Genomic DNA, 287,667 nt, shown 5'->3' with positions numbered 1-287,667 from the left:
AAAAAAACAATATAAGTGCACCGATGACAAACAAAAACTATCAAATCACGAGGTACCCTATTGGTAATGTTGGCCTAGGTCTACATGTCAAAGTTTAGTGAGGCGCGACCCCTGCTGTTTCCCCGCCTCATTACTAATATTATAGACTCGTACTCGGTTGGTTGAACCAAGGGTTCATATGCTTTGGGACGTGATGTAGCAGATTCCTTCTGCAGTTGTACACGATGATATCTTACTATACATTCCGTGTGACAAAAACAGCACAACGCCCTGCTCTGGAAAAACAAACAAACAAACAAACAATAGAAACCACAGAAAGTCTAATGGTTTCCATTACAAATACCATTACAAACCATCAGCTAACCATTAAAACCTTTAAAATTACAATTATTGGTCCTAAATGGTATCCACTACAAATAACATTCCACCAATAGAAGGCAACAGATTTTTAATGGCAACAGGTTTCCATTAAAACCAATACAATTCCCAATATAACCGTTAAACCCATTACACATTCTATAAGGGTTTCTATTGTTTTTGTGTTTTTTTTTGCTGGTTTGTTTTTTTCAGCAGGGCTATCATTCAAAACCAGCCCTGATCTGGCCTGAAGACTAATGTACCGGACAAGCAGTGTTAAAAACTCTCAACCCACAGAGCAGAAGGGGTCAGTATCAGTTCAGAAGGAGCCCACAAGTCTGCAGGAAAACACTGATTGAAATTAATCTACATTCTAAAACACTATAAACTGATCACACCTGAATCCCACATGACTCAGTGTACATACAAAATAAAAAATAAAAAACAGTGAAAATGTATTATAAAAGTGTATTATACACTATATAAAGCCATATATTCCATCAATCCATCCATCTTCAACCGCTTACTCCTTTTCAGGGTCGCGGGGAACCTGGAGTCTATCCCAGGGAGCATCGGGCACAAGGCGGGGTACACCCTGGACAGGGTGCCAGTCCATCGCAGGGCACAATCACACACACACTCACACACCCATTCATACATATTCCATGCATTTTAATCCTGTATGTGAGGGTGAATTGTTTAAAAATGTAAAAATTTGACAAAAAGTTGTAATTATCATAAAACCTGCCCCTGGTATTAACACTGTTTGCATGACTATCAGACTGATCAAATATAATACTTTTTGGCTATCTAACACAAGACTAGGCTAGTTTGGTGTCACTAGCCAAGGGGAGGCACAACTAAGCTACCACTGTATGAGTTTAGCTGCTGCAGTGCCATGTAAAATACATAATCTTTCCTTTTGCTCTGCTCATGTCATGTTCACGTAACTTGGAACTTGTATAGATATTTACACACCTTGTTTTCCTGCTCAGCATGAAACAATGCTAGTGTTTCAGTTTCAGCCCACTGGTAAATAAAAATAAATAAATAAATACATAATAAATTCCCTCACACTAATTGACTCTGTGAGCTAGCCTTTAGCAGAAGTATGTATGTAGAAGTAAATTCTGGTCTATACAATTTCTATTTTTATGTCACGGGCAGTTGAAAAAAGCATTTCACTGCACATCGTATTGTGTATGGTTGTGCATGTGACCGTTTTGCTATTGAAATTAGTGTAATTACAAGACAAAAAAATAAAAAAAAATACATATACACCGATCAGCCATAACATTAAAACCATGACAGGTGAAGTGAATAACATTGATTATCTCATAACAGTGGCACTTGTTAAAGGGTGGGATGTATTAGGCAGTAAGTGAACATTCAGTTCACAAAGTTGATGTGTTGGAAGCAGGAAAAATGGGCAAGCGTAAGGATCTGAGCAACTTTGACAAGGGCCAAAATGTGATGTATAGACGACTGGGTCAGAGCATCTCCAAAACAGCAGGTCTTGTGGGGTGTTCCAAGTGTGGAGTAGTTAGTACCTACTAAAAGTGCTCAGAGGAAGGACACGACAGGGTTATGGATGCACGTGAGGAGCAAAGGTTAGCCTGTCTGGTCCAATCCCACAAAAGAACTACTGTAGCACAAACTGCTGAATAATTTATCACAGACAGTCGAAAAATGGTTGTGCATGTGACCACAAAAATTTTAATTATAATGTGTGTGTTTGTGTAAATGGTAATGGGTCTGCACTTGTATAGCGCTTTTATCCAAAGAGCTTTACACTGTGTCTCATTCACCCATTCACACACACACTCACACATGCCATGCAAGGCACTAACTGCCATGCAAGGCACTAACTTGCCATCAGGAGCAACTTGGGATTCAGTGTCTTGCCCAAGACACTTCGGTATGTGGAGTCACGTGGGCCGGGAATAAAACCAGCAACCCTACGATTAGTGGACAACCTGCTCTACCACCTGATCCACAGCCGCCCAGTGTGTGTGTGTGTGTGTGTGTGTTGAAGAGGGAGCCATTTTGGATTCGGCCCAAGACCATTTCCTGTGTTTTGGTCCTCCCACCACTGTGTGGCGCCGAGCCTTGGTCAAACACATACTGCAGCGCGCCCGGTCTCCTCTTGCTTTCATGGCTGCAGCTCGTTAGCGGATCCTTTATGACTGCCTGTGCCGGACAATAACCCAAGGTTAAAACGTAAACAATGCAAAACAACACTTTGTACTTGATCATTAATGCTGTAAAAAGTTGTTTTAACAGTTTTCCTATGGGTATTTAAAAAAAGTACTCAGTTGTACTGCATTTATTTCTTTGTAAACAAGCACGCCATTAGTTGACTACGTATAATTTTTTTTAAGCGCGAATGACTAACAATAACTTGTTCAGCTTCTAACACAACAATCTCATATGCTTTCGGTGTTTTATTGTTAACACTAACACTCCTCACAATAGATAACGGCTTTATAAAGAGAGAACTGGGTTGATGGTTTTGTGGCAGTTTGTTGTATTAATAGTTGTATCCGCGCCAAATGTTTGCGAATGAAGTACATTTTTAGCGGATGCACATTTACTAAACAGCATGACGAGACACGAACAAGTTCAAGAACTAGTGAATGTGGGTAGTATTATCGCTGTGGGTTTTTAAAATATTTATGTTTTAATAGCCAGTCCTGAATCTGGCGGGAAAGCTGTGTGGAAATGCTTTGTTACGTCAGAAAAACTTTTTTTTTAAAGCCTGTTTTAATAATTATTCAGTTGCACCTGCTTGATCGTTTATAATCCGGTATCAGGGGCTGTAGATAAATAGCTTATTTTTATTTGTTGCTTATATGATGCAGTGTTATTTGTTCATGATAATGTTCTTGAAGTCTATTTATTCGTGGCGTTCTCATTCGTAAACAAACAAACATATAACATTATGTAACCATTGAAACTACAATGGTGGGGGGAAAAAAAGTTAAAAAATATATATATATTATTTAATCACTGGTATTTGGCACAGCGCGCCATTTTCCCAATCTTAAATGAAAAGCAGCATACTTGTACAGAACGCAGACCCTCCACAGCGTTTGAAAGTTCCCGCAATTTACTGATGACGTTGAGGCGCCTGATTGGCTGACGCCTTCAAAGGAATTAAAGATCCACCTCGAGCCTCGCTCTGATTGGCTGGACCGGATCGAGCGCCAAGAACGAAATAAAAAGGAGCAGCTGGAGCCGGTTCAGCCGCACTTTTCCCTCCACTGTATAGGCTTCACATCTTCTTTTGTTTATTTTATCGGGGTCTTTACATTTCAAGTTCCTTCCTGCTTCGTGTTTTTACACTAAGCCGCTTTGTAGTCTATTTTTTAAAAAGTATTATTATTATTATTTAAGCGTAACGATGATGTCCACTCGCTCACCTCTTAAAAGCAAGAATGAGAACGTTCTTTCCACGAAGCTGGGGAGCATGTCTCTGGGAAATAAAGAAAACACGGTGAGTAAATGTAAAAATATGACTAAATATGTGCACTGCAGTTATTGACCTCTTGCACAAGTTCCTTGTGGAAGCCGAAGTGGGGTGGGGGGATTCTGTAGAGTAAAAGTTTAGTCCCTAATACTTTTATATATAGTAGCAGTAGTAATAATAATAATGGACTCTTTTTATTATTTTATTCCTGCAGCCGCCGAGTTTGAGCTCGACACGAATCCTGGCCTCCAAAACGGCGCGTAAAATTTTCGAGGACTCTGAGGTGAGTAAAACCTAAACTTTAGCCAGTTAGCACGCCCTGTAGGTGGGTCTTTAGGAGTCTTAATCCCGTCTACAAAGTTTAAACCGTAGGAACAACCATGTGCTCCATCAGAGAAGCAGAGCTCGGGTCAGTTTTGTAGGTCTACATTTTGGAGAGAGAGAGGTTCACGAGGCGAACAGCTGACATTTTTTTTTTTTTTTTTGGCGGTAGGAGTGCTAACTAGCTAGCCTATTGTGTTTTAATGTACACGACGACAATGCATGAACAAAGTGACGTCACTAATCGGTCCGAACAAACGTATTAGGTCTTTTTACACCATAGAACTAATACAAGCGATTTTTAACCTTTTAATATTATCTTAACATTTATGTATACGCCCCTTGTCCCAAGAGTCAAAATGACCTCCGTTCACTAGACCGGTGATCTTCAAAGTAGGGGGCGCCCGGGCCCCAAATTTTCACAATTTGTTGTGAAAAACAAATAAGTACATGATTTTTATATGCATTACTATAACATGTTATTTATAACAATGCATATTAAAATCACATGCTATACCTAACTTTCTATTGCTAAACAGACAACATTCCTAATGTTAAGATGGTTTTTATTAATAAAAAAGGGGGTTATATTCCGAAGACTGTATTTTTAATGTGTTTTAAAGATCTTGCAAAAGGGGGGGGCTCGGGCAAATGTTAATGCCATTTGGGGGGCCTTTCCCTGGAAAAGTTTGGGAACACCTGAGCTAGACCATTAAGATAAAGCAGCTTAGTTGAATTTTAAGCCCCAAATCTAGTTTTCATAAAGAAACAGTCTGTCATTCCTCTCAGACTTTCTGTCCTCAGTGCAGGAAGACTGCATTTAATGGGTGGACACCACTCACTTTCTCTGATGTTAAATATAGTAGTGGGTCATTTTTGACCCATAAGACATGTTATTTTGGGGGTCTTAAGTTTATCCACGAAGGGCTTTCATTCCAGCCAAATAAGATGTACACTTGATAGATGATTAAGAATTGATTAAACAAGGGAGTGGCTTCTGCTTGGCTGAAATGAAGACCTGCAGCCACACTGTCCCTTTGTGGATAAGGTTGAAAACCCTTTCTGGAAATGGACAAACTTAATGATGTTCTTTTGGCAAAATAAGACCATGTGTACACTCATGTTGTGAGGTATTTTATTTTCTACACCAACAGTCTCCTGGATGAGTTTCTAAAGTCTGTTTTTCTCTTCTTTCAACAGAAGCCCAAAGCCAGCAAAACCAGTGTAGAGGAAGAGCCTCTGCTGAAGGAAAATCCACGTCGCTTTGTCATCTTCCCAATTCAGTATCATGACATCTGGCAGATGTATAAGAAGGCCGAGGCCTCTTTCTGGACAGCTGAAGAGGTATGTGTCTTGTGTTTGGAGTGGGTCCAGGTCCATAGCCAGGTCCATGTTCCTTAATGCTGAGGTGGCCTTGCACTCATCTCCTTTCTCTCGCCCTGTAGGTTGACCTCTCCAAGGACCTCCAGCACTGGGAGTCCCTAAAGGATGATGAACGATATTTCATTTCTCATGTGTTGGCGTTCTTTGCTGCAAGTGATGGCATTGTCAATGAAAATCTGGTGGGTTTAGAGGCCACTTCTTGTTCGCAGGTCCTTCAGATGAATCTTTAGTGTTTTGAAACATGGTTCTTATTGCATGTTATATTTTCAACACTAGGTGGAGCGATTCACTCAGGAAGTCCAAGTGACCGAGGCACGCTGTTTTTATGGTTTCCAAATTGCCATGGAGAACATTCACTCTGAGATGTACAGCCTACTTATTGACACGTACATCAAGGATCCAAAAGAGAGGTAAACTCCCCAAAACTGTACATGCTTGGAGGGCAGTGATGAGACGCGCAGGGGTACGGACCTCAGCTGATGATGGGAGCTGAGTGCTGTTGTCTGACTTCAGATCAGTAGGCATGTGGTCAACTGACTGAAGGACACCAGCATGAAACTGTCGCAATTACTGAGCCCTCGCTATGAAAATTTAAAATGGGTGTTTGGGGTAGGCTTTGTGGCTAATGTGTGTGGGGTTTAAAACAAATCATTTTATTTTTTTCCCCATCTTCAGGGAGTTTCTCTTCAATGCTGTTGAGACTCTTCCTTGTGTGAAGAAGAAGGCTGACTGGGCCCTCAATTGGATCGGCAACAAGGATGCACAGTTTGGTATGTCCTCTTTTTTTTTTTTTTTAAAAGAAACTAAATCCTCACCATGGAGTGCTGCAGGAATGCTGTATTTTTGTAGGCCAACCATCACCCTGGTTCCCCTAACAAAAATCCAGTAGGATTTTTTTTTCCCTGTTGGCTTTTGGATTATTGTGGAAAATAAGCTCTGTGACCAACAAAAGTTTGATTCTTACAGGTTTTGTTCAAGATAATCTTTACAAATGAACCCAATGTATCAATTTTAAAGCCTAAATACAACCGGCGGAAGTAAAAAGCCGAAGGTAGGCTATAAATGGACATCACAACCAAGTTTCCGACCACTCTTTCAATCTTTGTTAAAAAAAACAACTGGAAAATACTATAAATTGACAAATCTAGAAGTTGCATACTATTCCAACTCAAACTTTCCAAGAGTGTGAGTAAACACAATGAGACTGTAGTTCTTCCTGTTTGGTGTGATTGTCTTTTTAATGTCCCTGACAACCTTTGTAGTCCCATTTAGCCACTTGTTAGCAACTGGCTTTTTAAGGTGTGTAAAAAATTTAATAAAATTGCAAGTTGGGTATCACTGATCTTACTTTCACGCATTTTATATCAGAATATCTTGAGCTTGCATTAACAGACCGTATTTAACCAAAAACCCCCATCGAATTCAGGACGATGAAACTGAACGTGCTAGAATGCTAACTCGTTTCTGGGTTTTAGGACCCGTTCCTGGACCACTATATTAGGGCTGGGTTTTATTATTGTTAATCAGTTCTTGGTGTTTCTCTTAAACAGGTTTGCCGATGAAGGGCAGGCAAAATTTGTTCCACATCTAAGAGAATTAACAATTGGTTTACAAACTTGTACTGCATGCTACAAAATAAATAAAATGGAGTGTGACTGTACAAAAAGTCCACTCTGCCATTTGCTCCTCCTGTCAGTATTGTAGTATTGACCTGGATGATGCACTTTGTGTACTGTGACCTAGTTCATGTGTATCTCAGACCCCGTAATTTGTTGGGGTGGTACTGATCAGGCTTTGCCGTCTGAGTTACCGTGGCTTTGGGATAGGAAGTGTTGGTGTTTTCTTTAAAATATCTGAATCCAATTCTGAGTCTAAACATTTACTAAAACACAATCATGCTTGAAACCTGGAGATCTTTTAGATTAAGGTTTAATGTAAACTGTTGTCTGCAGGCGAGCGAGTGGTGGCTTTTGCTGCTGTGGAGGGAATCTTCTTCTCTGGGTCTTTTGCTGCAATTTTCTGGCTGAAGAAGAGGGGCCTTATGCCAGGCCTCACCTTCTCCAATGAACTCATCAGCAGAGATGAGGTACCTCGAGTGCATTGTAATGCATATGGTAACAAATCTGACGCTTGTGGTGGTTTGTATAGCGAACTGATTAAATGTTTTTGGTTTTCAGGGTCTTCACTGTGACTTTGCCTGTCTAATGTTTAAGCACTTGGTAAACAAGCCTTCAGAAGCAACAGTCAAGAGCATCATTTTGAATGCAGTTCAGATTGAGCAGGTATTTACATGCAGATGCACAAGATTAAACTTTGAAGTGTTATGGATTGTGCTTCGAAGGCACTGACCTTCTCACTCCACCTTTTGCGGTCCACAGGAGTTCCTGACCCAGGCTCTGCCGGTTAAACTGATTGGCATGAACTGTGACTTGATGAAGCAGTACATTGAATTTGTAGCTGACAGGCTGATGATGGAGCTAGGCTTCAACAAGGTAAGAATCTGTGTTAATGTGAACATGTGGATTTTTGTAGGAAACTCTCAGGTTTGCTGGAGATGTAGTGCATCTTCACACCTGTGGTATTAGTCAGCTTCTAGACCCTGAGTCACTGAAATAACGCTTATTTTTTAATTATTTTTACGGTTTTACTTGGCAAACATGCCAGAAAGCAAAAAATGTTGCCTACTGGTGAGGACTACAGCAAGGGGGCAGTATCACTTCAGAGTAATATTAAAGCTGAACGGATCCTTGCACCTGGGTGCACGTCGGAGCTGTGCTGCCAGGGGAATGCCATTCCATTTTTTTTTTTTTAAAGCACTTTTTACTTTTTAAAGCACTTGTGTATATTAGGAGTGTACCATGATGTAAAACATGTAATATCCTGTTGGTAGTAGATGGTGCTGTGACTGTTGACTGAACGTTGTCATGTAGATCTAGGCCAGGATTCGTATCAAATGTATAGTTTGAACATTGTATGTATGAGTTATGACTTCCTGTTTCACGATGAAACATCGAACTTTGTCAGACGGCCGAGCTCTGCAGTGCAAACTCAAAAGCTTTGCAGTTTAGTATCAACAAGGCCTTTTAGATTGGACAGACTGAATATGGTCTTGATTGGATGAAATCTCGGAGTTTGTGGCCTAGAATTGGCAAAATCTGAGCAAGAATTGCAGACAAATATAAAAATGTATGACTTCCTGTTGAGTTTAGGACATGGCTTTGAGACCCCCCCCTTTTTTATTATGTAGTTTGTTTGTTACACCTACCTATTTTCTTGCATATAGGTGAAACATGGAGCAAGGACTGCTTCATTGAAGTTTTGTAGTTGGTGCTATCGAGCAATTTTGCCTCTCTTTTAATTCTAAAACCTGTAGCAGATGTGAATTTTCACCATTTGAGGTGTGTGTTCAAAGTTTCATGAGTTTCGAGCATGTATCGGCCTCAAATTGACTCGTTTCATATCAAAATTCGTCAGGTGTCATGGACACCCTTCAACAAAAACTCAAAAGCTTTGGAATTTAACATCGCCACAACGTTTTAGATCGGACTGACCGAATATGATGTTGATCTGATTAAATCTCTGGGAGGAATTCGTTAAAGTACGAGGCCTGGAAATGGCAAAAGTTGAAAAGGAAAAATTATAACAGCTGAATTCCTGTTCCGTTTAGGGCATGGGTTCGAGACACTTGTACATATTGGCAGGTTACACGTGTACCGAATTCCGTCTATGTAGGTGGAACGTAGTGCAAAGCACCCATAGTTTATCTTGTAGATGGTCCTATCAAGCTGTTTTGCCACACTTAATTCTAAAACCCCTATCAGATGTAATTTTTTTCCCCCAGTTCTGACACCTCTGCAAATTCTCATGAGTTATTGGATTTGTTTGGGCCCTCAAATTCATTTGTGACTGATTTTATATTGAATTATTTTGTTTTTCTTTAGATCTATAGAGTAGAGAACCCATTTGACTTCATGGAGAACATTTCCTTGGAGGGAAAGACCAATTTCTTTGAGAAGCGAGTGGGAGAGTATCAGCGCATGGGAGTTATGTCTGGGTCCACCGACAACACCTTCCGGCTTGATGCTGACTTCTAAACTCTGAGTAAATAGACATTTGTAAACATTAACATTTGAAAAGGAGATGCTCCTGTGACCACTGCCAACATTCTCAGCAGGACTCTTAAAATGGTATGAAATCTAATGTACATTTGTTTTTTGTTTTTTTGTTTAAGTAAATCTGTTGGGCTTTACTGTATTTAGGCGCAGTTTGTTTTTACTTTAATTGTACATGTGTTTTTGTGTTCTACGGGACTTAAGCAGTTGGGAAGGATTTATTTATAACTTACATAAATGCAATGTTTACTGCTTTTTATGTACAAACTATTTCTGCTTTCCCCTACATGCTAGTGAGAATGTAAATAAACAACTTCTATCTTTTTTTTTTTTTCTCCCCCCCTTTTCTTCTCCATCCGTTCATGAATTATGCATGGGTCATTGCATTGTTGATTAATTCTCACGTGCTAAGAACTATTAAATATAACCTAGTGTTAGCTATGTAATGTGGCTAAATGTCATTTACAGCTCCTTAAGGTCATGCAATCAAGTGGTATGTTGTCTAAAGGTAAATCACAAGTGGCTGAGCATTCAGGCATCGACCAGGCATCAGCGATACAGGAAGCATTCTATAAATACCGAGAAGAATATTTTGCATGACCATGCACAGACAATAATAAGGCCAAATACCTCCCAAAGTGTAAATGTCTAGAGCAACAAGCGAAAGTTTCACCCTGCGATTCAGATGACTAAACGTTTGGGCTCCCCTGCACTAGACTCTTTAGAAATATCAGACTAGCTTTGGCAGGTGGAAGGGTATGTAGTGAGAAATGTTTCCTTGTAGAATTAAAACACCTCTGTAATAGAGAGCAATTTGCATGGAAATTTCCACAGCCCTCCATCTATTTATAGCTGTTATCTGGGGCACTCGGGGCATGAGCTGAAGCAGCCAACCTTCCTCCCTCTTCTAAGTGTTAAACACCTACTGCAAATAAAGTGCGTCATTTCACCTGAACAAACAAACTTCCCCACAACCATTTCGTTTCTAAGAGACCTAAAATTCTATTTTGACTCACTAAGTTGCTTACCAAATGAATAAATTTGAAAACTATGTTTTTAGTATTTAATAATTGTTAAACTATAGTAATTTAAAGACTTTTTTTTTAATACAGTAACGTACTGTTTTGATGCCTCTATTATGACGTCTGTTGTTGGAAGCTGGAATGGCTCGAAAGTTGTAAGTGTGAGTTACAGCACTATGTTTAACCGGCAGCGCAATGCCAATGGCTGCAAATCATAAGTGAGAGGTTTTGTTCTGGAGCCAGTGTGTCCGAGCCCGTATGTGCGGTAACTGGCTGCATTTATAATAAGGAATATTTACATGGATATTCCTGATTAGCAAGCCTGTCAGTATGCCTGTGTCATCCTTGACGTTTATGCTTCTGATGACAGCTGCTTCAGCTGACACAACAGACACAATACACCGTGTTGAGACCATATGTCACTGGTGGTGACTCAAAAGTGTCATATGTTGGATTGTAGTGTGTTCGGTACTGGGCAGCTGCACAACAATCTATCAATTGAAGCTGAAATTCTAAATTCTCTTCTCATATTCATCTTTTGATATCAAACCCCAAATAATTCGGTCTACTGCAAAAATAGAGTTGTCCTTGTTGTTCCAATAGTTCCGGATGGGACTGTACATACAGGTGTGATGGTCAGGTGTTTACAAACTTTTGGCCGTGTAGTGTGTCTCTTTATATATCTACATACAGGTAACGCATTGAGTTTTACACAAGAAAGAGTATCTTTGTACTGAAGTTAATATATTGAGGCCAAAATTTTATATTTCGAGGTCAAGTATATTGACATAACCACTGACTGCTGCTATTCTGAGGGAACCTCATACTTAATATAGGCCTTTTTGTATTTGCTTTGAGAATGGGCCTAAGGTGGCAAATGGTATATCCATGCTGCAACGCCTGTGACACCAGTATGTATTTATTCTTTGTTCCAAGATCTTGAAGTGAAATATCAGTCATCTCTATGCTTAGGTTCCTGTGGTCACAATAGTCCACTTCAACTGATGTGTCTCACTCACTTTAAAATACAATAGTTGAAATAAGTTACCTATTTCGTAGCCCCACAATAGCTTTTGAGAATTTAGAATTATTTTGTAGCCATGAGACACTTAAATAGTAGCCTCAGTATGTTATCGGGCATATCTTATTAAAAAATGAGCACAATTTCACCTCGGAGGCTTCATAGGTTTGAGATTTTACATGACATCTTTGTTCAACATTCTCATTTCATTTGATATATAGTGGGTCTGCCACTTTTGCTTCTCTGACTAATCCCGTCTTCACTCTGGTGGACAGCCTCCTGTAAGTAGAGTCACAGTCGTCATATTCTTCAAATTAATGGAGCTCTGTCGGATGTTCAAACTTTGGTCTATTTAATGTTATAACCCAAACCTGATCAATACTTTTCCAGGACTCGTTTTGAGAGCTCATTGATCTTCGTGTTGTTTGTGTATTTATGTTCTCTTAGAAAATATCACTAATACACCGGGAACAGGTGTATTTATTTTTATATCACGTAACACTTTAATTGCACACCATTCAACCGTGTGGGACTTGGTTTCACCTACTACTACAGGAGTTTCACACCAATGGAGGCGAACACTTATTCGATCACAAGGTTTGTTTTTTTTCCCTATTTGTTTCTATTATAAGTCTGCAAAATGTATAGATTTTTCCTCCCAATTCAGAATGATAGGCTATTCTGTGTAGAGTCATAAGTCCCAATTAAGTCCATTGGAATTCCACATTATAACCCAACAAAATCTGCAAACATTCGGGGGGGGGATACTTATGCAAGCAATGTAAATACCCCATTGATTGCACCCTCAACAAACCATTGCCTCTAACAACATAAATGTTAAAAATCCATTTGTCACCAACAACTGGTGCGTTTCGTATTAGGGCCTGGTAGGGCAGGAAGAGCAGCTGTTTTAAACAATCTAACACCCCATACATGCCCTTTTAAGGACGTCAGTTCCCCCAAATGCATGCATACTGTAGACCACTTAGTCCACTTCAGAACAAAAGACTATTAAAAGCATTAACACCCCCCCCCCCCCCCCCCCCCCCCCACCGCCACCAAGAGCTTATTTTATTCACAGTGCGAAATATTTAAAAGGACCTGTGAATAAACATATGCACACGTGATGCCAACATTGGCTTTTGCATGTCTTTAAATATACGGAGGAAATTTCTGGATAGCATTTTTCCACAGCAGCCATGTTAGAAATGACCCCACTGCCTGTGCTATCGTTCTGAATATCACCAGCCACACAGAGCCTGATCAGAACTATTCTGAGCTGCCATTATCACGCCGAGTTCAAGGGAATCCTCAAGGATTGTGCTCACTATCTATCTGTGTATCTAGTGTGAAAATGTTCTAAGTATAGTGCCTCTAACCCAGAGGATGAGACTTTGTGTTACACAGCAATGCTTACACATAATCCAACTATGGCACAGTCCGATGGAACACAAGTCTATTGAATAACTATGGTCCATTTAAATAGCACCGCGTAAAGGCACATCACACAAGCAAACTGATTCAAATTAATCAGTGTTTAAAAAAAATTAAATAAATCAATTTTAGACCATAGTCTTTTATCTGTTATTTATTAATGGGATCTTTAATGATGACAATGTTTAAAACGTACATATACAGACACAAACTCTAAGTTTATGAATGAGTTCCTCGAATGCACGGATAATCATATGGACTTTTGCTAAACAGGCTATCTGTGATTACTTGATTACTGAGATGTGTGATGATTAACCTACAGTATGTACATATTAATCAAGTTAAGGTGCGAATCCTATCTATACATAAATGTATATATGTATGCAGATATTTTTTCGGAATTCAATATTGCTTTTTAAAATATAACAAGGGATTCGTGGTATGCAGTCTAGTAGTCTCACACTCTAAATACAGCAAAAAAAGCTTGTATCTTTTCCTCATAGGGTTCAGCGAGGAGACGGGGCTGACGAATAAGGAGCTAACAGTGGTCAAGAGCTTCGTTAATCTGCACCCGAGGACACCTGTTACACACCATGACCCTAAAAGGACACGGCAGAGCCAATCAGAATGCAGCAGCTCCACGCTGTCCAGAAAACAGTTGTGAAGGAGGGACAGAGATCTTCATACATCCCCCTTCCATTCAGCCACTTAAACCCCACCTCAGCTGTCTGGCATGTTTTGGGCTCCATCACACATGCCATAGACAGCATTGCACAGCGCTATGCATTTGCCCCCCTTGGCTGGATCCTTAACTAGACCTGAAACATTGACCATTACAGCAGATCTCCTCCCACTCCCACTTCGCATTTTCATACGAACAGACAGAATTGAAACTAAAATGTTTAACACACAAAAACACGATACAGATAAAACTGAACTGGATTGAATTGGAACAGTGACTTCGATATTGTGCTTGTTTATTTAGGCAACATTTGAGCAGTGTATAAGACATGAGATTGCATCATAACCCTATTGGCACCAATGCAAAAATATGCAGATTGAGACTTATATGTATCATGACATGGCTAAAACAAACAAACAAAACCCCTGTCATAACTGTTAAACAATACAACTCAACCTTTACACGCAAATATAGTCAGTAATTCTGCCACAGGGAGGGACTCTTGACTCTTAAAAATGACCATTCCATTTTAGTAGGTTCCTGTCACCAAGATCAGGTACTGCATTCCCTTACTAGTGCGCCCTTTTTCAACAGCTCTTATTTAGGCTTGTGTGAATACTTGAGCCCGCCCTGGCTCCCGGCCCCCTGGTATATTTAAGGAGCATCCCTCACACTCACCCTCTGTCCCAGTGGAAACTCCAGTCTTCCAGCTCAGCTTGGTAAGTTTCTTGTGGTTTATTTTCACGGACTACCAGAGCGAAGAGGGAGATGAACAGAGTTAGGATTCAAAACAGAGATCTACATGACGAAGATGAACGAACTCTGATTTTCAAGATTTGGTAACGTAATTAAGCCCCCCCCAATCTCTTTTTATGAAGACAGGTAGTGAAATCGTGTCAAAATCATCTTCTATAGGAAGCCAACTATAGTTTGATTTCATTTTCTAGAAATATGCAGAAATCAGTAAGGAGAGGAAAGGAAAAGTAGGTCTGTTGGTTGAAGCAGTTCTTTTGGCAGTTTTGACAACCAGTCAAAACTGGGGGGGTTTTGACTGGGAGGAAGCAACAATCTGTTGGCCAGTGAAGCAAAGGGATTTATCAATGGTAAATGGTAACAGCACATAGTGCTCAGAGAAGATTTACTGTGTGTGTGGACAGCTGAGCCAGGACCTTGCTGCCACTCGTCAGCTGGCAAGCTCCTTCATTTGTGAAATAGCTTCAGATAAGGGGGCTCTGTGGGTGATTACACAAACTGACGCCTAAAACAGTATTCTGCTGAACTGTGAGATTGTGATGATTGACTGGACAATGCAGCTGGAATTTTCCACTTTTGTAGTTTTGTACTTTTACTTTCTTTTTAGTCATTTTTATTACATTGTGTAGTAATTGATCAACTTTATTCGTATGGGTTGTCCCGTGTACACTAAAGAAATAAGTCTACCCCAAAAGGAGATGCTCATAGAGTAATAGGGGTGAAAATACTGTATTCTTACTGTTACCTGTTTCCTTTTAGACCATCCCAGAAAAAAACGAATCATGTGTGACGACGACGAGACCACCGCCCTCGTGTGCGACAATGGCTCTGGTTTGGTCAAGGCTGGGTTCGCCGGTGATGATGCTCCCCGTGCCGTCTTCCCTTCCATCGTTGGAAGACCCCGTCACCAGGTAAGTCTAATGAACATCACAATGCAGCAACAACATACACTCAAAAGTACACATTGAAACACTGACTCGTTCTTGCTTGTATTAAAGAGCGAAAAAAAACCAGTGACTTCTAACACGATGACTTCTTCCAAAAGGGTGTGATGGTGGGTATGGGTCAGAAGGACAGCTACGTCGGAGACGAGGCCCAGAGCAAGAGAGGTATCCTGACTCTGAAGTACCCCATTGAGCACGGTATCATCACCAACTGGGACGATATGGAGAAGGTGAGAGGCAATTACTCAAAGACCTCAAGACACAAACATAGATTAATTATTATAACACATCAGAATGTTGATAACACAATAGCCCTTTTATTTGTTTTAGGTATTGGTTTTGTATTTTCTAATTACTAATACGGACAACCTTAATCAAAGGAATGTAATTTATGCATTCTGTTAATCTTAGCTAAATGCATGGCAACTTTTTTTAAAACTTTTTTTCCCTTTTATCTTAGATCTGGCACCACACCTTCTACAATGAGCTGCGTGTGGCCCCTGAGGAACACCCCACACTGCTCACCGAGGCCCCCCTCAACCCCAAGGCCAACAGGGAGAAGATGACCCAGGTCAGTAGAGAGTACAGAGTACACTATACCCCACTCTCACTCTCAATACGCTGTTGACGCTCATGCGTCACTTTTAAATTCTACTGAAAATGACCAGCGTTCCATTTGTTATAGATCATGTTTGAGACCTTCAACGTCCCAGCCATGTATGTGGCCATCCAGGCGGTACTGTCCCTGTATGCCTCTGGCCGTACCACTGGTCAGTATCTCCAAAAATAATCCCTTAATAATAAACCCCTTATTATTATTATTATTATTATTATTATTATTATTATTATTATTATTATTGTTATCAGTTTGTATAATTACAGAAAATGTATACTCTTTTCCAATGCTTCACAGGTATTGTCCTGGACTCTGGTGATGGTGTGACCCACAATGTCCCCATCTATGAGGGTTATGCTCTCCCCCATGCCATCATGCGTCTGGATCTGGCTGGTCGTGACCTGACTGACTACCTGATGAAGATCCTGACTGAGCGTGGCTACTCTTTTGTGACCACTGGTGGGTATAGATAACAGAATTGTAGGAAATCCTAGTGATTCTCTTCAAACGATTCAAACCATAAGAATATGTATGAGGAATGATTAGTAAAATACCTTAAAGAATTGATATGACTAGACTAATTCATTAAACATCTGCATCGCCTTCATGAGCTGAACTTGTGTAGTTTCTCACTAAAATATGTCCTCCGTAGCTGAGCGTGAGATTGTACGTGACATCAAGGAGAAGCTGTGCTATGTCGCTCTGGACTTTGAGAACGAGATGGCCACCGCTGCATCATCCTCCTCCCTGGAGAAATCCTACGAGTTGCCCGACGGCCAGGTCATCACCATCGGCAACGAGCGTTTCCGTTGCCCTGAGACCCTCTTCCAGCCTTCCTTCATCGGTGTGTCTTGCTTGTACAGTGCACTTACTTTGTCCCATTGTGCTCCCCGCTGTTGATAAGTTTATTAAGCCCAGTACAACATTCCATCCATGTTAACTACATGTTCTACCGATGTGACGTTACCTGACAGGTATGGAGTCTGCTGGTATCCATGAGACTGCCTACAACAGCATCATGAAGTGCGACATTGACATCCGCAAGGACCTGTACGCCAACAACGTCCTGTCTGGTGGTACCACCATGTACCCTGGTATTGCTGACCGTATGCAGAAGGAGATCACGGCTCTGGCCCCCAGCACGATGAAGATCAAGGTAACAGATCAAGTGACTGAGTGAAGCCAGAAAAGCAGTATGAATCTGTTCTATGCACGCTCTGATGATGTTTCTTCCTATTTCCAGATCATTGCTCCACCTGAGCGTAAGTACTCTGTCTGGATCGGTGGCTCCATCCTGGCTTCCCTGTCCACCTTCCAGCAGATGTGGATCAGCAAGCAGGAATATGATGAGGCTGGCCCCTCCATTGTCCACAGGAAATGCTTCTAAACTCCTCACGTATCTGTCCAGCTATCCCCCTGTCTGCATTTGTACTGTTTCGATTGCTGTATATACATGTACTATTGTAATAAAGTTAATGACCTGTAAGAGTATTCAAATTTCTCATTGTCTTTTGTTGATGAAACGGCTTTTTTTTTAAAGTTCATGAGCTCAGCAGGAAGCATTGTTAGCTCACAGCTCCAGGCTCCCAGGTTTCATCCTGAGCTTGAGTGACTGTGTGGATTTTTGCATGCTCTCCCCATGATCACATGGGTTTTCTCAAGGTTTTCTGGTTTCCAGCCCCTGTCCACAAACATGCAGGACTGGCTATGGTAAATTGCCCGTAAGTGTGAATGTGTGTGTGCATGGTGTTCTGTAATGGGCTGGTGAATGTGGGGTGAATATTCTTCTGCCTTGTGTCTGGACTGCCACCGCGACCCAGGTAAGACATTTCAGTGGCTCCATAGGTAGCTAACTAGCATTAGCGCACTTGTTCGCTTGATTCGAGCTTCCTATTATGTTTTTGTTTGGTTTTGTTTTGCTATGGTCAGTGTGATAAATTGTACTTATTTTCTGATAGTTATGAGAGAGAGCAATTCAACTCTACTCCTAGAAAACCGTATCCTCCGCCACCTCCGTCGTCAAGTATTGGAGCTAATATACAACCCATATGTAAGCATGGTGGCTTAGTGGTTAGCAGGTTCGCCTCACACCTCCAGGGTCGGGGGTTCGATTCCCATCGTGGCCCTGTGTGTGTGGACTTTGCATGTTCTCCCCGTGCTGCGGGGGTTTCCTCCCCCAGTCCAAAGACATGCATGGTAGGCTGATTGGCGCGTCTGTAGTGTATGAGTGTGTGTGTATGTGATTGTGCCCTGCGATGGATTGGCACCCTGTCCAGGGTGTACCTGCCTTGTGCCCCATGCTCCCTGGGATAGACTCCAGGTTCCCCTGTAACCTTGAATAGGATAAAGCGGTATAGAAGAGGGATGGATGAATCTTTTATATATATTTTTTGTTTTATATAATGTTTTATGGCTAAAGGACACAACATTTTAAGTAATCTTTCATCATGATTACTTGAATGTTTAAGTAAAGAGAACGTTAGGGTTTACAGTGTGTTAAAAATACCATTTATTTGTGTAATGTAAGGAACTTTTTACAGAATAAATCTGAGTAAAAACAGGGCGAGTTGCAGGCCTTGTGTCCTTTTGCACTGCGGGAAGAGGAGAGGAGCTGGGTCGCTTAGCAACAGCGCAGTATTCCGGAAGAGAGGAGGAAGCGCGTGTGTCCTCATCCTCATTGCCTCTTCACTGATACACATTACACGGTAAGCTCTGAATTTGTTTACACGCTTCTTTTAATCAGCACAAATCCTAGTCGTCGTTTTGATCTTCAGAGAGATGTGAAACATTGCGCCTGGGCAGTTTTACTCATCTCCTGCTGGAGCTGGATGCGGGAGGAAAGCAATGTCGTCAACACTGCGGTGTACTTCTTCATGTTGCTTGTCAAATGTGATGTTGGATGGATGGGAAGAAAGCGTCTCGCGGAGCAATACAGCACAGGCCAGATGTGGGATTTGAGGCTGTGTAGATATTCAGATTTGCTGTGATCGAGACTGTGGTTTCTTGGTGTGGTGTTAGCTGTGTGTCTGTCGGTGCAGTGATGGGTTCGGTGCTGTGGGCGCTGGTGCTGAGCATGGCGGCGCTGGTGTGCGGACGGAGCGCGCGCGCTGACGCGGACATTGAGCGGCTCCTGCACGGGGTGATGGAGCAGCTCGGCATCGCGCGACCGCGCGAGGAGTTCACCGCGCACCAAGCCGCTAATGTAGCAGGCCCGCTCAGCATCCAGGGTAAACACACACACACACACACACACACACACACACACACCTGTAGGGTTAACAAGGAACATTATAATATTATAAATATATCAATAAATATAGGCTAGTGTAATAAAAATCACCCAATATCCTGTTTATAGACCCATTACCCCACACCGTTCTGTTGAGCTCATGAGAATGAGAATCTGAGTCCAATTATTTATGTTTATTTATATAGAGAAATAACTCGGATTGCTTTTTAAATAATAGGAAACATTACTTAAGGCAAGACAATGCGGGTGAATAGGATCATTAACGAAACAAAACAAAACAAAACAATATACACTTTCAGTAAACACCTTCAGTCACAGCAAGTATTTTTGTATTGGAGCTGATAGATTTAAAAAAAAAAAAAAAGAAAGAAAAAAGGACACTTATTTATGCAAATTAAATTTGCATAAACTTGCATACTTAGGAAAGCAGAAAAATATAAATACTCTTTTGACCTGCGATGGACTGGTATCCTATCCGGGGGTGGTGGTGGTGGTGGGAGGCGGGGCGGGGGGGTGTTTGAAGTGTGGAGTTTGCATTACAGTTCTCTCTCAATATGAAGTCCAAAAAGCTGTCACTGCCAGTGAAGCAAGCAATCATTAGGCTGGGGGAAAAAACAACAACAACCTCAAAACAACCTCATTAGAGAGATAGCAAAAACATAAGGTGTGGCCAAAGCAACTATTTGGTACGTTCTTAAAAAGAAAGAAGGCACTAGTGACAAAGACGACTGTGTTAGATGACAGAAGAATTCTTTCCCTGGTGAAGAAAATCCCCAACACAACAGATGGACAGATAAACAACACTCTCCAGGAGGGAGGTGTATCAGTATCCAAGTTCACCAGAGTCAATAGAGAGGGTTTACCGCAAGATGTAAACAACTGGTAAGCCTTAAAAACATGGAGACCAGATTAGAGTTTGCCCAAAACAAAAAACCCAGTACAGTTCCTTACAGTGCTTATTTTTAAGTTCAATTAATTGATCATGTTTTGGAAACCCCAAACGCAAATATTTATAAACATATTATAAAAAAGGATTAATCACAAGGGGGAAATGAGATTCATTTATACGTTTATTGCGATTTGTGTTTGTGAAACAACAACGATCTAATTAAAGCTAAAAAAAAAAAATCTTAATGAAACGTTTGTAATTTAGAACCCCGTCTCAGAGAACAGAGACAATAAAGATTCTTTCAGTCCAGTTCTGGTCTTTGAGACTACTATATTCATATCAAACATCAGAATGGGGGTGGGGGGGTGGGGGGGTGAAGATAAAGGACTTTGTGGTAAGAGTAAAATATCATCTGCTTATTGTCTGATTTTATGTTGCATGTTAGAAAGTTATACTAAATATCAGCACTTTGGAAGTCCACTTGTCCAATCAAATTGGTGGACCAGAACTAACTGTTGTATAATGTGCCTTATTACCTGAATGTTCTGGAGGGAGTGAATGTTCTTTTTCTTTGGCTGTAAACCTGGACAATTCTGACTGCATGTTAAGTTAAAGCATGTGTCCACTAGGTGGTGCACATGAGGGACTTCAGCATCTCGGCCCCTACGGGAACATCCCTAATATTGTTGCAGAACTGACTGGGGACAATGTCCCAAAAGACTTCAGCCAGGACCATGGATATCCGGATCCCCCTAACCCATGCCCTCTAGGAAAAACGGGTACAGATGAGTCTAGTACCACCTGCCAAATCCCACTGAAACATTATGCTTGAAAAGTGTTTATTATTAGTATTATACCAATGAAATGACATCACAGAGTAATAATCAGTTTAATTACATTTACAGGAATAGATTGTATTTATTAAAATAAATACAAATAGTACCAAGAATACTAAACATGTACATCCATGGAGTGTTTTATTTTTATGTTTAGTTTTCCTGATGAGTTTTTCTTCTTAAATAAACATCATGATTTTTTTTTTTTTTTTTTTTTTTTTTTTTTAGCTGCGGATGGGTGCTTGGAGAATTCGCCAGATACAGCCGAGTTCAGCCGAGAGTTTCAGAAACACCAGCACCTCTTTGACCCGGAGCACGACTATCCATCACTGGCCAAATGGGTGAGTTACAGCGCTGATAACTTGGACAAAGAGTCAAGATTAGCATCTGGTTAACATCTGGTCTCGGAACAGCACAACACACATCTCTAACTGGAACATAGTTTATATGCTGCTGTTGAGAATATTGACTTAAATCAGTAAAGCTTTATTGATCATTAAAACAAAAACAATTCTAACCTTTTACATTTTGTTTTTATTGAATTGTGAAGTAGAGGATTCATTTGAACAATTTTTCAATAACTGTTATTTTTTCTTGTCAGATAAAAAAAATATATGTATATAAATATATATATATAGCATTCACTGACAACGTTTTTTTTTTTATTATTATTGTGCTTCCAGAATAAAAAGTTATTGTATGAAAAACTGAAAGGAGGACCAAAAAGAAGAAAAAGGGTTTGTTATAATATTAATGTTTCATTACCTGATTTAACAATATGTGAGATAAACATGACACAATAATAAAGCTGTTATGATGTCTTAGTTTTACAGTTTAGTCATGGTGTATGATCAGACGGATACCTCTACCTGGCCACCTGTTCATTCCCCCCCTAAGTTCTCCGTTCTCCCCCTAACTCATCCGTTTTTCAGATTTTCATCCGTGCCTTCACAAAAAACATTCACAACATTTTTTCAGAGGCTGCCTTTCCTCACAGCCACGCTCTTTCAATTTACAAAGACATGACAAATACTGACAGTCTAAGAGATTTTATGGAAGCTGTGCTTTTCTAAATTTTTTAAATATATTTTATATATATAAATATATATATTTTCTTTTTGTTATATATAATACAATGTGCAGAGAGACTCATGCCCAGAATTTTTTTTAATCAAACGTTCCTTTAATTTTCACTACCGGCTTGTGTTTTAAACGGTCCATTAATACCATCATAACATGAAACCGACTAGGTTATCATACCGTGAAAATTTAAAGCCATAACACCCCTGCCCACAAGACAGAGAGAGAAAAGCTGACAGACGCCCTTCTGTTTTGTGTTTCAGAGCACCAACCCATATCTGATGGGACAGAGACTGGACAATGTGGTGGCTAAAAAGTCTGTGCCACATTTCCCAGAGGAGGAAGAAATGGAAACCACTCCAAGACAAGTCTGAATGTACTATTATAATGACAGGTGTATAACAGAGTCGTTGTATCTATCAGTGCATGTTAAACTTAGAACCAGTAAACTTTAATCATGAGTCGAAACGGTCGAAACAGAAGATAGTCGTCATTTAAAATGTATTTTTTGGTTTGGTATCATTTTTCGTTTTAAGTAAGTAAAATAAAACAAACATGTCCATGTGCAAAAATTTTTGATGTGTAACAACACATCCGGTACTTGTTATGCAGAACGGAACCCAGACCTTCCGGATAGGATTTTCCAGGCACAGCTGCTCTGGTCTGTGTTTAGTATATTAGTATAATATAGTCATGGTTAGCCATTCTTGTATTCTATTTCGTGCAGTAGTTGTGGCTGGTAGGACAATCAATCAATCAATAAATATATCTCCCAGTACTTATAGATATCATGATACACTGTGTCTGTTTTTATGTCTTTCTCAGTGTAATAAAACCAATAATGTAACATTTATAAACCTCTGAGGGGAAAAACAGGAGATTAAACAATTGGTATGAAAAACTGATTTTAAAGCTGAGCTTAAAATGAGCTGCAGGTTACAGGCAGTAATGTACCAGACTCAGGAAAGTAAATAATGATGTGATGGAAAGGAAAGGCAGACATTTTTTTTTTTGGGGTAGATTTATTCTTTGTGTTGATGTCAATTTCTATAATATATGATTTTATATATAATTAGTCGGTTTCAGACCACAACATACATCCCTGACTGTTTGTCCTTGCATGTCGAGCTTTTATAAATCTGAGGTGGCCAACATACTATTTAAACAATTTTCTACAGTTTTCTCAGTCACCTCACTTTTCGAATCATCCTCCATGAATCGATTCAGGTGTGTTGGAGCACAAAACAACAACAACAACAACAACAAAAAACCACAAAAGAAAACCGACACAACGAACGAATCAAACCGCAGAGTCTACTGCAAAAAGATTCGAATCAGTGAAGTGAATCACAGACATGGGGGCGTGGCCTGTCTACTCGCTTCCTGCCCACTTTCAGTTAAAACGGTGCGCGCACGCGTCGCAGTTTCTGTCGGTCCCGGTATGAGCTGTGGATTTTCTCTATCTGCAGTTTACTTTTGCTTTGTTTTTGTTTTTCTCTCTCTCTCTCCAAGGATTCAGACAGCCTACAATTATCCCGACTGAACTGCACTTTACGCAAAAATAAATAAATAAATAAAAACAAATAAAAATAGAGCAACAACTGGAAATTCACAAGGTAAACAAATAATTTTAGTCTTGATGGAAACAATGTTTTCAAGTTCATCATTAATGTTTTAATGGCATTATTTTTTTTTTAAACAATAGTATAGTTTACTAGAAGCTGATAACTGAAAATGAGAAGGGGTAATTTTTCATATTTGTTTAAGGTTTCTAAATTATTATTATTATTATTATTATTATTAGTAGTAGTAGTAGTAGTAATAGTATTGTTGTTGTAGTAAATTATATTATTAAAAATGTTAAGCGTATTGATCATATATATGATGTTGACAGAAGTTTTTATGCATTAGCAGATTACCTGATTATAGAAATGCCTCCCGGGTATGTTTTATTAAACATATCCGCACGAAAGCTGCGGAAGCGGAAACGAGGGTTATATGTAGGTTATATTTGTGGATATTGATTGATAGAGTTGATATTGATCTTGTTAGCGCACACCCCGTATAAGCAGTTTTGCTGTCTATATTTACATGGAAAGATGGCGCAAGGGGCATCGTTTGCAGCGCTCCTGGGTCTGTGGCTCCTCTCGTGTCCTGTGAAATGCTGGAGCAGCGGCGGATTTCAAGGCGCCGTTCCTCATCACGTGAAACTCAGCCCAGTCTCCTGGGAGCAGACAGAGCAGCCTGCACCGAGCTGGTCCGCCACAGGAACGTCTGCGCAGGCACAGGAGGTGCTCGGCTCCAGCCAGGAGGCTCTGCATGTGACCGAGCGCCACTACCTGAAGCGGGACTGGTGCAAGACGCAGCCGTTGAAGCAGACGCTGCAGGAAGAGGGCTGCATCAGCCGCACCATCATCAACAGCTTCTGCTACGGCCAGTGCAACTCCTTTTACATCCCGCGGCACGTCTACCAAGAAGAAAGCGCCTTCCAGTCCTGCTCGTTCTGCAAACCAAAAACGTTCACCGTCGTCACTTACACGCTGATCTGCCCGAGTCAGATCCCGAGAATCAGACGGAAACACGTGCGGCGCGTCAAACAGTGCCGCTGTACTTCCATAGACTTGGATTAATACCGACCGCACAAAGTTACGTTTTTGCTTTCCCACGTGGCTGATTATGAAAAACTACACACACACACACACACACACACACACACACACACACACACACACACACACACACACAAAGTCCATGTTATTCTGTAGGTTTACTTCCATGCACAAAAAACAAAACAAAAACAAAACAGCACTAAACTCTACCTTTTCTTGTTGATGGGAGTGGTGCCCTTAAGAGTCTGTGTTTTGTACCCTTAAATGTCTCCTTTTTTTAAATTTGGAACCACGGATATATAAGGAACAACCTTTATGGTTGATCAATGATATTAATGATATCAATGGACCCGAATGCACATCATTTTAGAGTGAAGTTTTACACTACATGCATCTTTCTAGGCACACTAAAAGTACAAATGATGCACCCCTGAGGGTACCCAGCGAAAAGGAAAGGTACGGTATAGTACCGCTTTTTCTGAGTGAATATTTAAAGGGCAAATCGTGGACCGTAGTCAGTGACCGTTCATAACGCAGGCTGTTCATTTAACCAGTATATTAATTCAGCAGTATTGGCGTATTTTAGGAAACGACCACCATTATTTCTCATGAGGGTCTATTGGAGCTCCCCTCACAGGCCTCACATTATTCTGTTCTCTGTGCAAATGCAGCCTCTATATCATTTTCTTGAAAATGCATTAGTCTCTTCCAGTCCAGATCCCTCGAGAAGGAAGCCCTAGGTATTCTGTTCCACTTATTCCCCCTGCTCTTATTCCACCGTAGCTACCGCCATTTCCGCCCGGCTTTCTTAATGCCATCGCTGCCGTAAAGTCTTCAGAGTGTTCATTTTCTTGAATGCAAACGTGTGGTGGGTTTTGTAATGCATGCTGGGCTTACTGTTGCACGAACCTGGCTTTTAGTAACACGGGCGTGGGTCATGATTTGTGTGCAAAGTTTATTTTCATCAAATGTAAATAGATGGAATTCCAACAGCGAGTGAAAAATCCTGTCAGTCTCCACTATGTGGACGAAGGCTTCCTGAACGATGAAAAGAAAAAGATTCCTTTGTGTACATAATGTATTTTAATAAATCTGAACGCTGCAAAAAAAACCAAAACCAAACAACTGTATTTTGAATTTCGAAATTAATATGGATATTTATTTCCTTCAGTTTTGTATTTGGATTTCTGAACTACGCCGCCTCTCGTTGCTACTAAAATCTGATTCGTCCTTTCCAAACAGCATCTTTAAAATAAAAAAAGATTACGAAATCAGTAAGTTACAAACCAAATGTCCATTTTCAAATGTTTACTTTATGTACAGTATCACGGGACTATCACTTTTTATACTGTGATTGTATTTCAGTGTTTTATCCATCAGAAATACAATATACTCAACGTACAAAATAAAGACGTATTTTGTTGTCTGTAGCAATTTGTGGGTGTTTTGTGGGGAGTCTGATCAAGTGAGACTGGAGAAAGTTCCTGGCGACAGTTTTGTGGGGTTTACAAACTGGTGTTTTTATTTAAATACACAGAAGCTGCGGATATTGGACAATTTCTCAGTATTTAATAAAACTAAACCCACTTGGCTTCGGTTCCCAGGCTCGGTTACAGAACTGATGCTGTAACCGTAATCTCATACTGAAACTCCTTCCATGACTCTTAGCACTGTTTGACTTTATAATATACAGCTATCATGATTTATAATTCCACTATCCAGAGTCACGAAGAAGAGAATGGGTTCCCTTTGAGTCTGGTTCCTCTCGAGGTAAGGGAGAACCGTTATCTTGTCTCGGGGAGTTTTCCTCTGCCACAGTCACGTCCTGCTTGCTCATTAGGGATCTAAATCTAAATTTCTATAAAGCTGATTTGTTTCAATGTCTATTGTTCCAAGCGCTACGAAAATAAAATTGAATCGGACTGATTCAAATCTGATGTTAAATCATCACATTCAACCAGGTGCGTTGCTGCATCTCTTCGAGATCTGATTCTTATGCAGGAACGAGCCAACGTCGCACGCAGATACGAAATGAAAATAAAGTAAAAAAAAACAAAAAAAAAACAAAAACGGGATTGAATTGATAAATCATATAAAGTATACTGTCAGTGTGGCGGGTCTGTTGTCTCAGGTGCTGGAGAGGCTTGCTTCTTTTTGACGCAGTCTTTCCTTCTGTCATGAGAAAAAAAAAAAAAAACCACAAAACAAACCAATAACGCATTTTGTTTGTCCTTCTTTAAATTCAATATCTTTAAGCTGGACACAATATTCACTGAGTAAGTACACACTGCATATAACCTATGATGATTCTCTCTGACAGCAATCAGTTGTGACCCTGAAATGAACCCCAAAATGGCTTTAAAATCACTGCTTCTAGAAACGACAGATGGACCTTGTTTCCTCTCATAATAACAAGTTTGGTTTCGGAGATCTGCTTCCACAAACAGCATATTCCACAAGTGGAAATCAGTTGTGAATGTCAGCTTCTGGCTCCATCGCATCTCAAGTCAGTGTGATAATGGTTATTCTATTCCCTACTGTGGTATTTATTTTATTATGTCTTTATTCTTTATATTCTTTATGACTGGTGATAAACAGTAGAACAAAGAGAGACTCTTACCAGGCCGTTAGCATGGACCTGCCTGGTCTCCACTTTTTTGTCCGCGGTGATGTTGCGCACTGACTGCTGGGCTTCTTTCAGCCTACAGTGTAGAGAAATAGCTTGGCTAAAAATGAAGGCTACACAGTCTTCCAGTAACCACAAATTTAGCCAATCAGCCACAAGCAAACAAGCAGTGAGGGTTATGTTTTTAATGTTTTATGACTTGTGTGTCATACAGAATCATGTTCACTTGACACTGCAAAATGTGTGGCTTAAATTGCGACCAAGTCCAGGAGTAAAAATAAATAAATAAATAAATAAATAAATAAAAATTAGAATTTAAATCCAGACCAATGTTCAAGCTTTAGTCAACTATGGGAAAGTTTTTCACCTCTCATTGGAGATGGCCTTGTTCTCCTTTTTCCATCTGGTCTTGAAGTCATTGCAGAATTCAAACCAGAGCATAAAAACATGGCCTGGTAGGACATCCTGCTCGCCAGAACGGGGCTTGATCCCAAAATACTGCACCAGGTCATGGAAGCTAAGAGACGGAGTCGGAAAGAAAGTAGAGATGAGGTATACTCTGTGTGTAGAAAGGCTGAATCTCAGATTATACACAGACATAAGCATGCAAGACTTAACACACTGTGACTGCTTTATTTTATGAAATTAAATACTTTTTTTTTTATGATTCTTTATACAACATTACTGTTGAATACTGGAGTTAATTATTTAATAAATTTTCTATAACAGCATCTCTGACAACAGTTCTGGCTGCAAGGTAAATCAAGGTTTATATGAATGCACTTTTCCTAATATGTTTCCAGTCTATTGTGACTTACAAAGAGGACTCGTATGCCAGATGCTCCACACTAACGTTTGTATGGTGAAGCTTACCTCGAAGGTGAACGAGACTTTTAATCGAGCATTTTTTTTATCCGAAGTATGTAAATATTTCTGACACAGAAATGTCTTCAGAACTGAGGGGTTTGCCGTTTCTTGCTAACATGAAAAGCTTTCCGTCGTATTAACTTCAAGACCGAAAACGACTGATAATAGCAGATAACGTCTGTGTGATGTTCCACAACATTGAACGAATAAAATGAACGAATTAAAAAATGGATAAAAAGTATGACGTGCTGTTATTTAAAAAAAAAAAAAAAAAAAGACAATCCTTACATAATAGAGTGGATTTACTAGAAGCACTAAATGACATCATCAATCATTCAAAAGTATTCAAAAAGTAACAAAAATGAAAATAATGTCATACCTTTTTTGGGCAGATACGAGATGATGTTCAGTTGTTATTTGTTCTTTTTGGGCTGCAAAAACCAAAAGTATATTTCCATGCTGAAGATCATTTATCGTTTATAAATAGTTCTAGAAATGAACACATATTGAAAACCACTTCATTCACTGAGCTAGTGTTTAAAATTAGTAATCATTTGTGATTTTTCATACCGAGGAAGCTGTCATCAGTACATAGCTACCACATGACAGAAAAGGAATTGTTCCATTTCCTCAGTCATATTGCAAGTTCTTCAGTGTACAGGCTTTACTCAACTTTTAAAGAAATTATAAAAATGAGCAAATAAGTTGAGTCACTTGGAAGTCTTGCTCATTGCCAAAGCCTCTCCGATCCCTATCTGTCTGTCTGCCTTCTGAACCCGACGGCTAGCTATCTCACACAGGTAGTGAAGACCACAGACAGGCCAATCACAGATATTCTCCAGGGCAACTGAATGAGATCTTTACTGTGCAGCAGAGATAATGGAGTAATTATTGTGCGCATTTCAGTCTGTACTGTCTTGTTAACCTTCACTGCAGTATGGAATAAACCCACTTTATGGGTTTGGAAAGTATTCAGATGCGTTCTGTTTTGCATACTATATTCTACACACAATAACCAATAATGGCAAAGCAAAATTGTTTTTTTTTGTTGTTTTTTTGTTGTTGACATTTTTGCACATTTATAAAACAAAAATGGAAAGCTCTCATTTAGATTTATAAAGACCCTCTATTCAGAAATTTCTAGAAGAACATTCGGCAACGATGACAGCTTTGAGTCTTCTTGTGTGAGTCTGTCAGCTTTGCACACCTGAATTTGGTCATGCTTGCTCATTCTTCCTAGCAGATCCTCTCAAACTCAGTTAGACTGGATGGGGAGCATCTGTCAAACGCCATCTTCAGGTCTCTCCACAGATGTCCTGTGGGGTTCAAGTGTGACAAAGCCACTCCGGCATTGTCTTGGCTGTACGTTTCTGGTTGTTGTCATGCTGAAAGATTAAACTTCGTCCTAGTCTGAGGTCGTGTGCACTCTGGAGCAGGTTTTCTTGGGCCTGTTCGATGGAGTATTTCTGAGGTGGTTGTCCTTAGGGCAGGTCGTCACATCTCTGCAGAGGACTTCTGAAGCTCTGTTATTTGATGCTTGGTCACCTCGCTGGTCTAGCCCGGTTTATCCAGATGGCCGGCTGTAGGAAGAGTCTTGGTGGTCCCAAATTTCATCCACACAACGATGGTGCCCACTATGCTCCTGGCTCCTATATCTCAACACAACTTTCGAGAAAATCATGGACTTCATGGCTTGGATTTTTGTTCTGACGTGCACTCTGATTAGTGGGACCTTAACACACACAGGTGTGTGCTTTTCTAAATTATGTTGAATCGATTGAATTTACCCCATGTGGACTCCAGTCAAGTTCTCCAGACATCTCAAGATATCTCAAAAAGAATCAAGGGAAGCAGGATGCGTATAAGCTCAATCTGGAATGCCTTAGCTAACTCAAAGCAAGAATACTTATCCAAATGAGACATTTACATTTTTGATTTTCAATGCATTTGCAAAAAAAATAACAAAAAACATGTATCCACTGTACAGTATATCTACAGTGTATATCCTCAGAGTTGAGCATACCTTGTCTCAAACTGAGACCAAAATGAACCTGATACATCTCTTCACATGATTGTGATTGTGGGAGTTTAAATCATATGACAAAAAAACCAAACACTTTTAGGGTCTTCATGAATACTCTTAGCTGGCAACCAGAACTAAGAGGAGAATTGCTCATTAAAGTAATCTATTCTGCTATTTTAATGCATGGCTTACCGCTGGAGATGAAAGCTTCCATTTTCTCCTTGAAGGGATAGATGTATTCTTGAGATGATGTTAACCACACTCTTTGGACATCCTTCTCACAACCTGTATGAAAAAAAAAACCACCATCTAAAAAGCCATATTTATGCTTCTGAGTTTCAAATTTGATAAATATATTACCTTATCCTTATGCTATGTTACTGTTTTACCATTCCTTGACGATCTGCGACACTGTAAAGGTTGTTATTATTAACTAAAGTCATTTGACAATTTACTAATTACAAGTTATATTTGCCATTGTTGTTAATCATTATTATTTAATTGGCAGCATGGTGGTACAGTGGGTAGTGTTGCTGCCTAATAGACGGTAAGCCCAGAGGTCCCCAGTTAGCGTCTGAGCTCGGGTTACTGTCTGTGTGCAGTTTCTGTGCACGTCCTCCGTATGTACAGGTGCATCTCAAAAAATTTGAATATCGTGGAAACGTTCCTTTTTTTCTGTAATTTCATTCAAAAAGTGGAACTTTCATATATTCTAGATTCATTACACATAAAGTGAAATGTTTCAAGCATTATTTTGTTTTAGTCTCGATGATTACGGGTTACGGCTCGTGGAAATCAAAACTCCGGCATCTCAAAATATCAGAATAAAGGATTTATAATACAGAAATGTCGACCTGAGACGACTCTAATCAGATCATTAACTCAAAACACCTGCGAAGGTTTCCTGAGTCTTTAATCTCTCAGTCTGGGTCAGTACACACACAATCACGGGGAAGATGGAAGTGAATGCTGCGTTTCATTTGGAAATCAAGGTTCCAGAGTCTGGAGGAAGAGCGGAGAGGAACAGAATCCGAGTTGCTTGAAGTCCAGTGTGAAGTTTCCACAGTCGGTGATGATTTGGGTTGCCATGTCATCTCCCGGTGTCGGTCCAGTGTGTTTTCTCGAGTCGAGAGTCGATGCAGCGTCTACCAGGAGATTTTGAGATTTTCACACTGACTTCATGCTTCTACCTGCTGACGAGCTTCATGGAGATGCTGATTTCCTTCTCCAGCAGGACTCGACACCTCCCACAGTGCCAAAACTTCTAGTAACTGCTTTACTGACAGTGGTGTTACCGTGCTCGATCGTCCAGCCGACTCGCCTGACCCGAACCCCATAGAGAATCTACGAGAGACACCCGACCCGACAATACAGACGAGCTGAAGACCGCTATCAAAGTGACCTGGACTTCAGAACACCTCAGCAGTGCCACAGGCTGATCGCCTCCACGCCACGCCGCACCGACGCAGTCATTCATACGAAAGGATTAAAACCTCGACCGAGTATCGAGTGCAAAACTTAACATACTGTTCACAAGGTCGACATTTCTGTATTATAAATTCATTATTCGAATATTCTGAGATGCCGGAGTTTTGATTTCCGTGAGCCGTGAGCCGTAATCATCCAGACTAAAACAACAAAAGGCCTGAAATATTTCACTTTATGTGTAATGAATCTACAATCTATGAAAGTTTTGCTTTTTTAATTAAATTACGGAAACAAAATAACTTTTCCACAATATTAAATTTTTTTGAGATGCACCTGTACATGTGGATTTCCTCTGGGTTCTCCAGTATCCCCACGCCTCTAAAAACATGCCAGTAGTTGGTTACACTAAATTACCCCTAGGTATGAATGAGTGTGTGAATGAGTGTGTGCATGAGTGTGTGAATGAGTGTGTGAATGAGTGTGTGAATGAGTGTGTGAATCAGTGTGTGCATGAGTGTGTGAATGAGTGTGTGAATCAGTGTGTGCATGAGTGTGTGAATGAGTGTGTGAATGAGTGTGTGCATGAGTGTGTGAATGAGTGTGTGAATGAGTGTGTGCATGAGTGTGTGCATGAGTGTGTGCATGAGTGTGTGCATGAGTGTGTGAATGAGTGTGTGAATGAGTGTGAGAATGAGTGTGTGAATGAGTGTGTGAATGAGTGTGTGCATGAGTGTGTGAATGAGTGTGTGCATGAGTGTGTGCATGAGTGTATGAATGAGTGTGTGAATGAGTGTGTGAATGAGTGTGTGCATGAGTGTGTGAATGAGTGTGTGCATGGTGCCCAGAGATGTCGTTCTTCTTCATGCCCTGTGTTCCTGGGATATTCTCCAGAATCAATGCAATTCTTACCAAGATAAAGCAGTTACTGGAGATGAATTGAATATTATTTACTTTAAAAAAAGGTTTTCAGAATTTGCTGTCAACTTATCATTAAGCTACAAAAACTTTTTTTTTGCATGACTTTCCTTCATAGCTTATTGTATTCTCAAAGCACAAGAAAGATAAGTGTACTTTTTTCTTTTCTTCAAATGAGGCAGGGGAAGACGCTGCACCTGTGGTGGAGTCAGAGGTTCAGATACTGTTTTGTGGCACCATTGATGGCGGCAGCAGATAGCTGCCACTCCCCCCGTGGCACCAGGCCGCGCCGTTTGTTCATCGTCAGTTCAGTCCAATCCGAGGATCAGAGGGGCCAGACTGCTGTCCCAGTCATAATAGACAGAGATGGGAGCCCAGGCCTGCTGGATTCAGTCCATCTGCATCTGCCTCTGATAAGACTACACATGCCACTGTTTTCATTCAGCATTTGTGTAAACTGTGGGGCTACTGGTTATGCAATAAAACCCCCAGGATACAGAAGAAGATTACTTAAGCAATCTTCCAGAATGTAAACAGTGTCGTATGTCTGTGTGACAAAGATGTCAAAGAGTCTGAGTAGTAAGTCCTTAATGCATTAAGAGACCTGAATGCAAAAATTGCGATATACAACGCATTAAAAAAAAAAAAAAAAAAAATCTCTGCTCAAAACAATAAAATTCCCAGAGTGACTCGTTTAAATATCATAAATTCCCTGTACCACCAAATAGCACAGGAGATAAACGCGAAACGCGATAAATGTCAAAGCGAGAGCGAGCGTAAACTATGTGCTCGGGGCAAACAAACTAAACATGCCGTTGAAAAACAAAACAAAATGACATAAAACAAAAAAAGACATGGTTCATTGCAGGCATGAGGGAGGTTCAAACAGTGAGACAAAGAGGAGAACGTGATGGGCCAGATTTGGCAGTCTCTGAGTCGCCCGATAAGGAGGGCTTGTTGAGAGCTAAAGAAAAGAATCTCTGACACAAATCTGCAGGGCCACACTGAACTGAAGCTGATACAGTGTAACAGGAGAACTGCGGTGCATCTGTGCAGAGATAGAGAGCGGCCGTCGGGAAGATAAGCCGCTCTTCCCTCGGATTACATAAGAACAGCGGCACTGCAAGCCTGCGACCCTCAACGACGACATACGCAACAAAGCCTTGAAATCATACAATACCAGGACGCATCAGATGGGCAGGATTAAAGACATATCTAAAAGGCGCCATGGCAAAATCACAGAGACTCCACTTTGTCTAACATGCACATATCATCATAGACACACACACACACACACACACTTCAGTGAAAAGGTAAGCTGTACGTACACTACAGAGAGATATGATTACACACAAAATGCACTGTAAATAAACTACAATAAAGTGGAGGTTAAAGTAGAGAAGGAAAAAATATATAATAGGGAAAAACATATTCAAGCAGGCCTTCAATCCTAACAGGGCTCTGTAATAGCTTGCTTTAATCCTAACGTGGATCTGTAATGACTGTGGGCAATGGCCGAGAGCAAAATGCTTTTCAGTCTATTCTGATTAATGTCAAATCACAGGGTTGTAACCTTCCCAGTCTTGGGAAAGTGAATCACTGTGAAACCCTGACCATGAAACAAAGGCATCGGAGCATTGAAACCTCAAAACACAACTGAGACAATGCAGTAACAGGACGAAAGTTGATCGATTACAGTCATACTAACAATCGGGACTATCGGGTGATCAGTGCATCTCATGACAATAGCTAGAATTCCATCCGACCATTTTCTGTACCACGGCGAGCCTGGGAGTCTATCCCACTGAACTTTGGGCACAAGGCGGGGGACACCCCGGACAGGGTGCCAACCCATAGCAAGGCACAATCACATACACATTCACGCATTATAGACAATTTAGAGATGCCAATCAGCCTACAACGCATGTCTTTGGACTGGGGAGGAAACCCCTAAAGCATAGGGAGAACATGCAGACTCCACGCACACAGGGTGGAGGAGATAGGGATCGAACCCCCAACCCTGGAGGTGCAGGGTAAATGTGCTAACCACCAAGCCACTACGCCCCCCAATAGTTAGAATTGTTTAACTGAATAAAAAACCCAAAACAAACAAAAGCAACAACAAAAAAAAAATAGTGCATGGTGAGTTTTATGAGATTTTGTAAGGGCCTTGCTCTCACCTTCAAGGTCTTTGCCCAGCTTACGGAGCTCTTTGGAAAGGTCTTCAAACTTAACTTGGGAAGCAAGGAAGACATCCTGAGGCTCAGGCAATGGAAACACACAGTTTTCAGTCCCAGCATTCTAAGGAGAGGGAAAGATTAGATAAACAAAAGCAAAATAGTGTTCTTTTCAAGTAAAAAAAAAAAAAAGTGTAATACAAAAAATATAACTTATTTACCTTATCGAGATTGCGTAGATAGCAAGACACTACATAATCCACCAAACTTATGCGGTTATCCTGTGGAGGTTTTTTTTTGGCAAAGAAACAGTAGTACTTTTAAAGTCTTTATTGAGCACAGTGAGTAATCATTCACAGTGCAGGCTGGAAAAAAGTAAGTGATCCCTTGAATTTAGTAGCTCGTAGATCCATCTTTAGCAGCAACAACCTCCACCAAACAGTTCCTGTATCTACTTACAAGACTGGCACGGTGATGAGGATGAATTTTGGACCGTTCCTCCAGCGCAAAACTGTTTCAGTTCATCAATATTTTTGGGCTGTCTTGATTGAACAGCCTTCTTCCGATCATGCCACAGGATCTCAATAGGGTTAAGGTCAGGACTTGTTCATTCCAACACATGATTGTTCATCTTTTTCAGCCATTCTTTAGTTGATTTACGTGTGTGTTTTGGGACATTGAGTTGTTGCATCACCCAACGTCTCTTAAGCCTGAGGTCATGGACTGTTGCCCTGATATTCTAGTGAAAAGTATCATGATACAGTTTTGAATTCATTGTTCCCTTAATGACTGCAGAACATCCAAGCCCTAAGATAGCAAAGCAGCTTAAAACCGTGATGCGCCCAAACGTAGCGTTGTGCATTAATGCCTAAAAGGTCAACTTTGATCTCATCTGTTCACAGAACATTTGTTTCATCTGTCCACAGAATCCAGAAGTGCTGTTGAACATCCAGGTCGTTTTGGGCAAACTTAAAACATGTCACAATGTTTTATTAGACAGGCATGGTTTAATTCACGGTGTCCTTATATTAACACCATTCTTGTGTTTCTGACAGTGGAGACATGAGCAGAGACGTTCCCATTCTGTAGAGTTTTCTGCAGGTCTTTTGCTGTTACCTTTGGGTTCTTTTTGCCCACGTGCTCTGGGTGTGATCTTTGCAGGATGTCCACTCCTATGGAGAGTAGCAGCAGTCCTGCTTTTTTTTTTTTCTACATCCATTTGTAGTCAATTTGTCTTATTGTGGCTCGATGAGCACCCAGGTCTTTAGAAATGTGTCTCATAAGGTCTAAATTAAAAGTCGATGGGATCGAAGCATTGTTCACATGAATCATTTGTTCTTGACGAGTATAGATTTATCAGTGACTGACTCTGTGTGTCTTTATTTAAAGGGCAACGCACGTGTACAGCTCACACTTCCAATCTCATCTCCTTAATTGACTCCAATTAGTTTTTGTATAAATTGTTAGCACAGAGAATCCCTTACGTTTTCCAGCCTGCTTATATAATATAATATGCTTGATAAGGACCTGACAACTAGTACTGCGAGTGTATTGATCTACATTTATATGTGGATCATATTCTTGGAAAAGCCTACCCTGCTCTTAACGTCTTTGAGCTTGGGGAGAATCTCGAGGTCAAAGCCATCTGCCTGGCCTCGGTTTCTGCTCCCGCCATTCATGTAGTTCCCGAAGGCAAGGACCAGCCCCAGCACCTCTCTCACACTGTCTCTCTCCAGTAGACCCTGTGACGGTTTAACACATGACTATAAATATTCATGTCCACTCCCACCGTTCCCATGAACCAGTGGAATCCGTGAACACCAACGTAAAGTTCATGTTGCCCTTGGATATTCTAAGCATGGCATTTGTAGGACAATTTACAATGCATATATGCTAGCCAGAATGAATCCTCTAAAAGATCTTGAATTGTAAAGAGTCTTGTGATCATATCATTGATATCAATAATATATTATCATCGAAAGCTGCATTGCACCTTGCACACTTGGAGAACCATGTTTGTTTTGCGCTGGATAGACGCAACAGCGTCAGTGAACGTTGACTGGAGAATGATACAGCGTGCTCTCAGAGAGAACTGAGGGATCAGAGAGAGTTCATACAGGAACCTGGAAGAATTAATGAACAGTATGACTTACAGTGTGGTATTGAATTTCACAGTTTGATCCCACAGGATGAACACTAAATATTTGGCTGTTTAGCTGAAAATGTCATATTGATATCTTATAAATATCTGGACTTATAAATTGTGATAAGAGGAATTGGCAGGTCAACGATCCCTATGGTAGCAGTGTAAATTGTGGAAAGGAACACTCATCATGCAGCAACTTTTCATGCAGTTTCATAATCACTGCCGTTATGTTTTATGTCAGGAGTGGATATGTTACTAATCTCGCTAGTATCTCACTGTTCAGGCTTGTCCAGCAGTCTGACATGCTCTTCATCTGAAGTTTCATAGTGTTTTCTTATTCTCGCCAACTCTTCAGGCTGAGCTCTCTGAGGGCCATAAAAAAAAAAAAAAGCACAGCACCCAACAAAGTGAACTAAAATCAGCTGAAAACAGGACTATCCAAATACGTAGCTATTCAGTTATTAAATTATGTGGAGAAATAATTTGTGGATGATTTTTAAACAGACCACTTATTCCTGTGAACCCTAGGAAAATACTCATTTAAAGCGATAAAACAACAAGCCATGTCTCGACTACTTTATAAAGCTAGGTACTACTTTTATCTTGAAGCATACTGCAGACGTTAATAGCTTACTGTAAAATGTAAAGTGTGTGAAATTTAAGTCTATATATTACTTGTAACCCATATTATTTGTTAATGACATTAGTCTTGGAGCTACGGTGAAAACCAAAGAAGCAAACTTCAGACATTAAACAAAAACGTCTTGGCTGAGCAGCTAAATTTGGGGTTTAAATTTCATTTTCGCAGAGCTATTTCTTTTAACTACTAGGGCCAGTTATCCATTTTCCATTCCTATTAATGAATAAGCTGCCAGTGTAAACACTTCGGTAGCATAGCACGGGTTTATAGTGGTCTCCTCACACCTAATTACCATACATATATGAATTGTGGAAGGGACACTTACATTTTCATACAGGGCTTCAATAGCATCCAGATCAACCACAGAGTTGTCCATCATCAAAATTGCTGTGAGGGGAAAAGTATGTGTGTTAGTTTCTAGATTAGCTCATTTTGCTATTATCTTCCAAGCCAAATATTTAAATGTCAGTTCCATGAGTTCAGACTATTAAGATTGGTTTGTGGTGTATTCCCCCAACTATAAACCCATGTTTTATAGCACAGGCGAACATAGGCTGGACCTACTAGTATTCTATACGGTATATTTTAGACAGATTCCTGCTTGCACTAAGCTTTAACGTGTCTTAAAGAAAATCTTCCATGTTTAATCTCACTACTAGTACAAGCACTATAGTTGTATTTAAAATCCCACAAAAATACCTGTTCATGACCTGTGTACTTAAAACACTAGTTTGACTGTTAGAACTTATATAGACCGCTAGGGGGCAGTCTTACCTGAAATGGTATGAAATACAATGCAAACCAAAGTAGAAAGGGAATACATAAAACATGTGGAAAAAGGAGGATGGTGTGTAAAGAAAGAAAGAAAGAGAGTTGTATGGTCAGTATAAATTGGTGAATCTTGTTTACTTTGAATTCAGGTATGTCTAGGTTTTTATATTTTAGAAGATGTATGTCAGTGTGTGAGGTCTGAGGCACATGGAAATTTGTCTGGTATTTTGCAATGTGGAATTTGACATTTGTCTACCATTTTTTGTACTGCAGATGAGGCATGCGTGGCCCACCATGCTCCTGAAGTAACTGGGGTGTGAAATCTGGTGAATTTATTTAGTTTGGATCTTAGAAATGTAGGATTATGTTAACAGCCGGTGCTGTTTGATGATGGTTGAAGTCTTGGGGATTTATTATGTGTCGGACTCCATGTTCCTCTCAGCACAGGAAACACAGACACACCCTGCAGCAAGACACTACCATTCAAGCCGTCACTCGCGACATTACTGCTCAGAGAATTTTCTCGTGATTAGTTTAGTCCATCATGTTTTTGAATTCTGTATTAATGGTCAGTTTCCTGTGTATGTGGAAGCATACAGTATATACTGTGGAGAGAACGTGGAAAAGCAGTTTAGAGGAAGCATGTGAAAAGAAAACCGGTGCTGGGCGAGGCAGCAAGTTGTTCAAAAATAAATAACATTTTATGCTTCACTTCTTAAACTGCCATAACTTCTTCCCTGAATATTGATGACTTTGCCACCATCTTTAATGTGATGATCTGCCAGCTAATCTGCCCATCTTTCCCGTCCCATGTTACTGCACTGCACAATCCCTCTTACCTTCCCATGTCCATAAAGCCTTTTTCTGTAGACTAGATCCTGCTGCTTCTCTTGTTTAGCAAATGTAACAACTGCCTACTGGATGCCATTCTTCCACCTCTCACAAGACAGCACCTTCATCACTTCCATCATAAATGACTCCATAACATCTGGTCATGTACTCACTGCTTTCAAGACAGCAGTGGTTATACCCACCCTGAAAATCACACACTAGACTCATCAGAATTGAGGTGTGTACAGGACTGTAGTTTTTATTTATTTATTTATTTATTATTAAATTTCACTCCTGCCCACTCCTAAAATAATTCTGACCCACTCTGGCTGACACTCATGACCAATTCCGACATGGAGGGGATCCACATCTGCCCATGCAGACTCTCCACTGGTGTCTGACAAGGCTCAGTTCTGAGTCCTATTTTATTCTCCTTTATACTAACTCTATCAGTGAGGTTGCATCCTCACATCTTGGCATATTTGCCAGACATCATAATATAAATGGCACCTTAAAAAACCCTGCAAACTGAGCTGTTGTATATCCCCGATCACGACTTTGTGTTATCCCTGGATAAAACTCTTGGATCACCTAACCTTGGAGTCATTTCGGACAACCAACTACTGTCCTGTTCTCTCATTGCTAACCCGACTCAGTCGTGCAGGTTTCTCCCTAAAACCATCAGGAGGATCTAGCCATTTCTCTCCACTCAGGTCGCTGTCCAGTTCAGTGTCATCTTGAGATTGAAATACTGAAACTCAATTTCCGCAGCAATAATGTGTAGCTATGGTGGCCATTATTCTTCTTCAGGATTGTCAGGTCTGATGTATAATAGGGCATTTTTCATGTAGCGCTATTTAATTTCATTTTGTTGGCCAATTAATAATAGGCAATAAAGCCTTTGCAAATGGGATGACTTGGCTTGTTTTTTTTAATGTGTAAAACTCTGTTCCGTAAGGGCACCTAGGTGGTGGAATGAACGTCCCCTGGGCAAAATAATAGCTGGCGTTTTTCATACTTTTAGTTCACTAAGCAATTAAATGAGCACTAATTAACAACAAAACCTGTGACCTGTACTGTCTCTGTTGCTGTAACATCCTTTGCTGCCAAACTTGTCATTACTGTAAAGCAATGTCTCTGGTACTTACCTGGTATTGTTACTTATAACGACACGGTACGATTGAAACGGATGCCTGAACAGACCTCGCACATTTCAGAGGAATCATGGTTATGTGATTTATTATGGGAAGAAGTAAATGGATTGGGTTAAAAGACAAGTCTAAAATATTTTATAGCATATGCTGAATTGGATAAGCAACCAAGTGTTACTGGTCTAATGCAAAAGAGGTAGAATCTTGGCTAATCGTTCTGTACCAGTGAGAGCTCTCGGTTTCAGGCATTTTATAATTTTTTTTTTTGATTAATCTAACATATGAGGCCAATGTCGGAAAGACCATTTGGTTATATAACAGAAGCACTTTCCAAATAAGGCATTTCAATGCTATTACTCAGACAAGGCAGTTCAACTAAGCGGAATAAAAAGCCTTCATAACCAAACTTTTTCTACTGGATACTGTCTAAAATCAACTGGTTGACTTGTGTTTCACTCACCTTCCAGCCCAAACATGAAATGTTCCTAGCGATGTACTTCATTCGAACTGAAGACTGAACGATGATCGATGGTTTACTTATGTGGGGTGACGTGGTGCTTTTGCATGTTGTGTTCAGCTGTGTGTGGAAAACCACTCACCCTGCTGTATGTCCTTCATCTCTAGGTGGAGACTTGAGATTAAGATGCCAACAGCTTGAGAACGCTTGCTGTCCAGCACCTTAATGATCTGAAGGGACAGAAAGGTCAAAACACACTTCATTTGTCAAGTGTCTTAGAGTGTTTGTCTTAGGCAAGACCGGGAACAGTTAATAAATACAAATGGGGGAAAAAAAACCAAAAAAAAACCAGTCTCACCAAGAGTAACATCACTGAATGTGAGGTATTTATCCCAACATAATTACACGTCAGTTTCAGACAATTAATGTCTCAGTCAAATTTATTCTGCCTGAAATAGAGACTCTATGAATTTAGCTATTAAAATATGATATCCAACAACAAAACAGTGAAACCATACTACCACTGTCTACCTGAAATCAAAGCAAAAAAAATGTGGAGTGTTTTACTGAACGTAAAGACCATCTAAATCCAAGCAGTGATGACAATCAGTAAAACAACACAAGCACCTCTGAAGATGATGTGAAGATAATGTGGACATTTTGTTTAAATGATGAAACAGATGAACAGTGGACCAGGTTTCCAGTAATAGAGAGTTGGGTAGTAGTTATCCTTTGGCTAATGCTACAAGCCAACAAAAACTGAGCTCAACATGATCCAACTTAATTTATTATTATTATTATTATTATTTTTTGTACACTTTTATCAGTAAATAATACAAAAGTGATTATACCCATACTTGAAGACAGGATATTTGTACTTTGTTTCAAAATAGAAATGAACACTATTTGCGCTCACTTTAGCCATTGTTTGTTCCCAACATTGGAGGTTTTTATAGCACAAAAACCGTTGATAACATTAGGAGGGTAAGGGTTCTTGCTAACCAACACTGCTTACACAATATAATAGTCATCCTACTGTTAGCGAACTTCTTGTTGGACTTGGCTACAATATAAAGCCAAATTTTAGCTTGATCGATGCATTTTATTGCCATTCTTTAATACTTAGCTAGGTTGTTTGTTGATCTGTCTAGCTAAGTCAGCTAGCTACTGATGGGCAGGATTAGCACAGTGCTTTATTTGTGTAGCTAATGATGCTATATAAGGATGTAACAGTTCTGTTTTTTTGGTATTTATGGGGTGCAAAAAAATATATATTGTGTGGCCGGGCTATTTTCATTCTACAACTTTAAGGCGACTTAAAACCATAGATACATGATTGTGAACCATACATTGTCTGTGGCATTACTTTCGCTATTTTACAGAATACTGCCTTGTAAATTACAGAGGGCTGTATAAAATCTACTGACTAATTAAGGTATAAATGTTATTCCGCCATGTAAAGCGTCCTTCAATCACCCTTATCCTGATGATTAGACAGGATTGTGTACCTTCTTGGCTTTGTCCGTCTTCTCGTAGGCCTCAGATAGGGGTTTCCTTTTGGCGGGTGAAGCCATTTTAGCAAACAACTCAGCAAACTCATTAGTATTTATTATGGCCGGCTCCTTCAGCAAGCTCCACAGGGTATCATTTCTAGGAGAAGAGACAGAGATGAAGACAGATATCCAGACACTACTCAGGCTTGGTATAAGCCATTATCCCTCCCCCTGTTTTTAACATAATCCTGAATAATTGAGGGTTTTTCTTCTCGTTGCAAAAGGCTAGCAAGATTCAGTTTTTACACTTCAAAGACAGCAGCCAGGCAGCCTACCAAATACTAAGCAAAAGCAAAAACTAATGGAAACACACTATTACTGTTTCTGGGTAACCATGCCTGAAAGCACATAAAATCAGTAGGGGGTCAAATACGAGTGCTCTGGCTTGCTAAACTTTTGCTCCCACGAAAACAATTACAGAGCCAGCAAGGCGCTGCGAGGCTAAGCTTGACTGGGTTCAGCTTTGGCTTGTTGGTTGCTCAGTGAGGGAAGAAGGCTTTCAAGAGGAGTCAAATAACAGTGCAATAGCAGAGCGAGGGCCTGGAAACAGGATCCCACAGAAATCCACACCACCACTAGAGGTCCTGGAAGGTCTGCTTATTCTACTACTGGCCCCAAAGACAGACCTCAGGCTGCTGCGGTTAAACTTACACCGCCCCTGATGTCTGATCAGGAAGTCTTGAAGACGTCTCCTTCCTGCTTTCACACACTGATCTGTCTGTCTTTGAAGGGTGTGATGAAAGATGATTTGAAAAGTCTCAGTGTATTTGCAATGGAAATATTATTATGTAAGCGTGAACAGGGTGTAGCAGAAATAAATCGCCATGTCAATAATGTAATATCGATGGTCATTTTGTACAGGAACAAAAGCCTTAAGGAGTCTGGTTGTATCTCAAGGTTTCTACATACTTTAGACCTTTACAACAGAGTATTTCCCTACTACCAAGGGTTCCAAGTAAAACTCCTTAGTAAGCTAAAAATCCTTAACAATCCAAAGACCCCTTGAGGAATAACGAATGGGATTTTTTTTTAGACGTTTCTCATGTGCGTGTTAAGTACTACCTGCTGTTTTGAATCTGTATCCGTGTCCAGTAGAGTGGCTTCATTGGGCAGATGGGTTCCACTCTTGCCTTTCGTTGCGGCCGCTCCTCAGCTCTACAGAGGAATAATCCACCTCCAGTAGGAGGGGAGGGCACAGGGCCTGGTAGGGGTGGTGGAGGACAAAGATCAGCTCTGATTGTTGGTGGAAGTGGTGGTGGAGGAGGTGGACCATTGGCTTGTATGACTGGTGGGCACTTGTCTGTCTGAGCAGGTTTTGAAGAACACTCTGAAGGACCAGGCAGTGATGGTGAAGGCTCTGGAGTTGTTCCACTATCAAATCCTGACTGAACAGACGGTTGCGGCGGCGGCGGCGGCAATGGAGTCAAAGCAGGCTCCTGTTTGCCCGAAAGGCTATGGCTAATTGATGCAAGATCAAGCTTTTTAGGCACATTTGATTGAGGGAGAAGGTCTTTGTTAAACTCTGGCTTCTCCACAGGCTTAATAAAAGTCTCTCGGTCTGTCTGAATGCACACAGTGCGAAAAATGCGAGGTCTGAAGTTGTCTTCTGTTGACACAGCCACATCTCTGAGTTCACCATGCGAGCACTTAGCAGCATTTTTCAAATCCGCAATTGCTGCTTGCAGTCTGGACACAGATTCCTCATTCTCCTCTCTGAGGTGGTAGAGCCGGAGCTTAAAGTCGGCCTGTGTAGGATCATTTTAGGGAGCCAGAGATAAGTTTGGTAAATCCTTTCATAAACATTGTTGAGCATGTGCATGACTGAAATAGCTTAAATGAATGAAAAAAAAAATAACCCCCACAGCTCTGCCCGTCTCACAAACTTTATACTTGTTAGGAACATCAAATTATTAGTTTAAGATCATGTCTTGTTTGTAACTTGCCTCTAATGCCTCCACCTCTTCTTTGCACTCTCTTTTAAGATGTAGAAGAGCTGCCTGATGTTCTGTAAGGACAAAATACCAAACACTCAGTTTATCCAAAACATTGCATGTCAGTGATAGCCTTGATGTATGAAGAGCTGTAAATCATCCATCGTGTATATACTGTGTATGTAGTTCACAGCAAACGTTTGTATACCATTAGGACAAAATGAAGAAGGCAAGCAATACATTTGGTGTATTAGGTTTTAAAGATGATACAGATGTGCTGTGCTGAAGTTTGCTGATATGTTTTGGGTCCACTTGTACTTCAGAGGGAAAACTCCCCGCAAATCAATACGGAATTATTCTGACTGATCACCTGACAGATATCCTATGATGAACATTTTTATCCTGATGAGAGTTGTGTTTTACAAGATGACAATAACCCCATCGACAGGGCTTAATGGTGCACAGGATGGTTTGAGGAGTATGAAAATGATGTGAATCGTATGCCATGTCCTTCTCAGTCACCAGATCTCAACTCGGTTGAACACCAGTGGGAGAAGTTCGATCAACATGATAGACAACACTACCACCCTCATCAACCCTGTCTGAGTTTGAAGAACGGTGTTCATCCCACCAGTACAGTTCCAACCTTGTAGACGCTATGCACTTGCAGACGTATTTACCCAGTGAAACTTAGAATTGTGCTGAGCAACTAATGGATAAGGATCTTGCTCAATGGTCCAACAGTGACAGTTTGGCAGTCCCTGGTTTTGAACTAAAAAACTTCTAATCAATAGCCCAGAGCCTTAACCACTGAGCTACCAACACCTCTATGCCAGGGCACAGTGAAGCCGTTCTGTTGATGACCCAAGACCTTACTAGGACGCAATATTCTTTTAATTTGTCACCTGCCTGTATATATCATAATACCTAGATCTGCCTGTCTGTTTGTCTTTCTGTGCTGTAGCATTACAATTTCTCTTCACTGGAACTAATGGGCCCAAACCTGTTCCTTGAAGACGTGCCCCTGTGCACAAAGTGAGGTCCATAAAGACATAGTTTTCCAAAGTTGGACTGGAAGAACTTGAGTGGCCCTCACACAGCCCGGACCTCAACCCCACTGGACAACTTTGAGATGAACTGCAATGCTGACTGCATCCTCTCTCCAAACATCAGTGCCTGACCTCACTAATGGCCTTGTGGCTGAATGGGCAAATCCAATCAGTGTACCTCCAAAATAGGCCTCAATAAGACAGTGACCACATTCTAGAAGATGGCAGTACAGTTATATAGGTGAAATGTAAAATAATAAACAATATAAAGATATGGTCATTGTTTTTTTTGTTGTTTTTTTTTTAAGTCAACAGAAGCTAGCTGTTTTAAAACCAAAGCCAAACAAATGCATCCCTTATGTTCAGTGGTTCTTTACCAAATCACACCCCTTAAACACATGTACATATAATACTAAGGCTAGAACGTCTGAGTGGAACGTCGTTAGCTTTTTCTCCAGTTTGCAGAGTATGGGGCAGCCACAGAGATGCTCCTTTGAGCAGGTATTTTATTGCCAGCTACCTGAATGTGAGAAGAACTTCACCCAATATTATTAAAAGTGTTCTGATATAAAAAAATTAAAAAATTAAAAAAATAGCTCACTCCACCTTTAATAAATAGCGTAGTCACATCTGAGATATGACTATTCTTACAGTGTGTACTAAGGTGTGTCTGTAGACTCTGTACCGTGCTGGATTACAGGATATTTGTCTGGTAGACTGCACATAGAATGTCAATAGTAGTAGCATGTGATGATGAAATAACAAAATGCACAAAGTTCACCTGGTTTAATTTACACGAGTGCATTTTAATACAATTTGTTTATTTTGGAGCAAACCAGAGTCTGAATATGGAACCGCGGATGATGTAATTGATTTAAAAACAGTCTCTATCCCTCGGAAGAAGCAGTGGAGCTGGAGGGTGGAGGTGTAATAGCATTTGTTTGCAGAGTGTTGTACCATAACATTAAAAAAGCAAATATTTCACTCAGGACAAACATTTGCTTTACTTTTCTCACATGTCCATACGCATGCATGGCAACCACTTACCAGCCTCTGTGTATTTTAACCCAATTTTCTCCTCCTTGTCTATTGGCTTTGGAGGGGGCCATACAGCCTGCAAACGCCCCGGTGTCCTCTCCTCGCTCTCAGGAGACTGGAGGAGAAGACAAATCATATCATGTATATTTATTAATACGGCGTAACATTTCAAGTAGTCACTTCCTACGATATTGTATAAATGTAAAGTCACGGTAAGCGTTTGTAAAAATGCAAATGAGTTTCAATGCCATTCAAACAGTTTAATGAACAGTGTTTGTAACGTGATAAACCTGGACTCTACAACACGTCTCATGTAGGCTTCATTTATTACATTTAACATTTTAGTTTGTATTCATAAATAGAATTTAAACACTACATAGTAGTGCACAGTGCAGCATTTAGTTCTGGTGTATTTGATCAGGTGAAAGCCAAATGCAAACAAATACAATAAGAATAACTTGGTCATACAATAAAATGGTTAAAAAGTTACATTAAGAACATGCAGATATTTTTATTTTATTTCCGTCCCTCTGGGGGAAAGGTTCCGTTAAAGGTCCCGTGTAAAATTCTTCAGTAGAATATTTCCCTCTCAGAGAAGGTTTCAGTGAGAAACTTTAAATATCTCTGAAAAAGTTAGCATGGTTCTCTAATTTGAAATATGCTTTTACTTGTTCTAATGGATAATGCTAAAGTAATTTCTAAGTGCATACTTTTTCAAAGATGGTCTTGTTGTCTGGAGACTTGCTAGAATTTCTGTCAAAGATAGCTCGGATTGTCTCTGGGTTGAATGCCCTCTTTACAGCATCCAGGTCGATATGGTCTGAAGTGTCCCTCTTAGCTGGTTTAGGGGTAAAGAAAGCTTTGAAAGCATTGAGGGCTGTCTCTGTATTTGTTAATTTGCCACTTTCCTCTGGTGAAGCAACATCAGGACCTTCCACACTTTCCTCTACGGGAGGCGTTTCTGTTACTGGGGCCTCGCTGCTAGGTGACAGTGGAGGACTTGCTATGGGTTCCTGTGGTTTTTTTGCTCCTACTTTGGCAGAATCAAAGCTCAGGAGTTGAGAGAGCTGCTCAAGGATGCTCCCTTTAGCCTCAACTTTGGGATGTTTCTCAGAGAATAGTGTCCGTTTAACAGAGGCCCGTTTCATCAGGACAGGACTCTTTGGTTGTTCAAGGGTTAATGCGTTTTTCTGCTGGTCATGCATTTCTTTTTTAAACCCTTTCAGTCCACTAAAGATGGACGGTAGGTGAGGAGGTTTCTCTAACTTTAGGCCCGGAGAGAAGGTAACTCTTCTGGTACGCCTCGAAGCATTTTCCGTGTTTGGTGGCTCTTCTGTGTTCCCAGGGGCAGAGGGAATACCTAAGGACTCCGAATTGCTGTCTTCTTGTAATATATCATTTTTCTCTTCCTTCATCGCTCTTTCTTTGTTTTCTCCCTGTATTTGTACCGGGCCATCACTCTCATCTTTTAGCATTGTCCCTCTATCTTGTCCACCATTCTTCTTCATTTCTAGCTTACTCAATTCTTGTACATCATTGGTTCTGCTCCATTTTTGTGTTTCATCGAGACTGTCTGGAGTTGTCTGCTCTAATTGTAATAACGCTCGATCTGACTTGACTTTGAGGAATGTATCTCCAGTTTCTGAACTGGATTGCCTGTCTGATTCCACATGACATCCATTACATGTGTCTGGACTTAAGGAGCTCCAGAATTCCTCTTTTTGTTGGATCGTATTATTGTCTGAGTGTGTGCACTTTGTATTTGTGCCAAAGTCTCCATTCGGTATAACCAGATTGCTTTTAAAAGTAGACATGGCCTGATCTGCCTGACCTGAGATTGCTATAGTAGAGATTGGATTGTTCATGTCTGTAGAACCTGTTTGAAATATATCCTCTGTGTATGGTTCCTCATTGTTGTTCATACGCGATAGTTCCTGGGTTTTGGTCTGCATATGTTTAGCCTGATTTGTCCACTCTTGACAGTTCCCCTCATGTTGTGCAGTAGATAATACCTCTGATTTGGTGATGTTAGTTGCGTTGCCATCTCTCATAACTCTGTCTGGTAATCCCTCTGCAATCTGTTTGTTGATACAGTCCGAGAGATCTCCACTTCTGTGGCTCTCGTCTGGTGCTGTGTTTCTCAGACTAGCATCATTATATTCCTGGCTAAATGCTTTGGACAGCAGGTCAGCTTGACCATCTGCCATCCTTTGGTCACCCTGGCATGCCAAGGACGAGTCTTTCCATGAATTGTCATGTTCCATATTGACTTTCAGGTCCATGTCCAAGAATTCCTTTCCAATATGAGTTGGTGTTTCTTGATTTTTTGCTTCAACTTGGTCCATGTTACTATTAATGTGAGTTTCAGCATTATTATCCCTTATTTGCTCCAGAGATGATCTCTGACCCAGATTGTTATGGTTGTTGCATTCATCTGTAGGCTGAATTGTTTTTGCTAAAACAACCTTTGGCTCTATTAAGACTTCTGTCTCCGATGTCATCTTGCTATTAATTTCACTCGAACCATCCAGTGCTTTGAGATCTCTTTCGACAGGTGACTCGTTATCAAATTTAATAGTGTGAGGTTTTTGGATGCCGATGTTTCGAGATTCATCGTCTTTCTCGGACAGGGAAGAAAAAGATGAAAGAACCGGTGTGTCTTCAGTTTTCTCGGTACTGTTGAAAAGCTTGGTGAAGTTGTTAAAGAACGAATTGGCAGGATAACTAACCATTTTTTTCAGGCAAGGCACTTTTAAATCCAAGTATTTTATGTTCTACATGCAGACTTCAACATTTCATTAAGCAGAATCGTTCCTTTTTATTTGCATTTGCATCGAATCGTTTTTGTTGGCGTGCAACATTCATTTCCATTCAAACCCGATTATTGAATCCTTTGTTAAATAAATGTGTTGGACTTCTAAAACTTTCCACCGACATCTGTTATCAAGCTTTTATATATTTGTTCACCAGAAATGTTCTCCACGCCTTCCTTTTCCGGTATGTTTGTAGTCGGCTTGATATCCTTGACTTGTACCGAAACTTCCAGAACGATGAGGTCAGGTCAAATCCCACTATGAGAATTATGCAAAATCTCTGTTTGTCTTGTCAGTCCAAAGGAGATGTACAAAAGACAATCCACAAATGTTTCATTCGATCTGGGAGTAAATTAATTCTCCAACTGATACGGACGTCCCGATTGATTTTTCTTTACCTTCACTCAGTCATCTCTTCGCTCCAGTTTAGATTGCGTTATACTAGTAGAATAAGCAGCTTCTCTTGCTATTAAACCATATGCCACACAGGAACCACCACACAACAAAATGATCTTATTTACACATATACACTCCTTTCCCCAGTGCAAATGCTCCACCTTCTCTCCTTTTCCTAGTGACACACTGTTTGCATACACCCTTCGACACACTCAAACACACACAGGTCATGGCTAGGCAGTAAAGCATGCTCTAGTCACTAATGATAATGATAATACGTCTTTATTAATCACGTATACATATGTACAGTGAAATTCTTTCCTTCACATACCCCAGCATGTTAGGAGGTTGGGGTTAGAGCGCAGGGTCAGCCATGATACAGCACCCCCTGGAGCAGAGAGGGTTAAGAGCCTTGCTCTAGGGCCCAACAGTGGCAGCTTGGCAGTGCTGGGAAGTGCTTGAACCCCCGACCTTCCGATCAGTCACCCAGAGCCTTAACCACCAAGCCACACACGCCACTGCCCATCACCGTGCACCATGCACCGTGGCCTCAGAGGTTAGCTGTATTTTTCTTCTGCCAAGCCAAATAATGGGCGGAAAAGGAACTGCTACAGTACAAATACTGGACACTATAAGCATAATAGGAGTTTGGAAGACCAAAACTCTTGTTAACCCTTTAATTGTTTGCTCAACAGTCTTTACTGGGAATATTAAGTAGAACATTTATTGAGCCATGTCAACCACATTTATGCAATACTTAAGATATGAAATGAATGTTTTATATATACACATATATAAAGATATATATATTTTTAATATAAACCTGGTTTTTTTTGTTTTTGTTTTTTGCAATTGTCTGATATCCATGAGAGCAAAGTATTTATGTGAATTTTTTTTAAAAGTTAAACAATAAAGACAATTTTTCACAGCCTTCTTTGCTCATATTTTCCAAGGGTGCCAATATTAGTGGAGGACACTGTAAATAATCAATGCAGGGTATTGAACATACACTTTTACCATCAGGAGCCATTTGCCCAAGGATCATTAAAATGACTGGTTTGTTAAAAAGGCATTCTTGTTATCACCAAAAGGACCTAAAAAATTTTCACTGCTATTTCTGTCATAAGACCATTAAATGTTGAACAGTATAACTACATTATATTGACAAGGAGAAACGTTTATTGTGCTCTGTTTGATCCAGTGGGAACTCTAGTGTAAATATGACTCAGTCCTTACTACAGAATCATGGCAGACTGAAATGAAACCTTCTAATTACAAATAACCCTTCAAAAAAGTGTCAGAGTGTATAAGAATATTTTCAATACAGTTCAAAAACTACCATATGTCCCATATACGCTCCCTTTCCATTATATAGAAATGACATCAAACATATTACATCCATCCATCCATCCATCTTCTATACCGCTTTATCCTTTTCAGGGTCACGGGGAAACCTGGAGCGTATCCCAGGGAGCATGGGGCACAAGGCGGGGTACACCCTGGACAGGGTGCCAGTCCATCGCAGGGCACGATCACATACACACTCACACACCCATTCATACACTACGGACACTTTGGACACGCCAATCAGCCTACCATGCATGTGTTTGGACTGGGGGAGGAAATTTTTAAATGACACATAAATACAGCACAAACAACATTTTGAAACAATTTATGGCAAAAGTTTGATGTGTTTTGTTGCCAAGGTATTTCTGTATTGACTTTGTGTCATGTTGTTTCAAGCAGTGATGTTCTCTTACAGTTATTGCCGGGTCGGGGGAGATAAATGCGTCACGGGTGGTGCCTTTCTTAGCAGAAATTATTATTAGGAAGTCATTGTGTGTGTGTCTTCGGGTGTAGTCCACAGACTTGCAGCAGGACACGCGCTGAGCCTCATACAATAACCAAGTGTCCTCTCCTGTGTAGATAAATTGCATGATATTAATAGGTTTTATATCTTTCGTGAGAAACAATTTTATAATTTCTGTCAGAATATTTATAGCAGGAGGATGGATAAATTCAGAGAGATAAGTCATTCACGGCAGTAGAGAACGACAGATTGGTTCCATCATCATGGGAATCGCTAGGGTGGCACTCATTGGATATGAAGAGGTACTGTATGTGCTTTACCTGTCAGCTTTAGATACCATAATCCTAATTTATAATACGGCATATAGCAAGTAGTCCTATAAAGAGTGTCATGTTCCTGGGATGAGCTCTAGATCCTGACCAGGATGCAACAGTTACTGAAAACGAATAAATGAATAATAATAATAATAATAATAATAATAATAATAATAATAATAATAAAAACCATCATCACTAATTGCTGTTGTGCATCATCTATATAGATAATTACTCATACAAATGTAAAAAATAAATAATAATAATAAATAAAAAAGAAAGAAAGAAGATCACACCTGTGCAAAAACATTACTGGGTGTGTTTTTAGTTTTATTGCTGTAGAGAAAGTTCACAATATGGCGTGATTTGCATCAAGACTCGTTTGAACTTATTTTTGTTGGTTTTCTGACACCACTACGTATCTCCTTGTGGCAGCTTTTGGAAATGCAAGCGCTGTGTCACTACATGACATTGCTTTGTCATTTTTGAAAAGGCTGATCTAAACCCTAGGACGTCAACTCTTTTTAGATAACGTCTCTGGAAAAAGCTCTGTTTCAGTGTTGAATGAGTAAACATGGGGCACTATGTTTATCTCGCATACACTTCAAATAGATTTTAATGCCAAACACAGACACGTGGAGGCGTACCTGCTGTGTCACAATCCACGCACTAATCTCTCTGTCTGGTACTAATCGCATTAGGGATCAGTGGTGTCTTGAGAGATTTCATTTCCTGAAAGACTGATGAGAAAGGAGCATTAGTGGCTGCCTGTACCGTAGGTGCTGGTGAGGTAGCGTGGGAAACCTCTGCTCTAAATGAAAGTGCCAATGTCCATTCACATCTTGGTACATGTCCAGGTAACATCTAGGCTACTGTGTGACTATGACTACAAAACAACGAACCTGCAGCTGCTCAAGTGCCTCTGCACAATATATCAACACTATATACTCATACTGATCTGTGATGGGGGTGTGATAGATACGGGATAAAATGTTCCGGGAGTGGGGAGTTTATTCCTCTCTTACCACAGCAATTTAAAAGAAGGCATATCGTACATGTTATTTGTTTATTATTATCTTTAATGAGGAACATGTGCAACAAGTTAGTTCCTGTTATATCGTACTTCATAACACCTAATATAAACAGTGTTCTCAGAAAACTCCAGCATATCAAAGATTACACACGTTTAAAAAATATTTTATGTGGAACATCCACTGCACAAGTCCCTATGTAGATTGTTACCATAGAAACAAAAATGTATTAGAACAAATGCATTCATGTAAACGTTGCAGCTGGCACTACTGTCAGCACTGTGCTGTTATAGAACATTAATCAACACCCTCTGACCAATCGACCATTCAAATTCACCGTGTGTACAGTATATACAGTGTATATGTATATATATATTACACTCACCATCCACTTTAGGATACCCTGCACATTCATGCTGTTATCTAATCAGCAGCGCAATACAAAAAGTCCTTCAGATACAGGGCAAAAGCTTCAGTTAATGTTCACATCAAACATCAGAAGGAAGAAAAAGTCTGATCTCTGTGACTTTGATCATGGCATTTTATACCAGAATGGTACCAGAAAGGCTGGGTTGAGTGTTTCAGAAACTGCTGATCTCCTGGGAATTTCACACACAACGGTCTCTAGAGTTTACACAGAATGGTGCCAAAAAAAAAAAAAACACACAAAAACCCACAAAATGAATTGATTGAGAGACACTTTCAGTGTGTGGAAACAGCTTTTTTGGGAAAAAAACAACAAAACCAAACATTTAGCAGACACCCTTATCCAGAGCAACTTAGATGCGTTTAATTTATACATCGGAGTAGTTGAGGGCCTTGCTCAAGGGCCCAACAGTGGAGGCTTGAACTCATGAGGCTTGAACGCTTCCAAGCAATAGCCCAACGTCTTAACCACTGCGCTACCACTGCCTACAGCGTAGCTTATCTTATGATAAAAAGAGGTCACAGGAAAATGTCCAAATTGGTTCAAGCTGCCAGGAAGGATATAGTAACTCATATAATCACTATCACAACCATGGTGAGAAGAAAAGCATCTCAGAATGCCTAAAACATTGAACCTTGAGGCTGATGGGCTACAATTGCAGAAGACCATGACAGGTTCCACTATGGTCAGCCAAGAACAAGAGGCTATCTCAGGCTATCATGGGCACAGTCTTACCCATACTGGGAGATTAGTAAAAAACAAACAAACACCTGGTCTTTTCCCAGTCTTAATTTCTATTTCATGCTACAGGGATCCGGGCGCACGGTGGCTTAGTGGTCAGCACGTCCGATTCCCATCGTGGCCCTGTGTGTGTGGAGTTTGCATGTTCTCCCCGTGCTGCGGGGGTTTCCTCTGGGTACTCCGGTTTCCTCTCCCAGTCCAAACACACGCATGGTAGGCTGATTGGCGTGTCCAAAGTGTCCGTAGTGTATGAATGGGTGTGTGAGTGTGTGTGTGATTGTGCCCTGCGATGGATTGGCACCCTGTCCAGGGTGTACCCTGCCTTGTGCCCCATGCTCCCTGGGATAGACTCCAGGTTCCCCGTGACCCTGAAAAGGATAAAGCGGTATAGAAGATGGATGGATGGATGGCTACAGGTATCCATCCACACAGCTAAAAATCAGTTTTTTAACTTCCCCAACATTTTCTATATTCTATAGTACCATTTACTTTTAAATATGTTTTCTTGTCAATACTCGAGGATCCATAGCCACTATCAGCGCACTAATTTATGAATGAACAATTGAAGTTTTTGAAGCGTAATCAAGCCAGTTAATTCATTACTGACTACTAGTAATTTCACCTTTAGCTTTTCTTTATAAAATTCAATGAATTTACAACGCCTCTTTCAGCTGTACTGTACAGAGCATCGAGTATATTAATGTCTTAACACTGACAGTGTTAATGTTGGTACTTTGTACTTTAAAATACATAGATCCTATATTACATAGACTGCAAGGACTCACAAATAAAACATTTAGAAGATATAATGCTTTTCCATCTTTACATGATGGCATCTATAATGTAAATTCCAACAATCCTTTAAGAACCATGTGTATATAAAATGCTTCTGAATGATCAGGTTGACCACTGTGCTGATTCAGACCCATCTGAGTTATTGAGCTCATGAGTTCGGCACCACCGAGCATTTTTGATCTTTTTAATCACATGAAAAATTTTTTTTAGACTTGCTTGTCCAGACACAGAGCGCTCCAGGGCCCTTGATTTGAAATCCTGAATCGATGTTAAAGATTTTGGTGCTAATCTCGGTCATAACAGTCATCACAAGGCTCCGATTCAGGGTACTGTACAGCTCGGTGAGCATGGACTAAAGATAAAAAGGATTCATTCTAACAAAGTCTTTTTTCCCCCTCCGTGTGCTTGGTTTAAATATAACGGTTTACGGCTTTTCATTGAAAGATACCAACATGATGTGTATGTCTAGGTGTTTTTTTTGTTTTTTTAGAAAGTAAAAGAAGGATATGCCCACCTTCAACAAGTGAGATGGACATGACTGGTAATGTAGTCTTCTGCTCATTAACGATCGCAGATGTCCTCACGGTGCTAGGATCCACTGCTGCAGTGTCACTTTGTGTTCGGAACATCCCTTTCCTCTCTTTTCTGTCACCTCTAGGCAGGAATGAGATGCTGTGCTGTAACACTGCTAGTCCCAAGGAGCAAGGAGAAACAAGTGGCATCACACGGCTCGTTCTGCAGGATCTGAACAAGTGTGTAAAGGCAGACAGGGCAAATATGTTCTCTGCTCCTGGTTTGATGTTAAATCTGCTGTGTGTTAAATCCACTGGGTTCTTCTGGCAGATAAATATATTCATACATTTGTGGTTTATAGTAACTAGTTCCTGTGTCCAGGCTGCATCCAAACTAATCTCCTCCATTTGAGGGCGTCCGGTTCGATTAGGATTCTTGCTGTACTTTGCGGAGAGCTTGAGAACGCTCTCTATATTTTGTTTCAGATCTTCTTCCAGAACGTCAAGCCTTTCCATGTGGACCGTCGTCTGATGGTGCTCCGAGCCATGCGCCTGAGGTATAGATTTACTGTCTATGCTTTTCAGTGCGTTCGCACTTGAGCGATGCATTCTAAGGTGGTCAGAAGTAATGACGTTGGCTTGTTGCATGACATCCTCCGACGTCTTGTTGAACCCAAACCCAAGAGACAAACAGTTGTTTTTCACTATCTCATCTCCTACCAAAATGCCGAGCTTTGTAGAACTAATCGTTAAGCTCCTTAGCTGGATATCATCTTGTAAATCCCCAGACTCTCCCGTAGTCCGAGTCACGATGTAGACTTCATTGTTATATTCTGACATCTTGTTATTTCAGTCTCCATCCATTTCAGAATGTCTGGTGGCTTCGAGAGCGCAGGATAAATGACCTTCTGTGCCTTGGGATCTGTTGGAGATTACATTAGAAATACACCGCATAATAAATCGTTATACAAACGTGTAAAGTCCAGAATGTGAGAGTAGTCCAGCTCATTTCCATCTTTGATGAACTTTGTAAGAGTATTTCAGTGGCTGTATCAGATGCATAGTCAGCCATACACTAACATGGCTTTTCCATCGTCAAAGTATTCACTATGCACAGCTTTTTTTTTTCCATTCCTCTGTAGGATGTTCTTACGGACTATGAAGAGATATGGAGATACGGCTCAGCTCCTGTCTCCGTCGCTGGACGCTCTGAAACTCCCAGTTGTTAGGGAGAGCACAATTCTTGTTGCCCCGTTGATTCCCCATGGCAACCTCGGCTTTGTAACCTGCGTACAGTCAACGGGTCTTTCATTCACTGTGGTTCTGTAAGCACCTCTTCTGACTTACCAAGACCGTTACTCTTTGCTGTTAGTAATCCCTCCTTCTTAATGCTATGACCAATTACGACGTTATTCTCACAAGGACTAACGCCTTCCTGGGAGTAGTCTTGAACATCGCGGGGTTGTTTGTCCAACTCTTCTGATCGGTTTGTACATGTGAAATAGGGTGCGGGGTGCACCATAGTTTTAGTTAACCAATAGAAATGCTATTTATTTAGAACTTTTTTTCTCGTACAGTCTCTACTGCTGCATGTAAGAGTTGAGATCAATATTTTCATGGGTAGGTATATATGTGGAGGTCTGAAAAATTCCATCAAACGTCCTTATGGCGGAATTCTGGAAAACGGGTCTTGTTTTGACCAAAATTGTATTTTGGAAAACATAAATATATCTGACTACTTTCTAACATTACCTTGGTGTGTACCTGCAAAGTTCAGTTTACCAATGTAGTGGTAAGAATAGTCAGTCTGCCTAAAGGTGTCTAAAGCCTTACTATTTCAAAACGATTTGATCTTGTTGTGGGATTTCGACATGTAATAGCAAAATGAACATAAAAAAAACCCCAATGCAGTTTGTAATCATATAATAGAGGAGTGCTTAGACATTCTGTACAGATGATAGTGGACATCGTTGACTTAAATGTTTGAATGAAATGTTTAAGTGACCTCATGAAAACATTAGTAACAAGAACAGAACACTCAGTCTGTGATTTCACTGATTTCACCGCCAGTGTTAGGACACAGCGATCAGTTGATTGACGAGACAAAGATGAGACTCATGTTTAAATGCCGCTAGTGACTTTTACCTCAGGATCAATGATGTGGATGATGCTGATAATCAAAGTGATAATCACATTTACACATGAGCTAGGCAAGGAATCTCTCAGTGCAAGTAGAATAGAATCCTTAAATGCAAATTTCTCCATTTTTTTTCTGGGTGAAATGCTCCAGACTTTAAAAAACGTTGGTTCATTTTGGTTAAAATGCATGCAGAAGGAGGCGGGCACAGTGGCTTAGTGGTTAGCATGCTTGCCTCGTACCTCCAGGGGTGGGGTGGGGGGGGTTCCTGTCTCTGGTCTATGTGTGCGGAATTTGTATGGTTTCCCCGTGCTTCAGGGACCTCCTCCAGGTACTCCAGTCCCCAGATATGTATTGTAGGCTGATTTGCCATTTCCAAATTGTTCGTAGTGTGTGAATGTGTGTGATTGCACCCCATTCAGGTCGTCCCCTGCCTCGTGCCCCAAGTTCCCTGGGATGGGCTTCAGGCTCGTCGTGATCCTGTGTAGGATACGCGGTACAGAAAATGGATGGATGGATGGATGGACATGCAAAAGGAGAATATATTTCAGTCCAGGAAAACCTGTAGTTTTCAGAAATACACACACTACACACTCCTGTTAAAATTGCCGGTTCTTGTGATGAAACCAAGATAAATCATGTCAGGATTTCCCCACTTTTAATGTGATATACATATATTTAGCAGCCCACAAAATTCAACCGATAATAAAGTGTTCACACCTTTTTATAACGGGCCATGTGACTGTGCTCACAATTAACCAAACACATTCAAACTCATGTACAAAAGCAATCATTATACACTTGTCCTCAATGAAGGGATTCCGATTAACCCCCAAAATAAAGATCAGTTGTTTCAGAGGATTTTCCTGACATATGAAGCACCACCATACATATTTGCCCAAGTACAAGTCGAGTGAAATTGGGACTTGTGTTGAAAACAATGCCTAAGATTTCCCACCAGATGGCCTTATTGCTCATAGAATGGAGATGCAGCAGATCTCAGGGCCATGCAGGCTCCATTTAGATGTGTGTGTTGTATAGTAATAAATAAATAAATCTCTGCATTGTCAGATGCAAGCATGTAAGCTCAGGAAAGCATGGTTAATTATGTTTGATTTAGTGTCAGATCCTGGCCACCAGGATGAAGGAACATGAAGCGAATGGAACGCTTGGACATTTTGTGCTTTATATCCATGTAATGCAAGTCTTCCTGTTCTTCACAGTTATGGCTTGTGCGCTAAATGTCAAACACCTTTTTTTTTTTTTTTTTTTTTTGGAAACTGTATCCAACCTGTTAGTAAATGAGCTGGATTATGCGAGTGGCAGTGTGTGGGAATGGCTGGGGCTTCGGTGTGCCATCAGTGGTCAGTGTGAGTGCCAGTCTGTGGTGGCACTGCCTGCTCTGCCCTATATGGCTGTGAATGGAGCAGTACGCACATATCGCGCAGTCAGCGGTGCTTCTCTCAGTCTACATCGCCAGGCTCTGCCACTACAGCCATGGCTGAAGGGGGAGAAGGGGAAGATGAAATCCAGTTCTTGCGAACTGTAAGTACAGGAACACGGTTCTGCTTCACCTGGGTCTGTTCGAACGCCTTTTAAAACGTGCCAGCGTTTTTTTTTTTATTATTATTATTATTTAAATAAAAAAGAAGAAGAAGAAAAATCAGATCAGCACAAAAGGCATCAGATTTGAGAGGTCGAGGACGATCGGCTTGATTCGCTTGGTTTTACGCACGTGCACGCGCGTTCCGCCGGTAATGCGTTTAAAGGTGGATTAGTACGCGGACTCGGGTGCGAGTTTTACGCGCATGTGACGCACCTGCTGTGGAAAGGTTGTGAATGCGAACGTGGGACGATGCGTCTGTAGGCTATATGCACACAAGAAACTTAATAAGACTTGCTTCTGAGGCTTGTTGGAAAGTTTTTTTTTTTATCTTTCTTTCTTTCCAGTTCATCTCGCTTTGGGTTTGAATGCGAAAGAAACGCGTCCTATCTTTGGTCTCACGTTACCGTTCTGAAATTAGCCATGTAGAGTAAACCCAATTGAACCCCAGTTCACACTGCATCCACTGACCAAAGCGCATCCAATCTATTGACTATTGATTCCACATGCTGTGGGTTTAGTTCCAAGCATATGTGTTTGATAAGTTCTAGTTCACTCAAGGCATTTTCTATTTCGGTTGTCCGACTGAGATGAATGACATTACATTAATGACATTGGCTCTCTGTAATCGATATGATATGAAGCAGAGAGCTAGACTCGAGACTCACCAAATGACTCTTCGTCGTTTGGTAGCCATAAAAAAAAAAAGAGAAAAAAAAAGAGAGAAAAGCTTTAATATGTATTCAGATATGATTCATATCCGTAGTGATCACATCACACCAGTGACTACGTTTACACGGACAGCAGTAATCTAATTATTGACCTTAGTCTGATTAAGATAATAATGTGATTAAGGTGTTTACATGTCTGTAATACACGTCCATAATGCGAATAAAACAGGAGTCCTCCACCTGTCTTAATTCGATTAGAGCGTACGTAAAAATTCTTGTTCACATGGTAGTTTCTTAATCAGAGTATGGTCTTGATCGGATTAAGAGTGGATTATCGTTGTCCGTGTAAACGCAGCTAGTGTCACTCAGCCAATACATCTGTATATGGTAGTGTAGTTATAAAAGGCAGCTGCTGTAGAGTTAAGTCGTAGTTCTGTGTTCTTGTAATGCCAGACTATTGTGCAGTGAAGAAATGTCATATTCATTCATATGTGATTTGATTTTCCACAACTGGATGAGATTCCCTGTAAGTGTTTGGCATGCTTGCTTGCTGTACAAGCCCACAACACACAGATTCCATGTTTCAGTGGCATGCTAACAATCTGATGGCGCTGAAAATCTCGATAGAATTCCCGAGCGAACGGTGATTATCGTGGACACTCAACAACAAGGTCATAGTCAAAAGCACTCTGTGTTTGTTTGGTTGAATGGGGGATTTCTCACATGTGCACGTGAGAGGGAAATACCTGGGCTGGGTCGTATTTTTCCTCAGAGGATTTCTCTGAAAGGAGTATAGTGGATATCAGTGAAGATATTTGATACTGTGTATAACGTACAGCGCTACGGATGTTGCACATTTGCCTTGTGCACGTAAACACTTGGGAGATAAATCAAGATTTGAAACCGATTTTTTTTTTTTTTTGACGTAATATTTATTGCTTGTAGAAATTTTCCGGCGTGCGTTTAGGATACGCGGCACGTGCATTGTAGTTGATTTGATCGAGTTTGATCAGCTTAATTGACTGTAGAATCATCCACAATGTTGCGTTAAAGGATTCTGACAGATTGTCGGAAGATCCTGCATGAGGCAGGTGTGCACGGTTTCACCATGCTGTTAAGGTGTTAAGGTGGGAAAGTTGGCAGTGAAGGGTATATACACTCGACATGGAAGTACTCGAAGGGTATAAGCAGTTTGAACGTTCGGATTAGTGTATAATACATCACATGCCTCTTGAGTACAATTGAGTGCAAAGCCAAGAAACATTCTCTTGATTTGTTATTTGCCACGAATTTGAGCTATATAGGACGTTATTGTAGCACTGACCATTGGGTTCTGTGAGTCAGAGGTTTTTTAGATCAGTTTTTCTATGTGCATATTTATTTATTTATTTATTTATAAATTGTGAGGGCATGATTAAAAACAAATACTTTGATCAAATTGGTGCAGGCAGGTCCTCTCAGCACCTCTGCTTGATCTTACCTTTAGAGTTTAGCTGTAGAAACATTATTCAACTTTAGAGTTTTGGGCATTACCAGTACAGAAGCACTAGGCTTATTTGGAGTTTATGTTGTTTTGGTAGCCCTATACATTCAAATAGAAGACTCTGGGGTTTAAATTTAGCCTCCTTTCCACCACACACACGCACACCCACAGTTTTCTGGCATCAGCCCACGCACGGGTCGTTGCATCAGCTAGCTCAGTTCAATTTGCCTGGCCACTAAACATTTAAACTAAACCAATTCCTAGCGCAAATAAATAAATAAATAAATAAATAAATAAATAGGAGTAGCCAAAGTGTTTCCTTTGGGAAAAATTTGAATCCACCATAGATTTTTATCCAGCATACCGGACAGTTCTGTTTCAGACAGTGCACGGTTCCATTAATTCCAAATCACCTATTGATAGGATGTAGAATACGAATACGTAATGCGATCTCATGAATATGTATTCAATTATTTAGCTTGGAAATAAATTATATATGCACAGTATTAGTTATAGTAATAAATAATACAAATTAGTTATGAATAGGACAGTAAAATTACACATAACCTAGAAATGCATCTCTGTATCAGTGAATGTTCTGTAAATAAATTTACTCTGACTGCATTCAGCTTGACGGAAATACGTACACACAGTGCGCCCAGTGAGAGAGAAAAAAGTTTGCCTCCATAATTCTTTGAAGGGTTTTCCACTTCTTCTGGGCGGCTCTTAATAGCGGTACAGTGCATGATAAACCAGCCACACTGCTTCTATTTTCTGTTTTGCTCTAGTCTCCTTGTAGCCCAAGGTGATCATTTTTCACACCCCAGGAAGGTTTATTCTAAATCTACTATACATGTGCTCTCTCAGATGACTTTTACACTTTGGTGCTGAGTATTTTTGATGCGACACGAAACTGTCTTGATGGCTCTCGCTAGAGTATCTCAGATGTGTACCTGAAGAGGAGACGAGCAGAATGACAGATTCGTTTTCGAGCTATTCCTGCTTGTATGTGTGTGGTGGACACTCCGCGTCTCTCCGTTCACACACGATAAAAAGACAAGCTGCTGAGTGGAGATATGGAGAAATGTGGCTGTGATTAGGAGAGATGTCCAGGTAAAGGCGTAGGGCCAGTGATGAAATCCTACATTATGCGAGCAGTGTGTGTCTTTGTACCACGTGATTCAGTGCTCCCCAGGGCTTCTGACCTTTTCCAGCTGTATGTGTTGAATTTAGTGTCTTTTGCATTGATTAAAAACGGAGTCTGACGTCACCGCCTTGGCATGATCCCTGCCATGGGTTTTGGTCCTGAAGGTTTTGGAACCATCTGTGCTGAAGGACAAAATGTCTTCTTCCATCCATCATATTCATTATTGTGGAATCAAGGTTTAATATGTACCTTCCTTTGGATTAAGATCGGCGTTTGCATGCATCAACGGACCTTTTTGAGCTGTTAATCGATGCTGGAAAATGTAGCTGTTCTGTATTTTCAGCAATTAACTTGTTACAGGATGTTCCACAGAGATATTCAATTATTTTAGCTCTTTCGTGAAAAAAAAAAAACAACAACAAAAAAAACAGGGCTACATTCGGTCTTGTAAAATGCAGGGTATTTTCTGCATTTGATTGCGTGCTGCTTTATTTAGCCATAAAGCTCGTTCGGTTTATTTTCTCATGTTGCAAAGGATTAATGTGCCAGATATTAGATACTGTGTGTGGTCAGATCTGGGCCTGTGTTGACAGATTAACTGGCCACACAAGGGGGTGGCCAATGTCATTTCTACAGATCTAATATCTTACGGTTTCCCGTCATAAACAATCATTCCTGAACACAATACAGAAACCACACGTCTATGAATCTGAAATAAATAATCAATTCTGTAAAACTGTTACTCTACAAATACAGGAGAATCATCGCTCGCACATTCAGACCGTCCTGTACGTCTTGCTTTATAGGTTTACCGACTACCGTTTGAACATTATGACTACCATATCATTTCATGTTTGATGTTTTTCCTCAACGAGTCAGAGAACCTATCATATCAGCACCTTCAGATACGGAAGCCATTACTGTATTGAGACGTTTCGGTCAAAAAGCGAATTCAGAACATAACTTGTATTTGCATTCACAGTTCATTATTCCAGTCTGTGGAGTGTACATACAAAACCTTGGTTACTATCACCACTGCAGATGTACTAATCTGCACATGGATTTACAGTTCATAAAAATGTTGTCAGGAGGCATATTGGTGTAGTGTGTAGCGTTGCTGCCTCACAGCTCCAGGGTTCCAGGTTTGATCCTGAGCTCAGGTTACTGTCGGTGTTAAATTTTGCATTTTTTTCCTATGTCTGCGAGGGTTTACTCTGGGTTCTCCATTTTCCTCCTACCTCCAAAGACATGCTGGTAGGTGGATTGGCTAGATTAAATTGCGCATACTTAAGAATGAGCATATGAATATGTGTGCACATGAAGCCCTGTGATGGATTGGCATGTTATCCACGGTGTGTTCCCTCCTCACACCCAGCGTTTCCTGGATGCTGACCAGGATAAAGCCCTAACTGAAGTTAAATAAATTAAAAAAACAAACAAAACAAAATGATCTCATGGTCATTTCATAGCTCTATATCCATACCCTGGGTCTAATATTGACATGCTGCTCAGTATCTTTCATTCGTCCGGAGATTGTCCTGGCAACACTGGGTGTGAGGGAAGAATCCATGTACGCACACGTTCGCACACAGGAGCAATTTAGCATAGCCAGTCCACCTACTGACCTGTTTTTGGGAGGTGGGAAGAAAATTGGAGAACCTGGAGGAAACCCATGCAAACATGAGGATGACATGAGAAACTCCACACAGACAGTAACCCAAGCGCAGGATCGAATCCGAAACCCGGGACAACGTCGCTACACACCGCACCACTATCTCAACGTTCTAAATATCTTGATTAACTGAACCAGGTGTGTTTGGTTACAGCTGGAGCTAAGCACTTCAGGACACCTGGTATATAGCGTATTTTACTTCCGAACTTAGTTTTGTGCACATTGCGTAACATAGTAAGTTATGAATCTATTTGCTCAATACCTTCAGATGAAAGTACAGGTACAGTCGTATTCCCGTATCAAACATTGTTCCTCGCATGCAGATTTGGATCACTCTGTTCGACACAAACTGTTCCTAATAGAAAAAAAATCAAGTTTTTTTCCATTCTTCCCCTGCCTTGTGTCTGGCACGTCCATTTATCAGTGTCGATAGAGGTCGCTCAGCTGTGCTTGTGAGCCATTTTTCTTATTTCATGAGGCTGTTTTAAAGCAATATGCATGGAAAGTAAGCCTGGGAAAATCCAATTTGTAATATTGTTGGGCTGGTGAACCTCTGCGGTCTTATTTTCTCTACACCGTTTCAAGACTGCTGTGTCTATATTAAAATTTTTTTTTTTTTACAATATGGCTTTTGCTGTGTCATTCACAGAGTGGAGATTAAAATCTCCCCATCGGCATGACTGAACATATTAGTGTAATGGCATTTTATGCATTGTATAATTTCCGTCTTTATGTCAAATCTGAAAGGATGGTCTCGGTTTAAGAGCTTGGAGGATCTTATCAGCAATTAAGTAAGATGACTGATATGAGCTGGTGGGTGATGGCGTGCGGTTTGGCTACAGTAATGGGAATGCACCGTTATTGATTTAATATGGTAAGAGATATTGCCGTAGTATATTTTAATCGTGTTAAATGATATCCTCAATTAAATAACCATAAGAAGAAGAAAAAAATTCTAAATAATAACCTAAATAGAGCTCTTGAAATTACTTATTGAGAGCAATCCCTTAAAAAATACAACTAACCCCTCATATATACCTACCTAACGATGTAATAACAAATATATGATTCCTGTATATAGCATTACTTTGTTGGTCTTTGGATTTCTTTCCCCCCACCCAGGGCAGAGTGTTTTTATTCACAACATGTGGGAAGACTACAGTAAACAGAGATGGCAGTGATTTATCTCGTTAATCTGTCAGACACAGCAGCCTGACCAGAGGTGTGCACTGGATGGTGGAAAATATGAGTTATTTACAGAGTAGGAAATCAGACCAATTCATTGTTTTCCTGGAATGATCTCTAGTCATGTACATTTAATGACAACCCTTAAAAGACACAGTCAATCCAGATTATCAGGAAGCAAAAAAGGCAGTTTAAGGCTGAAATTAGACGTACATATGGTTCTTGTTGGAAACATATTAAGCGCAAAGAATATGCTTAACCACATGTGATCAGGTAATGGTAGTATTTTCACGTCTCGGATAGGATCACTTCACAGTTGTAGGTCATACTGTTATGTGGCAAAGCAAGCTAAAAACCTCTAATGTGATACCACCTCTTATCACCTTGCCTGACATTTATGAGCACGGTCATTCTGAGATGTAGCATTTATATCTTACAGGGAGGTCTTGTAAGTTATGCCCAGAAGTAATACACACCGCCATTTGTCCAATTCAGTTTTTCTGTTTAAGCTTCTGCTGTTTTGAGCATGTGCATACCGTGTATGTGAAAATAGCAAGCTTGAGGCAGATTTAGTATATTCACCTTTTCTCAAGTTCATGTCAGTGACAGGGGCTGGGTGGTGACTTGCGAGCTTGCTTGGTACAGCAACACATCAGACGCTCTCAGGTTACGGCCTCTCGAGGCATGCGCGCACCTGCTCATGTCCTTAAAGACATACCCTGAGGTGGGAGGGAGGGGGGGGGGGTGTCTTGAGGAGACCAGGGTCTCTCAGTCACACCTGCTTTTTAAACCCACAGGCATGACACTGGGAATGTGACAAGAGCTAGGGCTGACTACCAGCATGATAGCTTGGAGTGGCATAGAGTCTCAATGGCTGTGGATCTAAGGGAATTAAAGGCAGCAGGCTGGGGTCACCCTTAGGATGGTCCTCCCCCCTTCTCTGGCACCTTATACACACCCCTCCCCATGACCCTATACATAGACTGTGATGCTGACTCTCAGCTCTCTAGCAGATGGCTCTGCTGCCATCCCCTGGATCACTTTGCCGCAGATTCACCAGATTCCTTGGCACAAGTTCCATTTAAGCAAGAAGATAGTGGGCTGGAGGTCCTTTCTAGATGTGGACCACTATAGCAATGGTTTTATAATGACAGATTTGCTTTTACTAAGACATGCAGTGTCCTGTGTTTATTATTATAAATATTACATTACAACATTATATTATATTGCGTAAACATAGCCATGTTGTATGTAACTAAGCTGAGAGTCTTGAGGTACAGTAATTCCACTATATTAGTATTTTAATCTTTTTATTTTCCCAACCATAGATCCTGGTTTTTAAAGAGCTAGCAGGCGTTTGTCATGAATGAATTTAATTTAAAAAAAAGGCTGGATTCAATTTGGATGTTTAAATGGTTCTAGATTTTCTTTTCTACAGTGAAAACCAACTGATTTTCGGGAGCTACATAGAACCTTCCCCCATTTATCGAGGGACAAACTGAGGAACACTTTTGTGTATGAGATAGAGCACTTTTGTGTATTTGCTAAGAGTGTACGCTTGGTCAAATCCCAAGACTATGAAGAGAGAGAACTGGAGACATTGAGTGATTTGGCCGGGGGATTTCCACTAAGGCTAAAATCTATGGAAGTTTAATAGTGCCGAATGCCCTCAAGGCAAAATGGCAAGTTCAATTACATAAATTGAATGAAAACATAACGCGAGAACAATACTTGAATTTTTCTGCCCAGCAATTTGACACAAATTGAACACCCCCCCCCCCCCCCCAAAAAAAAAAAAAAAAAAAAAAAAAACACAGATCAGTGCTTGAATTAGTTTCCTCTGCAATTCATTGTGTTTGTATATTTTGATTGAAACAAAATTCCAGCATTCAAAATTCAATGCACACATATTCACCTTCCTAAAATACGGTTCCAAAATATTCCGGTGTTAAAACACCATCTTCATTATTCGTTAGGTAATACTTCAACACATTCTCTTTCAACCTCACAAATTCAGGTCTTAAAATTCAAGTCTTCACATCCGGGTCTCACAGGAAGAGCAATGGATTGCCGATACTATTGTAACATGTTACTCTGGGCCGCCCCCTAGTGGTGAGATTGTGAAGACACGCCACAAGAGAAGATGAACCTAGTGGACTGATATAAAGTTGGCTTGACGTTCGACGTTTGGTATTCACAGATAAGCAAATTAAGGGACTGTCTCTAAAGTTACATACTGGTATACATGTTTCTAACTTCAGTAGCATTTGAAGGGAATGATTTGGTCATAAAACCAATAAAGTGTTCATCTAGGTGTCAGCTATAACGCATACCTTTTTAATCAAAAATCTAAAAGGTGTGCGTCGTACCTGACGCCTACAGGAACACTTTCCAGTTGGTTGTGTGACTGTTAGCCATTCTCTTCAAATGCTATTGAGCTTTAAACTATGGTATATTTTGGGTATATGTCCATACGGTATAAAAACATCACAGTGTTTAGATATGATTTGACAGTTAATTTAATTAAAAATCAAAAATATAAAAGGTGTGCGTTATAGCTGACACCCAGATGAACACTGTACGGTTGGTTTTATGACTGTCAGTCATTAACCTTCAAATGCTATTGAAGTTAGAATCATGTATACCAATGTCGTATGTAACTTTTGAGACGGTCCCTTGATTTGCATATCTGCGAATATCGAACGGCCAACGTCACACCGACTTTTAATCCAGGTTCATCTTCTCTTGTGGCGTGTCTGCACAATCTCACCACTAGGGGGCGGCCCAGAGTAACATGTTACAATAGTATCGCAATCCATTGCTCTTCCTGTGAGACCCGGATGTGAAGACTTGAATTTTAAGACCTGAATTTGAGAGGTTGAAAGAGAATGTGTTGAAGTATTACCTGACGAATAATGAAGATGGCGTTTTAACACCGGAATATTTTGGAACCGTATTTTAGGAAGGTGAATATGTGTGCATTGAATTTTGAATGCTGGAATTTTGTTTCAATCAAAATATACAAACACAATGAATTGTAGAGGAAACTAATTCAAGCACTGATATTGCTGTGTTTGTTTGTTTGTTTGTTTGTTTGTTTGTTTGTTTGTTTGTTTGTTTGTTTGTTTGCTTGCTTGCTTGTTTGTTTGTTTGTTTGCTTGTTTGTTTGTGTTCAATTTGTGTCAAACTGCTGGGCAGAAAAATTCAAGTATTGTTCTTGTGTTATGTTTTCATTCAATTTATGTAATTGAACTTGCCATTTTGCCTTGAGGGCATTCGGCACTATTAAACTTCCATATAAAAATCAGTGCAGAGATAACAGTATGAAGGCTAACAAAGGTTTTTAGAAATGCTTTAAAAGTGTACAATTTTTCACACACTTACTTTTATTTAAATCCCGTGAACCACTTGTTTCACTGTGGATTAGTTCTGTGGGATTTATTTCATATTCTGCTGAGTATGGAAAATGATGCATGTATAAATGATGGTTTTTAATTTCCCATTCCCCGAAGGGATCGGAAAAGCTGCGTAAACATAATTCATTCTCCGTGCTCTACAGTAGGAATAAGCTAATTGAGGTTTTCAGCATCATTGACCGTACATTACGCATGGCATGCGTCTCTTGAGTTCAGAGGTTTTTGATCAAACACCCAAAGATCAGCAGAGCTATTTATTAGCGCTTTTAAACCGGGTCCTGCTATGCTGTAGTGATAATCACTGGATTAACCAGGCATAAAATTAGCCAGAGAATGGCTGCAGTCCAATGCACAAATGTGATTAGTGTGGGAAAAACAGTTCACACATTGGTCTTTATGTATGTTTCGAAGAGTATGAATGTTTTTTTCTCTTAATATTTGACCCATGCATCTCTTGGTATATGAACACCTGTACAGCTGTTTGTCATGCAAGTATTCAAACAGTAAATCATGTGGTAGGAGCACAATGCATCCAATCAGCAGGTCAAGTGCCCAGGTTTGGTAATCCTGTACCCACTGAAGCCTTATATTCCTGCTCTTGGCTGATCGGAGTCTTCTGCTGTTTTAGCCCGTTTGCCTCAAGGTTCGGGGTGTTGCGCATTCTGGGTTGCTTTTCTGCTCATCATGGTTGTAAAGAGCGATTATTTGAGTAACTGCAGCTTTCCTTCCTGTCCTCTTCCTGCCTCCTTTGACTTTTCTTCTCAACAAGGCATTTCTGCCCACAGAGCTGCCGCTCATTGGATGATTTTTGTTTTTCCACACCATTCTCTGCAGACTCCAGAGTCTGCTGTGCCCCAGAATCCCTCGAGATTAGTATTTTTCTATAATACTCAAAACAGCCTGTCTGGCACCAACAACCGTGCCACAGCCGAAGTCACTGAGAGGCCATTTCCCCACATTTTGATGTTTGATGTGAGCATTAACTGCTGCTCTTGACAGAATTAAGCTCTTGGATTGCACTGATGCCACTCGATTGGCTGATTGGATGATTGCATGAGTGAGCAGGTGTACAGGTGTTCCTATCCAGTGCAGCACTAATAATTATTAAACTAAAACGTTTCATCATTGCAAAAAGTCACAGAAGAGCTTCGTGGCTTTAAATATTCATGTCACCTCTCGGACCTTCTTGCTTGTCCTTATATCATGTTGATGGCCAAGGTGTATCTCATTTTTGGGGTTGAACTTTGAATGGTAACCTTTCTGAGGCAAGGTATGGTTATTACTCTTATAGTACAGAGCCATGGCAACCATCAGCTTGGATTAATGTGCTCAATGTGCTTGCATTACCAAATCAATAACCCTCTCTTGAGTGAAATTGTGCCATCGGCTGTAGTGATGGAGTCACCGTCTGCTACGATCCCACAGATGATTCCTCTTCCTCAGTGAAAACACTCGAGGGAATCTTGACTAGACACTGCGAGCTTCAGCAGCGTTGTAGCTGTGATATTTACTTTTTATTGTATAGCTCTTATTTGCTTCAGCAACAAGAAGGTATGTGACTGAATCCAGGACTCGGGGGCCATTAAGCCAGTACAACTCTTTTAAAAATATACTATAGTTTTAAAATCATTTGAATGATTGAATCTATGAAAAATTGCATTCCGCTATTCAAAATCTCAGCCAATAATATCGCATTTTTTACAGTGTTTGCATTTGACTCTTTTTGCAGGGTTGAAAGTGACAGGGTTGAGTTATTTCGTTCCTCCCGAACACACACATCGACTTAAAATATGTTAATTAATTAATTTGCGTAATTATCATTTTAGATAATATTTTATTATCTGTAATTTGGGTAACACAGTTGTACATTCGGAGTAACCTCGTCAGTCCGTAACACTATCACTGAAAAGATCTTCAGGAGAAATCTTCAGGAAATTCAGATGAGACAACTTCCTGTTGAACATGTGACTTGTGGAATATTCCAAATCATTTTGTTGGGGTGAATGTATTCAGGTCATAGGGTTGAGTGAACACTGGGCAAAACTAAAAAAAATTATATATATATATTTACAACTTATAATGGATGAGACATGCAAACAAGATATTTGCTGAATATTAAAAAAAAAAAAAAGTATAGTTACCGTTGCAGGTTTTATTAAAGGTTTAAATGATTGATCAGAGACATGCACATAAGATGTTTAAAAAGTTCTTTTACCTTTACTCTACATGCACGTTTGTAAATGGAACATCGTTAGGACACACACGGCACCCGATCGTGGAGCATCTGTTCCTTTGTGTCCTCCTGATGTCTGTAGTGCACACATAAAGAGACATCTCAATTAATAATGATTGAATTTAATTAATAATATTTTAATAAATAAAAGGCCCTGGTATATTGCTGTAATCACTGTTGTTAATGTGGAGATTGTATTGTGGGGATTTTCAGCCTCTTGATTGTATGTACTGTATGTTGTTGTGTTGTATTTACAGTGCAGCCAGTGTCAATGCTGGATAAATACAATAGCTCCTTCTTTGATAGTTTGTACGTATATTTCTTTAGCAATGAAATGCCTTCCATATTATCTAGTATTTTGGCTCAAAGCTAGGTTGAGTCGAGCTCGATTTTCGGCTTAAAGTTTAAACCGGACGTTTGATTATTTGTATCTTATTGCCTTTTATTGTTAAAGATATTAAACCTGTACACTATAATTTGGTAAATGCCACTTTTATCATATAAAACCTGTTTTGTTATGTTCTATTAGGATATTGTTGCTGTTACATGTTCCGCTGTCACTGGTGTTTTTGAAAAGTTGATCAACGTGCCCCTTCCCCTCTCAGCGTCTCTGCACAGTCCTGCTACAGAGATTTGTCAGACTGTTCTTTCTTTTTTTTTTTTTTTTATTATTTTGTGTTTTAAACGAGGTAGAATACCGAACTCTGCAGTCTGTGACCCTCTGGCACTGGAGTCTGACACCCCTAACTAATTACGTTTTCAAAGTTTTGCCTTTCAGATTGTTTAGGCTAACCAGTTCCTCCACCTGTGTTCCTCCTTGGCAGGATGATGAAGTGGTGCTCCAGTGTGTCGCTGCTATTCAGAAGGAGAATCGTAAATTCTGCCTGTCTGCAGAGGGACTCGGAAATCGACTGTGTTACCTCGAGCCCACCTCAGAAGCTAAGGTATGATTGGCGAGATTCAGACGGTTTGTTCAATTAATCTGAACGATGACGAAGCGTACCGATCACCAGATGCGAGACTCTTTGGTATCTCCTCTGAAAGAGTGAATTCGGAGAATGATGTTTTAGTGAATAATGACATGAATAAATCTCTCCTTCAGAATGCAGATTTCACATTTACTTTTTATATTCCGATTAAAATGAATACAAATCTTAAAACCCTCATTATGAAACCGTGACATTTTTCTTGTAGCGCGACTGGATTAAGGGCAGTTTTGTCAACCTGTTCAGAAATACCAGTGTTTTCTTCCTGATATATATCGGGGTAACGGGAAGAAATGTGTGTGGTGGAGAACCATGGCAACACCAACACATCTGAACCTTTTTTTTTTTTTGCGCATCTATAAACGTGAGAACAGAAGATAGCAGTTCATTTGCATAGCTATATATAAATACACTATCTTTAGCTTTTTATAAAAAGAAGTCATTTTACTGTACTCGGCGTTCGAAAAAATATATAGTCGTGTAATCGTATTTAGAACTGTGGCCTACGTGTAAATGTGCTCGATGGCCCTAGATTATTCTAACGCCGAAGCCAAAAAAAGCCTAAAAGAATTGTTTATACTGCATGACCCACATGAATTAGGTAAGGTACACCTGTAGATGATCTGCTCAGGTGGTCACATGCCCCAGTGCAAATGATTGGTCAAATTGGCTGGAATTAGTGCTTCTCTTAGTAAATATAATCTCATAAAGTCTAGTTTATTATTCAGTTATTCATTTTTAAAACATTAGTCAGTAACGATTCAGTCCATACAGTGAAACTAATCGGAAATGTGTTGAGAGATGTATTTATAACATGTATATATTCTGGGAACAGTTCAATTCAGTTTTATTTGTGTAGCACTTTTAACAATGGGCATTGTCGCAGAAGAATATGGTTGTACATCAGCACTATACTAGCAAAAATGAAATAAAAACTGTGAAAAGGATTTGTTAAAGGATTTCTAGTGTACATGATAATCATCTTGGCGATTATTCTAAAATAGAGATGTCTAATAGAGTCTTTTGTGCTGTTGAATCTAATTTGAATTTCATATTCAGCTACCTGTAGTATACGAGTTAAATACTATGACCTCATACCTCTCTGTGTATCGCTCTCTCCGCAGTATGTTCCTCCTGACCTGTGCATCTGTAACTTTGTGCTGGAGCAGTCTCTGTCTGTGCGAGCCCTGCAGGAGATGCTGGCTAACACAGGCCCAAATGGGGAAGGTGTAAGTAGCCATATGTCACCTCGGTCACTGTTCTAGCCATATGTGTAGAAATGCTGACAAGTTTATTATGTAACGTAGTTCATGTAGTACTGCCAGAGTGCCGTGACCAGTGACGTAGCCAGGAAATTCACTTCAGTCAGGGATGAGGTATTATAGTGAATAAAATCACTGTGATTTTGTACAATTAAAATGAGAGATGCAGCACGCTCAGGCGTTTTGGGTGGAGGTCAGTGGAAGCTGTGATGGCGCAAATTAGTTTTTTTTTTTTTTAATCCTTTACGGACTAATTTACTGTCTTTTGATATTAATAACATTGCTAGATATCAAGATATTTATGACAGTTCCACTGAAAAATATCGTATATAAAATAACATGCTAGGAAATGGGGGGAAATGACATCTTTAAAAAATATAAATAAATAAATAAATAAATAAATAAAGACAGATCTACCCTTTTTCTCCTCTTGCAGTAAACCTCCAGAACATCGCCAGCTATTGCTCAAGTCCCCTATACTCGGAGTGTTGCTAGCTGGCTAGTAGCTTTCACAGAGAAATGGGAAAACGCGTGATGCCGATTGGTTAATTCTTTGGTTTCTCACTATATTCGAACCTGTAATCCGTCTCTCTAGCTGTGCCTCTGCCTGCACCTTTTAGAAACTAATTCTGCTCAATTATTCCGTATTATGATGATTGACTCTGCAGTCAAGTCAAAGTTTTTCATATCCGTTATAATATCATTGATCCCAGCTCACTCAAACAGTCTCTATTACTGTTCTATATTTCATTTAAGGATAGTGTATACAGTCCACTCGGAAAGTATCGGAACAGCGAGGCCAATTCTTCAGCTTTTGCTGTCGAATTCTTTTGTTTTTGTTCATAGCAGGTACAGGAATTTTAAATGATTAAAGCAGCTTTACGTGCTGTCATCTGGCAGCACCCTACTCGTGTGATTTACATGCTGTAGTTGCATTAAAAAGATCACACCGATATCCTTTCAGCTGTAGTGCTGCTCACTTGTTTATGGCTACGGGTAAGTAATTATTCTTCATGATATATATTTCGCGCTGTCCACCCGTAAGTCTCCACAAACACTCTTCATTACTACTAATGTCCATGTTGATATCCGTTTGCAATGATGTTTAATTCTGAGCAAGGCTATAAGAATGTATAAGCTACTAAGTTATAGGAGTTACCATATTACAAGTTCTATACAAGGTCTTGTATAGTTTTCCATACACCATACATTCCCACATGATCATCACCAGTTCCTCTCACTAACACCGCAAGTAAGGTCCTTACTATCATAAGGAACCCACTGCTGGTTATGATGGTATTGCACCTCACTCATTAGCTTATCTAAATCAAATCCCATGAACTACCAGAATGGCTTGATATGCAGTTCTACTGACTTTGTGCTTTTGCAGCAAATTCATGAAATCTGTTTTTATTAAATCAAAAAATAAAATTGTAAACATTTTTTATAAAATGTATCTGTTTTTCTTCAATGCTTCAAATACTGTTTCAGCAGTTCCCGACATATGGTCTATATATACCAATATCAATATATTGAGGTTTTTTTTTTTTTTTTTTTTTTTTTTTTTTTTTTTTTTTTTTTTTTTTAAATAGAGGATTTTGGTCAGCAGTCTCACTCAGTAACCTTCGATACTGAGGTTTTAAGCCACAAACCCTGACGATACTGAAAAGATAGTTATCTATCTTTATATATCTCTATATACTGACGGAAATCTGACATTTAGGCTGATAATCTGCCGATGAGTGATAAATTAAAGGAAAAACCAACATAAGATCTTGTTCTGTCTCGATCCATTAAGTACGGTTTTGGGCTGCCGTGAACCACCGGAATAGCTTCAGTGTATCTTGGCATAGATTATACGACTGTACTATATCTGCAGCTATAAGAGGGATGAACACCTCTTATAGCTGTTTAATTGGGTCGAAACCTAGTGACTGTGAAGGCCATAGCGGACGATTTCCATGATTTTCACAGTCATCAAACTGTTGTTTAATTGATAAAACACGAGATACCAGAATACCAGTGGAGAGGTGATCTAGCAAGTGGACAGGGAGGGGAAAAACTCACAGATCATACTGTATAGACACAATAGTACTCCGAACGCTTCGTGTAATACAAGCATTATACAGTGTTGAATGCTGTCGTAGTCCTAGGGCCAATAGGTATGATGACCATGGTACTATGAGGGACTGGAACCATAAAGTTTAAGTGTGGGAAGCCTGGATTAGTGATCTAAATTAGCTTCACAATGCGTGCTCAAACTCACAACAAACATTTTGCTCAGAACACTAGGTCTCACATAATGCCCTTTAAACAACACAACACAAATACTGATCGCAGTGGGGGGGAGACTTTCTTAGCTTGCCTAATTATATAAATTAGACAGTCATGGAATTTATAATCTCCTAGTAAGAGCACAATTTGCTCTGCTTGTCTGTGGCAGTTTGCGGTCCGTTTTAAAAATCCAGAAACCAACATTTTGTAGTATTTTGACCTGCTCTATGACTTTTTTACGTTCTATATGATTGTTATTTAATTGTATTTTTATTAAAAGAAAAAAAAAAGCTGCAGACGTGCCTGATCCACATACACTGTGAAGTCCCAGAACTCAGAACTCAGGCTGTCCAAATCTGAGAGGTGCCAGACCCGGTTTCATCATGATCTGGCACAAATGAAGTGCTGCATCAAACCATTCAGTGAGCCATCAAGCCCTGTGGATGGGGGCAGAATCATCCTGGAAGAGACCACTCCAATCCGGATAGAAGTGTTCCATCATAGGATAAAGCTCATCACTCAGAGGAACTTTGTATTGATTTGCAGTGACTCTTCCTTGAGGGGGCCAAACCATTGGCAACAAAATGCCCCTACAGCATAATATAACGACCAGGTTTTCCTTTAACGTGTCACTTGTCTGGTGTGTTCATGCTGAACCTTAATAGAGATTTTCTCTCGGTCTTAACATATGTTAATATTGGTATAATTGGTGCCATAACAGACATTTTATGTCTGTGACTGTTGAAATGCTCTTTTGACTACAACATCACAAATCCAGTCTTAGCTTTGATGATCAATTTGGTATATGCATTATTACTTTTATTAACTGTGCATCTGTATTTTTTGTTCAACATGGCTAGAATCCTGATCATGAGCGATGGGTATGTTATGTCTACATATTTCCCCATATTTCGAAAATATGCACGAAGGCGAATAATAATAATAATAATAATAATAAAGAAATCCAAAATCAACTAACCTTCATGTGGTCCAGAACTGTCTCACCAAATAGCACCCTGTAAATCAGCAGCAGTTAATACTTCAATAGATTTTTTGTTTGTAGTATTTGGTGGAATCACAAGTAGTTATTGAGACACTAACCAAACTAATAAGTGACCAATCGGATTCGTTTCAGAGCACGAACACTCTCTTTTCACAGAAAAACAGACCATCGGGGCACCTCTGTACTGGTTGGAAAGGGCAGTTACAAAAAATTGGACACAAGTGCAATTGGCTAAAGCGAATTTTCCTGTAATGAAAGTCTATCAGTGAGAAATCAATGTGCAGAAGTAGGAAATTTTTCCAAAAAAGTGAAATGCGTTTGCTGCAGCGTATTCGGCACAAAGTAATCCGGAGAGTACCTGCACTACCCATCACCGTGGCCCTCAGGGGTTTACATGCTCTACATGATAACCAAGTTATTCTGAAACGAGAGTGTTGAGTTTCTTCTTCAGCTATTTTGTCTCAGTTCTGTGCAGCTCATTTGCTAACATTTCTATTTATAACACCACAAAACGTATTCGATTACCACAGCACAAACCTTTAAAAAAACAACAACCCCAAAACAACAATAACAAATAACTTCAAATAACAAATAATACAACACCGGCACTACGGCGTAGTTCACACTTGACTCATGATTTGCTGAGGACTACTGAAATAATATAAATAATATTATTCTATTCTATTATTAGAAGTAATAGAATGTCATTGATATTATTTATATTATATTATCGGAAATAATATCGCTGTTAATAAGCTGCAAGACTTGTATTGAAATGTCCGAAACTAGACGTCGTTGGGTTTTAATGTCTTCCTTCTCACAGCTGAAATGTGAACCAGTCAAATTTCACCGGTACCAAAGAAGAGGAAATGTTCTGGAATGTTGATTCCAGAGTGAAAATGTCTCAACACAAACCCACAAAAAAAAAATTCTGCTTTTTTATAAACTATTTATTTATTTATTTATTTAAATAAACTATTTGGCCGACATGACTTCTCCATCTCCAACTCTCCATCTATTTTTACATGCTTTTTTTTTTTTTTTTTTTTTTTGGTGTTCCCCTTATACGACCTTTTCATAACAGACGATCACGTGCCGTTAAAGCTACACCGACGATCATATTAGTTTTTCTTGTTTTTTCTTTTATTTTTCACCCTTACAGAAAAGTCATACAGACCTCACATGTGAATAACTTTACAAAAATCTGGTTCTTATTTCACGCCGTTCCTCTTTGTTTTGCCTCAAGATTTTTGTCACATTTTTTTATTTTCACATCGTTCGTTTATTTTCTCATGTGACCCCCCCCCCCCCCCCCCTCGTGATTCAGTTTTTTTTTTGTATGTGATTATTTCCACATTTATTTTAACGTGATATTTTTTTTTAACGTTTCATTTATGTCATTTTACATGATGCACACGATTCATTTCACACGATTTGACGCATAACTAATTTATTTTCACGCTTTTACACATGATTCATCAATTTTTTCCCACGATTCATTTATTGAGTAATCTGATATTTTGCATGATTTTTTTTTTTTATTGCAACCTTATTTTTTCCCCACATGATTAATGAACCTGTGATTTTTTTTTTTTTTTTAAATTTTTTTTTTCTCCTTTTTAAAATTTTTTTTATCGTAAATACATTATCAAATATTTATCCTATATTCTACCAATTTCGGGGCGTAACATGTTGAAATACGTTTTCACATGTTTTTCACACATAATCCAGATCATGCTCGTACGATCACGGGCTAAAAGCAAATGATCACATGTGAAGCGTGTAAGATTTTCCTATAAGGGGTTTCCAGATGAAGTAAATTTTGCATCGTGTGGGCTTTTAATAGCAAGCTATCAAAGTGACCAGCAACCAAAGGTCACCGAGCCTCATGTGAAGTGTCAGCCAAAAAATATGTAGCACTGCCTCGAAATAACAGCTGGGAGTGTTAACTCGCTTTCTTTTTCTCCATTTCACTCTTAATCTACAAGAAGGTCTCAGTTCTGTCCGCTGATTAATACGTCTTGGGTCGCTTTCAGCAACGTTTTAGATTTCTAAATCATATTGCTTGTGGTGTTATTTTCCTGTTGTCAGTATACTGTGAAACGTTTTAATAAAGAAAAACCATTTTTCCCCTCATGCTTTCAGAAGTTTATAAAGCGGGTGAGTAGTTTTATAGCTTTTGTAATCTGCATTTTTGTTAAAGTAGTGTGGTATGAATTATTATTACGCTCTGGTCATCTTCTGTGAGGTGATTCTGAGATGAATGACTCTTTCTTCACATTTCCTCATCTACGGTACAACGAAATTTTTTCCTGTTCAATTAAACGGACAGGAAATGTTCTGAGTGGCCCAGCATGTGCTCGGTTCGGGGTTTTCCTGAAAATGGCTCATACTTTTAAACTGACAAAAGATTTCCTCTTCCCTTGTCCTACTTTTTCGAGAGTTCGGTTGCTTTGAAAATAGTAACATTTCTTTCCGTCAGGATTCACACGGCTTCGTCTCGCCAACACTCTCTCTCTCTCTCTCTCTGTCTCTCTCTCTGTCTCTCTCTCTCTCTCTGTCTCTCTCTCTCTCTCTCTCTCTCTCTCTCTGTCTCTCTCTGTCTCTCTCTCTCTCTCTCTCTCTGTCTCTGTCTCTCTCTCTGTCTCTCTCTCTCTCTCTCTCTCTCTCTCTCTCTCTCTGTCTCTGTCTCTCTCTCTGTCTCTCTCTGTCTCTCTCTGTCTCTCTCTCTCTCTCTCTGTCTCTCTCTCTCTCTCTCTGTCTCTCTCTCTCTCTCTCTCTCTCTCTCTCTCTGTCTCTCTCTCTGTCTCTCTCGCTCTCTGTCTCTCTCGCTCTCTGTCTCTCTCGCTCTCTGTCTCTCTCGCTCTCTGTCTCTCCCGCTCTCTGTCTCTGTCTCTCTCTCTGTCTCTCTCTCTCTCTGTCTCTCCCTCTCTCTCTCTCTGTCTGTCTCTCCCTCTCTCTCTCTCTCTATCTCTCTCCCTCCCTCTCTGTCTCTCTCTCTCTGTCTCTGTCTCTCTCTGTCTCTCTCTCTGTCTCTGTCTCTCTCTCTCTCTCTCTCTCTCTCTCTGTCTCCCTCCCTCTCTTTCTCTATCGCTCTCTCTATCCCCCCCTCTCTCTCTCTCTCCCTCTCTTTCTCTATCGCTGTCTCTGTCTCTCTCTGTCTCTCTCTCTTTGTCTCTGTCTCTCTCTCTCTCGCTCTCTCCCTCTCTCTCTCTGTCTCTCTCCCTCTCTTTCTCTATCGCTCTCTCTGTCTCTGTCGCTCTCTGTCTCTCTCTGTCTCTCCCTCTCTCTCTCTCTCTCTCTCTCTCTCTCTCTCTCTCTCTCTCTCTCTCTCTGTCTCTCTCTCTTTGTCTCTGTCTCTCTCTGTCTCTCTCTCTGTCTCTCTCTCTCTCTCGCACTATCTCTCTCTCTCTCTCTCTCTCTCTGTCTCTCTCCCTCTCTCTCTATCCCTCTCTCTTTCTCTCTCTCTCTCTCACTCTCTCTCTCTCTCTCTCTCTCTCTCTCCAGGCGGGACAGGGGGGTGGACACCGGACACTGCTGTATGGTCACGCCATCCTACTGAGGCATTCGTTCAGTGGAATGGTGAGAATGTGCTACACCGATTAAGGACACTGAAGGGAGGATTAGCCCCCTGTTGCAACCACACATCAAATCTTATCATCAGTGCGCGCTGTGTAGATGATACAAACAGGCTGAACAGAAGTGCATGAACAAAGGATGTGATTAGTCAGTAACCCCTTTTGTTTAAACCCATTTATTTGACTAGATTTGAATGCTATCGTTATTTCAGTGTACTCGACTTGTCTGTGCTTTAGAAATGCTAGTAAGTCTTCCTGTTATTTGAGTTGCAGATGTCCTTACGTGCGTTTCTGTCTTGACTATTCCCCTAACAGTATCTAGCCTGTCTAAAGACATCAAGGTCTCTGACAGACAAGCTGTCATTTGATGTAGGATTACAGGAGGACTCCTCAGGTATTTCAGATTCAAATACAGAATTGTGTTGAACAACTCAAGGCTTGTTTTGAGATCACAGCTCAACTGTCCTTTGTGACATTCCAACCAAATAAAGAAGCAGCTTCATTCATCAGTTCAGTGTCCTGCTCTCAGACACTTCAACACCGAGCCTTTACTATTTTTATGTATTGAGAATCTCAGATGTGTTTATTTGAGAAGGCCACTTCTGACGCGCTTATGTGATCTCTTGATATGTATCTACGGAAATGTCTTTCACTTGGCCAAGTTTGATTTAATCACGGTATACACCATCGATATTCTGATTGAATCAAAACCGTGAAATGATTAGGGGAAAGGAACTGTGGCTTTACTCCTTTTTGTTTGAGTATTTTCATCCGTTTTCCTTGTCAAAGGCGAGGCCTGTTGGTGGACCATCCATCCAGCCTCGAAACAGAGGTCCGAGGGTGAAAAGGTTCGCATTGGGGATGATCTGATTTTGGTCAGTGTGTCCTCAGAGAGATACCTGGTGAGAATCCATTTACACGACGAACAGTATTGAGCATTTTTTATGTGTTTTAATTGTACACCGGCTAGTAAGTTTGGAACAAGTGTCATTTATTTAAGACTTTTAATATGCTGATAGACTTCTACATCCATATTGCAGTACTTCTGGTACTTACAGTCCTTTTTAAAATTTATTTATTCATTTCTTTATTACAGTACATTTGATAACACTTTACGATAACATTCCCTGAATAATCATGCACTGATACCTGGATTAATACTTACTTAAATATGAACCGATGAGGAGTTAAGACGTGTGCTAGTCACGCGCTAACCTTAACTACGACGCAAGTCGAATTCGTGCGTGAATTACGACCACCTTAAGTACGTCGGTACATGTTTGTTAGTTAATGTATAAGAATGAGAATGGATATGAATGACTGCACATAGTTTTAAATTGTGTATATAATTTGCCACACGCAGCTGTGTACACAAACATCACCGGATTGCGGTGATATGAAGTTATTGGTGTTTATTACTGGTTTGATAAGGAGGATCAGTGTAAATTATGAAAGTAATCCAGAGCCATCCGGCGGTGTTAGTGTGCGCAGCTGCATGACACACACACACACACACACACACACACACAACATAAAATAATTAGACCTGTGTTTATGCAGCATCTGTCCATCTCCAATGGAAACATACAAGTGGATGCTTCTTTCATGCAAACACTGTGGAATGTGCAGCCTACCTGCTCGGGCAGCAACGTGGCAGTGGGTCAGTTTATTTCTTATATTAAAGAATGCCAGCAATCCCCCCCCACTATTCCCCCCTAATATTTCTACTGCTTTTCCTAGAAAGCAGTTCTGCTGTTGAACATTAGAAACACAACACTTTTTATTAAGACAAAATGTAATATATATTCTTTAGGATATTTACTGGGGGGGCATGTGCTACGCCTGTTCCATGGACATGATGAGAGCCTTACTATACCAGGAGCGGATCAGTCCACTGAGCAGCAGAGGTGCGACACTCTTCCTGAACTCTTAGGATTTAAATAGCATCCATTAATTGTATTTAATGTTGCACATTATGTATGAGTCACGAGTACGTACGATCATGCTCCTGTGTGAATAAGACTCGTCGTCCTCTGAGTGCGGTGTATTTCCGCAGGCTGGTGAATTATGAGACCGGGAAATCAGGGTCCAGGGCCAGGTCCCTGTGGAGGTTAGAGCCACTTCGGATCAGGTGACTGAACACTCACTCACACACACACACACACACACACCCTTCGTGACGACCTTCCCCTAACTCTTACGTTAATCTCAGTAACCAAAAGGAAACCTTTTGTCTCTTTTCATTTTTTTTTTTTTAATATAAAGCGGCAGTTTTCCTCATGCGGACCAGGGGCATGTCCCCGCAAGGTCAAAACTGTCAACTCCCCCAGTGATGGTTAAATGTTACATGTCCTGCACATGTAAAATTGAATCCATCTCTAAGCTGTCTCTTCCAATTATGCATGAATGAGTAGTTCAGTTAGCAAAGGACCAGGCGAATGTCTTCTGTCCAATAAATTTTGCAGTGATTCTGTAAGTCATGACTGGGTTAGGAACTTGATGTTATATCTATTTAAAAAGTTTACTAAATTTACACAGTCACTAAGAATGATTTTATCCAATGGATGGTGCAGCCGTTGTAGTTCCCTGAGTCGATCCTGAACTTGGGTTATCGTCTGTGTAGGGTTTTCCCTGTTTGGCCTACCCCCCAAAAAATGTTTTTCAACCTCATAAAAATGGTATTTTTCAAGCTAAAACACCACACCCCCACTATATCACCAATGTGTCAAAGTCTCCATGAAAATCTCTTGGTGTGTGTGTGTGCGCTCTCTGCCAGGTGAATGGCGTCTCTTCACATTTACAATTCAGATGAAGTTTTAATGGGTATTTTAACATAATTGCATGGCTATAGAGCGGTGCAGAAAGGAGTCCTAAAACCCAGAAAAGAGTTAGCATTTGAGCACTTCCGGTTCCAGCATCCCCAAGTCACTGGGCTTTTTTAAATGCCTGAAATAAGGTTTTCATGTTTTATTCTATGACATAAACTGCATCAGTGCATCAATGCACCGCACTTGTGATTTTTTTTTTTCTTTGATCTTTTATGCATCTTGAAAAAAACGGTTGCTAACATGTGGCTAAATGGGACCGCAGAGGTTGTCGGGGACGTTGGACGCCATCACACCGAACAGGAAATCTGTAACAGTCTTGTTGTGTTTATACTCGCATTATTTTCCAACTTGTACATTTATCAATTGATAATATTTTCCAATTGTAGTGTTTTTTTAAAAAAAAAAAAAAAGATCGAAAGAGTAGTCGGTAGATTAGTGGTGGTGACGTTGAAGTCATGCGACCGCGGTGTAGTCCGTTTATAGCTTAACTTTAGTGTTTTACTTCTGACAATTCAACTCATTTTCTGCAATAATCAAAAAGCCAATGGAAAAATCCTATTGGATTTTTGTTGCGTGAACCAGGGTGATGCTAACTTCCAAATCGGCCTACAAAAGTACATCATCCCTACAGCACGATTACTTCAGGAGATAGCCTGGTTCAGCGAGACGCCTACTGACCTTGTCATTGCATCATTAATATCACATGATGTCACCGTCTTTATGATGCAATACCTGGCCCAGGCTTTCTTAAAGCTGCACTACTGAACTTTTGCCTCTCTATCGCCATCTCTGTTTGAAACATAAAATTGCAAGTTACTTGCGGAGTTATTTATTTATTTAGTTAGTTAGTTAGTTAGTTAGTTAGTTACGTGGGTTGTGCTTCTACACTGCTCCTGGGTGGAAGAATCTGATGGTTTGAGGTATACGTATGGGTTGTCTGCGATCACATCAGAGTGAATCTGTCATTGTACATTGACACGACCGTAAGAAGTACGTGCTACAAGGCATATATCTGAAAAAATGTCGTCTGAACAAGTTACACCTCTGCCGCTTTTGTTCTGACCAAATGAAAAAGTAAACGTTTTCATCGTTCATTCCGATCAGATCATTGCACACATTGCAAATTATTATTATTATTATTATTAAACTTTGATTCACAAATTGTTAATGTTTCCAGCATCAACATTGTGTAACTAGCCGTAATTTACGTGTGTTTAACGTTATCTTTAGACTGCATAGAACGTGAAATCTAATCTCTAATTCAGCTCCAATACTTGACAACAGAGGTGGCGACTGATAGGGTTTTCTTGGCGTAGATTTGAATTGCGTTCTCTCTCACATAGAGATCTGAAAATAAGTGCAGTTTACCACACTGGCCATAGCAAAACAACAACAAAAACAAACCATAGGAAACACGATACCTAGCTGAAAAAAGCGAACAAGTGTGCTAATGTTAGTTAGCTACCTATGGAGCCACTGACATGTCTTACATGTTCAGCAGAAAAAAATCCATCTCTGTGTCAGTCTTCAGTCCCTTCAGATCTCGGGGTTTTCGCCACCTCTCAAACCCCATGCCGATAATTATTCTCGTTTTAGCACGGGGTCTCCGCCTTGTGCCCGATGCTCGCTGGGATAGGCTCCAGGCTCCCCCGCGACCCTGAAAAGGAGTAAGCGGTTGAAGATGGATGGATAGCACGGGGTCTGTCGCTTTCCCTTTCTGACTGCAGGCTCTCGACGGTCCGAAGTTACTCGGTTTTTGACAACAGCTGATTCCCCAGATGTCAGCGATGATTGATTGCGTTTAGAATTATCCAGATTAAAAGCAGCCATCGAGTTTTAAATTCTACGCAACTGTTGTAAGAACAAGCTACCAAACTTTTCTATGTACTTGATTTTTTTTCTTCATTTTTAACCAAAAAAAAAAAAGTTTCGTACTGCAGCTTTAAAAGCACGACAAAATAATCAGAACGGAATAATTCTGAGTTCAAAGAGTTAAATCACTTTAAAGCAGTCCTGTTTCGCAACATTTTATGAATGTAAATGTTTCAAATATAAAATCGTGCCTTTTTAATATTTCACTTTTATCTCCAACGGTCAGACACTCAGCCCAAATGACGCTTTTTTTTTTTAGATTTTTGGAAGTAAAAAATTTTGATGAACTGAAACTGTACTCACATACGGGGGATATTGGAGATTAATGCGATATACAATACTGTGCAAGACTTTTCGGCACCCTATTTTCTTTAGTACTTTGTTATAGATTTTTTAATCTGTGACTTCTACATCGGAAAGTCGGAATCCGATCGGGCACCTCTGGGATGTGAGATTGGAGTGCGAGATTTGCAGTATGGATGTACAGCTGAGAAATCAGCAGTGTTTATGTGACGCAAACATGCCAAAAATGGACCAGAACCTTAAAGGAACGTTTCCAACGGCTTGTGGAATCCATGCGATGCAGAATGAATTGAAGCTGTTCTGAGAGCAAGCCAGTATTCGGAGGGTGTTCCTAATAAAGTGGCCGGCGAGTGTATGGGATATACAGTATGTTCACTACAGGGAGACTTACACATTTTTTTTTCTTTTGGTTTGTGGGCTCTTTTATGTTACACAGCTGGAGTGGGAGCCATATTCGTTGGGGTCAGCCCTTCCGCCTACGCCATCTCTCCACTGGCCACTACCTGGGTCAGACAGAGGACCGTGGCCTGGAGCTCGTGGACAGAGAGATATCCGACACTGCTTCCACGGCATTCTGCTTCAGACCAAGCAAGGTTTGACACGCTTGCTATAAAATCTGCATACGAGTTCACGGTGGGTTTTAAAACTCGTGTCACCTACTGTGATAAATCATTTTCAAAATGGGTGATATCAGTAACTTACATGGTGCAGTGTGTCAGTGGTTTACTGCACTAATCTCTCTCTCTCACACACACACACACACACACACCCTGGTGAGAAATACATTTTGGCATACTTCACCGTACTTGCAGACAGACTAGTGATCAGTGTACTTCAAGTGTGTTAACGATTAGTTCATTTGAAGTTTTCTATGTTGGAACGGCTAATGTTGTATATTTTAGTTGTGATCTAATCGCAGTAAAGCACAGTTCGAAGTGTCTTTAGTGTACTTTTGTGTGCTAAAGTGGAACACCTCCAAGCATACTTAAATAATACTAATTAACGTGTACCTTAAGTGTGTTATAAATACAAAGTCTTCCAAGCATACTAGCAATATTCCATGAATATATTACTTTTGTGAGACACACACAGAGAGAGAGAGAGAGAGAGAGAGAGAGAGAGAGAACACCTGCCTGTATCTGTTCCAGGGATGTAATTTCTACAGTCTTCTCAGTTATTTAATCATAAATAGTGAATTCATCATTATTATAGACATCAATTAGTCATGCTTTTGCTGTAAAAAGCTGTTCGGCAGGAAGGTCACTGGCCTGCCTTTCTCTGCTTTTGATTTATCCAGTCTCAACAACATTTGCTTTTTGCACTTATGCACAAATTGCTGTCCATTTAATTTAAGGCCTCGAATAATTTTATTTATTAATTTTTTTTTTTTTTTTGAAGTAAATCATGCCAAGTGCTCAAGATGGAGAGCAATAACAATCAACTGACTCTCTAATTGGTTTATTTCTTGTGTCCATCCTTTGCAGGAGAAAGTGGACTCCGGCCCAAAGCGGGACATCGATGGCATGGGGGTGGCGGAGATCAAGTACGGTGATTCGGTCTGCTTCATCATGCATGTGGCGTCAGGTCTGTGGCTGTCCTATCAGGCACCGGATGCAAAATCCTCCCGCCTCGGGCCACTCAAGAGAAGGGTAAGGAACTTTTTACATGTAGTGAAAATGAAGACACCATGCACCTCACCCTATAAGTTCATGAAGTCAGAAACGTAATTCGATCCTACAGTAACGCTCTTACATCACGTGGGTTTGAATGACTGCCCAAGCCATGACCTGAGCTCAAATTAGAGGGCTTGTGAGACAGGCCCACATCAGCATGTGCATGCGTAACTGCAGTAGACTCTGGTTCCACACCAAATGTGATAATGAGGAGGGCATAGTGAGACTGTGTTTTGTCAGAGTGGTCGGGATTAGGCATTCTGACTCAGAGTTTGCTTCCTCAGCGCTGTGGCATGCAGCTTGATTCTGGGACAAAGTCCAGAAACAACACCACCGCCTCAGAGAACATATCGAACAATGACCTATCTAATAGACATCAAAACCTCTTCGAGCAGGGGTGCTGAGCTTCCGTTCTGGAGGGCCAGAGTCTGGCATAGACTGACGATTTCCCTGCTTTAACCCCTGTACTAGAGAAATCTTTAGCAAATGCTCGTCCAAAAACCACTCACTCCTTCACACTGGGTACAACTGACACGTAGTCTTCGTTTCAGTGTTTCCTCGCCACGAGTTATTAAATAATTAATTAAACGCGATCGGGGAATAAAATAATCAACGATGGTGTGGTGTGATGTAATTACGACTTACAGAAGACCCATCAAATTCAAGAATTTACCAGTGCTGTGGTGTAAAAATATGACTGTCGGATTATTTTAAACACCTGTTACGATGCCGATCCCAGCAAGATGTCGTGCTGCTGTAGGGCTAGAGAAGATGCTGAGCTTTTTTCTTTACTTTACACCATAAGTGTACTTTTTATGACTTTGTAGTGATCGTATAACGTAGGACTCTACTTGAAAAGGTATTTGTATAAATTCGTCTGTAAATAGATTTGTGAGCAAGGGTGTGATGTATGCAGGCCTTCCTGTATCCAGAGGGCCATATGGATGATGGGCTGATTCTGCAGCTCTGCCAGCATGAGGAGTCCAGGGCGGCTCGCATCATCCGCAACACCACACAGCTCTTCACCCAGTTCATCAGGTACGTCTTCGTTACCTTGCTGTAGCCGATGGAGTATAGAAGCATTCCGCACGCAGGGTTCGGGAGTGCTATTTGGAGCCAGAATCTATTAGTTACAAAGTAAGAAGATTGGTATTCAAATCTTCTCTTTTTGTTTTGGCTGTAATGTCCTATTGGAAATGTTTAGAGAAAGTGCTCCAATAGTATTTGTCTTTTATATGCTTGGGTTCATTTCAACAATAAAAAAAAAATAAAAATAAAAAAAATCCTCTACACTATATGGTCAAAAGTATGTGGACACTTCGGTGTATGTATTGAGTCATGGCATTTCGATACACACCCGTTACTTACAGGTGCACATTGCCATGTAATGTCCATAGACAAGCATTGGCTGTGGAATGGGTCATACAGAAGAGCTCGGTGACTTTAACTGTGGCACTGCCTATACTATGCGACCTTTACCACACGTCAGTTCGTGAAATTTCTGCCCTGGTAGATCTACCCTGGTCGACTGCATGAGGTGTTATTATGAAATGGAAGCATCTAGGAGCAATATCAGCTCCTAGAACATCATCAGTGTGTCAGGAGCTTAATGAAATGAGTTTCCATGGTGAAAAGCTGCACATAAGCCTAAGCTCATGATGCACAATACAATGCCAAGGGTTGGCTGGATTGGTGTAAAGCATGCTGCCACTGGACTCTGGAGCATTGGAAATGTGTTCTCCGGTGTGATGAATCATCCTTCACTACCTGGAAGTCCGATGGACAAATCAGGGTTTGGCAGATGCCAGGAGAACGCTACCTGCTGGAATGCATAGTGCCAAGAGTAAAGTTTGGTGGAGGAGGGATAAAGGTCTGGGTTTCAGGGTTTGGGCTCCTTAGTTTCAGTGAAGAGTAATGTTAATGCTACAGCATACAAATACATTTTAGACAATTGTATGCTTCCAACTTTGTGACAATTTTGGGGAAGGCCCTTTCCTGTTCCGGCATGACTGTACCCCTGTGTACAAAGCACATTGCACAGCAATTGTGAGCCAGGCTTTCTCCCCCGACATCAGTGCCAAGAAATGTTCTTCCAACTGAATGGGAACAAATTACCCCAGACACACTGCAAAAATCTAGTGGAAAGCCTTCCCGGAACAGAGGAGGCTGTTATACCTGCAAAGGTGGACCAGCTCCATGATAATGCCCATGCTTATGAATAGGATGTCCAACATGGTCATATAGGTGTGACTGTCAGGCGTCCACATTTTTGGCCATATAGTGTACAGTATATTATCGTAGGTATGGCGAGGTCACGTTGACTTGTCAGTAACAAGGTGATAAAATGATTGATACAGCTGGTCATATCATACAATCTCACATATGTGCATATGCTTGCCATCAGGAAAATCCTGAAGCGTGTGACGAATTTTCTACTTTAATAAATGCTCTTTATATTGCTTTGTTTATGATGCAGTTGAACTCAGTGGATGTATATTATAACTGGTTACAGATATATTGATGTAAAACCAAAAGAGGTGGGAAAATGAACGTTGGCTCTCTTGTTGTTTGGTGTCAGAGGGCTGGATGAACTGAAGGGGGAGAAAGCACCGGGAGTGAGTCTGCCAGTGGGAGAGCTACTACAGACCCTGAACGACCTCATCACCTACTTCCAACAGCCTGACTCGGAGCTGGAGCACGAGGAGAAGCAGAGGCAGCTCCGCTCGCTCATCAAACGCCAGGACCTTTTCAAAGAGGAGGTAGGTTCAGCGCACACCGTCACTGTGTGTGCGTGTCGGTGTTCTTCAACCTGGTCTCTATACGCCACATCAGTAGATTATATGCATTCCCTATAGACAAGAATTGTAACATCTTTCTCTGTACTGTAGCGGTGCAATGTAACCTGTATAACATCTGCATCTGTTTAGAGCTACATCTGTCCGTATCTGTATTCATAATTGGGTGTGGCCTAAACTGGAAGTTTTTAAAAAAATTCAGTATGAACTACTACCATGCCCCTGGAAGCACTGAAAAAACCGGGTTCCTCCACCTCATATCACACAGGACAGTTTTACTCATTTACTACCTTTATACTAGCATACTAGTCTGATCCACCGTGACAGCTGCTGGTCTTTATTTGAGTTTCGGAACTTGCTTGTGTCAGCATGAAAGTAAAACCCTCCTGCTTTTTTTTTTTTTTGGTGTCCTGTCGGATCCTTGTCTTCTATTAATAGCTATATTTGTATCTGTTTAGAGCAGATTATCTGTTCAATCCGGATAGTGAATGCGTATTCTTTTACGTCCGTGCTATATTGAGAAGAGAGCAGGAAAACCATTTACAAGTTGACAAATGCTAGAGTATTCCGTTAAATATCAGCATAAAAGACATGCGTGGCTCCTCATTCATTCATTTAATCACCTTCAGTAACTGCTCTATCCTGGTCAGGGTTGCCTTAAACCTTAAACTGGGATTGTGCAATTCTTCTATAAAACTTAGTTGAGGGGGGAAAAATGATAGCTCCCTAAGATTGGGAATGTAGTGATGGATGATGTTTCCTTATGTTCCTGCTCATTTTAGGGAATGCTTACACTGGTGTCTATCTGCATCGACCGGCTCAACATGTACAACAGTGCTGCTGAGTTTGAGGAGTTTGCAGGCGAGGAGGCAGGAGAGGCCTGGAAGGACATCCTCAACCTCTTCTATGAGCTGCTTGGTAATCATGCAATCACACACACTCTCTCTCTCTCTCTCTCTCTCTCTCTCTCTCTCTCTCTCTCTCTCTCTCTCTCTCTCTCTCTCCCTCTCTCTCTCTCTGTGTCTCTCTCTTCAGTGGTAATGACTGATGACAGGAAGCTGATGAGATTACATATGTATGAAAGGAAACAGTGACATTTCTTGTTAATGTGAAGGATATCAGGTTTAATATAAAGGTATATACCAGGGATGCACCGAAATTCCGGCCCCTGGAAATTTTTGGCCGTAAGTGCATTTTCGGTTTTTGGCCGAAAGACAAGAAAGGCAGAAAATATGAGCCGAAAGCTCATATACGGCAGCGTGCATGGGAAAAGATACCGGCAGAGCTGGAGTTGATGAATGCATCTGCTGAAGGATTGACACGCAGCACAGAACAAAGTGTGCCAGAGAAACGGGTGCGTACAAATGATGAGGCGTAAGCTCCCTGACTTTCTGACATGTTTGACAAGATTCTTCAGGAAAGCGCCGCGATCCACAGCAGTGCCACAACAAGCGCAGCTACACTTTCCAATGCTTGCACAGATTGCACTAAGGCAGTGGTTTTCAAAGTGATGGCCTCCAGGGGGCGCCCAGGGGGCCTCAACAATTTGGTCAGAGCCACCAAGCCCATCCCTCCCACTAGTATGTTTTCTCTTTCTCACTCTCAGACAACCACACACACACACACACACACACACACACAATCAATTCCTAATGTAAAGTAAATATATAAGATGAAAAAAAAGGGGGATATATTCAGAAGTCTGTATTTTTAATGGGTTTTAAAGACATCTTGCAAAAGGGCGGCCTCGGTCAAATGTTAATGCCATTCGAGGGGCCTTGTCCTGGAAAAGTTTGGGAACCCCTGGACTAAGGTATTTATCTGCCCCAAGCGCCAACTCTCCAGAAAGCTGAACAACTTTTGTTCTTGAAGACAAACCTGCCACTTTTGCTTCAGTAGTCCAGTTTGCTACCGTGTATAGCGATGACATTAAGATTCGTGTAGCCCTGCAAAACTTTGTTCTTGACTTGAGGCTACGTCTGTGGTTTACAGTTTGAGGTTAGCGTTAGTTCTGTTGCTGCTGTTTTGCACAACAGTCTTTCATTAATGTGGAAATGCCTTTCGGTTTCGGCCGGGAATATTACTTTCTGTGCATCATTGTATTTACATTTATATTGGTTATAGCAGCAGCTCATGACCATAGCTTTTAGTGAAGCAGGATTACATTAACAATGAAGCTATCACACTTGACTTATGCTGTAGGCTACTATCTACTGTAAACCCATAAACCCGCAATAGGCAGATGAGAGTAAACAACATACATTTATGCAGCATACAGTATATGTACCTCTTGTTCAACTTTGTTTGAGGTAATATCATTAACCAGGGTTGCCAGGTTTCAGCAACATTTCCATCCCAGCTATTGTACATCTTAGAAACCACTCAGATTCGCCTGAATCTAGCTCCAAAAATTCTGGCATTGGAACAGGAAGACATTTTTCTTCTTTTTCCCCAGCCGTGGCATGGTGTACTATCATTTCTGATATAAGGACATTATCCACTCAACGGATATTCCATGGGTTTATATTAGTGCTTGTTGCAGTTCTCATTTTTGATCAGAACTGTGGAAGCTGAGAGGTGCAGGGAGTGTGCTCTGCTCTGTGTTTGCGCAAATCAATGGAACATCAGTTTATCCGTTTGTTTTTGTTTTTTTTTTACATAAAAAAGCCAAACATTTGTGCATGTGCTTAAAGCTCCTAATGTGCAATGTTTTGAATAAACAGAAGTAAGTGCATTGGTCGCATTAGAGTTGACTTTGTCTAGTATGCAAGATAACGCCCTTCTGAATGTCCTCTGAACGCTTAAATTTCATTTGTAAGATTTTTTTTTTTTACATTTGTGTCATCTTGTTGCACATATAAAAGTAGATAAGCTTTTATCTGAGCGTCTTTACCCATATTATCCGCTCCTTATTATACCCCAAGCTGCAGTTTTAATTCTCTATCAGCTTGCTTGTAATAAATCTCTGTGGCCTTGTGTGACATTTTGTGGTTTTGCTGTGAGATCGTTATTGCGAAAACCTGCCACTGTTCACTTTAATTGCCTGACACATTCATCAGGCCCCCATGGCAACTCTAAACAAGCCTTAGGATCTCTCTCGGTAAAATGTGGAGGTCACCCTCGGGAGAGGATGGAGGGCAGGACTGTGGGCATGAGGCATCAATCTGCTGACATCAGCCCATTTAAGTGTCTCTGACATGTTCATTTACTGCCTCGCTGCCTGGTGGTATACATTTTAGAGTGACGCAAGACATATAAGTTTGGATCCACTACTGCTAACTGTCTTTATTTGAGCAGTAATGAAACAAGAAACCGTTACATAGCTGATACTTATTATTCCTCCATAAATCTGGGGACAAATAATCATTTCTGTATTCTTTCTGTTTGTATTCATTTGAAATACAGTCAATATAAACATTTTTTTTAAATACAGCGCTGTGAAAAAGTATGATTTCTTCTGTTTTTGTGCATCTCTCATACTAAATAGTTTTAGATCTTCAAATGAAATACGACATAAAACAAAGACAGCCTGAGTGAACACACAATACAGTGTTTATTTATTATTTTTTATTGAAGCAAAAAAAGTTCTCCATCACCCATGTGAAAAACTAATTGCCCCCTTAAACTTAAAATCGGGTTGTGCCACCTTTAGCAGCAATGACTGCAATCAAACGCTTCCGATAACTGGAGATCAGTCTTTCACGTTCTTCTAGGACTAGGATTTACTCCTACGCTTTGGATCGTCGTCTCGCTGCGTAATCCAGCTGCGCTCGAGTTTCAACTTACGGACTGAAGACCGGACATTCTCCTGTAGGATTTTCTGGTAGAGAGCAGAATTCACGTTTCGCCTCAATTACTGCAAGTTGCCCAGAACCTGAAGCAGCAAAGCATCCCCACACCATCACACTGCCTCCACCATGCTTGATCGCAGGTATGATGTTCTTTTTGTGGAATTCTGTGTTTGGTTTACGCCAGATGTAACGGGACTCCTGTTTTCAAACAGTTCCACTTTCGACTCATCAGTCCACAGAACATTCTCCCAAAAGGTTTGAGGATCATCAAGGTGTGTTTTGGTGAAATTCAGTCGAGTCTTAATGTTCTTCTGGGTCAGCAGTGGTTTTCACCTCGCCACTCTTCCATGGAGCCGTTTTCCCCCCAGTGTCTTTCTGATACTGGAGTCATGAACACTGACCTTTATTGATGCAAGAGTGACCTGTAGGTCCTTTGATGTTGTCCTCGGCTCTGTTGTGACTTCCTGGATGAGTCATCGCTGTGCTCTTGGAGGAATTTTGGAAGGTCGGACACTTCTGGGAAAGTTTACTACTGTGCCGAGTTTTCCAAATTTTCCACAGGCCCAGTTGGTATTGGATAACTTTTTTTTTTTTTTTGCTTCAATAAATAGCATTATCAATTAAAAACTATATTTTGTGTTTACTCAGGTTGCCTTTGTTTTATCTTAGATTTTGTTTTGATTTCTGAAGCAGTTTAGTACGAGATATACACAAAAACAAAACCAATCACAGCACTGTACCTTTTTTCAAAAATTTCGGGCACCTAATAGAGCCGAATTATTTTTGTAACCTAACAGTCAACTTCTGAGAACGACTCAAATAATACAGTCCTGATGGAACAGACTAACGTCAGATGCGGTATGACGTACATGCAGGGTCTATTTATTTAGACTTGAGAGTGAGAGTTTATGGCCAGTTCGAAAGCATAGGCAAAGAAAGGCGTCCCGGGTAAGCACGGTATTGACAAAGCAGCCAGTCATCATGGGTAATCAGTATTCACAAAGCAGCCAAAGGTCAACACAGAGGACAGTAAAATGTGACTTGTTTTAGAAACTGGGAAACGGAGAAACAAAGAAACTAGAAGCAGTAACAGAGGAAAGTCAGGATGTACCGGAGGCACAACGGTAATATAACCCAACACCAGTGTGCGTGTATTATCAGTAAATAATAACCAATTTTTTAAATTATATTAATGGAAATTATAGGATCGAGTTTGAGCAATATAATTTGCCAGCATTTTATCATTTGGTGTTTATTAAAACTGCTCAAATAACAGTTTGATTAAACAACAATTATTGCGACTCGGCCCCAGGACCTTGGACCCTATTCCAATTGTCCCTCGAGTGTCCTGCCTTTAGTTGCTGATTAAGTCCTCCTAGTGGAAGGACCCAACTTAATTGAGACCTCAGTTTTCTACACACTCTGTATTTAGCACAGTGGTTTTCAAGCAGATGACAGACCCTCGGTGTAAAGGACGTGACAAAGGAATGCTTACTATGACTTGAGAAAATACAACACCTTTTTAATTTCTTTCATTGGTGTCCTCCAGCTGCTCTGATCCGAGGAAACCGACCCAACTGTACGCAGTTCTCCCGGAAACTGGACTGGCTCGTCAGCAAACTGGAGCGGCTGGAGTCCTCCTCAGGTACTTTGCAGGCAGAGTTATGTGTTTATAAATATTCTCATTCTGTATGTAGTAGCTTAGTTTAGTGCCTTCTCATGCAGTCCACTAGCTGCAGCTGCACACATAATTGGTTTTTGTTGCTTCCTGTCCCAGGGCACATTAATAGGAAGCAACAGTATGCTTACCCAACCCTCTGCTCTTTTGTTTGTGCCTTCGGCATCCTCTACATTATTTATTCCAAAGTGCGTGCATACAGACTTCTAATACATTCTGTGTTATAAACAAATGATTGTCTGTGTAGGCATTCTGGAGGCGCTGCACTGCATCCTAACAGAGAGTCCAGAGGCGCTAAACATCATCCAGAAAGACCACATTAGATCCATCATTTCCCTTCTCTATAAGCATGGACGCAACCACAAGGTCAGCATTTGGTCTCGCTTCACGACACACAGAGCTACACAGCGGAACCTGCTGGTGCTCGAGGAGCCACTGATAAATGATGAATACGTGAAAATGCTTCAAAATTGGTTTAATTTTTGTTTCCTGCAACACTGGAAAAAACCCCATAAAGCCACGTGAATGATAGTGGCTGTGTGCCATGATGACATCACAGAGGGACATTGCTAGCACAGTTACAACGGCGTATAATTGGACAAAAGTTCAACAATCTCAAGTATAAGATGCGAAGCTCAGGTTTTACTGTTAGACCCCAACAACACAAACACAAAGGCTGCTTCTCTCACCATTTCCACCAGTGTCATACTAATGAGGAAATATTGGACTAAATAACACATTTTTTGTGGACTAAAGATTGCGCAATACAGTGCAGCTATACGACACAGTGGCAAGGAGCTGTTTTAAATGAACTAGGCATGACACGTTGTAATATACAGAAATGAATCGGATCTTCAGTATGACAAAAGTAAATGTTTATCAACTTTAAATAACAAATCGTTTTTACCCACACAAACACACATAACACAAACCCTCGTTATTTCTATTCCCATCATACTGCCGTCAGTCCATTCCACGGGCGCGGTTGGAATGTATAACCTTAAGGTTATCATTCTGAATTGGTCATAATTCTGATGCTTTGATGGCAGGTCTAATGCCTGAATATTAAAAGGTTTTTCCCACCTGCTTCCCCTGCAGATTCTGGATATTCTCTGCTCGCTTTGTGTCTGCAATGGAGTGGCAGTCCGAGCCAATCAGAACATCATCTGTGACCACCTGCTTCCCAGAAGGGATCTGCTGCTCCAAACACGATTGGTCAATGATGTGCAAAGGTAACAACAGCGCACTACTGCGTCCTGTACATGCAATATATGGTCAACATATATGGTAGGGCCTGTGATGATCAGGTGTCCACAAACTTTCGGCCATATAGTGCATTTATTTGACTCTTTTCACACATATTGCTTAAAATTCTCTTTAACATTTATCTAGCCTTTATGATGTATACATTCCCTACTACCGTAGTTTTATTAATGAAACGTTTCATACATTTTTCTTCTGTTGACAGCATGAGACCCAACATCTTCCTGGGCGTAAGTGAGGGATCAGCTCAGTATAAGAAGTGGTACTTTGAGCTGATGATTGATCAGGTGGACCATTTTGTCACAAGTGAAGCCACTCATCTCCGTGTAGGCTGGGCCAGCACTAAAGGCTATGCCCCCTACCCTGGGGGTGGAGAGGGATGGGGGGGCAACGGTGTTGGTGATGATCTCTACTCCTATGCCTTTGATGGGCTTCATCTGTGGTCAGGTGCCTGCACGACTCTGATGAGCGCGTATTTTCTTATTTTTATTTTCAAGAATCTTTTGTTGCGACACAATAACTCGGTTCTTATTGGGTCTAGAATAGCTCAACAGTTAACAGTGAACAATAAATTAGCAATAAAGTGCAGGACAAGACAACAGGTGCAAAACATTACAGCGTGAATGATTGTAAGTGGAACATATAAACAATTTGCAATAATGCTCCAATCTCCATTCTGAATCTCTGTCACTGCTTCAAAACTAATGCTGTAGTTAAAAAGTTGGGGAATATGTATCTGTAAATGATATTTCACCTATAAAATCCTTATGATTGTGCATAATTTACAAAAATATACTGCCTATACCATAATTGTCCTCTGTAATTTCAGGCTAACTCCTCATGTTCAGTACAGTACCTAGCCCCATCATTTCTTTTATAGCAAAATAAACATATACATATATTCAGGTTTCAGTGAGCACAGTAAGGCGCGTACTAAACGCAGAAGGTTTCCATGCCAGAACTCCGAGACGTTCACCACTACTGACCCAAAAGCACAAGAAAAGTCGCTCAAAATGATATAAATAATCCACAGAAGGTTTGGGATTCTGTTCTGTGGAGCGATGAAACAAAACTGGAACTTATCAGCACGATGGATCAGCGGTATGTCTGGAGGAAGAAGAATGAAGAAAGAACACTCTGTCTACAGTCGAGCATGGTGGGGGCTCGGTGATGCTCCGCGGCTGCTTTGCGTCCTCTGGCACTGGAAAGCTGCAGCGTGTGGAAGGCGAGATGGATTCAGTGAAGTATCAGGAAATCCTAGGAGAAAACCTCATGCCGTCTGTGAGGAAGCTGAAGCTCGGGCGTCACCGGACCTTCCGACAGGACGACGATCCCAAGCGTACCTCAAATTCCAGCAAGGCTTGGTGCAGAAGTCCTGGAAGATTCTACAGGGCCTTCACAGTCACCTGACTTGAACCCCATAGAAGATCTCAGGTGGGATTTGAAGAAGGCGGGTGCAGCACGCAAACCCAAGAATATCACTGAACTGGAGTTCATTGATCATGAGGAACGGGTTAAGATCCCTCAGGAACGCTGCAGAAGCTCTGTACCTCGTTTGCAGCAGGTCATAACAGTAAAAGCGTGCTCTACAAAGTACTAAAGATGCTCGCCATGATGGGGTTGAAATCATTATAAGTTGCATTTTCAGTTGAATTGTGGGAAACCACTTGAAGCATTCGTTGTGTCGAACTATTTCATGTTCATTGCAAACAGCTGAAAGACTGTAAATTTTGACAATAAACCTGATTTGCACTGGAGGTCGAATCATTTTGATTGCAACTGTAGGTCAAACATGAAAAGTTTGAAAAATGTGGGAAAATTCATTTTCAGCATCGCTCCACGTTTAGTAAAATTGCCTTGAACAGAAGATATGGGCTAAAGTTACCCACAGATAATAGTGCAGCTCAGCATGACACCATGATAATGTGTTGTAGGGAGAATCCCACGGGCCGTGGCCTCCATTAACCAGCACTTGCTGACCTCCGATGATGTGGTGAGCTGCTGCCTGGACCTCGGCGCCCCCAGCATGTCCTTCCGCATTAACGGCCAGCCCGTGCAGGGAATGTTCGAGGATTTCAACACGGACGGGTTCTTCTTCCCCGTTGTCAGCTTCTCAGCAGGGGTCAAGTGAGTCATGCAGCCAGCATCACCACAGACTGCTCACCTGTCCTGCATTATTATATTTGTACATAAATAACCACCGGGAAAATGGAGACAATTTATATGCAACCGTGTGAAATTATGGAAATTAACAGGTGAAGGTGATTTTTATTTTTTATTTATTTATTTTTTTTTTGACATCGCTCTAACCTGTGTCTGTTTTGAAGAGTTTGAAGTAGGACAACAGACAAGTGTACTCTGTCATAATAATTGATGGGGACACAGGGTCCTGTAGAAATGCTCAGAGGTAAATTTCCAGTTATATTTCGGTCAACATTGAACTTGGAGGTTGACATTGAACCTGCGGAGATTTTTCCGTTGGGCCTTTTTCCTTTCCATTACCTTTCACCTTGAGACAGCAGAGGGGATTTTAGTGATTTATTACTCACTGAGCCTCACAGCTTATTTCACACACTTTCTCCACAACTGAGGCATTTTTGAGAAATGTCTATTTCCAAACTCTGGAATGCATACAAGACAATATGAACAATCCGTGCCTACTTCATGTCTTTCACTAGGGTTCGTTTCTTGTTGGGCGGTCGCCATGGTGACTTCAAGTTCCTACCCCCTGCTGGCTATGCACCTTGTTATGAAGCCCTTCTCCCCAAAGAAAAGATGCGGGTGGAGCCTGTGAAGGAGTATAAGAGAGATGTAGAGGGAGTGAGGAACTTGCTGGGAACCACCCAATTCCTGTCTCAAGCATCCTTCATTCCCATCCCTGTCAATACCAGCCAGGTGAGACCTTAAAAACAAATCTCTTTTAGTCCCTGTCTCATTACCATCTATTTTTTTTTTTCTTCTTTTTCTTTTATTCCACGCTGTAAGCTTGGAAACTTTTAGAAACACACCAGTTTTCATATGGTTTTTTTTGGAAACTCACATGAAATGTCTAGAATTATCATCTCTACATTTGTCAGATTGTTCTGCCTCCACACCTTGAAAATGTGCGTGATAAGCTAGCCGAGAACATCCATGAACTCTGGGGGATGAACAAAATCGAGCTTGGCTGGACCTATGGCAAGGTAAGAAAACCTATATGACAGTCCAAGGACATATCAGAATATCACGCCAGTATCACTGATCGCAGCATTCACATCTCAAACCAAAATACTGTGTAGGTAGTGACACCATCTCATTCTGACCAGAGATTTTTATCTCCATTTTATACCGTTTCACTTCTCCCTCAGGCGCTGTCCTGCTAGACAAAGCCAGGCGAGTATAATTGAAAAATTCACCCTGAATTTAGAGTACCTGAGTAATGTTAAGCATCCCAAATAGCTACCCAGCAGATGGGCATGTAGATCTCATTATCAGATAATGGGTCCAAGAAAGGCGAGAGTGCGCTGATGTTAATGTGCATCTACTGCTAAGTGCAGCAGCAGCTCTGAAAAATGCTGAGTGCGCACACACACACACACACACACGTATAAGTGGGCACACTGCAGCTGAACTTCAGACCCCAGTGGGTCTTAAAGCAAGCACAATGAGCAGCTCAATGTCCAAGTGCTCAGCAGGAGAAATTCATTAGGGGTGAGGACTTTCATTACTCCAGAGGTGCAACCTAATCATTTACCCGGGGGGGGGGGATTTCAACGTTCCAGATGTTCACAGATCAATCTTGCTGTAATGAGAGCTCATTAGCTCGATGTGACATTGTTCTGCACTTGAGATAAAAACTTACCACTAGAAGTGACAAACAGTTAGGCATGGAATGGCTTTCTTGACTTGACTTCATTTTTTCATTCTCCAAATGTTCAGAACGAAGTTAAATTTCCCACGTAAAGCATTCAGATATCTTCCACAAAAGTACAAATACAAATTAGAAGAACGAGACTGTTTGGAGTCAGAGAGTACGGGAAGTCTATCAAGCATATTTCCTCACTGCGTATTAAAATGCCTGCTTTTCTTTTTTAAGGTACGTGATGACAACAAGAGGCAGCATCCTTGCCTGGTTGACTTCTCCAAGCTGCCTGAAACTGAAAAAAATTATAACCTGCAAATGTCAACAGAAACCTTAAAGTAAGTGCATATGGATTAACCCTTAAACACATACCGTGGGTCGTTAGTGACCCGGGACATCATCCACTACACTCCCCCTCCTTCACTCCCTCCACCTTCTTAGTATTCCTCAATCTATTTATTATCAACAATATAACAAGAAAAAAAAATACAAAATTGTATAGTAAAATAAAAATCTCTTTTCTAATGAATTGATTGTAAAAAGTCTGTAGGGTTGCTAGGGACCCGAGGTATGTGATAGTGATTGGTGAAGCATTTATGTATTTAACGGTTAAGGTTATATTAACACAAGGATCTAGGGTTAAATGGTTAAACAGCGACTTTTAAAGTTTCAGTTGTGTAGTCCAGGAACTAATTTGAATCTTTTAACGAGTCAGCATTACCGTATATATACCTATGTTATACCGGACAGTCTCTAACCCTCAGTAAAATGTGGTATTGGGAGCAGTTGTCTCTTAACACTTAAATTTACACCTTGTAAACTTTACTAGCCATGTCTGCTACTGACCTCTGTTCCTTATATCTCATTCACGTTTTTCACTCAGTGGTAGTCCTCATTGTGTTTGCTTTAGACAATTGACCAGTACTGAAATGTTAAACTTGTACACAAAGTGAGATACCTACTATACAACAGCTGAGATACATGTATTTCGTCTACTGTATAGCAGGTAAGGACGCGGTTTGGGACGCAGCCGTGCTCTCTTGTTTGCCGTAAAACGGTCGAGCGCTGCCGTGTGTGTGTGTGTGTGTGTGTGTGTGTGTGTGTGTGTGTGTGTGCGATCGTGTCCTGTCGCACAATGCGGTGAAAACTCTCACACGACGTTAATAGTGTGATTAAAGCGTGTACACGTCTGTAACGCACGTCGATAACGCGACTAAAACAGGAACACTCCACACGTCTTAATTCCGTTCGTGTTTACTCCGAGTGTGACTTTAATCGGATTAAGGTCATCAATAATCTCTGTTCACATGCTAGTTTCTTTATCAGAGTATCGTCTTAACCGGGTTCATATCGGATTATCGTCGTCCGTGTAAACGTACGGACTGACTCTCTGAGCCCTTCTTTTTTTTTTTTTTTCTTTTTGGTAACACAGGACCTTACTAGCTTTGGGATGTCATGTTGTACAAATCAATGTTAATGCTGAAGATGACCTGAAGAAGATCAAACTTCCCAAAGAGTAAGTCCCTACGTGCACTGCTACACTAGCATGTTACTATAGTAACAATGCATGTAATAAATATAGTATATTTATATGTATTTATATGCGCTAATGACATTTTGGAATGTATATTTTGTCACTGCATGTGGATATTTGCAGTTGACGTTTATAGTGATGAAAAATAAATAAATAATAGCAGCAGGACATTCATTTGTAAATTCTAACAATAAGCAAATGAATCGAATGGAATACAAATTAAACAAATTGAGCAAGAGGAAACAATAACAGCGTGAAAACGAACCGTTGATACTTTGTGTAAGTGCCAGTTGATGCCTCCATTGTTTTGAGCCCTATGGCCTGTGAGCCTCAGGTTGTGTGGTTGTGGGACGTTCTAGTATTCATGCAAAAAGGTCTGATGAAGCTGCTGACTGTCGGCACGTTAAAGTACGCCCTGATGTTGCCATCCAGGTTCAGAGCCTTACTGTGCAAGCTGTGTGGCTGCTCATCTTTTTTCCATTGATGTATTCAGTAACGATTGCAAAATCTCAAGAAGTAGGAATGTGTGTGAGTGATAGTCTTATTCTTTCCTTCTTTATATAGCTATGTGATGTCAAATGGTTATAAGCCTTCGCCACTAGAGCTTTCTGATGTGAAACTGACACCTGGTCAGGAGGTTCTGGTTGATAAACTGGCTGAAAACGCTCATAACGTTTGGGCCAAAGATCGCATTAAGCAAGGATGGACTTATGGTATTCAGCAGGTACATTTATAACGTTTTTAAAACGTTCAGTAAACGATAGCAGTAACGCCATGATGGAAAGCGAAACTGTTGGGATATACGCAGTCTAATTTTCCATTCTTTTCTAAAGGATTTAAAGAGCAGACGCAATCCTCGGTTGGTGCCATATTCTTTGTTAGATGAACGCACAAAGAAGTCTAACAGAGACAGCCTTCGAGAGGCCATCCGAACACTTATTGGATATGGATACAACATCGAGCCCCCAGATCAAGAGGGTAAGGGTGAAACTCAAGCTCTCATTATACAAACCACTATAAACACAAATAAGGCCATTGTCAGCTTACGATGTCACGTCTTTGTCCATAGCTGCCCATGTGGTGGAGAAGAGGAGTGTTGAAAACATTCGGTTTTTCCGTGTGGAGAAGAGCTATGCGGTGAAATCAGGGAAGTGGTATTATGAGTTTGAGGCCGTGACTGGAGGAGAAATGTGCGTAGGATGGGCTCGGCCCAGTTGCAGACCTGATGTCGAACTGGGCATGGATGACCAAGCGTATGTTTTTGATGGCTACCGAGTAAGTGTTACTATAGTGCTGCTACAGCAGGATATCCTGCACATTCGGGGGTTTCTTTAAAGTAAACCCTGTCTTGCAGGGTCGACGGGTACACATGGGCAGCCACTTCTTTGGGAGAACATGGAGCAAGGGTGACGTGGTGGGATGCATGATTAACATGGAGGATAAGTCCATGATCTTTACTCTCAATGGAGAGATCCTTATCACCAACAAGGGCTCTGAGCTCTGCTTCACTGACTTTGACGCTGACGATGGTGAGCATACAGTAGTCACAACAGAACAGGTGTTTTCATTTCATGTCTATTTTCCTGGTGCTAATCAGAGAATGTCCTGAGGGCAAACTGTAGATCTTTTTTGAGTGCATGCCAGAGCTTAGTGATCTGTCCTTTCTTCAGGCTTCATCCCAGTTTGCAGTCTTGGGCTCTCTCAGATTGGCCGTATGAACCTGGGCAAAGATGCCAGCACCTTCAAGTACTACACCATGTGTGGCCTTCAGGAGGGTTTTGAGCCTTTCGCTGTCAACATGAACCGAGAGGTCACTATGTGGTTCAGCAAACGCCTTCCTACATTCGTCAATGTGCCAGCGGACCATGAGCACATTGAGGTACTGCTAATCAGAACCGAAACATATTTGACTTGAAGGTGTAACATTTATCATTTATTAAGCATGCAACTAATGGGTTTAAACAACATATTTCTGTTAGGTGACTAGAATTGATGGCACTGTGGACTCTCCACCATGTCTGAATGTGAGCCATAAGACCTTTGGGACACAAGCTAGCAACAATGATATGATCTACTGCCGCTTGAGCATGCCTGTTGAGTTTTATTCCAGTCCCAGGAAAATCACTAATGTCAACGAGGTGATCAGTGATGGCCAAAAATCTAAGAAGGATAACAGCGGAAAGACTGATTATGGCAGCATTACAAAGGTACGAATTAGATCTCAAATTTCCTGACAGATCTGGTATCGTAGAAGTGGTTCCTTGTTGGTAGTCTAAAGAAGCTTTACAGAACAAGTTCAATGGAATTCATGTACTTCAAGCTAAGGCTGAGCTCGTTTCTTTGCTTGTGTTTCAGTATTTCTACTCCGTGAGAGTGTTTGCGGGTCAGGACCCTGCCTCGGTATGGGTAGGCTGGGTAACACCAGACTATCACTACTACAGCAAGAACTTTAACCTGAGCAAAGTCCGCACAGTGACTGTAACTCTTGGGGACGAGCGTGGTCGTGTTCATGAGAGGTCAGTTCATCACCTACATGGTCAGAATGTAGGAATCAGTGAGAGTTCATGATATTCATCAAGATATGCCAGCATAGCACCGATTACAACAGCGTTAACGATTGTAGAAAGCGTGGAGCAACCTGGTACAGTGTGAAACTGTGCTCAAGTTCACAGTGTGTTCCAACCTGCTCTTTCAAGTGTCATATCTCTAATATATCATAACGTACACTATATATAATGTATGTGTACGCCTGACCATCGCACCCATATGTGGGCCTTATTATTTTTCCAAACTATTGCCAGAAGGTTTGAAGCCCACGATTGTCTAGAATGTTCCGCATGCTGTCGCATTAACATTTAAACATCTCTTTACTGGAACTACGGGGCCAAGCCTGTTCCAGAATGACAATGCACAAAGCTCCATAAAGCCATGGTTTAGCAAGTTTGGGGTGAAATTACTCGAGTGGCGTGCACAGAGCCCTGACCTCAACCCCGCTGAACACCTTTGGAATGAATTGGTACGCTGACAGTGTGCCTGGCCTCCTCACTCGACATCGGTACCCGACCTCACTAATGCACTTATGGCTGAGTAATCGCAAATCTCCACAACCACGCATCAAAATCTAGTGGAAAGCCACCCCAGAAGATTGGAAGTTATTATAACTGCAAATGGGGGACTAAATCTATATATAAATGGATGTTCAACAAACAAATATGGGTGTGATTGGTCTGGTGTCTCCATATTTTTGGCCATATAGTGAATGTATATTGTCTTTTGCAGCAGGCTCTGATTCACTCGTTGTGTTCTATCTGTGCTGTTTGTCCAGTGTGAGGAGGAGTAATTGCTACATGGTGTGCGCTGGCGACATTTCTAGTAGCTCTTCTGGACGAAGTAATGCTGACCTCATAATTGGATGTCATATTGATCTGGCCTCTGGCCTTGTCTCATTCACTGCCAACAACAAGGAGCTGCCTATTGCATATCAGGTTACTTTGTCTTCCAAACCATATCTTAATAATTAAGGAACGTCGTCAGCCACTTCTAAAGATATGTCATACGTCCCATGGAGAATGTCTACTTTCATAATTGCGTTGCGCAGATTCTTAACTAGCTTTTCTCGGTGACCCGTTCAGATTATTGAAATGAATGAAATTCATGCAACTGAGGTTGCCAGTTATTTCTGCTCTTAGACTATGGTTTTTTTTTTTTTTTTTTTTTTTTTTTTTTTTTTTTTTTTTTTAGCCTAAGAACAGACAAACAAAAACAAACTAAACAAATTTGTTTGTGATACAAAAAGACTAGAAACTAATAAAGCTGATTTCATTTCCTGAGTAAAATAAACTGTTAATTGCAAGATGTAAACAAGATGCGATTATAAAAAATAAACTTTGGACCATATGCAGATCAGAGAAACGTTTGAATAAACAATTGATATTAAGAATACGTAGAGGTTGATGGTCCTGAGTAGTTCTCATGGTGTTAATTGTGGAAATTTGTGTCCACTATCACACATTAGCTGTGCGTTTAATACACCGTCTCACTGCAGTACATATTGGACAAGAAAGAAGCTCATATGTTTAAAGTTGGAATAGAGGAAAAATGAAACCTCCCTCTGTTATGGATGCAATGCAAACTTAAAACCATAGTTAATTCTAAAAAGTAGTAAAAGTAACAATATAAAAGAACTTTGTTAATATTGGTTTGTAAGTTCCAGCGAGCCTGCCTTACATGAATAAGGTTCTTATGTGCCTGTGATCTTAGTTTGCCTGGGGGTTTTAAATCATGATGGCACTAGGGAGCACTTGTCAAGAGCGAAATGGATTCAGCGTGCCTTCTCAGAGAACATCGCATTGTTCCTTATTGTAGAAGAACAAATGTCGAATGGTGTGTGTATATATTTCTTCTTACTCTTCTCTCCTGTGTTATTGTCTGTCAGGTTGAGCCCAACACAAAACTGTTCCCTGCTGTGTTTGTTCAGCCCACAAGTCCCAACCTGTTTCAGTTTGAATTTCCAAAGATCAAAGTAAGCCCATCTTCGAACCATTTGAGATTGAAAAGTTAATTCTATCAATTAATAATAATAATAACAATAATAATACTAATGGTATATTCGTTCCACTTAGGATGCCATGCCACTGTCTTCAGCTATTTTTAAAAGTCTTCACAGTAACCCAGAGCCACAGTGTCCTCCACGGCTGGATGTGCAAACCATCGTAGCTGTTCTGTGGAGCAGGATGCCCAACACTTTCCTCTCAGTGGAGACCGCACGGGTCAGTGAGAGGCATGGCTGGGTGCTGCAGTGTCTGGAGCCCTTGCAGATGATGGCAGTGCATATTCCTGAGGAAAACAGGCAAGTGACGTTTTACGCCAATTAAAAAAAACACTCATGTATACATAGATACATATGGTGAAAATTGGTGCTTATATGTGGAAAACCTTCCCGGAAGATTGGAGGTAATTATAACAGCAAAGAGGGAATAAATCTGGAATGGAATGCTCAAAAAGAACATGTGGACACCTGCGATGGTCAGGTGTCCACAAATTATTGGCCATGTGGAGTGCATTCGTGTAGGTATTGTTGGATGGTTCAGCTATTGTGTTAAATAATGTGATTGTCAGTGTTTATTACCGCTGGAAGTAAAGAAAAATAAAATAGTATAGCTTCATTGCCATATTTCCCTGATTCTAGGTTTCGTAGATGACTCGTTATTTGTAATTGGTACAGTGAAGAAGTCAAGAACACATTTTCCATACAACAATTAATGTGTGTATGTTCCTGTAATGCAGATTAAATCTTAAGATCTTATCTTATCTTATAACGCCTACTGAATTACTGAAAAAACAACAGTGACTTGTTTTTTCCGTATATAGAACCCTGATGGAAAGACATTAAACGTTACGTTGGCGTGATTTTTCTTCCCTGATGGCCTCTAGGTGCATAGACATCATGGAACTCTCAGAGGACGAGGCCCTGCGACAGTTTCACTACCACACTCTGAAACTCTACTGCGCTCTCTGCGCTCTGGGAAACACTCGTGTAGCCCACGCCCTCTGCAGTCACCTTGACCAATCACAGCTTCTTTACACCATTGACAACCAATACCTGACAGGACAGCTGCGTGAGGGCTTTTATGATGTTCTTATCAGCATCCATCTGGAGACAGCGAAAGAAGCGCAACTCATGATGAAGAATGAGTTTATCATACCCATCACAGACGAGACCTGTAGCATCCACCTTTTCTCCGATGACTCCAAACGCCACTCGTTGCCTGGCGTGGGACTGAGCACGTCGCTTAGCCCTCGGCTCAACTTCTCACCGGCGTGCTTCATCACCACTAAGCGGGAGCACTTATACAGTCCACAGATCCCTCTGGGCATTTTGAAGGAGAAGGCCATCAGTATGCTGACGGAGGCGGTGCAGGGCGGAGGCACTCATATCCGTGACCCTGTAGGGGGCAGTGTGGAGTACCAGTTTGTGCCCATTCTTAAGCTGATTGCCACTCTGCTGATTATGGGATCTCTGACTAGTGAGGAGGTGAGAATCATCCTCCTGCTTATTGAACCCAATGTTTTTGGGGAAAGTAAGGAGGAGGAGACACAACTTGTGGCTGCAGAGGAGCCAGCTGAAAAAGAAGAGGCAAGCAGTAATGAGGAAAAAGCTGTGGAGGCAGGGGAGGAAGAGAGCAAAGAACACAAGCAGCCACCCAAAGGCCTTTTGGAGAAGAGCCTGCCTGAGTCAGTCAAACATCAGGTCAAAGTCAATTTGTAATTCAGTGGAAGCAATAAGATCTCAAGAGCAGTGGTTCTCAAAGTGGGTCTGGGAACCTGCAGGGGTCCGTGACATACAACCAAGATTTTATTGTAGTTTTGATGTCGGTGGACAAAAAAACAGTCTTTTGTATGGATCTTTATATAAAACCGCTAATAGTATTCAACCATTCAATCAATCATGAGTCAGTTTTAATGTTCATATACTTTTATACAGTCGCAATCAAAATGATTCGACCCCCAGTGCAAATCAGGTTTATTGTCAAAAGTTACAGAATTTCAGCTGTTTGCGACGAACAAATCAAACAAAAGCGATTGAAATAGTTCAACACGACGGATACTTCAAGCGTTTTCCCCCAAATTCAACTGAAAATGCAACTTATAATGACTTCTCCAGTTTCAAAAGTATTCAACCCCCTGAATAGAATCCCTTACAACAGCACAAATATGCAGAACAGGTGTTGTCTCAAGCACACCTGATATAAACTAATCAAGGGCTTCATTAGTTGCAGCAGGTGTGCTTGAGCTGGAAATACATGAAATACCTGAAGTGGCCAGGGGAGAAAATGTATGAAATACCCGGACGGGGCAGAAAAAGGAAGCTATCAACGGCTGCAAGCAGATTTCTGAGAAGGCAGGTTGTGAAAAACCCTCGTGTGACTGCAAAAGACCTGCAGCGAGACCCGGTGGCAACATGCACTGCGGTTTCAGTGAACACAGTAAGGCGTGTACTAAACGCAGAAGGTTTCCATGCCAGAACTCCAAGGTGGTTGCAGCACACAAACCCAAGAATATTACTGACCTGGAGGCCATTGCTCACGAGGAACGAGATAAGATTCCTCAGGAACGCTGCCAGAAGCTATGCATCTCGTTTGCAGCAGGTCATAACAGCAAAAGCGTGCTCTGTTAAGCACTAAAGATGCTCGCTATGAATGGGGTTGAATAATTTTGAAACTGGAGAAGTCTTTATTAGCTGCAATTTCAGTTGAATTGGGGGGAAACCGCTTGAAGCATTCGTCGTGTTGAACTATTTCAATAGCTTTTGTTTGATTTGTTCATTGCAAAAGGCTGAAAGTCTGTACATTTTACGATAAACCTGATTTGCACTGGGGGTTGGTTCATTTTGATTGCAACCGTACATGTATAAAAATCGAATCTGGGACCCCATGACTGCAAAAACCTTTGAGAACCCTGATTATAGAGAGGCTGTGTGTGCTGAAAATCACACCACTCATATCACACCTGATATTATGGTTATTAATTATGTGATACCTTCAATATAGAAGCCATAATAATTATAGGGTCTAGGGAAACTATTCCTTTAGTTGTGTCATTTCACCGCCTCATATTTGTCTATCGTGCAGATGTGTGAACTCTTGCACTACTTCTGTGACTGTGAACTGAAGCAGCGTATCGAGGCTATTGTGGCATTCTCAGATAGTTTTGTGGCCAAACTGCAGTACAACCAGAAGTTCCGCTACAACGAGCTCATGCAGGCCCTCAACATGTCCGCTGCCGTCACTGCCAAGAAGACCAAGGAATTCCGCTCTCCTCCCCAAGAGCAGGTAGGACCTGTGCACATTTCCCATTAAAGCAACCACATGCATTTAATTTAGTATTCTAGTTGAGTCAGAGGTATTGAATTGGTGTTTGCCTTCGCCGTCTCTCTCTCACTCTGATTTGTGCTCAGAGCACCAGTGGTCCAGAAATGAGTAAGAATGAACAATTCCCAGAAGCCTTTACATTTCTGTTTTTTTAATTACACTTCCACTGGAAAGCAGATTCATGATCTCTCATGGCTCCATTCATCAGGCACCGATGACAGAGCCGTGGTTTGCTTTCCCGCAAGATCAATCTTTTTTTAATATCTCACACAATAATATGGCTCACAAATTGTGCCATATTACACACTGGCTAGAAATTAAATACGACTCACTATGTATCCAGGGTAACCGACAGGTCCGTCACTGAGCAGATGCAGCAATTAAATATTTGCAGTTTCTGAACCCTGTATATTCTTTATTTGCTTATTTAAATCCACCAGCCACTGGCTATATGACAGCAGCCTTCTCAGAAACGCTCAGATATAAGCCCAGAGCCCAACTCTTTTGTTTCCACCAGATTAACATGCTTTTGGACTTCAGTGCTGGAGAGGATTGTCCCTGTCCTGAGGACATTCAAGAGGAGCTTCATGCCTTCCATGAAGACCTGAGACTCCACTGTGGTACAACACCTGTCCTAGTCTCCCAATCGCTCTTTTACTCTCTACCACACACACACACACACACACACACAATGTACAGTATACTGTATGTGCTATATGGCCTCTTCTCATATGTATCATATATGAGAACATCTAAAATAAATAAAACTTTATAAAAAAAAATAAATCTTGTGCTGGTGTGCTCCTGCAGGTATTCCCATGGAAGAAGAAGAGGAGGAACCTGATACATCTATAAAAGGTCGTCTGCTCTCCCTGTTATATAAAATCAAAGGTCGCCCACAGAAAACTGAGGAACAACCATCAGAGGAAAAGCAAGCAGCTCCAAGTACGCCGATATCACTATATAAAACCAGATCTTTTTTTAATCTTCTTATTTCTCCACTAGGATTTCTTCATAGTTTTGTCACTACATTTGAATAATCCTTCTGTATAAAAATGTATTTCTATACAGGAAAAAAAAAAGTCTTAGCAGTCACTCCTGAGAGGGAACACATGCAAAACCATTTTAATATCCACTGATGTGTTTAAATGTAATTCAGTGAAAATTATTTTTAATTACGATCTATTAATGCCAATGAAGAACAAAAACCTCTCTTAGTAAAATGGATAGTATTCAATTATTATTAGGAGTTGCCAGTGAATTTAAAGATAAATGCACTTTTAAAGAAAATAGGACTTTAAAAAAAAAAAAAAAAAGACTAAACGCTGACTTAAATGTTATATTTTCAGTGATTTATGATGTGATGACCAAAAGGTTACCTGATGAATAAAAAAAAAAAAACCCCTTTCTGCTGCATTCGCTCTAATGGGTTCCTAAATTAAACTCATTCTCAGATGCATGAGAGCTTAAAATATGTTCAGCTGAGCGAGCATCTATTCCCTCTTAACAATAATGAAGTGAAGCTGGTCCCTTAACCGATGCAGGTAAAATGTGTCATGTTTGCTTACTCATCGTTCATTTTAAAATATATTGCTAGAGAAACAAACTGAGGCACGAAGCTACACTAACAGATTTATGACTCTGATATACAACTCTGCCATCCGTTTATTTTCCCCCACACTCTGATGCTTTGTTATTTATCATCGTAGTAGACGATTATGTATATTTTAGAGTCTTAGCAGATGACAGCACAATCCAGATTGTAGGTTCACTGCTGAATTTCTCTCACAGTGGTTCTGATGGCACGCGTTCACTGCAGAATCGGGTTGACCTTTCTGTAGTGTTATATTACATTTTTTCCTCTAGCAGGTGCTTGACAACTTCTGCACAACCCAATAACACATACATTATGTTGTAAAATTAGTAGCTGATTAATTGTAGTATGTCAATCTGTTAATATTGTTATGGCAGACATGCTACTCCAGCAGCTATGGGAATATACACTACCATTAAGTTGGTGCTCTAGTGTAAGGGAAAGCAAGTGCGGTCGAGAGACCCCCAGGGGTCTGTGAAGTATAGTGGTAGAAAATTCCACCGTTATTAACGTTATTATACTTATTACTGTGTTCTTGTATTGCTATATTCAGCATTGAGTATCTAATACCATAATTGCACACATCATTAAGACCTTAACATGAAACTACAGACCCTTTAACAGGCAGCTCAACCATACGATTACACATTTATACAGTTTTCATAATTTAATCTTCAACTTTTCTGTTTATCTCAAGGGATTACATTGATGTTGCATTTAGCATAACACTATGGGAATGCCTTGCGCACATGACCGGTATCTGAAGCTTGTGTAAAATCATGCCTCTACTTATAGGCCTGCCATGATCAGGTGACGTGGCAATTACGTGCGTCACATGATATATATATATATATATATATATATATATATATGGCACCTGTGAACCACGCCGCCAGCCGTATTATCTTCAGAGAGACTGCATGTCGGTTGTTTGTGTGACAAAAAACGCTTCATTTCTTCTCGATATTTTCTCAAAATCTCTGAACTTTTCTATCCTTTTTTTAGAGAAAAAGAAAAAAGAAAAGAAAAGAGAGGGAAGTAATGAGCGAGAAAGAATTCAGGAAGTGTGTTACAGCTTGCTCCTGTTTTATCACGGGGAATAGTGCACACTTTCTGGGTGACATGTTTAGGAGTGTAGTATGCGATGGCGGCCTCTAGAGGCTGCGCATGGTAACGCCTACAATAAGCAGCTCGGCTCGTGACTCGCGCTCTTCCCGGAAGCCGAAACAAGTTGGGTTTCAGAGCCTCGTGGATCTGGACCGGCCGCTGCCGAGGCAGCTAGCTGACTCAGGTCCGGGGGATCTCTTATGGATCCCGAAGAGGAGCCGGAGATGAGCGCTGCTCTATTTCTTGCTCTGTCTTCCGGGTTCGGCTCTCCGCAGGATTTTGGAGCACGCATCGCGACGACTCCTTCCGCTATGGAAAGCCAAAAGGGGAAGAAAAACACACACGCACAAAAATAATAGTAATAATTTCTCTGACTCCGAGGAGCCAGAAGGATATGCTAAAAACTGAGAGCAGCATATAAAGAGTTGCCTGAAGTGATTACTAAGGCTGGATGAGCCAGTGAAAGTAAATCCCTCACACTGCAGAAACTCCCCTTTCTTCCAGAAGCGTATGACAAAATATCAGGCTTTTGGGGGGAAGCCATATTTCTGGCATATTTACTTCTGGCATAAGCCATATTTATAACCCCACAATGTTGGATTATTCAGCCATTGTGGAGAATAAACGGCATGGCTATTTAGCTATGCTGAAGGTGGAGGATGCGCTTGCGAGCTACCTCTCTCCATCGACGGCAGGTAATTAGGGGGGCCGGCTTTGCATCCAAACCACCGCATAAGGCCGCCGTGGCATTGGTGGGCACGCCTCTGCAGTAGTAGTAGGGGTCACTGCAGACAATGACAGTGTTGCAGGCCTAGCAAGCAGACCTGCTGAGTGAGCTCGACATATGGCGGCATTCAAAAAAGCCAGTTCCTTTCCTGTTGTCTCGAGCTCACCGCATCCACAAGTGGAACCCGGGCCAGCACTAGTGCAAGGGAGACCCAGAAGGTGAGTACGGCAGCCCGCCAACCCCCGCAGACAGCCAGGGGAACCGGGCGGCCACAGTCGTGGTCTGCTACTAGGCCGGATCTGAGAATGGTCATAAAGGCCAAGCAGGCAAAGAAGAGCAGTCCTGAGGGGCCGCGGAGGGACGTATCAGGCTACATGAGGTTGTTAGGGCAGGTAGCCCCCTGTGCTACTGTAGGGCCTCCCCTAGCCAAGGTGGTCCCCAAGTTTTCAGTGTTCTCTGGTCAGCCAGCTGTCACAGGGCAACGAAAATTTGATGCTTTCCCTCCAATAGAATGTGGAATAGTTAACGTCACTAAAAGACCATTGGGCAGCATCATGGAAACTACTGCCAAATGTGTCTCCATGGGTTTTGTCTACCGTAGAAAAGGGTTACCGGGTCCAGTTTATAGCTCCCCCCCCACCCCCCCCACCCCGGTTCAGAGGTGTGCTCACCATAGTAGTCAGCACAGACCAGAGCCCGACATTAGCGCAGGAAGTAAGTTCCCTTTTAGACTATGGGGAAGATGTACCCCATTCCCTAAGGGAGGGAGGTTTTTACAGCCATTATTTCCTGGTCCACAAAAAAGATGGGAGTATGAGGCCAATTTTAGATCTGCGTCATCTGAACCGTACTCTTCGGACATACAGGTTCAAGATGCTGACGCTCAAACTTATCGTGCCACAGATTCAGTTCGAGGACTGGTTTGTGGCGATAGATCTAAAAGGTGCATATTTCCACATAGAAATATTGCTAGCTTTATCCCCTTGCACCTTCACAAAGTGCATGGATGTCACTCTGGCTCCATTGTGACTCCAGGGCATCTGGGTTCCAAACTACCTGGACGACTGGTTAATTCTAGCACGATCCAGAACTTCAACATCGAGATGTTGTTCTCGCCCACGTGAAGAGCTTGGGGCTCAGGTTGAATCTCAGAAAAGTATGCTTTCCCCAGTGCAGTGGACAACTTTTCTAGGGGTTATAAGGATTCTACTACGATGAGGGCGTGTCTATCCCCATCATGCGTAGGGTCAATCCTGTCAACACTGAGCAAGATAAAGCTGGATCTTGGGAGACTATTGGCATTCATGGGCCTATTGCACAGGAGACCGTTCAGTGGTGGCTGAGAAGTTGGGGGTTTCATCCAAGGAGGAAACCTCTGAGAATAATCAGTGTCACGCGGCGATGGCGATGAGAATTTGAGTGTCCCTGGTTTCTAGCCTTGGGTCACACTCTAGGGGTGTCTCCTTAGCGCAAGACGGTAATGAGAGACACCTCCCGCACAGGCTGGAGCGCAGTCTTAGACAGCTCTCCAGCTCACGGTCTCTGGTGCGGTCCTCATCTGGAGCAGGGTGGCTCCATCCACAAGTGGTGGAGTCCATACGGCGAGGTTTGGCCAAGCGGGATGGCATGTGTTCGCCTCCGAGGAGACAACACGTGGCCCGCTGTGGTTTGCCCTCACTCCTCCCACACAATTAGGGCTGGATGCCGTGGTGCACATGTGGCCGAGGTCACATCTGTACGCCGTTCCCCCCATCGCTCTGCTCCCACAAGTTCTAGCGAGAGTTCGCCAAGACGGTCTATGTCTGCTGCTAGTAGCACCTTATTGGCCAGCTCAAATATGGTTCTGAGATAATAACCCTGCGAGATGGCACTCCTTGGGAGATTCCCATCCTCAGGGATCCACTGTAGACCCAGTGAACTGCACAATAGCTACAGTCCTGGAGTTCTTACAAGAACATTTCTCAGCGGGGTGGGCTCCTTCTACAATCAGGGTTTACATGGCCACCATTTCGGCCAGCCATGCCCCATTGATGGAGCCTCTGTGGGGCAACAATCTCTAACTTCGAGGTTTATGCGTGGTCTCAGGCAGCCGAGGCCCATCTGCAGGCCATGCATACTTTCCTGGGAACTTCTGTGGTCCTGGAAGGTCTGTCAGGTGCCCCGTTTGAGCCCTTAGAGTGGATCTACTGTCTCAAGCCGGCGGGCTGATTTATCACCCTCGGCCAGAATTACGGAACCTGTGGGTCTGGCCCCTGAGGTGCACCAGCTCATAGATTCTGGTCTCACAACTGAGGTTGTAGAGACCATGTTAAATGCTAGAGCACCGTCCACAAGGAAATTGTATGTTCTCAAGTGGCGGCTTTTTGTCTTGTGGTGTGAGGAACGTCAGCTAGACACAGTGAACTGCGCATTAGCTACAGTCCTGGAGTTCTTACAAGAACGTTTCTCAGCAGGTTTGGCTCCTTCTACAATCAGGGTTTACGTGGCCGCCATTTTGGCCAGCCACGCCCCTGTTGATGGAGCCTCTGTGGGGCAACATCCTCTAACTTCGTGGTTCATGCATGGTGTCAGATGGCTATGGCCCATCTGCAGGCCGCGCATACCTTCCTGGGACCTTTCTGTGGTCTTGGAAGGTCTGTCAGTGGCCCCATTTGAGCCCTTAGAGTCAGCCTCTGAGAAGCTTCTGACTCTAAAGGTAGTTTAGAGTCAGAAGTCCTACTGGCCCTGACATCTCTCAAGCGAGTGGGAGATCTACAAGCTCTCTCTGTTTCCCCTTCCTGCCTTGACTTTGCCCCTGGATTAGCCAAGGCCTTCCTGTATCCTAGGCCGGATTGTATTCCTAAAGTGCCTACATCGGCTGCCCACCCTGTGGTGTTGCAGGCTTTCTGCCCTCCTCCGTTCCTCACACCGGAACAAGAGAGGATGCACCTGCTGTGTCCAGTAAGGGCTCTCTGTACTTACGTCCACTGCTCCGGCCAGTGGCGTAAGTCGGAGCAGCTGCTGGTCTGCTTTGGTGGCGACAGTAAAGATGATGCGTTGTCAAAACAGCGCATCTCGAATTGGATAGTGGAAGCAATCTCTATGGCTTACGAGGTGCGTGGTCTCACCATGCCTCTGGGCATAAGAGCTCATTCCACTAGGGCGGTCGCCTCCTCGAAGGCTTTCTCCAAAAGCCTTGCAGGATGTGTGTGCGGCTGCAGGGTGGTCTATGCCACACACATTCATTCGTTGTTATAGCCTGGATATTCATTCCACCCCCGGCTCGAGTGTCTTGCAGTGACCCTCGGGCTTGGGTATTTTTGAACAGGCCGTACCCTTGGTATGACAGAGTGGGTGTTCCCGTTCCCATACTGTTATGCTAAATGTAACGTTGAAGTTCCCTTTGAAAGGGAACGTCACCCTGTTCCCTGAGAAGGGAATGAGACGTTGCATAGCACTGTCATACCAGGGCAGGCCTGTGAATTGCATCTTCGCTTCAGATAATAGAGGCTGGTGGTGTGGTTCACAGGTGCCATATATATATATCATGCGACGCGCTTAATTGCCACGTCACCTGATCATGGCAGGCCTATAAGTAGAGGTATGATTTTACACAAGCTTCAGATACCAGTCACGCTCGCAAGGCGCTCCCATACTGTTATACTAAATGCAACGTCTCGTTCCCTTCTCACCCTGACGTTTTTGATGTAATATATCCACAAGGGGCACAAGTTTTTGAAACATAGCTTTCAAATCTGTTATGAAAACCGGACTTTGAAATGACCAGCACTACTCCTCGTTCAGTTACTGGGCTAAAAAGTCAATCAAAATGTAACTAAGTTAGCAAATGAAAGTAGATAAAATACTACATTCATGTGCCTATGAGCTATGATACTGCATGGTCGATTAGTTTCTGAAAGTGCCAGAGTTCTCTGCTATGCTATGCTATGCTATACTATGCTAGCTGTCTGCTATGAGCTAGATTTACAATATCAGCAAATTCACCATAAATTCAGAATAAACTTTTATAAAGAGAACTTTTTGTCGATTATCAAAAAGAGCTACATTCAAAAAATATATTTGTAAGAAACAAAAAACAAAACCAAAAAACCCCATTATTTCCCATTTTTAACAAAAAGAATACGACTAACTAGGCAGGCTAGCACAGGTAACCGATTACTGAAACTGTATTACTGGCCCATTGTGCTCAACAGGCACTTCTACTGTTACCTTAAACCTAACCAGCCTGTAGACATCGGTAATTCCTCATCTAAAGGGTGAGTTTGGAGAAGAAAACACAATGAAATGCTGTTGACTGTGATCGAATTACTAACATTCTTTGCACAGTATTTCATTGTGTGCCTGTTAATGGGTTAAGCGATGATTGATTCAGAGGTTATGTCTCAATTCCACATGATCCTGAACTTGAACTTAAGCACATTTTCTGGCATGGTATCGACTCAAGCTAGGAGCAGTATGTGAGTGTGCCGTCAGCACTTTTTTCTTTACGAGAGAGCACATTTGAATTAAAGCCAATATTGGCATTATTTAATTTATTCAACAACTCAAAATAGTTCATTAAATACATGACAAGCATCGTACAGTATATCCCATGCACGTATTATGATTTCATGACTTTGATTCAGTGTCTTGTGTCTTCATGAAGCTGTGGTTAGAAGTAACTGTTGGAGCGCAAAATTAAATGCAAAGTATGTGCTAAACCGAGTGCTATTTTGTAAGCTGCAGAATAATGAGGGTGGATGCCATATTGTTCAATTAAACTGCCACTAGGACTGTTCGTGATGCCATATATTGCCGTATAGTTTACAGTCAGAGGAGTTCTGATGGACTTACTTAAACCTCATAGAGACATTGTTAAAAGCTTCTCTGTGGATCTTCTCTCACACAGACAATTTATTTAACCCATTATTCAGAAAGAAAATCTCAATGTCTGCGTTATTGTTCTTAGCTAACCTGAAGGAGCTGATCTCTCAGACAATGGTGAGCTGGGCTCAGGAATGCAAAATGCAGAACCCAGCGTTGGTGCGAAGCATGTTCAGCCTGCTCCGGAGGCAGTATGATGGCATTGGTGAGCTGCTACGTGCCATGAGAAAAAGCTACACCATCAGCGAGAAATCTGTGCAGGATGCCATTAACCTACTGGCCTCGCTGGGTCAGATCCGCTCTCTGCTCAGCGTCAGAATGGGTGAAGAGGAGGGCCAGCTCATGATCGATGGCCTGGGGTAGGGACATCTAGTATAGGCACATTCAGTGTAGCTGGTGAAACTTTGGTGAAGGGTTTAGGACTGGGGTAAAACTGTTCTTATGCCAACTGACTATTGACTTTTTGTCTCATAGGGATATAATGAACAACAAAGTGTTTTATCAGCATCCAAATCTGATGCGGGTTCTGGGCATGCACGAGACAGTCATGGAGGTCATGGTCAATGTGCTTGGAGGAGACAAATCTAAGGTACAGTTCTTTTTCTTATAGTCAGAAGAGTGCCAGACCTGTTTTTTGTTCTAGAGAGCAAATGAACACATATTTTACAAACCTTTACATTCTAGCCTGTGTTCATTATATTTACTGTATTTGACTATTGAATTAAAATTATAGATTAACTTGCCACTGTGTATTCTCCAAACGTCATAACATGAACTCTAACCTATGGGGATTCAGTTTTTAAATTGAATTATGTCCTTACTTTTATTTGAATTACAGTGCTTGTTTTTTGTGTATCTCTCATACTAAATAGTTTTATATCTTCAAGTGAAATACGACATAAAACAAAGGCAACCTGAGAAAACAAACAATACAGTTTTTATTATTTTTTATTGAAGCCAAAAATGTTCTCCAACACCTATCACCCATGTGAAAAACTAATTGCCCCCTTAAACTTACAACCTGGTTGTGCCACCTTTAGCAGCAATAACTGCAACCAAACACTTCTGATAACTGGAGATCAGTCTTTCACGTTCTTCTAGGACTAGGATTTACTCCTACGCTTTGGATCATTGTCTTGCTGCATAATCCAGTTGCACTTGAGTTTCAACTTACGGACTGAAGACCAGACATTCTCCTGTAGGATTTTCTGGTAGAGAGCAGAATTAATGTTTCCCCTCAATTACTGCAAGTTGCCCAGAACCTGAAGCAGTAAAGCATCCCCACACCATCACACTACCTCCACCATGCTTGACCGTAGGTGTGATGTTCTTTTTGTGTAATTCTGTGTTTGGTTTACGCCAGATGTAACGGGACTCCTGTTTTCCAAACAATTCCACTTTAAACTCATAAGTCCACAGAACATTCTCCCAAAAGGTTTGAGGATCATCAAGGTGTGTTCTGGTGAAATTCAGACGAGTCTTAATGTTCTTCTGGGTCAGCAGTGGTTTTCACCTCGCCACTCCTCCATGGAGCCATTTCCCCCCCAGTGTCTTTCTGATACTGGAGTCATGAACACTGACCTTTATTGATGCAAGAGTGACCTGTAGGTCCTTTGATGTTGTCCTCGGCTCTGTTGTGACTTCCTGGATGAGTCGTCGCTGTGCTCTTGGAGGAATTTCGGAAGGTCGGACACTTCTGGGAAAGTTCACTACCGTGCCGAGTTTTTCCATTTGGAGATCACGGCTCTCGCTGTGGTTCTTTGGAGTCCCAGAGCCTTTGAAATAGCTTTGTAACCCTTCCCAGACTGGTGTCTTTCAATCACCTTCTTCCTCATCGTTTCTGGAATTTCTTTCAGTTTTGCCATAGTGTGTTACTGAGTAAGACCTTTTAACCAACTTCATGCTGATGAGAAAGTTCTATTTAAGTGTTGATGTGATTGAACAGGGTTTGCAGTAATCAGGTCTGGTTGTGTCTCGTCCAGCTGATCTCCATTATCAATGCAGACTCCTAGATTTGGGGAATTAATAACTAAGGGGGCAAATACATTTTCACACAGGCCCAGTTGTTATTGGATAACTTTTTTCTTCAATAAATAACATTATCATTGAAAAACTGTATTGTGTGTTTACTCAGGTTGCCTTTGTATTATCTTACATTTTGTTTTAATTTCTGGAACAATTTAGTACGAGATCTACACAAAAACAGAAGAAATCAGGATGGAGCAAATAGCTTTTCACAGCAATGTATGTAGTTATGTTAAGGTAATGGACTATCTCATGCTGTTTACACTATTTACATTTGTGGCATTTGACAAACCCCCTTATCTATAGCGACTTACATATATCTCAATTATTCAACTGAGCAGTTGAGGGTTAAGGGCCCAGCAGTGGCAGCTTGCTGGTGCCAGTATTTGAATTCCCAACCTTCCGATCAACAATCAGCTACCACTTCATTGAATTACCCTGAATTAGGGAAGTGATAGCTCAGCGGTTAAGACATTGGACTTCACATTGGAAGGTTGTGAGTTCAAATCCCAGCACTGCCAATCTGCCAGTATTGGGCCCGTGAGCCTCAACTGCTCAGTTGTATATGTTGCTCTGGATAAAGGCGTCTGCCAAATACTGTAATTACCCCTCCAGAATAGATTTAAATTGGGCATTCATATTAACTACTGTAATGATCAAAGTATGAGATCCACGTTTGACCAAAGCTTCTTGATGTGTAAGGTTTGTGCCTGCCTCAAAAAACCTACGTTCTTTATAGTCAGAAAGCTCAGCAGATAAAGAGCCTCTCAAAGTCTAACCACTTAATACCCATGATGATTGAAGGAGTATCGGGTGAGAAGGTGAACTCTGATGCCGCTCCTTTTTGGGCAACGCCAGGTGACAGGCCTGTAATTTAATGGCAGCAGAGAACATGTAGATGCTTTTTGGGGCCCTGCGGTGACGCATCACCCTGGTACTTCTCATGTCGCCTTGGCAGCTTCATTAAGGGGGCCTCTAGATGGGTAACATGGACACCAGATACATGAGCCGCGACCCGGCACTCACATTTCTCTTCACATCTGTCTAAACCCAAAATGTGTCGCTTGCATGCCCGGTTGAGTCTAATCCCTCAAATCTGGACTTAGAAAAACAGAAAAAATGCACCTTTTAAAAAGTGTACATTTACAGTAAATAACTTATAAAAAGGCAAACAGCTGAAGATAGCACCTGGATAACCTGTAAGGATTAATAACCTGAAGGACTAAAGATGATTCATACAAGTCTTCGCGGTAGTAGAGTTCGACCTGTACAACGTATAAAAGGAACCAATTATAATCACAAAACGCCAGTGCAGAAAACATAGTCTTATCCTAGATATAGTAAGACTTAAGTACTCTGGTGACACACAACTAGATTGAAGAGTTGTCAGTATGGCGGCATCGGGAAAATGAGTGAAGAGAGGTCCTGACCTGTTGTAGATTTACAAAGAAAGTTTTTATGTCTCTGCAGGAGATTGCTTTCCCCAAAATGGTGGCCAGTTGCTGCCGCTTCCTCTGCTACTTCTGTCGCATCAGCCGTGAGAATCAGAAAGCCATGTTTGAACACCTGAGCTACCTACTGGAGAACAGCAGTGTGGGGCTGGGTAAACACACACACACACACACACACACACACATGCTTTTCATTTTACACTGGACACTGTGTGTGTGTGTGTGGGAAATATGCTGGGTGTGGAATAATCATTAACATATTTTCTTACACTGATTTAGAAAACATGACATGCAAATATCCGTTCGTCACCTTTTAAGATCACGTAAACTGCATTAATCCAATAAATTTGGTGAGGTTTGAATTGACATCAGAAGCTACAGACTGAAGTATACCTCATGTGCTGTTTACATTATGGGTGTACACTGCATACTGTCGCGAGAATATTGCATTCTGTATTGTTTCTAACTAGAAACCTGACGTCCTCCGGGTTGCACGCTACAGAAATAGAACTCGAGGGGAAAATTACGTTTGGTGCGCTCGTTGCACACGTCTGTTCACGACTACGACGATTAACACGGGAGCATACGGTATCGGAAGCCGTGCTGTTGTAGTTCTTGGGCTTGAGCTGTTACTGTGAGGAATGAGTCAGGCTACTAAGACTGTCTGACTCTGCAGGAGCCTTTGCCCATCTCCATATATCAGCACTGTTGCTCAGCCCAGAGCAAATTCTCATTTTCCTCCTGTCACACTAGCAAGCAGTCAAATAATTATCATGAAAGCTAAAGCCACATTTCAACATGGTCAGAGTGGGATCTGTTCATACAAGAAACTGAGTATCTATGGAAATGTCAGCGCTGCTAGAAGTTGGATGGGAGAATAGAACTATGCTGGAGATGGGAGAAACGTAAATATCTTCATTCACTTGCTGTTGATTTTTCAAATGGGTTTTTATTTGTTTCGTGGGATACGACGTGTACTTTTAGCTCAAATGCATTTTCATCTTCATAGTACGTGTATAAATTACTGTACAAGTCGATATACATATTCATCGTGCAACATTCAGAGCCCCTGAGACTAATCGTATTTGGGTAAACATTGAAATCCTTCCTTTTGACTCCGACTGACGCCAGCCGCTGTCTTGAAACTGCCTTGAGAATCCCATTTTGAGGAAGACGGGAAAAACTGTGCAAGTGGTATCGCTAATTTCTGGGCTAGCGAAATATAAGCGGAAGCCTGAAACACGTGGAAACCGATTGCAGGGAAATATCGCAGATCACGGTTTCTCTAACGTCTTTATGAAACAATATGGTAATTACAGATCTAGGTCATATTTTCAAAAACAGATCCCGCACATTTAAATGCATTTTTATTTATACAAACAGGCTAATGATGATTCAGTGATCATTAGATACATCCCAAACCTACTATGATACCAAATATAGCAACGTAATATTTTGTCTGGGTTTTTTTGTTTTGTTTCGTTTGTTTTAGTATGCCATTTTCACAAAGGTGAGGAAAGACTGCACCCTGCTGGTGAATTTACTAAAGAGTGTACTGGAACGAGACAAAACATAACAGCTTTGTCTTTTCTACAGCTTGTCCAGCCATGAGGGGCTCCACTCCTCTGGATGTGGCTGCGTCCTCAGTGATGGACAACAACAGTCTGGCCCTGGCTTTAGAGGAACCGGACCTGGAGAAGGTAATGTACATGATGATTTGATGACATTGGGGTAAATTGGGGTTCGGCTCTGGGTTACTGATCGGAAGGTCGAGGGTTCAAGCCCCAGCACTGCCAAGCTGCCACTGTTGGGCCCTTGAGCAAGGCCCTTAACCCTCTCTGCTCCAGGGGACGCTGTATCATATCTGACCCTGCGCTCTGACCCCCAACTTCCTAACATGCTGGGGTATGCGAAGTAAAGAATTTCACCGTGCACGTGTATATGTGATCACTAAAGACTCATTATCATTTACTTATCCAAAAATATTTAGATATTAAATTAAAAGAAATGTAACGTGCACGAATAATAAAAATATATACTGATACTAATACTTGTTTTAGTGTTACTAGTAAATAAGTGTATCATGAATTTTTGCATTAGGGTTTTTCCAATAGACCTTGCGTAGGTAGCTCGGTACAATGAAGCTAATTCCCACATTTATTCTGTACAGGTGGTGACATACTTGGCTGGTTGTGGTCTACAGAGCTGTCCTATGCTGGTAGCTAAGGGATACCCTGACATCGGCTGGAATCCTATAGAAGGAGAACGTTACCTGTCTTTCCTCCGATTCGCTGTCTTTGTCAATGGTGTGCTTCGCTTCAGTCTCCCAGATCTCCTGCTATTGTCTGATATGATGAATGAGGGGTTACTCTATAAAGACACCACAGATATGCATCAGGCTACTTGAATGTTTGCTGTTATTTTCTTCAGGTGAGAGTGTAGAGGAGAATGCCAATGTGGTGGTAAAGTTGTTGATCAGGCGTCCTGAGTGCTTTGGCCCTGCTCTGAGGGGAGAGGGGGGACAAGGTCTGTTGGCTGCCATGCTGGAGGCCATCAAGATCTCTGAGGACCCTGCTCTCGATCTGCCCAACCTGCCTGAAGGAGGAGCTCCTGTGTAAGATCCCACATGACCTCTGCCACTAATGGATACATTTTAATTTCATGTATCCATGTAGCATATCAGACAGGTAGTCTAAGTCCCTGCTAGTAACAATAACAGGTACTCTAAGTCCCTGCTAATCTCCAAGCCATTATCTGGTAGTCTGGCCATTGAGAATTGTTTTGATGTAGTTCAGTTCCTGTTGCTCTGCTTCTGACCTCCCACTGAAAGCAATGAAAGTGGCTGATTGAACGTGTACTCTGTGTGTGTGTGTGTGTGTGTGTGTGTGTGTGTGTGTGTGTGTGTGTGTGTGTGTGTGTGTGTGTGTGTGTGTGTGTGTGTGACAGGTCTGGGGAGGATGGGGAGGAAGAGGAAGAGGTGGCACACATGGGCAACTCGATCATGTCCTTCTACTCAGCCCTTATTGATCTGCTGGGACGTTGTGCTCCTGAGATGCATGTGAGTTCTGCCCGCCTTTACCGAAACAAAATAACTGCACATTTAAAAGCTTTAAAACATTTGTTTTCTATGGTAAATTTAGGTATTTGGTTTAGCAAGAAACATTCAATAATGCTTTATCAGACGGTTGACGTGATTCACACTGTACATTAGGGCTGCTCGGTTATGGCAAAAATCATAATCACGATTATTTTGGTTGATATTGAGATCACGATTATTAAACACGATTACTCCTCGACTTCGGAAACGTCATGCATGTACTGAACTTTAAAACAAAACAACTTTGTATTGTATTTTAAACAGTGGATTTCCTTGAATATAATTCAACTGAAAACAAAAAAAACCAAAAAAATCGGTAAAACAAAAGGGAATAAATTTGTTTAATTAAATAAATTAAACAAAGCTAGAGGAACACGTCACGTGACACGTTTCGGCGAATCGCGTCGCCCGAAATGAACTTTAAACTTCCTTAGCCGATGAAATTCTGTCTCCTGGTTTAGATCGTCCTGTAGTTTAGAAAGGAAATGAGCGTAATTAGATCAGCTGTCATGATGCTAGAGGAAATGAGCTTTCCAGTGATACCAAACGTTCTGTCTTTTTGTTCCACATCGGACTCCTCGAAACCTAACGGTTTCCAAACGGCTGAACGAGAACATTTGCGAAACGGAATGCAGCACGATAACCGTTTTATTTCAATGATTTTCTTTTCATAACCGTTGGAGGCCGAAAATTGAAATTGAAAATTCGATTCATCGCGCAGTCCTACTGTATATGAACGTATTGTATTATTGATGTTTCACAGTTAATCAACACAGGCAAGGGTGAAGCTTTGCGTATCCGTGCCATCCTGCGTTCCCTAGTGCCTACCAAAGACTTAGTGGGCATCATCAGCATACCACTCAAAGTGCCAGTACTCAACAAAGGTTAGACACATTTCATCACAACTAACCACTTAAAGACAACCTGAAATCAAAATGGACTTTTTTTTTGTTTTTAAAAGTCCCTGGTGGTCATATTGTGACCCATTTATGGAATATCAGTTTCTTTAAAGCAAGACCTCTGTTTCTCTGTAATCTCTTGGCAGAATACAATGATTTAAATGCCTTCTGCATTTCTAATGTCACTATGCACACATGGGTAGGGACAAAAAAATATTCATATTATGTTTTACAGCTATTATCAAGCAAAAATAATGCTACTGACTATATAGACCAGCGTCAAGTCTGACACCTAGTGTTCATTTTGGAATGGCATCTTTTAGCAATCAAGTCTTGCCCTACAATCTTCCCTGTTCTGTGTGTTGCATTGTCTTCAAATCCCAACAACTTAACGATACTGCATCTGTTGCTTAAGATGTGTTTGGATTGCTTTTTTTTCCCCCCTTGCTAAAGTGTTTTTCTTTGCATCTCCAGATGGCAGTGTGACCGAGCCAGACATGAATGCTAGTTTCTGTCCAGAGCACAAATCACCAATGGTGCTCTTCTTGGATCGTGTGTATGGTATCGAGGACCAAAGCTTCTTGCTAAACCTTTTAGAGGTGGGCTTCCTGCCTGACTTCAGGGTCTCGGCGTCTCTGGACACGGTGAGTGGCTCACCAGTTTTCTTAGTTTTTTCCCCCCCTCCTAGTTAGGGGTCAGAAATTGCGCTTCAGTCGAATGCCAGGAATATAAGCATGGTCTGACTTCATGTTCCATACTGGAACATGATGGGTTCTTCTAGTTTATGAAGCAGCAACACTTGCGGTATGAATTACTATTCAGTACATGCTCAGTGTTAGCTCAGATCTTCCGATGAGATTTTCAGCTATCCCTGTGTCTCCGATTCTTCTGCAGTGATCTTAGTGAAGCTTCACAACCGCGCTCAAACGTGCCGTTCAGCCCAGTAGAAATCGATCATTAAAAACACGTTTTATTATATAATGAGCTGATTTCTGACCACGTGATTATCGTTGATTAACGTTGTGTTTTGCGCCACTGCAACTAGGAGGTGCTGAGCACCACAGAGACGGCACTGGCCTTGAACAGGTATATCGGCTCAGCCGTGCTGCCTTTGTTGACGCGATGTGCGCACCTCTTTGCTCATACGGAGCACTACGCTACACTCATGGACTCCACACTTCACACCATCTACAGACTGTCCAAGGGCCGCTCGCTCACCAAGGCCCAGAGAGACTCCATCGAGGAGTGCCTGCTTGCCATCTGCAAGTAAGAGCCATGTTGTAATCCAGCCTTTTATGTGGAAATTTAACAGCTCCATAGCTGGTTTCAGACTCTGTGTAAATATTCTTTAATTGCTTATCTACTCAGACACCTGCGGCCATCTATGCTGCAGCAGCTCCTTCGCCGTCTGGTCTTTGATGTACCACAACTCACAGAATACTGCAAGATGCCCATAAAAGTAGGCATTTCATTGTAGTTCCTATATTAAATGCATTTATTATAATTAAATACTGTGTCAATATAAAAGTAACGTTTTATGTTTTGTTTTTTTTTATGTTGCGACACATCTCGGGGTTATAAAATTTAAGATCCTGGTCCATTATTAGATGATGAAATGAAACTAGTAAACTTGTATGATTTAAGCATATAGGTTTTGTGTTCATTTTTCTATTATTCTTTCCTGTGTAAAATGCACTTTAGTTCCATATTCAGCAGCATTTCTGACTGACTGGGGGTGCAAATCTGATGTTATCCCTATAGGCTTCTGTATCTGTAATGTATACTGGAAGGCTCAGTGCCAGATAAAAAAAAAAAAAAAAAAAAAAGTGTGAGCACTTCACACCTACCAATACAAATCCACACACACACGCACTCATGTACACCCCCAAGGGCTTCCAAGTCACCTGATCCAACTGTCATCATGGATTCCTCATAATCTTTTGTATAGTAGGTGCAAACATATAAGCCTACGCTTGACCTCTCAACTACCAATGTGTAACAGCATCCTAGTGCCTGCCATCAGTCTCACAGCGAGCCAGCCAGCTACTGCTGTGGTCGAACATCTATAGTTCAAGTAATAAAGACACTGTTTTTAGGCAGCTGGAAAATATAGACACAAGCATAAACTACATACCTTGTGACTGGAGCTAACAAGTTATCTAGCGGTCTTCTGGTGAAACATGTACACATGAAGTGTCTTAGAAATATTGTAGAGTCAGAATGACCGTGGAAACAAGACGAAATTTCTGGAAGCACCAGCATTTCCCTCAGAAGTGTTGGTAAATTACTAAGAACGGAAACCTAAATACATATAGTATTGACTGCTGGCCGTAGCTCCACGCGCTCCACCTTATTAGCAGTAGAGAGAGTTATCAGAAAATTAACATTTTTGAAATACTCCATGTGTGTGCCGTTGAAAAGTAATCTCCGTGTAAACATGCTGAACATAGCCCCATATGAATGAAGGAACGATATGCTTTTGTATAGGTTTGTCTGGTAATGTGCTTTTTTTTGTTATTGTAGCTTTTGACCAATCACTATGAACAGAACTGGAAATACTACTGCCTGCCCTCCGGCCTGGGCAGTTACGGCATGGCATCAGAAGAGGAGCTCCACCTCACCAAGAAGCTTTTCTGGGGACTTTTTGACGCACTCTCTCAGAAGGTACATCAGCCTAAAATGGTGTTTTATGAATATTTCTGTATTTAAATTTTTTTTTTAATTAATACTCAATGGGAGAATTTTTCGTATGTATTTAAAAGAAAAACGTATAAATAATGTTTCGGTTTCAAACGTTTTGCGTCTAACCGTCTAAGTCCTGAACCTTGGCCTGAGCTGTACACTGAGAATCACTGAGATATTCTGGAATACTGACTTCTATCTGTAACAGACTTGTTCAGTCAGAATTCAACGAATAAGGAATCATTTCATTTACACGTACTCATGGTCCTTTACCTCCAAGGAGTCTATGTGCTCACTCAGACTTTACCCCTGCTTAATATTCATAGCATGGGACAGCACAGATGTGCAGCACTCATTACAGTCCCTCTCCTTCCATAATCTCTCCTGCAGAAATACGACGCAGAGCTTTTCAAAATGGCTATGCCATGTCTGAGTGCCATAGGTGGAGCGATCCCACCTGATTACGTCGACATGAGCCCAGCCAACACTCTGGTAAAGCAGGCCTCTGTGGATGGACAAGGAAACTTTGATCCCAAGCCTATCAGCACTGCCAAGTAAGCACTACGCAAGTACTAATAAATCTATATGGAGTTCCAGGCAACTCATCTGAGGGCCTTTGTTAGCTTTACTAATGGGACACAAGGCATTGGTATAATAGCTTTCCCTCGCCATCATGACTTTTCTTTCTTGAACTTAACAGAATCCAAATACAGATTCTATGAATATGCAAATTAGAAATGCACACAGCATTACCCGCCCCTTCCCCTGCTCAAATGGTGTCGAACAACAGGCTTATTTTGTCGCATACATTACTGGCCTGAATAACTATACAATCTCAGTGACATTTTTATGGAATGATATTTGCTCCACTAGGATTTTGATTGTAATTTTGAAAATCTCAAATTGTAATTTTGAAAAAAATTATATATATATATTTATATATTTTATGCCAATTGAATCAGATTAATTTTTTTTTTTCTTTAATGACTCGGATTATAATCAATACAATATTGCTATAGTTTTAGGAGAACACGCATTTCAAATTCAGTTAATCAAACTGAAATGCATCGTGGGAGGCCCATGAATAGAAACGACTGGACGTGTGCACGTTTGCTTCTCTGAGGTTCGTGAGTGCGGTGTTGCAGAACTTGCGATAGAGCGAATTTGAAATATATTGCGCCAGCAAATTTCGAATTAGAATGTTGCGTTCCTGATTTTTTTATTTATTCATATATTTTTAAACTGGAATCCTTCCTGCAAAATTTCGTTTGATTCAATCCAACTTCAGATGAATTACAAAGAGTATAAACTCCCAGTTATTTATATAATAAATAAATAAATAAATGCATCGTATTTCTCTCACAAATATAACAGAATGTCACCTTCTATTTCCAGCATTTCACTGCCTGAAAAACTGGATTACATTGCCAACAAATATGCTGAGCATTGCCATGAGAAATGGTCTTCTGAGAAGGTAAGTGACGGACTGAATGTTGTTCAACATTTTGAGATTTTCAGATAACACTGTGGAGATTTACACGAATAACCACGCAGTGTATGACACAAATGATCTGACCTTCTGTCCTCTGACAGTTTGCACTCGGCTGGACTGCAGGTGAGAAGGTAGATGACCAAGCCAAAACTCACCCTCTTCTGAAGCAATATAAAGCACTGAGTGAGAAGGTACCCATGTTTCTAAAAAAAATATCTAGTGCGGGGCAATTATTCACAGAGATGATAATGTGGTAACTCCTCTCCATCGGTTGGAATCGGTTCAGGAGCGGGAGACCTACCGCTATCCCGTGAAGGAGTCTCTGAAGAGCATGTTGGCTATGGGTTGGACCATCGAGAGGACCAAAGAAGGAGAGGCCATGTTCCAGCAGCGTGAGTCAGGGAAACAGATCTCAGAGGCTTCCCAGGTAGGAAGATTTAAAATGCAACGAGGCAAGATAACAAGCTATTGAATCGACATGTATTTCATACGCGTCGTCTTTTAAAGGGAGATGGATTTCATCCAGCACCTGTGGATTTAGAAAATGTAATCTTGTCTAGAGAATTACAGGTACGTTCTGGTTTTAGTCCATATTAGTTGCTTAGTCACCAGTGTGAATTAAAAAAAAAAAAAAAAAAATGAGTAAGAACGTCTTCTCCTAAGACATTATTATTCTTATTGTTCTTATGTTGTATACTCATCCCTATCAACACTGTCTGCAGAGTATGGTAGAGACTGTAGCGGAAAATTACCACAATATTTGGGCGAAGAAAAAGAAAATGGAACTCAGCAGCAAAGGTAGAATTGTTTTCTTTGGAGAAAAAGGAGACCTGTACTGTCCAGGGTTTCACAATTCACCACATACGTTGTGTTTCTATTGACAGGAGGTGGGACTCACCCACTGCTGGTACCCTATGACACTCTGACAGCAAAGGAGAAGTTCAGAGACCGAGAAAAGGCTCAGGAGCTCTTCAAATTCCTGCAGATCAACGGATATGCAATAAGCAGGTATGCGTGCCTCTGCGAGCTTGGCTTTTTTCTTTGACGTGTCCATCTTTGCCGGCTTCTTACAAGAATGTGAGTGTTTTGAGAATGAGCTATGTGTTTTGTCATGAACACTCCTTACAGTAATAAATGATGCGTATTGGGTATCACTTGTATCGATCGTTCACTGGCGATGTTTCTTACTAGAGGTTTGAAGGACATAGAGCAGGATTCTTCCTCTATGGAAAAGAGGATCGCCTACAAGTTCCTTAAGAGGCTGTTGAGTTACGTAGACTCGGCACAGGAATTCATAGCACATCTGGGTGAGTTTAAAAAATCCAGAACATTTGTCATGAATAAATAAATAAAAAACGAGATGCGATTATCTATATTGTACGTCGTTTAAGCGATCATTCAATCGCTATCTTCTACAAGCTTTTGACTCAAATATCACGAATAAGAATTTCGACACGTTGCCCGAAAACTTCGAAAAGAACAGATAAACCTCTACACTCAAAACTCCGTCGTTTTAGAGAATAAACATGTCAGATGTGTTCCGTATGCAACACGGATTCCAAACTACACCCTAATCATACACCCAAGTTATTTAACCGTTCCCAAAGGTTCTGCAGGACCCACACGGCATCTGCCAAACACTGATCGTGCTTAATTTGAGCCGCGTGGACTACTTGCAGAGCGGTCTCGTCTCTTCAGGGACAAAATATACAGATTTTAAACATATACACAGAATACACACAAAGCGCGAGCTCCAAATACTATCGACTAAACATTCCTGTTTTCATATAAATGTTTACCGACCGTCCAAAAGGCCGCCCTTTTGTGAGTAAGTTTGAGTAAATGGGCTTGTTTTTATTTTTTCTCAGTACAGCGAAGGATAAAATGTTGAAATTATTGTCTGGGGGTGATTTCACGCGTTCTGCAGAACCGCAGGCGTCTTAGACGGGATTCCTTTTCGAGCGTCTTACTCAAGCATTTATCTTTATAAATTTCTTTCACAGAGGCGATGGCCTCCAGCGGAAAAACGGACAAATCGCCTCACGAGCAAGAGATTAAGTTCTTCGCGAAGGTGTGACACATCTGAAGATAAATGTTCTCAAAACATATTTCCATTCATTCCTAGCCACTGATCATGCGTACAATACTTCACTCGCTATAAGAAGTGAATCTGATCATTTATACGCCTGCTTCTGATGTGTGTTTGCTACAGGTCCTGCTGCCGTTACTGGACCAGTACTTTAAGAATCACTGCCTTTACTTCCTGTCTTCTCCCAGCATCAACCTGAGCAGCAGTGGATATGCTTCTAACAAAGAGAAGGAGATGATCACCAGGTATAGCCGTTTTGTTTGTTGATTTTTGATTTTTAAGTGTCCACACCTTCTTTGAATTAGGCTCTGTTGCTAAGATAATGAGGCATGAAATATCATTAGAAGTTGGTGGAATATGCAAGTGCTCATTTTCTCATCGCTGTGTTTTCTACAGTCTTTTCTATAAGCTGGCTTCTCTGGTTAGACACCGGATCTCTCTGTTTGGTAAGGCCAACTTCCGACTCGATCACTATCCGCAGACCGCTCATCATAATCTTTCTTTGTCTTGGGTAAGTTATTCAGCTTCTAACGTACGTCACTTTAACAACCCTACTTTGCCAGGAAGTGACTCTGCTACAATGGTGAGCTGTCTGCACATCCTGGCACATTCACTGGACTTCAGGTAAGAGCACATACATACAGCGTCACTGCTTTTTTGTAGCCCAGGCACATTCATTGTGCTACACTGAACTGTCACGATAACTCGCCGTCTTAACGGATCACGTGATCATGTCTCCGAATTGGAATTTTGAACATTTTATTATCGTTCTCGACATGAGAGCACGACATGGAGTGTAAGAGTTTCCTGGGCTGACGATGTCGCCTCCTTTTCTAGGACAGTGATGAAGTCCGGCTCTGAGCTGGTGAAGGCTGGAGTCAGGACGTTCTTTGAGAACGCTGCAGAAGACCTGGAGAAGACTGTGGAGAACCTGAAGCTGGGAAAGCTGGGCCAATCTCGGACCCAGATGAAGGGAGTGGCACAGATCATCAACTACACCTCAGTGGCGCTGCTGCCCATTCTTACTGCTCTGTTTCAGCACATCACTGAGCACCAGTTCGGGGCGGACTTGCTGTGTAAGTGGACAATCGGTCACGTGTCACACGATCCAACAGAGCAGCTACAAAAATGAGACAAGTGAGGTGTTCTCATTACGTTAGATCAGTCTGACATACAGGTCAGTGTTGTGTAAAATCCTGAAAGGACCAGCATGATGTACATTAAACCGTGTTATAAAAAAAGTTCATCAGAGGTCCATACGGTCACTTAAATAAAGTTTCTCTATTATTATACTTCTCTAATTACAGCTACGAAAGAGACGCCATTAAATGTGACACAGTGACAAACGTTTGCACCGTAAAAGATTGTTTTTCTCCCGTGAAAGCGGTAATATTGCGTTCTGTTGCTGCGTTACAGTGGATGACGTTCAGCTGTCCTGCTATCGAATTCTGACCAGCCTATACTCCCTGGGAACGGGCAAAAACATCTACGTTGAAAAGTAACGTACATTTCGGATTGCCTTGTCGGTCTGGATGTTATCTCTTTTTCTCTGAATTATTCATGTCTGAGTTCTGCATTTAAATAGGCAGCTTCCTGTGCTGGGAGAATGCTTGGCGACTCTAGTGGGAGCCATGCCCGTGGCTTTCCTGGAGCCTCATCTGAACATGCACAACCCACGCTCTGTCTTCAATACCAAGACACCCCGTGAGAGAGCAAGTGAGTGCACGTAGTATTATAGTAAATACATATACGTATCCATTTTTTACAATTTTTTTTTCCCGATAACTCGTTCAGACGAATCTATTGAAGCTTCCTGTTGTTCTTAGCATAATAATGTTGGACCCGTCTGCTTGTAGTTCTGAGCATGCCTGACACCGTAGAGGAAATGTGTCCCGAGATGCCACGTCTGGACGGCCTGATGAAAGACATTCATGACATCTCGGAGTCTGGGGCTCGCTACACGGAGATGCCGCATGTCATCGAGGTCATCTTGCCCTTGCTGTGTAACTATCTTTCTTACTGGTGGGAAAAGGGTCCAGAGAATTCCCCCAGTCACGTGAGCTGCTGTACCACCGTCACCTCTGAGCACCTCAGCCTCATCCTGGGCAACATCCTCAAGATCCTCAACAACAACCTGGGTATAGATGAAGCCTCCTGGATGAAGAGGCTTGCAGGTGAGTGTGATTCCACCAAAAACCCCAATTATCTAAAAGATTATTTTAGATGCTCTTTTAGAGCTTCTTAAAAAGATTTTTGTGGCTTATATTATAATAAAATTTCCTTTTATAGGATTTCACGGGACATAAAACTGCAGGCAAACCATGTGAATGCATCAACACATTGCAGTGTGTCCATCAAATTATTTTTTAAATTTAATTTTATTTATTATTGTTATTTGCATAAAATCTTTTTTTTTTTTTTTTTTGGTCGATTAGCTTGATGGCTAGTTTAATGACCGTAGCGGCACTATGCCAGGGGCATGAAATGGAGACCGTATTACTGAAGGGCTGCTTATACGAATCTGACTTGAAGGACAGTCTTCAGTTTATGCACATCTAGGAAATAATGACTTCAGGATCAGTTACTGGGGTTACTCCTTCATGAGAGCCAACAATGTTGGAACTGTAGTTTGTGTCCAACTGTAGTTTGTGTTTTTCCAGCACCTCCGAGGTTGGGGGTTTGGAAGCCAAGCCACCTCTGCCCTGAGTTTGCATGTTCTCCCCTCTGCTTTGGGGTACTCTAGCTTCCTCCCCCAGTCCAAATTATGTGGTGTAGGCTGATTAGCATCTCATAATTGTCCGTAGTGTGTGAATGAGTGTGTGAATTGTACCCTGCAGTGGGTTGGCACCCCGTCCAGGGTGTCCCCCGCCTCGTGCCCTGAGTCCCCTGGGATAGGCTCCAGGCTCCCCTGTGACACTGTGTAGGATAAGTGGTACAGAAGATGGATGGATGAATGGATGGATGGATGTTTCTGCCCTAAGTACTTAATTTACTTCACTACTCTCAAGTGGCCAGATGTGAAGTTTTCAAGATTCTTTTCCAGCGAACGATGCAGCAAAGTAGTGAAAAGAACACATCTTTGCTACTATCACATGCATATACACAGTGATGGCCTCGACGTCAAGAACACGTTTAAACGTTTTGAATTTTGAGTTTCATAATGCTGCAGTGTGCAGGAACAGGTTCTGTGAAGATGGAATTGTGGAATTTTGTTTCCATACAGTGTACACACAACCAATCATTAGCAAGGCAGGAGCAGACCTCTTACGGACTCACTTCCTCCCCACCCTGGAGAAGCTGAAGAAGAAGACGGTGAAGGTTGTGGCTGAGGAGGAGATGATAAGGGCTGAAAGCAGGGCCGATACCCAGGAGGCCGAGCTGCAGATCCTGGATGAGTTTGCTGTGCTCTGTAGGGACCTGTACGCGTTTTACCCCATGCTCATCCGCTACGTGGACAACAACAGGTATCATCGCTGACTGAGCACTGAATCGAACACACATCCCACAAGATAAAAATAAAAAAAAATTCAATAAATTCATGCTAGGGCTAAATCTTCTCCTCTACCCAGGTCCAAATGGCTGAAGAAACCAAATGCGGATTCAACAGAACTCTTCAAAATGGTGTCGGAGATTTTCATACTCTGGTGTAAATCTCATGTAAGCTCTTAATATGAGTTCTGACGGATTTAAAAATAAATAAATAAATAAATAAATGGTCATCTACATATTTTCACAACATCGTCTGCTTTTTACAAACAGAATTTCAAAAGGGAAGAGCAAAACTTTGTGGTGCAAAATGAAATCAACAACCTTGCCTTCCTCACCGGAGACAGCAAGACCAAGATGTCGAAGGTAAGATGACGACAAATTCATCCAGTCGTCTTGATAAAGATTTTTACTCGCCTTTAAGAGAATTCCCTATAAATATTTGCTTGCATTCTTTATGTCAAAGTTTCCAAAGAACAGTGCTGATCAATCTGAAACGGTAATTCGGTTTTATATACAGTATCTCACAAAAGTGAGTGCACCCCTCACATTTGTGTAAATATTTGATGATGTCTTTTCATGTGACGACACTGAAGAAATGACACTGTGCTACAGTGTAAAGTAGTGAGTGTACAGCTTGTGTAACAGTGTAAATTTGCCGTCCCCTCAAAATAAATCAACACACAGCCGTTAATGTCTAAACCGCTGGCAACAAAAGTGAGTACACCCCTAAGTGAAAATGTCCAAATTGGGCCCAGTTAGTCATTTTCCCTCCCCGGTGTCATGTGACTTGTTAGTGCTACAAGGTCTCAGGTGTGAATGGGGAGCAGGTGTGTTAAATTTGGTGTCATCGCTCTCACACTCCCTCATACTGGTCACTGGAAGTTCAACATGGCACCTCATGGCAAAGAACTCTCTGAGGATCTGAAAAAAAGATTTGTTGCTCTACATTGCCCAGAAGTGCAGTATTTTATTGCTTCACGCTTCCGGTGTTATGTACTGGGTTTAGACCGTCGTGTGAGAGGTCAGTTTTTACCGTACCGATGACGTGTTGTCGCAGTAGTAATCCTGCTCGGTACGAGAGGAGCCGCAGGTTCAGACATTTGGTGCGTGTGCTCGGCCGAGGATTCACTGGTGCGAAGCTACCATCTGTGGGATTATGACTGAATGCCTCCGAGTCACGATACCGCATCGCCACGGATCTCCGGTTGGTCCGGGGTAGCCGGGCCGGATGATCTCCGCACCCTCTCCGATTGCGTACCGCAAGTTCGTGTCGAACCTGGTGCTAAATGACTCGTAAACGACCCGATTTATGAGTCCAGGGCTGCACGATTATTTGTAATTTCATCATTACGGCGATGTGCGTTTCCACGATGAGCTCTCATTGTGGAGAGCTGCAATAAACAACAACCGTTTATCATTGCATATCATATCAGTGCGAAAGGGAAGAGGAAGTAGTGCTGAAGTGAAGGCACGTTTGGTATTAAACAAGCGACCGTCGCAAATTTTGTATAAAGTGTGTCATGCGTTCTCATATTTTTAAATACGAGTAGTCTTTGCTCTTGCGCGTGTAAAGATGTCAAATGAAATGTACTTTCAATATCATGTGACCCATACACGTAGCTTCCTTTTTCATCGATTAAAACCCATGTAAAATGTCAATATGATCCCGTTAACAAACCTGATGCTAAAAACCATCAAACGGAACAGAGTGCCAGATGAAGTGTACGTCCTCATGCCATGCAGGTGAAACTGAAAGTAAATGAACCCAGTAACAGTATCCCCTAAGAAAGAAAAGCATGCTGTGTTTGGGTGATGTTTTGCAGTCAGGAGGCCAGGACCAGGAGAGGAGAGGGAAGAAGAGAAAAAGAGAATTGTACTCTATTCAGACATCTTTAATTGTGGCAGCTCACAAGAAACTGCTGCCTATTGGCCTCAACATGTGCACAGCTGGAGACCAGGAGCTCATCTCTCTGGCCAAGATCCGCTACAGTCTGGTGAGCATGGCGTTCATTGTACTTTCAGACCACGATATCTTAGTACACTAACTGAATTGAGCGATTTAGAATCCTTGAATCTGATTGGTCAGAAGGTGTTGATAAATTTTCTAGAACAGCCGCTCCGGCAGTGGTGGCTACAGGTTTATATCAATGTTCAGTTTAACGCGTGATCATTTCTATATTCCTACAGCTCATTCACAGGGGGTCGTTTGGCAGATGATCCACATAATCTCAGATTAAATATACACATGCACTGATATTTAACAACGAAGAGGATACTGTTGTTGATATTGTGAAATGTTGCGGTTGCTTGGTAACAGGTCAAGCTGCTGGTGAGAGGCTGATGAAGGAATGGGCGTGTGTCGCTGCTGTGATGTGAATGATAGCTAACTTCTCGTAAATGTTTCATGAGCGTCAGTGTAACTATAAACGGTTGAAGAGCGTGACGTGTTGAATAAAAATTCTATTCATTGGCAAATTGCATGTGCTGTTATTGGAAATGAATCAACTTCAGGGTGGTGACAGGTCGAAACGCCCTGCCGCTGAACCGACAGCACAGCTCGTTATAACTCTACCGGAGACGTCTTAGAAGCCGTTTCATGAGTGTGTTGGCTTTTACAGAAAGACACCGACGACGAGGTGAAGGATCACCTTAGACAGAACCTACATCTCCAAGAGAAGGCAAGTTACACATAATCAGTGATATGATAACGACGTACAAATGCTAATGGCATTAGTTGATTAAAGAAGCCGTCTATCCATGCTGCAGACGGAGGACCCGGCAGTGCAGTGGCAGCTAAACCTCTATAAGGATGTGGAGGTGAAGAGCGAGGAGCCTCTAAATACTGACCACATTATCGAGAAAATCCAAGGCATCTCAGCCGCCGTCTTCCATCTTGATCAGGTTAGAGGCGCCGCGTACTTCCACTACAGCAAATATTACCATCTTTCCTGAATACATAAAGCCTCAAACGTGTTCCATTACTGATCACTCGATTAGCTTGGTCCCCAATGCCGATCAGTAAAACTGTAACTCGCCTTCAGTCTTCACACTGGACTCTAAGATAATCTACCCCTCAGGTGGAGCAGCCTCTTAGGTGTAAAAAACTGACATGGCAGAAGCAGCTGTCCAAACAGCGCAAGCGTGCTGTGGTTGCCTGTTTCCGCATGGCACCTCTTTACAACCTACCTAGGTGAGTGCTGACGGAACTTTCTTCATGAAACTGTTCAACGTCATAAGAGATGTGTGATGTGTCATGTTCTAGGCATAGCCTGTCGAGGTGGATTTACATGCTATAAGCTTTCTTGATGTTGACCCGTGTGGCTTACCCTTCATCACCTGTTTACTTTAGAATAAATGCTGAATTGTTATATTTGCTCTTGTTATTCCTAGTCCTCTTTCTTATTCCAAAGCCTGTTATGTTTTAACTTCCTGTCTGGGTCAGTCCAACTCAATTGATCCAATCATTGTAAAGTTGGTTGCTTGACCGTTTTTAATTTAATTATATATTTTTTGAGTGATCACCTATAGGTATTGGCATTGCAAAACCACTAGGTTTAAAATAAATAAATAAATAAATAAATAAATAAATAAATAAACATTATTTTACTTGGTTTAACTACGATGGCCATCTTTGTGTAAACATTTAGCACATTCTTGTTCCCGAGACTTAGAACTTGAGTCCAAATGTAATGCTGAAGATGGCTCCCAGTTCCACTTTTCGGGTCGATGGATAATCGGAACTGTTCGAGTCTCCGTCTTAATTTTATAGTATAGTGTGTATGCACAACAGTTCAGGTTTGAGACCTTTCTTAATTTTTATTTTAATGGGGGAAGTCTCAAACATGACATGTTCTGCATACACACTGTACTTCCCTAGGTGCACCCTAAGACTGAGGCTCGAACCCTTCCCATTATAAACGAACCCTGAATGTGGAACTGTGAGCAATCTTGAGCATTACATTTGCACCTAGGTTCAAAGTCTAAGGAACAAGAACGCGCCAAAGGTTTACGTACGTAAGTATATGTTCATGTACCTTGTAATGTCTTCTAGAGATCAGTTTTTGTTCCAAGCAGCTTGGACCATCACCGAGCCGAGATACTGAGGATTCCATAAACATCTGTGTAACCAAAATTTGTTGTGTTCCATGGCACAAAGATGGCCGTCGTAGTTAAACCAAGTCATTTTTTTTTGTTTTGTTTTAAATGGGGGTTTTGCAATGCATATACATAGAGGTAATCAGTAAAAAAAATGTTTTTTGGAAAATCAAAAATGGTCAAACAACCCGTTTTGGACCACCTGAGATGGAATGACCTGTCTGACAACGTGAAATGTGCAGTATTTCACTATAGGCCATTCCATACACCTGTCCTATTAGCGCTAAAACATGTCTCCTCTTTGTTGTTTCTATAATACACTTTAGATTCAAAAATAATAATTACTTCCTGAATGGCTATGGGTACGTTTGGCTGGAAAAGTTGTACCAAACCTCCAGCTTTGACGGTCTGTTCTCCATGCTAACGGTAAAGTGAGCCTGAAAGACCTCATGATTCAAACATCTACCTTCAGTCCATTTTCCAACCTAAGGACTAAGCACAAGCATTCGATTTTTACTGCAATTCTGAATGGTCACCTTCCAGTGCTGTCCTTTTTATCGTCACATTTAATAAAATCATTAACATGGGAGCGTAATCTGCTGTCCAAACATTTGATATGGTGAGTATTTAGGCAAAGCAGCTTGTTGCGATTAAATGTAAGACTGGGTCAGAAACCCCCCCAAAAAATAATAATAATAATAAAAAAAAATCCTTGACTAATTTTCAATCCCTTAACATTTGAACTTTGCTGATTTCCTAGGTGTACCTCACTCAGTTATTGAGGTGGCCAATCAGATGAGGTCATGGGCTGTACATCTTTTTCACTCCCTTCCAGAATGCATCCCTTTTCCTCGTCCCGTTTTCCCCCTTCCTTTTTCCCCTGCCTCTATCCTTCCTAACCTCCCTCTCCCCCCTGAATCTTCAGGCATCGCTCTATTAACCTCTTCCTCATGGGCTATCAGAAACTTTGGATAGTAGCAGAGGAGTACTCCTTTGAGGAGAAACTAGTGCAGGACCTGGCAGTAAGTACTAGGCCAGCCTTGGTGCTGCCCTGTGTGCCGTGTGTGCCCGTTGGTGCCTTCTCTCTCACTGTTTGCCCCGCGGCCAGCACCTTGCCCGCTGAAATGCGGCAGCGCGTCTCTGCTCGCCTCACGTCTTCGTCCTGGCCCGTGTTTGGCTCAGCTGGTTGTGTGCGCAGCCGACAGGCCCTGCATGAGTTTGGGCTGAGCCTGAGGCCACGTAGAGCATTGTATCTCAGCATAGCAGTGGTAAGAGGGGCAGGTCTGCCCTGTGACACTCTGCCTCTCTGTTTGGGTGTCGTCTTTCCTTTCGTAAGTCTCGTACTGTAAGTTGTGAGAGTCGGTGGCATGTTCACCTCATCTAGAAAATCATGTCTCTGTGTAGGTGCAGGCAGTACAGTCGCTATAAATGTCCCACAAGTGTTAAAGGAATAGTCTAGCATTTTCACGCTCTATCTACGGTAGCTGCGGTGTACCCGTGAATACCACTGACGAGAAGTTTTGACCTGTTTTCCTGTATTGAAAAATAGAATGGAAAATTGTTCAAAATGCACTTATAATGGAAGTCCAAGGGCTGTTTTTCAGGGTCGTGATCGAATGTTTATGTGAAACGGGTATTACTGCTGAGAATGTACACGAATCTGTCGGGTTATTTTAAACTAAGTGTTATTCAGAGTCGAGTTATTCTGATTCGAACATGTTTTGCTATTGTTTTGTTTATTAAGAAGCAGTGCAGTTGTAAGTGGACGAGACGAGTGCTAGCTCAACGCATCCTTCAAAACGTGAACAATTGATTGTTTTTTTTTTTAAATGAGAGCACATCAAATGAACAGAAAGCATTAGTGTTTTGTTTTTATTTTTAAATAGTCTCTTGCTTTTATGATGCACACAAAAGGAAAAAAAGATGCTTTTTATATCCTGATTTTTTTCCCCCCACTCTTAATAGGAAGTGCTCGTATTTAAATGTAGTGGTCTAGATGCTTTGGAAAAGCCTGACTCAGGCACGTCTACTCAAGAAAAAATCTGTCAAAGTCATTGGTTTCTGCCTGAATGTGTGCGTATCCAGAACTGTTTTGTCCCATCCATCCATCTTCTATACCGCTTTATCCTTTTCAGGGTCACGGGGGAACCTGGAGCGTATCCCAGGGAGCATGGGGCACAAGGCGGGGTACACCCTGGACAGGGTGCCAATACATCACAGGGCACAATCACACACACACTCACACACACATTCATACACTACGGACACTTTAGACACGCCAATCAGCCTACCATGCGTGTGTTTGGACTGGAGGAGGAAACCGGAGTACCCGGAGGAAACCCCCGCAGCACGGGGAGAACACGCAAACTCCGCACACACACACAGGGCCACGGTGGGAATCGAACCCCCGACCCTGGAGGTGTGAGGCGGACATGCTTTAGTAAGAAAGTCTCTCATGACTTTCAACTGTTACATAGTTGTTTACTACTAGACTTCGACAAGTAGCCCTGGAGTTGAGGTTTTTTCTTGTTTTATTTGTTCTTTTCTCACTGCAGGAGTCGAAATGAACGTCAGTGGTGATCCAACATACACTACAGATGCAGTGGATAGAAATTTTTTGGGGAAAAAGCTGGAGTATTCCTTTAAACTTGGTTCTTATTCATAAACTAGCTCTAGAGCTAGGGCACTCGACGTAAAACAGGCATGATAATAGTATTTAGAGGTATTAAGCCATACAGAAGCTCGAGCATTACCCAAACAGCTCAATAACAGCCTTTGTGAGTACAGACTACTATTATTTAAAATGCGCGTCAGCAAAATGGTTTAATTTTAATCAAAAAAAAACACCGGATTGATTTTCCGTTAATCACGACGCTTCACTGAACACGCACTGCACTGCCATTTCCATTCATGTATGAGCACACAATGATGCATGTCTTTCACGAGCTGGTCATTGATACCGTTATGGTATCGTCCTCTGGATACAGTCCCGGAGCATCACATCAGGCAATGACCACGCTCTTTTCTGGCATGTCACCTAAACAAGTGCTTCTCAGCTCTGGCCTTAGGGCTACACAAAACTAGATTCGGACCCTATTTAGACCTGGTCGTTTATTCCTGTATAAGATTTAGAACCCTATACGCATTTCCAGTTTTATGCAACATGGAGAATCATTGATTACATGCAGAATGACATAATGGACTTCCAGGAGGTTTTTTTTTTTTTGCTGTGGATTTAAAGCCGTTTTAATACAATCCTGATATTCAAGACACATGAAGTGACCAGGTCTAAAACGGGTCCTGTAATCCGGCACATCAAAATGACTCTATAATTATTCATTTTGGAATTGAAACCGACGTGTACTATAAGTACGTCTTACCTTTCCGTAGGTCCAGGGATGAGAGACACTATCTTAAATAACATTTCATTGTGCCATCATGTGAAAGTGGAAATAAACCTGCATGTGAGTTACGTGTGAACAAGCTGGTCTCACTTGAAGAGTGACAGAAAGCATGAGTATAGTGAGTGCAGTGACTGTAGAGAGCGAGCGCCTTGTTTCAATTGAATAGTCGAAAAGTATCCAGTCAATTGCTCAGACGGTCTGACTTATAAATTAAATTTTAAAAAAATGTCTCGTTTGTTTTGTTTGAGGAAGCCAGTGTGCTGAAATATGATAGAATGTGCTCTTTGTCTTTGTGTGTTTGTATTCAAAGCTTAAGCCTACGGATTTGCTCCGTGACAGTATAGCGAGTGAGTCAGTGGTTTCTCACGGTGTCTGAGTGAGAGACTGTTGTAAGAGAGAAATGAAAGTGTCTTAAGTGTTGTCGTTAGTGAAGGATGAGAGTGTGCTTGTGTGAAATGTGGGCTGAAGGCTTGCGTGACTTGTCTGGCTGTGCCTGCAGAAAACCCCCATGGCTGCGGAAAAGGAAGAGGAGGAAGCAGAGGCCGAGGTTCAGCCGGACCCTCTTAACCAGCTCATCCTCCACTTCAGTCATAACGCCCTGACGGAAAGAAGGTCCGCCTCCACATGCATACACAGGAACTCTTAATATCCTATTTAAACAAGTATGACTGAATGAAAGTAATACGAAAAAAAAATAACGTTCATCTCTATTCTCCAGTGTCCTGGAAGTAGATCCCTTGTATATCGCATACGCGGATATGATGGCAAAGGTATGTCGGACATTGTGTCGTCAAATCGATGACTATATTTACGCTGAGAGAGAGATTTTCACCGAACGGTACACGTGAGTGACGGCCGAACACGGCAGTGATGAAGTGACATGGTTGCTTTACAGAGCTGTGCTGAGGATGAAGAAGAGGAGGAGGAGGAAGGAAAAGAAAAGACGTTCGAGGTATACACGTGAGGTCGTATTCCGTTATTTATGCAAACAGCGCAAAAAGACACGGACGTAACGAGTCCCTGTCGGAGAGATTATACACGGATGGCGCGTCTTTGAAATCCTATTTCTCTGCTGTCTAGAGTGATTAAAGTCCTAGCTTTAGCAACATACTTAACAGAGCTTGAAACGAACACCTGTCGAACGTGGGTCAGATTTGCTTGGGGACAAGCTAACACTTCATCAAGACTGTTAAGAGTTACAGAATCAATAATAATTATTATTATTTATCATTGAACAGACATTAGCTTGTTTATGGTGAAACATGTAGTTGAGCAGGAATGATAACTGCTTACATACTTACATGCCTGCAGGGTCCGTGCCGTGATGATTTACTGTTGTTTCTTCCAACAGCCTAGGAACATATGAATAATCAGTAGCTGAACTGGTAGTAGTTGTAGAGGTCTGAACTGTGCATGCATGTTTACAATCGCAGGAGAAGGAGATGGAGAAGCAGAAAATTCTGTATCAGCAGGCCAGGCTGCACGCTCGAGGAGCGGCCGAGATGGTGCTCCAGATGATCAGTGCCAGCAAAGGTAAATAAACCTGTCTTTATCTATTTGCGTTCCTGTATTCACATTTAGGATGAGTACATATAAACAATGCAGACTCGCTGTTCTGTTTCAGGACGACTTGGCCCCATGGTGACCTTCACGCTGAAACTGGGGATCTCTATTCTCAATGGAGGCAATGTAGTTGTTCAGCAGGTACAACACATCGGTATTGAGGGCGAAACTCTTACGAAAATAATCGCGTCAGACTGTTTAACTCCTCACTTACGTGTACGATGTGTGTGTCTTTTAGAAAATGCTGGACTACCTGAAAGACAAAAGAGATGCTGGGTTTTTCAAAAGTTTATCCGGACTCATGCAGTCTTGCAGGTGTGTAAGATTTACGAACCCGCCTTACTCAATTTAACTTCCCAGTCGATTCGCCTTGTTTCTGATCGCACGCCGTTTATCGTATTGCATTCTTCAGTGTACTGGATCTGAACGCATTCGAGAGACAAAAGAAGGCAGAAAGTCTTGGAATGGTAACCGAGGAAGGTTCGGGTAAGTCGATGCGATTTAGCCCGCTCGATTATTTTCGGATGCACAATTGCGCTGCTTTTGCCTATTTAGTCGGTCGTCAGTGTTCTGCTACGTAAATACGTTGACCAATCTCGACGTATTTAGGGTGCCAGATTGACTGAAATCAGATCATATCGAGCGGGTGCGACTCGTGACTGTAGATATTACTGGGGCAGGACGACATTTAATAACGTCAACGTCTAATAAAATTAATTTGAGAGTCTGTCATACTTGACTTGTGTTATACGCTACTATCTAATGAATCTTTAGAGTAACCCCATCATAGGCGATTGATATGACAAGAACTTGCACAGACGAATTCATTATGTACACCAATTTCAACAATGGAATAGAAAGATGTAGTCTGGTCTGAAAGCCAGTGCCCCATTACAGTCACATAGCCAAACAAAAACACAAACGATACCTTCGGACTGAACGTCTCGGATGCAACGAATGCCACCTTACTGTTTAATTTCCCTCATGGGCTTCGGAGCTTTGCAGATGATTTGATCACTGCTTTATTAAATGCAGATGTCGGTGCAATTATACATTAACGACCTATTTAGCCAGATAACGGGTGTCGTTTAATCTTCATTACATCCTTTCTAATCAGCTGAAAGGACTGAACACTGAACTAAAGAGATGTGCATTTTGATAGCCTTCCGATATATCGGTGAAAAAGAATTTCAGTCGTTTTCAACACAGCGGAGTCGGTTCCTGTTGCCGTTGTCACGGTGTGCGACAAGGGGTGGTACTAGCATGAACTGCGTGCAGCTGCGTGCGACCCCTCCCCCACTCGTAAACAAAATGTTCAAAGAGGGACCGTGACCACGGCCGGAGTGATTCCTGCCCCAGTAGGCCTCTCTTAGTGCTTGTTGTAGCTCCAATTTTTGACCATTCATTGCAATAATAACTCTACCAAGCCAAATGGTGCAGTAAGAGCTCTTCAGCAGAGTTTAAACTGTATAGGGTTATGAATGTGGACTTTATGAAGGTTAGTATTTGTCGAAAGGCTGAGATTTATACCCCACCTGCCCCTATGGACAAACCGCCACTGGTAACAATGCCCATTCTAACATGCATGAAGGTCTACCGGAAGATGTTTCTCAATAAGCGTCTCCTTGCATCAAATTCCTGCAGGATGCGATGCGGTGTTCTCCACAGCACGGGTTAATATGAGCGTCTGAGAGAGCTAAGTAATGCACTTTAAAAGAGAATTCAAAGCCATTATGTTCCATTATGCACACTAAGTCCTCTGCCTACTGTACATTGCACACCAAGTGTAATTAGGCATGCTGCTTAATTATTCACATCAGTGTGATGTGCACGGTTACCGTGTTCCAGATGAAAGCACGAGACCTCTCAAGACTGTGTCTTTTAGCAGCCGTCATTCAGTTCTCTCTTACTGTGACCGTCTGATCGAGCGGCAGTGGTCGTGCATCACCGACGCTGTGGCGTGTCTGTGCTCATTCGGTGGTACGGTAAACATTAGCTACAGATTGAAGTAGTCACATGATATTAGCTAGCTAGCTAAAATGTAAGGTCTGGTTGAAGGGGAAATGGTTGCTCTGCTATAATCTCACAGCGCGCTGCATGCACCATACCACAGCGTGAATGTAAGAGCTTTACTGGAGACACTATTGATCTCTACTTTATGTAGCGTACGGAATGAAGCCCTATGCCTGGTAGTTTCCACTGTTTTACTCAAGTTGTGATCGACGTGTATTTTGTTCTCCAGCCTGTCATAAAAGATTGCCATGAGCCAGAGGTTAGGATGTTCGCTAAAACCCAGACCAGGAGATGTTTTCAGATTTTCAGGAGAGAAAACAAACACACAAAAATCATGCCAGTTGAGGGCTCGAATCACTGACTACCGCTTGATATATCTGCAATACGAATATACAAAAATATTCATCAGCACCTTGTGTTAGATTAATAAAAAAAGACATGCCAAACCCCCATCAGTTCTGAAAGCAGTTTCCTCTCATATTACAATATCAGAGTCACTCTCTTACCTCCGTTTGTTTACACAATCACTCTCCCTGTTTACTGATTGGCTGCCGGCTCCTGCCCGTCACTGTGCAGTCAGATTTCTCGTCGAGGCGTGGTGATTTCTTGACGTATATAAGAGAGGTGTGTGACACCTACATACAAATTTCCCACCGATTCCGATGCAACACTTCTGACACAGCACTGATTGTGAAATTCTACAGGATTGTCAGTGTGGCTTCTAGCAACTCAAGAACATCATATGATAAAGTACCACCCCAATTCCAAAACAGTTGGGACGCTGTGTAAAATGTCAATGGAAACGGAAACAGCTGGAAGAAACGTTTTGCAACTAATTAGGTGAATTAATTTACCGGCTGTTTCTTTTTTTTTTTTTTACCAACGCTTCATTTTCCAGCCTTTTGTTGCTCCCGTCCCAACTTTTTTGAGACGTGTCGCGGCCATCGGATTCAAAATTTTTTGCTTAAAATGGTACGTCTCCTCAGTTTAAACATCCGACATGTTTCTATGTTCTGCTGTGAATAACGTAGGTGTTTCTGAGATTTGCAGATCACTGCATTCTGTTCTTATTCACATTTCACACAGCGTCCCAACTTTTTTGGAATCGGGGTTGTATTTTCTTTTCCCATGATCATTTTTTTTTTTTTTTTTTTTTAAATTATTTCTAACAATTTCTAACACACAAAAATTGCACACTGATTTATTCTAATTAAAAGACAGATTAGAACCAGGAACTCAGGAAAGCTCCTGACATTTCTATATCTTACATGTATATGAATACGATGTATATCTAAAATATATTTAATATACCAAATGCAATGATGTATAAGGGTTCTTCATGACACAATAAATTGCATTAAATACGACGGGCACGAGTTTGTTAGGAAAACAACAAAGGCATGGCTATTAATTGATATAAATATGACTTCTACAGACTATAACTATATATTATAAATAAAAGCTCTCCCTTACTGTACGCTACACAGACTTATTTTACTCGTCACTAAATCAACTAAACCAATTCTCCAACAAAACTAACTTAACGAATCATTATGTGCTGAACTGCTCTGTGCTGCTATAAGCAATTTATCTGACCAGCTTTCCATCCAACACATCTCTAATCTCCTCCCAATCTAACCGTAACTGCATGTTCCTTGATTAAACTCTCACATTCTCTCATTTTTGTCTAAATTTCAGTGTCTTCTCCTTTGCTTATGTCTGCTTTCTTTGTGTGTCTTCTATCATTTTTATATTCTTGGATGGCAGTCAACGTGAGTGAGCGGGGTAAATACAGTTTAGCTACTCCTCATTTCGCTTTGCTCTCACTTTGCATGTATAAAAAACAACAAACAAACAAACCCATATTTTCTTGACCTTTTACCTCCATTGACCTGGATGTGCTGTGTTAAACTCTCCTGCAGAGATTCATGCATGATAACATACAGAATGAAGCCAAAGTACCAGGCTATATATATATATATATATATATATATATATATATAACTATATAGCTTTATCTTGGTACTAAACTAAAATGTGTTCATTGGCCGAGTCCAGCCTGGTTAACGTTACCAAGTCACACGGCATTCGCTTAGATTAATGCTCTATTCTATTCCAGGTCAAATTCAGTCCAAAGTTAGGAAATGAACAGTGAGCTTTTTATAAGCTGTGAATCTGGGGCCTATTTCACACAGCTGGTTTTGTGTCTACTTTCACAAATATGACGCAGTGTGCTGTATCAACGCCGTTCCTTCTGAATTTGGCATCTCGGTGCCATTAATGAAAGGAATGCATATTGCTGTAATATTTCTTTAGATATCGGTCCACCATTTTACAGTATTATACATGTACGTACACTGCGCGATACTCGTGAAAGAACCCTTGCTAACCCCAGCTTTTAGAAAACTCCATCAGTTGTGCGTATTAATCTCCAAGCAGTTCTTTCTCTCGTCAGCTCTTTGGATGCAGCTGCAAGCCTGCGATCTAGATTTCCTTATTTTGGGGCTGTGAGGTTCTAGTGAAGCAATTGATCACGCTTGCCTGACACTCATGTTGAACGATATTAGCGTTCAGCGCAGCATTCAGTAACTATCTCCATCTTTTGTTTTCCATCTTTCAAGGTTCCAAAGTACTACAAAATGATGAATTTACAAAGGATTTGTTTAGGTTTTTGCAGCTGTTATGTGAGGGCCACAATGATGGTAAGAGTCTTGCAATGTATTTATTTAATGCTGGGATTTATTACAGTCATGTGTCCTCTCTCTCTCTCTCTCTCTCTCTCTCTCTCTATCATTTTTAAAAAATTTTTTTAAATCAAACGATTGCTTCAGTTTCAATTTGAGAAAATTACGGCACTATTACACAATGGTGCAATGTCCTGCGAGACCTTTTTCTGTTCAAATCTGCTCGGCTGCGTCTTCGTGAGAAAGACCCTCCATCGGAATGCCTCATTGTTGTTCTTTAAACGCTCGACAGATTTCCAAAACTTCCTGCGAACTCAAACAGGAAATACGACCACAGTCAACATCATTATTAGCACAGTGGACTATCTCTTACGTTTGCAGGTAACAGGCACATATGGATATAAAAAAAAAAGAGAGAGAGCTAAACCCAATAGCATCTCAGTACTGTACTGATACAATACAAAATGTCTTGGTTTCCAGGAATCCATAAGTGATTTCTACTGGTATTACTCTGGAAAAGATATCATCGACGAGCACGGACAGCTGAACTTCTCCAGAGCGTTGGCAGTAGCGAAACAGATCTTCAATTCGCTCACTGAGTACATTCAGGTATTCGCCAATCAGCTGCAAGGGTGCTTGGTAGAGACTTAAGAGGGTGTTGAAAATTGCTAGCTGGGTACGCTTCAAATTAAAAGTGGCGTAATTTCTGTCTAGCAAACACAGCTCTTCGACTGGTCAAGTATAACGCGCGTCGTGTGGCATTGTGGGTGGTAATCGTTCTGTCCTTTTCAGGGTCCTTGTATTGGGAACCAGCAGAGTCTGGCTCACAGCAGGCTGTGGGACGCCGTGGTTGGATTCCTGCACGTCTTTGCCAACATGCAGATGAAACTATCACAGGTAATCCCACACATCCACTCTGTGTACAGTGGTCCAGTACACTCGACAGGCGTTATGAATTTCTACACTTAGTGAGTACTGAGCAGTTTTTCATGCTGGCGACAAACTTTCATCTTGGCTTTGTGCAGGACTCTAGCCAGATTGAGCTGCTGAAAGAGTTGATGGATTTGCAGAAGGATATGGTGGTCATGATGTTATCTCTACTGGAGGGTAGGCACTTTTTCGTTTCTCTGCGATGAAACGAGATTTAGCGAACACAACGGGTGCGCATATATATAACGAGTGTTGAAATTCTTGACAGGTAATGTGGTGAACGGCACAATCGGGAAGCAGATGGTCGACACGTTGGTGGAGTCTTCGAGTAATGTTGAAATGATCCTCAAATTCTTCGATATGTTCCTCAAGCTGAAGGATCTTACCACCTCTGATAACTTTAAAGAATACGACCCTGAAGGGAAAGGAATCATCTCTAAAAAGGAGTTCCAGAAGTCAATGGAGAGCCAAAAGCAGTACACGCAATCCGAGATCGAGTTTCTTCTGTCTTGTGCCGAGGCCGATGAAAACGACATGTTTAACTACATGGAATTTGTGGAACGCTTCCATGAGCCGGCGAAGGATATTAGCTTCAACGTGGCTGTACTGCTCACCAATCTGTCCGAGCACATGCCCCACGATTCACGCCTCGCCACCTTCCTGGACCTGGCTGAGAGCGTGCTCGGTTATTTCGAGCCCTACCTGGGCCGCATCGAGATCATGGGAGGTGCCAAGCGGATCGAACGTGTCTACTTTGAGATCAGTCAATCTAGCAGAGAGCAGTGGGAGAAGCCTCAGGTGAAGGAGTCCAAGCGGCAGTTCATCTTTGACATGGTCAACGAAGGCAGTGAAAGTGAGAAGATGGAGCTGTTTGTAAACTTCTGTGAAGACACCATTTTTGAGATGCAGCTGGCTTCCCAGATATCTGAGCCTGGGGCTGTAGAACGCCCCGAAGAGGAGGAGGAACCGCACAGTCTGTTGGAGGATCTGTCCGAAGAGGAAGATCAGTCCCTTGAGTCTGCTTCAGCTTTCACTGTTGCCTGCAACTCTCTGAAGAATAAAATATCCCAGTTCCGTCAAACGCTGACCCTCAAGAACATGCGTAAACAGTTCAAGAAGTTTAAGAAACTGACTATTAAGGAAATGATCACAGGGTTCTTTTTGTTCTTCTGGATGCTTTTCACTGGCTTCTTTAAAGGCATTTTTAGCCTGATCTTTGGATTCTTTCATATAATCTGGTCCTCAATGTTTGGCGGCGGCCTTGTTGAAGGAGCTAAAAACATGAAGGTGACTGACATCTTGGGCAACATGCCAGATCCCACTCAGTTTGGAATTCATGGCGATGTCATGGAGCCAGAGAAAGCAGAGAATGGCGAAATAGTGGTATCTACAGAAATGGTACAGATGGTTGGCACGGTGGACAAACTGGAAGCCGATGCCATCATAGATCTCATAAGTCCACCGACTAAGCGAGAGGGAAAGCATGGACATGAGCCTGGACTTGGGGATGTCTCGGAGATTATGACAGAAGCCAGCCCTCGCGTTGAAAAGAAGAAGCGGCAGGTGTGCATTTCCTCGAGAGATGTTATTGTTGTCATTTTCACATTCTGTTTAAAAATATTTATTTATTTATTTTTAAAAAATTGTGTGAAATGGTAAAATGTTTGCCCTGTAGTTGAGAGATGATGAGTTTGAACCTGACGGTGTGTCTGGAAGTCTAAGAGAGTGTAATTAGGGCTGCTCTTGGGGTGAGAATGGCATTACATTGTTACGTCAGATACCGTGACTCTGACCAGACACGGGCATGAGCGAGTTCATGTACAGATTCCTTCCTTCTTTTATTCATCTTCAGTAACTGCTTTATCCCGGTCAGGGTTGTGGTGGCTCGGGATCACATTACAGCACATTACACTCACTCCCGGGGTCAAGTTGAAGTAAACCAAAAAAAGTATTGTTTTGTGCGTTACACAGAAAGCTGCGGCGGAGGAGTTCGAACCTGAGAAAGCCGAGTAAGTCTTAAAAGACGTACTGTATTTGTGAGCCTTTTTTTTTTTTTTTTTTTGCAAGGTTCTGTAAACAACGTCAAACTAACTTTAAATACGCATGGATCTTTTGAAATCACAGCACAGAGAATCATGAAAAAGAAGATAAGGCCAAAGAGGAAAAGCCCGAGGAGCCAGTAGTGGAGGAGATTCCGGCGCCAAGAAAACGACGTGGACCAACCAAGGAGGAACCTCCGGCGTTAATGGCCGCCTTCTTTGCTGGCCTCGAAGTCTACAAGACCAAGATGCTTGTAAGTGATTTAATATAAGGCGTTTAAATGAACTGCATCCGGATCTTTACAACCGGTAGTGTGTAAAGATTCAGAACGTACCGTTTGTTGCTAAAACCGAACGGTTCAATATTCATTACGTTCTTCATTTTTACTTTGCAGAACTATTTGGCTCGTAATTTCTACAACCTCAGGATGCTGGCGTTGTTTGTGGCGTTCGCAATCAACTTCATCCTGCTCTTCTACAAGGTTTGGTTTTTCTATATTGTATTTGATGTATTTCTGTAGTGATGAACGTTGCATCACTAATTCACTTCAAACATTATTAATGGGATTTGTGATGGGGTTTCCTGTAGGTGACCGGTGAAGCTGACGACGAGGAAGAGGAGGAGTCCTGGGGTGGCGGTGGTGATGATGATGATGATGATGATGATATAGAATTCTATGTACTTCAGGAGAGCACTGGATATATGGCTCCAACTCTGACTTTCTTGGCTATACTGCATACAGTTATTTCTCTCCTTTGTGTGGTGGGATATTACTGCCTCAAGGTAAGTCATTTCTTTCTTCACAAGACCACCTAACATCTAAGGAGATAATCTAGTCAAATACTGAAAAAAACCCCAATGTGTCATGTTGTTGTTGTAGGTCCCTTTGGTGGTGTTTAAGCGAGAGAAGGAGATCGCAAGGAAGCTTGAGTTTGATGGCTTGTACATCACTGAGCAGCCGTCTGATGATGACATCAAGGGTCAATGGGATCGTTTGGTTATCGCCACTCCGTAGGGTCCATTTAAAAACACTTTCAAATGAACAGTATGAGTTTTTTGTGTTGGTTTTTTTTTTTTTTTTTTCTTTACAAATTAATCCATTTTCTTTCAGATCGTTCCCTAATAATTACTGGGACAAATTTGTCAAGAGGAAGGTATGGCACTGATAATCTTCAGATGAAGTAAATAGATCTCCGCTCGCATGATGAGTTTGTTTGTTTGTCCTCTGACTCCTGCTGTAACTCGCATCTCCAGGTCATTAATAAATACGGAGATTTGTATGGAGCGGAGCGTATTGCCGAACTCCTCGGTCTGGATAAGAGTGCGCTCGACTTTGATCCCACAGAGGAAGCTGTGGTGAAAGAGGCTTCGCTGTTGTCCTGGTGAGTTCGAATCAAATACACAGAGTAAAATGTACAACTCAAGAAGGTCTAGACAGCTTTTTTTGCGACACTGTTCTCCATTTCAATTGCAGGTTGAGCTCTATTGACACGAAGTACCACATTTGGAAAATGGGAGTTGTCCTAACTGACAATGTATGTAAAACACCACAATAGCCTAAGACTTATACACTCATGGAACACACATACACCTGCTCATTTATGCAGTTATCCAATCAGCCAATCGTCTGGCAGCAGCAATAATGCATAAAATCACGCCGATACAGGTCAAGAGCTTGGGTTAATGTTCACGTTAAACACCAGAATGGGGAAAGTGTGATCTCAGTGACTGACCATGACTTGGTTGTTGGTGCCAGATGGGCTGATTTGAATATTTCAGAAACATTGGTCTCAGGGGATTTTCACAAACAACAGTATAGCTTTTACACAGAATGATGCGAAAGACATCCAGTGAGTGGTGGTCCTGCAGACGGAAACATCTTGTTTAAGCTGACTGGAAGACTGTAGTACCTATATAACCACTCTTTATAACTGTGCTGAGCAGAAAAGCATCTCACATTCCATAGCTTGAGGTGGATGGGCTTCCTCTCCTGTCAGGAACAGGACTCTGAAGCTACAGTGGGTACAGACTCACTGAAACTGGGTAAGTGGATACTGGATAAAGACCATGCAATCTCCTAGGAGATCTGAAAGGTTCTGAAATACTCAAACCAGCCTGTCTGGCACCAAAACCAACAAGAATAGCCGATTGTAAAACTGCACGAATGTGAGGTGTACACATGGTCGGTAAGTGTACGATCACCAGAAAACCTTTTGTTTCTTCTGATGCAGTCTTTCCTGTACCTGATCTGGTACACCACCATGTCTATTCTGGGCCATTACAACAACTTCTTCTTTGCTGCTCACTTGCTGGATATTGCTATGGGCTTCAAGACCTTGAGAACCATCCTATCCTCTGTAACTCACAATGGAAAACAGGCAAGTCTCTACCACCAGGGGGCGCATGCAATTCAGCCTTGAAAAGCAGCGTGTGTGAGAACCTGAAACTGACACAATTGTGCTCCTTATTTAAACAGTTGGTGTTGACCGTGGGCCTGCTCGCCGTCGTGGTTTACTTGTACACTGTTGTGGCGTTCAACTTCTTCCGCAAGTTCTACAACAAGAGCGAGGATGATGATGCACCGGACATGAAGTGTGATGATATGATGACTGTGAGTTAAGGCTCGGATGCTTTCTTTTGCATCTGGCAGCAAATGATTATTACCCAGAAAAAGTCATTGGGTATACTTCTATTTCTGGAGAGGAAATTAAATATGAAATTCAGGGTCGGTAACGTGGTATTGATTTAAGCGCCATTAGCTAATTCGTTAAATGAATGAAGTTCCTTTTTCCTCTCAGTGCTACCTGTTCCACATGTATGTGGGTGTGAGAGCTGGTGGAGGCATCGGTGATGAGATTGAGGACCCAGCCGGCGACCCTTATGAGCTTTACCGCATCCTCTTTGACATTACTTTCTTCTTCTTTGTCATTGTTATCTTGTTGGCCATCATTCAAGGTAAGTGCAAGTGACACTTGAAAGAGTTTGTTTGTTATGGGCGGAGCCTATCTACTAAGAAATCGCAATAGCCCAGATGCATGCATCCTACTGTCTAATTTCTATACATCATGGAACTTTGGAGAATCCATAGGATTGGTCTGAGGACAAATCTCAATTTAAACACCGCTTGGTGTTGCTGAGACTTATAGCTCTTTGCATCGGAAGCGGATGCCTTGTTATTGCTATTCGCTTTACTTTTTCAACTAGGTTTGATCATTGATGCGTTTGGTGAGTTGAGAGATCAGCAGGAACAAGTGAAGGAGGACATGGAGGTGAGTGCTTTGTGGTTTCTTAGGTGTTGATTCATTTTACATACCAGCATGGATCTGACGATAGTTCTGTTTATATTATGTGCTCATTCTGATACATTACTGATCCTACAGTAGAACAGCTTATACAGGGACTGATTACACACCGTCAGTGCGTTTCCACGGACGACGATAATCCGATATTAACCCGATTAAGACCATCGTCTCTGATTAAGAAACTAGCATGTGAACAGAGATTATCGACGCTCTTAATCCGATTAAAGTCACACTCGAAGTAAACACACATGGAATTAAGACGTGTGGAGTGTTCCTGTTTTAGTCGCGTTATCGACGTGCGTTACAGACACGTACACGCCTTAATCACACTATTAACGTCGTGTGAGAGTTTTCACCGCATTGTGCGACAGGACACGTACACACACACGGCAGCGTCCCAAACCGCGTACTTACCTACTATACAGTAGGCGAAATACGTGTATCTCAGCTACTATATAGACGGTAAGTACGCGGTTTGGGACGCCGTCGTCTGTTAGCACGTACAGCACGACAAATAATTAACTGCACCTGAAGCGCTCGGAAAATTTAAAATAAAAACACCCGAAACTGTACACGGTCCCATAACAAAGACCGACTGTACGTCGATACGTGAAATTCTGGAGGGACGTCGGACGGCGTAATGACGTGTACCGTTAATCCATCTGTGTTCTATAACACGTCAAACCTGAACACGACAGGAGTACTCTAAAAGCGACTCATGTAAACACCTTCATCAGAATATTATACGTCTTATTCAGAATAAGGTCAGTAATCAGATTACTGCTGTCCGTGTAAACGTCGTCAGTGTGTAATTCTTGACTATGGCGACGCTCTCTGTGAAATGTTTTAGTATTTTTGGAAGGAATCTCTAGTGTCAGCACTTTGTAACTGTCAGAGATAAAGATATAACCAAGATTTCAGACAGTCTTTAGGATGGGTCAGTCGTTGATGATTTTTCTAGAACAGCATGCTCCATCATGCTTCACTCCTTACCTGTCTGATGTGAAGTCTAATTCAGCTCATCATACTTTTTTTTTTTTTTTTTTTTCCCCCCTTGCTAAATTAGACAAAATGTTTTATCTGTGGAATTGGAAATGACTACTTTGACACCACACCGCATGGCTTCGAGACCCATACTCTGCAAGAGCACAACTTGGCCAACTATCTGTGAGTGTACCCCCTCCACTACACCTACAGATGAACTAGCAGTTCCTCCCTAAAATGCTCTGTTGTCTGAAATAGGAAGCAACTATAAAATGTTACAGTTGACATTCTCCACTTGACTTCCCTACGCCGAACTCACCACGACTCTTTCATCTTCCATGTCTCTCCTTTGACAGGTTCTTCCTGATGTATCTCATTAATAAAGATGAAACTGAACATACGGGTCAGGTGGGTCCACAGAACCAACCTCTCCTTTCTTGAATAAAACAAAAACGACAGTACGTTCTGTGCTGCCATTGTGGTGTTCTCGTTTGTCCACAGGAGTCCTATGTATGGAAGATGTATCAGGAGAGGTGCTGGGACTTCTTCCCTGCTGGAGACTGCTTCCGCAAGCAATACGAGGACCAGTTGGGCTAGAGGGACTGTAACTGCCCTTTACCCACACGCTAATGAGATTACTCCAACCCGAACAAGAAACTCAAACTAGTGTAAAACATGCTGCTGACGAATCTTTTCATTTAAAAGCACGGCTACGGGACATGAGACTGACCGCCTGTTTAGGATAAAGACATCAAGCTACAAATGTGCATCGTAGACACGCGCACACAAACATGGTGCCAAATTCCAACTTGCCAAAACATGACATTTAATCCTTTGAAGACCTCATTGGTTCTATTGACGTTTGTATTAAAACGCATTGCGACGTGAGCTGAGGAACACCTTATACAAAAAAATTTATAAATAAAAATAAGTAAAACACAGCATATCCAATATAGCTATCAGTGAATGATGCTGGTCAGGACCAGTTGGCCCGTTGTATTTCACATAACGCTAACAGGAACCTACCCATCGGTAATAGCAGAAATATTTTTGAGTGACGTATTCCTTAGGCACGCTGAGTGAACGAACAAATATGCACAACATCTTTTTCTTGTTATTCAACTAAAGAATGAGCATTTATGACCTAGAACGTGCAATGTCTTCTAAAACAGTAAGGCAGCATGCAGAATGTCAAAGGCAGAACATAGATCCATGAGCCCATTAGATTAGTTCATCAACAGTCAAAGTGCCTTATGAAAAGAAAAAAAGAAAAAAAAAAAACCAACACACTATGCAAAACATTTTGTCCCTCCTCATATGTGTAGCAAGCCTGTATTTTCGGTGAACTTACCTACCTAGATTAGTTTTGCGGCTTTAGTTCAAGTTGTTCCGAGTAAAATGTACAACTGCTGTTATGTTTTGATTTCTTTTTAATAGCCGAAGCTTACCGTCTCTGCTGCTGTTAAAGGAAATCGATACGAGAATCCGAAGCGGAGAACATTAGGCTATAACGCACTATTTAACAGAAACAAGGCAAAATTGTAAAGCATTACCGTTTGGCCGTTTGTATGTATGTAGAAGCGCTGGTGAATTGTGTTTCACTTGGGAGAAGAGGACAAAAAACACAATAAAGCGATCAATGCAATAAATCCCACCTGTCGTTTACTGCACAGATACACAGCTCATAATCCAGACCGCACGGATTCACACCCACGCATTAGTAACGGCCTCGCTTACTGAAGGGCATCTGCCTCCATCGGTGAACATTAACAGCAGGTTATTCATTTAATCAGAAATATTGATGGAGGTCCAGAGCTGATCTGAAGGACCTCTCAACGTGCCGGTTCCCTCGATAGGCGTGCAGACGCATTTGTTCATATCCAGAATCGCTTTTCAAACACACTCGGAGTTGTTCTTGGTTGTTTAGGAGATCAAGCTGTCTAACCAGTCTTCCAGATCTTCCTCGGTCAGCTCCTGCTTTACTGGCTCGGATTTTCGCCGCTGCTCTTCAGGCTTCTGCTGGTTCCTATTAGTCTCCGCTTCGGTTTGTCGACGCTCCACGTCAACCACCTCTTCTTCCGGCTCCTCTACCAGTGCCGCAGCTGAAATGATCAAACATCATCAAAACAAATTCACACTAAGTAAGGGATGATAAACTTCGGAGCGGACCGTTGTAGGAAAAGCATCGAGGATGAGGTAGTCTGAGCAGTTTCCACCCTGAGGTTGATTATTTTCCAATAGCGGCATGCCGCAAAATTTTTATTCCTCTTATACCACAGCGAATTTGGCAACAGTTCCTTTTTTACTTCTTGATTAATGAACGACGTCACGCTTTTTAACCATTTACAGTTACATTTAAATGCGCAGCAGCCTCCTGAGTTAATACTGTTATAACCGTTCGCTCCAGTCCAATCGTTTTATTGGACAAGCGGCTTTCCGAGACTTCCAAATATTTGTCCATGTTGTGTTTAAAATGTCAGTTACTCTTACGTGTTTACCGAACCGTTGTACGAAAGCCACTCGGGTGTGCCGATATTCAGTACAACAGCACGACTGCAAGCACAAACATCTAACCAATAAGATTCAAGAATTCGACCGCACTGTGGTATAAAAAAACACTCTACTGCATCGGCGTGATCACTCACCTTTCTCCGAGACAGCAGACACGTCCTCTACGGTATTTGAAGTCTCGGACTCGGCTAAAGAAAGGACTGCGACAGGTTTGTGTAGTCCCAGGAGAAGGTCCAGCTCCTCGTCAGCATCGTCCCCAGGGCTGCTCACTGCATTGGAGGTGTGGGAGAACACGCTGGTGCCTGGAACAGGCTTCACGGGTCGCGATCCATGTGAGCCTGGCTCTTGACCCGACTTTGCTGGAGCAGGAAGCTTAAATCCACCGACGATTGGATTCACTTTGTTCAGTACCCCTACTGACGGGAGTTCTACTGGAGTCGACTCCTGCAATGACGAAAGCAACTCAAAATGACACACTGATTAACCGCTACCTTATTCTACCAACAATGAAACCTGTCAAAAATGCAACCTGAACAAGACTGGGCTCCAGGTCAAGCTTGTGGTGCAGGGGCAGCTCCTGAAGTGACCGAGCTAAAACCTCCAGGTCCACAAACAGAGCAGGCACCTGCAATCAGAATCCAACAACAGTCATTCCGTTTGAATAACAACACAATTGAGGAAAAAAAAAAAAAAACACACAGACGTTTAGGATTACACAGTTAGTCACTGGGCGAGCCGGAGTCCAAAACAAATAAGACTGAAGCAAGTTCTAGTGCAAGAAATGTGACAGAACCCTAGTGACTCGGCTCCAGGCAATGACGATAACAAGGTAGAATTTCTGGGGATTCCTGAACAAAAATGCAGTTCTCATTAAAAGGTGTGTGTCAGGACTGCAATCCTGTGGGACCAAAAAAAACCCCCAAAAACGCCATATTAATTAATTAATATCAGTGTGCGCTGGAGGAAGTGTGGTACTATACGAACCATTAAATGCATTACATTTATCCTACACGTACTATTCAGTCTTCCTGTAAATGCTTTGTCCTGGTCAGAATTACTGCTGTTTCAATGGCCTTAGTCGGTTCTGTTTCCCCAAGTATAAAGGAATGAGTTCATTAGAAAACAGTCCAGGTGAGTACAAACAAAAATAACTGCCGAAGCGTGTTGGAAGTGTGAAGGATTGTAAATAAAAAGTACTACCGCACACATTGTTTGCATATCCTGGTGGTACAGGTGTGACCGGTGTAGGAGGAGAAGGCTGGTGATGATGTAAGAGCAGCGGAGAGCGTCGCTGCCTCACTGCTTCAGGGTCCCTGGTTCGATTCTGAGCTCAGGTTAAATGTCTTGTAGGGTTATGCCTGTGATTAATGTGCGTGTCCTCGCACCTCTTAATACATGACATGAGGTGGACTGTCTATTCTAAATTGTCCTGAGGTGTGATTGAGTGTGCATGGTGCCCTGCAACAGACTGGCATACCATGCAGGGTGTATTCCTGCCTCACACCCAGTGTCCCCAAGATAACACTCCGGACTCTCCAATCAGTCCGACCTTGATATAGCGGTTACTAAAGGTGAATGAATGAATGGTGAAACAAGGAGTATGTCCACTTCTTGTTTGTGAACTATAACAGAAAAACCGAATAGTTGCACACGAGCAGTGCTTCCTCCATTTTGGATCTTCCGTGTCCACACGGTGTAGTCAAAGCAGTCATTCCATTGGGTTGAAGGTGCACATTTTTGTGGTCCCGGTAACACTATTAAATTCAAACCTTGATGCCACGAAACATTTCAAATCCATCGCATCAGGTTTGGATCAACAACGGAAGAGAGATTGGAATCTAAAATTGATGGACTGAATTTGAAATGGTGCCGTGCCAAGAAAACGCTCGTTTGAATTAAAAAATTAATTTCAAGTTGACAAATAAAAAAAAAGCATGGAAATTCAGAATGACAAAAATTTAAATCCCATCAGTATCAAATGTCAATTTAATGTTGGAGAAGTAGGTAACCATGAGATCTAAACTTGTTATATTATAATGTCCAGATAATGACTTATTTGACTGTTTATCATTTTAAAGAGCAAATATACTTGGTAAAGCTAATCTGATGTGTTTGTGTAGGAGTTCCATGTACCTGGTTAGTTCCTAGTGAATCCATCTCCCAGTCTTTCTCCTCAGAAAACCTGAACTGAGTGAAGGAGTCACCTAACATTGGGAAAAGGAAATGCTGATTAAAAATGCCTGATATTTAATTAATAAAATGTTGATAAAAAAATAAAATCACAGCACATATACACAAGCACAGGCGTGGGTTTAGTGTGAGAAGGTGGACTAATAGGTGTTCAGCTGGGCTGACATCTGGTGTCTGAAGGTCATAGCATAGGATTTACATCATTTCCATGCTCATCAAACCATTTAGTGACCCCCCCGTGCCGTGTCGAGGGGGGCGGAGTCAACCTGGAAGAGACTCCCGTCAGGATAGAAATGCACAATCTACACACTCACATAAGTTCTTATTATTGAAATAAATGTAGTATTGCCACTAGTGCAACGGTAAGAATTCTACAGCCGCATGTTTCTCGTCTTCATTTACAACACAAAGCGACTTCCATTCTGCAAAAAAGCAGTAAGAGACGACAGCAGGAGAAAGACACAGCTGCCGTGTCACGCACAGCTGTGCGAGTGAAGAAGAGCATGTGCTGCAGATCTCACAGTGAGCGCGTGCGTCTCGAAAACAGGCTTTCAGCTGCCCCTTCGCTTGCCAACTGCAGTTGGTGATGTTGCTTATAGAGACGTGTAGTGGGAGCAGGGGGTCGAGTGCGCACAGCGCTCACACGCCTTTGCCTTTTTAATGTTGTCTGGATTTTAGTGGCATGTTATTAAAAGCGGTGAACACAAAACCAATCGGCGTCTGTGAAATATCCCCGAGTGGCCATCCGACCGGCTAGGAAGGCAAGCCGCGGACGTTTTCAGTGTAAAACGGGTCTATGCGTGCTGCGGAGAGATTAAGACTGTGCGATTTTGTTTAATCGTCGATAAGGAATCAAACAAACTGAGATGAATGCTTGACGTGAAACATTTCATGAGTAGAAATATTTCTAAATACATTCTAAAACCTTCCGCTTACTTCACATTTTTAACGGGAAACCAAAAGGCCACATTTTCAAGAATTCTGGACCCCAGTGTACATCTGCAAAACAATTTCTCCATGACTGTACACGAGTTCAAAACAACTTAGCCTAGCATGAATTCCTGCGTTCTTGAGTCATATTTACTAAAACGCTGAGCCGTATTTTGTAGTACTTTTATTCCTGGCAGTGGAGGTTTGGACACCGGATGATAAAGTTCTACTGGCTCAGATTCGTGTAGCAGGCACGCCTCCCCGTATAGTTGCACATCTGAGGCTATACCCTGTACTGAAATCACATAAATTACATAAATCATACGCAATGTTGATGAATCACTGGGTTACAACAGCGTCTACTTTACTGCCCGTGCTGTGAGGAATAGGACAAACTGTCTCATTAAAAAAAAATGAAATGAACAGGATACTGACGACCTAGAGAGAGAGAAAAAAAAAAAAATGGATGCTCATGTCCAACATCATTAAACAGACCACAGGACATTTCCCCAGGATACACTGGCACTCATTAAACTGAGCTTTATTCTGCGGGCTTAAAAGCGGCAAATGGAAACAGCGAGAGTTTTCGTCACGGCTCTAAGACACAAGTGGAACGCGAAGCAATTAATACAAAACAACTGTGGGGAAAGATCACGCCATCGGTGAAAATCGGAGTATTAACGGCAATTAAAAAAAAAAAATGTCTCGAAACGAAACAAATAAATAAATAAAATCAACCATGCATGAAAATCAGACTGTTATTTATTAAAAAGAATTCAGGGATTGACCGTGTAAACACAAACCAATTTCCCAGAATTATATATTGAAGTTATTAGAATTATTATCGAGTTCTTATATCTATTCATCTGTTGGCTAGTCCCTTACATCGAATGGACTTTTCAATCCGATTGTCAAGAACTCAAAAACACGTAGGTGCATAAATATCGGTCACTTTGGACCTAAAGCTGTTCTGTTGATGGAAAGTTCAGGAAATACGAAGACGATAAAAACCCTTGGGAATGTGTCCACTTTCCCAAAAGTAAAATAAACGTAGGTTCATTTCAATTACAGGTAAATCACTCCATAAATATAGCTTTATAATCATTAGTAGATGGAACGTTAATGACATTCTAAATACCCGGAGACTAGCCACATGCAGGGCAACCCATTAAACAGGCCGGTATTAACGACCGATCGAGGAAATGTGCTGAAATACGGTATCTAGTCCAGGTCAGCACTTTTCCCATGAGCGATTCTACAAAATGAACAAATTTACAGAAATACGTCGATATCAATGGAAACAGACAAACCAGATTCTCCTCTGAATACGTTGTTATTAATGAGAATTGGCTTTTGGACAAACTCGAGAACGGTCATCCACGCGGCTCATTCGACGTGCCACATATTTCATCTGTGGTTCCCTAGAGCGGAGAAATCCTGCAAAACTGAAATTGTCCTCAGAGAACTAAGAATGAACACAACATTAGGAATGAATAACTGAATTTGGAAATTAACTTTAAAAAAAAAAAAAAATTGATAAAAAAAATCATAAAATCGGGAATGTTAGCTCGCTAACTAGCAAACAAAGCTAATTTCAGAGTTCATACAAGTGCTTCATAATGAAACGTCCCGGACCAGGTGATATAAAGCACAATACAAGAGAGGTCATTCAAACACGTTCTTTATTTCTTCTTAAATAAATAATAATTATAATAATCAATCAAGCAATATATTTTTTTCTGGTTCTGTTGCCCGACGACAGAACGAGTGTGAAATTCACTTCTAAGCCATGTCCAAGCTGCTGCTCTGCACGGACAAAACCCTGATTTTATAACGACGACGACGTCTGACAAAATCATCATCCACAAATGTTAAAGACGACGGCTGTGCCGTGACCTCTCAGTTAGAGGTACAGGCCACGCTCTTCTACAGACAGTAGCTAAAGTTTGCTCAAAAATTTGCTAGATTTGTCACTAGGTGCTTTTTGAGGGGGGGGAGGGGGGGGGGGGATCACTAAAGGGGTCTGAGAAGTGGACCAGAGCTGTCTGTTAAAATGAGTGAGTGAATAGTGGGAGGAGGAGGAGGAGGAGGAGGAGTCATATTTTGAGTGAAAGGATTGTATCTGTGTTCTATTCTATGACCATTTTCAAGGATTTCCAAGAACTTCATTTAAAAAAATAAATAAAATAAAATAATAAAAAAAAAAAAGTCAAACTCAGGCAGTTAAAACATCCTGCACCAACCCTGATTTTATTATTTACACACAGCGGTTAGTGTACCGTTAGCTCGCTTGGTAGCCAACAGGAAATCTTTAAAGATTAAGGTAAAGAATTTAGATTAAAGGAAGCAACACTGACCACTGTGTATTCCGCAAAAGCAGTGGGATGTGTGGTTTTAACAAACTGCAGCACATACAACATTACGGTACTACCATATTGACCATACTACTGTTTTAAAAAAAAATAAATAAAAAAATAAAAAAAAGTGGCATCGGCGGTACCGTAGTTCTGGTATACCGTGCAACCCTACTTCCTACTGCGTTTCACCAAAAACAAACAAACAACTCTCACACAACTCTCCTGCTAGCACCTAGTTTAACAAAAATGACGACATTAGCTAGACTAGGATACAATTTCCATGACGCAAATACATCATGCTACACTACAAAACTTGGTTAAAAAGAGGCCAATCATCAATTTGTGTTTCTCTTAGCGTGTATTCACACACTCGGCTACCGTAAATGTAATAATATATGGTGAGCTAGTTTGCTAGTTCGCACTCCTGAGCCGAGTCAGTGTCTGTCCAAACAAAAACACGGCACTGGAGAGCACACTGGAGATTTCTCGTGTCCGGCTGTACTGCTAATAAACTGATCATTTGTCCGCACTGAGAACACTTTTTTGTTTGTTTTTTATATTAGTAGTATTGTGGTATTTGGTAGTATTTCCCTGACGTTCCAGCAGCTGTGGATCACCAAGTCACTATTCCGACTCGTCTCTGATATCTGCGTGAAAAGGGAGAGGATGAGAGGAAGGTGAGAAGTGCCATCAAGCAACACAACCCAGCCAGGACCTATTCACATCACAGCCATCTGGCAAAGGCCAGCTGAGCATCTTGTCCAGTACCAGCTGCCTAATGGACAGTTTCAAACTCCGAGACTTCCTTTCCGATTCACTTCAAACACGCTTTGAACCTTCGTTTAACGTCGACGTTTGCACTGTCGGTTTTACTTTCATGTCCATTTGCACTGTTTGATTTTTATCTTATTTTTATTCTCCTAGTATTTTGCCGTTTATCCAAACAGCACGTCTCGTTATAAGACCTAACATGATCTACTGTATCTGTTCAAGTCCCCCCCTCCTAATAAATCCTACTGTTGAAATATAGCCTAATGCATCACTGCAACCCTGAAACCCAATTCATCACTGCTCTACACGTGTGCTTCATAAACACACCTTTTAACATGTCCATGCATTTATTTTCAATGGAATTAAAAAAGAAAAAAAAACCCCAAGCAAAATCTATATAAAACTGATTTAAAAAGTAAAGATGGAGACACGGGATAACCTGCTGGTCCAGGACCTGGGAATTAGAGCAGTAAAACCTATTAAACCAACACGGCGACAAGCAAGCAATCTTCACTGTAATCTTCGAAGGACAAACAGCACGAAGATTACGCACTACGTGATTGTAGGGCGAACGATATGACGTGGCTTATGGGAAAATCAAAACGCATAAATACGGCAAACTTGAAGAATAATTACTGCTCTCAAAGCCGGTGCGTCTGAAGACTGGAAGATGAAACGAACTACAAGTGGAACAGACGTGTGTTCGGGGAAATAAACTGCCCTTAAAATGACTGTTCCACTGGATGGTGCTTAAATACAGAGGAAAGCATAATGGCCCATTAACACTGCGGTTACAACTCATAACTATCGTCAACCAAATGACACTGTGCTACTGCGTAGGCAGACAAGCACACAGATGCTTTCCAATTATTTTCTTCACTGAGGAAAGACAATAATGTGTGTGCGCACATTCAGACACACACACACACACACACACACACACTTTACCTCAAGTACTGGTGAGTACTGCTGAAAATATCTGCTTACACAACACAAATCTTTTTTATTATACCTGCTCCGACTTTAAAACTTAATAGCAGTATCATATATTCAACACACACACAGACTGATCCATTAAACTTGAAAAAGTTACAGCTTGGACACGTTAACGCGACACTCCTGTGTTTCCAACATCATCTCTATACAAGGCTGTAACTTGCTACAAAAAGACATGGACGTCCAGTATAGATTTTGACTGTGGTTGCGGCCATGTCTCTACACGCCATATCTGCTCTACACGTCATATCTGCTCTACACGCCATATCTGCTCTACACGCCATATCTGCTCTACACGCCATATCTGCTCTACACGCCATATCTGCTCTACACGCCATATCTGCTCTACACGCCATATCTGCTCTACACGCCATATCTGCTCTACACGACATATCTGCTCTACACGACATATCTGCTCTACACGACATATCTGCTCTACACGCCATTTCTGCTCTACACGCCATTTCTGCTCTACACAACATTTCTGCTCTACACGCCATATTTGCTCTACACGCCATTTCTGCTCTACACGCCATTTCTGCAGCGTCTGCGTGATTACAAGAAAGAAGAGTTCACATTTTTCTGTACTGGGGAAGAAAAAAAAAAAAAGGCTAAAAACCTGTTCCTGCCAGGCTTATTTATAATAGAGGTCTAAGAGCACTTAAAAATGTCAGTAAACATTTAAAATTCCCAACTCCAAAAGGCGTAATGCTAATTCAAATCTAGAACCATGAAGATGAAAATGTAACGATAACGGAAAACTCGTGGAGTATTCTTTCATAGACTGTCTAGTGGTGACTCATGCAGTCAGCAACTGAGGCGACTCATTTCTTGCCTAATCTGGGAAACGGTGTTGTGGTTGAACTTGCTGATGTATGTGATGGAAGGTCCAGCCGGTGAAGCGGACAGAATCAGCGCCTCAGCCCGCCACCTGGAGGTCAAAAACCTGACGGGGGGGCTGCTCTCCTAGAGGTGCACTGTCACCAGCGATCATTCACAGTACCTTCTCCTCGCTGCACCACACATCGATGCTCAGACATCTCAAAGTTTAGCCAGCCGTGAAACAAGGTTCGCCACGGCACAGAAGGAGGACGGAGTTAGTGGCACCCAGGCGGCCACGCCCATCGTATAAGGACAGATGCTTGCAGGATCTAAAGAACCAGTGGTATGCAGCCAAGCAGTTTGATGTAAGCACAAGTCATAAGCAATGCTGTCATCTCACACACACATCAATAAAATAAAATGTGTATGTATACACACTGCGCTCCATTAATATTGGCACCCTTGGTGATATATTATGAGCAAAGGCGGCTGTGAAAATTGTCTTTATTGTTTAACCTTTTCACCAAAATACGCTGCAAACAATTTCAAACCCAACACACGTTTATATATATATATACACACATATATATATATAAAAAAAGTGTGTTGTTAAATATAGGTGTGCAACAATTATTGGCACCCATTTAGTCAATACTTAAAAAAAAAAAAAAAGTTACCTTCCTTCGCCAAGATAACAGCTCTGAGTCTTCTCCTATAACGCCTGATGAGGTTGGAGAATACATGGCGAGGGATCTGAGAGCGTTCCTCCATACAGAATCTCTCCAGATCCTTCACATTTCGAGGTCCACGCTGGTGGAGTCTCCTCTTCAGTTCACCTCACAGGTTTTCTATGGGGTTCAGGTCAGGGGACTGGGATGGTCAGGGCAGGACCTTGATTTTGTGGTCAGTAAACCATTTCTGTGTTGATTTTGATGATGCTTTGGATCATTGTTAGGATACATGGCATATAGTGGGATTAAAGCTGCAGTAAGAAAACCTCAGATGAACCGTCATTACATGCGAATAGCTTTCACTGAAACAGACGTTCGGATAAAAAAAAAAAAAAAAAAAAAAAAAATCATCGCTGGGTTCCAAGTTCAACAAAGTCACCAACATTTCAAAATGGTCCAACTTCTCAAAAAGTACAACGTGCTTAGGTTACTGATATTTATTAAGGAAGCAAGTTCATAAATATCAGATTCTCACATGTAAGTGCCCTCGGACGCGTTCTCACCAAATCAGGTGTGTTATATTAGGAATCCAATTCTCTCTCTGTGCTCTCGAATTAAAACTACGTCTAAAATGATTTATTATTCACGACTACGTTGTAATTTTATTGGTTGTCTAGAAAAATCCAGACATCAGCATTGGATTTACTTCTGTACATTTCTGATATCAGGACGGATTTTTTTTTTTTTTTACGATACACCTTCTTATCGTTTTAAAGTCAAGACCATTCGTGTATCTTTACAGCCATAATATTGAATCTGATCATTAATTATTGATGAATGTCTTATTGCTGAACAGGTATCTGGAAGACTTCTTGACCTTAGGGGAAGAGCTGGGAGTATTCACCTGATGTAAACGGCGATCACCTCGAGGAGTCATTAATCTCAAAGCCTTTTGTTGTTCTTATACGATACGGAATGGCAGACACTACACACAACGAATTATGGGATTCTAACAATTAACAGCAGCAAATATTCATCTGCATTTATTCCACTGAGAACCGGGAATAACGGAAAGAGTGGCTCGTCTGCCTCGGGTCCTGATCGCACCCGACGCACACGTCGACCCTTATGTTTTGCCGACAGTTTTATCTCTCCTCCTTCTCCCTTTTCAGTCGCTACATCACACGGACCATACTAAACGATGACGAATGGCCCAGCCCCTGTGGGAACGATCTCCTCCCTGCCAGTCAGCTACATACGTGGATTACACACAGACACACACATGCACAGATCAACTGTGCAGAAGCTACAGCAGCAGCGGCACCCGATCATCTCCCTCTACTGACTGCCAAGGAGCGTCTGCTCCAACCCCTCAGAACATCGCCTTTATTCTACTGCAGCCTAAACAGTCAGTGTCCCTGCTTCTGCTCCTCACTGCGTTTTGCTTCTGAGCGCTGGAAACGCATCGTTGCCAAAAGGATGAAAGCTGTGAAGTGTAAGGAAAAGGATATGCGGCTGGATGAAGCGAGCGCGTCGGAGGACTTTTCCAGCTGAAGAGTTTCAGGGTGAAGATGGCGTGTGTGATCAATGCAGAGATGGACAGGCTGGCAGTGTAACAGGACAAAAGTGAGTACTTCCTTTAAAAAACAAACAAACAAAACAACAAAAAAAAACCCATCATCATATAGTTCTCGCTTTAGTGGGCAGTCAAGAATGAGCTTTGTGAGAGGTTTTGAGAAATAACGGTCTTATGATGCATACCTTTATTTAAAAAATAAATAAATAAATAAAATAAAAAACACAGGTGTGCGCAAAAGTCTATGACTGGCAAACAGTGTTACCCTATAGACAAGAGAGGCACTGAAATACTAGACCCTAAAAATTCTGTTTACACCTGAACACCCCAAACAAAAAGGGTTTATATTAGTCACGTAAAGAAAGGTTCATTCATTAGTCTTAATTAGTATCTCTCTCTCTCTCTCTCTCTCATATATATATATATATATATATATACACACACACACACACATACTATTTTGTATTATTTTCAAATTTAATACAATCATTCCCAATCCAGATTACATTATTGACATCATGTGTTGAAAAGTAGACTCTTTGTCATATTAACATGAATTTCAGAGTTTATTAGTATTTGTTATGTCCCCTTTTTACTTTAATGAGCGTGTGCACGCGAGCTGGCGCGGACTTGGGTTTGTGTGAACCCATTTTAGATCGGAGCGTCATCTCTTTGAGGAAAACTCGACCTTTTGTACAAAGCAGTGAACGTGGTCAATATCACAAGCGTGCTCACACTTAAATAGAGAAACAGTGCGGAGTCTTCAATATTAAACATTTTACTCCCCCCCCCTTTCCCCTAATATTCACTTTCTTCGTTTTAAACGTTTTAAAATTCGAAACCCGTTATTTCCAATTTGAAATGAAACCAAAAAACTAATAAATATCCCAGATTTTCAACGCGGTCTCGGAATTTTGGACCTCACTGTTTGCTTCGAGAAAAATCAGACATAGATTAAACAAAACTATACGGTCGACAAAAATTTCCAAGGACTTCACAGTGGGTTTTCAGTGTCTACAAATCATTTAAGGTCTCACGCAAAAGATAAATAAAAGGTTGACAGCTGTCCGAAAGTTATTACACGAATAAAACTTTACTTAGAACATAGATGGTTACTCATTGGATAAAGAATTAGTGATTAATCCATTCACTCTAAAATATATTGCAGATACAGTCATGAGTCTGAATCAGATCCATATGCGCCTCAGCCTCAGAAAGCCACATTCGGTACTGAAAGGTGTGTGGGTGTCACGTGTGTTCAGAGCCACGAAAGAGCCAAAGCCATTAAGCGGACCATTGTCCTGAGCACACGACCCCTAGCAACAAGGCACCAATTACATGAGCATGGTTTGGGTAACACTACTGAAATGCAAACCCCCCCCCCCTCCAGAGAGAACGGAACCTTATGTTGCTAAATTCAACTTCAATCAAGGAAGCGATGATGGCAGACTCAAAATCGACTTTTAATTCCCCTCGGAGGGGCTCGTCTTAAAAGGGTGTTACTTGCATCATAAATCCCTCTGTGTGGCGACACCATTTAATTAAGGGGCTGCTGATAGAATCACAGAGGAGCGGTTCCTGGTAAACGGGCTGAATGTGCTCTGTGAAAAGATCACCGCGTCTCCACGCAACAATCCCTCCATTCCACAGGAGAACGCCATCAGCAGCTCGGACGTATTCAGATCAGAATGAAATGGTTCGACGATTCCTCACTCGGGCTTAACTCGAAACTGATGAGAAAGGGAGGAGAAAGACAGACTGAGGGAATCCTTTAGAGACAGTACGGGAGTGAATTCGCATCAAGTAATGTAGGTCCCTTTTAAAACACACTGAAATAAAATCTGACTAAAAGTGTGTGCGTGTGTGTGTGTGTGTGTGTGTGTGTGTGTGTGTGTGTGTTTCACATAAAGTGCTGTTTGAAATGGCATACTGGACTAGATCATTTTTAAGGGTCTTCAAGGGTTTAAGTGTCATGGGCATCCTAAAAGGGTTCTACTTTTACACAATATCTTACAAAAGTGCACTTTGACATGGTTTATAACAATACTGCTGATATCGTCATATTTCCAGCTCTGACTCAGATCATAAAAGAAGCATGCATATATATATATATGAGAGAGAGAGAGAGAGAGAGAGAGAGAGAGAGAGAGAGAGAGAGAGAGAGAGATTAATATTGTAACACTTCCTGTACTCTTAGATTATGCAAAGAACCCTTGAGGATATGGTTATAAATTGTTCACTGTGGTGACTGCACCAAATCAACGTTTCGAAATGTCTCATGATAACGGAGGGCGGAAAATACCGACGGCTACTGTGCTCCAATCTCTGAACGAACTCCGAATTATACACAGTTACACACAGCTCAGTCTCCAGACGTTACACGACTGAACAGATTCCTGGAATAACCACCATTTCTCCATGCAGTCTCTTCATTCAACACATAACTACATGCTGCAGCCCTGTTCCGACCTGCTTTAGATCGATATACAACGTAGATTAAATAAATAAATAAAGAGAGAGAGAGAGTTAATAGAATTGTTTGAAATTCCACACAATAAATGCGACAATGTGTCGAATCTGAACGCGGTGCGATACAGCGGTCTCTCAACGGGACTCGTTTTCGACACAGCAAAGATAAAGCACTGCGTGAATGCGCCTTTGGTTTCCACTTCGAATCGATTAAAACGTTGAACGGTATAAAAGAACGATACTTGCAACCGAACGACACGGTGATTCGTTCATGTTCATGTGATTCGTGCAGGGTTGCACGGTCTCAGCAGAAATTCAACATGCATTATCTCAAAAAAACACACACAAAAAGACCTGGAAGTGGCCCAAAACGTTCAGCCGCTGGAAAAGGAGGTCACGTTTTCCTCCCTTCAGTCTCCTCTTCAGGAAGTGAAATGCTGCTCAATTGCGTTAAGGTCTGCTGATTGACTTGGCCAGTCTAAAACCTTCCACTTTTCCCCAGATGTGGTGCTGGCAGTGTGTTTTGGGTCATTGTCTTGCTGCATGATGAAGTTCCAGTTCCCTGTTAGATTGGATGCATTTCTCTGTAAATTCGTTCTGCTGACACCATCATGAGTTACTTCATCGATAAAGATTAGTGAGCTCGTTCGAGAAGCAGCCGTGCAAGCCCAAGCCGTGACGCTCCCTCCACCATGCATGACCACTGAGCTCATACGTTTTGCATTATGAGCAGATCCTTTCTTTAGAGGTTAATCATGCTTCCAGAACTTTTGGGGCTCATCTCTGTACTCATTTGCAAGTTCCACTCTGGCCTTCCGCTTGTGGATCGTGATACCTTCACCCCAACCCTACGAAGACTATTGGTGACATCACTGACTGTTGTTTTCAAAGCTCTCACAATTCTTTTGTCATCAACTGCTCTTGTTTTCCTTGGCTGACATGTGTGATCTGACGAGTCTACAGTTCTTGTAATAATAATAATCCTCATCATCATCATCAGATGTTACCTATAATCCATCCAGTAACATTTTCTCAACATGATTATTTTGTTGATAGGACGCCTCCTCTTTCCAGAAGCATAATTATATCCACCACTCCTGCAGAAAGCACTACAGCCAGCTCAAATGCCTGAGACATAACAACCGACAAGCAAAGCTCCCAATCACAGTCAGGCAGTGCTGTGGAAACAGCCGAATTCCTGATTTCAGTTGCCATAGATAATGCCAACAAATTACGCCCACATTCAATTAATCAGACCGCGCTAAATGGAGTGGTGTTTTCACGGCACAGGAGGTGACTAATTGTTCGTGTGGGCAAAACAAACACGGTCAAATAATAGGAATAAGAAGCATACTGGGGTTCTCAGGGTAGAAAACCTCGACTAAATAAAGCAGTTTCTCTCAGCGTGCAGTTGAATAAAAATAAAAAATTCGTAGCATTAGTAGTTGTGAATAACAACATGGGTTTAGACCAGAATATGAAGAGAAATGTGCCATTAACTTGAACAACAGGACAGTTTAATTAATTAGTGTTATTAATTTTAAATTAAATTTTTTAATCTAGAACCCTAAAGAACATTTTAGGACGGTTTATACCACCGCAGTGCTGAATTCTCAATTCTGATTGGTCAGCATAGCTTAACTCGTCTTGTTTCGCAGACGACGTGACTATAACTAGCTGAAATAATCATGACGCGTCATTCTTTAATGTCTTCGTTGGGAATTTCCTGAGGAGCAACGAGAACAGAACACTTCAGGATGTGCTATGAAAATATTCTGATGGTAATAGAACACCACTACTCAGTCGCTGATTATTTTCCTTTAAATAACAAGCTGAAAATCGGGATATTGGGGGTCTGGCGGTCACGCCATGAATTTTCCCTGTTTCACGTTGTTCTTGGGCAGAACAAACTGCTTTACTGCGGTGCAAATACAATCCCCGATGTTAAACACGCCCAGAAAACCACAAGGGGGCGTTCAACACCACTGCAGAAAAAAAAAACAATCTTTGAAATAGAGGACACAAACAGCCCTCATGAATAGCAGCGTGTTTGTTGAGGAAGCAGATTGGGGAAATGAGACGCGGATGAAGGACAGAAGAAGAAGAAAAAAGAAAAACAAACTTGAGAGAAAGCAGGATACGAAAGCTTGTTTCGCTGTTAAATACGATACCACATGATTCAAATCGATTAGAATCGAGTGTCATCTGTTTAGTAAGACCTCAGATCAGCCACTGAAGAGCTTTTTAGGTGTGTACTGTATATCCAGCAAGTAAAGCAAAACTAACTGAATACCCAAGTGATGCACAGGGTTTAAAGACAAATTTAAACCTAAATATTCTTATCAAATTAAAATCTGACTTCCTGTTTGAAGAGATGAACCAACTCGCAGGAGACTTTACGTAGCTGATTTACATGAAACATGTAATAGAGACATCACATATGACCTGCCTCGATGTAGAGATTTCATTCATTTTATATGCTAAACGCACGCTAAGTAGTTCATTAAGTAATCATTATTATTTTTTTTTTAAATGACTAATGAATCAAATCAACAGTAATTTGTAAGCAACCTAAAAAGACAAATGGAAAAATATAAACAACCACAACATCACTATGAACTAAAACACACTGATGTGCAACAACAAAGTCCCGGTTATAAGATACAGATGTGACGAATCAAATCCGTTATTCGGAATGAACGGCCAATGTGTTCTTAACAGATACAAGGCGTTTGGTTGAGACAAGAAGTGTGCGTCAGTTGTGCGAGCAGGTGGTTTTTATTTTCAGGTAGGCACGAGTATGTGGTCAGATATGAAGATCACGAGGAAAAGAAAGAGCTTGGTGCTTGCAGTGGTTGAAATGATGCTTATTTTGGTCTATATTTTGGAAAATAGATCCCTATACAGACACAGTGTCATTACAGTATACCCATATTATACAGTCAACAGTGATTACTATACGATTTGACATAATACAATGATACAGTGTGTACTCGTCTACAAATCGTATTTTATCAATCATATTCACTCATCAGAACGCTCTTCCAAATGACATCCAGCTGTGCACCAAAAATGAAAGCTTGCCCAGGGGAGTCTCTTACAGGCCGACAGCCCACAGCAGGGTCGGACGACTGAAACGATGCTAAACTGGCGTTGTGTTTATACCCTGGTGTGAGAGCATTATCTCAGATGTGGCTCCACAGCAGGGCACTCGTGTGATGAGCATGTGGAAAGCGCAGCTCTTACCTGCAGAAGTGAGGAGGACGTGATAGTCTGTCCCTCTGTGCACTGGAACATCATCATTCACCTCCTCTTTCTCTGATTCCTTATAACGATCCCAGTTGGACTCCAGCTTTCTCCTGGAATAGATTGCTGGCATCTCGTCTTCAGCGTTTTCTTTGTCATCATGTTCATCTTGACCCTTAAAAAAAAAATTCATTTCACGTTAAATCACTAGTTGTACTGCAGCAAGCTGTTTTTTTTTTTTTTTTTTTTAATGAATAATTTTTTTTATTATTATTTATCTGGTGGTGCAGTCGGTAGCAATACCACCACACAGCTGTAGGGGCGCTTCTCCTGAGATCGAGTTAATCTCTTTATGGACGTTTTCTCTGGGTTTGCAAACAAAACAGAGGTTTATCTGAAAACAAAAAACAAACAACGATAAAATAAAAAAAAAACTTTTTTAAAAAGCAACAATTATTGCACACCTATGGTGCACACCTATTTAACAAAGATTATTATTATTATTTTTTTAGATAAACCTGTGTTTTGTTTGCAACGATATCCATGAGAGCAGAGTATTTTTGTGAATTTTCTGAACAAAATATCAAAATGTTAAAGAAGACAGACACATTTTCACAGCCTTCTTTGCTCATATTTACCAAGGGTGCCAATATTAGTGGAGGACACTGTGTGTGTGTATATTGTGTGTGCATATATATATATATATACACACGTATATACATACACACACAGAGTGAATTCATTTGCAACGGAAATAATAAGCAACGGAAGTCTACACTCACTGTCCACTTTATTAGGAACACCAGTACATTCATGCGGTTATCTAGTCAGTCAATCATGTGACAACAGCGCAACGCATAAAATCAGGCAGGTACAGGTCAAGAGCTTCAGTTAATGTCCACATCAAACATCAGAATGGGAAAAAAGTGATCTTTGATCATAACATGGAAGGGCTGTTGTGAGTATTTCAGAAACTGCTGATCTCCTGGAAAGTTAACACACAACAGTCCCTCAAGTTTACACAGAACGGTGAGGGAAAACACACAAAAACAAACAAACAAACACATCCTGTGTGCAGTCTGCAGGATGAAACACTTTGATGAGAGACATCAGAGGAGAATGACCAGACTGGTCTGAGCTGGCAGGAAATCTATAGTAACTCAAATAAGCCGTTTACCTCAGACCTCTCTTATCAACGAGGCGTTTACACCCACAGTAGTCGCTCACTCTGTGTTTTTAGTTTTCCGCACCATTCTGTATAAACTCTAGCGACTGCTGAGTGAAAATACCAGAAGGTCAGCAGCTTATGAAATACTCAAACCAGCACATCTGGGACCAATCTCCATGCCACAGTTAAAGGTCACAGAGATCACTGATATTTGATGTGAACATTACCTAAAGCTCTTGACCTGTATCTGCATGGTTTTATGCATTGCGCTGCTGCCACATGATTGGCTGATTAGATAACTGCATGAATGCTCAGGTGTACAGTTGTTCCTAATAAAGTGGACGACAGGCGTATATAATAATAATAATAATAATAATAATAATAATAATAATAATAATAAAACGATTTGTGATCGGGAGAACAAATGTAATGCCTTTTCTATCCTACTGGGGTGTTTCATTAATTAGTTAACCTTTTAGATAACAGTTTCTTAAACAAACAAACAAACAAAAATGTAGGAAACTGACACCTAGATGAACACTTCTATTATAGCAGGGGTTCCCAAACTTTTCCAGGACGAGGCCCCCCAAATGGCATTAACATTTGACCGAGGCCCTTTTGCAAGATGTCTTTAAAACCCATTAAAAATACAGACTTCTGAATATAACCCCCTTTTTTGTATTAATAATTACATCTTACATCACATTACATTAGGAATTGTGTGTGTGTGTGTGTGTGTGGTTGTCTGAGAGTGAGAAAGAGAAAACATGCCTAGTGGGAGGGATGGGCTTGGTGGCTCCGACCGAATTGTTGAGGCCCCCTGGCGGCCCCTAAAGGTGCTGCGGCCCCCACTTTGAAAACCACTGGGTTATATGACTGTAAGTCATTCCCTTCAAATGCTAGTGAAGTTAGAAACGTGTTTAACAATGTCGTATGTAACTTTAGAGACGGTCCCTTAATTTCCCCATATCCGCGAATATCGAACGTCCAACGACACACCGACTTTATTCCAGTGTGTATATGCAGACTAGAGCCATTTAAACAGATATTATTTACATCCTGTTAGTTAGCATTCACACGGTCAGCTAACGCCGAATCCCAAACGCCTCTCCTGGCTATAGGAGTAGTGCACTACGCTGTTGTGGGGCTGTTGTTTATTTCCCTATACAGTGCACTAGAATAGGAAGCAGGTAACAGGTTGAAATTCAGTAATGAAGTAAACTTTGAGATTTGGCTAAACAATCACTCACTCGGCGAAAAACATCTGCAGCGCCATCCTCGGGAAGACCGCGTCCTCTTCCGCGGTAATGGTCTCTTTTCCCTCTCCCGCGGTGATGGCCGCCTCTCCCGCGACCTCTCCGCTCCCCGACACTCCCGCTGTCATTACCGCCAGCACTGCCGCCTCTTCTCCACTGACCACCGCGTCCCCTGCTCGATCTACCCTCCATCACCGAATACAGCCGAGCCCGACTGGAATGTAACTCCTGGTTGTTACACTAAAAACATTCCCCAATTTCCGAAGAAAGGTTCCACCTACAACCTGCACCGAATAATAATAATACTCTCTGTGCACGTGGTTCTCAAAAGATTTTTTTTTACGATTACAGACTTTTTTTTTGTTTGTTTGTCATATGTACATAAGTACAATCTTCCTTGTACAACGAAAATGCTTAAGTCTCACGAATGCTGTAAGAGATTTCAAATAAAATAACGAAATTATGTAAAAAATACAAAGTTGTTCGTGAACTCTTTTTGGTACGCATTATACCACTGGGTTAAAAAAAAAAAAAAAAAACCCAAAACAAAAAAAAAACTTTTTTTTTTGGTATAGTCAGACTGATTCTGTCTATACATTGCCTAATTGACTGGGCACTTGATAAATTATGCCACTCACACTGATGTGGTCTCACAGGGCACTGTTCATTACTGAATCTAATGCTCTGTAACTAAGTATTAGTAATAATATTGACATTATTGTGGATGGTGCCACTTATAAACCATGAAGATGGCTTTGGACTGCAGTTGATGTGAACAGTTTTTTGTTACGATGGCTTAGGACTGCAACTGCTATGATAGTTTTAGGACTTGCCACAGACCGCCAGTTTTGCGCTCAAGTAACATTTATCTTCAACAAAATAGACTTCAAGTGAAAACTATAATGGATTTCCTGGCTCTTGACCATGTAGTACACATAGAAAGGAATCATTTATAATTGCACTATTCGGTGTCACCCAGATGAGGACGGGTTCCCTTTTGAAGCTGGGTTCCTCTCAAGGTTTCTTCCTCATGTTGTCTCAGGGAGTGTTTCCTTGCCACCGCCGCTTCTCGCTTGCTCATTAGGAATACAATGTATATATTTAAAATTCATATCCTGTAGTCAATTATTTCCGTAAAGCCGCTTTGCGGCAATGTTCATTATTAAAAGTGCTATACAAATCGAATCGAATTGAATTGAATGTTAACGTTGATCTCGATTCACTTTGAACTATACTAGGGACTGTGCTTTTTTTTTTATATATATATATAACACAAATGATTTCAAACAATCTAACACAATGTTAAATGGTTTAGGTTCTGTTAGTTTAAGTCTTGAACGCTCATGGATCTACTTAATTGTGACGGTACATATCTATTTTATTAGTAGTTTATTCGAGTAGTTTGTATAAAATAATAAAATTCTTCTGAGCTGCAGCTGCAATCAGAAACCGTGTCTCTGATCGCCTCCTTTCAAATCAAGAGAGAGTGTGAACCTCAAAACAAAATCAAAAGTGTCCAAATCCCTTTCTCTTTTCTAATTCCAGGTTATCCACTGGTAATTCATCATGAAGTACAAAGAGGACTGTTTATCTGGCATTTTCTCCCAGTAGACCGTCACTGGAAAGATGGATGAACAACTTCACAACTCCACAGCAAGTGGCAACACATCGGTCATCCTGTCAGTTCCACGCAATCTTTGGGAAGTCATCACTATCGCTACCGTGTCTGCTGTCGCAAGCCTAATCACCATAGTGGGAAACATATTGGTGATGCTTTCTTTCAAAGTGAACAGTCAACTGAAGACTGTGAACAACTACTATTTACTAAGTTTGGCTTTTGCAGACCTCATTATTGGAGTGTTCTCTATGAACCTTTACACGACATACATTCTGATGGGAAACTGGTCTCTGGGGAACTTAGCATGTGATCTCTGGTTAGCTCTGGACTATGTGGCAAGCAATGCTTCAGTAATGAACTTGCTGGTGATCAGCTTCGATAGATATTTCTCCATTACGAGGCCACTTACGTACAGGGCTAAACGAACACCCAAGCGTGCTGGCATTATGATCGGCTTGGCGTGGCTTATATCCTTCATCTTATGGGCCCCTCCTATTTTATGCTGGCAGTATTTTGTGGGTGAGAGGACGGTTCCTCCAAACCAGTGCCAGATTCAGTTCTTCTCAGAACCCGTGATTACATTCGGAACAGCCATCGCAGCCTTTTACATTCCTGTCTCCATTATGACTATTTTATACTGGAGAATCTACAAGGAGACCGAGAAACGAACAAAAGACTTGGCTGAGCTGCAGGGGATCACGTCTGTGGATAGTCACGATAACCCAAAAACACAAAGACAACGATCTTGCTTTGCTTTCGGCACTGCCCGACGTAGAACACACGGCTCGTGGTCTTCATCGAACCAGAGTAACGTGACAAAGACTACAGAACAGTCTGAGGACATGTGGGTGAAATCAGATCAGGCAGCCGCTCTCAACAGCTACACATCCTCTGAAGATGAGGAGCATCCTGTTTCAGAAGCACCATCTCAAGATTCCTACAAAAACCAGGATGAGCCATCGAACTGTTATGAAGAAAACCACTATCTTGCTAATTCCATCAAGCATTGCTCACAAAAGAACAAGAAATGCATCTCTTACAAGTTCAAGCCAGTCATGAAGAACATCAGCCCCCAGAAAGCCAGCAGTGAACCTGTTAAACATCCTAGCCCATCACCACAACACTTAACGCTTACGTCTGCGTCCGCTTCAGCCCAACCTATGGATGCCAGTCTCAAAAGTCAAATCACTAAACGGAAGAGGATGGTTCTCATCAAGGAGAAGAAGGCAGCTCAGACCCTCAGCGCTATTCTCCTGGCCTTTATTCTGACCTGGACTCCATATAATATCATGGTGCTCATCTCCACCTTCTGCTCTGACTGCATTCCTGTATCCCTGTGGCACCTGGGCTACTGGCTCTGCTACGTCAACAGCACCATAAACCCCATGTGCTACGCCTTATGCAACAAAACGTTCCAGAAGACCTTTCGAATGTTGCTCTCCTGCAAGTGGAAGAAGAACAGAGGAGAGAAGAAACTGCACTGGTGTGGGCAAAACCCACCAATGACCAACAAACTGACACAGCAAGCAGACTGAGTAATCCATCTGGCGAAAAAAATGATATCTTAGCGAATAAATATCTTGACTATAGTCTAATTTACCTCCTATTTCTCACATTTCTTTCCTCACATATGTGTAGGCATTATTCCGATTTAACATTTGAAATGGTTTTGTTCAATCAACATTTTTGATACCGCTTATCCTACACAGGGTTGTGGGGGAGCCTGGAGACTATTCCAGGGAACTTGCAGCACAAGGCAGGGGACACCCTGGACAGGGTGCCAACTAATCACAGGGCGCGATCACACACCCTGGACAGGGTGCCAACCAATCACAGGGCACGATCACACACCCCGGACAATTTCAAAATGCCAATCAGCGTACAACACACAACTTTGGACTGGGATAGGAAACCCCTGAAGCACGGGGAGAACACGCAAGTTCCGCACACACACGGTGGAGGAAGGAACCGAACCCCAAACCCTGGAAGTGTGAGGCAAACGTGCTAACCACTAAGCCACCACGCTACCCCCGTTTCATAACATATTTAATAAATTTGCCTATATTCAAGATAGTTTTCACTTGCTATAATATTTCCTTATTCCAAATTAAGTGCCAGCTACGTATATGTCCTACAGCGTGTGTGTGTGTGTGTGTGTGTGTGTGTTGTTGTACACGTTTCTAGCTGTTGTAATGTTTTGTGTACTGTCTAAGCATTAACATTGTTTTTGTACATTTTCTTTTAAGGGCTTGGGTGGCATGCTTATTTTAAGTCGTATTTTGAAATCTGACTCAAAATCGTATTTCGATCAGCGTATTTAAATTAAAGCATAGTAAACGTGCCTAAAGTCTGCTTAAACTTACTTAGCATTAGTGCTAGTTACTAAACTCTGATCAACACCAAATCACTGGGTTGTGATAGATTTCCAAGTGTTGCAGGAGGCAGTGAGCGGCGCTTACGATCGTATAATCGCGTGGCAGCGGCGCAATGCATAAAATCTTACTGCCGTACGTGAGAATCCCAGGACGTCGGCAGTTTCTGTAACACTCAGACTAACCTGGATAAATCTGGCACCGACAACCGTGCCATGCTCAGGTGAGATGAACGTTAACTTATTAATTAACTGTATCATCAAAAGCTTCCGTTAACGTTCCTATCAAACATCAGAATGGGGGAAGATGCGCCATGGCAAACAAAATACATCCAGCAAGCGCCGTTTCTGTGTGTAGAAACGCCTTGATGATGAGGGAGATTAGAGGAGAACTGCCCGACTGTTTCGAACTGATACGAAGGCTATAGTAACTCAAATTGCTACTGTTTACAACCACGATGAGCAGATCTCAGAACATACACGTCGAACCTTACAGCAGATATGCAGCAGAAGACCTCATGGAGTTATGCTCCTGTCAGCCTAGAACAGGAATCTGAGAGTACAGTGAGCACTTGGTTGACAGGAACTTTGACAGAAAAAGCCCAGGCAAAGCTTTTCCAATCAGTCCTCCAAACTATCCAGTGTCTGTGGGCCTGCGCAAATTCTATACACAACTGTGTGTGAAAATCCCAGGAGATGAGCAGATTCTGAAATACTTCAACCAGCCCACCTGACCCCAACAAAGTCCCAGAGATTACATTTACCTCATTCTGAAGCTCCTCTTGACCTGTATCTGCATGAATTTATGCATTGCCTGGCTGACAGGACCATCGCACCAAAGAGCAGTTTTCCACATGTTCCTATGAAACAACCTAGTGACGGTATATACTCTAACTGTAGCAAGGTAAAGTTTCCATACACCAAGGGCACGCTGAAAAACGCAAAGAATTGATTTTACCCAACAAGGAGTGTTTGGTCATTCACAGACGCTCCTTCATGATCACAAGCAGCAAAACAGTCCTTCCTATCTTCCGATAATAATAGTGAAAATATAAACGGCAACTTATTAGCATGACAGCTTGCATGCCCCTTTCTGTACGTCATACGAACGTTCTCGAATAACTCTTCGCCTTTAGCATCTTTTAAAGAGAAATTTAGTGCTAGAATTCCACCTTCTTTCGATTAAGCGATCCTAATCTCTTAATCTAAAGAAGCTGCAGCTCGAGAGGGGATATCTCGATTTCCTTTTGGTCTTCAAACCACCCGTCACTTTATTTATTTATTTTTGCATATGTTCTGGATTGTTGCGGTGTTCATTCATCCACTGGCGTAAAAGTATTCTTCAAAGATAAACTGTAAAGTAGACGTATGCTTTGCTTATTTAATCCACGAACCGGATTAAACATCTGCACCCAGCCGTACGCGAGTATCGTGTCGTCATCGTCCTAGATTCTTCCACACTGAATCAAACTAGAATACTGTTTTACTCCAATTACAACATATATGAACACACGCTATGACTTTTAATTTACAGGATGTGACGTCTAATACGGTTTGAGACTCTTAATCCAACATGTTTATGAGGCATATTTAAGGTTCATAACCTTATATATCAATCATGTTGTAAAAATCTATTCCAACATCGTAAGTGCAGCTTGTAAATATGCGATTTAATTTGCTATGTGGAATAAAATGTTGTAATAGAATAACGGAGGATTCGATAGCAAAAAATAAATAAATCAAACATCATTAACGTATTTGTTTAGACATTTCTTCGTACTGCTGCATGTAAAGCAGAGATTCAGTAGAACTGTAAAGCTCTCAGTCCTTCATCAACCAAAGTGAAGCATCACCAACACTGAAAACTATATAAACTATATATCCTTCACATGATGTCCGTTAAGAGGCTGTATTTATGTTTAGTGTAGGCACTGGAGCGACAACTGTGTTACTCAGATTTCAGATCCGACTACATGTCTTGTGAATTTGTATCTGATTCCAATAAAAGTCTTGTTTCTTGTCGTCTGGGAGACATGGGACTCATTCAGCACAGAACGAAAATCTACAGAGGAACCAAAAAAAAAAAGAAACACTCAAAGGACACGTGCAAAACATCCATTACAGTTTATTAGCATTCAGTTTAAATAGGTTTATATTTCTTTGCTAAAATTTTTAGGCATTCATCATCTTCATTCACAGTCATGTACAAACTCGTCACAATATTACCAACTATTTCAAAGTAAAAGCTCTGTTTCAAGTACTCGTGGAAACTGGGTTGGGGTACAATGACATTTCGACCAGCCTCAACCCTGAAGAGGATCCGTTTTTAGAAATCTCAGCCGCAGCAGCAATAAAAGCATACATTACCCTTCCGATGATCTTGGCCCAACTAACCATGAATAGAACTACTGGTGCTTTTATACATGATGTTAAAGGTTTACATGTAGATCTATTAAAACGTCATGTGGTGATATAGCATCCGATTAAAAAAAAGAGAAAGAAAGAAAGAAAGAAAAAAAAAAAAAAGTGAACATAATATACAGCCCTGCCAAGTCAAACTCAAGCTTATTATCCATTACAGTTAGTTAGTTTTATTGTGACAAATGAAAAAAGAAAAAAAAACAAACAAAAAAAAAAAAACAGGCCACAAAACAATTCTACACAAAAAAATCCAAACCCCCTCAGTCTCTGTTAGCAGCACTACCTCCTTTTCAGTGCTGCGTTCCTGCTGCCTTTGTTGCTGCCCCCGGGCTTGCTGGATCCCTTAGAGAAGAGCTTGGTCATGAATTCTGAGACATCTGGCAACTCTGGATTAGGGTTCAGCATGTTCATGGACTGCTCCATCTCCTGTTTAACACACACACACACACACACACGTTTTATTCTTCTTATACCACAGCACCATCATGGAACGTCAAGAGAAGGCGGCAGATCCTTGTATCTCTTATGTTATAGCAACTATAAACATTCACTCCCTCAACAGCCTCTGTTCGTTCTCTCTCTCTCTCTCTCTCGCCCTCTCCCTCTCTCTCTCTCTCTCCGCCCCCCCTCAAATGAGACAAAAAACAGCTTAAAAAGAGAAACTGGAAAGTGCAGAGTCCCTTGCCCCAAATTTTCCTATCACATGTTCTTATATAGGATTATACAACACTGAATAACGAGAGAAAAATCTACTCGGTAAACCTTTACGCAAGACTGGAAATATCTTCCTAGAACGACGACACTTTTAAATGCACCGATGATTATCTGAAGCTCGGAAAACTGAAATCTCTATTTACTACAAACGTCTAAATGATCATCTTGAAGTTTGTACAGAGATTAAACGGCAGTCGGATGCTTGTTTACCAAACGTCTAAATGTGCAGCCAGGGTGGATTAAAGCTGTATTTATTTATTTATTTATTTCTTTGGTAAAATCGCGACTTGGATTACAACGTAGATGACAACGAAAAAAAGGCAATTTTCCACGTTTTTTGCGCACGTGATATTCAAATAGCTAAATTCAGGCACTCGTGTGAGCCCTGTTTTAATTATAATTATATAACTATAGACGTATTATATAAACACGAGCAGTCCAGCCAGGATTCTGCGATCAAAGAAATGAACACTGCAATATAAGGGGCAGTGGTGGCTTGGCGGTTCAGGCTCTGGGTTACTGATCGGAATGTCGGGGGTTCAAGCCCCAGCACTGCCACTGTTGGGCACTTGAGCAACGCCCTTAACCCTCTCTGCTCCAGGGAGTGCTGTAGTTGACCCTGCTCTGACCCCAGCTTCCAGGGTATGCGAAGAAAACAATTTCACTGTGTGCTACTGTATATGTGACTAATAAAGTCTAGGAGGAGCTGCCGATTTTTCAAAATCACAAAAGATTTGGGCCAAGATGCGTCATGTGACATCATCACAGAGCCAAAGCGAGTCGAACACGAGTACAGCTAAAAGGGTCTCATTTACCAACGAACACCACCGCGAAAGACCGTGTAAAACAATCGCATACAACAGCAGCGCAACTTCTGAAAAAAAGCCGCAGAAAAGTCCAGCGTTTTTGGCCACAACAATCGCATAAAACAAACAAACAACAAAAAACACAACTCCTGCACAAGGGCAGATTCACACACACACAAAAAAACATTTCTTATTTACCTTTCTCATTTCAGGGTCATTGGTATTGACCACTTTTGGGAGCAGAACGATGATGAGTAAGGGAAGGACCATCATCATGACCTGTAGAAATACATAATGACACAGAGAATACATAAAGAAATTAGGCATTTTTAAAATCTTAGCAGGTTAATATATGTTAAATTAGGGGTTTCTTTCGCCAGAAAGAAAAGAAAAAAAAGGCCGAAAGAATGAGCTGAAAAGAAAATATTGTTATCCCGTGCTGAATCTCACGTGAGCTGACGTTATCGCGATCGCGTCAGCCGTGTGGAACGATTTGAAAAGTTTCAGCACTTTTCCACGACGGGTCTGATGCGCGACGTCCGATTCAAAACGCCGCGTACAGCGGAGCTACAACGCTTAAAAGTACTCACGCTAGCATGCCAACACCACCCGCCACAACAACGGCTGAAACGGCTGATGTTACTTGACATGCTACACGAAGAATGTTACTAAAAATGAAGAATATATCGATATTTAAATTATAAAAACAAAAAGCCAGTTCTTTTAAAATAAGCCCTTTTTTTTGTTTTTAAACATTATTTTCAATTTCTGCAGAAGTGTATCCAGAATTTTCGGCTTCTGTCAAAGACGTTCGATTCAGTGCAGCACAATTTAAAATGGGTACCTACAGAGGTAATAATGCTGAGCTGAACTCGACTATACTGAACACGTACTGTCCATCACCTGCTGTGAGAACTAGTACTGTATTTCAGGTACTGATATTATACACAACTACTTTAAAAACCAAAGCATCCTGTCCATCCTACAATAAGCCTGGCTTTTCTCCAAGCCCTCAGTTACTCCACTTCGGCATATTTACATCCATCGCATCCAGCATGCCGGACCGCTACGTCTGAATTTTAAGACAAAGTTTACCATGGGATTCATGAGGAAATCAGTCCACCCCCACGTCTCCCGCTTCATGAAGTACGAATGCGGTCCACTGGCTCTCATCTGCAGGGGGTACGGCTGTCGGATTACCTCCGAGGTCTTGATGTAGTTCACCAGGCGGGCTCTGCGGTGCATTGAAACAGTCTGAGTACAGGGTCTGGACGAAAACGAGGTCTGTCCAAGTTTAGTCTTACACTTAACGTTACCTCATTTTCCCTTTAGAGGTGATGTCCACTCGGGCGGGCTCGAATTTGTAAGACGGAGATATGATTTCGACTACGTACGATCCAGATGGAACATCGTGCACAGCGAAACTCCCGTCGGTCCTGTAGGAGAGAAGCGGCAAGGCTTCAATTGCACCGTTTCTGCTTTCTTTTATTTATTCATTTAGTCAAAAAAAGAAAAAAAAAACCCCACAAAAAAACATTGCATATGGAATAAAACACAAGGGCGTGCTCTCATAGGAAAATAATCAACAATGGGTTAGCGCTGATCTGTTACCACCTTAAAGCGGAGTATTTTACAAGACATGGATTCGGCCAGAAAAAGGTTTTATTGCCTCTTAAAACAGCAATTTTACAACAATTACAACTGTTTACAACATCATGTACTTCTTAACTGTCTGTACTTGTATTTAAAATTGTGGAAAGACTGCAAGAATTAGTTCCTAAGACTCCACACACACACACACACACACACACACACACACGTGTTCCCTCACATGACTCTCTTTTGAGAGTAAACAGCTGAATAAAAATTCAGCTAGTCATGCTACTGAGAAACTGTCCTGAAAGCTCGTGACTTGTCCCCTTCCACACGTTAAATAAACATCTCCTTATTAGAAAGCGCCATCCCATAAACGATTCCCTTCCTTCTATAAACAGCACATCTCAATCTGTTTATTACTCGTCCCTGTCGATTAGCTGACGATGTATTAGAACGAGCGCATCGATATAAGCCCGTGATTCGCCCTGCAGACGGAACTACCGTCAGAGCCGCTGTTACAGAAGACTCATCAACACCTTCTGATACGGACCTACATGAATACTACACAGTTGGTTTTATGACTAAGTCATTCTCTTCAAATGCTATTGAGCTTTAAATTATGGTATACGTGTACACCAATGTCATATGTAACTTTAGAGACGGTCCCTTAATTTGTGAATATCAAACGTCAAGCCAACTTTAACTGGAATAAAGTTTATGCGAACTAACAGGATGTAAATAATCTGTTTAAATGGCTCTAGTCTGCATATACACACTGGAATAAAGTCGGTGTGTCGTTGGACGTTCGATATTCGCAGATATGCAGAAATTAAGGGGCCGTCTCTAAAGTTACATACGACATTGTTAAACACGTTTCTAATTTCAACAGCATTCGAAGGGAACGACTTAGTCATAGAATCAACTGTACAGTGTTCATCTAGGGGTCAGGTATGACGCACACCTTTTAGATTTTTGATATTTATTCAAATAAACTATTAAATCATATGAAAATTAGATATGAATTTCACTAGAGAATGGGCCCATACACAAAATATACCATTATTTAAAGCTTAATAGCATTTGAAGGGAATGATGTACAGTTCACACACACACACATATATATATATATATATATATATATATATATATATATATATATATATATATATATATACACACACACATATACACACACACGTATGTATGAATATGAAATTATAATATATATACACACACGTGTATGTATGTATGTGCGTGTATATATATATATATATATATATATATATATATACACACACACACACACATACACACACACGTATGTATGAATATGAAATTATAATATATATACACACACGTGTATGTATGTATGTGCGTGTATATATATATATATATATATATATATATATATATATATATATATATATATATATACACACACACATATACACACACGTATGTATGAATATGAAATTATAATATATATACACACACGTGTATGTATGTATGTGCGTGTATATATATATATATATATATATATATATATATATATATATATATATATATATATATATATATATAATGTATGAATATGAAATTATAATATATACACACACACACAGACATACATATATTACACACACACACACACACACATATGTGTGTGTGTGTATTATATATATTCATATACATGTATGAATATGTCGTTAAACTTTAGAGACGGTCCCTTAATTTCCGCATATGCGAATATCGAACGTCCAGCCGACTTTATACCAGTTTTAGCTCTTATCTAGTCTAGACCTTATACTGGAATGTAATACTGACCAATAATGCTGGTTAAGTTTGTTTATTTTGTACCACTACAGCTAAAGCCCAGGTGTCAGCTCGGCTAAAAGCTCAGTTATCCATCACACTGCTCGCTAAACCTCTACACACCTTCATTGCTATTTTTAGCTAGCAACTAGCTAGCTAGCTAGCACTTAGCTTAGCGATAAAGCACTGTTCATTCCGTCTACAAGCTACATGGTTTAAAGCAGCTTACCTGAGAAATCCGATATACTCGCCTCCCTCTACCAGGACCCGGGCTGAAGAGACCCAGTCCTGCGCTTTCACGCCCGAGACAACCGCACGGCCCTCGATCTTGAAGCGGTCTCCATTCCCCGCGCCAGGCCCGGGCTCCGACTCGGTGAAACAGCACGACAGCACAAACGCGGACTGTAAAACAACATACGCGTCCAGTATTCTTTTAAGATGCTGCATCGCGCCGGTTACACGATGAACGCGTTGTTTGAACGTTCAGTAGATAGCAGTGACCCTGGAATCAGCTGGATTGCTCGGCAGTAAGTGTTCAGTCAGGACGTCGAGTACTAATACCGGAAGTGGAAGTGCTCCGCGATCACGTGACCGTGCTGTGTCAAAACTAGCGCATTATCGTCTCCACCCCCTGGACTTGTGATTTGACCCTTTCCAGGTAGGAAAAGCTGGATCAGGTTCGACTCCACCCCCTTGGACTCGTGTTTCTGCAGACGCGCTGCTTGTGAACGGTGTATTTTTATCTAAATTCACTGTCAGTTTTGTCAGCAGCCCTTCCATTCATGATAGATGTGTTCCTTGGTATAACTGATCAGAAAGAGGAATACCATAGCAATAGCACGGACACAAATGAGCTGAAGTCCGTGAACGAAACATACCCGGCCAACAGTGATCACATGGCTATGAATGCTAGAAGGAAAAAAAGAACATCTTAACTTTATAATCCCGTTAATCTCACACAAAAGAGGATCCGTTTCCATTTTGGGCTACTTCACGAAGCAGGATTTAGTTTGTGCGATTACAAATCACAGATGACAAAAACCAGCAGTTAAAACACAACCCGAAACATTTGGCAAATTTAGCAAATTTATTTAGAAGTTGATTAAAAGAATATCACCACGATGCACAATCATTTCATCCACGAACAAGCATAAGACAGTGAAAGCTTCAATAACTTAAGACTGTAGGACTACAAACTCTTCATTGGTAAGACATTGTACGAGGAGCTGACTCGGGACACGGTACGCCAAATCCACTTCAGCAAGTGCACATTGTGGCACTGAGAATTTGAGTTCAAACTTCTCCATGGCACTTCTGTGAGTTACCTGATTCTTACAGTCTCATAGAGTTGACTGAGTGCCACTAATGGGGAAAAAAAAAAAAAATAGAAAAGAAAAAAAGTCCACTTCAATGTGAAGCAGTCAGGGTTTTACAGGAAAGGGTTTTACCCTTTATGTCTCCAGTTTGGATATAGGGAGGGTCTGAATTGGTCAGTTCATCTGTCTCCCCATTCGCCGTCGAGTCACGTCCTCTTGTGGAGTGACACAAAGACTCAGTTTATCTCGCTGTTCAAAGAGCAGCTCTGAAAACCGCAGCAAGTGCATGTAGTGGTCATTTCCTCGAGTGTTCTACATCAAGAAATCAGCGCAACTGTGACAGATAGGATTCAACGTCCTGAAAAAAAAAAAGAAAAAACACAAAACCAGAGTAAGACTTAACATGTCGCGACCTTATTTCCAAAACAAGTTCGTCAAAAATAATCCACCTTGCTTAGTTCCCCCACAGTTCCAGGTATTGAGAATAACGGACACGCATCATCCCAAAGATCAAGCAGCAGCTTTCGCATCGCCTGAACATTTCTGGAACACACACACACAGTTTATTTCTCAAGTCTTTTTATGTGCGAACATGATGTTTAGTGTGATGTTAGAAAAGCGTTACTGCACATTATTACTTCTCATTCGAACAGCAATCTTGCAGAGTTTTCCCATTAGATGAGAGGTCAGGCCACCATTTCTTAACAACCGACTGAACCCAGTGCAAAGCCACAGTGAGGTGCCTTTATATAAAACAAATAATAATTTTAAAAAAAAAGCGCCATTAAAAATAAACAATTCATTGACATCTGAAGATAAATTACATACCATCATTTAACTCCTTTCGTAATTAAAGATTACTTACACCTCATATCTGCGAAGAAGTAATGTCTTCACTTGCGGTAAAAGGTCAACACAGCAACCAATGGAAACACATGACTCTTCTTCTTGAAGGCTATAATGCAACAACAACAACAAAAAAGGGGCAGAATGTTACACATAAGACACACTACTGAATAAACACACTGAACACTGAGAATGTATTGACCTTTTTGTGAGAACAGGAAGACAGTCAGCCAGAACCCCTGTGTCTTGTATTCTGTGGAATATAAAATCGAATTTAATTGGAATTTTAAAAAAAAATTTTTTAAATTCGGCACAAGTCTGACATCTAATTAAAAAGAAAGAAAAAAAGAATGCAGCATTAATGTATTAGTCACTCAGTAAGGTTTATGAAAGCTCAGAAAGCTTAACTTTCTGCAAAACTCTTACCTGATCAAATAAGCCACTAGTTCACTAGCATTTCTTCGCCAAAGTGTCAAAGCCACATTTAACCTGAGATTCCTCCCAAAGAGCGCGTGAGTCATCGTGTCATGGTCCCTGGATAACTTGTATAAACAGAAGACCACGAAACAAACAAAAAAAATGAGTTTATGCCTTAATGAAAACTTCAAAGTGACACCTGAATATCCGATCCAATACCGAGGGTGCTGCTTTCAAATGATGTTTATACACACCGTGTTTAAAACACACACTCGCCTCAACGTGAAATGGATGAATACGTCAGTGATGAACAACTTACGCTGCAACCATATTATCATCCGTATCATTTCAAACTAATGATTCCACCTTCAAACTCTGAACCACTCCATAGTCAGCCTCCACTCGTCTGACATGACACCGTACGATGTTCTATGGCTTTTATGACTCTTTATCGCGCTGTTGCACCCTTTTGCCCATTTTAACAGATAACAGTGTGGACAACCAATCAGAAAACAGAACTCTATTTGTAACTAACAACTTGACATAGCTGAAGTGTGCGAGGATTTAAGTACGTACAGGGAGTCCGCAGAGTCTTCATACATTAACACTTTCCAGCAAAATGTCTTCCAAAATGTTTCATACATAGTTTATAGTATTTTATATATATATATATATATATATATATATATATATATATATATATATATATATATATATATATATATATATATATATATATATATATTTCAGCTAGCCTTTAAGAAAGCCTTTGGTAAAACGAGAACGTATTGAAATCATTCTCACGGCCGGATCGGGAAGCGGTCGCAAGGTCGCGATGGACTTTAACAGGAAACACGGCGAGCACATCACACACGACACTGCCGCCAAAATTATTAACAAATTCAAGAAGACTGGAAGTGTTGCGGACCGACCGAGAAGTGGACGTCCACGAACATCTGCTGACGAAGGAACGGCCGACGTGATGCTGGTAAACACAGTCCTCTACGTATGGAGACTTTTGGGACACCCTGTAGTCTTTATAGTGCTAAGCTGCAGGTTATAAGCTCCCCTTACTTAGATACAATCGCAGTGTAACTCCAGGGACAAATTAAAGAAGTGACACGAAACTCATCTGGACTGATCCACTGGTGCGTGTAGATTTTATTTTTGCCCGGCTGATCACTTTAAACTGTAACTAACCTCAGTGAAGTAGTCACTGTACTTGGAGCCAGCTCCTGCCATTTTAGAGGCGTCTGTCGAGTTCACAGGGAACGCACACTTGTCCTTATAGTGAACGCCCTGCACGTCCTCGGCACACGTCAGCTCATTCTCCTTATTGGCCATGTCAGACGGTCTGCCTGCTGACGACGGTCGCAGCCGGACCGCAGGATGCAGAACTGAATGACACGTCTTCTTGCTCACCGCTCGTTTTACTTTGCTGTAGTTGTGCATGCAACGCCCCACTGGAAATCTGTCAGACGGAGGGGAAGAAAAGCAGACACCTTGCTAGTTCATATGCTTAGCAATAGTTTTTATTGTTTAATTTCCTTAAAAAACAAAACAAAACAAAAAACTAGGATTGAATCGGCATTATGACCTATAAAATCTTCACAGAGAGCTGATAAAGTGCCTAAAAGGGGTCACTGTGTGGTCATCCTTATTGCCATGGCTCAAAACTCACCTGTCTTTATCTATTTCCTCCTTATATAAATAATCCACCTAAAAAGAGAGGATAGGCAATGCTAGTATTCTTCTGATCTGCAAAAGTAACTGAGTATTTTGGGCAACGTTCATAAGGAATTTTCAGCACCTGTTAAAAACGCATATGTAGCTGGTTTGTGGGTGGAGTTTGATAGTAGGGGAAACATATGCATTATGTGCTATAGATTTAAAGCCTTATTTATACATCGACAGTGTGCAAAAACACGGCTAACCGACCTTTAGATTTGCTGCACTGTATCGTGCAGCTCTGAATATGAACTAACAGCCTCGACTCGTTGCTTATCTCGCTCACCATCGGCACAAACGCCTAGCCTCTTTTCCACTTCAGGGTAGCACATGTTTGTTGTAAATATGGCATATAAATTAAATTAGACTGTTAAGTCTGTAAAAATATTGCATTAACTCACAAGAAATATTAACCTGGGGTTGAAAATACCACTGCAGAAAATACTTGTCGTCTTGCGGTTTTGTTAAACGAAGCATTATTAAACCGTTGAATGGCATTACATGGGGAAAACTTGGCCTACTAATTTTGACAGGACGAACACAAATATATACATAATCTCCACAAATGAGCTTTTTACTGCTATCTGCTGGATCTTCCAACTTTGTGGCAACAGTTTGGGGAAGAACCACACGTGGGTGTAACAGTCAGGTGTCCAGAAACTTTTGGCCATATAGCGTACTTTACTGTCTTTAATGTCTACAAAAAGAAATGAACAATGAAAAGAAGATTTTTTTTTTTCAAATAAATTTTTAACATTTCACAATTTTAAGGATTAGCCAAAAGTTATCATTACACCAGCTGCTTCTAATCAGTTGGTAATTATTTAAAAAGTTCTGTATTTTACCTATATCTTCATACGCATTTGTGATTAGTAAAGGGTTTTTTTTTGGGTCATTTTTATTACAATTATTTATACTACTCTATACTATTTCCTATACCTGATGATACTGGTTCTGATTATTTAACTGCAAATCATCTAGATCAGTGGTTTTCAAAGTGGGGGCCATCAGGGGGCGCCTCAACAATTTGGTGTGAAAAATAAATTCTCACTCTCAGACAACCACAAACACACACACACACACACAATCAATTCCTAATGTAATGTAAAGATGTAAGATGTAATTATTAATAATAAAAAAGGGGGATATATTCAGAAGTCTGTATTTTTAATGTGTTTTAAAGACATCTTGCAAAAGGGCGGCCTCGGTCAAATGTTAATGCTATTTGGGGGGCCTTGCCCTGGAAAAGTTTTGGAACCCCTGGTCTAGATTACTGTAATGCTCTTATCTTGGTTTCGCAAACAGCTCGAATACTAGTTTACACAGTGTAAAAAGCCGCAGCTCAAACGGCTGCTGTGTCTTTTACAACTGATCTTAAGATACTTTTATTGATCGCGCCACTGTACCTCAGCGAATTGATTACTGTTACATATTTCCCACCAAGATCAATATCCTACCTGCTACCTGGCAGAAGAGAAGGAGAGGCATCTTCCTGAGATCTTGATGATTTTCTCGCATTTAAGACGAGAAGAAACATGTATTTGTTCTGCTGGGTTTTATTTCATTTTACTTATGCTATCCGTTGTCTAACGCATTTTCACTTACTTTATCTTACTGTTTTCATACATTTATTCAGCTTTTCTACTGGATTTTATTCATTTGATAGTACTCTACCACTGTTTGAATTTTATTCATTTATTAAATCATATAATAACTAATTATTATTATTATTATTATAATTATTATAACTACTACTGTTATGCAGATTGTTAAAAATGGTACACACAAAGTTAAATGTCCTTTGGCCAAACATTTAATAGTACATATGTGGCAAAAAACAAAGAAACTGAAAAATAAGGAAGCTGTAATTGAAAGTGGAATTGGTGTACGTTTGTTTTACAATCAGATTTGCCCATATGCTACTTTGAGGAATAAGGGCCATTGTTTTGTTGCCCTAAACAGATGGACAGGCACATTCAATTGCCTCAGTGTATTCAGGTACGTATTATAACTTTTAGCAGTCCTCCGGTGAACCAGGTTGTTATTAACATTTCGTTAAGCAACGCCATTTAACACTTCAGCTGGAAACACAGCACATGTTCATTCATCTGAACGGCTGAGTGACTGGAGTCTAATGCTCATCGTTTACAGTAGAGCCTACGTGTATTTCTTCTCTTTCCTTCCTTGGACCGCTCTTGAAAATTTACAGGCGGCCAAAATATTAATCGGGACAAATCGTCTCCATTTTTACTGCGCAGTGAAAAAAAGAAAAAAAAAAAAAAAAACCTATGACACGCCATTCTACACACATGGTTTTGTTATGCCGAGTATGGTATATGATTTATACGAGTTCTGGGATTTACTGAGCTACTGGAATGGTTTGCCCTTGCCCATCGCTGTTCGGCCCTAGAGCGGAAAAGAGGCTACTGAAAACCCCGCCCGGACCCGTTTCTACAGGCTGATGCACAGTAATCATCCTGGAGGATGCTCCTTCAAGCGTTCAACTCTTTGTCCATCAACGTTCGCTTCACAATTACATCAATGGCAAGAGGTGCGTTTTTGTCAGATACCAAAAAGTCCTTGTGAGCGCAGCCTTCTCTGTGGTCTGATCTCTGGGCTGTGAACTCACCTGCCTCATGTTCGCTTCATCTGCAGGAGTGCTTCTCGGGTGGAAAAGATCGAGGGCCTTGACTTGCTTGAGCCTGTGGACTTCTGCATCGTTCCCAGCATGATTTCCAGTGGCCATAATCAGAGAGTCTAGGCATGATCAAAAGTAAAAGCAAGGAGTAATCACTTTACACAAGTTCTAGACGAGTGGTTTTCAAAGTGGGGGCCGCCAGGGGGCGCCCGGGGGTCCTCAACAATTTGGTGTGTAAAATAAATAAACACATGATTTTGTCTTTCTCACTCTCAGACAACCACACACACACATAATCAACTCCTAATCTAACATAAATGTTAGTAAAATGGAAGATGTAATTATTAATTTAAAAAAGGGGGTTATATTCAGAAGTGTTTTAGACCATTAAAATAGTGATATTGGAACATTATCAGTATCTAAGATTTCTGACGCTTGCCTTTTTGCCCTTTCCACGATTCAAATAAAGCTATACAGAATTCAAGATTTCGTTGTTCCTGTTCTGCTCATGTAACGTGACGGTGAACTATCGCGATATGAAAGTTTGCCATGTCTCTCATCACACCACACAGTTACTGCTCTTAACTTTAATACCAACAGGAACTCTAGTTAACCAACTAATACACCAAACAACCGCATGCTTTCTAATCAATCGCTAATAAGCCAAGTTATTACGAAACATCAAATAAACTAACGTATATAGTTAGTATAAATTAACTAACTATAAACAAATGAGCAACACTAAGCACTGCCGGAGAATGGAAAGAATAATATTAGTTAACTAGTGTTCACTGCATACACGTCGCAGATAAGTTTCGCCAACATTACTCAGCTCGAGAACCGCTGGCTTAACAAACCAAGTCGTTTTGTTTCCCCTCTCGAGTTTGTTTTTAAAAAAACAAGCTATGATTAGTCAACTCACCAAGTTTATATTCAAGCTGCAATGGACTAATAAACAGAAGCTCCTCAGCATAATCCACAACGCTATTCACAAAGCTAAGCTAAGCTAAGTAAAGTAAGCTATACTGTTAAAGTGGTGCACGGCCTTCAACTCATTTCCTAGCTTAGCTAATTAGCAGCTAGTCGAGGTAAATATATATATTTTAAAACCATTATTTCAACCATCATAACGTATCTTTCCGTTCGTTTCACTAGCTGTAATCGGTCTGAACGCTACACCACCCAGGAAATCAGCTAAAGGTGGTCAACTTTCCGGTCAAAAACAAGTTGCTAAGCAACGACTAACTTCAGACAGCTAGCGTTAGCACACTGAACCTACACAACAACATATGGCTACAATGGCTAAGTTCCTCTTACCATTACATGTCGTAAACGTCGCGTGGTTTCTTCGAATGCTTTAATAACAAAGCCCGAATGCGATATTAGTTCGCTGTCGATTTGAAAACAGTTAAAAAAACAAAAAAGATAAGAGCTTGTTTTAGTGCATGTTCACCAACGCGGCGAAGTCAGCACCATTCAAATAAATACAAACTGTGTTAGTTGGGATTGTGGGATTGATCTGGAGGACTCGGAGCCACCGGGGACAGAACCGAGCTTTCGTGACACCTAGCGTTGAAAGCGTGGAACTACACAGTGTGGTAGTTAGGTGCGTTCCAAATCGCATACTTATGCACTAGAGACTAGAGGGTGTACATTGACGTCATTTTCCCCATCCGGACCACGCCCCCTCGGCCGGACTGAGTGACAAAACATCCAGTAAAATGGCTGGTTTTAATAGCTGCAAAAACACTAGTATAATTAACGATTATCAGCTTAAATTAAAGGCAGTTGGACTCGACAGTGGCTCTTAGAACTTGTCCAAGAACCTGTGGTCCATGCACACTGGCATGTGGCCAGAAATTAGTTTCCCAACATTTAAATGTACCCGAAGCCTGAATGCATATAAACGCCTTGACGCTTGGTCCTACTTCAAGGTGGGATTTGTTGGAGAAATTAAAGTGACAAGAACACCAATAAACATCCTGGTTGTACGTACAAGTATTTTAATTTTATTCTATAATTTTATCTGTTAACCCGTAAGCTGGCTAGTCCTAGATTGTTTGTAGCGAACACTGCTTCCACATACTAACGTTATATAGTTGTGAAGGTAAAACACAGTCAGAGAATGAATGAGCCCACATTATTCATCAGTGGAAATAAGCATTGTTTAAAAAGAAATATGTAGCAAATTATTCATTATTGTACAACATGAACACCACACGCCAAAACAATTGACACTCACACTGCTCCACTTAGTAAAAAAAAGGGACTGAACGAGTTTTTTTTTTGTCACTCTGTAATAAGATAGCTCTGAGTTCTTGTTGAAACTGTACTAACTAACTAAGATCACACAGCAGCTTTTTCCCAATTTTAGAGGCGTGTTTTCTGTGTTTTTGCGGAATTCACGCTGTACACTGTCACTGTCGCGCTGTCTTTTTGTCACTCAGTGGACGTGACCACGGTGAGTTCCGCCTACCGTGACGTCACGTGCATACCCTCTATAGAGTGGCGCAGGGATGACGTCATTTTGTACACCAAAACCTGGAACCGAGTTAGCATTTTAGCCCTTCCGGTTCCATCGTCCTGAAGTCAATGGGTTTTTTGAAAAGGTTTTTGGTTAAAAGCCTGAAATAAGGTCTTTGGTGAACACAAGCTCAAAATATTTTCACATTTTATTCTACGACGTAAAATACACCAGTAACAAAATACTTTTTTTTTAAAGCTTTTACGTGTATTGAAAGAGGCGGTTGCTAATAAGTTGCTAAATGGCACTACTGATATTGTCGGGGACATTAAACGTCATCACACCGAACAGGAAAACACGTGGATGAAGATTCATCCACAGAGTAAATCCGTATTACGGAAGTTTGTTTATAGCACACGGTTAGCTGTTTATTTCTGGCAATTGTATTTAGGCTTCAAACTTCATAAAGGTTGTGTTAATTTGTGAAAATTATCTTCATGGACACAGCATGTTATTATTGTAAATTTTTGTCGATCACAGAGCTTATTTTTTGCAATAATCCAAAAGCCTATGGGAAAATCAAAAATTTTTGTCGAGGGAACCGGTGTGACTTCCAGGTTCCGGTACAAAATGACGGCACCTCTCTATTCTGCACCCCTCTATTTTGTAGTACAAATAGTGTGGGGTGTGTTTACACTTATAATTCCAACATGAAGAAGTACACTTCAAGTACCCAGATGATGCACTTATACACTCAACGTATGTAGCGGAAGAGAGGCGGGGCTACCAGGCGCTGACACTGGCTCAGATTTGCTCAGAATAAAAGGAAGGGCGGGTGCTACCTATAGGCAGAGAATGCAATTGCATAGGGCCTCGGGCTTGGAGGCGGGGCCTCCATAACCGTCACGTCACTATACGCTAATCCACCAATCAAGGCGCGCAGCAAAACACCACGCTCTTTGTCTATTGGATATTGATGAATTGTCACTCAACTGTAGTGACACCAATTAATAGCTGTGTTCGACTTCATGCGGCGCTGCGTAGACCGATCGGCAGCTGCCTTGAAGCAGTGCATGCCGGTTAGAATTACTGTCCGACGCCACGTCACTGTGACGTTTGGCATCAAAGTACCGCACTAGCCGGTTCCCTCAGGCAGCGCAGCTTCTCCAGAGCAGCTGCACGAGCTCTGATGACGACACAGCTGTTTGACGATTGGCCAGACTCACCGACGACAACGATGACGCGCTTTTCATGTTTATTCTGACACCTTCACTTCCGCTAAAGCTCAAAACTCCGTGTTTATAACAGTAAAAACCCTTTTCATGTGATCTTAATGTTATATTGTGTCATGTTTACCAAAATAAAACTGATTAAAAAATATATATAGACCCCACTTTACTGGGTTTTAAATAATACAGGCTTATGTTGAACTTTTGGTTGTACATACAGTGTTTTTGGTTGCTACATGTAAAATTCCCACGTCTATCTATCTGAGAAATATTACATCTAATCCACTTCGTCCACATGCGGCCACAACCCAAGTCGAACAAACCTGATCGTCACCGTTTCAAAGTGGGTCCCACCCTCTGAATGTACGAAGAGATAGGGTACGATGAACAAAATGCAAAAATGCAACTTTTCTGCAGCTGACTGACTTTAAGTCAGTGACTTATGATGGCGCAGAAACGATCACATCCTTCACGGGCTGCTGAGCAAAAGGCAAAACAGGCCTCAAACTGCTTCTTATCGGTACACAGAAGTGTGTCGTGCTCTGCGTTTCATATATATATATAGTAGTGGTTCAGCACAAGCACTTCAGAGCGCTCTCATTATTCTATCCTGCTTTATTCTATCCTGTATTAACCATCATTCTGTAATAAACCTTTTTACCTTCAGAGGACGAGTCTGCGCGTGTTGTCTAATTTCCACGACAAACTACAACAAAAACATTGTCTAGTCATCATCATCTCCTTCAGTTTTTAATCCTGGTCGGGTTGTGGTGGAACCCGGATCATATCTCAGGAACATCAGGCACGAGGCAGGAAGACATCCAGGACGGGGCACCAGTCAATCACAGGGCACCTGGCACACACTAGGGCAGTTTAGCATAGACAATCCAAGTACCAGAATGTTTTTGGACAGCGGGAGAAAGCCAGAGAACCCAGAGGAAACCCATGCAAACACACAGTGAAACACGTGAAACTCTGCACAGAGAGTAATCCGAGCTCAGGGTCGAACCCGAGGCGGAAATGCCCACCTTTGTGTGCAAACACTCAATTTATTACTAGATGATTATATAAATAATGAATTTAAAATATGTATGTATGCACCCACCATTTATTACTGCATTTTGTTCATTGGTCCAAATATATCCAAATCATGTCAGCTCTCTCTTTCAGCTCAGTTTGCAACCACACTCCAAAATACACACCATGCTTGGTTCATGTCTTGCAGCTGGGTCTATTCAGGATCAAAACAATTTTTCACTGCAAGTCAACCAAGCTTGTGCTTGTGTTCTCATCTGCCTAAACAAACCACACCAAAGAGGTATACGGACCAGGGTTCGATTCAAATGGACTAAATGCTGCATGTGTGAAAGCATTCTCAAAAAGCTTGCCAGAAAGGTTCACATAGCATCTGGTACAGACTACAGGTGTGCATACAGACCGAGATCCCACAGGACACAAAAACAGTCACACGAGTGGAAGAGTTTTACTTTGATGTGGGGGCGAGCGAGCGGTCAGATATAAAGCTTGCGGGACGAAGAAAGACCAGGCTCTGTGTGATGCATTCCATACATGATGCTTGCTCACAGTCATGGTGGTTTAAATTAGGCTCAGCGATGTATTAATTACTGGTTATTTGCCATGATGCTCTGGCCACTAGAGGGCCCTCAGAGCATAGATTTGAAGTGAATTATTCGGCTATTACACTGGCACTCACAAGAGGATTCATAGAACACAAGCCAGAAATGTTATTGTTGTGTGGGTTTTAATTTGTAACCAATGAGCAGTTAGTTAGGTTTTAACTGTTTTTACTCATAGATGGATGGGGAAAAAAAAACATGGATAGCATTAAATCCACACTGTGTAAACAAACAAACAAACAAAAAAAACATAAAAAGGAACGAGAAGCCAGAGAACATTAATTTCCTTAAAGGGTTGGATTAAAATCTAAAATGGATCAAAGCAGACTCAACATGCTGTCACTGCTGTCCACTGAGCTGGTGAAAAACAAGAAAGAAGCCAGTCGCCTGAGCTAGGGACTACTCAATACTGTGTATTCTATAATGCAGTTCAGCGCATTTTATTTTGCAGGTTGTGGGGTAGGGAAGTCAGAGCTCTATGCATTGGTGCATACATAGTGAGAAAATAAATAAATAAAAAATTTAAATGGCCACACTTGGGGGTCATGTGGTTCCATGACAAAGTAAGCAGTGTTAGGTAGCAAAATAACTGCTGATAAAGTATCTTTGTATCTATAGCAGAGATACTGAGCTTAAATAGTTAGGCAATCTTCTTCTTCTTCTTCTTCTTCTATTCTTCTTCTTCTTCTTCTTCTTCTTCTTCTTCTTCTTCTTCTTATTCTTATTATTATTATTATTACCACAATAATTATTATTATTATAGATGCAAAGTGGCTTAGTGCATTCGCCTCACACCTCCAGGGTCAGGGGTTCGATTCCCACCGCGGCCCTGTGTGTGTGGAGTTTGCATGTTCTCCCCGTGCTGCGGGGGTTTCCTCCGGGTACTCCGGTTTCCTCCCCCAGTCCAAACACATGCATGGTAGGCCGATTGGCACGTCCAAAGTGTCCGTAGTGTATGAATGGGTGTGTGAGTGTGTGTGTGATTGTGCCCTGCGATGGATTGGCACCCTGTCCACTTACAAATGAGGAAATACAAGCAAAGCGATATATCAAGCGCAGGACAATACAAGTAGTGCTACCTACCATGCAAGATTTTTAATTGAGTTCTACATAAGCAAAATTTTGAAGTAGTGGGGCGCTGTTCCAGACAAGGTCTTGTAGGTGAGCATCAAGGCCTTGAATTTGATACGGGCGGATACAGGAAGCCAGTGGAGGGAGATGATGAGGGATGTGACATGGGTTCTTTTGGGCTGGTTGAAAACAAGGTGTGTTGCTGCATTCTGAATCATCTGAAATGTTTTGATGGAGCTGGCCGGGAGGCCCAGGAGTAGTTCGTTGCAATAGTCCAGTTGAGATAACAAGAGCCTGGACTAGTAGCTGTGTAGCCTGTTCAGTGAGATACGGTCTGCAACAATATAGAAACAACATAGCTTTTTTTTTTTGTCTAGTTTAATTGTAAACAAACAGACAAGTCTGAAACTTAGTCAAATAAACACAAAAGTTTATAAATATAATTAGACAGTTAATCAATGAACTCAATTTTGGGAGGTGGGAGGAACCCAGAGAAATGTGGTTACATGGAAAATGTCACGGTGTATCACAGTGCCACCCAGTAAATATAATAATAATAACAACAACAACAACAACATTAATAATAATAATAAACAAAAATACATACAGTGAATATAATCAATATTGTAATCAATGAGTTGTTTGGTGCAGCGTAACAATTTAGAGGCAGTTCAACTTAACACTTAAGTGGTTTACTCTCACCTGTGTGTGAGTGCAGCAGCATGATCTATATAGTGTAGCGTATTAAAAGAGAACATTTCTCAGGATCAAGAGAAATCTAAAATAGACAGGTTATTTGAGATTAATTGTTGTTAATAATTATAATTATATAATGCAATTCACTGAACACGTTAAGTAATGGATAGACAAAAAAAAAACCTGCCAGTGTGCCAAAGAATCAAAAGAGCCTGCTCCTATTACTGAGATGGGTTGAATGATCTTAATCACTGAAAATAACCATCCCATATTTCCCAGCTAGCTGTAGACTACTGTATGTTATGTGAACTGAGAGAACCAATTTGCTCCACAGCATACCCAAATCAGTAATCCAAACAACTCATCATAACAAATCATTTCAATTATACCTACGAGAAACAGTGTGCAGTAGTGTCATTAAATGGATCTGGATCTAATCTCTTTGTTTCAAGCTTCTGTTTACATTTTTCAGGCCCTGAAATGACCTCCAGCCAGAAGCTCAGCTCTGCTCCATTCCCTTAAAAGGCAGCCCAGGCGGTATACATCGTTTCAGTAGAGGGACGGGTCAATTAAAGCATAGGGAAAAGGCATGTAGTGTTTTCATTCCATTGCGTTTAACCTCACAGAGGGCAGACGCAGTCTGTGACTGCACAGCAAAATATTTTCCCATTTTGTATACTCTTGACATCGTTACTGTGAGAACTGTTACATAATAATTAAAGGCAAAAGCAAACTGAACAACAACAACGCATGAAATAGAAAGGAAAGCTAAAAAAAAAAAGAAGAACTGGATAGCAAAATACTAAATTCTCTATCTGTATCTACAGATCATTCTGAACTACTTACAGATTTTCCGTGCTGTTAAACAACAGTGACTATTCAAAAGTCTTGCAGGGAGATTAGAACAAGGAAGCAAACATGGAAAGTGAGAATCCGGGTTCTCCGGTTTCCTCCCCCAGTCCAAAGACATGTATGGTAGGCTGATTGGCGTGTTCAAAGTATCTGTAGTGTATGAATGGGTGTGTGAGTGTGTATGTGATTGTGCCCTGTGATGGATTAGCACCCTGTCCAGGGTGTACCCCGCCTTGTGCCCCATGCTCCCTGGGATAGACTCCAGGTTCCCCGTGACCCTGAAAAGGATGAAGCGGTATAGAAGATGGATGGATGGATGGATGGATGGAGAATCCAGGTGGTTACAAATCAGTAAAGACACATTAAGACCGACTGTGGGTTAAATCATAGTCTAAGCTTCATCTGATGGCAGCCGTTATATTTGTTTTTGAATATGTTTGTTCTGAAGTATTTCTAGATGCAGGAGACAAATTATGAAGCACGTAACGCTGTCATTGTTTTCCTGTAACAGCACATCCACACGTCCTTCATTCCTCTTATCAATTTGTGACCTCTAACAATTTTTATTGATCGTAGAGTGACGTCATACTTTTTTATCTGTTTGACATTTTTCAGGCCGTAAATTGACCTCCGCCTCTAGCCGGAAGCTCAGCTCTTCTCCTTTTCCCTATAAAAGGCAACTCAGAAGACGTATATACTCAGAAGTTTCATAATTTCTATCCGATGTTGTGGAACAAGTTGTCCGTCAAACAAGCTGCTGTAAACCAGCCGTTTGATGCAATTTGTCACGTTGCCGCAAAGCCCTCAGTCCTGAAGATTTTCCCGACCAATATTAGTGGAGGGCAGTGTGTATTCTGACATGTGTAATAACATTTCATCTTAACTACATTTTGGATGTACGGCGAGGACGACAGACACGTGAAATGCATCAAACGAACCGTGATTGTTCATCTTCACTCAGTGCAGATGTCTGTATCTTCTGACATTCTGCATCTTTAACTCATAGCTATTGTTTCATGTGAAATGTGCTGTCCTGGACTACAGCGCTAAATCAAAAACAATGAACTCTCTTTACTCTATACAAATACCTGGAGACCTCACTAAAGTCATATTCTGATCTGGTCTGAGTTTGCAATCCTATGGTACTGAGGTGCCTACGTGTAAGCCCTGTTCCTTGTTTTAATATGAGACTAAACAAGTAAATGTGCTTTTATTCTCCAGACGTTCAGGCGTTCTTGTTTGTCGTACTAAATGTCTTTCCAGTGAACATTCGACCTTGCACGATCGCTCTTTCTTTTGCTATCGGTACAACCACAGCATTTGTAAATCTTAATAAACCATCAAATGGTACATTTTTGGCATCTAATTGTCATCTTTCAATGATGAACAGATTCTTTAAGCACATGCCAATGCGCTGGATGCTTTGAGCGTAATCCCCTTTAATCTCTCTTTTCCTGTTTTCTGTCCTGGCACATACAGAGGCCGCTTGCATGCTGAAGATCACGACTGGAGTGAAAAGGCAGTAGCGTGTTGCTCTTGGCTGCACTTCCAGACATCAGAGCTTAATGTTGGTAATTGTGTTTGTATTACGTAAGCCCGCTTCAAGTGATTCTTCTCACAAATGTCGCTCTGTTCTTTCACGGGCAGGCTGCCACGGCTGAGGCATTGGGGCTAAGGCTCTGATTTTGCCTTTGACCGCAGAGCTGCTGGAATCAGAAGGATGGGATGCAGGGCTTTTCTCCTGCTGCATACCTCTCCTATATTATCCTTCAAACCAAAAAAAGAGCTTAATCTCAGCATAACATGCCTGTGGATTTAAAGGGAAATAGCTATTGCCATTAAAAACGAATGAAAAAGCCGGTGCTGGGATTTGTATTTCTTGTTTACAAAAATTTCTTCTTCTTTTCTTTTTTTCTCTCTCTCTCTCCCTCCACATCTTGAAAGGAATTAAAACATTATTACATAACTGCGAGGAATAGAATGAACTAAACAATATCAATGATTTGCTATACTATTTAAAGCTGATCTTTCAAATGGAGGAATGTTTTTAATTTACAGAACGGCTAGAGGGTTTGATAAACAGCCTCCATGAATGAAATGCCATCAAGGTTTCTATTCGAATGCCTATAAAAACATCTCAGTTTGTTTGCGCTTTGCTTTTCCGGTTACCATGGGAAAGAACATTTTCTCAGAGGAACAGCACAGCTATTGCTGTTTAGAATATTCTGTACACAACCGGTAATCGAATGCAGATTTTCATAAACAGCGACGGATGCCAGATGTTTTATTTGCAGCGGTGCCTTATTAATGGCCATCATGTATACTAATTTGCTGAGCCCCCTTTTTTTTTTTTTTCTCCCCCATCAGCATTCCTTGAAGTAATGTCTTGCCCCAAGTGTGGACAGATGATTCAGGATAACACACTTAAAGAGCCGCTGTGCTATAATTTGAGGTGTCAATCTGCAGTTTTTGTGGTATTTAGTACAAACAGACACTGAGTTCTTGTGCTTCCGGTAGACATTCAAGCGTTTCCCATTCAGCTCCCATGTTAAAGGTGTGTGTGTGTGTGTGTGTCCTTCCAAAGGCTTTGCTGTCTTACAAGTCCAATGAGGTTCTCATCCACACGATGGTGGTGTAGAGCTAGACATACTGTTGTGAGTATGAGTGAGCTGTGGAGTTCAATAGCTCCTACTGTGAGCATTTACATGAGGCTGGCAGACCCTCCTTCTTCTGCTAATCTCCTCCTCCCAGAGGAACTACAGCTACTGTTTGGAAGTCTGTGTACAGAGACAAGCTAGTAGGCTTATTAAACCTCATTAAAATGTTCTTTGTGCTTTACACCATTCAATTCCAGACCACATTTAAAGTCCATCGAATATTAAGGAAATGTGGACCATTTAGTTTTATATATATAAAATCACATTTTCCACAGAAAAAAACTGAAAACACTGAAGACGTAACTAACCCACATTAGGAATTATTCTCAGTATATGCTGTTTATTTTATTTTATTTTTCAAATCAAATAGTATACTTGGTCCACCAAATTCGATCTTTGTTAATAATTGACAGGAAATACCAATATTATTTACTTCACGTTATGCCCTGTCTGGCATGGTGGCTCTGTTTTGATTTCAGGTAGGTTTTTTGGACATTGGCATGGACAAAATTTATAAAGAGTGACTGTATTTGCAGCCGATCTGTATCAGTGCCTGAGGCCAGCTGTTTCCAACTCAGGAAGCCTGTGGTCTGAAAGCACAACACACACTCCTGTGGGGCTTAGGTTGAGCATAATGAAGCCTTTAGTCCTGCCTGCATGTACATACACAGGTCTGAAGATCTGTGTTGAAATGTATTGAATTAAAGTGATTCCTAGTTACACCTGCCCATTGGAGCAAAGCTTTACAACCATACACTTGTGTCTGAGTGAATACTAACCTGTCCTATTAATAGAGTCTGGATAGTGGTAGTACTCATACGCTACATGATTCTTTCATAAGCCCTTAATGACAACTGATCAATCCATCCATCCATCCATCTTCTACCGCTTACTCCTTCTTCAGGGTCACGGGGAACCTGGAGTCTATCCCAGGGAGCATCGGGCACAAGGCGGGGTACACCCTGGACAGGGTGCCAATCCATCGCAGGGCGCAATCACATATACACTCACACTCACACACACATTCATACACTACGGACACTTTAGACACGCCAATCAGCCTACCATGCATGTGTTTGGACTGAGGGAGGAAACCGGAGTACCCGGAGGAAACCCCCGCAGCACGGGGAGAACATGCAAACTCCGCACACACAGGGCCACGGTGGGAATCGAACCCCGACCCTGGAGGTGTGAGGCGAACGTGCTAAGGTTTCTAAGATCTCAGAGATTTCTAAGAGTCTTATGCATGCTAATAGCAATGTCATGACACCATAATGACCCTTAATTAGCTTTAGTTGTGTTTTGGTTTTTGACATGTCACCCCATCACTATTATTTGACTATGACAAGTTATAAGTGCAGTGAGCTACAAAGTCAGTTGTCATGATTCTACAGTTCTAACATACATAAATCAAGTGTCATAACGGGATCTTATCTTACTCAAAATCCACCTCACTCGACATAAACATGGACAAAAACTCGACATAAACATTGACAGTCTTTATGACAGTTGACACCTATTGGAGCAAGCCTACATAAATAGATTTGTAGGATTGTTTCTGTTTTCATGAAGGGCTTATGGAGGTGTTATGTAGCCCTGTGAACATTCCCCATGAGTAAAGCGTTATTGATTATAGTCTGTCTGGCTCATAAAGTGGACACATTTCTGAAGTCATAAATCTTTAAATCTGATGACGGTTGGAATATGTTATCCATTGTATTTAAGAAGAAACAGATATATTGAACCATGTTGATTAACTACAGACATTTTAGTCTTCAATTAGAATGATCTCAAGTGTATAGTGTGTGGAACCCCAGTGTTGCTCTGTGTTAGTTAGTCTGTGACTCACTGTATATATATATATATATAGGCTGGCCATGCAGCTTAGTGAGAGGATATTTAAGGTGGCGTATAAGGCTTGACTGTGGCAATGGCTCTTATGTGCCAGTACAGGATACAGTAAAGTCAGGGCAACTATTCATCACAGTGTCCACGTCTGAACATGTTCCACTGCTTCTGAAACAAACTCCAGGCCTTCCAGCTACCGAAGAATTTCAAGCTACCCTCTGTTAAAACCACAAACGTGCTACGAGAACAACCTTGAAAATGTTTTGTTACATCACTGATGGTGTATATGGGATAGAATATACCCATTTCAGTATATCATAGTACTGGGTTCAGTAATATGGATCTGATGCAGCTCCTCAGACTAAATAACATGGGACAATTGATGACCTTGATTTGCTAAAAGTGTTAATATTAATCTTGATGTACACACATCCACTCGAGGATACATATTTTGTACCTTTAGCATACACTTTTTTTTTTTAACTTGTCAAAATAAATATAGTGTAACATAATTTAAGGGACATAATTGGACGTAGAATAAATCTTTAAAGAGGCGCTGAGTGCACCTTCCGAGTTAAAAGGTACATGCTAAATATATAAAGATTGTACCACTGTATCACCCCAGCAGCTACTGTTGCTACTGTTTTCCCTGAAAGTGCATGTACGATTATTCAATCACATTTCCAAGGGAAATATATTTACTGACGTTACATTACATTTTACATTCTTACATTTTTATTTAGACCTTCAAAGGACTCAATTATGAATCTCGAAGGTCTCATCCGGCCAATGACTGTGCATTATGTATCAACTGAATGGGCTCAGTTTAGCATCCAATCAAGTTCACTAATGTGGAAACATGCCATCAAGAATCATAGCAGTTAGTCATCTGTGGTGACCCTCCCATGCTACACGATGTTTTTAATACTAAAGCTATCCGTGTGTGTCTGGAGAGGAGAAGACATCGGACTGTAGTGTGGAACTTGAGGATGAGCCTCTCTGGCCCTACCTGAGTAAAATGCTTCAATATGCTGGAATAAGCAAGACTTGTATAAAGTGAGGCTTTTCCTTTGCCCCCCTAGAAGGCATGAACATCTAATTTGGAAAAGCAAAACAAACAAACAAACAAAAAAATCCAACAACAATGTTAACATAAGATAATTTACTAACCTGCTAACATTGACTGCTATACCTGTATTTAACTGAGCTAGCCTGTTTTCTTTGCTAATGCGAGGTTCGACTAGCATTGATTCCAGTAGCTAACATAAACTGGCTATGCAATCAAATTCTAGCTGATGGTAAATTGATTATTTACATGACAATTTAGTACTGATGAATTCATTAAATTAGACTATGTAGTATTAATCATGCATATGACCAGCAAACCAACAGTTTGAGTGAATGATGAGTTTAAAGTGAATGATGTTTTCAGGCAAAAGGGCATCGCTGCTTTAAAAAGAAAATCGTCTCAACTTTCCACTTTAAAACATGACTTTAAGTTAATTTAATCGGTTAAGAACATGTTTTTTTTCTTTTTAGTACAATTTCTTACTTCACTTGAGTACATTTTTGGCTGGAAACGTCCACGTTTAATTGAGTAAGGTTCTGACACGTTATCTAAACGTTCACGTAAGTATAATTTCTCAGAACTTTTGTTCACCCCAGGTGTTTTATTTCCTAATGTTAATTTGTATTTTATATCAGAACTTAGAGTTAACATATAAAACGACACTCCTCGGTTGTGAAATGCACAGGATTGATCTATTATTCATCATTTCATTGGGATTAAACCAAAAACACCATAATTACATGAGATACCCTGGAGTCAGAATTTCTTGGCGCCCCCGTGACATGCAAAGTTTCCCATATGGACAGGAGTGTGTGTGCCTTTTCACAACAAATTGCAGTTACCATTGCATTTACAGAAAATAGCTTCCATTCAGCTTTCGTCAGGGCACTGCCCTTTACGTGCCTGTCCTGACAGCATGCTCGGCTTCAGGAGAGTTTTGCAAGATGAGTTCTGAGCATGAATCTTTCCGTATTTTTTTTTTGCTGATGCTTCAGAGCTCAGCAATCGCAATTCCCTAAAGGACCCCAAATTGCATGATAGCTCGAGTAATAGCAGATAAGGATAACATGGTAAGTAGAATCAATGTGACTGTGTGACGATGTCAAAGGGAGTATGTGAGAGAATGACTCTGGTCACTTGATCCACAATATTGACAACAATTGTCTACTATGACTGAGATATCTGGTGGAATAGTTACATAACAAAATCTTCACCGAGTGCCACATGGCTTCTCAGAAACGAATTGTCCTGTGAGAAGCACAGTAAGTTCCAGATAAAACCTGAATCCAAACTGGTGTCTGGTGTCTTTTTCACATGATCTTTCTGGATGACTTCTATCCAGTGGTTTTGCCTGACAGTTCAAATTCAGTAAACAATCTTTGATTTTTTTTTATTTTTTATTTTTTTATCTGCAACATATTGTTACATTTAAGAAAATACCAGTTACAAGACAGTTATAGCTTTCATTTTCCTCAGCATCTGCAGCTTCCCAGTCAAAACAGCTTGTTTTTCCAGCTCATCCATTATTCTCCTTTGATGAGCTTCCAGTCATTGAGTCACACGTTGGCCTGCTGGTGGTGACAAGTGAGCGACATCCTCAGGGTATAAATGAGGTGTCGTGAGTGCAAATCCTGCATCTAGTGACGCACGGCTTTAATTGAGATGGACTTTTGGTAAAGGACAATTTTTCTTCAGCAAGAAAACACTGCATTTCTAAACAGTAATCAAAAATCAACAACAGATTTAAATTCTTTTTGGATCGATAAACTGGGGGTTGAACTCAATTTTGCAGATGGAGCCGCATGTTATATATCCAGATTTTAAATTCCTGGATCTGAAATTCCTGATAACTACTAGGAATTATTTAGAAACTACAGGACAAACTAAAAGAAAATGTATGTGATATGAATAGTGCTCCAACCAAGAGAGATATCAAAACCTACTAGCACTATCCATCCATCCATCCATCCATCTTCTATACCACGTACTCCTTTTCAGGGTCACGGGGGAACCTGGAGCCTATCCCAGGGAGCATGGGGCACAAGGCGGGGTACACCCTGGACAGGGTGCCAATCCTTCGCAGGGCACAATCACATACACACCCATTCATACACTACGGACACTTCAGACACGCCGATCAGCCTACCATGCATGTGTTTGGACTGGGAGAGGAAACAGGAACACAGGACCACGGTGGGAATCGAACCCCCGACCCTGGAGGTGTGAGGCGAATGTGCTAACCACTAAGCCACTAGCACCAAGCAAGCAGGCACTAAGCAAACCTGACCCTATATAAGTTCTTTAAATCATGTAGCATATTTTCTAAAACACATGCCTAGTGCATTTAATCATTTGAGTCAGTATCATGTTAGGCTTAATGGGCTGTGTGCATTTCTATGAGCTCCTGTTATTCCAAGTAAGATCAGAATGTGCTTTTATAGTTCATAACTGCACTTCAAAGTGGAGGGCCCTAAATGATGTGGAAGCGGCGAAAAACAAACACAGTGAAGAACAAACACTTCTAAGCCAGGACTGGGAAAGCGTGCGGCACGCAAGGCCAGAAATTTCAATGGCATCTTTGTTTCCAAGTCCAGCGTGGCCCTGAACCCCTGTGGAGTGACACCTACAGAATTTGGCTAAGGACACACAGGATAAGTTGACTATTTGGCTATTGCACATGAAATAGTAGAGAGAGGGATCCATAATGTCATAAATTTCCCAGCATTGCTCAAGCATTGCCAGACAGGAAGTCAAGTGATAAGTGAGTCAACTTTCCCTCATACTGCCTAGGGTTATGAGGAATGGACCTCTGTGCCCATCAGATCCAAAATGGGCTTCATAATAATATCAAATTCAAGCATTTCAGACACTGTGGTGTGAACTGACACATATTAATCCGCATTTACTTGACCTTATTTAAAACGAGGTGAAAACTATTAGTTATTAATAATTTAATCAACTTGAAACCGACAGATCCCTGTACAGACCTGTAACTGCCCATAGGCACGTGTCAGCCTGTGCATCACTAATGGAGTAATGGCTCGCAACATCTCGGAAAAATGTTCTACTTTCAGGCCAGGTCGACGTGCAGAAACATTTACATATACTGAATCGGATAAGTGTGTGTAACCGGGTATTACTACAACATCAGCTGATCATCATACTCGAGTCGTCCTGAGGTTAGCTACATAGTCAGTAATATTTTTAATGCAACATGAGTGCCTTTCAGCTCAACTCATTATAAAGTACGAAAACTCCAGCTCCAGAGTCCTCATGGGCCTGATTAGTATTGTTATTGCTGTAAGGCTAACTTGGGTCATTTTTATTGGTCTCACACACACACACACACACACACACACACACACACACACACACACACCCATACACAGTGTGACGTGCAGTGAAATGCTTTTTATGAATGTCCATAAAACACAAAACAGACATGAAACAGAATTTACTTACATAGCTTCCTAGAAAAAGGAAAATAGAAAATAATATTATAAAAAAGATATAAAAAGATGGCGCAACTTCTAAACTATATGTGGAATAAAGTGCAGATACAGTGCAGTATGTGCAGTTGTATGTGCAATAAAATGCTGTGCAATTCAACATTCTTATCCTTAGATATTTCCCTCTGCTCCTATTCATCAACACTGTAAATTAGGGAGGCATGCAGGGCATCTGAGGAATGGAGAGATTCTCCTGGTAAGGGAGGAAATGAGGGGCCCCGCGTGCGATTTATAGCAAATGTTTGCTAAATCTAGTTGCTGATTGTTTTCACAAGCTCCCAAGGCTCATATAACCACCAGAAATGTATTTTAAATACACCCTCAGGTACTACAGTTATGGGTTAATGAATTCTGCTGGCAGGGTAATTTGCAGGCTTGTATATTCAGCAACATTCACATGTGTATTATTCAGGATTGTCTGAAAATTCATGCAGAGGGGTTTCCCTTTCAGAAAATGAGTACGCCTTTAGGACACTATAATCCTTAATCATCCGAAGAACCCTTCAGGATCTTTACTATTTTCTAAGGCAGTAAGTACAGCTTACAGTAAGTATTCTGTATTTTCCTTGTAAAACTAATGCATACGCTAATATAAAAACGTAGCATATTGAAAATATATTATTATGTTTTTTGTTTATATATATATATATATAAATGAAAATAAAGATCATATGGTTTCAGCTATTTTTGTAAAATTCCATATCCAGCCTGAGCCAGTGGAGCAGACTTCCCAGAGAAAGAGACACAATAAGCTTGAAATAATAAACACTGCTCACCTTCGAATTCAACATTCCACCCATAGCAGACCTTCTCCCCCTCCACACAATGCAATAAACTTACACATACCAGCCCAGAGGTGAAATTTGAATCAAATTCACATGAAGTCCCTGATGTTAGAACACTAGGATTTAATGTGTATATCCAAAGTATTTGTAAGTCACGCTCTGATAAATAAAGTTGGAGAGGCCTGTGGCAGGTGTAAAATAGAAATCATGGGTCATCCATCATCAAGTCGATTGAAAGAACAATACTTTTTCAACAGAGGAAACCTTGCAAGCCTTAATTCAAATGACTTTCTTATTGGAAATTCTTTACCTGTTGGTATCTGACACCTCTGCCGGACTGTAGATAGGCAGACACTATGTCATGCATATATCTGATCTGCAAGCAGCTACTGTTTCAAGAAAATCCCCGCAGTGCCTTTTCAATTATTAATAGAGATCTAAATTTCCATTCCAAACTTTTTTTTTCAAATCCACAGTAGTCCTCTGGACTATTATCTATCGCTTCTCTGAAAGTGAGAGGCATTCAAAAGAATTTAAGTAATTTTTTTTTTTTTTTTTTACATTATATTGACAAATGGCCCTGGGCTTCTTGGGTGGTACATAAACAAAAGCAGATATTTCTCACACCAGACCTCAGCCTTGATTTGGACTGTGATCAGACTGATGTTGGCACTATAATGTGGTCTCACTTACACACAGTAAGACAGCTGCACCACCAGGACCTGTTCAGTTTCATTCCTGACTCCCTTCATCGTGCAAAACCTACAAATACAGATTTATTGACACCATTTATAGTCTAATATATCCATCCATCCATCCATCTTCTATACCGCTTTGTCCTTTTCAGATGAACGGGGAAACCTGGAGTCTATCCCAGGGAGCATGGGGAACAAGGCAGGGTACACCCTGGACAGGGTGCCAATCCATCGCAGGGCAGAAGTCTGATATATATATATATATATATACATACACATACATTATATATATATATATATATATATATATATATATATATATATATATATATGTATGTATATATATATATATATATATATTAAACTTGCTCATTCATGTTAAAGAATGTTGTCTTTGTCCCATGAGTGTCATACTCTTGAGACAAAGACAACATACTTTTTTTTTTTTTGCTTTTTTAACATTTTTTATTTATTTACTTTTTTGTTTAAAAAAAATTCCTGTGGAATTCCAGTACTGATAAACATGTCTGGTGTCAACCAGGTGTCCTGTGAACCTTTCTGCCAAGTACAGACTTGGCAATTAGTAGAGTCGCTCTTTTCTGTGGTTGAATCTTAAATGATATCCTAGTGGACCCATAGTGCACTATGTAGGTTCTACAAAGCCATTAAAACATGCCATATGTACTGAGTGTCGCTAGTAAAGAGAAAGTTATTTGAGATTCCGCATGAATAAAAAAACCTAGAGGAGATCACGGTGCTTTACACAGACTGGAGTACGCTAAGAAATGGTAACCAGTCTAAAACATTACTGAAGGTACATAAAGAGAAACGAATATAAAACTGGATGTAAATGGAAAAACTATGACATTGCCATCTCATTATTTTCTTCCGTGTTTTATGCGATATGAGCAAACATTGTGCTGATGTTAAGGTTTGTTCAATTTTACATTTTTTATTTAATAGATTTAGGTAATTAGAATACAACTTTTAAATTAATCTCTCGCCCCTGTGTCGTACCATAACAGCTCTATGTCGTATGAATCACTTGAGAATGTGGTGTGCATGCATTTTAACGATATTCATATGAGTTTAAACAATAAAGTAAAACTCATTAGTAATTACTGAAGTGTTACTGTGTAGCTCTTCAGCAGTTAATGACGACGTGGAACAGTACTACACGTGGCAATTCATTGCTAATTCTCATTTGTATTAAATAATTCTTTAAATTACAAATAACAAATTTGAAAGTATGCTAACGTAGAATTTGTTACTGATTGCTACATTACAGCCTTGTACACTTGTAGGTGCTTGTTTGACATTTCTCTTGTTAGTCCTTGACAAAATAGCTCTCCAACCCTGCGCTCCTTTGAATAGACCTAAATAACTCGTATAAATATTTACATTTTAGATACTGAGGTACTGGAATAGGTTGAGGTATATCAGGGAGTAGATCTCCAGGAGGAAGGTAAGATTTAGCTATTGGGAATTCATGTTGAAACTGATTTAAACATTATACATGTTCAAACTGATTTAAAAATAAACATTATTTAGAACATAATGTGATAGGAAAATAATCAATTTCAACACCAGTGACACCAACCCAATGTTAATCAGTTTCCTGTAACAGCACACCTGTGTGTGTTTTAATCGCTACATAATACACTTTACAAGTGCACTAAAGACTATTTCATAAGGGGTCACAGCAGTGTTCTTTCGTAATTCCATTAATTATTTCGTTTGGCAGCCATGCTGTCATGAGCTTTTGAGAGTCCGAGACATAACAGTGGTAATTGACTGACAGACCTAATCACGTTGTTAGCAGAGTAAATAATTATATTGTGAGACACCAAGAACCATAAAATACACACAATAGCCGCCTCATTAGCAGGGTTCCACATGAGTGCTAGTTTTTAGAAGAGATTCTTGGAATGTGTGAATTCCACTCAGTTGCCAAAGCTATTAATGAGATTGTGAGGGTCTGACACAGTTCATGAAATTCCACACAGTAAATTGTGTAGAACATTAAGATGCAACAGGAAGATCCACTGAGTTATATTGGGAAAATATAAAAAATCTCTAATATGGTGTTCTTTGGAAAGAACACCTTGAACATGAGATCCCTTTTTTTTTTGTCAGTGGAAATCAGGTGAATCTACAATGTTTATTCTTTTATGAAATATTCTAATCAAATCTGCTCTGACCTATGGATCAAATTCATGAAGAAATAACAGTGCTATGCACTGAAATATGTGATTAGGAACACAGTGTACCTGGAGCAAACTATCTCCCTTGTTCTTCCAGAAGGAACAGACAGTTGGGATGAATTAGCGCTGAGATAAAGGTTATGCAGATCGAATCATTGTCTTCTTTTGTGCAGCGCTGAAATGAGATCAATCCATGCACCCACACTTTTATTCTTCTCTCTCTGAATGTTGTATAAGACGGCGCGAGGTTCTTTCATTCCAGTAAGTTTCCAGGTGGAGCATCTAAGTCCTTGTGCCATTGTTATCATGAGCAATGTGTCTAACTGGCTGTTAGATGTCGGAGCATACTACAGCCCAACAATCTTTTTTTTAAACATGGTAGGTTTAAAATGTTATAAATGTACGTCAATTAAATAAACTACAATTATTTATAAAACACCTTTTGAAAAAGGATTCGAAAACTAGAACCACCTCAACCTTTGATTTTCTTTAGAATCCCGGATTCAGTCTAAACAAATCCTGCTTGTAGCCAAGCAAAGAAAGTTTGGAAGCAAAAGGTAAGGACAGACGATTCCACATGTTGTTTATTACGTTCTCTCTAGGCAATCTGGCTCAATTCCTTATGTAGTGTGCGAAGACAATATGATTTGGAAATGTCCTAAAAAAAAAAAAAAAAGCATTTCTCCCCATGGGTCTGACATTTTGCTCAGTGAATCTGAGTCCAGCTGACCCCTCCATGCTCCAGGTCTACTGCTAGAATTAAATGCAGTAGTGTTATTTTAGCCAGTGTTTGACATTGTGTTTTACACCTTGATTGGTTTCATCCTTGATTTAAATGCATCTCTGTTATTGTCTGAAATAATAATGATAATGATAATGAGTCTTTGTTGGTCACATCTGCATTACAGCACAGTGAAATTCTTTTCTTCGCATACCCCAGCATGTTAGGAGGTTGGGGTCAGAGCGCAGGGTCAGACATGATACAGCGCCCCCTGGAGCAGAAAGGGTTAAGGGCCTTGCTCAAGGGCCCAACAGTGGCAACTTGGCAGTGCTGGGCCTTGATCTTCCGATCAGTAACCCAGAGCCTTAACCGCTAAACCACCACTGCCCCAGACCACCACTGCCCCAGACCACCACTGCCCCAAACCAGCACTGCCCCAGACCACCACTGCAAATAATGCAGGATATTGTCTTTCACCTCTAACAACTATTTAGACATGGTATGTTCCAAATGCAGTGGAGTATCACTCATGAGTACTGCAAAGAGAAAAGCCATATTGAAGAGTGCTGCTAAAATGACTATTTAACCCAACACTAAATTCACAACTGCAAGCATAAAAACAGTTTAGTCATCATTAGAACTGGTATTCCATCCAGGGTATATTCTCACCTCGCGCCCAGAGTTCATAGGAATAAGCTCTGGACCCATGAATAAATGAACGAACATCATTAGTGTAGTGTGAATTTGATTTGCACTGGCTCCAAAACATTTTTATATACAGTGCATATAGCTTGATAGCTAGTATTAAAGCTTAGTGGCTCCAGTTAGCTGTATATCTACAACATTACAATATGTTTCTCTTATTTAGGCCCTTAATTACAAGACAAACTACAAATATATTGAAATCTTTCATATGAAGTTATGAATACTAATCTCGAATTTTTTTTTGTACCAGAGTAATCTAATGAAGAGCTTGCACAGAAGGACTACATAAGATTCCTGATTCCTTTTTTCATATTCATTTGGCACACTAGAAAAGCATGGTGCCTTACTATTCTCGCTTCCTTGTTAGCGACACATGCGCTATCGTACATGTTCAGCTGCAGGCGAAAGTTATGACATGCCAAACCATGCAAAACACAACCTAGAACATTCAATCGAGCATGGGCCTGTAAAATAATCCCAGGTAAATTATAGGATTTGCAAGTGTTCTGTTCTTTATCAGGTCTCGACAGAATAGACGTAATAGCTGAAATGCTGGTGAAAATTATATCGCTACATTAGTAGTACATAGTGTTTCTAAGAATCATTTTGTGATCCTGGAATAATGCCCGGTGCATGTCTACACTCTACACTCAGAAGGTACCATTTACCTCCATTCAGTGTGTCCCTCTTGAGGAACCCCTGAAGAGTATCTGCGAGATAATATTTGTGCTGCCGCTAATTCTAAAACCAAGTATTTGACAAAGAAATCTAATACGCTACATAACTTTGAATAAAACTTTTAAAGTTTTAAAGTTTTAGGTTTTAGGTTTTAGGTAAAGTTTTTAGGGTTTTAGGTAAAGGTAAAGGTTTTAGGTAAAGTTTTAGGTTTCTTGAATATACAACAAATATCCATCCATCCATCTTCTATACTGCTTTATCCTTTTCAGGGTCACGGTGAACCTGGAGTCTATCCCAGGGAGCATGGGGCACAAGGCGGGGTACACCCTGGACAGGGTGCCAATTCCTCACAGGGCACAATCACATACACACCCATTCATACACTGCGGACACTTTGGACACGCCAATCAGACTACCATGCATGTGTTTGGACTGGGGGAGGAAACCGGAGTACCCGGAGGAAACCCCCGCAGCACGGGGAGAACATCAAACTCCGCACACACAGGGCCACGGTGGGAATCGAACCCCCGACCCTGCAGGTGTGAGGCGAACGTGCTAACCACTAAGCCACCATGTGCCCTGTACAACAAATTACAGTGTAGAAAAGGAAGTTAAATGATGGAAGAATATGAAAAAAAAAAGGTGGCACATGCATGCTCGGGCAGTTGGTTGATGCTTCAACAGCCTTGGAGGAGACAGCTACGACCGGCCATGTGACACTACAGAGTTTTGATTGGCTGCTGTATTGTCTCTGTGATGAGAGCCAGTGGCAGTGAAAAGACAGCTAATTGCAATATTGACTTGTGTTGGCCACAGATATCACATGGCACAACTCTGTACTGCTAAATAGTTTTTATTTATTTATTTATTTTTATTATTTGGGCAGTATATTGACCTGAGGCGAAGCATCTGGCTTAAGTCCAAGATGGAAAAATGTTCAAACAGAAGAGCCTTCATTTAGCTCTAAGCAAATTTGGGCTGCACAGAAATGTGCTTGAAGGAGAAAATACAGACAGGCCAATCAGTCTCTTCATGGATATAAGCTTGGACACTGAGGTACCAGGGTTCTCAAAGTGTACATCTATTCGGTTATATGTTACGTAACCTGCAATTAGCTAGTGGTCTGAGTCAGCAGCAAATCCAACAGGACACCAGTGTGCATGGTGCCGCTAGAAAGAGGTTTCCTTATTTCTAATAAAAGCCTTTCACTGATTTAAAGCTGTTTTTCTCTCAAGCTAACAGCATTTCCTCATCTTCACCCTAAACTAAAGAGGAAGGAATCTAGTTTGATGACCTTTTTTTATTATTATACCAAAGCAGCTGAAATGAAAATAATCGGTAGCATTTATTTGACATTTTTTAGGACACCTTTAACATCGTATTAAAAAGGTCATTGCAGTATTGAAACCTCTAAGATAACGACCCCTTGAAAATATAGTAAATGGTACTGTATCTGTTGTAATCGGTTGAGGTTTGATATTCCCTGCTATATGAATGAATCCCTGATATATATTCATTCATTCATTCTTCCTTCATTCATTCTTCTTTCCTTCCTTCCTTCCTTCATTCATTCTTCCTTCATTCATTCATTCATTCTTCCTTCCTTCATTCATCCTTCCTTCCTTCCTTCATTCATTCATCCTTCCTTCATTCATTCATTCATTCATCCTTCCTTCATTCATTCATCCTTCCTTCATTCATTCATCCTTCATTCATTCATTCATCCTTCCTTCCTTCATTCATTCATTCTTCCTTCCTTCATTCATCCTTCCTTCCTTCCTTCATTCATTCATCCTTCCTTCATTCATTCATTCATTCATTCATTCATCCTTCCTTCATTTATTCTTCCTTCCTTCATTCATTCATCCTTCATTCATTCATTCATCCTTCCTTCATTCATTCATCCTTCCTTCATTCATTCATTCATTCTTCCTTCCTTCATTCATTCATCCTTCCTTCATTCATTCATCCTTCATTCATTCATTCATTCATCCTTCCTTCATTCATTCATTATTAATTCATCCTTCCTTCATTCATTCATTCATCCTTCCTTCATTCATTCATCCATTCATTCATTCATCCTTCCTTCATTCATTCATCCTTCCTTCATTCATTCATTCATTCATCCTTCCTTCATTCATTCATTCATTCATCCTTCCTTCCTTCATTCATTCATCCTTCCTTCCTTCCTTCATTCATTCATTCATTCATCCTTCCTTCCTTCATTCATTCATTCATTCATTCCTTCATTCATTCATTCATTCATTTTTCATTCCTTCATCCTTCCTTCCTTCCTTCATTCTTCCTTCCTTCCTTCCTTCCTTCCTTCCTTTCTTATCCTGAGCCTATCCTGGGAACACTGTGTATATGGTGAGAGAATTCATCCCAGAGGGGATTCCAGTCCATCACATGGTGCCATGCACACACATTCACACCATCATAAACAATGCACCTACTGGTATGTTTTTGGAAGGAAAGCAGAGAACCCAGAGGAAACCCACACAAACATATTCAGAACATGCACAGGAACTCCACATAGACAGTAACCCATGCTAGACTGAACCGGGGACCCTGGAGTCTCAATATGTGTAATATTGCCAATCGAAAGGGATTTCAGAGGACTTCAAGACATCGGCACTGACAATAGGTGGCTTGCAATAACTGAAGAATTGTATTAGTGTGTGTATCTGATTTTAAACCTGCTGGGCCAGGTAATGTGTGAATAAGCCAAAATACGGGATTAAATTAACAATAGAATGTCCCAAATAAAAGAAATTGTTTTCTGTTTATAGAATTATTATATCAGCTGGTGTTACTGCCAATAAAAGAGCTTCCACTACTAATCATAAGAGGTACTCTTTTCATCATTGGATTTGATTTGAAGATTACTACTTACCAGAATAATAACTGTGTTATTTTACAAAACTGTATTTATTGGAATATTATTGGATGAGATTGTATTTTATATGCCGTTCATGCAGAAATTCAGTTAATTCAATGGGTTCAGTCTTTTCCCTCTCACCACGTAGAAGCTGAATGGATAACTGAACGGAATGTGCGGTATGTGTAACAAAAATATTTGCTCAGTTCCTTGTTTGAACCTTACACTTAGATGTAGAATTTCCTTTGACTCGTGTCTTACATGCAAAAACAAGTTTTTAAAATACTTCTTAAAATGGCAGAATGTTGAAGATTTACTTTACTGTCCTGGACAATTGCATACTGCCTGGGCCGGACTGGCGTCTTGTACAATTTAATAATTCTGTATTTACGAAGATGGGAACGATTCTTTTGTGCTGTTTAAGCCTACATAAGCATTTATATTATGTAGGATTATTCTAAAAGGCCTCAACTGTCATAAAGGATTATTATAAAGGGCATTACCTTTGACAAAGATTGTATTTGTTCGTTTTGATTTCAAGCTGATACATAATGGAATAAGCCCTTGTAATAGGGTTCAGTCAGTTGTTTTTAAAGGGCTTACAGAGGTGTCATCTGGCACTGTAAACACTGCCTTGAAGTGAAGTGTTATGAATTTAGAATAAGTTTTTTTTTATAAATGTTTCTCGAAGGTCATGTTGGTTGGTTGGAGCTTATGCAGGTGTCATGTAGCCTTACACAGGCCACCCTGAACAAAATATTATTGCCAATTATAATGCAAAGCCCTGTAATTCTTTCATTTGATAATTCAGTGTGGAATCATTCAAATATTGTGCACATTGGATGTCATGCTATAATGTAAGAGACTTGTACGATAAAGTTATTTATGACCAATACAAATCGATATACTCTGCTGTTATTAGCCATTCAACAGTTCCCATGGGTCTTTGTTCAGTTCGGGGCCCCCTGAATCTTTTAGGAAGTGCGCCCTCTTGTGGAATTCTTGTTTTTAAAGTAAAAATCAACAGGTCTCTAAAGTGGATCTAGTCCTTCATAGCAGTAGTAAAAGTAAACAGTTAAAGAAGAAGAAGAAGAAGAAGAAGAAGAAGAAGAAGAAGAAGAAAGTAACTCAGTCATATAGGCCAGCAGACACAGACAGCCATTCAAAAGGCTTTAGGCAGAAATCATATCTATTTCAACTGAGAAGCCACATTTAAGTCCAGCGAGCAGCAACTGCTCTAAAAATAAGAGTTGTAAACAGACCTAGGTGATTCTTGGCAGCGTGTGACTGAGAGAACCTGGGACCTAAAGGCATAAATGGCCAGTAAGAAACATACTTCCCCTTAACAGACCATCCAGAAAGCATAACAGAGCACCATGGAGGGCACACCTGGAATGAAAAGGCCTGGCACAGAACCAGAGAATAAATAGGCCGGTATGAAACACCACTGACCTAGCTGCTAACACAGGAGTGTCTCACATAAGCTGCAGCCTGGCATAACTTCAAGCAGTAGTTGGCACAGCAGGAAAAGGAAGAGAAGTGTTTGCTACTAAATATTACTGTTGTCACTAGAGAATGAAGTTTTGAGAAGCGGTAGGTGGAACATTCTCTAGACAGAGTTGAAAGCAGTGAAAGCAGTTCAGTAAAGTCCTAGGCGATGCAGAATACATACCATGTGAAACTCCACATGAGTGGAAATGTGAACACTACAGACAGGGGTGACAGTAACAGGAGGTCCAGTTCAACCAGATAAAGTGCTCCATTAACACCTCTTACAGCTGTAGAAAATCGCAGAGCTTCAACAAAGGTATTTATTGAATAAATCAAATACTTCAGAGACTAAGGACCTTGACTGAGAAGAAATTGATGGGAAAAAAAGCTTTATGCATAATCGATTCCATCCATTCATGATATGCTTTTAAATGAGTAACACAAATGTGCATGATTGTTCACTGTAAAGCCAATTGTATGAGAAGGGCGGCTGTGGATCAGGTGGTAGAGCGGGGTGTCCACTAATCGTAGGGTTGGTGGTTTGATTCCCGGGCCACGTGACTCCACATGCCGAAGTGCCCTTGTGCAAGTGACTGAACCCCAAGTTGCTCCTGATGGCAAGTTAGCGCCTTGCATGACAGCTGTGCTACCACTGGTGTGTGAGTGTGTGTGTGAATGGCTGAATGAGACACAGTGTAAAGCGCTTTGGATAAAAGCGCTATATAAGTGCAGACCATTTACCATGTAACACACTGAGTGAGCATGTTAACACTTTTTTGACAAGATCTTGGTATCAAGTTCCCCATGACTGATCACTCTTACTGATGTGTGATTCACCACATGAAACCGTGCCCTGTTCCTCCTTGCCTTCACGGTTACATCTGCAGACAGTGCCTGTTCAAAGGCAGTGAGCATGGCTGAATCCATTGACTGCTGCATCAGTGTCAACACAAATATGATCTTCATGCCCTCAGAGCAACTGCAATGCACTCACTAACAACAGCATGCAAACGCATCTATGTGTGTCCAGAATAAGGGGAAGAATGTGGTAGAAAACATACCTTATGAGTAGAAGAAAAAAGTAGATACAGTTTTACATTTACCTGTCCATTTTATGTAGCGGTGGCTCAACGGTTCAGGCTCTGGGTTACTGATCAGAAGGTCGGGTTCAAGCCCCAGCACCGCCGAGCTGCCACTGTTGGGCTCTTAACCCTCTCTGATCTAGGAGCGCCGTATCATGGCTGACCCTGCACTCTGACGCCAACTTCCTAACAAGCTGGAATATGCAAAGGAAAGAACATCACTGTGCGGTAATGTATCTGTGACGAATAAAGGCTACTTCTTCTAGTTAACTGGTATCTAGTTAATACACTATCTAGTTAATAATTGTATCTAATTAATACACTGCAGTTGGAGAAACTAAAGCTTCACATGTGTAGAAATGTGGAAGCTGCTTTAATACAATTGTTTCTTTCAAATGAGCCAAATGGGTCATCTTGTCTAATTTTCATGTTTGTCTTAATAATATTATAAAAGTAATTTAATAATATGCCAATACATTAACATTCAACGTACTATTTTTCAGCCCGACTACATATCAAAAACCTATTAAACAAACCCCAAACTAACCTAATATATTTGGCCAGGGTTCTTCTCTCATTGCTAACATGCATTTCAAAGATATTTCTGATATATGGACATTAACCCTTCCACAATACCGCTTTCACTCTCCCAACCTTTGCGATATATGTATCTTACAACAGAAATTGTTTCGTAAATCATAAACAAACTGTCTCCACTCCTCATTCTGTCTTTTTGTAGAAATATATTAGATTTAATTCCAATTATTTGATATAAATCAATATCTTTAGGAGTGTTTGAAACTAACCTAATCTGGCAACCCTGTCCAGTCCTCTACACCTCCCTTTGATCATGGAGCAGCATGATTTCTTCCCCACTGGGCTACTATTGATCTCACTGCCCCATGATTGCACAACATGTAGAAAAGAAAGCAAATTAATAAAGCATCATCATGTCATATATCAAATAGCAACATTGTTTTTTTTTTTTTTTTTATAAGTTGACTTAAAAAGGGTCATTGGATTGTATGGAGTTTTGAAGGAGTTTTGGATGACTCCATAAGAAGATTGAAGATTAATATTTGTTAAACTGATGACATAGGCCAGCCGTTTAACAGTCATTGAGCTCTGCTATCAAGAACAAATCGATAGCACACAAAGTAGTTAAATGTGTTATAAAGCTGTTGATTCTTTTATAAGCCATAGCATGACTCAGAAGCTCAAAGTGGACCCAACATTTCTACAGACATTTCTGGTACATAATAATGGTATGGTGGTAGCCATTGGTGGGCTGGTGGCGGGGTTGGGGTCTTTGGATGGTTATAATATATCTCCTCTAATCACTTCTGCAACTAAGACTTAGAACCGTTATTAAAAGATTTCTAACATGTCAAATCCGGGGCTGCAGTTGTAGGACTCTAGTTGGTTTATATACACAGTAACAACAAATAGCTTCTTAGAAAGCTAGAAATCTCTCCACTTTCTGACAGTTTAATGGTACAGCCATATTTCTCAGCACAGAATTAAAGCTTCTGGGAATGTGACAACATGTAGAGAGAGGAGAAGCCTGGTGTTAGGCAATCCCATGCACAGACTACATTCTAAAGGTCCAGAGGAATAAATCTGTCAGCTACAGGTTTGTCCTTGTTGAAGATGAGCTGCCTCAAACATGATCAGTCTTTATTACGTCACTAGGGCTAATCATTCCTCTCTCTCCTTGCTGATCTCAGCTACATCATTAAGGGTCTTTCTTTTCTATATTTTAAAATACATTTTTCAACTTTTGTAGATTTTTAGAAAGCAAGCGAAGGCATTTGCATTCTCACTGGACCATCAAAGACAGTAGCACAGTTCACACTCAAGAATAACTGGACTTTGGCTAATTCCCAGTGTTGTAATAAGAAATAAGACTAATCTGTATGCTACAGTTTGGTAAAGCCGTAGGACCTGATAATTCCAAAAGGCTGAAACTGTGTTTACTTGCATGTACTTTACATGCACACACAAAATGTAGTCCGACCTTTGTATACGAGTCTCGCATTGCTCCCATTATAATTCTTAAGCTTCTTTACAAGTACCTCTTTAAACCCTAAGCTCAGACATGGTCGGTGAGGGACATAACAGTCCATCGGGGACATAACACAGGCAGGTAAAGTTAAACAAGGATAATCCATAATCAATATCAAAACAAAAACCAGAACCAATGTGGAAACAAGAAAACAAGCGTCGAAAATACAACGATTACATAACAACGACACAGAGTGGATATTGTCGAGTTACCCATTTATAGAGTTAATGTTAGTATGTTTGTTCATTATTATTAAAAATATACTACATTTACATTTACTTTTATTCATTTAGCAGACGCTTTTATCCAAAGTGACTTACAAATGAGAAAATACAAGCAAAGCGATATATCAAGTAGAGAACAATACAAGTAGTGCTACCATACAATATCTTTAATTGAGTTCTAGAAGAAGCAAAGTGTGCAGTGTAGAGGTGTAAGTGCAAATTTAAAAAAAATAAATAAAAATTTATGGGTTGGTTAGGTGTTGACGGAAGAGGTGGGTCTTTAGATGTTTCCTGAAGATGGTGAGAGATTCTGCGGTCCGGATTGAGGTTGGAAGTTCATTCCACCACTGAGGAACAGTTAGTTTGAAGGTTCTGGAAAGGGATCTTGAGCCATGCTGAGTAAGTACTACTAAGCTTCGGTCGTTGATCGATCGCAGATTGCGTGAGGGAGTGTAAGCCTTCAGGAGAGAGCTGAGGTAGGAGAGTGCTGTTCCAGACAAGGTCTTGTAGGTGAGCATCAAGGCCTTGAATTTGATGCGGGCGGCTACAGGAAGCCAGTGGAGGGAGAAGAAGAGGGGTGTGACGTGGGTTCTCTTGGGCTGGTTGAAGACGAGGCGTGCTGCTGCATTCTGAATCATTCGAAGGGGTTTGATGGAGCTGCTGGGAGGCCCGAAAGTAGTGCGTTGCAGTAGTCCGGTTTTGAGATAACAAGAGCCTGGACTAGTAATTATTAGAAATAGACTTTAAAAATAGACCTTACTGCTATCTGTAAGTTTACATCACGCAACCTTTTGCACTCAGAATAAAAATGTGGACATGGTGAATTTCATGTGTTTATAACCACCTGGACCAATTGTATTGACATTGTACTTTTAGTGTTGCACCTCACTGGGAGATTTTAATGTTCCCCTTCACTTGAAGAAAAGAGTAGTAGGCTATGCAGCCTAATCAGAGCTGGCTTTTCCCAATACGTTATTTAGCTTTTGTAGCTCGAATTTGAATTCCTATCTAGGTTGTGTTTAATTCTCTTTTCAACTTAAAGTTTAAATTGTAAATATATTTTATTATTAACCAATATCAAATTGGCTTTTATTATTCAAGATTTTAAGATTTATTGTGCAATTAAATCATCGTGAAATATGATAAGAAAATAATATAATATGGGGAAATTATGATAATAGAATTTGATAAATGTCAATCAAATCAATTGTTGAGGCTTGCTATGTTCTATCTGGATATCAGTTGCATTGTATTTCCGCAGGTTAAGCTGTAGTTGATGTTTGAATTTTGATGTGATGTACCAAGTCAAAATCAAACCTTTATTTATTTATTTATTTATTTTAACATTGAGCACCTGCCAAACTAAGGGGCTGCACAGTCCTACTCTACCAAATGTGTCAACGGTTTCACGTTTTTGGTAGACCTCTTAGTGACCATCAACTTCATGCCCCAGTCTTACATTACAAATAAATTTCTAAGCTTTGAGGAGAGTCCACAATCTGCATATTATTTATTAACACTTACCCAATACAAAGGGCACAAAAAGTCAATAGTGTCCATTCTGTATTATTATTAGATGTTTCCCTGCCCTTAAACCTTGTTCAGTAACACAATCCCCAGATATATTGTAGTTCATTGTGTGCTTGTACGGTCATCCAGTCCTCACAGTTCTGAAGGCAGAACTTGGCTTGGACAAAAAACAAACAAAAAAAAAAACCTGTAAACTTCATGGCTTCAAATTGTTTTACTACGTTTATTATATTTATTATTAATTTCTGTCAGCAATGTTGTTGGTCTATTATAGTTTATTATGAATTATTATTATAGATCATTTATGACAAATAGGTCAATGTAGGCCTGCCATATACCCACCGACCGAAAGTAAAAGTCAGTGAATTTTTTAATTTTTTAAAAAATGTTTCATTTCATTCTTGAGAATCATTAATGATGGGAATTACTTCATTCTCACAGTGAGGCATTGTTCATAAAATGGACTTTCAAAGCACTGTTTTGCTAAGGTCAGAAACCTCCTCCACCCTCCCCCTCAAAAAAACAAACAAAAAACAGGTCAGTGAAAGGGAGGAACCTGTCTGCAAGCATCAGCTCCATGCATGCCTTCAGCTGCGTGCTATCACAAAGATACCTTTATACCGTTAGTGAGCCAGTGAGTTCTGGGGAATTGAGGAATGTAGACATGCCACCGACACACCATGTGCAAGTAAAAGGAAGAAACGGGAAGAAACCTCAGTGTGAATAAACAAGGCTTGGAGTGTGAGTGTGAAAGAGATGCATTAAAAAACCCTTGATCAAACTGTCCACCCATTTAGTGAAGGTTTTTCCAAATATTGCGTAAATGACTAATATACAAAACTGAAAATTCATACAGATGTACTGCTTTGAAGCCACTAGCAGTGAATAATCAAAAAGCAATTCATACCCTGGGTGCCATTTTATAGATTAAATGTCCCGAATTAAGCATTTGAATGCATATAATAAATAATACGTTCAGTAAAAACGGTTGTTACAAATTGTTTTAGCATCACGGGAAACCAATATTCATCAGAAAATAACTCTGCCAGAGAAGTTGGCACATAGGTGAAAGTAAACTATTTTAACCAGACTAATGCACTTAAAGATTAATGAAGAAAGAATTTTTCCAGTAAAATATTTTCATCTCATGATATATTGTAGTGTACACAGCACAGAGGGAATGGCGTGCTATTTTCTTAACATTTCAATAATAATAATCTCAATCAAATCTGCGACAGACTTAACGCTTTTGTAGACTGAAGAAATCATGACATATGTCTTATTTAAACCCCTCTCATATCTAATGTCTGGTGTCCCCTTTGTTATTGACGTGTGTGGTATCATCATGCCAAGATCTAAAGAGTTGTGTAAAGCCTTCAGCAAAAAAGGTTGTGGATGAGTCTGGCAAAGAACTAAAAAAAAAAATTCAAATGATTTGAAACCCATCATTCCACTGTAAGTTAAAATCATCTACAAATGGCACCGATTTCAAACGATTGGCAGTTTGTCCAGAACTGGCTGTCCCAGTAAGTTCAGCCCAAGAGCAGACCCTCTGATGCAAAAAGAAGTCTCCAAGAACCCCAAAATTTCATCACAGGATCTGCTAGTAAGTCTTGCAGGTGTTGGTGTGAAAGTGCATGCTTCTACACTCAGAAAGAGATTGCCCAGATTTGACCTGCGTGAGAGGAGTGCCAGGAAAAAGCCTTTGCAGGATTACAGTTTGTCAATGAGCATATAGACAAAGACCAGGCCTTTTGGAACACCTCATACCAACTGTGAAGCACGGTGGTGGAAATGTTATGTTTCGGGTTGCTTCGCTGCCTCAGGGACTTCTGTGGCCAAGGGTATATCTATTGATATTGATATAATGATTGAAAAAGCTAATTTACCTTGTGGTTTTGTTCAAGTATATCAACTTTATTAAAGCACTGTTCCAAAGATGATCAAATATCCAAATATATATATATATATATATATATATATATATATATATATATATATATATATATATATATATATATATATATATATATATATATAAAGCCAACAATTTCCATGGGGTGTATTTATTTATTTTTTCCGCATGACTGTATATACACTTGTAGGTCAATATTAGATACTACTAACAACATATTCCTACAAATTTCCATTGTGACTAGTAGGCCTTGCCCTTTACTATAACAATAGTGAAACATCTGAAACATTTTAAATTCATACGATCTTAAGATTTACTAAGAAGTACAGGCAAATTACATGAAGGAGTCACTGCACTTAGGATTGTATTCATTCATTCTGCTCACATGTTCCGGACAATAATTACTAAACAGGCACCGGCCTTTCCTTTAAGCTGAGAAATGGGGGATTTAGAGAATCATATGGGCAAGGCACTAGGGCAAGGGTGTGTTAGTTTAATATTCTCATACAAAGGTACCATTCGGTGGGTATTGAAGTGGGCCGGAAACAACCATTGAAGGTATGAGACCCTGGACATCCATGTAAACATTTCCAAAAGATCTACAGATGAAATCACAAGAAGGCACGTTTCCTGCACTTAAATCCGTGGGGCAAACAGAGCACTGATGGCCACCGTGGATGGTGTTTTTTTCCTGCTGTACAGTACAGTAATATTAAAGTGAGGGGTGACATAGGAATGTGAAAAAGATAGCTAAATTGAGAAGTATCATCTAAACAAACAAACAAACAAACAAAAAACTAATAAATATTTGTCCAAAAGATGAAGAAAAAGATATTAAAGAGAGACCATGTCAGAAGGTATAATTCTTTGCATGAGCCAATGACTGCTAGCCACATGGCAAAGAGCCAGGATGCAGAAAAGCCAATTCACAGTGTGAACAGACAGCTGAGTGTTACAGTAGAAAACAGAGGCCCCAATTTTATGAAAGGCACTTCATAAAACTTGTAAATGTAGAAGGCCACTAGATTTTCTCAATTGCTTATTTTTCATTGGCCAACGTAATGATGAAGGGGAGGATGGGAGGGAGGGAATTCTCACAGACAAGTCTTTATATCTCCTTCACTGATGAGCACCTGTGTAGACACAAATTGTGTGTCAGTGGAAATGCACTAAAAGCTGCAGGTCTGCATCCCATAGGAAATTCTGTACTCAGTCAATCACTTCAGAACACAAAATGGATGGATTATGAAGCAAATAATCATTGTCTATTTCCAAGAAAGAAATAAGAATACAATTTAAAACACAATAATGTGAAAATACATTACATCCCCTTGGCAAACCTTTTCAGTTGACATATTTTATCATTTATTCCCAGCATGGAACCTGGGTTACAAATGGGATAAGTTTCCAGATTCCAGCTGTCAGCAGCACATTAAGATCATTGCTTCATTTCTTTTGAGAACCCAAATCCACAAATCTACAGCTGCATAATATCATTAGCCAATTACAAGGGCAATGTGACAACCACAAATCATTCCAAGAAGTCCCAAAGATGTTTTCAACAACCCCCCCCCCCCCCCCCCCCCTTTTTTTTTTGGTTTCTGTCTAAAAACATTATTCCAGAAAACCTGGCTGACACAGCCAGAAAACGCAATATTTCTCAACACTTTTCTGGTGGTAAAACATACCCTGAAAACACTTTTCCATCTCAGATGGCAAATTTTGCATTACTGTGCATGTGGTGCCTATTGTGGATTGCATGACTCTCCAAAATCATCTTAGACCACTTAAAAAAGCTCTGGCATCCTTTCTCACAGCCAAGTGTACAGATGAATGGACATCTCCCATCTACTGAAGCCAAAAATAGAGTAAGAAAATACTTCAGTATGCCACAGCTGGGAACACAAAAAGGAATAATCTTAAAATCTCACCTAAGGCATCAAGGACTCTGGGAAATAAATAATGTGCAAAGCCAACACGCACAGTTGGTGCCTACAGCAGCAAAATTGAAAGGTTGAAAGAGGAACAAAAAAACTTTAGTCCAGAAGAAAAAGCTGGCATCTATTTATGGTTTTAAGGACAGTTAACGTATCTGAACAGATAAGCCCAGTGATGGCTTTCATCCTAGGATTCTTTGTCTTTGTCTCACTCATTGTCCACAGAGGAAAAATTGAAGAGCACTTCGTGTTCCCTTAGCGTTCTGGTTCCCTTCCAATCAGCATGCTCATGCTTAGCCATGGCCTGTTATTCACAGTCTCTGCTAAAAACATATGGTCCTGATCAAGTACTTTAGCATAGTAAATCTGTGAATGATGTACTTTAGCTGCTGACCTTCCTCTATATGCAGGACCTCACACCTTTTATGTAAGCCCATTTGACTTCCCCTGGCAGCGTAGATCCATTTCTGCATACTGGTGAAGAACCTGCCAAGTCTTAGGGTTGGAGCATAAACACCAAGACTGCAACTCTGCTGTGGGTCCTGCACTGAAAAAGCAGGTCTGTATTATTCTGGCAGTATGTAAGTCCATCAGTTTATCTTTGAATATTGATAAAAACACAACTGCGCAGGGAGATCTTAACACCTTCAACTACCAGGAGAGGTCGTTCGACAGGTCCAGACTTACATTCCTCACTCCTATAACTATATACAGTATGTTTTCTTTGAGTTTCACTGTAGTTACTGAGTATATAATAGTTATTTAATCAAATGAGTTGACTGAATGCAAAAAATACGAGAGTGTATAGTCAATCGGTTTAATGAAGTTTAAAATGAATTAATATCCAAGCAGTGCCTCATATATTACTTTTCTGCGTGCTTATTGGTGAGCTGCTAAAAAGTCAGCCTGAAAATGTGACTACAGCTGCATGGGCTGGAAAATACACAAAGCATATTGGATCTCTAGCGCTTTGTCAAAATGCTTTCAGGATTTTTTAAGACACAGCTTATATCTACTTAGATCTATCCTGGGGTTAATCTAACCCTAACCCTAGCTTGTTTGACCTATTGGACCTTGTAACTCCTATCACTATCTAAAGAAAACTCCTGCTAAGAGAGCTTTACAGTATGACAGTGAATTGGGATGTCCCTCTTCTGGTTTGAAAAAAATGTCTATATGGCAGGCTTGGAGAAATTCACTACAAAAAAAAAAAAAAATCTTACAGCTCAATCCCATACGCCTACACTGCAGCGTTCCTTTATGCTCCTTTATGTCGTTTCAAATGACAGATTTCATCTTAGCATGTCATGTTGATTTCATCATGGGGTCAAGATTGCTCATTTAACAATCCACACAGTGCGTAAGTTTGAGGTAATTGCTACAGTCCTGGCTGTAGACGTCAAAGAGCTGATTGTGAGTAAGCTCACTCTAAAAAGTCATTCAGGGGATCTATTACCACGACGTAATTAAATGTGTGGTTGCAAGATAAAAAATTCTAATTCATTGATTTAATGAAATATTGTAAGTGGTACACATTATTTCGATGAGTTGTGTTGACATAATAATGTTGATCATTACATCAACTTAATATTGTGTGTCATTTTAACTGAAATTTCTGCATTAATTGGTTTAAAACAAAATTTAAGTTGTAGTAACTTTATTAAATTGGCTTGATTACTTAATTCTTCTCCACCTTGAGTTCAGGAAGTCCCTTCCCCTACACATTTAACATGCCTGGACAAATTCAGACAGTTAAGACTGTGTTAGAGGACCTGTAGACTGAACAAATACCATACAAAGGACATTTCAAGGTGAGTATCATTTCATTTACAAATTAATTCTGCTAAAGCAATGAATTTGGGTATATTCTCAGTTGGGATATGAACAATAGTGGGCTCGTGTCTCGGTTAGGCTACACCAGCTATGGATTATATTGTACTACTACACATAGCTAATGCTAGTCATAGTTAGCAGTGTTATATGAATATCTATCCTTTAGTTTACCGCAGGAGTGGATAAGAATGACCATTTGACAGATCCGCTCATCTAGAGAAACTAATTTCATGTATTGATACATTTTTAAAAATCTTTCGTCATTCACGCATATAGCCTTCTAGCTCCATTGTAGTCAGTTTGCTCTTTGAGCAGAATTAGCAGCCTTTGGACTGTGGATAGTTCTATGAGAGATAAAAGTAATAGACGCAGAGTGTTTCTTTTTTGTCTATATTGCTCATTTCATTCAGTGCGTTTATGTCTATAAAACCCGCAGAGATGTTAGGTATGATATTTGTATTGTAAATCACACTGGATTTCAGTTACTCTTGCTATACAACTTAAAGTTAGTACATTTTCCTGGTTTAAAGGGCTGCGTTCTACTGGAGAAAATCTCATTGGAGCAACTACATTTTTAAAATGATTGTCAACTTAAAAACTTCATAATTGTGTTAATGATTATGGTAATTAAGTACATAACACTTAAATTCCTTTTAAATAATGTGGGGGGAAAAACCTAGTTGGAACAACTTAATTTTTATGAGTAGCTTAAAAACAAATGATTAATTAAGTGTTAATTGAAAATACATTTGATTGTAGAGGAAAAAGTCATTTCTCTAACTCAGTGGAGTTCGTTGGTTGAACTTAATTTCGTTAGTAGTTGTCATAACTCAAAAAGATTGATGTCAAATGTTAATTTCTGAGCCTAAACATTTGTTTTTTAGAGTGGCTTGAAATCAAGTTGGATGTAGTGGAATTCTATTCAATTCAATTCAATTTTATTTGTATAGCGCTTTTTACAATAGACATTGTCTCAAAGCAGCTTTACAGAAATATCAACACGGTATACAGATATTAAAGGTGCGAATTTATCCCAACTGAGCAAGACACTGAGTGGCGACGGTGGCAAGGAAAAACTCCCTAAGATGTTTTAAGAGGAAGAAACCTTGAGAGGAACCCGACTCAGAAGGGAACCCGTCCTCATCTGGGTAAAGTGAACTGAGCAAAGCATACGGAATATTCTTACAACTACTAGTTAAAATATAAAAACGATATTTTGACAAACAAAAAATCATGAAACATTTCTGTAGTCAAAACTGTGTAGAATAAAGTACAGTCAGTTTGTTTGACTGTAGGTTTTACTCATCAAGGAAGTACGAAGGAAGAATTCTAAACTGACAGAAAAGTGGTGTTCGGATACAAACTTCAGGATAATCAGCCCATAACAAAAGGGTGTGTGGTATAGCTCAGAGGGAGTCAAGTAAAAAGAAACCAATGGCATATGGCTCTTGTGATCGAAACCTTCCCCAATTCTAATGGAGAGCTTCAGAAGCTTGAGCTGAAAGATTGAGTTGAGTGTCATGTTACATTCGATCATTAGTAATGTTAGCACCATCATGTGAACTTGTCAAGAATTGCAGGGCATTATAATACATGTATTATTTAGAATTTTCTATAAAATTGTCTATTTTCCACAGGACTAACTGAATTTTCATAGTTTCTATATTATGGCTAAATATGAAATCCCTCAGTGTGAAGATTTGGCCTTGAGGAGACCGATGTAACTCTTAAACCGAGCAAAATCCACAAGACTGTGCTAAATATCTATTCGTTTTAAATTAATTTCCGGGAATCTATTAAACTCCATGTGTGTCCTATGTAGATAAAAATCCAATATCATGTTGAAAAACAGCTCACAGAGACTTGATAATCAGAACATCGTTCTCATATAGTCGCATTACTACATACACACCGATCTCCATAGAACCGGTACGACAGAGTAACTCTGCTTGCAAGAAAAGAGTGTAGAAAAACATAAACACTAATATTAAGGATATAAAGCTAGAGAGGAGACGTAATTGGGATACCTTGACTTCTGAAATCTACAGCCTATAATTATTTGACCATATTAGGGTTCATTAAATAAAAAGTAAAACGGCTGGAACAATTACAGTGGTGCTTGAAAGTTTGTGAACCCTTTAGAATTTTCTATATTTCTGCATAAATATGACCTAAAACACATGAAAATGCAATAAAGCAAATGAGACAAAATATTATACTCGGGCGTTTATTTATTGAGGAAAATGATACAGATATGTAATATTGGGAGTGGCAAAAGTATGTGAACCTTTGCTTTCCGTATCTGGAGTGACCCTCTTATGCAGCAATAACTGCAACTAAATGTTTCCGAGGAATTTTAGCCCATTCCTCAGAATGTTCCTCAGTACAGAACAGCTTCAACTCGGGGATGTTGGTGTGTTTCCTCACATGAACTGCTCGCTTCAGGTTCTTCCACAACATTTCTATTGGATTAAGGTCAGGACTTTGACTTGGCCGTTCCAAAACATTAACTTTATTCTTCTTTAACCGTTCTGTGATAGAACTACTTGTGTGTTTAGGGTTATTGTCCTGCTGCATGACCCACTTTCTCTTGAGATTCAGTTCATGGACAGATGTTCTAATATTTTTCTTTTGAACTCTCTAATATAATTTAGAATTCATTGCTCCATCAATGATGGCAAAGCATCCCAGCCCATGTGCAGCAAAGCAGGCCAAAACCATGACACTACCACCACCATGTTTCACAGATGGGACAGGATTCTTATGCTGGAATGCAGTGTTTTCCTTTCTCCAAACATAACGCTTCTCATTTAAACTCAAAGTTCTATTTTGGTCTCATCCATCCACAAAACATTTTTCCATTAGCCTTCTGGCATCTCCACATGACCTTTAGCAAACTGAAGTCAGGCAGCAATGTTCTTTTTGAAGAGCAGTGGTTTTCTCCTTGCAGTCCTGCCATGCACACCGTTGTTGTTCAGTGTTCTCCTGATGGTTGACTCATGAACATTAACATCAGCCAATTAGAGAGCGGTCTTTAGATGCTTAGAAGTTACCCTGGGTTCTTTTTTGACCTCAATGACTATAACATATCTTGCTCTTGGAGTGATCTTTGTTGGTTGATCACTCCTGGGCAGGGTAACAATGATCTCGAATTTCTTCCATTTGTACACAATCTGGATTGGTGGATTGGTGGAGTCCAAACTCTCTAGAGATGGTTTTGTAACCTTTTCCAGCCTGATGAGCTTCAACAACTCTTTTTCTGAGGTCCTCAGAAATCTCCTTTCTCTATGCCATGATACACTTCCACAAACATAGGTTGTGAAGATCAGACTTTGATAGATCCCTGTTATTTAAATACTCACACATGATTGTCATCCCATTGATTGAAGACCAAGTATAATATTCTGTGTCATTTGTTTAATTGGGTTCTCTTTGTCTACCTTTAGGGTGTGTGTGAAAATCTGATGATGTTTTAGATCATATTTATGCAGATATGTAGAAAATTCTAACACAAACTTTCAAGCACCACTGTAGATGGCATACAACCAACAATACTGATGCAAATAAAAAAGCCCATAGTTCATTAGAGGCTTGATGGCTGATTAATGCAGATATTCAGGATTTTGGTTTAAGATAAAAGAAGGATGTAGGGAGGAGAAGGACGTAGACTCTATATTTCAACTTGATGGCAGTATTTCTGAGATGAACTAATACATTCACATAAACACACACAAGGCTACTAGTTGTACCCTTTCTGTGCTATTTTCCATGTAAGTAAAAGACAGAAAATAGCATCAATGCCAATTAAAATATTTTTGTATAGAGGACATTTCCTCCATTAAGCCCCTGCCCTGTTTGACATATAAGTTGAGCTTCAAACGAAAGTGAACATGGTCTGACCCTCACCAGCAAAGGAAGGGAGTGGTAATGGAAGGATATATGAAAGCAGCCACAGGAGCATAATGTGGCTCTTTATGTACCACATAACATCTGCTTTCCTTTGAACATGTGCTAATGAAGCATGCTATGATGGTTCTCCATTGGACAACCAACGTGTGCCTAGAGATCTAGATCTAAAAATCGATCTTGTTATGAACTGAGCACAATTAATTTTTTATAATACAGTATATTATAATTGTACCCCTATCCTGACAATGCGGTGCCTGGAATTGGAATGTGATTAATTTAATACCACAATAACTACCTTATTATGCAGGGCTTAAATAGATTAGGTGCAAAACAATGCAGTATGTTTGTCTGTGGCTTCTAGTACAAAAGAAGACTGCTTGCTTAATTCATCTGAGGCTATTAACTATGGCATTTTTAAGAATAAATACCCTCTGAGGGTATAAAATTAACTGCACAGGCCGATTAAAGGCTAAAGGATCTTCATGAGACCATTTAATAGGACTTCCAGTGGAATTAGGTCACTGAGAGATATATAATTCTTTCATATCCTCATAACTTCAAAAGCAAACAAAAGCCATTGTTTAATGTCTGAGCTTTTATCCATGTTTAATGTCACGCTTAAGCTATATAAAAAAAAAAGACTTCCATATATGCTTTTCTGCATGATTTGAGTTTTTCATGTGATAAAAAGATTATTTTATATAAAGCCTCTTATTAAGACATAGGAAAGTGAGGAGAGACTTCCTGTTTAAATGTAGACCCCCCACAAACCTGTACTCATTAACTTGATTTCAACTTGAAAACCATGACTCACGGATATTTCTGTTCATGCATAAATAAACACGACATATTTTCCCACACACTAACATTTTAAAGATGTTTATATCATTTCAATTACACAGCTCGAGGAATCCGAGTTATTTTTCCAGTGTAAAATGTTTTGCATATAAATATTCCTTTATTTTATGGTGACATGAGAGTAATAATAATAATAAATAGTTATCATTATAATTCCTTATTATTATTATTATTATTATTATTATTATTATTATTATTATTATTAAACACGTGTACAGGTGCATCTCAAACAATTTTAATATTGTATAAAAGTACATTTTTTCCTATAATTTAATTAAAAAAGCGGAACTTTCTTATTTTATAGATACATTAAACAAAGTTATTACGGCTTAAGGCTCGTGGAAATCAAAACTCCGGCATCTCAAAATATTAGAGTAAAGAATTTATAATACAGAAATGTCGACCTGAGAAGACTCTAATCAGATCATTAACTCAAAACACCTGCGAAGGTTTCCTGAGTCTTTAATCTCTCAGTCTGGGTCAGTACACACACAATCACGGGGAAGATGGAAGTGAATGCTGCGTTTCATTTGGAAATCAAGGTTCCAGAGTCTGGAGGAAGAGTGGAGAGGAACAGAATCCGAGCTGCTTGAAGTCCAGTGTGAAGTTTCCACAGTCGGTGATGATTTGAGGAGCCATGTCATCTCCCGGTGTCGGTCCAGTGTGTTTTCTCGAGTCGAGACTCGATGCAGCATCTAAAAATTTTTCACAGGCTTATTTGCGCATATTTACCAAGATTGCCAAAATTAGTGAGGGTACTGTAGCTACAGACAGAAACTGCCTGAGGGGCCAAAGAGCAGTTGTTTTTAAGTGAAGAAATGCATGCGAGACAAATATTGGCTCCTCAACCAATGACTAACTGATGTAATTACATGACACAGCTATAAATAAGCAAGTGTTGTCATGCTCTGTGCACTTAAAAACTCCAGCCTGAACTTTCTGTGGGGGCAGAAAACAATCAAACCCATGAGAATGGAAAGCAATTCGGTAATGGAATATTGAATTTTGCTCAAAGCAATTGTTATTTATAAATGGCTAGCTTTATGTCAATGTCAATGGTTAACCAAATCCCAAGTGACAGATTCCAGATTGCATACTTTTTTTTTTCCCCAAAAGAATAAATGAAATGCCTTGAATGTGTTTTTATTATTAGTAAGGGCGCTACTATTCCAAGCCACATTTGTCATGGGAACAGATAGAAAGTTCACTGGGAAGAACTAAATAGGGTAACCAGAATTCTGACAACAAAAAGAGAAGGTGAATAGTCAACTGTTGGGCACAAACATAAATGAAGAAAGGAATGCTGAAAGGTCATTAACTGTATCTAGCACAGGTCAACGCTTTGCTCCTGTACTGAAGTCACAACTAACAAGAATGTCCCACAGCACTACAGGTTACATCTTGAAAGCAAATGCTGAAGTAATTGCATAACAGTCCTGGCAAAGACAAAGCAGGAGGGGACATGAGGGTTTTCATTCCTGTCCTCTAGGGCACTACAGCCGTGTACTGCCACAGAATGCTTGGAATGTCCAGTCTCCATTTCCATGGGGTCACTATATGAACAATGTGAGGTCTGTTCAACTGATGGCAGACAAAGTAGCCGCTGTTCATTTTCCCAGTGATCCCTTAAACTCTCCCCACCTCGAAAAATCCAAAACCCAGTAATGTGTGGAACAAACGGTTTTCTTTTGAAGCAATGGCTTGTGTAAACAGCATTTCATCACTCACTCGGACCTACAGTTGGTAACCAAAGCAACACCAGAATTTATACTGTGGTTCATAACCTGTGTAGTCATTCTCAATAGGTACACACCAGTTCTTCTTCATCTGATGGATGACTTGTGAATCTCATGCATGAAGTAAGGCGACATGTGTTTTATTATAAGAAACAAGGGTCCAGTTTATGAATTTATGAATCATAATTTAAACACAACAGGACTTTTTGAGTTTCCCAAAAGCCTTGGGTTTCACAACACAACACAACGATCATAAAATGGAGCAGCAAGCATCTCATTGAACACAAGTTTATGAGGCTTCGTGAAATTGGGTCCAGTAATGGGATCTGATTTTTCCAAAAACCATTTCGAAATGTAATAGTAATACATTAACCTAAACATTTAAAAAGTCGCAAATCGAATCCGACAATCTGTAAGCACTTGTGTTTCGGAGGGAGAAACTCTAATCGGTGTGTCTCTTTCCAGAGAGAGAGATACGAACAGCCACCTATAGGCTGACATGCCGAAAGCGATTCAAAAGCAGTTTTCTAGGCAGACATGCTTGTAAACATGATGTCTAATTGAACACCTCAAGCTAACCGTGAATAGAAATCAGATTCTCTGACTCTTCAAGCTAGCATGAGTAAAATGGTGTTACATAAACTTTATATATATAAAAAAAAGTTCTAAAATAGTTATATCACTTGCAAATATTTTGCTGTTATTCCCACTCTTGCATACCCATATAAAAATACTTAATGTCACTATTAATCATAATTCAAAATATGATTTTAAACGTCATCGTCATGACATGAGCACATACACTCAAAACGTATGGAAACTGCTTTATAAGGAGTTCTGAAATATGCCCACTGATTAACAGGGGCATTGGTGACATTATGTGTACAGATGCCTATAGGGGTCAGCATAGTCGATTGAGAATCACTCCATTTTCTTTACATTTGTTTATGTCATTGAGTGCTTTCAAGTAAATGTAACCTTTATCAGGTCTTCTGGCTGCCACTGTATGTGCAGCATGGGTGGCCTTTTCAGTTACATGCCAAGTACACTAAGAGAATTGTTCTCCAAAGCTCCAACATGATACCTGGGAATGAAGAACATTGGTGGGTGGTCTTCTATTAACGCAGCCAGAAGATAGCTTAATGGAAGGCTACCATGATTCCTTTATAAGCTACAGAATGCTTAAGTACTCATGCATGCCTACTGAACTTGTCTTAACCTTTGTGATATGAATAAGAATAAGTAATATCTGACAACAGTAAAGAAATATTTTTGCTTTGATCACAGTTTCACTGTAGCTTTGTAATCTCTACTAAATGGTTTTAGTAAAAAGGACTTAAATAATTTGGGCATTTTGATTTTGTAGTAATAAATATGAAGTATATATCAAACAAAATCATAAACAAATATATGTTTAAAAGAAAAAAAAAATGATAGGGAGAAAGTATTTGGGCACCACAAATTAGCAACATTAGTACGTTGCTGCAAAACTGTTGTCGTCCGTTACAGCTTTGATACATCTGTGGTAATTAGGTTTTTGCAGCATTGTAGTTCAATTTTGGCCCATTCCTTTTGACAATTTGCCATCAATATCCCAAGCTTATGAGGGTCCCTCTGATGGACTCACAATTTCAAAATCCTCCATAAATGAAGCCAGGACATGGCTAGGCCATGCAAGCCCCTTTACAGATCTTTATTGGAAAGAGTTTAATGTTTTTCATGCTTGTTCAGTGAACCATAAACAATTATTGCACATGCACCAGTGGAACAGTCCTTAAGACTAATATATATATATATATATATATATATATATATATACACACACACACACACACACACACACACACACACACACTCTGGACATAGCGTCATAGTGGTCATAGTGTGCAATACTGACTCAAATCTGGACAGTTTCTGTCAACAGTCAATAAAATTATAGCCTAAAAGGTTTCCATCAACCCTCTCATGCCAGGGTTATTCTGTATGCTTATGGCTGTCAGTGCTTATACGTGTAATTTTGATGAATGTTCAATATTTTTCCAATATTAAGGAGCGCCGCTGCTGCTATGATTTCCTTCCTCTAGTCATGTTTCAAGTTTATAATTTTTATTGACTGTTGACAGAATCTGTACAGATTTGAGTCAGTATTCGATGCACACTATAAGACTATGTCCAGAGTCGAAACAAAAATCGAATTTAATTTTACGTTAGCCCATGCCTTTTACATACTAGTGGGCTCCAGATGACACACAGATGTGCAGATTAGGACAGACCAGCACAGACTTAGCTTGACTGTGAATCATAGCTATAATTGGAGTGAAACTCATCTGTTGTCAGCCCAGCATTAGGAAAAAAAAAAGGTGTTTTTTTTTTTCTTGCTAAACAGGTTTTATTTAGAATCCACCCTCTGACAGTCTTGGTGTACCATGTAGTCACAGTAGACTATTAGAAAAAAGGTTCTTTCTAGCATCCAAAAGGGTTTGTTCCTTAAAGATTCTATACAGAACCCTGCAACAAAGGGTTTCCCTAGTATTAAACCTGCTATTGTTGAATTCCATCCATCCATCCATCTTCTACCGCTTACTCCTTCTTCAGGGTCACGGGAAACCTGGAGCCTATCCCAGGGAGCATCGGGCACAAGGCGTGGTACACCCTGGACAGAGTGCCAATCCATCACAGGGCACGATCACACACACACACTCACACACACATTCATACACTACGGACACTTTGGACCTTGTTGAATTCTTGAATAAAAAAAAAAAGCATTTTTCTCATTAGGAAACAAATCTGCAGGTGCGTGCAGTCTAATATGTAAAATAGTGAAATGTATGTAAGGATGCATGCTGCTTTACTGTAGGTGTCTTGACATGGTACACGCAAATAAATTTTTGAACAGAGCTGTCATTCAAGTTATATGATTTTTATCATTTATATGGTTTTATAAAAGTTACTAGAATAAGCCTTCTGAAAGGACAAGTTAACTTTTTTAAATAATAATAATAAAAAATAAAAAAATAATAATTTCTCGATCAAACATCTTTGGCCAAGCGTCTTGATATTTGTAATCTGGCCCCCACTCTGAATTAAATGGATTTGCACAGCACTGCCAAGCAATATACAGAAACAGTGAGCTGGCACTTTTATCACGGTGAGTTTATGGCTATGGATGACCTTATTTAACATGGGATTCCACTGCTGCTGATTGTAATCACTATGCAATTGAGAATAAACTAGACAAAATAAAAATTGCCTAATATTCCACTTTGAGTACCTTTTGGAAAATCATCTCCAAGTATGAATTTTCCACAGCATTGTAAAGTTCATCTGAGTGAGACACAACATTGGGAAATTATTCCCAGAATTGTTGGCAGACATCAACTCGCAATCTATCATTTCCATTTAAACGATCATCCAGCTGTGATGTTTCTTTTAGAGATTCTGTGCTTTTGAAGTAAATTGACATTAAATGGAAAAACATGTAAATTCAATCTTAAAGCCTCTTTTGTCCTTTTAGCTTCTACTGAAGAATATTATAAACATATGAGCGTCACTGGGTTCATTGAATATATTTTCAGTTAATGTGCGTAATATAATGTAAAATAAAATAAAATGAAAATCGACTAACATGCATGAAATTCACTTGTAGGAAATGTTTAATATGCAGTACATGTTTAACTGTATATTTCACTGTGATTAGGAGCAAATCTGGTCTCATTTATTTTGAATTGTACTGTATGCTACATGGGACCCTTTAACAGACGTTCAGCAATAAACACCATAGTGCATAAAAGACAAAATGGATGGTTTATATTCCATTAAAACAATGTTTACATCTATCACTCAAATCAGGAATTCATAAACTTCTGCTAAAGAGTATATTTTATAGAATATCACGGATTGAAAAGTCTCAAAGGGTAATAGCAGTCTGGGGTTTGTGTAGGAGATACACCAGAAGTTAGGGGTGTTCGTGGGCTTAGATAAACGGGGACGTTTGGACGCTGGACAAACAAGATGAACTGATCCATTTAATCAGCTTTCTATTCGTAAAAGATATGTTGCAAATTCAATTTCAATTAAATTAGCTTATACGCATAAATGATTAACTTTGAGAAGCCTTTACATCTTAAAGGATTTCTTCCAAAGCCATGGAAAATAAAGAACAAGTCGTTTTCTGTGCAGACATCTCCTTAATGTCTGGGTTTTTATTATCTTCCCAAAAAGTGCTCATGAAAGACTACTACAGTGACATCATTTTCCTAATCTATCTCAGGCACTGCTTTCTATAGAGAACAGCCGAAGAAGCTGACACAATCCAGCTCCATGATAGGAGCTGCAGTTTATTCAGATGCCAAGACACCAGCGGTCTAATCAGGACCACACAGATAGGACGGTATTTATCTAATGAACCTGAAGGCTAACAGCTTCTTTTGATCCACTTCACTTTGAGAAGCAGTTAGTTGGGAGCTCTGCTCAAGAAAGGAGGCGGTAACAGGAGCTGGCTAGATATTTATCGACACAGTGTGAGGAAATTTGTCTTGAAACAAGTGTCAGCAAGAGACATGGGCAGACAAAACTATCCTCTGTACTAGAGGAGAGTGTTTGCTCCAGAAACACAATTTTATTTTCCAAAGAAAGCAAGGGTCCCTTTTATGTTCATCAACAATCATTGAAATGGTTTTTACAATGTTTTTACAGGCTTGATACATAAAGCCAAACAAAAAATAAACGGCACGTCTGCAGAGGTTCCGTTAAAGCCTTTGGGCTTTGGTTTACACCCTCTGGTTTTGTCTTCAAGCGAGATTAACTCCTAGTGATGCATAGGTGTGTAACTTAAGCTGATTACACTGATTACATAGCTTCAGCAGGGCAGTGAACTCCACTGGCCATTCACCATCACCTTCAACAGAATGGCTCTGTGAGCGTAGGTGTCTTTGGACTCTTTGGATGAGTTTAAGTCTCTCTGATTTGTCAAATGTACATATGGGTAAAGACAATTTTCTATGAGAAATCCGAACTATGTAGCTCAGTTAAGAAAGCCTTAGTTTAATGAATAGCCTAGATGGTAATGACCTCCACCATTAGGTTCCATTGTGTCTTGGCTCCCATTATGCCCGCTTTGCCCTAGGCAGTTAGGTTCATCAACACCCTTTCTGCTGAGCTGTCTTCTCATATTCATGTTTTGATCTCAAACCCAAATGTTTTCAGTGTATAGCAAAAACAAAAGAATCGGCCTTGCCATTCTAGTACTGTTAGAGGAGAATGTATGTGAATGGAATGACAACAAAAATATACTTGGGCTCATGCCCTTGGCATAGTAATCTGTGAGTCACTTAAAGCTTTATCAGAACAAATAGCTTTGCAAGCGTTGAACTCATTTCTCCTCTACTCGTTTCAGGGTTGTTCTATGAGCTTTGTAACATAGTGTTCTATGAGGTGGGTGTGCTCAGTGAAGGCACGTGTCTTAAAATTCAGTCTTAAAAATTTTTGTTCAGGTTCCATCCTGTGGGATGTTGAGAAATGACATCAAAGTGGGATGGGAGTGGGATTTGATGTTTTTGAGCACTCGGGTCCCAACTAATCTCTCTATACGACTGTCATTGCAAGATCGAGCTTGAGGTAAGAAATCTGCCATGTGTTCTCTCTGTCCATGTTAGACTTTCCCAACCAACTGTGCAATATTGGAATGTCTTTGCAGATTTTCCCAGTTAGGAGCTCTTATTATAGAGACAGTTCTGTCTTTCCTGGGCCTGAAGCAAATACTCCTGCGATAAATGACCCAGTGTGTAGGGTTTTTCTCTCAGATTGAGTATGTGCTGAACTGAATTTTTACTGGTTGTTGGACCATCGTCCCAGCTTGCTTTAATTATATTCAACACCCACCTGGGCTTCTGCCCATATAATAACTACACAGAGAAGAACCCTATGAAGGTCTGGGGCACTTCCTGGAATCTAAATAATACAGCTTCCAACCCTTTATTCCAATTTCTAATATTATCGTGTATGAAAATACAAATGACATATTTTTAAGCATCATACTAAAGCTCTCAACTAACCAATCGGTTTGGCGGTGGTAGGGACTGGTTGAGATTGCTTCAATTCCCAGAAATTTGTAAAGATCACGTAATGCATGTGTTCTCTTTCAGGATCTGGAACAGTGCCTCAGCCATGCTCTTCACCAACAATTAACATACTCTCGTCACTTAGACCACAAGGAATAATAAGAAGCAATACCCCCATCCCGGTTGGTCTAATGGCCTGATGAGATCCGTAAGAACTCTTTTTAAAGCGATCTGAATCAGGGGGAAATGGAAGAATGCTGTGTTTGGTATGGTGGGCAGATTCATCAGCTGCTATTCATGGTATGACACACACCATCATGAATGTATACACATAATGGAACACTCAAGTCTGAATAAACTCATCTCAAGAGTAACAGGTGTGCTGCTGGCTAGACTTTGGGAATATTTATCCTAAAATCCAATAAAATACCTATGTTGTATGAAAGAACCATGTTGAGTATCTAATTTCCTCCAAGTCAATATTCATGTGGTAAAACCATAAAGTAATCTTCCGAAAACAGGGCAGCACATTGATAGACAAATTCCTTCACAGATGCTCTGGCACATCATGCTAGAAGCACAGGATATTTTGTCATACCTTACGCTGCAACAAAGCCACAAAGAATGCACTACGGAACTATTACTGAATGTGCCTACTCACCAAAAGCAGATGGTCAGGCACGTTGCATGAGAGATACCCAAAACATCTAGGAGGAATTTATACCACAGTCAGACACAAACATGTGTATAAATGTAATCTGTCAAGTATCACACACACCCCACCCCCAAAGCCACATTGATTACCCATGCATGTGACGGATACACAAGCAAGATGTGGATTTAAGACACTTAAGAGCGTGGATTACACTGACCTGTAGTAATGGCTGTTGTTTTTGTTTGGATGAAAATCCAGTTGGAACCCATTAGGGATCACGTCTCTCAGACATCTTTGAATAATGTGGCTTGTGCATTTAACTAGTTTGATGATGGAACTGGAGATGAAAGAATCCAGCCGGTTTGACATTTGCACAAGTTTGCAAATAAAAAAGTATTCTCTCGTATTGCTTATACAGTCAACCTTTAGACCAAAGTCAAGTCAGGTGGGTTTTTATTGTCATTCCTCTATATAGTTTGTATACATTGTAACGAAACGTCATTTCCTCGGGACCATGGTGCAACAGCATGAAATGAGCGCAAGACGATACATACACAGGACAATAAGTACAGAGAACATGGGCTGTGAACTGTAAACTATTGTGTAATGTAACAGCACAAGTAAGGCAGCAATATCGGCAGCAAAAAAGTGACTGATGCATCTTTGTAAAGTGCATGTGCAGTGGTACTGAGTCATTCTGGGTTAGATGTTTGACTAGCCGAGGTGAGCGTTGGGAGGCAGGAGGGTGTTGAGTAATCTGCCCCGGGGAAGAAACTGTTGCGGAGTGTGCTGGTGGTGGCACGGATGCTCCTGTGCCATCTGCCATGGCAGTAGGGTGAAGACTCCATGAGTGGGATGAGAAGGGTCGTCTGCAATACTGGTGGCTTTTTGAGGATGCAGTGGTTGTTATATGACGTATCGAGGTATCCTCACAATTCACTGAAGGGTCTTACGGTCGGAGGCTGTGCAGGTCCCTCACCACACAGTGAGACAGCTGGTCAGGATTCTCAAAGTTGTCAAATTTTAGTCATGGAAGGGCCACAACTCTGCAGTCTGAGACTCCTGCCTACTAAAAAGAAAGCATTGTCTTTTCACTACTAATCACTTAATGGAAACTATAAGTGTAAAAAAAAAAAAAAACTTTTTCAGAGCACTACATTTACAAGACTCAGACTTACTGACTGTAAAACGCAAGCAGCCTATCGAAGCCTTTTAAATTGACTGAATTGATCTTGTATACTCTCAAGAAATAAAAGGATCTCAGGTTCAAACAACACTCCTAAACTAGGCCGTGTGCTAAAACACTCACAGGAACATCTATGAACAAAGAGCAGACCCAAAGTGTCTCTCTCTCTCTTATGGCCACACTCGTTTCTTTTCACATCTGATTAGTATGCTACAATCATAGTCTCTATTTGTGGCTTCAACCATAGCATAAATTGTATCAGGGAGAGAAGGAGACCAGAAAGAGGTCAAAGGTCATTGAGCCAGTCACCAGCTAAATGCACTAAACATTATCCCATGGTAAGAGACTGTTTAATGAACTCTGCTAGGGTATTGGGTTCAGATTTCGTGAACTTTGTGACTTAAGTGAACACATGATCTTATGGGATTTTTCTATAGTCACTTATTTTTGTGCCCTGTGTTGACTGTGTTGAAAATTACTGATCTTAAGTCCTCTTTATTGACTTCAATGGTCTCCTTTCCTTGCATGGTGTGAAATGATTCAAATGCTTTGCTGCAATTCTGTCTTTTGACACAGTCCAGTAAGAGATAAAGAGGATCTTACCAGTCATTATAGTGAAAGATTTAAACAATTAACTCTTATTAACATGTTCCTCTCCCAGTCCAAACACATGCATGGTATAGGCTGATTGGCGTGTCCAAAGTGTCCGTAGTGTATGAATGGGTGTGTGAGTGTGTATGTGATTGTGCCCTGCGATGGATCGGCACCCTGTCCAGGGTGTACCCCGCCTTGTGCCCGATGCTCCCTGGGATACGCTCCAGGTTCCCCCGTGACCCTGAAAAGGATAAAGTGGTATAGAAGATGGATGGATGGATTTTAACAGTGATGTGTTGGCATTTATTTTGCAGCTGAAGGTGCCTTTGGCAAAAAAAAAAAAAAAACTAGATCTCTTTATATAGAGGGTACTGATGCGATTGATCTATGTTGTGGCAGTATACAGTACATGTGAACATTCCAACAGTTTAGACTGTGATTAAGCAGTGAGGTAGAGTCACTCTGTCTGGATCACTGTCAAGATCATGAATCTTTGTGCCAAAAATGCACAAAAAACAAACTGTATCCATTAAAAACAGAATTATTGCTTTGATCTGATGAAAAATAGACCGCATTCTACTGTGAGTATGCTATGAATCTTTCTAGATATATGTGTAACTGTAATTTCCTTTGTCTCTCAGTTTTCTCTGAGATTACTTTAATATACTGCTAGACTTTTGTTGGGCTGCCACTGAGTTCCTTCCTCTAGTGAAAAAGAAAAAAAAAAAAGAAAAAAAAAAGACAAGTCTGTTTACTTGGTTTATAGCAACATTATCATCAATGTGACTGATGTTTCAAATCTGGCACAGCCTTTAATTTTCATGACATTATCTTGATATGTGATATTTTTAAACAAAGGTAAAATGCACTTATATAAAATGTGCATTTTAAGTCCCTTCAGCAAACAAACAAACAAACAACAAAACCTTTAAAGCATCTGAATTTAAAATGAACTGGTAGTCAATTTTTAAAATGGCCCCAAGGATTTTTTTTTTTTTTCTTACAAACTCTGACAGAAACAAAAACAATATAATTTATGAATAAGATAAAAGTTATAGTTATGGCCTTATTTCTAGAAAAGGACCTTAGGATAATGGTTTAAAGTACTTTTACTTTTGTAGTTAATTAAACATTTGGCACAGTGAAAGGAAAAAAAAAAAAGGGAGAATTTTATGGACATTGGATAAATTCATGATGCAGCTCAGAAGAAAAAAATGTACTCTACAGTTTCTAATTTGAAAACAGAACTTGTTGGCCACAAACACAACAGATGGACTTGAATTATAAAAGAAGGATGGTTATGCAACAAAAACGTTCCCCACTGTGAACTATGATGAGATATGAGATATGATGTTGCAGGATTTGTTGGCTACCAATATAATAGACTCATATGTCACATTCCAGGTCATTTTAGAGAAAAGTCACGCTACTCCTGCTGAGAGATTAAGAATGAGTCATAGCTGGACCATGCAGGTGGATAATTATCCAAATCATTCCTCCAGATGTACACAAAAATAGTTCATGTGCAACAGGATTAAGCTTTTGAAATTATTATCTCAGTCCCTTAACCTAACGTTAATTGAAAAGCCAGATGAGCTGTGGAAGTAACCATAAGCAAAGAACTGAGGATTTTGGAGCAACTGGAGACGATCTGTGCGAAGGAGCAGTCACAGATGCTTTTCCATGTGTTGTGACACTATATTTCACGAAAGGCTTCCGTGCTTTCATCCTTTTTACGCGTATGCGTTATATTATTTAAACAATTAAACTAAACATTAGATTTCACACCCACACATGACTGAGAGATGAGCTGCTTCCGCTAACGATTTCTGCATAATTCTGTTCTTATACAGTTAGCTAAAAACAGAGTATGATGTTGATATATTTTAAAATGTTCAGGCCACTATTTATCCTGCCAGATCTCAAGTAGAAATCTTTCAATTTAAGTTTTTTTTTTTTCATGGCTGCTGACTTTGACTTGCCCCACGCCAGACCAGGACCCTTTTATATAATGGCTATTGCTCTGATGTACCTGGCTTCAGGCCTCTGCTCCTTGAAGAGACCTTGACTATAAACAGAAGCTCCCTCTTGCATGCTAGATTAATGTCGAACCTCTCCATGCAAAATCAAATCTTAGTCATTTGTCTTTAAATCATTTTGTTGAATGGCCATCTTTCAATTTATTACTAACCAAAAGGCTTCCTACTTGCTACAAAGTTGTGAAGACCCTGTGTGTTAAATTAGCCAATTAACACAAAACCACTGTCCTGGAAATAACACTGTCTCCCTGCAGTGAAGCAGGATTACAACTGGGAGAAATGAAAAATGCAAATGTATTTCGATAATCGTTTACCTCCATGATTTTCAGGGAGGTACTAAATGATCCCCGCTTTAGTTAGGGATGGCAGGTGTGTGTTAATACCATAAGGAAAGACCAGGGTCTCTAATTCAGAGGCATGGTAATGACAGTTAATCTAATCTTAGCCTGCCTTGGCTCACAGACAAAAGTCCCCATGAGCTGTTGACCCAGTAGTCCAGGGGTCACCAGGACAAAACTAGCACCAATCAGCCTGCTAAGCCAAGTCTTTCCCTGACAATGTATCCTGTCATTCCCATGAGCATCTGATATGAGCTTCATACATACATTACTAATGAAATACATCTAACAATGTGCAGTATCATCTCTAAAGAGACACACTCTTTCACATCAAATCTCAGACCTGTCAAGAAGTGTTGGCTTCAGTAACGTACAGTAATTTATTCTCTAGCACACACTCTAACCTAATGAATAGCTTTGTCATGAGGATATAATGTTCTGTCTGTTGGAAAGTGCGGTAACGAATTAGAAAACACTAATGTATGCCCCCTGTGTATCCACGGAAATTCTATAAACTTCATCACTGCTCTTATGAAGTAAATACTAAAAGCCTTTCATGGCAAAATGAGATGTGCAGATCACAGAGTTTGCCAGAAAGAACAGCTGTATTGTCCACCTTTGCAACCCTTACTTTTATTAGCTAGTAAAAGACCAGAACTCACCCACAGGTCAAATGTAAGTTTCTCTAACAAGCTGTCCAGAACATTAAGCCTTCATGGTTAATGGAAGACTTAAGTTCAAAAAGCAGAAATGTTCCCATCAATTTTCCATACTTTAAAAGCGGTGTATGCATTATTCTCTCATTTTTCATGTTTGGGAAACGAGCGCTGATTACCAGGGACATTACAATGGTAAAACAGAAAAAAAATTCTCTAAGGGCAAAGATAGCACCAGAGGCATATCTGCCATTTTTGGCTGTTTGTTTTCCCAGTCTTAACCTGCTCTGACAGGGTATGAAGCACTCAAGCTGGCACTTTCTCTGCTCTTCATCGTGACTGTCTGAGTACATAGCCTATAGGCGTAACCCTACAGACATTACCTAGGCCTTTATTATCTCAGAGTATAGTATAATGACGCCCCTTCCTTGACCTGATGCACATGTACTGTAGGTAAGGGAAATGTGGAGAAAAATAAAAGGTGAGCATTCTAGTAGACATAGAGATCCATTAGATCAAGTGGTCTCAAACTTTTTGCATCCAGGGACCTCTTTAATTGTGAAATAGCTTCCATGGACCCTGTCAGCACAGATTATTTTCCAACAATTCAAATTTTTGGCTTTTTGACTAAATGTCTACAATAATATGTTGGCGTTTTACTGGAGCCACAGGGCATTTTATTCCGGAACTCTCCACTGACAGATTCAATTTGATATCATTTTTAGGCCTACTTGTTTTTGAGCTACTGAGGATTGGATAAAAGCCTTTCCATTCAAATGATCTGTCAAACAGGTTAATACTGTAGCAAAATTACAAAATCGTGGCGCCCTATGACTATGTTCCATGGTCCCTTAGGGGTCCCCCATACCCCACCATCACTGTGTTACATTTCCTAGACTAACAATACATTTTCAACTAACAGAGCAAAAACAAACTGCAGTCATTTCTAAGAGATAAACTGCGTGTACTTTTCCGCCCGATATTGTCATAGATCAATGGCAAAGTTCCACTTAAAATATGAATAATCAGATTCATAATCATTTCAGGCTACATATTTTCCTCCCAACAATTTAGAGCGGTATGAAGAATGACACTGTCAGACATTGCTAAGCTGCCTTTTGACACTTAGTTATGAGCTTTTAATCTGATATGGGTAACAGGTGATACCGGCCCAAAAAGTATGTACCGGGCCCCGCGAGGCAGAGGTCTCTTTGTATATCCAGACAAAGGGCATCTTTGTTTGACAGGAACAGTGAACAGCTCTTTCATAGAACAGCGTCCCTAGGCATTATTATGAAAAGAACACAAACCTGGAAAATGAACACAACTAATAAGACAGACATATACAGAGACGACGTGAAGCTGCTGATGGACATGCTCAGATTTGTATGTTCTCCTGCTGAACGAAAACAAATACCGATGGTCTGGGACTGCAGGTGGACTTCCCCAACTGAGCTAGTGGAATTTACCTTCTCATTTTACTGTCACATTCATCACTACGTTAATGATGATGACGACAACGACAACAACGCCAATAACGACAACAATAACAATAATAGCTAGGAGGGCTATATAATTTTAGATTTAAATTTAGATTATTTAATGAAGAAATACTATCCTGTAACTACAGTGAAACCACTAGGAAATGTATCTAGTTGCAAGAAAGGAATGCAAGTTTAGAGAGATTGATTGGATTTTGTCAGGGTATGGGTTTAATGTCCTACCCTGAGGGTAGTGGTTAGCACGTTCGCCTCACACCACCAGGGCATCACACCGCCAGGGCATCAGGGTTGGGGGTTCGATTCCCACCTGCCCTGTGGGTACTGTGCTTACCTCCCCCGGTCCAAAGACATCCATGGCAGACATGTCCAAAGTGTCCATAGTGTATGAATGAAAGTGTGAATCAGTGTGTGATTGAGCCCTGCAATGGATTGGAACCCCGTTCAGGGTGTCCCTTGGCTTCCTGGGATAGGCTCCAGGTTCCCCACGACCCTGCAGGATAAGTGTTATAGAAAATGGATGGATGGAATAATAGTCAGGGTCAACTGTTATTCAGTAATTCATTAAATCCTTTCAAGCTTAAGTGTTGTCATGTGAAATATTTAGAGTGATTCTTAAAGCAGCCCTGCTTAATCATGCACTGTCTGTGTGTCCTGCCCAGGGGATATTTCTGGTCCACTGGCAGATGAAATAGCTTATCTGGGGCTGGTAATGATAGTTTCACAAGACTGAGCTGGCAGACAAAGTGGTTGGGGTTTCAGTGAGAGACATGACCCAGTGAGAGAGGTATACACACAAACCTCAGCACTTCTGCATCACAGGAAGGCAATTCGAGATTATATTTCTACCTACATGAACGGAGAAAAGCTTACAAACTATTAACCTCACAGATCCCCCGCGGAGTAGTTACCTTGAATAAAGTATGAAGCAAGAGAAAAATCGTTAACTGCAATTCAGGAAGTCATTAACCTACAGTGAAGGAAAGAAAAACGCAGGTGGTCAAAGTCTTTTTTTTCAAATAAACGAATGATTAATGGTGGCATTACTTCAAAAGAAACACGCATCATTGTTAACATTTAGCTTGAAAAAAGTTCCAACGGTTATTTGAATAGAAATTTGACCTCTATAATTTAATAGACTGATTTTCACAGAGACTTAGCTGTAGACATACCTCTTTAGAAAAGTGGGTTTGAAAAACCACTGATACTCTGAACATGCATAATTTTAGAAATATTTAAATTGCCACAATTACTATCTTTGTCTTTAATATGGTCCTAGTTACGGCTTTTATTTAAAAAAACAAAACAAAACAAAAAACCCCCAAACAAACCCAAGTGTCATTTTCAGTGTCTGCAGCTTGCTGGTAAATAGAATGGTAGTGAATGGTAATGACAGATGACACTGTACGAGTTTATATACTTATTTATCTAAATAAAGAGATTACATAGATGTTTTCTTAAAATTAAACATAGACTGTTTTGAGGCTAGGTGTTTCGAAAGTAGTCTAAACCAGACATAGAGCTTGTCTATAAAAGAAAGACACTTGTCCTTATATGAACAATATTAATCGGATGAAGCAAAAAAACAAACAATTACATTGTAATTTCCTCTTTTAAAAAAATCAAGACCTTTGTAGGATAAAACAAATAAGCAACTAAGTACGTAAGATTCAATATAGACTGAAAACAAGTCGGAGCTGCTGAGCAACCAATCATAAATGAGCAACTGTGGGCAAGTTGCTGTTTTCTGACCATAAATGTGGGTTGCCGTCGTTCGGTCTGTCACAAGTTGTTTCGAAAAACATGCAGGAAAAATGCATCATAACAGTATTTGGTTTCAAAAAGAAATAACCCACATTATATAAAAGGCAAAAGCTGACTGAACTTTAGATTCACATACAAGACTCGTTTTTTTCCCCAATGATATTTGAATATAATTTGATATGATAAGGGTGCATTCCAGTTCCTATCATAGCTTTTACAAACAAGTGAAAAACCCAGAACATTTGGAATTGAGTGCTCAGACAGCAGTGTAAATGCAGTAGTCCAAACCATACTTAAGGCTTATAATATTCACGTAATATTCCCTGCTAAGCTGACAATCATGCGAATGTTAAGCCCAAATATAGCCAAATCTTAAAGAAGTTATAAGAAATCATATCCATCATTGAGTACAGAGACTGGTTTGTCTCGTGTTGTTGTGAATATTTTTCTATGCTGTATCACACTGAATGATCCTGCAGAGAGGAAGTCAGTGGTTGAGTAGGCAGGCGGGACAGAGACAGACAGGTATGCTAATAATGTACCATGCAAACACATGGCTCCCATTACATCAAGTGCTCTACTCAGGCTCTATCGAGGACTGAAGAGACCACTGCCAGTATCGCCATGTGAAATTGTAATTGAGAACACTTAATGGCAAACCGAGATGCAAGGGTTTGGAAAGGCATTTAAGATGCCGCATGCATGACTAAAAAAGGGAACAGTCTGTGATAAAGCACCAAAATAAATTCATACTCGGATCAAATGGCCGAAAAACTGGATATTCATACTTGATTCTGGAAGGATGGAGATGGTGCGGTGGGCCATGCTGGTGTCCGTTCAACTTCACAAAACACTGAAAAAAGGAGGCAAAAAATAAAACATGTCAACGGGGACTATAAAGCTCAAAACTCCCTGACTTTTGATCACAGCTCAAGGAAAACGACTGCTCTTGCTCTCACACAGACTGATGTTCTACGATCCATGTAGAATATGTTCCACATGCATACCAGGAACTGACGGTAAATGCACAGCATATGGGGTTCTGACCTTTGGAATATCAGCATTCCCAAGACGCTTTAATACTGGAGGAGGGAATTACAATTAAGTGTACCTTTGGGAATTCATACACACAATCTTTGTTCAGTGGTTCGGATGTTGGAACATATGACCAGTTTGCCGATCAGAAAAAGAAGATATAATAAAATGACCAGTTTGGGATAGTTAGTGGGAGATTCTCCGTAGGTTTGTCTGTGAATAAGGTCCGAGACGGATGCGCATAACCTCAGGTGTTTATTAAGTGTTGATTTCTTCAATATCAGATGTGTGTGATTCTCAAACATGCCACTGAAAGTGTGAACACGTGAGAAATGCTTTGAACCGTCTGTTTATACGGACCATTTTTGCTGAATATTATATGTTGAACAGTTTGTGATATCCTTTGGACTCTTACACATCTATTCTTACTCTTAGGCTAACTCACTAAATGTCTTTCCAGCTGTTTCACGCTCTCTAGCGCTTTCATCAAAAACCTAAGAAGGTAATCATGGGTTGAATAACATACACCCACAGAGTCACGTCCCAGAGAATGACTGAGGTCTGTATTTGATAGAAACAAACACATTCACACAAATATATACAACACCCTCATTAAGACGAATCAGGAATTAAATCACTTGTTATACCGATAACGGCTGTAAGTACTTGAGGCCTGCCACCGTTCATTCACTGACTCAACCGTTTCTGAAAGATGTTTTATTCAGAAATGTCGAGCTGGCTTCTAAGGGTTGTGTTCAGAGCTGGTGAAGTCAGTGAGTTAAGTCCAAAAGTTACATGAATATTTTTTTTTTTCAGTGAAAGTTATGCATATTCAGAGTCAAGTTATGCACATGCTTAAATAAATTTTCTGGGTGTCCTTCATGGATCCATGGTTGCCAGGTCTGTCTTGAGTAAATTAGTGGTTAGCACGTTCGCCTCACACCTCCAGGGTCGGGGGTTCGATTCCCACCGTAGCCCTGTGTGTGCGGAGTTTGCATGTTCTCCCCGTGCTGTTGGGGATATTAATTTAATTAGCTATTTTGAGTACAGTAAATAAAATAATGTTGAATTAAACTGAGAACAAGGTTTGACAGAAAAAAATACATGCAGAGAGTTCAAATGAAAAGTTAAGCATTCTTACAGCTCACTTTAAGTTACTTCATAACGTTATCCATTTAAAAAATTCCGCCCTTGAAATAAGCAGTATCTGCTATTAAGATTCCGTGCCCACCAATGTCCTTGATGTGAAACCACAACAACAACAACTTTTCATTGAATTTAAATGGACAATATTATTAATTGATAATACTTTGATATCAAACTATCAAGCAGTGACACTGGACTTAATACTGCTTATCACTCAATCTGGTATTGTGCAAGATAAATGAGCTTGAGTACAAGTTTAGAATTATGTGTAACTGAGGCCATTTTGACAAACTCTCTTTTGGGTGCGTAACCCTCATAGAACACTCGGTATGGATATTAAGCCTGTAGTCTCGTTTGAGATCTGAATACTGAGCTCCTCACTATATGAACATACAACACTAAATGAACATACCACACAGCTGCTAAGATGCAGATTTCAGTGTCGTTTCCAGTGGACGTTCTTCCAACATGTCCTAGTGGATGTTTGAGAAGTTCATGAATGGTTAAGGAGAAGAACTGCAGAGACAGGGAGAACATGAGAAGTCATGTTGCACAAAAAACAGTTCATTAAGACCGTTTTTACAAGGCAAGGTTGTAATCGTATTATAGTCTAAGCAATTTCCCTAGCCTGAGGCGAGAATCTCAGTCCTATGTTAATAAAAATGAGTTTTCTTGTCTAAGTTTATAATCTGTAATGAGGGGGGTCAGCTAGTCTAATTAGAAAAGATTTTACTGTGATACTGTGAAAGTCTGCTATTAACACTGATAGGCTAAGAGTAATTACTGTTTATCAGTATACTAGAGGGTTTTTGATCCCTCACGTCTTTGCTTTTGTTTATATAAACTATCAGAAAAGGATGACTAATAAACTATGGGTGCCAATAGTAACTCTGCCAAAATGCCTGAGGAAACACACTAAACTACCTATGGCCTACTGCTGCTCTGTAAGTCTCGAAACGCTCCACAGCAGGTTTAACAGTTTTGCCATGTGATTTTCATCATAAGAATATAACTTGCTGCTCAAAAGGATAGGACATCCATTCATCTTCTATATCACTCATCCTTCAGGGTCTCAGGGAACCTGGAGCCTATCCCAGGGGGCATCAGGCACAAAGCAGGGTACCAATCCATCACAGGGTACAATCACATACACACATTTAATCATACACTACAGACACACCAATCAGCCTATACCATGCATGTCTTTGGACTGGGGGAGGAAACCAGAGTACCCAGGAGAGCACAGGGAGAATATGCAAACTCCACAAATGCAGAGGCTGGGCTCAAACCCTGGTGGTGTGAGGTGAACATGCGAACCACTAAGCCACTGTGTAGGACATTAAACCCTTACCCTCATAAAACCCCTACCCTCATAAAACCCCTACCCTCATAAAACCCTTACCCTCATAAAACCCCTACCCTCATAAAACCCCTACCCTCATAAAACCCCTACCCTCATAAAACCCCTACCCTCATAAAACCCCTACCCTCATAAAAAAAAAAACCCATAAATCACTCTAAACTTGCATTCCTTACTCTTGGAACTAGACACATTTCCTAGTGGTTTCACACTACCAGCCACAACCAAACAGAACTGACCATCGACTTCCCAACGGCTGTGTGTGAGTGTCTCTTAAGTAGTGTGGTGTGATTGAGATTGTAATTGGGAACAGGTGTGTCTGATTAGTTAATCAAGAGAAGTTGCCATGACAGTGTGTAGCTTTGGGAGTTGTAGTCGGTGTCCATGTTTGTAGTTCATGGCACATTCTGTGAAATGGAGTCAATGGTTTGCTGTGACATGCCAACACTCAGACGCCTGCCTACTGCAAGTCCTAGAGCTAGCAAAGGAAATGGCATTTCTGTCACTAAGATTTAAATTGGTAAATCCAATTTAAAGCATAAAGCAAAAGAGTTTGGAAGAAGGAAAATATGTTTTTTTTTTTTTTTGTTTGTTTTTAGTAAGGCTGGTAATTGCATGTAAAGATTTATATGTTTGACAAATAACAATAAATTCTTTTTATCATCTCTCCAGTACCACTTTGTCTAAGACTTCATGTTTGACTAAATAACATTAGTATTTACATAGGAACTAAAATACACATTCATCCTTCTTCCAGTCCAGTTCCAGTCCAAACAGTTTGCCATTCACTAAATAATTCTCTCTAATTAGCTATATAAATTTAAGAGGAGGTGAATGAGGAGGAAGGTGGCACATTTTGGACTCCACACCCACTGCTGGTTTAGTTTTGATCCCAAAACACCAAGGGTGTTGAAAAGCACACATTCCATCACACCATCCTGTTTCCTCATCAGTAGGCTAAGGAGCTGCGCCCTGTTCCAGTCTCACCGTTTATGCTGTGTTTATCTGCCACTGAAGTATTTTGCCTACCAATGCCCTAGAGGTTCAATTCCAACATAGCATCTGGAATTACTTAACCCCACACTTAGCCTAGCAGCATTAGCGTGTGACAGAAAAGGCTTTTCGAGCTAGCAGATGAATGGTATTAATTTCGCTTTGAATGTGCCGGCTCTATTTCGCAAGCTAGCTCCACTATCATGGTTCTTTAGTCTTGGTTTGTGTCCCTAAATAAGGCAAAGAATTTCATTACATTTATGTGGTGTACTTGACAGTTTTACCAATGAATAAGCAGACAGAAACAGTTCCTGTTTTGGATGTCAGAGTGTATGAGTCATGTACAAAAGGCAAGTATCTTCTTCTTAAGTCAGCGGTTTTTGTCATTTTAAGACCTTTTTATGCTGAACAGTTTAGAAGATGGAGACAAATATTAAAGTGGCTTGAAGATATCCAGCTGTAGACAGTTGCACTATATTTGTACAAATACTGGGGATATCTCTATGTATGTATACATCTATCTATCTATCTATCTACATATATATATATATACACAAATGAACCAGTTCAAAAGTTTACATACGCTTGATTCTTAATACTGTCTTGTTTTGACCAGAATGATTGGTGTAAATTGTTATTATTTTGTTTAAAGATCTTTTTTTTTTTTTTTCCATTTACTACCGCCCTTAAGAAGCTAAATAAGATATTTACATGTTTTCCTGTAGACAAAATAATAACAATTTAGACCAGTCATCCTGGTCAAAAGTTTACACCCCCCTGGCTCTTAATGTATCGTGTTACTCTCTTGAGCATCAGTGAATGTTGGCACCTTTTATAATAGTTGTGTACGAATCCCTCAGCTGTAATCAGTGATGGACCTCATATAACCGCTGTTGGAAAGGGGTCAGATATGCAGAAGATGCCTGAAAAGTAAAGAATGTGCAGGACCTGGAGGATTTTTCTGAAGAACAGTGGGCAGTTTAACTGTTCAGGACAAACAAGGGACTCATGAACAACTCTCACAAAACAAAACATAAAAACAGTCGTGGATCATCCAGGTAACGACACACGGTATTAATAATCAAGCGGATGTAAACTTCTGAACTGGTTCATTTGTGTAAAATCAGTTATTATTGTGTCTTGTGGACTAGATGTAAACATCTGTTATGTGAACTCATTGCAGCACTAAATAAAAAAAGAAAATGCAATTTTAACGATCCCGCTTATTCTGATGTAGGTTCTATTTCTGTGGGTTTTTCTTTTCTTTTCTTTTTAAACAGTATTTATAAATTTTGATTTCTTTGTTGATATGCACTATTGCTCTATAATTAGAAAGTAGTCCAACCTGACCACAACTCTCATTGCCATCCAGTGAAACAATGGAGCAATCCATCTTCAGGTGAAATCCATTGCATGTCACAACCCTTCCCCTTTAGAACAAATGGCTCATGGCTAGTCGCTCTTGGACTCACCCTCAACCATGAGCTTTGCTCTCCTGATGTGTCACTGAGCATGGTATGACAAGTACACAAACATCTATTAGCTTTGTCAAAGTGTAAGGGTGTATGTCTTTAAAACAGCCCCTTAGGATAAACAATTACTTGGCACTAAGAACTCTGGTCCTGCCAAATGAGATCTGTCGTATTTTATGGAAAAAGAGGGCAGCAATCCTGACTGGGAGACACACAAGATGCCAAAATCTTATCATTCTAAATGGAAATTCCCACAATGCAGAAAAAATGTCCAGTTAGAGCTGTCTGGCAGTGAAACAGCGTGAAGAAGGATACAGGATGGAAGCGGGAGGAAGATAACATTAGCTGTTAGGAAGATCATAATTTTCTCTTGCCATTTCCCCCCGATTCTAAATATCCTCTGCACTGTGTTGTTTGGCTCCAGTTCTTTACTACTTTTCTCAGAACAATTCATTGAAAATGAATGCTGTTATACATTCTTAATAGCACTATCACTCCAAATGCATGTGAATGAGATTGGTCATTTCATGGATTTAACATTTTTGGTCAACTGTTCAATCACTGTTGAACGAGCTCTAATGAATTAAAATCAAAGACAAATATAAAAGGCACAAATCACAAAACATATACCTTGGTAGCGCCGTGTGAGTTGCTCCATAAAGCCAGAACTGAGAACACATGTGGGTTAACAAAACAGGATGCCTTAATTGTGGTGGTGAGAATGAAAATTGGGGTGTTTGATGTTATCTAAATGCCCTCTTTTACACACTGTGGCAGAACAACGGGTGCACAGGAAATTCCACTAGATCAAAACAACAGTCTGCAGTAGCTTTTAGAGGCAAAGTCGAAAAGTGTAAAGAAGAAAATGGAGAAAAAGCAACTCTGGCTGCTCCTGGCAGAAAGATTTAGTGTCAGCATTCTGTTCCATCTCTATACATTTCTCTGGACCAGAATTTTCCCCTTCCAGAACTCAATCTTCTATCATAGACTTGAAAAAGTATCAAAGAAAATGTTTCTGATATATATGCATAACACAAGTCATCAATAGGCGTGGGTATAGTCCTGATTTTAAAAATGCTGTGCATTCGCATCTGTCACAAAGAATTTTTTTTTTTTACACACCCACACACACACACACACACACACACACACACACACACACACACGATGCCCACAGGATATACAGATAAAGGTCTACACACCACTGTTAAAATAGCAAATCATGTCAGATCTTTTTCCACCTTTATTGTGGAATAGCAATCAACAAAATTCTAAGTCAAAACTATTAGAAATATTTTAGGGGGGAAAAAAGAAAAAGAAAAAAACGTACAGTAACCCGAATGCACAAGTGTGCACACGCTTTTACTAATACTTTGTTAAAACTCATTTTGCTTGTAATACAGCAGTCTTTTGGGGTAGAAAACTACCAACTTGATTTGGCAAATTTATACCACTCTTCCTTGCAAAAAGTGCTCCAGATCCATCGAATTGTGAAGACAGCTCCTGTGCACTGCCCTCTTCAAGTCATTCCACATGTTTTTGATAAGATTTAGATCTGGGCTCTGTTATTGTCCTGAAAGGTGAGGTTTTTTTTTTTTTTCGTTTTTTTTTTCTCTTCATCTTCAGCTGTATAGCAGAGGCCTGAAGGTTTTGTGCCAGAAAATATTTTGGTATTTGAATCCACCATGATTCCCTGTATCTGATCAGAGTCCCAGTCCCAGCTAAAGGGAAGCACAGAATTATGCGGCCACCGCCATGCTTCCCTGAGGGTATGGTATTCTTTTGGGTGATATGCTGTTTTGTTTTTGTGCTAAATATACATTTTAGAAATATGTCCAAAAAGTTCTTCCTTGGTCTCATCAGGCCATTCAACATTTTGTCACATGATTTGGGCTGATTATATGATTATATGTATGTTTTGGCAAAATTTACGCAGGTTTTTACATATTTTTATTTTTTGTGAAAGGGCTTCAGCAATAGATATATATATATATATATATATATTAGAGTTAATATAGTGTCCCAGTATAATGAGCGCTTGAAATCTTTTGTAAATAATTTACAGTTTAAAAGGAAGATATATAATTAACAAGCATGAGAAATAAGTAAACATGCAAGATCTGTGGTTGAATTTTATTTGATTTCATACAAAGTCTCATATGAACCGAGCTGTGCAAATGACCAATTTACTACTAAATTATGCTGACTTCACCTACTGTCACCTCTTAGAGTGTTCTAACTTATGAAGCTGCAACGTGTCAAATACTTATAGTGCATCTGTAAAACACTAAACAGCATACTAAACAAATGAATAAAAACACATGGCTATAGATATCATTATGATTTCAATGTATTTTTTCACATTCTTCAGATTTTTTTTTTTTTTTTTACCAGATAAGAAATCAGCATTAATACAGTGAGTTGTTCTTTATTCCTTAAAATAAGCATAAAACTTCCCGAAAGCCATTTATTATAGAGACAATCCACTCTAAATATCTAGTTGTACCATTTTTAAGCAGGCAGTGAATCTACACTTGAACACCTAACAGCAAAAAGTTAGAACTCAGTGGTTCTGCGCATTTGCACTAAAGGCAATAAACAATCATAAAAAAAAAAAAGACTTTGTGATTTTAAGTCACACAGTGAGATCCCTGATCATTTACAGTCCTGCTGCATGGAGTTTAAATGTTACAAAGCTACAAGCAAATATTACAGTAGAATAATCATATTTTTCTTCTATAAAATCTGTAACAGTCGAATCTGAGTAACAGGTAAAAAGGTATCTCCGCATGAAGCTATAACCCATACTGGAGTTTTTGTCCCATTTCCCGTTGGATGTTAATCTAGGGTGAAGGGGCGAATGTTAATTAAAGGCTCATTCCTCAAATAATTGGCCTTTATGGCTGAGATGAATTCCAATAGAGGTGGTTTCAGCAACCAGTCGTGCTTGCACTCTTATATAAGTAAGCACCTGGGCTTAAGTATTCAAGAAATGCACAAAGCCATTAACTGCAGCAGCTTCCTGCCTGCCTATACAGTTTCTATAAATCTTCTCACACAAAGGCATGTTAAATAAAGTTGCTGAAAGAAATCGATGGCCTACATATCAGATATTCATTAAAATGTGAGTTTCGGGCAAACCAACACTGTGGCCTTGATATCAGGTGTGCTTATGTCAAAACCTCACTTTCACTGATGTCTGAAGTGATACCATACACTGTTCAAGAGTGTGTTACTCCATCACAATTTGTGTGTGTGTCACTTTTTTTGCTTGTTTTCTACTACACAATATACAGTGTAATCGACTATGTAATATAATAAAATCCCTTTTAGTTGATCAGGATATTTCTACTTTTGGAATAACTAAACCAAATGTACTTGGGTCAAGTACAGGTTATGTTTTTTTTTTTTTTTTTTGAGGCACCGATGTCTTTGTCCTCCATGATTTACATGCAGGGTCTTCTCTTTTTTGACTGCTATATAATGCCAATGTAGCTGTAGCTGTGAGGCTGCTCCATGTATATTTGAATATGTTCCTCCCTGGCATACTGACACTCATTAATTAATCATGTGCGTGGCCAAGAGGGCAACTTCAGTATGGACCTGAATCCTATGCAATCGCTCACCAACCTGATCAGTGATCCATTCATCCCTTCATTTCCTGTTTAGCTTGAATATAATGGTCAATAGTCTTGCTGCTGATCATATTCTCTTGGTCTATGAATATTCATGAGCAGCCACAGCATACATGATGTATAGAATAGAACATCTTGCCAAGTCTGTTCCTAAAGCCATCATCAAAATGTGAAAGGAATTCATTAATGTCATTTTAAGGATGACAGAAACACATTCATAATTTCCTTTAGTGGACAGCACTTAATTTCAGAGTTCATAATGAATGCCCTGTCATTTTCCAACCACATAAATCCACGGTTAATCTCAATCACATTCTGTTCCTTCAGCAGTCAAAACAAAAGCAGCTTAATTAGCATGGCAGGAAACACTGTCTTAATCTCTTTACGGCGATTCAAACCTTAGCCACACACAAGCCTGACCCCAACATGGTACTCTGTCTGAGAGTGAGAGAGAGTCACAAGACCTCTCCTGTGGCAAAAAAAAAGGCTTTTGAAGCACTTGAGTGATTCTTACAGTATCAAACTCCCCCATTCTGAAATGAATATCACTCCTTCTCTCAACCTCGCTTTCGTCTAAAACCCCATAAGGCCCAACGGGAGCAACAAAAGCCACACAGGTTTGCTTGTCAGCAGCAGTTCATGTGGCACCCTCACTTTCCCAGGACTGACTGTCAGTGAGTCTTAATACCTGCTCATCATTTTACTCACACTGGCCTGGGTTACACAACTTGGCACATAGACACAGAAAGCTCCATGCCTTCATTCGGTCTGATAGTCTCCCCGTCATTGTCTGAATGCTCTGGGGCAGTTAGGCTCAGACTGATAGACTCCCCTTAATGAGTTTGATACTGTAGTCTCCAACAAGAAGAGTACGAGTCCCTCTACTCTTAACACTTTCTTTTCTAGGGATGTGTGACAACTTTCTTGCAAATTCCCGTACAGCCTCTAAATAGAGGCAAAGTCATTCCGTGGAATTTAACACGGCTTTGAAGTTAAGGAACCTTAATTGTAAGATTACATACAAATGACCCAGATCAAAGCTTTTACAATGGAACAGGAAAAAGCCTTAATTTCTTGTTGGGGTGTTGTTGTTAATGTGATATTTCCTGACTCCATTTGTTCTGACTGTTTTCGTATTTAGGCTTCTACACAAATAAAATAAGCACAATTATTTTAGTTTTGTATCTAGACATACCTAGACAACTAGGAGCCGCTGTAGAAAATTGGCTTGCTAAAAAGGGTGGTGTTCATGGGACTACACCTACACAAACCCTTCATCACACACACACACACACACACAAACACACAACAACAACCCTCCCCCCTCCCCCCCAATGAGCCTGATCTTCACCTGTTTGATGTGAACATTGACTGATGCTCTTGACTCGTAGAATTTTATGCATTGGGCTGCTGCCACATGATTGGCTGATTAGATAATCCAGTATACAGCGCTGTGAAAAAGTATTTGTATCTGATTTCTTCTGTTTGTGTGTATATCTCATATTCAATATTTTTAGATCTTCAAACGAAATACAACTTAAAACAAAGGCAACCTGCGTAAACACACAATACAGTTTTTATGTTATTTTATTTTTTACATTTTTTTTTATTGGAGTAAAAAAAGTTCTCCAAAATCTAGCACCCATGTGAAAAATGAATTTCCCCCTTAAACGTAAAATCGGGTTGTGCCACCTTTAGCAGCAATAACTGCAACCAAATGCTTCTGATAACAGGAGATCAGTCTTTCACAGAGCTGTGGTTGAAGTTTGGCAAACTCTTCTTTGCAGAGCTGCTTTAGTTCTATCACATTGGCGGGCTTTCGAGCATGAACTGCTCGTTTAAGGTCCTGCAACAGCACCTCAATTGGTTCAACTTTGACTAGGCCACTCCAAAACTTTAATTTAGCTTCTTTTGAGCCATTCAGAGGTGGACTCACTCCTACACTTTGGATCACTGTCTTGCTGCATAATCCAGCTGCGCTTGAGTTTCAATTTACGGACTGAAGACCAGACATTCTCCTGTAGGATTTTCTGGTAGAGAGCAGAATTCATGTTTCCCTCAATTGTTGCAGATTGCCCAGAACCTGAACCAGCAAAGCATCCCCACACCATCACACTACCTCCACCATGCTTAATCATAGCTATGATGTTGTTTTTATGGAACCCGTTTATCTTCCAAACAGTTCCACTTTCGACTCATCAATTCACAGAACATTCTCCCAAAAGGTTTGAGGATCATCAAGGTGTGTTTTGGCAAAATTCAGACGAGTCTTAATGTTCTTCTGGGTCAGCAGTGGTTTTCACCTCACCACTCTTCCATGGAGCCGTTTTCCCCCAGTGTCTTTCTGATAGTGGAGTCATGAACACTGACCTTTAATGATGCAAGAGTGACCTGTAGGTCCTTTGTTATTGTCCTTGACTTTTTTTTCCTGGATGAGTCGTCGCTGTGCTCTCGGAGGAAGTTTGGAAGGTCGGACACTTCTGGGAAGGTTCACTACCGTGCCGAGGTTTTTCCATTTGGAGATCACGGCTCTCGCTGTGGTTCTTTGGAGTCCCAGAGCCTTTGAAATAGCTTTGTAACCCTTCCCAGACTGATGTCTTTCGATCATCTTCTTCCTCATCATTTCTGGAATTTCTTTCAGTTTTGCCATAGTGTGTTACTGGGTAAGACCTTTTAACCATCTTCATGCTGATGAGAAAGTTCTATTTAAGTGTGGATGTGATGGAACAGGGTTTGCAGTAATCAGGTCTGGTTGTGTCTCGTCCAGCTGATCTCCATTATCAATGCAGACTCATAGATTTGGGGAATTAGCAAGCATGGGGAGCAAATACATTTTCACACAGGCCCAGTTGGTACTGGATAACTTTTTTGCTTCAATAAATAACATTATCATTTAAAATCTGTATTTTGTGTTTACTCAGGTTGCCTTTGTTTTATCTTACATTTTGTTTTAATTTTTAAAATTTAGCATGAGACACACACAAAAACAGAAGAAATCATGACTTTTAATCAATACTTTTTCACAGCACTGTACAAACAATGCACACTACTTCTGCACTAGGTCCAACAAAACATTGCGATTTAGCTAAAATTGTACTTTTCAGCTTGGATATTCTAGGATACCAAACTTTGTATGTAAATATAAATAGAAATGTTGTTTAACAAACACTAAAGTCAGCAGGTACTTGTAAGCGGTGTATTTAATACAGAAAATCGCTTTTAATAGACAGTTCTGCATTGTGCCTGCAGTTCTCTGGTATAACTTTCAAATAGTTTATGTAACTGCAGGTCACATTGTGGTTTCGGGGCACTCACTAATAAATGTCTGAATCGAAGGTCATGTCTCTATTACCGCTACTCCTACAGTGCTCTACATAAAACAGCCTTTATAGTGAATACTAAACTATGGATTGCGGGACAGATTTCACATAGTCTTCAAATAAAACTACTGTGTATAACAGTTTCCCTGAACTTATTGTTATATGCATGTAGTCCACCCAATAAACTAGTGCACCCACAGAGTAAAATGCTATAATACACATAGCGTTATGATACATAATACAAAAATCTTAGGCACCCCACATTTAGTGTCAGTAGAAATAAAAAAAAAATAATTGATATATATTGTGTATTTTAAGTAAAGATGATCTAAACCTTTTTTATTAAAAGAACAAAAGCTTGTCTGAGATTTCAAGTGCAACCAGCCAAGTTCCTTACAAGACCACACAGCAGTGAGTGTTTGCAGTTTTAAACACAGATAATCATTTAATTCAGTTTAATTTTGTGGTTTTACTGTTTACTGCTCAATAAACAGTAGGAGTTATTTTGATACCTCGAAACTACAGCATAATTTCATTATCTTTAAAAGTATCTTTGCTCCACATAATTGATTTAAATATGCTTTTCCACAGTACTATATATAAAAGTCTGCAGAATTTCTCAAATTTCTCAAGCTGTATTCATAATGTCTCCCAAGTGGATGCTATGTCCACGCTATGAGTGCTCCCAGTGAAGCAGTCTCAATGTTTCTGCACCAAACATGTTCAAATTTTGACCTGAGGGTCGTGTACAGCATATCTTTGTCTCACATGTTACCTTAGAGCCTTTCACACAAGTCATATCTACGAGGAGGCTCCTACTGGAGGGATCTAAATCTCTACACAAGCACGAGCAGCCATAACTCTATCAGGTCAGAGTTCAACACAGATCTTTTATCATGTCAACCAACGTGAGCTCCTTCTGGAGAGGTTTTTGAAAGAGCAAGTTTAGGTGGGACAACGTTTCACGACCCATTCAGAAGTTGGATTTGCTGCTCCATGCTTTTGAAAGTTTGCAAGTATCCACAAAACCTCCCCCTCCCCCCCTCCCCATTTCCCCCCAAGAATTCGCTCTTATAAAAAAGCACAAACAGTGATATTAACAATTAAGTTAAAAAAGGGCTACAAAACAAAACAAAACAATCTGACACATTACATTCACAACTGAGCCCAGTGCATCCCCAGTGCAGTTAAATTTCCAGAACAAAAAGAAAGAAAGAAAATTCTTTGGTCTGATAAAAACTTGTCTGAAGATGTAATCATTTGTCTTAAAAGCCGTACATCTGGAGGAAACCAGGTGTCACTCATCAACTGGCTACTTCCACTGCATGAAGCACAGTGGTGGCAGCATAATGCTTGTGGGATATTTTCCAGCGGGGACTAGAAGGAAAGATGAATGAATCAGAGCACAGAGACATTGTTGCCTCTGGACACAGCTGAAAAAATTGGCACAGTGACACTTTCCATGCACAGGAATAAGTTATCTAATCTACATGCTGTACTATGTTACGTGCTCACAAACTCACAAGCAAACACATGCTTACAGGATTTACAAAAGGCAATGAATATTAAATCATATTAAATAACTCAAACATGTAGGAATTTCTTTCCTTGCGTTGAATGCATAATAGAAAGATAATAAACAGAAAGATTAAGTAACACGGTTGCAGGATTCCTGAGAGTTATACTTGAATGGTTGTAACTATAGTTTTGGGCCCTTAAAGTTAAGGATAGTGTGTGTGTGTGTGTGTGTGTGTGTGTGTGTGTGTGTGTGTGTGTGTGTGTGTGTGTGTGTGTGAGTAAGTGAAAGATGAAGACTAAACAAAGTGAAAAATAAAACCCAGTGTTATTTATGAGAAAGAAAACAAAAGAAACAGTGTGATTTATGTCCTGAATTATGTTTATTTCTTTTCCCTCATTTTCTCTGAAAATCTAATATTGTGTCTTGCAATAAACAGATGGAAGCTCACTAACATTTAAAATCTGCACAACTGCAACTATGCAACTGTCAGGTCTTTGTCCTAATGTCTCGGCCAATCCCAGCCTCGGGCACCAACAAACCCAGCCTCCCAAATCTTTTTTTTTTTTCTTCTCTCCACCTTTTCCACAACTGCGGGAGAGGAGAACATTCCAGCCTGCGAGACTAAAAGGTAAGCGAGCATAAATAAGAAACACACTATGTACTCATATTCTTCCTGTGTTACGGAAAAATATCGCACTGAAATCACACCTTTAAACAGGACCTCCCACTTACGGTATGCAGCTGAAAACACATCTGGGCATGAGGGGGTTGCTGTTACGTAAAGGATTACGTAAAATTTCACTGCTCATCTTTCAGCCCAACTTTACCCAGTAGCACTTAGTCTCCATAGTCATAACAGTTCCTCTCTCAGAGTGAAAGGCAACACTGAATATTATGGCCGATGTCTCACCTTCCCTGCCCACTGTGATTAACACTGCATTCCAGCCTTTGAAGTCAGCACATTTCTGTCTGACATGCATCATGGGGAAAAAAATATTATTAGACTTCATTTTCTCCAGGCTTCCTGTTATTTGGAAAATTCCATGAATAGCATTTTTAACTATATCACCTCTGCTAATGAGGGTCCCATGCTAAACCTTGCCATTTATTTGAATTTATTTGAAGCCATGAAATGCTAACTGTTGGTGCAGGCTGTGTTACGTTATGAGCAATAGAACAATCTTCTGTCAAAATATAGGGGGGGTTGGGGGGGGGGGGTTGGGGGGGGGGGGGGGGGGGGGGGTTGGGGATTTAACCAAGATTGGGATAGATGATTCCAGTCATCAGGGTGGAAAAAGAAACAGTTCACTACCAGTAAGCATGAATGTACATAGCCATTCCAACTACCCCACTTCCCATCGTCTCAGCATGTCACTTCCTGTTTGGGTTGCATGAGGTGTGCAGGAGCCATTCTCTTGCTGAGAGTTTTTGCTGTTCACCTGCATGAGATCCCATTTACACTGCGCTTCATATCCTGTAAGGCAATCTCTCTCATGTTTTGGCCCGTAACATTTTGGAATTTAAAACAAAAAGCATTTTTGCATTTTTGCATGGAATTTTCCCATGATGCATGTCAGACAGTATAAAATGTATTTTTAATATGCTCATTTGTTAATGCACATCTTAGCTGCACTGTAAAACCGGATAAGTTCATTTAACTATATTGATAAATCAATTTCTTTAAGCCAAACACACTTAAATATAACAAAAATTCATTTTAAATGACAAAGTTTGAGTTACATTTTTCGTTATACTTAAGAGTATTTGGCTTAAAGAAATTGATTTATCAAATTATTTATTTATGATTTATTAAAAATCTTGAGGTAATTAGTTTAATCAAATTCTTTGAGTTAAACGAACTGTACGGCTTTACAGTGTGCATGTTGTCACGTAAAACAAAAAAGTAGTAAAGGTGTTTGTTTACAGGTAATACTTGCATGCCTACATTGATGTACTCAGAAATGTTCCTAGGTAAGATGCCTGCTAAAGGCTCTATGGGCTAAACATGCACATGGGTACTTAGTACACCCAACTAGGTTTTCATTGATGATGTATGGTTATGTAAGGATATTTGTTTACACCTAGAATTCCAGCTCTATTAAATGTCAGCTCATTTTCTTTCTCATGTGTATTATGTTAAGGAAAACCATTCATCTCCTCCCACTCCCATCATGTTGCTCAAAAACTATTAGATTCTTAACAAAAAATTGTATGGTAAAAAAAAACCATCAGATCTATATGAGTTTTGTGGTGCTATTAGTGATTGCAGCCAGTTAAGGTGGTCTGTACTTCAACCACACCAAAATAAGTTATAAAAAAAAAGAATGGTTTTAGAAAAATATTTGTATTTGTTAAATATAATGATATGTGTCCATCTAAACTAGGTTTCTGTAAGCGGAAGCGTGTGAGTCAAAGCACTGGAAACCCGGCGGTAGTAACCTTTACATAACCAGACTCTTCATCTTGGAGGCCCGTGTCATTCTGTGGTAAGCGTCTGAAAAGCAACAGCTTATTTTTTTCGTGTAGTCAACATAATATTGCTCTTGAGAACAGTTATTTGACAACCACTGGGCTTTTTTTTTTTGTATCATTATTTAGTAACGCTTTGCTCTCAACCTCAAGTCTCCTTCCATTGTGGTCTCTGTGATCACTTCCAACACTCTGAATGATAAGTTAGCAAAAGACGGAGCGATGGAGAGAAAGAGCACACGCCATTCTAGTGGAGTAAACTTTACTGTCAAATGACACGTAAGAAAACACTTGGGTGCAGACAGATGTAATGTGACCACTGCAAATTTTTTTGTCCCACAACGTGCCTTTATAGATGTTTTGTTTCTGCGTTCCTTGGGGCTGTGTGGTTAATCCAGACACAGGGGGCAATGTTTTATCAGTTTATCTTTTAGTTTGCACCTGCTGGGATTATCACTGGTAGAATCACTCATCCATGCAAAACATATTTTTCAGGTCTTACAAGGGGGTGTTTTATTTTATAATGTGGAAATGTATGTGATTTAAATTGAGATGGTGGATGGATTGGATGGAGAACTTTTCAAGGTTGAAGTGTGAAATGACACGTTCATAAAAAAATAAATAAATAAAATTGTTATGCTTAAGTGCATATGAACCAACCAACACTGATGCAGACTTATTGGTCAGAATTGGGGCAATGATTCAAAATATCTTAATAGCTGAATCTTGCCATTTAAAAGACTTTCCAGCCAGCTGACCAAGCCAAAATAAAACCTTCATATTTGTGGCCATTATCTGACTAAAAAGTGTCACTGATATCTAATGAATAGCCTCATGGTTGAAACAAAATTAAGTACACATGTTTAAGACGTTAAAGATGCATTACAAACACCAGACACTTACTATACCTAGCTATAACATACTGAAATAGGTCCTACATTTTTCTAAAACACTGATCGGTAGGAAAGCATGCCAGTCACTCCATGGAATTTCTTCCATGGAATTTCCTTTTGGCACTAACCCTGTCCTCCCCACCGATCTCCTTCAGTAAGAGATAAATCATCAGTGACTTTTAATGCATGTCCTGTCAAGCAGGCCTGAGAATTAGAGAACAGGTTGGTATATCAGTGATTGCTAGGAGTGTTGCCATCACAAGTCCCAGTACGGACCCTCAGGGTACCATGGGCCTAGTCAAAATGGCCATGAAAATGCCTGACAGCACATCAGATGTGTTCATACCTGAGTCGTCTTTACAGTAATGTGCGTCAGTAAGCTTCTCACCTCGTTTCATTGCTCTGGTCTCGGCCTTAATTGTGCCTTTCATGTTCCACACAATTTGGGCTCTGTAATATGACAGCAATCAGAACGCTGTCCAACTTCCCTGGAACAAAGACCAAAATACGCTTTAATTATTCAAAACATTGGCAACTGAAATCGTATTCAAGTAGAACAATGTAACATATGAGTTAGATAATCCAGTTTTATAACACATCGCTTGCCCACAGCAAAATGCACGACTGGCATTTACCAAATAAATTCTTGAGTAACAAACACTGGAAATGTTAATGACTACTTGTGCTTTTTTTTAAGTACTTTTAAAAAAAAAAAATATATATATTTATAGTGGATGTACAGATGGACAGCACAGGTATGGACTGACAGGCTCCTTAAAATTGCAAACCAATCAAGAGTTACTTGCACATTCTGGTAAAGATGATGTGTTTATTTTTACTATTTTTGTTGGGACGTGCTTGGCATGGCTAGGAAATTACACCACTAATCACTTACTTGGGTTTCCATTTCCTTTAGCAGAAGTACAAATGTACTTATTTATTGAATTGGCTGGCAGATTTTTGAGGTGGAACTCTTACATAATGCTAAAGTCAACTGGTTCAGAAATTGTTGATTGACAGAGCCGATTGCGACAAAGCTATAACATACTGGCACCGTAAGTCACGGCACATCCACAACATGCCAAAATTTAATATATAATGTGCCATAAGTCCTCCTCTTCATCCTCTTTAACATTTATGCAGGAGTTTACCCTTTCCCGCATGCTACAGAAGATCCTTTGAAATTGTTCACTTTAGAAGTAGCTCTTCACCTGTAGCCTCATGAGACGTTTACCTGGAGAAGTTTGGGAAAGAACGGGGAAGTTCCCAGCAACTATACAGTGGTAACAAACACCCATTTCAAAGTCTCTGGCGCATGCACAAAATTCACTTTCAATAAAGGGGGAACAGACGGCAGACATTCCTGGAATATCCAATCATGCCAGTAGATGCTCATCCAGTGTTTAGGATCAGTTTGTTTTTCCTCTGTGTCCTTTCCTGAAAGAATGCTCAACTCCTGAGATGGTCATCTAATGTTTGCATCCACTGCTGCCTTTCATCTGCCGCTCAGTACCCCAAAAACCACACCGCACTGAGAGCCTATTCACAGAGCTGCCGAGACACATGCACACCACATGCTTGGCTCTCGTTTTTTCTCTTTTTTGCTTTTCTGTGTGACTTATCTTCAGTCTTTATCATTATTTTCCTAAATGTGCTCCAATACAAAGTTTGCCAACTACTGTTATGCAAATATTAGTATTACACTAACTAGAGGACAGTTTCCAATAAAACTTCTCAACAACCATGTGGAAGAAGTTTGAAGCTCCCACAGTTTTCTATAAAGGGTAAAAGTCCAAAGAGAGAAAAGAAAACACCTGCGTGAACCTAAAGCCGAGCGGTTGGAAGGCGTTAAAATACAATTCTGACATACATTGTGCCTGTATTAACTATAAGGAATATCTCTTGAATGACCAACTAAGTCTCACAGAAAAACATAAACATTACCATGCGATGTGCGTGTCAATGTCAATTTGCAGCACCTTACAATATATATAATGAATATCAATGTTCTATCACAAGCACACAAAGCATATTAATGTATCAACCTTTTACTAGAGTCTGGTGGCAGCTTGCTCATAAAGGCAGGTTACACTGATTTGCTTGCCTTTCTAGATGTTGCACAACAGTTGGGGCATCATGCTCACTGCCCCATTTAGCCCCAAAGATTCATTAATGCACCTAGCTGCTGCACTGGACCCCTCTGTAGGTCATGTTCTGCACCAACCTACCTCAACCACACCCTGGTTACCTAATTTTTAAAGTTGAATTATATGAGTAGCACATGGAAATACAATTTAATACAGAAAATGCACACATTGTTATGAAGACCTCAGACATAAGTACAACATTTAAGCACTATTAAACATTATTCTCCGGAGTTCAGAATACATGGTGCAGTAAAACAAACCTTAAAGTAATACTAAAGCGTGTCTTGATATCAGCTAGAGTGAAGCGCATGATTAAGTTCATCGCCACTGTCTGACAGCTTGATGTAACCGCAATGTGTCACGCCGAAATGACTTATGTTCTTATTGTCAAGAACTGGATTTTTTTTTTTTATGGATAAAATAAGGAATTATGATTTAAGTCAGCTATAAGCATAGTAGATGAGTTCTTGGTCAGCTTATCTTTTAAACCATGGGCTAGTAATCTTTGGAGAGCACATTGTATTAACAAAAAAAAATTAACACTGTTTTATTAATTTGATAACCGAAAATTAGTCATTTAAGACATAATAAAATAGCTTACACCCCATGCACATATTGTGTGCGCAAGTACCATTCGGAGACGAGTATAAAAAAAATGATATGCAAAATCAAGTGATTATTGTATATGCTTTTGAATAATTAGGCTGGAAGCCAATTGGTTAAATTAAATCAAATTAGCAGTGATTACTGTGATTATTACTAGGCCTATTCTTTCTGTGATATATTGCCAATATACCAGACTCCTGTTAAAAGTTCATTTGAATGGTTGCCTTCTTTTCATTCATATATCATACTAGTCTATTTTATTTTATATGTGTATATATATATATATATATATATATATATATATATATATATATATATATATATATATATATATATATATTAACCGTAGTGTAATACACTGTACAATCATAGTTTATTTGATTACATGCCTCCATGTGAATGTGTTTAGCTTTTACAAGCTCACTTCAGTTTAGGAGGCTGTGGACTGCACAGTCTGTTTTTCTTATTTTTCCCTCTGCCTTTTAAAAAACAAAAAAACAAAAAAAAAAACAAGCCAAGTGTTGCCAAGAATAGTGTTCAGAGGGTTCTTTTGCACGTGTAAACACAGTACTAATCAGCAAAGAATTGCCACTGCTTGATCTTTTCACTTTTTATTAGGCACATACAAGAGCTACTGATGTGTTGTCTATACTTTACACTTAGTTGTTTATCTGGTGTTTATCTGGGGTTTTTTTTTTTTCTTCTGTGATGTCAAATTTACTCCCTGACCTCATTTGAAAATCATTGAAAATCCTGCACAGAAATATCAAATGAACAAAACCAGAAATACTAGGAACAGGACAGACATTCCATCAATAAATATTATCCCAGATGGTGTGCACATCCATGGGTTATGTATCTCTCAATAAGGTGTCCAAGAAAAGTATAAGTGACAAACTCTGTATGGTAATATCTTGGACAGACACAGAGGAAGCTATCAAACTGGAGGAATAAATTCAAAGGAGTTTTATTTTAGTAGGCATTATCAGGCATTTATACAAATCCTCGTAAGCCCAGGTTCAAGCAGTAGTCATTTCCAGTGTTAACAAGTACTTCTGACAAAGTGTGACAGTTATAATATAAAATGTTCTATCTTAAACATTCTACAGCTAATATCTTCTAACAGCACTTCTAAGACCTCATTTTCTCTCTATTGTAGTAAAACACACAGCAGATCTCTGTTGGTAATCCGAGCCTCATATCTTTGATAATTCGCCTCAGATTTAAAGCCCTCACACTCATCATTTATGACCGATAACTGCAGTTTGCAAACTTTGCTCTTCTCTTGATTTTGCAATATTCAGGCTTGAATCTGTCATTACACTCTGTCAGGCTTAGCTTTCCACTGCTCCGGGTTCACCAACACGGAGAGAAATCCAAAACACCATGTCTTAGCAGATATGAGATCATATGGGTGATCCACACATGATAAAAGCTCAGCAAATAAAGGCGTAAATGAAGGTTATGCTCTACTGAAATTCCACTGAAAACAAACAAAGAAAACAAAACAAAACCTTGTTCTTATAGCAAAAAATAAAATAATACACAATAAAATGAAAATAATAAAATACTGTAGACATAATAGTCCAATAATGGCTGGACAAAATGAAAAAAAATAAAAATAAAAAATACACAGAAAAAAGAGTTTTTACTTTGAATTTTTACTTTGGTGAATTTTGGCCTACACAGTTATTACTATAATAATAATAATAATAATAATAATAATAATAATAATTATTATTATTATTATTATTATTATTACTCTCATGTCACCATTAAATATAGGCATATTTATATGCAAAACATTTTACACTGGAAAAATAACTCCTTAGATTCCTTGAACTGTGTAATTGTAATAAATGTATTATTATTATTATTATTATTATTATTATTATTATTATTATTATTATTATTATTATTCAGTGGAACATCAGTGTCAAGTGATAGTCTGAGGCTAATATGGTGTGGTTTCAACAATTTTGATGGCACTTATGTGTTATGGTTTCTGATCAAAGGCAGAGAGGCCTGGCCAGCTTTTGTGCCATAAATCCTACTGATACCCATACAAACATGGACCATGTGAGTCCCTACTGCAGGACTATAAATGACCATGAAACCTAAACAACAGAGTATTTTCACTCACTGATATGTTAGAGAGCCATTATTTATAATCATAAAGCCTTGCACTAATAAAATGTTTAATTTATAATACAATAGTAAGACTTCCTGCATTGTTCAAGTCAATCTGGAAATTATGATTTTGGCCAAAACTCAGCCCACTTGGCAAAATAAGCACACACTGAATATGGACAAAACAGGTAAGACATATTTCACTTGAGGAAATAAGACATTGGATAATGCATAAAAAATGAAAATATTTTGCGAAATCTAGGAAGGCCATATTTCATGCATAGTTTGTTTTAGCTGAATGTCTGTGTCTACATCCACACACCAACCTGAAAAACAACCTTCAATAATAAAAAACTGAACCTGGAGCCAGAAGCACTAAAGGAGCTCAAAGAAAGCAGACAAATGGCCAATATGTGTGTTATACTCATTCTACGTAATGAGAAGAAAGAAATACAAAGAGATTCATATGTGTGCTTAAAGTCAATCTTCATGACCTGGTATTTATTGTTCTCTGTTACCACAACACATGTTCTCATCATATCTCCACTGTCTCTTGGGGTCTCCCCATATATCCTTCCTTGTTTTCCTTGTGAAGTGAGTCAGGAGAATTATTTCCAGCTATCAGTATCTGCAAGTGGCACTGGCATGCAAGATAAGTCATATGTTTGACACTGTGTGTATTGCCTGGTGAAAGATAGAGTGCAGAATCATTCTAGAGCGATAGTTACAAACCATAATACGCTGTTAATTTGCGTCAGTAGTTCATGCACTAGCGATCTAACAGATCTTAGTGAAGCTGCAATACCCTGTATAAAGAGAAATTAAATAAAATATATATGTCATGCATCTGTGGATTAGAAATTGTGCCAGTTTGGGTTTTTGACATATTATAGTTTATTATATATATATATTTTTGTGTGTGTGTGTGTGTATATATATATATATATATATATATATATATATATATATATATATATATATATATATATATAGTATTATACTTCAATGTCAATTGCAAAGAATGACATCACAGTGACTGGAACATCAAAATAAATAAATAATTGAACGGACACAAACAATTTTTTTGTTTCAGCACAAACAGTACAGTACAGCACATACCAGTCAGTGATATGGTACTGTACATCAAAGTACAAACCGTATAATATTGGAAACATGAAAACAGTTCAAACAAATATACACAGTACAACACATAAATTTGATTCAATTTTTTTTCTTCAGGTGGAGTTCGAACTTCATGAAGGAGTCTAATAAAGGTGTTTATTGATTACTGATATGATGTTTACATTTGTTCCTCAGGTTGAGAGATAACAGCAAAAGACTCTGAGGAAAAAACTGAAGACCAAATGTAAACCACATCAATAAATAAAGTCATGCAAACAAGTCATGAAATGTTATCAGAGACCACATTCAGTCATGAAGAAAAGTCCATTTTCAGCTAATTGTGATAGCGGACACATTCCATGATGTACAATAGCGACAAAAGTGCATAAAGAGCCATGAATCCTGGGATATAGCTTTATTATGAGAGGAAAGTGTGGAGAAAGAAAGCCTTCTGATTCAGAACATACAATTGTGAAACACACACTGTAAAACCGGATAAGTTCATTTAACTCAAAAAATTTGAGCAAACTTTATTACCTCAAAATTTTTAAGTTGATAAATCAATTTCTTTAAGCCAAATGCACTTAAATATAACAAAAATTTAACTCAAACTTGTTATATTTAAGTGTATTTGGCTTAAAGAAATTGATTTATCAACTTAAAAAATTTTGAAGTAATTAGTTTCCACAAATTTTTTGAGTTTTACAGTTTTACATTGAGTGGAAATCACTGTTTTGTTTTTTATTTTTATTTATTTTATTGATGATGAGGCGACAGACAGGGTGAACTTTGAATTCATCTGAACTGTTTGTTTCAGCACTTTAAACCTCGGTGGCCATCACATTATCTTCCAAAACTTATCACTGAAGCAAGCTTTGACCCTGAAGTTTCTCAGCACCAAAAAGTGGAATGTTCTTCTCTGGCCAAGACAGTCACTCAGCATGAATCACAGTCATCATGGATTTAATTTATTAAAAAGGCTTTAAAAATAGACTGTACTGTTTGTAATGAGTCTAATAGTGAAGCCTTGGGCAACCATTGTTACTTAAGCATGAGCACATGGAAAAGAGCCATGTGGTGTACTTTCTCGACAAGGTCAAATGCAACACAAAGACGAGGGTATGTTCTTGGTAACAAATTATTACAGTCATAAAAAGACCCTCTCATGAATTAGGGACCCGTGTGCCAAAGAAGACACATTCCACTAAAGAGTATCCTAGAAAAATCCGCGCAAATGTTAATAATGCCTTCTTCCAAGAACCCAACAACACTAAGACCCGTAAGAGACTTAGCAAAACTTCATTTGCAACTGCTTTAAGACAGATCATTCAAATTTTGCCTGAACATCTCAATTACAAACAAACACCATATGAATGTAAAGTTCAAATAATTATAAAAATGATATCTTTTTTTGTGAGAGACGTTAGTTGTCATATGCTTGATCTGAAACTCTTTGGCAGCAGCAGCAGCACAGCTTGTCCATCCTACTGAATTAATGAGAAGACTGGACGGAGTGAAATGTCATTCCACAGAGGTCCTTACACATAGCGATGCCTGCTAACGAAACCCACTGGGAATGGGCTTTCTTCTGGTTTAATGGGGCAGGTTGGTCACAACCATGTAAAAAGTCTAACTTTTTCTCATGCATTTTTGAGGGAATACGTTTCAAAATTTAGGAATGCCAAAGAGATTGTGTATTTGCATGGATTTGCACTTAATCCATCCATGGAGTTATGAAATAACTGCGGTTTGGTAAAAAGACTACACTTAAAGGTTTCTTTCTAGCTAACGTCCTATAAATCCCCATCTCTTTGTCCATTAGCAGTGTTGGAAATTACTTAAATAATTGTACGTCAGTACTATACTTAATTGTTACTTTGGTGTATTTATACTTTTCTTCAGTATTATTCAAATTGAATAATTGTACCCTTAATTAATTAGATTTCCAAGAAAAAAGAAAATCTTTTTACGCCTTCCATTTTTATTACTATTATATACTTCAAAGTACTTGTTATAAATATATCTAAATCTCTTATTCTGTCATCCGGATGATTGCATACTATACATCAATCAAAATAGCTCAGATTAACATCCAAACAGTTCAGTGTAGCATCCAATCAGGTTCATCGATGTAGAAAATCGTGCTAATTCATCATTGGCCATGACCTTTTCAGCACTATAGCTATCTGTGTGCATTTGAAGATGGGTAAGCCAAGGGACTGCAGCACCCCTGACCCTACCTCAGTAAAATGTTTCCATATGCTCCCGTAAGGAAAGATGTTATCTAAATAAGCCTGCTTTCTTTGTTAATGCCAGGTTAGACTAGCACGAATGTCAGTAGCTAATGCAATTGGCAAGGTAGCAGGTCAAATTCTTGCAAATTTACAGAGCTTGAATGAAGTTTTCATGCATAATGGCATAGCTGCTTAAAAAGATGCTTCTAATGGTTTTAGATTAGTCATAAAAGTTATTATTTACATGAGAACGTGACATTAACTTAATTTCATTTCATTTACTTTATTAATACTCGAGTACATGTAAAAGTAGCAGCTACTTTACTTTCACGTTTGTTTGGGTATGTCCAGTTTTAATCGAGTAAGATTTTGTCACATTATCTATTCTTTCACTGCTGCATAATTTCTCAGTACTTTGTCCACCTTTGTCCAGAGTCTTTATTTCCTTTATTAAAAGAACTCTTCTTTTAACTGTTCTAAAATAATCTTTTTGTCATACTGTATAGTTGAGGACATGTCACTCACAGAATGTCATTAAAGGCATAAGCCGAGACATGGTTATGTGCATGCTGTGCCATTAACTGTGCCATTTCTTATAAAAATCTTGATGAACCTTTCCAATAAAATTATTATCTTCTATTCATGGCACTTACTCTTCACTTTAATACAATTACGCAGCATTCTCAACTCCTCTGTCGGCAATTTCCAAAAATTATGTTTAACCTTTGCATTACAGTTGGGAGTAATTTGGAAAAAATGTTGTCTATCCAATTTGTGTCCAAAACCGACCAGTCAACAATCATTACTGCTCTATGTGCAGTGTTTACAACAGACTGCGCAACATAAACTTTGTGATTGTTCCACCTTCAAGGTTTATTATTTAAGCATGTTTTCTTTAAAAAAAAAAAAAAAATTATTATCTTAGTGCTGACCTTGATTTTTATTTATCCGGCTTGTACTGTTAAATTGGAATTTTTTATTTTAAAAAACGTATTTAAGACCTCTAGAAACATCTCAATGCGTTCACACTAGAAGGCGACAAGTTGCTAACGTAGCTGTCACCAGGATTTTGGTTCCCTGTAGAACATTTACATTGGAAAACTTGCCGCTTTGCTGCTTTTTAGCATGAATGCAAAACTGGTGTGTTAAAACACCTCCAAGTTTCACACTCAGTACATAGAAAATGAATGTTGTTTCATGTCACTTGGTCACTCGCTGAGTCAAAATGGTTGTCTTGGGTATGGATATCTCAAAATAGATTTCCTGAAATAATTTAGCAGCATTTAGAAAATCCTATTCACACATTTTTCATTTTACTTTTATTCATTTAGCCGACGCTTTTATCCAAAGCGACTTACAAATGAGAAAATACAAGCAAAGTGATGCAAGTAGTGCTACCATACAAGATCTATTCATTGAGTTCCAGAAGAAGCAAAGCGCGCAGAGTAGAGGTGTAAGAGCCAGGGTAAGGTGTTTTTTTATTTAATTTAATTTTTTTTTTATGGGTTATGGGTTGGTTAGGTGTTGACGGAAGAGGTGGGTCTTTAGCTGTTTTTGAAGATGGTGAGAGATTCTGTGGTCTGGATTGAGGTTGGATGTTCATTCCTCCACTGAGGAACAGTTAGTTTGAAGGTTCTGGAAAGGGACCTTGAGCCATGCTGAGTAAGTACTACTAAGCATCGGTCGTTGATCGATCGCAGATTGCGTGAGGGAACGTAAGCCTTCAGGAGAGAGCTGAGGTAGGAGGGTGCTGTTCCAGACAAGGTCTTGAATATCCTTTCAAGATTAGTATTTTTGAACACCTGTTCCATCACAAAACAGACGAAAGGATATTTGTATAGACTAGCTCTCATTTCAGCTCATACACTTCATTAGAGTTTACGTTAATGAACGTAGTGTCGCTCCAATGACGCTGGCCTGGTGATAGGGAGTTTGTGATCTCACTATGTGACCTCATAACGCATGACTACTGGTTTCTAAATCTTATGGATGCACTATGGGTCATTAAGACTGAAGACAATAGGGCCAGTTAAAATCCACAATGGGCTTAAACACCATTCATGACTTCAGAAGCTGCACTTGGCCTGCTAATTGAAGGAAGTCATAAGCAAAACAATTTTATTTATTCTCCCTTAATATTAATCTGAAAATAATTTTGCCAGTGTATTTCAGTCCGCTTATATAGCACTACAATGCTACAGAAACCCCAACATATTATATAGAGACACTAAGTAGACAAATTTAAGTAGTTTAGACTGGAAAAAGACCAGGCAATATAGACAGGTCAACCTATTCTTGGCTGACCGGAGAGGAACCTGGAGCTGTATCTGCAAGGCTTTATGCATTACACTGCAACTACATGATTGGCTGATTGGATATCGCACAAACGAGCAGGTGTACAGGTGTTCCTTTTAATGTGACCGGTGTGTGTAAATAAAATTCTGACTGATGGGTCTCTTCAAGGATGTCCCTACAGGGTACAGTTGGTTTGATGAGGATGAAAATGATGTAAATTATATGTCAGGGCCTTCACAGTCAACAGACCTCAGCCCAACTGAACAACTATGGGAAGAAGAAGAATGATTTGTATCCCTCCAGTACAACTCCATAAAGCCACAGAATCTCTACTAGTGCACAGTGAAGCTGTCTTGGTGGCGTATAGTGGCCCAACTACCTTACAAATTCACTTTTGCTCTACATAGTATGCAGCGTTCTCTATTATTATCCTTTATGTTAAAACGAGACTGTGCAAATATGCAGCTTTTATGCAGATGCAGATAACAGTTAGAAAGAATTCTGAAAAGCATACAATGGTATGCCAGGTTTAATCGCTTAAATGTGCATCGATGTGAAGTTTAATCCTCAGGAAGACCCCTCATGGACTGACACAATGCTCCAGCTGTGCTTTGGATTGCAGTGGGCTGAACTGGAGCTTTTCTTCCAAATTTCTTTAATGAACATGATGAAAGAGTCGTGGCTCTCACAAAGCACATGCTGAAAGGTGTACACCTAAAGAGCAAAAGTGAAGCCTTCTATAAGATTCACAGTTCATTATTCTCCATGTTCAGAAGGCAGCAGTCTCTGCCAAGAATCCAGAGGTTTCATCAAACCTTGTGGCAAGCTTCTTTTCGCACAAAGACTACCATGATCAACAATGCATTCGAAATAAAAGAATACTATACAGAAGCTGAAAACTTCTCTCAAAACACTAACACGGGTCATGAGTGCCTCGAGGAAGAAAGTGGTTTTGAGCAATAATAGACTCTACGGTGGATCTAATATTCGCTCAGGAAGAGATGACAGTCACATCACAATGGAAACAAAAAGAGAAAATGCTGCCTGGGTAGGTTCACTCTTTATGTAGTGGGTTCGAAAGTTTGGCAAATGTACAATAAGTGGACGTTTACTGTACAAGTCCATTTCTGTCTGTACCGGCTCTTCCACAGTGTAAATCTATTCTTCATAAGATCGTTAAAACCAAGCAGATCTTTCATAACTCTTGCATAAAAAATATCCTTTCACAAAGACAGAAGGAAGTTAAAAAAACAAACAAAAAAAACGACGTTAAGTAATTGATCATGTATTCATAAATTTACTGGATATAGTAACCATATGTATCCTCTCAAAACCAATAGTATAATATGACTTTTACTTATTCTGTACATAAACTGTGTATATTTGTATGGATGTGCTGGGTGTTTTACAAATAAACCTTGTCATAAAGAGAGCTGCGGTGTTGTTCTCCTGTCATGAAAGTCACTTGAGTTGTACTCACTTTCTGCTTTTATCACAGGAGAAACAACACCACAGCTCTGTTCATGACACCGTTCATGTGTAAAACACAACTGAACACTGTAATTCCAAATTTGGATCAAATCTATTCATACATACTAACTGTACACCTCTACCAACCTGATAGATCAAATCTGGCCCGCAAGGTCCACTGTCCTGCAGAGTTTAGCTCCAGCCCTAATCAAACACACCTGAACAAGCGAACCAAGAACGTCACGATTACTAGAAAATAACAGGCAGGTGAGTTTGGAGGTTGTAGCTAACCTCTGCACACTTGAAGAACCCTGTACTTCAACAGAATCCTGCTTCACTGTTCTCAAATAACATTTTAGACCCCTTAAACATAATTACTGTAAAATACTGTTCATTTTTATTATTTGTTATGCTTATTTTACATCTGTTCAATTCTCAGCATGCATTAATAAAGTAGGCTTCTCCCCAGATTTCTACTAGCCCTAGCTCTGTAACCTCCGTAGCTCTGTTTTTATTTATTTATTTATTTATTTATTTATTTATTTATTTATTTATTTATTTATTTTACAGCATTATGCTACTATAGAGGACTTATTTTGGTGAAAATTTTAGGTTCATATCTGGTCCCCTACTGTAATTTAGTTTTTTAATCGTACTTTCTAGCCCCCACAAACCTGAAACGTTCTGCAGGCACACTACACTTACCTATTTAAACCCTAAAAAACACTGAGACTCAAACCCTTCCCATTACAAATTAACCCTGAAAGTGGAACTGTGATTACATTTATATTATAGTATTACATTTGGACTTAAGTAGGGATGTGGGGGGAATCTGGGTTGAAGTCATGACTGTCTACTGTATAGGCATGTAGTCATTTTATTATTATTTGTCTCTGTTTGCCTGCCTAGGGACTGCAGATGTAAATCAGCTAGTAAAATACCTTTCTGTCACTTCCATCATTTCAAGCCTCTCACTATTTGATGTCCTAAACCATGGTAACTCTTAGTAATGGCATTAGCAGTGGCTTCTGTGTATCAAAGACAGACAAGCAAGATTCCATTACTCATAGTTTATAAATGTAAACACTCGAAACAGATGGTATGAAATCCTAATCATCCCTAATCAAGGGCAAATGATATTTAAAACTGAGCAGTGAAAATAGTGTTACTAAAAATTTCTTCATATGGCTAAAGCCATTTTACAATGAGGGCAGTTAAGAAAACACCTGAATTTAGCTTCTCTTTTGTAATGGTTCCAAAAATATCGAGGCAATAGACTTACACACAGTGGTGCTTGAAATTTTGTGAACCCTTTTGAATTTTCTACATTTCTGCATAAATATGACCTAAAACATCATCAGATTTTCACACAAGTCCTAAAAGGAGATGAGATTACATTATTTGGCAGATGCCCTTAACCAGAGTGACTTACAATTATCTCATTTTTATACAACTGAGCAGTTGAGGGTTAAGGGCCTTGCACAAGGGCCCAACAGTGGCAGCTTGGCAGTGCTGGGATTGGAACTCACAACCTTCTGATCAGAAGTCCAATGCCGCTGAGCTACGACTTCCCTAGATAAAAGGAACCAAATTAAGCAAATATTACAAAAACATTATACTTTGTCATTTATTTATTGAGGAAAATCATCCAATATTACATATCTGTGAGTGGCAAAAGTATGTGAACCTTTGTGACCCCCTTGTAACTGTTGATTAGTCCTGTACATCAGCCTGGAGGAATTGTAGCCCATTTCTCAGTATGGAACAGCTTCAACTCTGGGATATTGGTGGGTCTTTTCACAACATTTCTATTGGATTAAGGTCTTTGGACTAAAGTCACAGGACTTTGACTTGGCCATTCCAAAACATTAACTTTATTTTTGTTTAATCATTTTTGGTAGAATGGCGTGTGTGCTTAAGGTCGTTGTCTTGCTGCATGACCCACTTTCTTCTTGAGATTCAGTTCACAGACTCATGTGCTGACATTTTCCTTTAGAACTCGCTGGTATAATTCAGAATTCATTGTTCCATCAATGATAGCAAGTCGTCCTGGCCCAGATGCAGCAAAACAGTCCCAAACCATGATACTACCACCAGCGTGTTTCACAGATGGGATAAGGTTCTTGCTGGAATGCAGTGTTTTCCTTTCTCCAAACATAACGCTTCTCTTTTAAACCAAAATATCTATTTTGGTCTCATCCTTCCACAAAACATTTTCCATTAGACTTCTGGCTCGTCCATGTGATCTTTAGCAAACTGCAGACAGGCAGCAGTGTTCTTTTTGGAGAGCAGTGACTTTCTCCTTGTAACCCTGCCATGCACACCGTTGTTGTTCAGCGTTCTCCTGATGGTGGACTCATGAACATTAACATCAGCCGATGTGAGAGAGGACTTTAGTTACTTAGAAGTTACCCTGCTTTCCTTTGTGACCTCATGGACTATTACACATATTGCTCTTGGAGTGATCTTTGATGGATGCTCGCTCCTGGGGAGGGGAACGATGGTCTTGCATTTCCTCCATTTGTACACAATCTGTCTGACTGTAGTTCGGTGGAGTCAAAACTCTTTAGAGATGGTTTTGTAGCCTTTTCCTGCCTGATGAGCTTCATCAACTCTTTTTCTGAGGTTCTCAGAAATCTCCTTTGTTCATTCCATGATACACTTCCACAGACATATGTTGTGGAGATCAGACTTTGATAGATCCTTGATCTTTAAATAAAACAGGGCGCTCCCTCACACCTGATTATCATCCCATGATTGAAAACACCTGACTCTATTTTCACGAACTGGCAATCCTAGAGGTTCACATACTTCACAGATATTTAATATTGGATCATTTTCCTCGAGAAATAAATATATAATATCTTTGTCTCATTTGTTTCATTGGATTCTCTTTATCTACTTTTGGTACTGCTGTGAAAGTCTGGTGATATTTTAGGTCTATGCAGCTATATTGAAAATTCTGAAGGATTCACAAACTTTCAAGCACCGATATAGACAGTATGGGTGCCCAAATGACCGGAAAAAAAACTATTTTCAAAAGCTTTCCACTGCCATTTTTGTCATGCAGGACAATGGGATAATTTTATAGACAAATAAGTGATTTGACATAGATTTATATTTAGTGATAGTGAAACAGTGATAGTGAAACATTCTATCTAACCTAACAGATACGTTGTGTTTAGCATTTGTTAGAGTACGATAGTATCTTGTCAACGTCCTGGTGTATGCTGCTTTTCTGGCCTGCCTGTTTTATTACAGCTACCTTTCAGACAAATGTCTCAAAACTGTAGAATTCCAAAATCTGACTCACTAACATGTGGAGCTATGCAATCCAGGACCGTGTCAGAGTATTTCCATGGATTTACAAAGGAATGTTACAACACTTCCTGTCTATAATCTGTAAATGGATGACAAATCATACATTTCTCAATAAAAATGCCAAGGTCAATTAACGACAGACATGCACAATAAGAATAGACCCTATAACGTCATCCCTATATTAAAGAAGAAGAAAAAAGCAGACAAAGCACTACAGACTAATCTGAAATATGGAATAAATTTAAACTCTTATGTCTTATTGAAGAGTCAGAATGATATTTTTCTAAACATATTTCTTTAGATTTTAACATAAGCCTCAGGCCTAACCTCT

At 40.3% G+C, this 287,667-nt stretch overlaps 10 protein-coding genes, 1 long non-coding RNA gene and 1 other non-coding gene across 23 annotated transcripts; 7 read left to right on the top strand and 5 right to left on the bottom strand.

Annotated features, from left to right (window-relative positions):
* Positions 1-2,479: 2,479 nt before the first annotated feature.
* On the top strand, positions 2,480-9,967 carry LOC100304963 (ribonucleoside-diphosphate reductase subunit M2). 4 transcript variants are annotated; one of them, XM_017456461.3, is made up of 11 exons: positions 2,480-2,569; positions 3,754-3,853; positions 4,041-4,109; positions 5,348-5,491; positions 5,593-5,709; positions 5,807-5,940; positions 6,206-6,300; positions 7,483-7,616; positions 7,708-7,812; positions 7,909-8,022; positions 9,472-9,967. In XM_017456461.3, the coding sequence occupies exons 2-11, from the start codon at positions 3,761-3,763 to the stop codon at positions 9,622-9,624; spliced, it is 1,158 nt and encodes a 385-aa protein (XP_017311950.1). In that variant the 5' UTR covers positions 2,480-2,569; positions 3,754-3,760; the 3' UTR covers positions 9,625-9,967. The 4 variants fall into 4 exon arrangements, with proteins under 4 accessions (XP_017311950.1, XP_017311949.1, XP_053531550.1 ...); XM_017456460.3 differs by having other exon boundaries at positions 2,492-2,577; XM_053675575.1 differs by lacking the exon at positions 3,754-3,853 and having other exon boundaries at positions 2,494-2,569.
* On the top strand, positions 5,970-6,109 carry LOC124626335 (small nucleolar RNA SNORD94). Its single transcript, XR_006981094.1, has one exon. It is a non-coding gene; the product is annotated as a small nucleolar RNA SNORD94 (small nucleolar RNA).
* A 4,395-nt stretch (positions 9,968-14,362) lies between the features above and the next one.
* actc1a (actin alpha cardiac muscle 1a) lies at positions 14,363-17,605 on the top strand. Its single transcript, XM_017456462.3, has 9 exons — positions 14,363-14,520; positions 15,314-15,465; positions 15,600-15,728; positions 15,959-16,069; positions 16,184-16,268; positions 16,412-16,573; positions 16,767-16,958; positions 17,089-17,270; positions 17,358-17,605. The coding sequence occupies exons 2-9, from the start codon at positions 15,337-15,339 to the stop codon at positions 17,499-17,501; spliced, it is 1,134 nt and encodes a 377-aa protein (XP_017311951.1). The 5' UTR covers positions 14,363-14,520; positions 15,314-15,336; the 3' UTR covers positions 17,502-17,605.
* Positions 17,606-18,674: 1,069 nt separating this feature from the next.
* Positions 18,675-22,963, top strand: LOC108258086 (neuroendocrine protein 7B2). 2 transcript variants are annotated; one of them, XM_017456424.3, is made up of 6 exons: positions 18,675-18,819; positions 19,133-19,341; positions 20,883-21,032; positions 21,318-21,430; positions 21,773-21,826; positions 22,433-22,963. In XM_017456424.3, the coding sequence occupies exons 2-6, from the start codon at positions 19,155-19,157 to the stop codon at positions 22,541-22,543; spliced, it is 615 nt and encodes a 204-aa protein (XP_017311913.1). In that variant the 5' UTR covers positions 18,675-18,819; positions 19,133-19,154; the 3' UTR covers positions 22,544-22,963. The 2 variants fall into 2 exon arrangements, with proteins under 2 accessions (XP_017311913.1, XP_017311912.1); XM_017456423.3 differs by having other exon boundaries at positions 18,682-18,819; positions 19,153-19,341.
* Positions 22,964-23,275: 312 nt separating this feature from the next.
* On the top strand, positions 23,276-26,208 carry grem1a (gremlin 1a, DAN family BMP antagonist). Of its 2 annotated transcripts, XM_047150919.2 has the most exons (3): positions 23,276-23,785; positions 24,084-24,169; positions 24,269-26,208. In XM_047150919.2, the coding sequence occupies exons 2-3, from the start codon at positions 24,101-24,103 to the stop codon at positions 24,797-24,799; spliced, it is 600 nt and encodes a 199-aa protein (XP_047006875.1). In that variant the 5' UTR covers positions 23,276-23,785; positions 24,084-24,100; the 3' UTR covers positions 24,800-26,208. The 2 variants fall into 2 exon arrangements, with proteins under 2 accessions (XP_047006875.1, XP_017311915.1); XM_017456426.3 differs by lacking the exon at positions 24,084-24,169 and having other exon boundaries at positions 23,278-23,785.
* fmn1 (formin 1) lies at positions 26,203-49,719 on the bottom strand. Its single transcript, XM_017456421.3, has 17 exons — positions 47,092-49,719; positions 46,391-46,496; positions 44,307-44,368; positions 43,426-44,108; positions 42,319-42,460; positions 40,953-41,040; positions 37,926-37,987; positions 37,237-37,325; positions 36,808-36,937; positions 36,410-36,556; positions 35,036-35,095; positions 34,818-34,938; positions 30,487-30,579; positions 28,651-28,702; positions 27,772-27,921; positions 27,399-27,480; positions 26,203-26,950 (listed from the first exon to the last, which is right to left on the bottom strand). Exons 1-17 carry the CDS (start codon positions 49,111-49,113, stop codon positions 26,906-26,908), a joined length of 4,134 nt encoding a protein of 1,377 aa, XP_017311910.1. The 5' UTR covers positions 49,114-49,719; the 3' UTR covers positions 26,203-26,905.
* Positions 49,720-58,765: 9,046 nt separating this feature from the next.
* On the top strand, positions 58,766-157,498 carry ryr3 (ryanodine receptor 3). Of its 5 annotated transcripts, none has more exons than XM_017456152.3 (103): positions 58,766-58,902; positions 71,592-71,711; positions 72,878-72,982; positions 76,150-76,170; positions 79,800-79,874; positions 80,186-80,264; positions 80,660-80,772; positions 81,431-81,530; positions 81,684-81,777; positions 81,927-82,001; positions 85,310-85,466; positions 86,358-86,522; positions 87,463-87,584; positions 89,125-89,305; positions 90,124-90,259; positions 94,682-94,777; positions 95,058-95,176; positions 95,909-96,042; positions 96,279-96,520; positions 98,008-98,200; positions 98,752-98,968; positions 99,151-99,255; positions 100,149-100,252; positions 101,347-101,430; positions 102,013-102,172; positions 102,282-102,426; positions 102,518-102,723; positions 102,803-102,977; positions 103,119-103,327; positions 103,428-103,655; positions 103,804-103,964; positions 104,774-104,933; positions 105,884-105,970; positions 106,071-106,297; positions 106,882-107,698; positions 109,080-109,280; positions 109,837-109,939; positions 110,130-110,264; positions 117,696-117,969; positions 118,085-118,199; positions 121,106-121,238; positions 122,683-122,786; positions 123,257-123,392; positions 123,517-123,700; positions 124,033-124,144; positions 124,947-125,067; positions 125,557-125,726; positions 126,128-126,348; positions 126,451-126,541; positions 127,606-127,746; positions 128,155-128,318; positions 129,160-129,238; positions 129,358-129,447; positions 129,543-129,683; positions 129,764-129,826; positions 129,979-130,054; positions 130,141-130,264; positions 130,448-130,563; positions 131,260-131,327; positions 131,469-131,590; positions 131,742-131,791; positions 131,909-131,969; positions 132,183-132,421; positions 132,762-132,843; positions 132,931-133,061; positions 133,202-133,519; positions 134,569-134,809; positions 134,915-135,002; positions 135,105-135,197; positions 136,658-136,828; positions 137,453-137,512; positions 137,601-137,735; positions 137,912-138,024; positions 139,855-139,951; positions 142,833-142,945; positions 143,052-143,103; positions 143,229-143,285; positions 143,767-143,866; positions 143,958-144,037; positions 144,135-144,211; positions 144,309-144,382; positions 147,677-147,694; positions 148,531-148,611; positions 148,886-148,974; positions 149,074-149,202; positions 149,386-149,490; positions 149,619-149,700; positions 149,792-151,086; positions 151,495-151,532; positions 151,648-151,816; positions 151,958-152,044; positions 152,152-152,346; positions 152,444-152,574; positions 152,675-152,717; positions 152,818-152,945; positions 153,038-153,098; positions 153,795-153,941; positions 154,040-154,174; positions 154,362-154,518; positions 154,768-154,832; positions 155,932-156,032; positions 156,206-156,257; positions 156,351-157,498. In XM_017456152.3, the coding sequence occupies exons 1-103, from the start codon at positions 58,855-58,857 to the stop codon at positions 156,444-156,446; spliced, it is 14,580 nt and encodes a 4,859-aa protein (XP_017311641.1). In that variant the 5' UTR covers positions 58,766-58,854; the 3' UTR covers positions 156,447-157,498. The 5 variants fall into 5 exon arrangements, with proteins under 5 accessions (XP_017311641.1, XP_017311643.1, XP_017311642.1 ...); XM_017456155.3 differs by lacking the exon at positions 58,766-58,902 and adding an exon at positions 67,942-68,084; XM_017456154.3 differs by lacking the exon at positions 76,150-76,170.
* aven (apoptosis, caspase activation inhibitor) lies at positions 157,490-177,073 on the bottom strand. Its single transcript, XM_017456157.3, has 6 exons — positions 176,807-177,073; positions 174,389-174,563; positions 160,494-160,564; positions 158,890-158,985; positions 158,495-158,804; positions 157,490-157,951 (listed from the first exon to the last, which is right to left on the bottom strand). The coding sequence occupies exons 1-6, from the start codon at positions 177,002-177,004 to the stop codon at positions 157,773-157,775; spliced, it is 1,029 nt and encodes a 342-aa protein (XP_017311646.1). The 5' UTR covers positions 177,005-177,073; the 3' UTR covers positions 157,490-157,772.
* A 1,282-nt stretch (positions 177,074-178,355) lies between these two features.
* Positions 178,356-182,708, top strand: chrm5b (cholinergic receptor, muscarinic 5b). The gene has a single exon (XM_047150914.2). It carries the CDS (start codon positions 178,439-178,441, stop codon positions 179,963-179,965), a length of 1,527 nt encoding a protein of 508 aa, XP_047006870.1. The 5' UTR covers positions 178,356-178,438; the 3' UTR covers positions 179,966-182,708.
* A 202-nt stretch (positions 182,709-182,910) lies between these two features.
* Positions 182,911-188,733, bottom strand: emc7b (ER membrane protein complex subunit 7b). The gene is made up of 5 exons (XM_017456662.3): positions 188,380-188,733; positions 186,059-186,178; positions 185,838-185,976; positions 184,941-185,021; positions 182,911-183,648 (listed from the first exon to the last, which is right to left on the bottom strand). Exons 1-5 carry the CDS (start codon positions 188,595-188,597, stop codon positions 183,502-183,504), a joined length of 705 nt encoding a protein of 234 aa, XP_017312151.1. The 5' UTR covers positions 188,598-188,733; the 3' UTR covers positions 182,911-183,501.
* Positions 188,734-189,218: 485 nt separating this feature from the next.
* On the bottom strand, positions 189,219-196,688 carry katnbl1 (katanin p80 subunit B-like 1). Of its 3 annotated transcripts, none has more exons than XM_017456608.1 (10): positions 196,413-196,688; positions 195,087-195,214; positions 192,411-192,448; positions 191,930-192,200; positions 190,739-190,854; positions 190,515-190,565; positions 190,332-190,421; positions 190,105-190,209; positions 189,916-190,009; positions 189,219-189,824 (listed from the first exon to the last, which is right to left on the bottom strand). In XM_017456608.1, exons 2-10 carry the CDS (start codon positions 195,201-195,203, stop codon positions 189,792-189,794), a joined length of 915 nt encoding a protein of 304 aa, XP_017312097.1. In that variant the 5' UTR covers positions 195,204-195,214; positions 196,413-196,688; the 3' UTR covers positions 189,219-189,791. The 3 variants fall into 3 exon arrangements, with proteins under 3 accessions (XP_017312097.1, XP_017312098.1, XP_047006871.1); XM_017456609.3 differs by lacking the exon at positions 196,413-196,688 and adding an exon at positions 196,018-196,368; XM_047150915.2 differs by lacking the exons at positions 192,411-192,448; positions 196,413-196,688.
* Positions 196,689-238,009: 41,321 nt separating this feature from the next.
* Positions 238,010-257,961, bottom strand: LOC108257627 (uncharacterized). The gene is made up of 4 exons (XR_001810496.3): positions 257,887-257,961; positions 256,763-256,866; positions 254,958-255,022; positions 238,010-238,335 (listed from the first exon to the last, which is right to left on the bottom strand). It is a non-coding gene; the product is annotated as an uncharacterized LOC108257627 (long non-coding RNA).
* Positions 257,962-287,667: the final 29,706 nt, after the last annotated feature.

This window comes from Ictalurus punctatus, chromosome 25 (genome assembly GCF_001660625.3).
Source record: "Ictalurus punctatus breed USDA103 chromosome 25, Coco_2.0, whole genome shotgun sequence".
Classification (NCBI taxonomy): Eukaryota; Metazoa; Chordata; class Actinopteri; order Siluriformes; family Ictaluridae; genus Ictalurus; species Ictalurus punctatus.
This window is presented reverse-complemented; position numbering and strand designations above follow the sequence as displayed.

What these genes read in the sequence shown, in the direction of transcription:
- ryr3 (XM_017456152.3), top strand. Translation starts at nt 58,855, where the DNA reads ATGGCTGAAGGGGGAGAAGGGGAAGATGAAATCCAGTTCTTGCGAACT. An exon ending in AGGACCTTTTCAAAGAGGAG is followed by an intron (nt 89,306 to 90,123) that starts GTAGGTTCAGCG and finishes TGCTCATTTTAG; the next exon opens with GGAATGCTTACACTGGTGTC. An exon ending in AGCTGCCTATTGCATATCAG is followed by an intron (nt 104,934 to 105,883) that starts GTTACTTTGTCT and finishes ATTGTCTGTCAG; the next exon opens with GTTGAGCCCAACACAAAACT.
- chrm5b (XM_047150914.2), top strand. Translation starts at nt 178,439, where the DNA reads ATGGATGAACAACTTCACAACTCCACAGCAAGTGGCAACACATCGGTC.
- aven (XM_017456157.3), bottom strand. Translation starts at nt 177,004, where the DNA reads ATGGAGGGTAGATCGAGCAGGGGACGCGGTGGTCAGTGGAGAAGAGGC. An exon ending in ATTCACTAGGAACTAACCAG is followed by an intron (nt 158,986 to 160,493) that starts GTACATGGAACT and finishes TTCTGATTGCAG; the next exon opens with GTGCCTGCTCTGTTTGTGGA. An exon ending in TGGAGCCCAGTCTTGTTCAG is followed by an intron (nt 158,805 to 158,889) that starts GTTGCATTTTTG and finishes TCGTCATTGCAG; the next exon opens with GAGTCGACTCCAGTAGAACT.
- LOC100304963 (XM_017456461.3), top strand. Translation starts at nt 3,761, where the DNA reads ATGATGTCCACTCGCTCACCTCTTAAAAGCAAGAATGAGAACGTTCTT. An exon ending in AAATTTTCGAGGACTCTGAG is followed by an intron (nt 4,110 to 5,347) that starts GTGAGTAAAACC and finishes TTCTTTCAACAG; the next exon opens with AAGCCCAAAGCCAGCAAAAC. An exon ending in TGGAGCTAGGCTTCAACAAG is followed by an intron (nt 8,023 to 9,471) that starts GTAAGAATCTGT and finishes GTTTTTCTTTAG; the next exon opens with ATCTATAGAGTAGAGAACCC.
- LOC108258086 (XM_017456424.3), top strand. Translation starts at nt 19,155, where the DNA reads ATGGGTTCGGTGCTGTGGGCGCTGGTGCTGAGCATGGCGGCGCTGGTG. An exon ending in AGGCCCGCTCAGCATCCAGG is followed by an intron (nt 19,342 to 20,882) that starts GTAAACACACAC and finishes TGTGTCCACTAG; the next exon opens with GTGGTGCACATGAGGGACTT. An exon ending in ATCCATCACTGGCCAAATGG is followed by an intron (nt 21,431 to 21,772) that starts GTGAGTTACAGC and finishes TTGTGCTTCCAG; the next exon opens with AATAAAAAGTTATTGTATGA.
- fmn1 (XM_017456421.3), bottom strand. Translation starts at nt 49,113, where the DNA reads ATGGTTAGTTATCCTGCCAATTCGTTCTTTAACAACTTCACCAAGCTT. An exon ending in GTTAAAATACACAGAGGCTG is followed by an intron (nt 44,369 to 46,390) that starts GTAAGTGGTTGC and finishes TTGTCCTTACAG; the next exon opens with AACATCAGGCAGCTCTTCTA. An exon ending in AGACGGACAAAGCCAAGAAG is followed by an intron (nt 41,041 to 42,318) that starts GTACACAATCCT and finishes CTGTCCCTTCAG; the next exon opens with ATCATTAAGGTGCTGGACAG.
- emc7b (XM_017456662.3), bottom strand. Translation starts at nt 188,597, where the DNA reads ATGCAGCATCTTAAAAGAATACTGGACGCGTATGTTGTTTTACAGTCC. An exon ending in ACCTCTAAAGGGAAAATGAG is followed by an intron (nt 185,977 to 186,058) that starts GTAACGTTAAGT and finishes AATGCACCGCAG; the next exon opens with AGCCCGCCTGGTGAACTACA. An exon ending in ATTTCCTCATGAATCCCATG is followed by an intron (nt 185,022 to 185,837) that starts GTAAACTTTGTC and finishes GTATTTCTACAG; the next exon opens with GTCATGATGATGGTCCTTCC.
- katnbl1 (XM_017456608.1), bottom strand. Translation starts at nt 195,203, where the DNA reads ATGGCCACTGGAAATCATGCTGGGAACGATGCAGAAGTCCACAGGCTC. An exon ending in CTAGTGGCTTATTTGATCAG is followed by an intron (nt 190,566 to 190,738) that starts GTAAGAGTTTTG and finishes TATATTCCACAG; the next exon opens with AATACAAGACACAGGGGTTC. An exon ending in GATTGCTGTTCGAATGAGAA is followed by an intron (nt 190,010 to 190,104) that starts GTAATAATGTGC and finishes TGTGTGTTCCAG; the next exon opens with AAATGTTCAGGCGATGCGAA.
- actc1a (XM_017456462.3), top strand. Translation starts at nt 15,337, where the DNA reads ATGTGTGACGACGACGAGACCACCGCCCTCGTGTGCGACAATGGCTCT. An exon ending in TTGGAAGACCCCGTCACCAG is followed by an intron (nt 15,466 to 15,599) that starts GTAAGTCTAATG and finishes TTCTTCCAAAAG; the next exon opens with GGTGTGATGGTGGGTATGGG. An exon ending in CTTCCAGCCTTCCTTCATCG is followed by an intron (nt 16,959 to 17,088) that starts GTGTGTCTTGCT and finishes GTTACCTGACAG; the next exon opens with GTATGGAGTCTGCTGGTATC.
- grem1a (XM_047150919.2), top strand. Translation starts at nt 24,101, where the DNA reads ATGCCTCCCGGGTATGTTTTATTAAACATATCCGCACGAAAGCTGCGG. An exon ending in AGCGGAAACGAGGGTTATAT is followed by an intron (nt 24,170 to 24,268) that starts GTAGGTTATATT and finishes TTACATGGAAAG; the next exon opens with ATGGCGCAAGGGGCATCGTT.